At 37.8% G+C, this 288,358-nt stretch overlaps 2 protein-coding genes across 3 annotated transcripts; both read left to right on the forward strand.

The window, feature by feature from the left end:
* The first annotated feature begins 8,872 nt into the window (after nucleotides 1-8,872).
* LOC131078111 (uncharacterized) lies at nucleotides 8,873-137,360 on the forward strand. 2 transcript variants are annotated; one of them, XM_058015781.2, is made up of 11 exons: nucleotides 8,873-9,466; nucleotides 10,278-10,393; nucleotides 10,548-10,663; nucleotides 10,835-10,877; nucleotides 11,021-11,112; nucleotides 55,960-56,008; nucleotides 69,771-69,841; nucleotides 70,102-70,221; nucleotides 70,570-70,658; nucleotides 116,152-116,200; nucleotides 136,984-137,360. In XM_058015781.2, exons 2-11 carry the CDS (start codon nucleotides 10,306-10,308, stop codon nucleotides 137,113-137,115), a joined length of 849 nt encoding a protein of 282 aa, XP_057871764.2. In that variant the 5' UTR covers nucleotides 8,873-9,466; nucleotides 10,278-10,305; the 3' UTR covers nucleotides 137,116-137,360. The 2 variants fall into 2 exon arrangements, with proteins under 2 accessions (XP_057871764.2, XP_057871763.2); XM_058015780.2 differs by having other exon boundaries at nucleotides 8,874-9,466; nucleotides 10,206-10,393.
* A 59,806-nt stretch (nucleotides 137,361-197,166) lies between these two features.
* LOC131078110 (protein CHLORORESPIRATORY REDUCTION 6, chloroplastic) lies at nucleotides 197,167-218,200 on the forward strand. The gene is made up of 4 exons (XM_058015778.2): nucleotides 197,167-197,507; nucleotides 217,088-217,219; nucleotides 217,434-217,654; nucleotides 217,733-218,200. Exons 1-4 carry the CDS (start codon nucleotides 197,288-197,290, stop codon nucleotides 217,937-217,939), a joined length of 780 nt encoding a protein of 259 aa, XP_057871761.2. The 5' UTR covers nucleotides 197,167-197,287; the 3' UTR covers nucleotides 217,940-218,200.
* Nucleotides 218,201-288,358: the final 70,158 nt, after the last annotated feature.

Raw genomic sequence — 288,358 nt, forward strand, 5'->3', positions numbered from 1 at the left:
TTAAGACTTACAAACCCGCGAGCATGCGATGACGACAAAATCAAACCAAAACTTACCTATCACCAGAAAGCAACATAAAATGCTAAACAACTTCAAAACCTGCGAGCAACCGACGAAACCAACTAAGCTGCGATACCAACCACATCGCATGATCTCAAATTAAAACGACTTAATCACAAACACCTCGCGACCTTGCAACAACATAAAATCACACCTAGTCACATCCTCGCAACATAAAATGGTCAAGTGCAAAACATCTTGCGAGGTAGCGACAACTAAAATCTCCCAGTACTCGCAAGCTCGTGATTTAAACTGACTTGATGATAAAGGACCTGCGAGCTAGCAATAACCATAAAATCTCAAAACTTTTTATCTCTTGACCACAGCGACGCAACAAGTACCAACAAAAATCGATGTTTTATGTTAATTTACCATCATAAACAAGCGCGAGCAGTGGCACACAGACCATTACTGACTTAGTACTTACTTGCTAACTCTCACAGCTATAATGCATGGCATCAAACCAATTGGAGACCTCATGACCAAAGCAATTTCATTAACAATCTCCAACTTGCTAACATAAAATGCTAACACTAAAAAAACTAGAGACCTCGCGATTTAAACCCAAACCAACACTCGCTAACTCGCCACTTAAATTGTTAAACATGAAATTTATCTGCGAGTTAGAGATGAAACATTAAACATGTCTCATTGTCTCAATGTTTGACCAACTATTTGACCACACTTGACGTTGACATGGACAAATAAAGAGAGGACAACTCATATTTTCAACGCACGACAACTTCAGTTTACTAGCCAACTAAGACAAAAAACAAACACAAAACCCTAATCGCCATGAACATCATGTTAAACATTTAATGTAGAATAGTAGAAAGGTTCTAGCAGTAACAATTATGCAATATGAATAATTTTATGGATCTTGTGACAAAAATTGTTGCATTTCATGTTCAACATAATGTGGAACCAAATACCAATTTACTAATAATTCAATTGTTTACTAATAATTCAAAAAATAAATTCTAATTGTTTACTAATAATTCAAATTCAGAAATAAAAATATGAAATAAGTATTTGTTCTGATTGACAAATTCAAGGAAAACAATATCAAAAATCATCAATGACAACTATAGTATTGCAATTTTGCAAATTGAAATTATAATATGACTCAAGAACTGTAGTATAGTTATAAATACCTATAAACTAACTGCTAATTCACTTCAGTGACTCGATCCGAGGCTTCTATATCCCAAAAGGACTCAAGATCCGAAAACTGACTAGTACTAATAGGTTCATCTTCATTCTGAGTCGGGTATTCAAAAATTTCTTCATCTTCATGCTGACTCTGAGTCTACGATCCATCATTTGTCTCAGCACTAGCACTAGCAGTAACACCACCAGCTTTTAAAGTGTTGCACAACCCTCGTCTTTCACACATGGAATTCCAAATTGCCAGTGCCCTATCATATGGAAAATCTCTAACATTATACTGGGTTACAAACAACCTCAAGCAAGTTTCCAAATTTTTGTCTAATCTGTTTCTGATCTTTGATTTCAAAAGCCCTAATGCATTGAAAACTCTCTCATCTTCCACCGACCCCAATATCATTGTTTGACATAAATCAACAAGTTTCAAATATTTTGGTACTGCAATACGCAATGCTTCACTTTGATCTATCCTTTTCAAAGCCTTGTGATTGATCCAGGTTCAAATGGATTCTCCAAGTTAACCAACTGTTGTTTCATAAGCAATGCAAATTGTTTACATTATTTTTTAAGATGATTTGAATTTAAAATTCCTTCTATTGATTGTCCATTGCAATATGCATCTTTTGAAAATGTCAATATCAATTCCTCTAGTTTTTTATGAAACATCTTTGCATCATTTGGATTATCTCCAATTGAATGCCAAAATTGAGGATACACACAACCCATGGCTTTAATTATTTCTTCTCGAGGGAATCTTTCATGAATCTCAGTTGAAAGTTCATATGCAATAGACTTCAAATTATCACTGACAGATTCAACAATCCTGTCAAAATCTTCCTTTTTAACTGGTAGTGCTCTGCCTCGCTTACCCATCTTAGATTGGTGCATTGGTATCTGGAATCCTTTTACAAAGACACATAACTCATTTTTTGTATTGAAATGTAAAAAAATTTCAGCATGATTCAAATCTGTAATTATCTGCCACCTAAAAAAATTTGGGCTTCACCCTGTTAGATCTGAATATAGACCATCCAGGCTCAAGCATGTCATTTTATGTAGAGTGCTATACTCATTGATATACATAGTTCTGTCTTGGGCTTTCTTAACAAGTTTTTTCATTGAATCCAACATGGGGAGACGACTAGCTAAAGTTAACAGAGTCTCTATATCACTTAACTTATGTAAGAGATCAAGAGCTTTGTCTACTGTGAGGCGTTGCTCATACATTAGTCCGATCAAGGATTGATATTCTGTTAGAACTCGTTCCATTGGTCCATGCAAGGAGATCCATCTGGTCTCAATATCCCTAAGAAGCTTGTTTCATGCTGTTACTCCCTCAGCAAAAATCTAAAATTCTGCAAAACGTTTATGACTTCGGCAGAAATATGAGTGGAGCTCGTGGACCAGATCTTCAACTTTTGACACTGTAGGGAAATTGCTTACAATTCTATATGCTAAATTCATTCGATGGGCCATGCAGTGAATGCCAACCATGTATGGTGCAATACTAGTTTGTAATCTTGCACAAAGACTGGTCCTTTGACCTTGCATTACTGCAGCTCCATTAGCTCCAACACACACCAACTTCTTGGCAATTGTCAAGTCATCCATACGAGCAATTTCATTCAAAGCTTTCTTAACTTCCAAATATAAATTTTCTAGCTGTTGAATTGCCCCTCATTTTATGAACACTGAGTAGATGAGCTCGACAAACTTGTTCTTTTACGGTATACACATGCATACAAACCCAAGTAGTGTTATCTACCGCAGTAACTTCATCTATGGATAATGAAATGAAATTTGACTCTTTTACACTCTCTTGTAAATTTTGCTTTTCCACCTCAGTGAGACAGTTTGCCATTTCCCATCCAGCGTTTATTGACCAATGTGACATAGGATAGTGAGGAACATTCAAAAAAGATAATAAATTACTAAATTCTAGGAAATCTTTCATAGGATGCCCTCTCAACAGAATATGAAAAACAACACTCATCTGAACAGTCTTTGCCAGGTTTGCATCTTTTGCTGCATGTTCAAGCCCAACCTTGATTGTATTTCCAAATGCACTATTACCAATCAGTGTCATTTTGTGGTTATGCTCTTCATATTCTGCGACATACTTAAGATGAAGACATTCTTCCTTTGATTTCCATCTTACTACTCGTGTTTCCTTTCCGTCTATGATCTGTTTTTCATAAACCTTACCACTATGCTTTTCTATGGTGTCAAGCTTTAGCTGCATCTTCTTCTCTTTTTTAGTTTTCCAGCTACAAATCTTACACCTACATTCTATTGGTTGTTCATCATTGTTTGGGACCGGTTCAATGAATGGGTACTTTGCTACCCAATTAATCTTAAAATTCCTTGTCATCTCCCACTCTCGCCCCAATTTTACTTTCCTTTTTCTTTTCTTCCTACCAACATCATCTTTAGTACTAGCATTTGCATCCGAGTGAATTATCTCATTTTGTGTATCCCTTAGAACATCTTCTGCCATGTCGGTATTGTCATCCTCATTTGATGCATTTAACTCAATGACAATCCCACCTTGTGGTGGTGGTGATCTACTGTGAATGGCTTCTGCAACTGTAGAAGTTGATGGACTAGAAACTTTGCCAATTCCAAAGAAAGACTTTATGGTAGTATCTTTAAGTTTAAGTTTTGGGCGTTTTGATGGCCTCTCAATCCCTTCAGTTTCACCGCCCCGAGGAGTCTTACCCTTGTTTGACATCCCAATCCCTTCATCACCCTGAGGAGTCTTAGTCTCACCCTTGTGTGACATCTCAATTCCTTCACCACCCTAAGGAGTCTCACCCATGTCTGACTATGACATCTTGAGTCTTGACCTCTCACTACGAATTAAAGTTAAAACTAATACTATCAAGTATGAAGAAATGATTACTCACCTTTACGCCTTCTCAATTCTCTGAATCAGGAATTAGGAATGCCTGGACCTGTGTTGCAGGATTGTAACTCTGGCCCTCCACCCTACAATGAACTTCGACTTTCCAACTCAATTTGCGGAATGCTAATCGAGACTCGAGAGTTCCCAATTTACTAATCAGACACGAACAAATTGTAAGAAAGAGTGTAAGAAATAGTGTATTTATAGCAATCCATGATTGCATTTTTGGTGAATTGCATGGGGCTTGGGCGTCATAATTGCCAATAAACATTTAATTTAATTGCATTTTTGGCGAATTGCGTGAGCGTGCAATGAACATTTAATTTAAGCGAGGCGAAATGGGTCCTCGAATGCTTATAATGTTTTAATTGATATTGGCAAATTTGGCCGACGCGTGCAATGAACATTTAATTTACCATTGGCGAATTAGGTCCTGGGTACGTGGTCGTATTACTATTACTGGCGAATAACGGAGGTGATCTAATACCCACGTCTGAGTGATTCCAGGCGAATATTACGGGCATGCACATCGAAGGTGTGTGGTCAATGGCAAAGCCAGATTCTACAGTGTACCGCTATCCCCGAAATTCTGAGCGATTTGACCACGATGTTGCCCCAGACTATTTGTGCGGAATTCACCAATTGGCGAAGATTCACCACTAAAAAACTCTCTATTTGCCATGGATTATTTTAGTTTTAGTTTCTTTGTAACAGTTATTAAAATTTATGTATAAAGATTAAATAAGTGTTACTTTGTCATTGATTATTTTAATTTTAGTTTCCTTGTTTTGGATTAAGGCAAAAACAGGTTTTGAAGGGACCCTTAAACCCTTAACAAAGAAGATTCTAAAAGGTTTAGAATCAAACCATCAAAATAGAAATCCAAGATGAAACAGGCTATAGAAGATGTAACTATACATATGGCAGCCAAAGAACCAACAAAAACCCAGACATGTAACAATCCAAACATCCACAAACTGGGACTCTCAAGATTTCCCTTTAGTACTGCCCTTGTGGGAACGAAGAGTCATGTCAAAAGAGGGCGTAAACTTCTTAGATTTCTTTCCCTTTACAATAATCCAACCCTCTTCCACCTTAGCAACCTCATTAAACCAATTCGACGAACCCAACGCTGGTCCATCAAGATTTTGAGAAAGAGCACTAGCAACACCCTCCTTCTCAAAAGTGTAGAAACTCCTAATAGGCAAAGCATAAACCTAAATAATTCTAGAATTGGCAACCACTGCACAACCACAGAGTGAAGAAACAAATCCGCCCGAGGAATCAACAGGAGGGGCATGAGACTGCAAACCAGCCTCAATAGCCTCTCCACTAGAAGCCAGATCAACCGGAGAAGAGGCCGCATTAAACTGAGCCACCATATGAGAAACCTTATGTGTTTCAATTTTCTTCTCAACCAAGTAATGCTCATTAGAAGCACCCTTCCACCATGAGGCTGGCAAAGTCTTCTTTCCAAGCCCACAACGCTCAGCCGCATGACCCATTTTGAAACATCTTCGACACCTAAAGGGAATCCCTTTTATAGTTCAATGTTTGAATCTAACTGTCCTTAGAAGAGTTGATAACAATCTCAATAGGCATACCTTTTGAAACATCTAGGTCGACCAAAATACAGGCAAAGGTTGAGTGTAGAATGTCATACAAATCATTATCCACTAGTAGAAAATCCCCAAGAGCATTACCAACTTCCTCAAAAAGAGAATCAACCCACAAATGAAGAGGAAGATAAGGAAGCTGAATCCAAAGCAGAACCTTATTAAATGTTTTAGAAAAATGATTGAAATTAGAGTGCCAAGGTTTAACCATTAAAGGAAATTTATCCTTCCATCAAAAATAATTATCACATAAGATTTCATTTCTATCCTCAACATTCTCAATTTTTGCAAAAAAAAATCCTTTAGCCATAGAGTAAATATGAACATTACCAGAAATAAGAGGCTCCCAATAATGGGAGATCCAATCATGCAACTCAGGGAGGCTGGACCAAAAACTCCTAAACCAACAAATAACTCCATGATTAGAAAAAATAGACACATTATGTTCTATCTCCAACTCGGTCTCCTTATTCCCCTTTACTGAAATGACACAAGAGACAGGGATAAACCCTCTATCACCAAGACGTCGCTTAGCCACCTGCTTAAGACTAGACGAAGGCCCCCCCCAGGCCGCCACCGCAACCCCAAAGCCAGAAACCTTAGCCGTCACATTCACAGCCGAAGATGAAAACGGTGCATCCAGGGACAGGTGAGCATAGCCCTCACCACCCCCTGCAGATGCCGCAGACATGAAGGAACACATAGAGTGGTCGGGATCCGTAGCCACGACAGGACCAGAGCGCGCGACATGAGAAGTTTGCACGATGGGAGAAGCAGTTCGCTCGACGAGAGAAGCCATTTGAAATTGTTGATTAGTCGATTTATTGTTATTTTTTGAATGACACTATTAGTTTTAGTTTCCTTGTTATTCATGTTAAAAAGACATTCATATTTTCTTAAAATATAGGAATAGTTGTCATTGGAGAAAATTGGGTAAATAAGTTACATTAGAAATAGTCTTATTATGCCTCCACAAAATGTTGAGATTTCAAATTTCACTAATCAAAATGAAGGGAAAGTGGATTTTTATTTAAAATGTTTATTTACATAAAGCTTAAACATTAAAATGGTTTGATTGGTTTAAATGGTTTAAAAAGAATTATTTAATCACTAAAATAAAAACCCATATAACTAAATTTATAAAACAAATCAATTTTTAATTAACTTTAAAAAAAATTACTTTTATAATCTTTTTTCTAAAAAAATCAAATATAAAATCAAATAATTTTTATCTAAAATCTATAAAAAATTAAAACCCATATCTTCTTTTAACCTCTGCAAGTTAAACCCAAATCTTCTTTTAACCTCCTGCAAGTTAAACCCATATCTTCTTTTAACCTCTTGCAAATTTAAACCCATATGAAAATATTGTAAAAAAATATGAAAGAAAAGGAAAACTTAAAACCCTAGGTCTACCACAAGAAAATTAAAAAATAACCGTAAATGTACCTATAGCAATTTCCGTGCTCTAGCATGTCCAATCTCGATGCCACAAATACCTGAACAAAAATAAAATTAAAACTTATATCACTTTTCAAATTAATAACAATAAAATTAAAACTATAATCATATTCTTTATTTGAGAGCAAAAAAAAATCCCATCCAATTGAGTAGATATGCTGCAATTGATTTCAATATTGAAAAAATTTACATATCAAAGAAAATTTGATTATATGTAATTGTTTCAAATAGTTATAGTTGGATGAAACTAAAGTTTAATAGGAAGTCATTTTGTTTCTTTAAAGAAAAGGTTTCAAAAATAGTTGGAAAATATTATTTGTAACCATGATATCACATTCTTAAAAGTGTTCACATTATTATTTATAAGTAGAATTAAACATATAAAAAATTATAACTTTTAAATTATTTACACGTATTGTATTATTTAATATATAAGCAATAAAAATGATTGAAATATAAGTTAAAGTAGATAATTTGTTAAAACAAAAATAATAATTGAATAAATAGTATTTATGTCTTTTCTTATCTATCTACTTAACTATTTACATGTTCATGAATTTATACAATAATTTAGATAAATATAAAATATAAGATTTATTTAGTAAATAAAATAAATTTTTAAATAAATTTTTTTAGATGTAATTTTATAATTTTAATATTAATAATCATAATATATAATTTTAAAATAAATAAAAATATATAATAGTTAAAAACCTTTCAAAATTTTAAAAAATATCAATTTTTTCTTTGTAATATCAACTTAAAATCTTAAGACACATTTCATGAAAAAGATGTTTGTTATATTTTTAAAATAATTTAATTTTAAATGATTTGTTAAACTAAAAAATATAAAAATAAAAAGAAAGTTAATATAAAAATAAAATAAAGTTTTTGTGAAAGGTTGGTAATGATACAATAAAATATTGGTACATTTATTAATTTAAAAAATATGTTTTATTTAAATGATATTTTATTAAAAAACAAAATCAAGTAGCATATAAAATAATAATTTTTAAGTAGGCTAAAATATATTAAAATTAGAACCTTTGAATTATTTGCATGTGTTGTATTATTTTTTTAATAGTTTCATTTTTATTTATTTATTATTATTATTATGTTTGATTAGATTGACCCTAAGACCTTCCCCATTCTATGGAAGGCTATTGGAAATTGAACTTGGGTTCCCATCTTATGGAAGGCTATTGGGAATTGAACTTGGATCTCCACAGTTAAGCTCAACCCCTTGGATTAATTGAACTAATAGTTTAATATTATTATTATGATAAAATTAAAAGTTTTAAAAATAAAATATAAAATAGATAATTTTATTAAAACAAAAATAATAATTGAATAAATAGTAAAATAAATAATGCTCATTTCTTTCGTTAACTATCTACTTAACTATTTATGTGTTCATGAATCTACTCAATAAGTTAGCGGATATAAATATCCAATAACAGTTATTCCAGAACAAATAATTTTAAAACTATAAATTCCAAAATAATCACAATTCTTATTGATAAAAAAAAAACAATTGAATAATATTGAGTTAAAACAACAACTACCTTAAATTGACATAGTGATACACCCTCTACAAAGATCACAATTTCAAGTCACTATAAAAAAGAAATCACAATTTCAAATCCTCTATATCAGACTAACAGAATCCATTTTCATTTCTGGTATATCCAACAGTTCCATTGCATTTATAAAAACTGGACAAAACTCAAACCATCACATTGACTTATAATTTGCGACAATTTATAGCAGAGACCACCCTTAGACCAACCTCGTTTACCCTTGCCATCCATTTTTCCCATTTCATTTCTGGTATACCAGAATTTTCAACTTCACCCGATCCAATAGCTCCGTTACATTTATAAAAACTGCACAAAGCTCAAACCATCACATTGACTTATAACTTACGACAATTTATAACACAGACCACCCTCATTACCCTTGACATCCATTTTTTTCTAACATTTTTTCCACTGACGTGGGAAGAACGTTTATTATGACCTGATATTCAACACGTCATATTGAAAACGTTGGCTTCCAGGAAATTCATGACAAAGTCCTGCAGAAAGACTTATAAACATTGTAATGGCGAACCTTCTTATGTAAGACATAAAGTGAAAGATAATTTAAAAGCATGGAGTAACCGTCTCTGGGACGCTTGCAACCAGGAAGTAGAGGAAGGTATCGTTCTGGGCTCTTCTGGGTATCAGTGAGAAAATCACTATTTCCAGCGAATCATGTAAGTATTTCCAAGCTTAAGTTTCAAAGTAACTAGAATTAAGTTTTTTTTCTGCTAGGCTTTGTTTTTAATTGAAATGGAAGTTCTCTGGTATTTGTCATCTACTTCCTCAGAGGCCAAATCCAGATGTCCAACTTTTCACTTGATGGAATACTTAATCTCTGAAACGTATCCATGTTTGTCCACAACAGATGCCACTGCTAGAGGGCAAGAAATAATATTAATCATCAACATGTATCATAAGAAATTGCATAGATGCATCAAGTTACAACATTAAAGAAGTTTGGATAGTTTAGAATCACTATGTAGAGTCTAGACTAACAGAAAATGGAATCAAAGCTATAAGAATTAGTAAACCCTGCAAAAAACGGTTGACAGTAACCCTTATAATGGTATCCAAATAATTATCACTGCTTGCATTTTGCAAGATGGATGATGTGCATTTACTACAGTGTTAGGTAACAATCTTCGGGGTAAAGGGTAAGGATTGTCGCTTGCATTTTTTAAGATGGATGATGTGCATTTACTACAGTGTTTGGTAATAATCTTCATGGTAAAGGGTAAGAATTGTCGCTTGCATTTATTGTAGCTTTCGGCATCCTGAACTCTTTGAAGATGTAGACCTTAAGGTGAAAGTGAAAGCTTAATAGTACTCTTACGAGGGCGAAGTGAAGAGTCTGAGGATGCTAACTAACTTGCGGTTCTACTGATGCATAAGTGCAATTGATCTTATTGACAGGACCTTCGAAGCCCAAGTTTATTCTGTTACCCTTGCACCAGTGCTAAATGATGTGCGTTCAATGTTTCCTAGTGATGAAGTTGCTCGGCGGTGTGGAGTCATGAAGGAAAAGGACCAAACACACAGATATGGACGTCTTCTGTATTTTCCAACAACATTAGAAGAGCCCAATTCTTTTAATTCAGAAGGTGGGACAATGATTGTTTGCAGTTCGTTTTATATTTAATAAGTGCTAGCTTTCTTAAAGACGTTACACAGAATTTAGAGCTTGGGCTTTAATATGCTATTTGGGAGTAAATCTATGTCCACTTTCTAATTCTCCAAGTTGAGACATATCTGCAGAAGATGACCCTTTGCCTGGAGTAGAAAATCTCCAAATTGTAGGTGATGCCGTACCGGGGAGTATGTTACAAGCATGTGGATTTTCCATCAATGGGACAACACTTTGTGTTTTTCAGGTTTAATCCATGGGATGCTAAGTCTAACTCTTTTTTCTTCTCTTTTCTTACACTGCTTATTTTGCTTTTGTTCAAGATAAATGACACAATCTGATTATGACATTTCTTTGATTGATGTATTCGTTTCCAAATTTTGTCCTTGCTGGCTAACCCGGTTAATTTAATTCTCAGTGGGTACGTCACTTACAAGATGGAACTATGGTCTACATTGAGGGTAATATTTACCTTTTCTGCCTTTTTGGTAGCATCTTAGGTTACTTGGACTGCAGCAATGCTTAAATATTCTTTGTTTTCACAGAATAAATCAAACATTACTTGAAGCCTATTAACTAGGATGTTTCGTGTCTGTTACAACAGGGGCAAGTCAACCTGATTATACTGTCACAGCTGATGATGTTGATGCACTCATTGCCATTGAATGTGTCCCAATAGATGACAGAAACAGAAAGGTCTGAATGTTGTTTTTTAAAATTCACTGCCTCAGTAATTTATGAACACTAGTTCATGTTGCATTTTTAGAAGCTATTAGAATAATTAGATCTAGGTAATCTTATGACAATACAAATATGCAATAACTGACTTCAAGAAATTCAAAATTATTGAAATTAATTTTCCTACTGTAGCCAAGCATAGTGTCCTAATTATTGATCCCTAAATTACAACCTTCAATATTTTTTGAAGTGTAAACTATGGAGTCTAGTCCCCTGTGACACTGAAGCTATTTGCAGAGTTAGCCGCAGAAACAAATTGCTACGAATGAAGCTATTTGAAATGTGACACAGCAATATCTGACAATTGTGTTTGTGTTCTGGCAGTTGTGAGTGTGACATAGCAATGTCTGGCTATTGTGTTTGTGTCCCGGCAGTTGCAAATGTGACATAGCAATATTTAGCAGTTGTGGATATGTTAGTGGTGATTGCTGATGTGTAATGGCGGTTTTGTCCTATCAAAGGTGACTGTTTCAGTAATAAGAACCCGAAAAAGCAGAGTAACATTAGAAACACGTTTCTTCCCATTCTGAGTCAACTGGAAGTCATGTTTTGCATGGAAGACACCCCAAGAACTCCTAGGAGAGGCGAGCCTATTTGTACATAAGCGTGAGAACACGAAATTGGTCAATACAGTCAGTTGTAGAGCAAATATCCGTGGTCCAAAGAGTAGTTTTAGTGAGCATGCTAGTAGGAGGATTCTCACAGCATGTTCTATATGAGCTATATGTAATTTTTTTGGCCAAAATATGGAGGGGAATCTGAGCTATTGCTGCTTCCAACTGGTTTTTCCCATACCGGGGCTCCCAACTTAAAGGTTCTTGTGTCAATTTCATTGTGGTTAGTCATTCTTCAACGTTTCATGATTGTTTTGTTGCAATTTCTATAGCTATAATGTTGTTTTAAATTCCAACACCCTAAGAACAGGGATTTAAACACAATTAACATTCTAATTCTGTTATTTGACATAAATTTGAAGTTTTATAGCATTTTAGATCCGTAATTTCCAGCAAGGTAGATCAGGTTTAGAAATCATAGATCGTAAAGGACTTTGAAGGTCACCACAACTCACTGCAAATAATAGAGAGCAAGCTTCCATTGTTAAAAGCTTTTTGAATTACAGAGAAAAGTCATCATTAAAAAGGTTGATGCAGATATCTCCAATGGCCTTGGTAGCAAATATTTGTCAAGCAAGGCATGAAGTTTGATTTCTATAATAGATCTTCATCCATAATCTGAGTAGATCAACTGCCTTTGGAGTGTAGGCTACTTAAGGTTTATGAGGATATCTATGTCACATTCGCAATTGCCATGACACAAACACAAATGCCTGGACACACAGGCAACCACCAGCTGCTGTATACAATAGTTTTGCTGCTGCGCAAAACCCACACTGTTTACATGTGCATCCTCCTTCCTCCGTTGCCTCCTACCTCCAAACTTGAATTTATCTAGAACACATATTGTTCACCACTAGGACAAGATAGCTCATAATTGACATAGTCTTTCCAATTAGTTTCTTTAACCAATGAAGCATGTTGATCTAGTTTGTCATCTAGTAGATCTTGTGTTCTTTTCTTAAAATTCAAAACTACATGTCCCACTTCATTGCAATAGAAGCATTTTATTTTTCCTTTGAAGGAAAATGCTTGAATTTGTGCTTTCCTTTTCTTGCTTTGTTATGTTTTTTTTAGGTAAGTGCTATCATTATGGGGATAGCGCCCTATATTACTTTAAAAAGAAAATTACATAAAGTTTTCGAGCATCCAGCATAACAACACTGTCTCAGCTAGATGCATCTTTCAAATGACCAGACATACCATACAAAAGAGAGCAAAAGTCCACATACAACAGAGCCAAATTACATATTTCCACTTAATGCTTGGTAAATCACCGCTGCAAATTCTCCAATGCTAATAACATTGTTGGTGGACTGCTCAGGAAGCCACCACTTCGTAGCTTCAGTCAAGTTTCTGAATGGCGCCATGTTCCCATTGAATACTGCGCACCAGAACACTTCCCAAGCGTTCTCCCCAAATACCTTCAGACGCTCACGCTTCTCCAGCCACACTTCCCGCCATGCCATCACCCTCCCGGTTTCGCTATCCATGGAACCTTCACTGTCCTCGGCAACATCCTCATCGACATCCTCAGGGGCATCCTCCGGTTCTGAGGACAAGTACTCCTCGACCTGGAAATAAACCTTTAGTATGCTTACTTTGGTGCCCTCCTCAAGACTTAGGATGTCATTAGCCACATAGTCTGCGATGAATGCTTTCACAAAGCCATCCAAAAGCTCCACCGCACGCTCCATTGAATCTATGACATCAACCAGGGGCATAAGAGCCGCCTCCAGGATAGGAGCATCACACCAGTGCCGCTCGAAATTGAGATTGATGCCAATTAATCCCCGAATAGCATCATAAACGAAGTCTTTAGTGATAAATAAGTTTCGAAGCTGTGTTCCCAACGCATTGCTACAGTTAACACAACTAATATCTCCAAAATGAGCCATTTACATCCATAACACAGACAATTCTGAGAGACCATTCTTCTGGCAAGTATATATGGAGATAAGCATGATACGGTTCCCAATTATCATCATTCCACAAAATCCACCAGATTCTTCCTCTGAACTTGGGCAATCTCATAGTGATGGCGTGTCCCAAACTGCATCCAGTACTTCCCAATTGCGCAGGCCAAGGCATATCCATGTGATGAATCAATCTGCGCAATTTTAGAACTCGTGATCAGGGTGTATGCATTCTGCCTCTTTTACCTAGATTCGTACTCTTTTGTGCGTTTCAGAGGTGTATGTCACTGCCGCCTATAATCCAAGCTCGGGTGTGGATTCGATTAAAGCAGATTTGTTATCCTTTTCCTTGCCGTGGGGAAATACAAAAGTCCTTCACACATTGTCTTATTATATCATTGGCGGCCGAGACATGATTGAAAGAGACGAGACCTTCTTTCCTTTAGATCCCAAGGTTTGCCAAAAAGTCTACAACTTGATTGCCCTCACGATACACATGAGTTATTTCATAGCTATTGATTGATTTGAGGTGTTTGTTTATTAGTGGCAACCACTTTTTGAGTTTCCAGTTCTGAAATTTTGACTTGGTCACCCCATTTATTATAATTTGCGAGTCCCCTTCGATGATGACTTGTGTAATCTTCTGTTGAATACAGAGTCGTAGTCCAGCCTTTAGAGCCTAGATCTTAGCTTCATTGTTTGTAGCAGATCCAATTCCTTCATATAGTCTGTTGATAATTTTACCATGCTCATCTCGGATTATTACACCAATACCAGATTCTCCCGGGTTCCCTCTACTAGCTCCATCAAAATTGAATTTTGTCCACTCTTTAGGAGGAGCCTTCCATCTGACAGATTTTCTGTCGAATGGCTTCTTAGGGGGGGCAAAATTATCTAATCTTCTAAGAGACCAATGTTTTTCCATTTCACAGTCCCAATTAGTGTATTTTTTAGGACCCCCCTTTAGTATCTTACCATTTATCACTTCCTCGATTGCACCTTTTATTTTGTCAATCAGCATAGTATTTGATAGTGATGTCTCTTTGAAGATTCTTCTATTCCTTTCCTTTTAGATCTGCCAAATGATCATTGATGGAATGACCATCCATAGGTCACTCCACCTTGACTTTTGTCTGATTGGCCAGGATAGCAAGAAGTCCAAGAGCATTTCGTTCTTAGCCGTGGACCAATTTATCTGGGCGAGGAACCAGTTCCAACAAATTTCAGCCACTGGACACTTGAAGAGTAAATGGTTGGCTGTCTCTTCGTTTGCATAGCATATCAGACATTGATTGGGACTTGAGATGCCTATAGTTTTAAGTCTATCACTAGTAAGGATTCTATTGTGTAGTGCAATCCACAGAAATGCCCCTGCTTTTGGCAATATTATTTTACTCCAGCAAAGTTTGTGAGGCCACGCTTCACAATTACCCCTATGTCGTTGTATTTCATATCCCAGTTTGACACTGTACTCCCCGGACTTTGAGGCATACCAGATTATGTTATCATCTTCACAGGAGGCTGGTACTTTCCTATCTTTTAATGCTTCCCAAAGTTTCGCGCATAGTACAGGATTACCAATATCTATTCTTTTCCAATTTCTTAACTACTTGTGTCTTCATGATTTTCCATATAGTTGCATACATGTCGCCCAATACTATCCTCGACTAGATTAATCCACTCTTTATCTTCAAATGTTTCATAGAGAGAGGGAAACCCATTCCATGAATCTCTCCTTATCTACCATTCCCAATCTACCAAGAAATGTGCTCAGTGATAATATGTCTGCTATCCCATAGGAAGTTCCATGTGGTTGAGCCCCGGCCCGAGTTGGCCATTGTGAGAATCCGGTTAGGGTCGTCCGAGTTCAGGTATTTCTTTTGAAACATTCTAACCCAGAGTTTCTGAGGATCTTTGCACATTTTCCATGAGAGTTTAGCTCCAAGGGCAGAGTTTTGATGTTCCATTTTTCTTAATCCAGCTCCCTCATCCTCCTTAATCAAGCACAATGTGTCCCAGTTAATTAGTGGTATTTTCCTATTATCTTTGGCACCGTCCCAAACAAATTTTTTGAGTAGATTGTTCAGATTTTTTCCCGCAACGACCGACATTTTGAAGCATGACATACTGTATATAGGGATGGCGGATAAAACTGATTTAATCATGGTGATTCTGACCGCCTGGGACAGCCACCTATTCTTCCAATTCTCTGATTTTACCTGGCATGCATTTATAACATCATCCCAAATTTGGGATTGTCTACAACCTTTGTCAATCCGAATCCCCAGATATTTGATCGGGACCTCAACAATTTTTATATTCAGATGTTGTGCAATTCTCATCTGAGCCATCTTGGAAGTATTAAAGAATAGTAATTGGGACTTTTCTCTGTTCATAACTTGTCCTGATGCCATTGTATATTCCTCCAGTGTGTTTTTGATACCAATTGCTTCCCGAATGGATGCTTCTCCAAATACTATTGTATCATCTGCAAATTGGGAGTGCGTAATGGCCTCAAATTGCTCATGAACTTTGATTCCTCGCCAAATGCCTTCACTATGTCTTTTCCTGATTAATCTCCCCAAGACTTCCACCATAAGAACGAAGAGTGAAGGAGATAATGGATCACCTTGTCGCAGACCATTTGTGGTACCAAAAAACCCATTCAAATTGCCATTAACAAGAATGGAAAAGCTCATAGTGCTAATACAAAACTTTATACATTCAAGCCAACTAGCAGGGAACCCAAATTTGTCAAGGACTTGTATAAGAAAATTCCATATCACTTTATCATATGCTTTGGCGACATCGAGTTTGATAACCATACCTTTCAATTTATCTTTATGGAGTGAGTGTATGACTTCGGATACCAGAATGATACTGTCCGCGATTTCTCGGCCTGGAGTAAAACCATTCTGATTTTCAGACACAAGTTTTGGTAGCAGTTTTTTCAATCTTTCAGCCATGGCCTTGGATATTATTTTGTAGATAGTGTTGCATAATGATATTGGGCAGAACTCAGACATGGATTCACAGACCTGTTTTTTGGAAATAAGTGTGATAATAGTGTGGTTGATCTCTTTCACAAATTTATGCTTTTTCCGGAATTCCTCAACCACATTCCAAATATCCTTCCCCATGAAATCCCAACATTTTTGAAAAAGCTCTGCCGTTATGCCATCCGGTCCGAGTGCCTTTTGGGGATGCAAAGAAAATGTGGCATGTTTAATTTCTTCCAAAGAGTAAGGAGCAAGTAACATATTGCAATCAGAGCTAGAAATTTGAGGATTAATGACTTCCTCAATCATTGGTATTAAACCTGACTCCTGCTCAGCGCCCCCTAATATGTCCATGTAATACTTGAGGGCAATTTGCTCAATGTCATTGGCCTCTGTTTTCAAAATCCCATTCTCATCTTTGATTGAGCATATTTTGTTGTTGATCCTTCTGGCCTTGGAAGAAGCATGAAAGAATTTAGTATTGAGATTGCCCTCAGCAATCCATAGTTCCCTAGCCTTATCTTTCCAATACAGTTCCTCCCGCTTTGAAATTTCCATATACTGTGTTTTAAGTTTTTTCTCCAATTCAAATTCAACATTGGTCATACTGAATTGCATTACCCGATTTCCAATTTCTTCTAGCTCATCCTCAATTCTACCTTTCTCCACAAATACATTTTTGAATGACATTTTGTTCCAATCTTTAATTTTGTTCTTCAGGAACTGAATTCTTTTAACAAATTTAAAACTAGGAGACCCAGAGTAGATATTACCTTCATTCCACCATTCTTTCAGATTGTCAAGGAACCGCTCATCCCGCCACCACATGCTCAATACTTTGAAGAGATTCTTCTTGCTGCGAGTGTCCTGGGCAATGGATAGGGATATTGGTAGATGATCCGAACCAATTTGTGGGATAATTTCACTTTCCAATGAATAATTGCAACTAATCCACCTCTCACCCACCATAAACCGATCAAGTCTTTTAGATATATTGGCAAAGTTTAGCCTCTTATTAGTCCATGTGAATTTACCATTCTTCGGAATGATATTGTTTAGTTTGCAATTCGCTACAAAATCTCTAAAATCCTCCATCACTTTCGAAGGTTTTCGGAGACCTCCCACCTTCTCATCAATGTCCAAAAGGGCGTTGAAATCTCCAGCAGCTATGACCATATCCATTTCTAACGCCTTAATTTGATTAATGATTTATTCCAGACTTTCAATTTTTCCTCAGTCTTGATAGGTCCCTAAATATTGAATAATGGGTAGGAGAGGTTTGATTGTTTACAGACAATGGTGCAGGCCATCCAATGGTCAAATGAAGCAATAGGATGTACATCAGTTTTGGAAGGGTTCCACAAAATTCCCAAACCCCCAGCCGCGCCTCTGGCATCCTAAAAAATGCCTTCCCATTGAAAACAATACTTGATGAACTCACCGCCTTATCCTTACTTAGCTTTGTTTCTTGTAGAATGAATATTTCTGCATCAATCTTGGCCAAGGTTCTCTTGACCAAGCGTTTTTTGTCATAGGCCCCTGACATTCCAAGAAATAATCCTCGTTGACCCCCAAGGGAGGCCTTTCCTCCCTTGGAGAGATTCAAAAATTTTAACATACTTACAATACCCTTCTCATTTGCCCTCTGCTCCCTCACTGTCTTATGGCTTCTCCTCCCTCTTGTGCATTTCGCACCCCCTAGGATGGTATTGGCCGATTGACTGATGCATTTGGGATCAACCAAATTCAACTCATCTCCATTATTGTCGGACTTCGATGCTTCTGATTCAGGTTTCTGAAGAGCGACCTCAATAGGGGGGTTTCAATTAGAAATATTTGCATATCATTGTTCATATCCACTGGGTTGTCTTGTGCCGAGTTCGTCATGCTTGCATCTTGTTTAAATTCATGATTGGTAAATTTAGGTCCCTCTAAGAGCAGAGTTTCTGATGCCATTTTTTTCTCTTTTTCTTTCCATACTTGTTTCTGTTTTCTGGGAGGGCGGCTAAAGGCCTTTCTTACAAATAATCTGCATTTGTCTGAATTGTGAAATAAACTTCCACATCTCGAACAAGCCCTATTTTCTTTTTCCACTTCAATTTGCTGTTTCCATTCGCCATTCGCTGAAAGTAGTATCACCGAAGAGGGAATTGTCTTTACACTAGCGATTTTGAGTCTAGCATAAGTATATAAGTCACCCTCTATTATATCCTCATCAATTTCCAATAGAGTTCCGAGGGTTCTTCCAATCTTTGCCAGGCTTGTCTCGTTTCGATTGGTAAGTTGTACAGTCGAATCCATACAGGTTTATCATATGCAGCCAGCGATGTGGGATCGAAATTCAGAGACCAGGGCTGCATATACACAGGGTGATTGTTCAAAAACCAGTTTTTGAGATACAAAACGTGATTTCATTCTTTTTCTTCGGGGAAAACTGCTACAAAGAAGCCTTTGGGCAGAAATTTAATCATTATGTTCTTCCCCCAATTTTCCTCGGTCTAGGAATGGATATCCTTCTTTGGTAATTTTGGTCCCACAATTTTTGCGATGATTGCATGACTCTCAAAGATCAGATTTTCATTCTCAATGTCTTCGGTTAGGTCAATTCAATGCCACCAGATGGCTTCTCCTTTTCTGTGAAAGGGCGATGGATTAAATTATCTCCATTGTTTTCTGCACCTCCTTCCGATTGCTCCTCGCAAGGGGTTTCGGGATTATTCCAATCTACTTCCAGTATTCTCCATTTCATAGGTCTTTGCACTCTTGTGTCCGCATCATCTCCATACTGCCCTTCTTGTGCGCTCCTCTACTTCTCGCACCTCTACCTTTCGTTTTGCCTTTCGCTCTGCCTTTCGCTCTCCATTCTATGAATAGTATTATCTGCTAAATTATTGCTTTGTTATGTGTATATAAGACTTACTTATATTCAGAGTTCTCATTATGGTCAAGTATAGTAGAGATTACTCCTTCAAGACTGATATTTACCTTGCCTAATGGAAACACTATAGTAGGCATATTCTTAGGCAAACTATTCAAAAGTATTGCTTTGGCATCATCAATTTTCACTTTCTCATTAATACCAGCTAACTGATTTAGTAGGGAGTGAAACTTACTTATATGATTTGCTAATTTTGTACTTGTGTCCATCTTCAATGCATACAATCTCTGCTTCAATGTCATTTTGGCACTTTCTGCTTCTGATCCAAAGAGCTTTTTTAATGATTCCAAAATCTCTTTTTAGCCTGTGAAATTCACATGATGTAAGTATGCTTTTGACAAGTCGAGTCTGATAGTACCCATTGCTTTTTTAATTTTTGATGTTCCACTTGGCAAGTTTGTTTGCATCAGTTGGTGAAACTTACTTTGGTTTGACAAAATCCCAAAGATCTTTTTTGATCGTGTAACTACAATTGTATTTGCTATGTATGAAAATCTCCATCTTCAAATTTTTGTATAAAACTTAATTTATCTATGATTATCCCCCTTAATCAAAAGAAAATTGAAGGTGTCGGGCTCCATTGATAATGCACCTTGATTATAATACAAACATTATTCAAATATCATTATTGTAGTCGACATAAAATGCCTATTGTTATGTTTGATAATATTGGTTATTCGGCAATGTATTAATTATTTTTATTAAGTGGGTAGACACTCTCAGGCAGTTATGTGTTAGTTGGTTGATGGTTGTGTTCCTCTTGACAACTGACGGGTCCTTTAAATATGTTGTGTACCACCAAGGAAGGTAGCATGGTATACAACGGTTTTTTTAGTGGCGAATATTCGCCAATCGGCAAATTGTGTAGGTCGATTGCGTTGGGAAATTGGCGAATAAAACCATTATACGAATGGTCAAATCGCCTCGTGTTCATACAAAATCTGTCCCATGGCCCTTTTTTTTGCCACCTTGTGGTTGGTCATTATTTTCGAAACACGGTTTACTCGCCACCATATCATACACGGCTTTAATATTTATTAGTCGTAATTTTGCCTTGAAGTTTTCGGACAAATGCAAGAAACCATCGATAGACATGCATGCATTCGCCAATATCGCCACAGGAATTTTTTAATTTCGAGGGGCCATATCGCCAATAACATTAATTATTTTGTTCTTGAGGCCAGCCCCAATTCGCCCCCACTAGTATTGAACGTTAATTTCAACTCCATAATTCGCCTTCAAATTTAAAATTGCACCGCCTTAATCCAGCTCAATTTTGCCAAATTTCTATATCCCAATTGTAGAATGGCGCGCAATTCGCCAAAATTTGTTTCATATAAATACATGAGAAGGTGACATTTTACAGTTTACACCTTGTTCGGATCGGTCTGCAATTCTAGAATCCACATGCTCTTCTCTGGACACAAGTTGTTGAGGAATTCTTTAGATGCTGAGTCGCTGACGGACCCTGTCACTGTGAAACTAACGGTAAGTGACAAAGGATATAAGATTGATGTTAGTGTTTGCCATTTTGAGTTGTTAGTGTCTCTGTGTCTGTCATTTTGATTTCAGTTTTTTCTTGCAGCTTAGCTGTTATGGCTTAGTTTTTTCCATTTTAATCTGTTATTCTTTACATAGCATGCATTGTTACAACAAGCTACAAAGTTTATCTATTTTATTTTTCCCTCTTTTTATCTATTACACTGTTTCATAGCCAGTAGGAATCAGATTCCTTCTTGCATGGCTTAGTTTTTTCCATTTTAATCTGTTATTTTTTACATAGCATGCATTGTTACAACAAGCTACAAAATTTATCTATTTTATTTTTCCCTCTTTTTATCTGTTACAGTATTTCGTAGCCTATAGGAATCAAATTCCTTCTTGCAGTTTTTGTTAGTAAGAGATGTCAAGCAGCAGGACTCCTGAAAGTGACGGAGGGAGGCCATCCAAACGCAGAAATAATAATATAAGGTCATACGTTGGCACTCGATCAAGCAGAGCTACAACATCAGCATTTGCACCAGATGCCTCTGGCTCTGTCGCAGAGAATGTTCCAATGGGTACCCAGAGTAGCCAGACTAAAACAATCGTCTTGGTTGACAACGTCGGTGATGCTTTTGCTGACAATGTCGCTGCTCCTGGCAGTGCCGATGATGCTGTTGCTGATAATGCCGCAGATGCTGGTGTAGATGGCGGTGATGTTGTTGCTGATAATGTGGGTGATGCTGCTACTAACAATGGCGGTAATGTTGCTATTGACGATACCGGTAATGCTGCTCCTGTCAATGCACGGAAGAAAGGAAGAAAATCAACAACAAAAATTGGGCGGGAGTGGGATGCGACAAGGTCATTTCAGATAAGTTGGAGTTCAAAGTACACATTCATTGAGCTAGTGCCAAATCTAGAGAAAGGCAAACCTCCAGTAGAATGCTTGTGTACAATCTGTACTTGGAAAAATTGTAAGGACAAAAAACTGCAGCTGAAATTGGATACAATAGAAAAGCACATCGGCAAAGTTTATGAGAAACAAACCATAGACGGAAAGGAAGTATTAATGGTTAGATGGAAAAACAAGGAAAAATGTAAGCATGTTAGGTATGCAAAGGAATTTAATGCGAGTATAAAGAAAAACAAAAGGAGAAAGGAAAACACATGGGTTCACTTGAAGCTCAATTTGAAAAGGTTATGGATGAAACATATATGTCCAAAACTGTTCAGTTGGCTACTCTTTTTAATCTATTGAGCAGAGGTCGTCCTATGACAGACTACTCTGATATTGTTGGATTATTAAGATTTCTCAGTGTTCCAAGCTATCCTGCAACTCATTGGTCAGTAAACAGTGGATGGGATTTGGCGAGTTGTCTTACTGAAGTGGAAATAACTGATCTACGGGAAAAAGTAAAGGAGTCAAACTATATTGCATTATCTTTAGATGAAGTTACAGCAGTGGACAATACTTGTTGGATGTGTATGCATGTGTATACTGTCCAGAACCATGTTCGACATCCTCATCTACTCCGTGCTGTTAAGATGGAGAACACCAATGCGCAAAGTATGTATGAACTGGCTTAGAAATCTTTAAATGAAATTGCCGGTATGGATGACTTTACAATTGCCAAAAAGCTGGTGTGTGTAGGAGCAGACAAAGCTGCACTGATGCAAGGTCATAGGGATGGTCTATGTGCAAAGCTACAAACAAGCATTGCACCATATATGGTTCCCATTCACTGCATGGCGTACAGACTTAATTTAGCATGTAAAATTGTGCACGATCATGAAGAGGTAGCCAGAGTTGATGAGCTAATTCACGAGCTCTACGCATACTTTTTCCGTAGTCCCAAACGTTGTTTAGAATTTCAGAAATTTGCTGAAGGAATAACCGATGGTAACAAGCTACTTAAGGATGTTGAGACCAGATGGATCTCCATTCGTGGACCCGCGGAACGAGTTTTCTCAGAATATAGATCCCTGGTTGGTCTAATGTACGAACAAAAGAAAGACGCTCAATGTGCTACGCTTTTGCATAGGTTAACTGATGTAGAGACATTGTTAACCTTGGCTGGTATTCTCCCCCTGTTGGGCCAAATGAACTCGCTTATTAAACAAGCCCAACAGAGAACTATGTATGTTCAAGAATATGCTACACTACGTAGAATGACTGTCATGGGCATCGATAATCAATATCTAAATGATTATCCATTCAATGATGAAGCATTTAGTAAATGGAATCTGATTACAGTTTTGGGCTATGCTGATAATTATTTACGGTTAAATGATCGTGGTGAGTTAAGTGTCCCTGTTTGTGGAAAGAAGATGCCAATGTTCTACTATGGCATGTGTTCCAGCGTGCGGTCTACTAGAATGAGAGATGGACCTATTATTGTGGAAGATTTCAGTGACATTGTGAGTTCTGTGAAAACCAATTTATAGAAGATTGCAAAAGAGAGGTTTCAACACAGATTTTAAAGCGATTCCCCCGGGAGGAACTATTAGAAGCCATGTCTATCGTCTATCCTAATTTTTGGAGAATGCTTGATCCACAAGATTTTCATAAGAGGCTACTGGAATTGGTGAATTATATTGGTAAGAGTGCCAATTTCAAAGTTGATGGAAAGGAAGTAGAAGGAGCTATAAGTAGAACTAAGCTTGTAGAGCAATCTGCCCATTTTGTAGCAACAATGCATGAACAGGTTAAGGATTTGGATAGTCCATACCTGCCAAGCTCAATAACATTACTTTGGGCAAAAATAAGTTAGAGCTTAACGTTGTGTGATGAAATCTCAGAATATTTTAAACTGGCTGACTTGTGTCAAACGATGATTTCGGGTTCTATTGAGGATGAGAGAGTTTTCAGTGCATTGGGATTCTTAAAATCAAAGACAAGAAACAAACTCGGCAAGAACCTGGAAGTTTGTTTGAGGATTTATACCAGTCGGTATAATGTCGAAAATTTTCCTTATGAGAGGGCACTCACACACTGGACATCCACAACTGAAAGGAGGGGGTTAGGGAACATTTTGACTAGCAATGACAGTGTTAAAACGCAGAGCTCATCAAGTTCTTGTAGCCGTGCCGAGAATAACGCAAGCGAGCAAAATGAAGGGGAGAATGAAAGAGAAAGTGAAGTACAGTTCGACGAGATGAATTGGCAATTGGATTTGGGTTAGTCGTGACAAGTCAACTGTAAGTCAGTGAGATTTAGCATTTTGTAGGAGACTGTCGAGTCCCAGACTATTACTAGGTATTTATACTGTTTACTGTAATTCATGAATCATGAATGGTATTGCAAAATCCAAATTGATTTCTTTATACCAGTGTAATCCACGTGCACTTTTTAATTTTTCATTTATAAATTATATATTAATTTGCTGCAATATCAAGTACCTTTACTGTGTTACATGTTTCGTTGTATAATCTTTGTAAACATTGTCTTCAATTTGGATTTATTAGATTTCTAATTTCTGTTTATCAAATTTTCTTTCCACAATCTTTCGTGGGACCATCTTATAAACAATTATCAAATAAATTTTGTAATCGTTTTAATATTTTTTAAGTTGCAATTTACCTTTAAACTATTAATTTTTTAAGTCTTCAAGTGGTGGGTCGTAGTCCTACTAACAGTATGCGATGACGGGAAATAGTGCCATGTGGGTTTGGTACTATATGAGTGGTTAGTTCTATCGCATTTTGTTCAAGATGGGCCTACCACCATAGTGCGACGAAGCCATAACTTGCCACAGACCTTCGTGGGACCCTCTTATAATCAATTAACAAATAAATTATTGTTCGTTCTTTAAATGATGGGTCCTACCACCGATGTGCGATTATGTGAAATTATGCCAGGTGTCCCCATTTATTAGAAATAGATGCGAAATAATCGATTTACTACTACCGACGATCTTCTTGACCGATTAAGATCAACGACTTAGGTTCAAAACTACGGGGTAGGGTTTGTTTTATGCTGCTGTTTTGCGGGCAGTTTCTGTTGGTTCCCCTCGAACATGCCTGGTCACTTGATAATTGCATTGAATTTTAGATAATTCAATATTTATGAAGAGTCGTAGTTGACGAATTTGTGTAATTCTGACAGTCCAACAATACAACTCCAAGCATTAGCAATTTAGCATTTAACGAAACTGCAAGGGTTTGAACTTCGACACTGCTGAGTGCGGTGTCAAGTACAAGTAAGTTGGTGTTCTGTAGTTTGGTTTAATTTTTTCTATCTACGAAAGGGTTTTCTCAGTATTTTAGGCTTAGTTTTTGAAAAGTAGTACTCAGATTGCAATTTTGCGAGATCATAAATTTTGAATACTCAATTTCGTTTTGGTAGCGTTGTTTGTACATTTCTTAAATACCATAAGCTTAAATAAGTTCAGTGGAAATTCAAGAAGAGGTTAAGCTAATGGTAAGAGGGCCTTGGATGAAGATATTAGTGCTCAATTGCCTGGTTCTTCGAAAAAGGGGAAGGCATGCCCAGGTTACGGATATTATATCTGATATAGTTGTGGAAAGGGCAGCATCGTGTGGGGATCCTTACACGCTGATTAGCGGAATGGATTTGTTCATGTTTTTTTACAACATGAGTAGAGCCCCAATTCTAGTGAATAATGCATGGAGATTGGATTTGGGAAGTCTTGTCGTCCCAAATCTTTTTGTCAATGTAGACCTAATTAGAGTTGTGGAAAAAAGCTATAATCTAGACAGTCGATCTGTCTCGATAGAGAAGGGTGTTTTGTTGGCCAATTTTGATAGGGAATCTATTTCTGAAACATTCATGTTAAACTCTAATGCCTAGGCGCGGGTGCCCATTGATTTTCTATCTCTAGGGAGGGAATACGACGGGGACAAAGGTAGCTTCAAGGTTAAATGGCTTCCATTTCATAGAAGGGAGAAGGAGGACGGGAAGCCTATTGCATTTTGGAAGACAGATGTTGAGCCCTTTGATTATGAATTTTTTGAGGATTATTTCATATACACTTACTTTGCACTTTGCCAAGTGTTTGGAATTGATGTAAAGTCCAAGATGCCTGTGCATCTTATGATGTTGGCCGCCAAAATCCAACACACTTATAGCAACACCTTCTTTGACTTTGCCTCGTTCATTTCCAATGCTATTCACGAAGCCCTTTTGGATATCCAAAAGGGTAGCCCTATTGTTCGATTTAGGTGGTATTCTTTATTGTGCCACATTCTTTTGTATGGTGGAAGCAAGGTTTCTCCTTGCCCTTGGTTCCCAGAGCTGAATTTGAGAAATGTAGATGAACAAAACTAGAGGTTGCCTATCCAAGAATGGATGTATTTATGGGACATGCACTGTGACAACTCCAATTATGTCATGTTTGAGGAACTCTTTGTCAGAGTTGTGCTGCAAAATTTGGGGTACCCAATCAATTGGAGATTATCAGACACGGTGAGGAGATTTTTGAGGCCTCTTGAGCTAGAGCCCAAGCTAGGAATCTACCATAACTGGGGAGACTGGTTTTTCTACCCAGGTACACAATCATCAAAGTTTACAGTGCACCAGTTAAACCTCATGTTTTGCCTAGATATGTACCAGATAGAATTGTTTTCTTAGAAATAATTTGGCAGTTGAATGAGTCTGACAAGGCTCATTTACGAAACCCAAAGGTAAAGAAGGGCTCCTTCCTCCCAAAAACCATATTTTTCTGTGATTTTGAGATCTTGGGAAAAGGAGGATTTGACTTGTTATATTACAAGTTACTGCCATACAAGATGAATTTTGCAAAATTCAGAAATTTTGATCCAGAACACTTTATGATCAGACCAGGGTTGGGTTTAGATTGGCAGCCTTTGTTCATGAGCATGATCATTTTGAGGACTTAATTAGAAATGCTTCTTCTGATGTCGAAGTTCAGTGGAGAATACACATGGCAGAAGAAAAAATGAAAAATTGACCCAACACAAAGTGGTATACACTGAATTGGAGGAACGAAGTGTCATAAATTTTGAGAGTAAAGGTAGGAGATGACGTTAGACCATTGGCATGCTCTAAATTTCTGTCCGATGATAAGTTTGTGCAATCCCGAGAGTTCAAGGACTTTGTCCTAAAAAACAAAAGGGAGCAATTTTCCAATATGCTTAGAGAAAGGTTGGCATCGAGGAATCTGGCAGATAGCGATATTGATAGATTTATAGCTGAAGTTTTAGTGGAGGTTAATTATTTCATATCGAAGATGATTCCTAAGGAGGCAAGGCATTTTGTAACGAATAGTGGATGTTTGTTACTTGAAGGATGGGACCTCTCTTCTGCAATTGTATTGGACACCATAAGAAATGAATCTTTAGAGTTGGCAGCTTTACCAACTGAAGAGCAAGCTTAGGAGTTATATTTTGGGTCATATTATAGCCCTCAGTATGAGGCATTGGCAGTGTGGTCAATATTTAATGATGACCAAATTCAGAAAGCCTAGATTAAGAAGAGGGTAGGAGATCTTACTGGTAACTTGACTATTATGAAAATGAGACCTCCTGACAGATCTGCAACGCTCTTAACAAAAGAGACAATGACTTCTCAGGCAGATGTTAACAAGCTTATAGATGATTTGAGTAAGTTAAAACTTCAAAATGAAAAATTGCTGCAGGAGTATAATAAGGTGGTGTCACCCCTAGCTTCTCCACATCCTACTTCAACTTCTTCTGGTGCGTCAAGTTCACTTTAGGATATAAAGGTGCTCAAGGCTGAAGTAGCAAGGTTGGAAGATGAGCTCAAAATGAGCAAAGTGGCTGAGAAAAGTTCAAAAGATGATGAAGAGAAGAGAGTAAGTGATTTGGTTGAAAAGAATATCACCTTGTCATAGGAGATAAAGGCGCTCAAGGATGAAGTAGTAAGGTTGGAATATGAGCTCAAAAGGAGTAAAGTGGCTCAGAAAAGTTCAAACGATGATGAAGAGAAGAGAGTCAGTTATTTGGTTGAAGAGAATAATTCCTTGTCACAGGAGATAAAGGCACTCAAGGATGAAGTAGCAAGGTTGGAAGATGAGCTCAAAAGGAGTAAAGTGGCTCAGAAAAGTTCAAATGATGATGAAGAGAAGAGAGTCAGTGATTTGGTTGAATAGAATAGTACCTTGTCATAGGAGATAAAGGCGCTCAAGGCTGAAGTAGCAAGGTTGGAAGATGAGCTCAAAAGGAGCAAAGTGGCGCAAAAAAGTTCAAACGATGATGCGGAGAAGAGAGTCAGTGATTTGGCAAAAGAGAATAATACCTTGTCACTCCACCCTTCTATTTCCACGCTACCGGTCTGTTGACGTGTATTTTGTACACAATCATACACAGAATAAAATACCCAAGGGTACCTTATCCTCTCTTGAATAAAGCCTCTGATTGCTGAAGATGTCGCAAAAAAGGATCAATCAGGGTGACTCCAATGTTCTTTTATGTAGGGTCTCTACGTGTGGATAAGCACCAGTGGTCATTGTGAATGCTGTTTCATCAAAGGGCCTTACGTCCTTCGAGCTGCAGGAACAACATTTCTCTAAACTAACAAGTTCTCAAAAAATCAAAAGGTAGAGTTTGCAAGGGGTAAATTCTAATCTAATCCTAAGAATGACCCAATGTAGGCTATACTTGGAAAGATTCTACCAATTTCAATATTGCCAAGAAATAACAACTCAACTGAAATTGATGCGATCTTCTAAGGTAACAAATGATTCTTTCAATTCATCAAGGATCATGGACACTACCACAAAGGCACATATCCAAAGCTCAATGACGATTGAAGGTTTAAGTAATTCAAGTCTCTCCAGTTGACCACACAAGGCGTTCCTACAATGAGTAAGAAGCTAGTGGTTTGGAACGTGAATCTCACCAAAATCAAGCCCAACACTTAGTCCTTCAAACTTAAATACTACTTCGACTGAGAATGATTCAAGAAAACAAACAACCATGAAGATAGCCACAAGAATTGCAATAAAACACCATAACTTCAATATTTTATTGATCTCAAAGCCAAAATAGACAACAATTGCTTGAAATTCTTTCTTCAAAACTCAATCTTGCTACAAAATAACTTTCTTCTCTCCAAAAGCTCTAATCTTCTAACTATTTCTTATTGCTCTCTATTTTCTAATGACAAAATGAAAATGAATGAGGGTATATATAGCATCCTCAATTACAATGAACGGCCCAGATCAAAAGAAGATCAACGGCTGAGATTCTGACACCTAAACCCTAATTAGGGTTTTATTACAAAAGTTCCCTTTTTATTGAACAATATTAAATGCATAGCCAAATATTTAATTCGGCACAAAAATCTAGAAAACATAGACCAATGACAATTAAGGTGCCATGTCATCTATAACAACCTCTCTTCTAGAACCTTATTCCCTTTCCAATGCTCCTTTTTAGCATATGCAATGAATCTGGACACGATTCCTTCAATCTTAGCAATAGGAATCTCGGGAAGATTCTTCATTCGTTCCTCCAAGTGAATAATCTGATCAAAGGCCTTGAGAAGAGCTGCGTCCCATTCAGGTTCGAGTTCCTTGATTTTCTCAATCAGGAGCATAGTAGCAAACATTTGATCTCTTTGCTCATCAGTAATAACATTCTCATCTTTGCAAAAGATGACCTTGACCCTTTCTTCCAACTCTTGAAGATCCACATCTGTTTCAACTTCGATTCTTCTGCCAAGAATAGTACATAACACCCCAAACACCTTGTCCTGGATTGGATGGATGACCTCTTCCACTTGATTGCATTTGGCGCTGGTGTCTTCGAAAAGAACTTCCTTCATCTGGAGTAAAGTAGACCACTGGAGTAAATTATGAGCTCCTCCATCCATTATCTTTTCTTGTGCTAAGGTCTTCCTTGGTGTTTGCTTGATTACTTGAAGAACAGGAATGATAACATCCTTAGTATGAGCAAAGGCGGCTACTGTTATCATTAGGTTGTGGATGATCTCAAGGACCTGGATAGCCCGATGAATGGTCTGCATCATTCTTGTTGCAAACTCAACGACAACTGTATGGGATTTGTCAATCCAAGAGCTCATAAGCTGGACCAAGCTCTTAACTCTCTCTGCCTCACCAACTGATTCAAGGGGAAGTGCTTGCACAGGAGATACTGCTAGATCCTGACGTCCCAAAGGTTGACTGAGATGGCTAAAGTAGCCTCTCCAAGCATCGACCTCTCTCTCAAGTTTTCTACTCTTTTCCATTTCTTCCTTAAGTTTATCTTTAAGTGCCTCAAATGAATCAGTTGCCTCATCCATTGCCTGCTCAGTGGTGAGTGGACCAAGTTCAACGGTTTCTACATCATATTCTTTTGCAAGGATTTCACCCTCGTACTTGTCCACTGCCGGTGTAGCTATCTACAACTTCCTGGACCTTGTCTCATCTCTGATCAGCTTGGACATTTTGGTGGCCTTCCTCCTTTCTGTTACTCCTTGAGAATTTCCGACAAGGCTATCTAAATCAATCACATTATCTTCGTCTTCGATCACAATCACCCTTGTTAGTCTCTCCTTCAACCAATCTGGAATGGCGGACCTTGTCTCTCTAACTTGTATTTCTTTAGGCAATGGCTCTTCTTTCCGGAGAGGAGATGTCGCTTCATCATCATTCTTGTCTTCATGTAGCTCATTGACCTGGGGAGATTGACTTGATGAACGTTGAGATGCCTGTCCTTCTTCATGTTTATCATTCTGGACCATTGATTCCATAGATTCCTCCACTTCAAGTGTCCTCTTCTCTTGTCGAGAAGATGTGCCGGATGAGCGATCTCGATTGGCCTCTTGCTTCTTCTTGGAAGATTCTCTTTTCTCAGGTCTTTCCTTCCTCTTCGCACCTCTAGGATGAGGATTGCCTTCACTTACGCTTGTGGGGTGAGGATTGCCTTCGCTTGTGCTTCTAGGATGAGGATGGCCTTCACTTGCGCTTGCTCCTCCTTCTGCCGATCTTTCCTCCAAAGTAAAAGTCATAGGTATGTTCTGCTCTCTCAACTTTTGATGTTGCACATCAACCCATTTGCGAGTACAGGACAAAACTGGAGCCATCAAAGTTTTTAAGTCCACAACCTCCGGTTCGTTCCAATCTATCTTTACTGCCTTGTCATCTCTATCATAAGATGACTGGAGGTGCCTGCCACTGTCCTGAGCTTGATCGGCCACTCTGTAAACTTTGCATTTCCTGATGAAATCCAAAGGCAATCTGGAATGCATCTTTCTTTTCACTTCTAAATCATCTGAGAGATTCATCCAAAAGTCCTCTACCTGACATTCATGCTTGTACTTTCTACCAACTGTCTCCTCTATATACCCATAAGGATCAAAATTCTCCCTCAATGAAAAGAATGAAAATGAATATAAGGCCAACTCTCTTTCTGCATCATCCAAAGCTAGAGCATTAGGACATACCTCAACTAAATTTCCTAGTATGATAGGTACAGGAATTCCATTTCCATGCCTGTGTTTGAATGCCTTTGCATAAGCTGCCAACTGCCTAGTCACCTCAAGTAATACTATCCGGTCTGTCGGATATCTTGGCAACATATATGGAGGTGAAGGACACCCATGAACTCTAATATATGTAAACTTCTGGAATTGGATAAACCAAGCACCATACCTCTTTACAAGCTCTTGTGCCTCTTGAGATATCCGATTGTGAATCCCGCCTTGCAGTGTCCTAGTGATGTTCATCGTGAAGGTATCATTGACTAACTTGTAATTACTTCCTGGTGGATGATGCAAATGAACATAAGAATCACAAACTCTGACTTCTCCAGGTCCTCTTCCAATCACTCCTCTGTGAGGTAGTCCTGCATATTCAAAACTCCTGATCAAGGCATACATGATGTACGAGCTCATGTGGAAGGATTTAGTAGCCTTCAGTCTTCTCAACTGCACATCCAAGCAATGGCTAATGATTCTAGCCCAATGAATTGTTCCTTTTCCTTGAACTATCACTTGGATGAAGAAGAACATCCATTTCTCAAAATAGAAGGCTTGAGGAGCCCCTGTAACTCGATTGAGTAAAGTTATCAAATCTCTGTACTCCTCCTGGAAGTCGATCCTATGTGGTGTGTTGGGAATCTTGCTCAGGCGAGGATGACTTTTGAGTAACCAATTCTTGTTGATGATGCTCAAGCAAGTGTCTGGATCATCTTCGTACATGGATCTAGCTCCTTCCAAGCTTTTGTAAATCATATCTTTATGTTCTGGTAGATGAAGAGCTTCACTGATAGCCTCCTCTGAAAGATAAGCCAAAGTGTTTCCTTCCTTGGACACGATCGATCTTGACTGTGGGTCGTAATGGCGGGCACACTCGATCATCAGCTCATGGCACTGGATTGCTGGAGGGAAGCTGGCCGCCTTGATAATGCCACTTTCAATTATTCTCCTTGCGACAGGTGATGGCTTTCCAATGTAAGGGACCTCTCGAAACTTCTTCACACTGAAGTTTCCCAAGTTGGTATCTCCAATGTTGCTCCATTTTGACACGATCTTGGTCTCCATTTCTTCATTCCTTTGATCTTCCTTCATGAGGGCTGGACGATTGGTGGATGCTCCTGCCTTTGGGGTCGCCATCTTGACACCTACACAACATTTCATAATGAGCAATATACCTTGGAATGTAGAAATATAGACTGGATTTAAGTTTTAAAATTTAGGAAACTTGATGATAAGTCTTTGAATTATCATTTCCTAAATATGACTATGCAATTGGAAATTCAAAATTTCAAAATTTGAACGAGGGAGATCTTGCCATACCTCTCTTTGAGAACTAGCTCTAAAAAACGATGCGAAAATTAAGAAATTCGCTAGGCAAAATGAAGATCGAAGTCCTCTAGCAAATGCGCCTCCTTCATCAACTTAACCACCTTTTGGGTCTTCAACGCCTTGAGGAAAACTCGCTCCACCTCTAGCCTCCAACAAAGTTCGCACTCCTTCTTGGATCAAAATTCACACTTCTCCAAATCGCATTTAAACAAGGATTGAATGATGGATTAAAATGCTTCAACATACCTCCCTTATATAGGCGCTCATGCATTGCAATTGCCCATAGGCTGACTTGGAAAATAAGCCTAGAATAAATAAAAATTAAATAAAAGAGGAGGCTGACCTTTATAAAAATATTAAAATAATACCCCAAGTGCACTCCTTTTATTTAATTTAATAATAATTAATTTAAATGCCTTTGCAATTAAAATTTCGATTTTTTAAAAGGCTTAAATCAATTATTAAATGCCCATGCGTTCTTATTAAATGTCAATTTTAATTAAAATATTTCAAAGTTTTATCGAATTTTGGCATTTAATGCAATTAAAAAAATATTGGCGCCTAAGCATGGGAGGAATAAGGGACATTCACAACATCGCTCTGGTCCCTGGGTGAGGGACAGGAGCGCCCATGCATTTTAGCCTCACATTTCTCGCTTTTCACGTTCAAAGTCCTATCCTGGATGTCCAAAATGGCCTTTTCGCTTGGAATCTTGAGTTTGATTTATTCCATCTTTGGAAGGAGTGTATCTTAAAACATTTTCACCCTAGTCCCTTGGTGAGGGACAGGAGCGATCCACCTTTTGCCCTTGGTCCTTGTCTTTTCCAATCGCCAATTCATGTTGCAGGGCAATCAATGATCTTCCTTGTTTGTTCCATGCATGCCTAACTCGTTTCTCTAGGACAAAATGAGCTCTTCCAAGGATATTCGCCTTGGTCCTTCAGTGAAGGACAGGAGCGATTTTTTGCTTTTGAGCTTAAAATTGTTGATTTTGAGGTTAATTCCTTGTTGATTATCTACCTAAAGACATTTCTCACTTTGCATAATCTCGCCTTGACGTGGTTTTGGAAAGGAATGATTGATTCTATAGAAATCGCCCTGGTCCTCCAGTGAAGGACAGGAGCGATCTTTAGTCCATGGCACAAATCCTTAATCATATCAATAGCTAAATATCTTCAAGGCGTAAAACATTGTTCCTTAATCCATCTTGAGTCTTGCAAACGAAAGTAGCACTCCGAAATGTTAGGCAATAAGGCAAATTTGAAGATTTCGCTCTGGTCCCTTGGTGAGGGACAGGAGCGCCTTAGCCAATTTCATCAAGTTTTTGTGGTCTTTGCAACTTTGTTCTTCTTTGAAGTATTCCAAATATCATCGTCATCATGTGCCTTGGCCTAGATTCGACCACATTTGGAAGGGAAGACTTGATAATGCATTTTTCGCCCTGGTCCCTGCGTGAGGGACAGGAGCGCCTTGGCTATTATAGGCTCCACTTGTGTTTTGCAATCTTTCAAAATTATCTTCAATAGAGCGATTATGCCTTCCTTTACTCATCCCAAACGTAAAACTTGCTTCACCTTTGCCAAAAACTTGTCTCTTGAGAAAATCGCTCTGGTCCCTGGGTGAGGGACAGGAGCTTCCTTTTAAAAATCGCTCTGGTCCCTGGGTGAGGGACAGGAGCGCTTTAGTTACTTAGGTCGATTTTCTTCATTGTGGTCCATTCAAGTTATATTCAACGAGCAAAACATACTTTCCTTGTCCTCCTCAAATCGCGAAATCACTTAAATCTTGTGAGGACAATGCAATTTAGGAACTCAAGCTCCGGTCCTTCAGTGAGGGACAGGGGCGATTTTGCAAATCCAAGTTCATCCGTCCTTTGTTAGGCTTCCAAACTATCTTCAACGGGCTAAAAATACCTTCTTTCATTCGTTTCAATCACAAAACTGCTTCGTCCTTGTAAGAAAATTGCACTTTTTAGAAAATCGCCTTGGACCTTCAGCAAGGGACAGGAGCGCCCCTTTATAACTTGGTATATTTCTTTGCCTGTCGACTACTCAAATTATATTCAATGGAGAAAACATGCCCTTCTTGATCTCTTCCAATCATAAAATTGTCTTGGTCCTGCAAGGACAGTGCAAATTTGAAAATCAAGCTCCGGTCCTTCAGTGAGGGACAGGAGCGATTTTTGTCTTAAAGGTCAAATCTTTACAATTTTCATCTCAAATATCCTTTGCTGGGAAAGATATCATCGTTCTGCAAGCTATGAATAAGAGCCCAAATCCAAAAAATGTCCAAGAAGGTGTGTTTGAAGAAAATCGCTCTGGTCCCTGGGTGAGGGACAGGAGCGAACTTGTCTTGCTAGGCCAAAAGTTCAATCTTTCATTGCCAACGACCAAGTCTGGATACTCCTTTATGCTCATTTCATCCTTCATTGCGTCCTTGATGCTTCAGTTCGATCAAATGAGGCCCAAAACGATCTAAGTAAGCCATTTCGCCCTGGTCCTTCAATGAGGGACAGGAGCGATTTGGCTTTAAACTTTAAAAACTTGTCATTTTGAGTCTTCAAAATCTTCAAAATCTTCAATTCACGTTCGATCATACCCCCTGGCGACCCTGCAGAAAGCAAATAAAACAAGTCAATAACCAAGATGCACTAAATATCACTTTCGCCCTGGTCCCTGAGAGAGGGACAGGAGCGATTTTGCTTTTTCAAGCCAAAATATCAAAAATTAGGTCCTCAGATCACTTCATCATGCAGGGTTAGGTCGTCTCCAAGGCCAGGAATCGGCTACCTTGCTTCCAAAATTTGGTTAGAGTTGGCCCAGACAAAATGTATAATTTAATCATTAAAATGCTAACACTTAGACCAAACCTGAATTTGCCCTCAAAATCCTGACTGGACTCATCCTGAGACATACTTGACTTCCTGGCAGGCTCATCCTATTTCAAAATTTCAATCTACGCGAGGATGCTTAATAATCTTTCAAAATTTGACTGGACTTTGGCTTGAAAATATCAAAAGGAAACCCTAAGGCTTAACCCTAGTCCAGACGACTCACTCACTTACTCAAAACCCTAAAAAACAGAGAGAAGAACAGGCAAAACAAAAGCAAAAAAGAGGGGGTCCCCATTTTAATGGGGCGATGTGTGAAATGGTCACAACATCTGGCGACACCACTGAGAAATGTTGGTAAACATTTGGGAATCAATCTTTCTTGAAGAAAACTCAGAGAACTTCCCTCAATAAAACAAGGAGTCAAACAACACTTACAAGAAGGGATCCTCATATTGAGACAAAGTATCAAGTCCACAGTTACCCATGTGTGTGTAAAATGAGTTAATTCCCCTCAACAAGACAATCATGATCCTCTAGGTTCCCCTGTGATAAGCTACGTAGTTTATCTGGACTCCAAAAGCATCCTGGATAGAGCCTCGCTGCCAGTCAGACGTCCATAGTCTCGACGAGGTTATCGCCGCAAGCTCACGAACATTGCTCCATTGCCAGCCAGGCGTCTATAGCCCCGATGGAGTTACTCGTATATTCCCCTTTAGCCAATTTGATATTTCTTTGTCAGCTCATTTTTCTTTTCTTTTGACTTTTTCTCATTTTCATTTTCTCATCTTTTTTCTTTTGATACTGCTTTTCAGTTCCGTCAATTCTTTTGGCTCGTGAGCAGTGAAGCTCACTAGGGTTTGAGGATTGCGGTGGCGCTAAAGTCAGATTTTTGATTTTTCACCGATCACAGCTTTGCCTAGAAAACACAATGACTCGGAGATTATAAGTGTGAAAAGATATAATAACTGGAGGACAAAATAGCTAAGTTCAATAAGCTAATCTTACTTCATTGCAAATACGGCCTGACTCAAAGTTTTATCAAAAGAAACCCCTTTGTAATTCCAAAAGACCTCATAATTGCCCAAATGCAACCAACAACCTAGCGAGAAGTCAGAGTGTTACATAACAAAATGACCCAATTTCAAATGGATACCCCTCAGGACAAACAACTAAACTAAGACAAGACACCTAAACTAAGACCCGGAAAGCAAAGCGAAAAAAACAGACGAAAACAAAACAAACAAAAGCAAACTAAACTAGCTATGTACAAGGGAAGGCCTTTCGCATCCTAAGATTGGAAATAATGTTTGAGATACCTCCCATTGACAGGCAAGAAGAAACAGAGGGAAGAAGATTGAGGATGTGAAGAAGAAACAGAAGACTATCACTCCGCTTATCATTCCTTCACCCCCTCCCAACGTCTCATCAATCGAAGTGATTGAAGTAACAGAACAGAATAAGGAGACTCAACAGTGTTCCAAAACAGTGATACTACCAGAGAATATTCAAGAATTCCATGCCACAGCGACATCTGCACCTCCTGATGAGAATAATGATCAGCCGTAATCCCCTACTGTCCTTTTGGAAGTTAGTTTGGGAAATGAGGTATATGATTGGACCAGGGATAATCCTAATGACAATGAGGATGTTATCTCGGCACTGAAAGAACTTGATCAAGAAATATGTCTTGATGATGGTATGGAGATGGCCGCTATTCCTGAATGGCTGAGGAGAAGTATGGAGAAAAGTAAACAAATGATAGAGGTACAGCCTATTGATGATATTGATGACTACCTAGCTAGGAGTGCTAAGAAGAAGGAGCCCAAGAGAGTGGAGATTTTGTCGCACATAGCTAGAGATGAGACAGGAATGCGGATTGTGTAGATTGTTGTTCCTATTGCAGGCGTGACAGCGGACATTGCTACTCCTATGGATTTCCAGATCACTTCAGTCGCCCTTGGTTGTACATCCACAGAGCAAGAATTCCAGGAGATTGGTGACAACCTCCAAGCAATCAATGCAAGGTTAGACAGAGCGGTTGCGGAGAATGAAAGGTACAGAGAAGAAAATATTAGACTTAGAGAGTATATTGCAGGGACAAGGCGTGGAGATCCCACCCTTATTTCCCCTATTGCAGTTGACCATGGAATACATTCACATTGTGAGGTAGCGAGAGGTACACACTCAAAGGTGGAAAAGTGGATTGAAAGCACAAGAAAGCAGGCAGATGATTTCCTTACTCAGTTTGTTCATACATATGATAGGACAACATGGCTTATATTCAAAATCCAGTATTTTGAGGGAGTTTGGGAAGAATTCCGGCCTATTCAAGACAAGACTATTCCATGCCTCTAGGCATTGAAGAAGGTTCCTAATTCCACCTTGGTCAGCGAGAACATTGTGCACAGTGGAGACAGATATGATTTCCATGGTTGGTATTGTTCCCTAGCCGTGAAGAAATCAACTTATGAGAACGCCCAATCGAGTTGCATGGAGATGGAAGGATTAATTCAGGACATTCAGATGAAGATCCTTGCCTTGATTGAGGAATTATTGGGTGTTGATGTTAGTGATGCTAGTGGATTACACTTAGTCGAATTAAGAGACAAGATGAAATTTATGTATTTTTGCCAGTTAGACTCTTTGAAGAAGAGTCAGATAGATGACTTGGTCTCTTTGTTGATTCGTGTTCATAGTTCGCAAAAACTCATGCCAGAATGGGAGAACACTTTGAATGCTTGCTCGGATTCACTGGACGTGATTGATTTACAACATGATACCTTGCCTAGCATTTCCATGGAGGAGTTAGATTCAGTATTGGCTAGATTCTTGGAGTATGCTAGGAGAGAGAGAGAGATGCAGGGAGGAATCTTCTAGAAGATTCCCTATGTGATGACTAGGTATCTTTTCATTGGGCCATATGTTGGTGGCGCCATTTTTGATGTAACCCTAATTAGGGCAATTCTAGGGTTTTGCTGGCATGATCTCGATCGTTGATCTTAGATCAATCTGGGCCATCCATTTTGTAAGAGACTCTATATATGCCCCTTTGTCTCTCATTTGTAAGAGAGTTTTTTTGTAGAATTGTTGGTATATGCTGCAGCTATTTGAATGCTAATCATTGTTCAATTGTTGGTGATTTTGCTCTTCAAGTGTTGTATTTGCATTCATGGTTCTTAATTCCTCCAAGTTAGATTAGAATTTAGATTAGAATTTATTTTCATGTATGTTAGATTGAGTGGAAGATTTGTTGAATTCATTTGTGTGGAATCCTTAATCCATACCACTAGCCTCTTGCCGCTGGTAAGTGCGCCTTGTGTGGTCAACTGGAATTCGAGTAAGCATAACTTCAACTATTACGCATCCGTTGACAAGCATCAACTTGGATGGTGTCTACGTTTGATGGTGATAGCCTAAAAATCTTTAAGTATACCTTAGACGATTGCACTAAACTTGTGTCAATACTTGATTGTGAGACCTCGCCTGGTTTGATTCCATTAAATCCATTCATCATTTCCTACATTCCTAGTTTTAGAATAGATTTCCTGAACCCTATTCTTTTTCCCCCTTTTTTAGTAAGAAGTAAATCCAGAGCCATATTGATAAATCTTAAGTTGTTAGCACACCTATTCCGCATCATTCATGATAATCCAAACATTTGCGTAAGCCCCCAAGTGAAACACAACAATTCACATCAACCACTGAACTTACCCACTCGTCAAGACCTGACATGTAGAAACCTTGGAATCATTTTAGTTGATCTCATTCTTAGCATCTGAGGTGATTTTGTTCAAGAGAGGGTAAATTATCTTGGTAATTTATTCTGTATTGTTATGTGCATAAAAAACACATCAACATGTCCTCTCACACTTTCATTCAATTGAAACCACTGACACAACTGGTCATTCCTCTGCATTATTTGCCCCCAAATTTTTTCTTTTACATACCTCACTGTCTTTTTAGAATTTTCCTTCATTTTGTTCTCCGAAGTTTTGATCATATTTTCAGCTTTACGCAGCTCTTGTCCCATTTTTTCACTTGATTTTCTTTCTTCCTCTTCTTTTTCTTCCCACTATTTTGCCTTTGCCCTCTGATGATCCAATTGCTCCTATAAATGTTTTTTTGTGGCCACAACAATCTCCATACTATTGTATAATCTGGCTGAAGTGGATTTTTCATTGTCTAATTCTTTATTGCTTTCAGCCAATTTTTCGTTTAGTTCATTCAGTTGTGCCTCCATCTGTTCGTGCTCTATAATTGCTGATGCAGAGTCAGATTTTTTTATCCTTTTCTGTAATTCAATCCACTTGTTATCTGCTGCTTTCCTCTTTGCTTTGTCATTTTCTAGGTCTGCTTGTAACTTTTCTATTCGTTTCTCCAACTTACTTTTCTCTCTCTCCGTCTTGACCAGTGTTGTGTAGACCACTTCGTTGGTATTTTTTGACACATTAATTTTGTCCACATTTTTGACTTTGGAAAAATCCATATGGAAGGTGCTAACATGAAATTGAGAGGGATCTATCTGACTCTGTGGTAGATTATGATTATTATCTGTGGTAGATTATGATTATTATTTGGGGGCACAACAACCATGTACTCCATCATTTCGTTGTTTGGGTCATATGTGGGAATTACCATGTTCAATGCAGGTCGTTCCTCAGAAGCAGTAGTAGCCGCATCCCTCTTCAATTTATTCTTTTTTTCTTTATTCATATTTGATTTTTGTACAAATTCATCAAATTAAGTATTGTAATGAAAACCTGGGGTTGTTGATGCAATTGAATGTTTCAAAGGTGAAATAGCATTTGCAGCGATGTACTTACCTCCACCTATGCCTGCATTTCTAACTAATGCATTTTGAGGATTAACAACACCCATTCCTAGTCCTATCCCACTGTCACTTGCAAGTAGAGTTTTTGGACTCTTTTGAGGGGTTTGTTCTAAAGCTTCAAATAGTAGATTTGGAGTGGCAATGGATAGAGATCGTGTTGTACTCGCCATATTTGTCATAACCTTTCGCTTCTTCACTCTACCTTGATCATTGCCCATGGGATTCTGTAAGTGTTTAATATCTTCTACGGTTGGCCTCTCGTGAGAGATTTCTTGTTGTTTCTCTTGTTCACGACAACTAGTACTATTACCCATGCCATCCTCACTGGTGGCAGTGGCACTTGATTCAATACCAATAGCATGTTCCGGTTGTGAATGTATCTGAGTGTTGGTACCATTGGTGCAGGAGCACCACCTTTGAAGGCATGGATCAAGGTCATGTTGGTTGTCAACTAGTCTAGGATGAATGTAATGAGACCCCATGGGTCATTGATGTAATCAGTGTAATAGGAGTGTGACAAGTTTTGTTCAAGTGTGGGTCAAATTGTCACTTAGGGTCTTGTAGAGCAATTTGGGTCAATAAGGGTCACAATGGTCTAAATTGTGAGACCAAGTGACCAAAGGGTTATTTGAGTCATTTTTGATGAAATCAAATATATATGATAGCTTTAGGGTCCTAAGGTAGTCCGGAGTCTAAGTTGGTTACAAGTTACAAAAGTTGTGCATTTGTTGTCATGACAATTTTGCAACTTTGGTTGGTTTTGTACTCCAACGGTTAGTTCACTTGAAAATCAGTTGGAGATGGTTGTGGTCGTTGGGGAAGAACCTATAAAGGTCCCAAAGACCGAAATATGTAAGGTTGTTATGAGTTGGAGCATAATACAAGCATCAAAGTGTTGGAAATTCTGAGAACCGTCTGTTTTCTATTGAGTCCGCATTGAAGATGGGTTGGCAAGTATGATTATGATATAGATCCTGAAACTATAGTGACTTACCTTTCTTTTGCAAGTGGCTTGAAGTTTTGAAGTGATCTCTGTTCTGTTTGGCAAGCAATTCTTTATTGGGTGGTTTGAAACCCTTAAAACCCTAGGTTTTGACAAATGTAATGGACTTTGGCCTATCAATTCTCAGTCAATTCTCAGTCAAGAATCTTGAAACTGTGGAATATGATAGGCCTTTGTATGATAGGTCAGAATCTAGTGCATAAAGGTTGGTCCAACATTTTGGTGTGTTTGATGATGAATCCATAGGTCTGGCATCATCATGTGACAAACAGTTGAATGAGGACAGTACGTGTGAATTGAGTTGTAGAGCACAAGGAAGGGGTTTGAATGTTGTAGAAGAGTGATTTGGAGGTTGATATAACATTCCATGGTCAGAGAAAGTCATCAAGTAGGAGGATCATACAAGATTTGGAAGGTGTCCAATCAAGAAGGCCTAATAGTCCTATTAGGTCAGTTGGTGCAATATAGGTGGGGATATCTGCAAATCGACTTGGAACTTGAAAGTGAGATACTGTTGAGAACTCCCAAAAGGGTGTTAGGAAATACAATTTGTTTGTCTAGATCCTTTGGGAATCAAAAGTTATTACCTAATTACACCAAAAGGAGGCTTAATTGCAATTAGGTCTGTCTATGAGCAAGTGAGTCAATATTGATGGTACGGAGAGTCTAGACCATGGAATCTTGTTTCATTTGTGTCAAGATGTTGTAAGAACACCCCTCCAAGGGTTGTTGTGTTGAGTTGGTCACGTGGGCCCTTCAAACCCCTAAATCCTAGTAGTAGCCCACTCATGTAAGCAAAGGTGTGTGTAGTCACTCAAGACTTGTGAATGTTTTGTTGTTTTGAAGGGGACATATTGGAGCCTTTGAGTCTCCTAAGATGTTTGTTAAGTGACATGGAACTATAGATTGACTTGGTGTTGTGTAGGACCCTTTGGTTGTAGGGTTTAGGTTGAGTTATCAACTTTAGAGGTTGATTGGTTCAAGGTTATCCTTTCAGTCAAACACCTCCTCATCTTATTGGTATCAGAGCAGGATTTTGAAGATCACTTGGGTGGTGTGGTCTTAGTGTGTGTCAGAGGAAGAGGTTGAAGTAGAGGTTGGCAAAATACCTCCTAAGAGTATGTCACAAGATGCGGTGAAGAAGTTGATTGAAGAGATGCTTGAGTCCAAGCATGAAGAATTGAAGAAGACCAAGGGTAAGGATAAGGAAGATGGAAGTGACACTAATGAAGAAGGGGATAAAGAAGATGGGGAAGCCCCTAAGCGGGTAGAGGAGATACCTGCAGATCAAAGGGCATTTGTAGATGCCTTGAAGTCAGTCAATAGGGACACCATAGATGGGTTGCCTATATATAGTGGAAGCGTGGAAGCAGAAGAGGTGATAGACTGGATTGAGGCATTGACCAATCATTTTGAGTACAAGGAAATCCCTAAAGATAAGAGAGTCAAGTTGGCAAAGGCAAGGTTGAAGGGGTCTGCTCTTACATGGTGGAACTATGTACAAGGGGAGAGAGTTAAGGAGGGGAAGAGTCCGATAACCTCCTGGGAAAGGATGAAGGCTAAAGTCAAGGCACAATTCATGCCCATTGACTATGAAGTGCAAATGTACAAGAAGTTGCAGAACCTCAGACAAAGAGACCTTGATGTGAATGCATATACAAAAGAGTTTCATAAACTCAGTCTCAGATCAAAGAGACAAGAAGATGAACCAGAGAAAGTGGCCAGGTACTTGAACAACCTAAGAATGAACATCCAAGATGAGATTAGCATCTTGGCACCAGAGACAGTGAACAAGTGCTTCCAATTGGCCCTAAGGGCAAAAGAGAAGCTAAAGAGAAGGAATGAGCAGGGTAACAGAGGTAAAGGAGGGAGAAGTTCCAGAGGCAGAGGCAGTTTTGGAGGAAGAAGTCCTAACCAAAGGTCTAGTGGTGAGTCTAGCCAAGGAGAGCAAGTTGGGGACTCAAGTAGCAGAGGAGGTTATCGAGGGAGAAGACCTAATGGAAGAGGTGGGACAAATGGATCAGGGAGAGGATCCAAGTTATCCAATATGAGATGCTAAAACTGCAATCAGATGGGGTACCCGACTTATAAGTGTCCAGAGAAGGCCTCAACTTCTCATGGTGGTGAGAGGAGAACCACTTTGATTCAAGAAGATGCAAGGAGTTTGACATCTCCGGAAGTGAATTTGACATCAGAAATGGGAGAGAACCTGATGATAAAGAGGACACTGCTCAAGGAACCAGTGAAGACTGAGCCACCCCAAAGAAGGGCTTTGTTTAGAGTCAACTGCAAGATTCAAGGTAAGGTTTGTAAAGTTGTAATAGACTCAAGTTCTACTGATAACATTATATCTTTGGAAGCTGTAAATAAGTTGAACTTGGAGAAGATACCCCATAGTTGTCCATATAGAGTCAGTTGATTGAACAAGGGGCAACACATACTCATCAATGAACAAGCATGGGTAGAATTCAGTATTGGGGGGTATAAAGACAAGATTTTGTGTGATATCCTTCCTATGGATGCTTGTCATCTTTTGCTTGGCAGGACATGGCGGTATGATAGGAAGGCTCAACATGATGGGGAAAAGAATGCTTACTCTTTCCAAAAGGATGGTGTGACTTATAAGATACAGTCATTGGTAGAAGGGGACCCACAATAGGTAGGATCTAGTGTGATGATGGTGGGAGAAAAAGAATTCCTAGATACACTAAGGGAGGAAGGTGGAGTAGGCTTTGCTTTGATTGTGAAGCCCAAGGAAGAAAGGAAGAAGGGTGTGAGTGAGGTAGGACCTGTTGTGACCTAATCACACATCACCCCATCCCAGATAGGGACCCCCTAGCTTTTAGGCCCTTTTGGTCGTTTGGTCTTGGTTTTTGTGTGTGTTGGTAGAAGTCTCTTCAATCTCTCCGCTTTGTGGCTTTGCGGATGTTTGGGGGTCAGTTAGGTTTAATCTGCTTCTCTGTCGAGCAAATTTTGTGAAGTCTAGGGCCCATTTTGTCCCTTTTTAGGGTTTCTACCTTTTGTCCTAGATTTTAGGGGTTCCTATTAGGGTTTCAGGAAAACTAAACATACGACTGGAATCAGGACCCTTCAAGGGACCTCCTAGTAAAATTTGAGCCCAAACGGAGCAACTTTCTATTTTTAGAAAGTCCCTATTTTTAGGGATTTTTCCAAGTCCCAGAATGTCGCCATTTTGCCAAAAATCAAACTTACTATTTTTAGTAATTTCTATTTTTAGTAAGTTTCTATTTATAGTAAGTCATTCCTGCACCCTATCTAAGGATCTAATGCTGACACCTGGAAAGTTTCTATTTTTGGAAAGTCAGTACTGGCAGGGTCAGTCAGACAAGGCGACAAGGATCATGCGTTCGCAGACATTTCTAATTCCGGAAAGTTAGACAGTAGACAAAGAAAGCCAGAAATGGGTCAATTGCTAGAAATCCATGCCTAAAATGGAAAGCTCAGAAAACACTTCAAAATCTCAAGAGGTCAAAATATTCTAAGTCAGACGCTAAACTAAAGAACCCAAGGAGAGGAGAAAAATCCATGAATCCTTCTCCCAGGCAAAAATGCGCCCAAGTCTGGAGTCAGGTGTTGAAATGAGATTCCCAAGGAGAGGTGGAAAAATTCGCGAGTCCATGGACAAAGCAAAAATGCGCCCAAGTCTGGACTGGGGCGCCAAAATGGAGGCCAAGGAGAGGTGGAAAAATCCGCAAGTCCATGGACAAAGCAAAAATGCGCCCAAGTCTGGACTGGGGCGCCAAAATGAAGAAGCCAAGGAGAGGTGGAAAAATCCGCGAGTCCATGGACAAAGCAAAATTGCGCCCAAATGTGGAATTGGGCGCCAAAATGGGAGAAGCAAGGAGAGAAGGAAATTTCCATGAATCCTTCTCCTAGTCAAAATTGCGCCCAGGTATGAGCTTGGGCGCCAAAATGAAGATCCCAGGGATTCACAAAGAAATCCATGAATCCTTGGCATGGTGAAAATTCCGCCCAAGCTAAAAAATTGAAATTCTGCTTAAGGCATGGAATCCAAGGAGTCAATGAAGAATAAAAAGCAAAATTCCCCTCGAGCCAATTTTTCGAATTTGCCATTTTTAGACACCAAATCTTGACAGAGTATGGAAAATTTTATAGATTCGGAATCAGGATGAAATTCTCCATCCAATGAACCTGACTCTTAAATTTTAGGAGGATCCCTAGAAAATAGGGATGTTGAAAAAGGACAGATGGAAAATTCCATGAATCCATGGCCAAAGCAAAAATCCGCCCAAATGTGGAGTTAGGTGCCAAAATGGGATTCCCATGGACAAAAGGAAAATCCGTGAATCCTTGGCTAGAGCAAAATTGCACCCAAGTCTGTAGCCAGGCACCAAAATGAAGAAGGCAAGGACAAAGGGAAAAATCCATGAATCCCTGGCATTAGCAAAATTCCGCCCAAGTCTGCAGTTATGCGCCAAAATGGGATTCCCATGGACAAAAGGAAAATCCGTGAATCCTTGGCCAGAGCAAAATTGCGCCCAAGTTTGCAGCTAGGTGCCAAAATGAAGAAGGCAAGGACAGAAGGAAAAATCCATGAATCCCTGGCATTAGCAAAATTCCGCCCAAGTTTGCAGTTAGGCGCCAAAATGAAGAAGGCAAGGATAGAGGGAAAAATCCATGAATCCCTGGCACTAGCAAAATTCCACCCAAGTTTGCAGTCAGGCACCAAAATGAAGAAGGCAAGGACAGAGGGAAAAATCCATGAATCCCTGGCATTAGCAAAATTCCGCCCAAGCTAGAAGTTGAAATTTTGCCCAAGGCATAGAATCCAAGGAGTCAAGGAGGAATAGAAAGAAATTCCCCTTGGGCAATTTTTTTTGAATTTGCTATTTTTAGACATTGAATCTTGTCGGAATGAGGAAATTGTTACAGATTCGGAATCGTGACAGAATTCTCCATCCAATGAACCTGGCTCCTAAATTTTAGGAGGATCCCTAAAAAATAGGGATGTTGAAAAGAAGACATGGACAATTCACAAAAAAATGAATTCCTTCCTCAAGAGGAATTTCCGCCCCGACCTTGTGGAGGGTGCCAAAATGAACAATGCACAAAGAGATGAATTCCTTCATCAGGGAAGAATTGCACCCAAGAAGAAGAAATTCCAGGAAAGGTGAAAAATTGACTAAGTGTTTGAAATTTCTTCCTTTAGGACATAGTTCTTGGAAATCATGAAAATTGGCTAAGGTATGAAGAATTTCTTTCCTCAGGGTAAGGAACAAATTTCTTTCCAAAGGAGAATTCCTCCACAACAAGAAATCACACCCAAGGATGAATTGAAGATAAAATTTCAAGGCAAGGAAGGAATCATGGATGAACTAAATAAGAAATTCCCCCCCAGGGAAAAATTTGAAAAATCCATTCTCGGGCATCAAATCACATCCAAATTTCAAAAGTTTTATAGATTTGGATTCGTAGGAGAATTCTCTTCCTCTTGGACTTGAAACCCTAATTTGTGCAAAATTCCTAAAAAATAGGAGATGTTGAAAAATCATTGAAAATCTTTTCCAGAGCAAGGCAAGTTCAAAAAAACTTCAAGAAAATACTTCTAGAGTCAGAGATTCTCCTTCTTGAAGTTTTCTCTCTACAGGGTTTTTTCCACCAAGTGGCAGCCGAGTCAATAGACGTTGAATTAATGAAGCATCTCTTTGCATGCAGCCCTCACATTTATGGCATTATGACAAATTCTCTGTGCATGTCGCCGTCACTAGGAGAATGATGGGCATTTATGATGGTGTCGGTGATATTGTGGGCATAATCAACATCATGGGGCACATTTAATGTGCTAGTGGGCGCTATTTTAGGCTCTTTTAAATTAATAGTACATGGTCATAATAGGTTATTAATTGCCGATTCCCACCTTGTTGCACCTTGAGGGGGGAATCTTTAGGGCAAACCCTAATTAGGGTTTTGCATGCAATCATGGCTTGAGGCCTATATAAGGGGGTGACCCCCTCATATGTAAGGAGGAGAGACTATCGTTAGAGATTGTTGCTAAGAGTTTTTGAAGCAAACACTTAATACATTGTTCAATTGTTGGTGTGTTCTTGTGTTGTTTTGGAGCTCACATGGTCTCATTCTCTTTATAGATTAGATTTGCTTTCATGCTGTTAGACGAACTGGATTTGATAGGATCGCTTGTTGCAAAATTCGTGCTCATACTTTTGGTGTGTAGCTGATTGTTGCATACCGTGCAAAATTAGTCTGAGCCTCCGTTATACGTGTATGTTTAACTTCGATTATCAAAAGAGATTGTTCGATTTGATGGTTTCTCTTGATGATTTGAAAATCTTTAACACACCCTCTGAAGATTGCACCGCCTTCGTGTAGTTGTGTGTTGCTGGCAAAGCAAAGCATGGTTGGATTTTTGCACAAGTTATCCTGTCTCCTTGTTCATAGGATTAGATTACTTTTAGTCTAGTTTTCCTCTGCCCTATTCCTATTTACTTTCTGCATAATTCAAAACCCAAAAGATTCAAAATTAGAGCCTTCACTGCAAATCTCCCGTACAGAAATCTTTGAGCTTGCATAGGTTTTCTTCAACATACGTAAGGCCCCTTGGGTTATCAGCAAACCCATCAAACAACTGAGTCACATCCACGCACTGAAGGAACCTTGGAAATTAGCTGTTTGAACTTTAAGTAATCCTAGCATATGGACTAATCTTGATCAAGAGAGGATAAGGTGACCGTTGGTGACTTTATTCTGTGTTAGACGCGGTCATAAAAAACACGTCAACAGGACCTAAGGAGGTCAGAGAACTACTTGAGAGATACAAAGGAGCGGTTGCAGAAGACATATCTGATTCCCTACCACCTATTAGAGATATTAGCCATCAAATTGACCTCATACCAAGAGCAGTACTCCCTAACAAGGCTGCGTATAAAATGACCCCACAACAGAATGAAGAGATAGCAAGACAAGTCCAAGAACTCCTAGACAAAAGGTTGGTGAGGAAGAGCTTTAGCCCATGTGCAGTACCTACTGTTTTAGCCCCAAAGAAGGATGGGAAATGGAGGCTCTGCACTGATTCTAGGGCCATCAATAGGATAACCATCAGATATAGGTTTCCTATCCCTAGGATAGAAGATCTAATGGATTATTTTGGGGGAGCTACCTATTTCTCCAAGATTGACCTCAAGAGTGGGTACCATCAGATAAGGATAAGAGAGGGGGATGAGTGGAAGACTGCATTTAAAACCAATGAAGGGTTGTATGAGTGGCTTGTGATGCTTTTTGGTCTTTCAAATGCCCCTAGCACCTTTATGAGACTAATGAATGAAGTGTTGCAAGAGTTTATAGGGAAGTTTGTGGTAGTCTACCTTGATGACATATTGGTGTTTAGTAAGAGCAAGGAGGAGCACTTGAAAGTTTGAAACACTTGGAGATAGTCTTGAAGTGGCTGCAGGAGCAGAAGTTGATGATAAATTTGGAAAAGTGTGACTTCATGAAGCAGAAATTGGTTTACCTAGGCTTTGTCATCTCTAAGGGTGACTTGAAGATGGATTCTTCCAAGGTAGAGGCTATTTTGAACTGGCCTACACCTAAGATAGCAGGAGAGGTAAGAAGTTTTCATGGTTTGGCAACAGGTTATAGAAAATTCATTAGAAATTACAGTGATATTTGTGCACCTATGTTAGAAACCATCAAGGGTGGTGGTAAGGTGAAGTTTGTCTGGACCAAAGAAGCAGATCAAAGTTTTGAGTGTTTGAAACAGAAAGTTGCCAAGTACCCAGTCCTAGTATTGTTTGATTTTAGTAAGGTCTTCACCATTGAGTGTGATGCAAGTGGGTTGGCTATATGAGCAGTATTGAGCCAAGATGGAAGACTGGTGGCCTTTTTTAGTGAAAAACTGAATGAAGCAAAGAGGAAGTATTCCTCATATGATCTAGAGTTGTATGCCATGGTACAAGCTTTGAAAAAGTGGAGGCATTACTTGCTTCCTAAGGAATTTATTGTATATACTGACAATCATGCTCTTAGTTTTTTGAATGGACAGTAGAAGCTCAATCATAGGCATATGAAATGGGTTGAAAGTCTCCAAGCATACACCATCATCAAGCATAAGAAAGGGTTTCTGTGATATTTTAAGATGCAAAAACCCTTCTTCTCCACTCTAAATTTACAGTGTCCTGGCTCTAGACTCCATCGAATGATTTTAAATCTGGTCGTCGTCTTTTTTTTTTATTTGTCCACTATAATGTCCTCGATGGCACCCCAGCCATACAACACTGACACCTCCAATCGTGCGGTGTTGTGTTTATGGTTGCGTTGCTGTGCTCATTTCTCCTTTTTTTTCTCTTCGTCCATTTCTTTTTTTTTGGCGTGGGCATGTCTTTCCTCGTGCGGGGTTTTTATTTCTTCCTTTTAGTTTGCACGGCTTTAACCCACGACAGTGTCCACCACACGGTGGTGCCCACCGTCAGTGTTGCCACCGCATGGTGGTCCATCGTCGGTATTGCCCACCGCCGGTGGTCCACCATCGGTGTTGCCATCGCACGGTGGTGCCCACCACCGGTAGTCCACTATCGGTGTTGCCACCACACGGTGGTCCCACTGTTCGGTGGTCCACCGTCGGTGTTGCCACCATACGGTGGCCCCCACCATCGTGCGCCTTTTTTTTTTTAATTTTCTTTTTCTTTTTCTTTTTTTTTTTTAATATATTTTTTTCCCGACCGTACGGTCAACTGTCGTACGGACCCATACGACCGTACGTTTTTTTTTTCTTCCAATTTCCCAATTTAGTTGTCTAGAGAGTCGTCGGCTCGGGTCCCCTGTCTCTGGAATCGCCCTTCACCCTTCTCGGTTTTCCTCACCCAAGAGTCTCCCGCATTGGTCCCGTGCCTCTCAAGTCGCCTGCCCGGCCTCTCGAGTCCCCTTCCATTCTCTCGGGTCCCCCTCCGGCCTCTCGGGTGTCCTTCCGGCCTCTCGGGTCCCCTGCGCGCTTCGCGTGGTAGGGTTTCAATTTGGATCCGTTGGTGGCAAGTCTATTTTCAATGGCCATCCGAAGACCTGGAACCACAAATTCTACAGGGACCACGGTCTCCTTCTCGTACATAAGAAGAAGAAGAATAAAGATTTTGAAGGCTGTGGCCTTCCACACAGGGTTCCAATCGTTGCCGACACAATTGATCTTCGGATTGTCTACGTCACCGAGGTTTGGGGCGTCTCCCTTCCAATATTCTATGTATTCTGGCAGGTACACCTCCTCTGTTACTTGCTTTGGTTCCTCTACTTTGAGCCTGTAGCTCTGGAACATTTCATAATCCTCCATTTGCCAATGGAAGATCCCGTTCAATGACCCTGTCTCATCCTCAGAGCACTCTCCTAGTTTGAGAATCCCTTCCTTGTTGGGCTCCCTGCAGCCTTGTCCTTCGTCCCTCAGGTCGTCTTTTCCTTCATCCTCCGATTCCGAAGATAATGCCAGTTCCTCGTCAACAACTTGGGTCCTTAGATCAATGGTGTACTTCCGCCCCCCTTTCTCCATAGAAAGGGTGTTCTTTTTCTTGTCGTGGTTCACCTTTGCTGTTACCAGCCACCCTCTGCCTAAGATGGCGTCGTACCCCTTCTTCTTGAGTGGGATTACCACAAAATCTAGTATGAAAGGTTGCGTGCCGATGGTGACCGACTGGGCCATCAGGGTGCCAAGTGGCTTGATGCCGTGTTGGTCTGCACCTACCAAGTTGAACGTGGGTGGCAATAGTTTTGGCTTCCCTAGCTTCTTCCACGTATCCTCTGGCAGTACATTCACCCCTGAACCTCCGTCCACGATGGTGTCTTTGAGGATAGCCCCGAGAATTCCCATCTCTACTACAACAGGATGCTGACCACTATTTAAGGCCAACAACATTGGGTTAGCCGAGGGGCTGACCAGAACTTCCGCCTGTGTGGCACGCAAAGGTGCCTCCACAGTGGTTTGTATGGAACTAAAAATGGCGGTTCTTAACTGTGGCATTGTTTCTAGAAGGTCCTTTACCCTTATAGGTACTTCCATCTGTAGTACTTGCCCAATGATGTTATTTTTCGCTTCTGTACGGGATGATGTACTCGCCACCTCGTTGTCCCGTCGTTCAGCCGTCATCTCATGTTCAATATTGGCCTTTGCCTCTCGTAATTTCTCCTTCTCCGTACGGGGGTCGGGATAAGTGGTTTTTTTTGTCTGGGCGCGGGTGATTGCCAGTACTTCTTTCTCACCAGTCTTCTTAGCCTTCTCAATGATGAGGAGATTAACCCCTATCTGTGGGCAATTTGCATCCTCATGGTCGCCTAGCCCACACCATCGGCAGAGGTGCTGAGGGGTGGCTTCCTTCGTGCAATCACGGGCGAAGTGCCCCCACTGATTACAGACCCTACATTGGATAATTGGTCGGCCCTTGGCGTCATACTGGATACGGCTTCCGTTATTGTTATTGTTGCTATTCCTTCCGTTGCCGCATCTGTTGTCTCGGTAACCTCCAGATGATGCCGTTGTGTTGGTTTGCTGGGCCGTACCCGCTGGTGCGGATTTTGTGGCTTGCTCCATGAACAACACTTGGCTCATTTGCGTACTTCAGGTTTTCATGTTGTATGGGCACTCCTTGGTGGAGTGTCCCATCACTTGGCAAATCTCGCAGAATGCCTTCTTCGGGCAAGTACCCTTTGTGTGCCCCTCCTCTTTGCACTCAGTGCACCATATGTCCCCTTCGGTCCGACTGGTGCTTCTCATTGTTTTGAATTCCCTCCTCATTCGCTCCATGTCTTTCCGAAGCGCTTGCGCCCGTTTGCCAGCCTCGCTGTCGCTGCTGCTTTCCTGTGATGAGTCATCCTCCTCGGACGAGCTATCCTCCTCCTCCTTTTTCTTCGATGTCTTGGTCTCGCTCTCGAGATCCATCGCTCTATTGTATGCGTCTTCGTACGATGTAGGTGGAACGATTTTCATCTTCCTTCGGAGGGAATGCTTTAGTCCCTCCACGAACTATCGCTTTTTCAACCCATTTGCTGGTTGACTCTCCATTTTTCCCAATAGTTCCTTCAGCCGCCGACTATAGGCTCGGACAGTCTCATTCTTGTTCTGCTTCGTTCCATAGATCTCAGTGACTATTTCGTTGTCATCTCTCAGGAGGCGGAACTCTATCCCAAACTCCTTCTTCAGGTTGGGCCATGTGCCGACTTTGGCCTTATCCATGTCTACGTACCAGTCTATGGCCACTCCCCTTAAAGTTGCTGGGAACTGTGTTACCCATTCGTTTTGGTCGGTAACACCGTTTGCTGACCATATGGTTTCGCACGTTCGACAATGGCGGATGGGATCTTCCTTCCCATCGCCATTGAACTTCGGCAGTTTCTGTTTACTCCCCATCGATGGGGGTTGTCTTCCTGGAGGTGGCTGTGGCTGTGTCTGTGCCCCTGCACCGCTCCCTCCGGTCCCTCCGGTGCCGGTGGTGTGTCCTACGTGGGTGACTGGAGGTACGGTGTTTTGCCTGCCGAGTGTGGCACCTACCGTACGGTTATCCTTCCCTTCGTTGTCACCAGCGCCCACTCCTGGCTCCCTTTGGTGATCCTCACTTTGTGGTGTAAGGGATAAGTTTTTGAACCGATCCCGGGTCTTTTCGATTAGATCTCTCCTTAACCTTGTTTCCTCTAGAAACTCTTCGTGGCTCCGCACCCTACAGTGTTCTCGCGATGCGTAGAAATTTCCGTCGGCTTCTGCACCCTCCGTGACACCTCCTTGGTTCCCCTCGGGCCACCCTTTGGCAAGTTGCCTCAGGCTCCGTCTACGTTCTACTTGCTGCTCTAGAATCAAGGCCCTCTGCGCGACCTCCCACTCGTCCGTTTCTGCTTTTTTTTTTTTTTGGTTATTTCTATCTTTATTTAATACATTGGGCATAAATCACTTCCGTACATAGCAAGCACACGCCATGTACACAATTTTTTTTTTAATTATTTTTCCTTTCAGCCACAATTTATCTCAACATTGTGCCGAGATTATTACAGGCTTCAATTTCCCCTTCGCCTTTTGCCATCACGCTCTGCGTCCCATGATGATTGTTCCATTTGCGCGTCGTCGGCCTCTGGGTTAATCTCACCGATGGGTAGGCCCATCGTGTCTGTGTGCCATCCACGTTTTCCGTTCCCGAGTATGTCTAGGCAACGGCGCCAAATGTTTACCCTCTCGGGTGAATACTTAAAGCATAAAGTACGTAATGCAGGATAATAATGCCATAGATATCAGACAAGTATCGGATATGTTATTCCATTCATAATTGTTTTCCCTCACAAGTTACATTCGGAAATATATAAAGATACCAAGGGGGTGCGAGCGCCAACCGTTGCACCGCAACTGCCACCACTCGGTTGCCAACTAACCAACACAATTACAACTTAATTAACTAGTTTTATTTCCATGTACAATATTGCTGCCAACAGATGCTCTAAGTAGGAGGGTGTTGACAGTGCAAGAAGTGCAGTTGCAGAGCATGGGTGTTGAGGCACTCAAAGGATTGTATGAAGAGGACCAAGATTTCAAGGAAATCTATAAGGTATGCAGTGAGTTTGCAAATGCTTTCCATACTGAGTTTTCTGACTACACCTTGCAGGATGGTCTTTTGTTCAAGGGGTGTCAACTATGAATCCCTAAGTGTTCAATGAGGGATAATGTAGTGAAGGAGAAACATAGTGGTGGTTTAGGAGGTCATTTTGGATAAATGTAGTTATGATATTGTTGTTGGGAAATTTCATATGGAATAAAGGCAATGCTAAAATTCAAGAAATCATAAACATTAAAAAATTTATCCACAAGATCATAAATTTCAAAACTTTGGAATATAGGGATGTCCTCAACTCTGATCTTTTAATCAAGTATAATGGTGACTTAACCTTCAGCATCAGCTATGTGATTAGCCATTTCCGTAGACCACATTATAGATGTATTTTTCTTTACAAATTTCCCCTTCGCGTAGAATAAGTTTTTAGGGGTTTATGAATGGAATGGATACACTTAGCTAGACAAAAAGAAGAGATCTACCTATAGAGTTTGCAAGGATCCTTGAACTCCTTCCAAATGCATTTATTGAGACAAGTTCTCTTTGAGACGAAGGAATTCCAAATCTGAAGGTCCTTTTGAGCCTCCTATGATAATGGGAAAGCATAAAATCTAGCGAGATTCCAAGAAAACTATGAATAACTTGAATGGTGTCAAAGATCCACAGATGGCTTATGTTATTGATTGATGACCTCATATTCTGAGTGGCTTGTAAAAAGGTTGTGTGGTTTGTGTATAGTTAAAATGGTGATCTCATTTTTCTTAGAGGCAATGATTGGGATGAGAGAAATTGATGAGAGTTATGACTTATGTGGACCTCTGCAACAAAATAATGATCAAAGAACATGAAAAAACAATTAAAGGATCACTTGCTTGGAGGGTTTGTCGGTGTAGAGGTCTCCTTTAATTGTAACAACCACATAGCAAGGTTCAATGGCTTATACTGTATATGTGAACCATACGGGGATGGTGAAGACCTAACATGCTAGGTAAGTGCACATGCTTGAGACTTTGATATGGCTGATGGTGATCCTCTATTCTAGCTTTTGGCATGTGTTGCTAACAACATTTCTTTTGTGAAGTTATTTTGTTCTTAGGTAAATTAATGAGTCATTGTTAAGACTTGCTCTAAAGCATGTGAAAAATGCATATCTCTTTTGTCTTATTTATAAATAGCATATTATACACATATCAATTCCTAGATCCAAATTCCAAAAAGGCCAACTATTATTAGATATAAAGTGTCTGAAAAGGAGGGATTTAAGACATGATAGGGCATCAACTCATGAGTACAGTGATGTGGTTTCTCTAGCTGAACCCACTCCAAATCTACAATTTATCAATGAATGGAAGATGCAATGTGTCAACATGCCTGTTGACAATGAAAAGCATCTATGATCCATTTTATATGTATACACTATAAAGTCACAATTTTGGGAGGATATGGTTTGTAATTATGTCATATGTTCATTCCACTATGCACACATTGATTTAGCATGTGCATACAATTAAATTTTTTATTGAAATGCACATAACACTAGGAGTTGATTCATTATTTATGAATATATATGAGCAAACATTATAAAGATTGAAACTAGCAATAGGTGTGATAATTGACAGTTTGGATCAAATTGGTTATATATCAGATTTAAATGGAAGGTTTTCTTGTTCTTCTTATCAATGATCGGTACCTCTAACCCATGAGAGCAAAAATAAAAATTCTCTTACTTGTAGTCCTTATTAGTCACTGTAACTTTCATTACTTTTGTGTCTCACTGACTTTGGCCTTCTGTAGACATTAATAAAATCTCTCTCTCTCTCTCTCTCTCTCTCTCTCTCTCTCTCTCATTTGTATTGACAAAGATTAGTTCTTTGCAGGGCGAATTAGTCAAGGTTTTCGCAAATGACCAAAACAAAATAACTTGTGGTAAGCTTGGTTAGACTTTTCCCTTTTGATTAAGATACAATGAGATCATGAATTGACATGAATAGGGATAAACTGCTATCTTTTTCTATCACACACTATCAATGGCTGACATTTTGAGTAGACGTGGTTTGTTGAATCTTTAGATTGATAATATTTAATGAAATAAGTCTACTATGTTGGAGGTAGTATTGAAAGGTATAAACATTAAAATTATTTTTGCCACATGAAAGAGTGTTGAGTTTTCTGAGATTGACTTTGTGACTATTTGCTTTCCACATATTTCAGAATCTTATATTAGTGCACCTTAATCTTGGCTACTAGATAGGCCATTTAAATGACAAACAAATATATATATATATATATATATATATAACCTTAATCTTGGCTACTGTAAATTACTGAAATTAGGCCATGCCAATGAGAAACAAATGTATTTTAATGTCCTGAAAAACTGAATGCAATTAATTAATTAGTAAGATCTGTGCACTTTTCTGGGGTAGGATTCCATCCATAAAAACTTTTAAAAGCAGTTGTATAATTGGAAACAAACGCATACTGAGCAGTTCTTCTATTTTGGTGTTCGGGCTCTCAGTCTGATCAATGTATTAGCATGTTCCATGTGAGAAATCCTAAAAAAAAAATTCCATATCAAGGTATATGATATATTAACACTCTTTACTAGTATGGATAGTTTCTTAAAAAACTTTAATTCTAAATTTCTTTGCTCAATTTAAGTGGTGATTCCAGATTATAAATTATTCTATTACTAGGCTATACCATATATGTAATGCATAATAATGCATGTTCGTTTCTCCATTTGATAAAGTATTGTAAAGAGATAAATCCCTTTACACAGATAAAACTCTATGCTGATTAAATAAATACACCCAGTATGCCAATTAATCTAGGTTTATTAGTTAGCACTGGAACAGTAAATGCTAAATTGAATGCAAAGATTAAATGAATTGAATTGCAATACTTAGCTCGATAATTAGTGATGGAAAGATGCTGCGGTGTAAGATGTCAGATATCTGTTTTCCCAGTTGGATGAATTTTAAGGCTTGATCTGATGACTGTCCAAAAATCTGAAAATTATCTCTTCTGCTGAGTGGGTCAGATCTGTGATAGTGGACTGGATCTTCACGAGTGAAGATCTGTTTTGGCATGCAGAGCTGTTCTGATACCTGTGGATCCTTCCTCAAATAGTGCGAGATTTTCAAACATGTAAACCTTGTTTTCCTATCATCCAAGTGCTTGTAAGGATTGGTAGTGTTTAGGAGCACCTTGGGGAATCTGCTGAGTTGCAAAGGGCGTCTTCTTCTAAGTTAGACACCTAGATGGATTGGCTTTACAATTTTAAGCAAAAGTTTGAAGACTGTAAGAAAACATGCAATGGATCTAGGGTGATGTCTCCTAATAGTTCTTTGATTAATACTCTAGATTCTTGTAACTCCCCTTGTGAATCAAACCATAGATGCGCTTCTTGGTAAATTGGAGATGATTTCAAATGAGTGAATGATTGCCTTTAAAATTTTAAATACAACAGACATACGAATTAACATGTTCTCAAAATTGCTAGTGAAACAAGTTGATTCGGACTCAAATGTCTTGTTCCCTTCTAGAGCACAAGTTCACTGATGACTCAGCCTATTTTTTGCAATTTTTTCCATAGGCAAATGGGGTGGTGGTAAAAGGGAAATTAAATAAACAATTAAATTAATTTGTTGAAAAGTAACTTTGAGTTATAACTTAAAAGACGACTTACATTTAATTATTTAAAGAGTCATTATAAGTGATTAAAGAAAGTGTCACTAGAGTGAAAAATGACAATTTATTATACTTTTATAACTTTGAGGGAATAACTGTTATAAAAGGGAGGAAATTTTTTTAGAATAGTCTTCTTGCTCATTTAAAATTTTTCATTTTCCAACAATGAATGCGAGTTCTTTCTTTCCCGAGGACAAAAACCCTCCTATCTTTTCAACACATTTCCACACATGGAATGCTGGAAACATCATTGTCATTGATGTCAAATGGAATTAATGTGAAGACGATTTTTTATTGATGTCAAAGGAGGTTATATCAGAAAATATTTATTGAGTTTCAAAGATAAATACTTGAATTTGAAGGGCTGGCTGACCTATATATTAATAATAAAATAAATTTATTTATATGCAAAAGCTAGCTGACCTCCTTGCTGAAATTAAATTAAAATTATTATTTTCATATGAGGCCGATCTCTTGGGTGAAAAGGCATGATTGGGGTATAAATAAAAGATGAAGTTGAGGTAAAGACAATAAAACAATCAAAAAGAATATCATTCAGATTTTAGAGCAGATTTATGTACAAGATAAGAGCAGATTTATGTAGAAGACGAGCATATTTTGGAGAAAACTTATGAAGTATATTGGAGAGAATATTTGAGAAAATTTAAGAAGAAGAATAAAGCAGATTTATGGAGACTTTGTGAAGACTCTATGGGCAGATTTATGACGACCTTATGGGCAGATGTATGAAGATCTTATGAGCAAAATTTTGAAGGATTTATAAAGATTCTAAAGGTGATTTGGTTGACCATTTTTGGTCTTCTTTCATAATTTTATGTGCGAATAAAGACATATTTTACTCCTATATATGGTGTGCATTGTCATCTCTATTATTAATTCATGTATTCATTTTATTGAATAGAATAGTAAACAATAGTCATCATGAGTTGTATATGGCATATGCAAATGAAGTAAAATTATCTAAAATTGATTGAAAAGGTACCAAAAAAGTCCATAAAGGTCAAGAAGCTAGAGAGGCATGGACATAACTCACTCATGGAGCATAAGGCATCATCAATGTGAAAAAAAGATGCAATATCATCAAGAATCATAGGATAAAAATCAATTAACCATGAAAACATTTTACAATCCTTGATATTTGCATGAAGATAATCCCAAAGCAAGGGCTCATAAGAATCCATGATTTAGTAATGATGCACAATCCAATGGTGGGTAGAGTTGATGAAAACAAAATCATACAATGTATCACAATATCTTGAAAGGAAAATATAGCAATGAAATACAACCCAAAGAAAATTCAAATTTCAAATTCTAATGAGTTCTAAAAGTCAGGTTGTTGGATATGTGACCTCTCCTCCATGAGTACATGTACCAATGCAACACAAATTTGGCTTAGAAACCATGCTTGCTTGTACACAATATTATGGTAATTTGAGAGCTACATTGGATACAACCATATTCAACATTCTAAATATTTTTTCTGTTCCTAGGTAAAATATTTAGGGAAAAACCTTCTTTCATTTGACGTTTTTTATTTGAAAATTTTCATTTGGTGCTCATAAAATGTTGATTTTTTCAATTTGACAATGTACATTAACTTTGAGCTCTATGGAATGCATGCCGAGCTCTTTGTAATGAGTCTATAGCTCAATCTTTTGATGATAGCCCTTGTTTCAAGAATAGTAGGGCCTCTTGTTTAATTGGTCTTGGATTTAATTGTTATCAACTTTGAATCCTAAAAATAATATTATAGTTTCTCAAAATGAGCGAGTACCCTTAACCTATTGTTCACAACTCTAAATCCTCAAATAGGTGATAGGGCATTATAGAGTTTTTATAGTTTTAGCTATTGGGTTAAGATGTATTTATAAAGTTTGAGATTTCAATTTTTTAATTAATATTTATTATACTTAAGTTGATTTTAATATTATTTTTTATTTAAAGTTCAATATTCGAAAAACAATTAAATACATTCACACTTAAATTAAAATAAAATAAAATAGACTAAATATAATTAAATGTTAATAAAATATAATAGTTAAATATTTTAACATTTAAATCTAAATGAAAAATTAAATTAAAATAATTTAAAAATATGTTAATACTTAAATATTAATAATAAATAATAGTTAACAGTACATATATATAAATATATACACATACACACACATATATACATATATGTGTGTGTGTGTGTGTGTGTGTGCGTGAGTGTATATATATATGTATATGTATACACACATATATATTGGAAAATTGCTATCAAGGGGTAGCTCCCATTATATTAAAAAAGGAAGAAATTTACAACAAGATCCTATCTATTGAGAGGGAAGACTAGGATTTGAATGCCTTCAGTGACTTCTTGGGTTCTCTCAATTTGAGTAGGAGACAAGATTTTCATTAAAATTTATGAAATATGCACCTCTATGTTCCTTGACAAACCATCACACAACATGGCATGGCCTCATACAACAAATCATTCTTCAAAGTTGTAGCAATGCATATCGCGTCTCCAACAAGCTCAACAGTCGATTTTATTTAAAGGCATCTAAGAGCAGCAGTAGTTGAAGCATGGAAAATATAATTCTCTAGTCTTTTAATTCCTCTCTTAGCCCATTCATGGTTTCTAGAGGTACAGGCAATACTATAGATAAATCTCTCCAAAAGTTCAGTGTTGTGGGTGTGAGCTTGTGCCAGAATATGTTCCCCTATTATATGTGGCACCACACCTTCCCCAATATCATCTTTGATTAGAAAAATTTCTTTGATCTGGTTTATCATAGATCACTGGTTGCAATTACACTCATAGTCCCCGATTGAGATATACTCCTCTTCCCTTGTGCTAGCAGCCACTAATGAACTTGCCATATTGTTTTCTTTTTGCATCCAAGAAGAGACATTGAGAGGTTTAATATCTAATTCCATCTTCAATGCATGAAAAACAATGGCCAAGTATGCGAGATGGAGCTCTAGATGGAACAACCGATGGGAAGGTACCATCAAACATTTGAATCTTCTCAATCTTTGTGTAGATTTGTTTGACCCATTCAATTTTGTGCCAATTTTTTGCAAGATTAAATTGAGTATCCAAAAAATATGACTATATGTAGTATCCACTATAGACCTAGCTGCCCTACAATTTTTAGCATTGTCCCTTATGACTTGGACAACATTTTCGGGCCCCATCATCTCAATGGATTCCTTTGAGGATATTGATAATGAGCCCTACATCTTTTACTTGCCCCTCACAATCCATTTCTTTAAAACAAATTGCCTCTTTAGAGGACACTACTATAACATTGAATAATGGTCTATTTATGCAATCTTTCCATCCATCAGAAATGATGGACACACCTATTTTCCACCATGTGTCTTTGATTACTCTCATCGATTTCTGTACGAAGCTTTCTAGTTCGCCAATAAGATGGTTCTCACCTTTTCATACCCAAGACTAACATACTCAAGAGGTGTATTGCAAAGGGTGTTCGCCATCTCCAGCCAATAGGGTGATATAACAATGTTGAAAGGAAGCCCATTGCCATAAATGCAATGAGCAAAGCTCTAATCCACAACCTCTCTGATTTCATTTTTGAAGGCCCTATTCAATGGGTCACTTTTTTTGCGCAACCAAAACATTCATTGGTTCCGAAGATGGTGGCATTGGCATGAAAGGATGTGGGCTAGTTGGTTGTGTCAAGCCACTAATACTAGGAGGTCTCTTCAAGCTTTTCTTGACAAGAGGAGGATCATTATTCTTTGATTTATTGCTTCTCATTTGGACTTCCTCTTGTTCATATAAGCCATTATTAGATCATGTGTCAGCCCTTTGTCATTTGGCCCTTGACAAATTGTTATTCCATGTCTAGGGATGGAACATAAGTGAGCTTTCACTTGATAATAGGAGCTCATATGCTTTTGCTACAATGGTTACACTACCAAAGAAACTCCCACCACCAGATATTTGTTTAATCACAAGGATACATAAGGATGCATCCTTGTCCCCTAGGCGTTTGGGGGACGACGAGACATCAAGGGGATGTCCCCCTGCCATCTCCCTTGTATGGGAATTTGTAGGAAATAGGGGAAACGTCCCCATTCCATTCGGGGATGCCTAGTTGTCATTGGGATGGCTAGGGAGTATTGTAGTTGTGCCATTTTTTATATTATTGATTTATAGGGTTCTTGATTTTGGATTGTTGTTATCAATCAATGAGTTGCAATGATCAAAGAAAGGAAAGTTAGGTATTGGGTGGTTTTTTATTTTTAAATGCTTTTTTTGGTTTGTGGGGTCGCTTTTGGACACCCCCACTAGTGGGTTTGCCGACATGTGGCTCGTCTTTGCAAGCTATACTTGGGCACTCGACAGTACCTTGGGAAAACTGTAATGTCCCCTTCTCAGGTGTGATGTTTCAGTTGACCGATGGCCTATTTCGGAGACCCGTAGGCTACTCAATGGGTGAAATTAGGGTTTCCAGTTTTGGAGGTTGTTGTTGCTCGTGAATTAGAGTTTGGATCGCAGATTCTTTCTGGGTTTTCAGAGGGCTTTGTAGTGGTATGTCCAGCTTTGCGTTCCGAGCACTTTTTGGAATTTACTATTTTTAGTAAATTCTATTTTTGGCAGTGGTCCTGATTATTTCGGCATAGTTGGTTCTCTTCTTCAGTTGGTTGAGTTGGCTTCGTCACTTTTGGCCTTGGGATGTTTTTGGAGAGATAAGTTCATTTCATTTAAATAATGTTATGTTTTAATGTTATATTTTAAAGTTGACCCCTTGGCCTAGCTTCATCACTTCAAGTTGTTTTAAAAGGTGGTCTTCAAGGGTGGACGCATCATGGAAGGGATTTAATATTTCCTAAGGTCTAAAATCTTGCTTATGAAAAGGGGTGCCAACTTTATGAAGAAAAGTGAATTAAAATAAAGGTTAATTAAAGCTTTTAAAAGTGGCGCCATCTCTTGGAGGAAAATTCAAATGTGAAATTAGGGCGCACTTTCTAGAAGCCTCTAGAGATTCATTGTTAAGCTTATAAATGGAGGCCTCTTCCTTTCATTTGGGCATCTTATGTCTATTGTAATGTTACTTTGCCGGAATGGTATTGGGGTTGCTTCGAGGAATGAATGCCTCCTAGCCTTGGCATTGCTTCTTGCTTGAAAGATAGCAACTAGTGGTGATTTAGTGTAGTTGTGAGAGTTTGTAGTGGGGATTGCATTGTAGCTTGAGTTGTGCTTGAAGTTCAGTTATTTGCATTTCATTTCATTTTCGGGAGTCGCAGTTAGCAGGGTAGATTTGTAGTTTCACTCATATATTTCAAAATAAAAACATATTCATTCTGGGTATTGCATATTTCCTCTTATTTTGGCTGGGCACTCCTTTGTGCAAATTTGCAGATTCTAATATGAAGTGTTTTATTTTATAGAGAAGAATCGCCATTCTTGCCTGGCGTCACTGCTGGGAATTGCCTTGGGGTTCGTGATAAATAATCTGTTGGGTTAATGTCTGATTTCTTGGTATTGGTTGGGTCGCCTCCTTCATGGGAAGCCATTCCTTTTGGTTTTGGGTCATTCGGACTAGTATTGAGAGAGTAATGAGCATTTTAGTGATTCCATGTGTTGCTGATTAAGCATTTCACGTGCAGGTCTGTCATAAATCAGAATGTTAAGATTGATCCTTGAGTAGAATTTCTTGGACTTATCATTTTGTAAAGCCCGAGAGAGACTTCTATATTGTTGCAGCATTGTATAGTCTTAATCTTATGATCTTGGCAAGCATTTACTATCATATTGTAAGCTGAACAGTAGTACTGGCAGCATTTCTTCTCATTTTTATTTCACGCTTGTTATTTACATTTAATTCCATTTCTAAGTTCTTAGCATCTCCACCATATGTTAGCTCCATTCCCACCCTGGGTTTGAAAGCACATGCTTGGTGTCGAGTTTTCCTTTCAGCAGTTGTAATTGTAAAGATCCTCTGACCATATGTTAGTCCATCTTGGGCACATTCTTGGTTAGAGTTGCTTTCAGCATGCACCAAGATCCTTTGACCATATGTTAGTCCATCTTGGGCACATTCTTGGTTAGAGTTACTTTTAGAATGCTTTAAGACCCTCTGACCATATGCTCACGCCTTGCCCAACCCGGGATCCTGGTGTACATTCTTGGTTAGAGTTGTATTCCGCATCGTTTTGGTTTAAGTGCTAACCCTAACGGATGTGTGTTGCATTACTCTTTGTAATTGAAAAATTGAAAAAATTGGTCTAGGATATTTCAAAAACCTAGGGCCAACATCGGTATCATACCCGATCCAGAGTCAAACTTGCACCTATTTCCAATCTCCAGGAGCCAAACCCGATAACTTAGTATTCAAAAATTATATCTATTTTATTTTATTTTAATTGCCATTAGAGAAATTAAATCTAAAAACCGAAAAAGGAAAGACTTAACCGTAGGGCAAAAACAGTAGGTCGTGTAGGAATTTCAGTTCACTAAACATAAAGAAATAAATCACTTTACATTAACTTAAATTGAAGCTTTTTAAATATATGTTCTCACTGAGCATCAATTAGCCTAGAATTTAATAGTTGGGATTTGAACAATAAATGCTAAATTGAATGTGGAAATTAAACAAATTGAATTGTAATCCTTTGCTTGATAAATAATGATGGAAAGATGGAAAGGTGTGCAAGATGTTAGATGTCCATCCATCCACTCAGCTCAATTTTAGGGCTTGATTTGATGCTTGTCTAAAGATCTAAAAATTGACTGTTTTGTTGACTGGGCCAGGTCCATAATTGCAGATTTGATCTCTGCAAGTGCAGACCTGTTCTGGTGTGCATAATTGTTTTGGTACCCACAGATTGATCTTGGTGTAGTTCAAACTTCTGAAATTTGTTTTCCTTTCTTTCCTGTTGTCTATGTTTCTATAAGATCTAGCTGTGTATAGAAACACCTTTCAGAAATTTGTTGAATTATGAGGGTCAAGTTCTCCTCAGTCAGACCCCTGAATGGACTGGCTTTGTGGCTTTGAGCAGTAGAATAAAGATACCAAAAAAAAATGCAAGTTACCTAGGGTAATGTTTGATGATGTAATTCCCAGATAAATGCTCTAAATTCATTTCACTTCCCTTGCAATTTGAACTCTGGTTGTAGTCCTTCATAACTCCTAGTTGTCTTCAAATGAGGGAATGAATGTGTTCAAATATAACATGGCACCAAATCACGATGGTTCTTGGAACAATTTGGCTTGTGCCCAAATTGGAATATTGAGTGTTCAAGATTAGGGGTCAGATCTGCGAGTGTGGAAGTGACCTGGGTCTAGTCCTTACCTGCAGATTTGGTGATGAAAAAACGGATCTAGAGATTGGAAATGAAAGCTTTTTGATTAGTGGTGAAGATGATCAGGATGTGTGGTGTCATGTGCTAAATTTATGCAAGAATATGCCACTTGCAAACCAGTTACTGCATTGGGATACTGTTGACGTGTATTTTGTACACCATCATACACAGAATAAAATACCTAAAGGCATCTTATCCTCTCTTGAGAAAATAGTCTCTAACTGCTGAAGATTCGCGTAAAGGATCAGTTAGGTAGACTCCAAGGTTCTTTTAGTGGGGTCTCCACGTGTGGACAAGCTCCAGTGGTATGATGTGATTTGCTGGAATCACAAGGGGACTTACATTGAACTTCCGATCTGCTTTGCTGGACACAGGCTCTTACTAACTTAGATTAAAAAAAATGGAAAAAGGATAAGGGCGAAGAGAGGATCTAATCCTAATACTAAGAATGTAGGAGCAATGATTGATCTTTGACAAAACTCTAACTAGATCTTGTTTTGACATCAATGGAACATCTACACAAGACTAGTGCGATCTTCTAAGGGAGCTTTATGATGTTCAAATCATCACCGCAGGCATAGATACCATCCAAGTTGATGCATATCAATGAAGAGGCAACAAATTGAAATTGAGCTTAGGCTGAATGATTCCAGTTGACTACGCAAGGCAAGTCTGCAATCAACAAACTGCTAGTAGTATGGATGTACGAATTCCACCATTAATCAATCACATTTCCTCCATTCATCTAATCATCTACCATCTAAGATTGAAGACTCAACAAGAAACCATGCAAATTGCAAGAAAACGACATATTTCACCATTACTTCAATGAAAATGGAGTTTGTTTACAATCAATGGCAACAATTTCTTGCCTTGTCCTCCTATTCTACTCTAATTGCTATTCTATCAATTATTTACAACTCTCTCTAATCATCTAAAAAAATCCCCCTTTACAAAATGAAATGCCTGGGCTTATATAGTGCCCACAATACAATTTGATGGCTTAGATCAATTCAAGATCAATGGCCAAGATTTTACAATGAAAACCCTAATTAGGGTTTGTTACAACCATTACATAACATTTAATGCTTGACCAATGATAAAATTGTATTGCTTGGACACATGTCCCTTTTAGAAAAATCGACCAATGGATAGCCGGGGTAGGTACATCGGAGTTTGTGCCACCTTCCATGAGTTAAGTACATTGAATCTGGACATGCTGAGATGGACTTCACTGATTGGAGAAATGATGACTAGGACGGCACCTCATCTGACACTTGAAGCTTGCTAGATATTCAATTTGATGTCGTTGAGAGGCTATCTTTAATTAACTCTTGTTCTAACTCCTTTTGTCCTTGATGTGCAGGATGATGTACCTCGCCTTGGAACGCTGGATTGGAAGAGGTCGCCCTTGTCTTGGCTTGATCGTCCTGGCGAAGACCGTCCTGGCGAAGACCGTCCTTGATCCGGCTTGATTTTCCTTGAAGAGACCTCCATTTGATGCCTCTTTGAGAGCTTAACTCTAAAATGCAAAATAAAGGAATTCGCCTAGGCAAAATTTGAAATTCGATAGTCTTGATGTGATCTTCAAAAGAACGTTCCTCTTATCAACTTCGCCACCCTTCAAGTCTTGGACGTGATTTCCTCTTCAAGTTAGCAATTTCGCCATCTTTGATATGTCTTTGACGTCCTAGGCAACTTCGCTCAAATGGAAACTTCAAGTTCGCCTCTCCTTTGGATAATAGTTTCGCACCACCTTTGATTGAATTCGCTCCTCTTTTGCCTTCTCCAAGTTGCATATGAGAGATGATAAATGATGATGTGAAAATGAAATAAACACCTTCCTTTATAGGCGCTCACCTTCATATTGACCTTAGGCCGACTTTTTGCAAAATATAGCAATTAAAACGATTTTTAAATAAATAATAAAGGCCGACCTTGACAAAATAAACCCAAGCGCTCCCTTTTGATTTTTATTAAATTAATAATTAATTATTAAATGCCTTTATTTTTAATTAATAAATTTCGATTTTTTACAAAGGCAAAAAATAATTAATAAATACATACCATGCGCTATTTAAATGCTTTTAATTAAATATCGATTTTTTTTCCAGCATTTAAATAAATTTAAAAAATGTTTGTTTAGCGCCCAAAAATGAAAAAGTGGGAAGATACGTACCTCATCGCCCTGGTCCCTGACTGAGGGACAGGAGCGATTTTGCTCTTGTGGGCCTCATTTCACTTCATCACCTTCGAAAATTATATTCAACGGATTCGCAATGCGTCCTTCCATTTATCCATACCTTGGAATCGGTCGTAATTTGGCGAGAAAATCATCTATAACAAAAATCGCTCTGGTCCCTTCCTGAGTGACAGGAGCGAACTTAAGCATTTTGGTCCTTTGTTGACGTTTGATAATCTTCAATTTGTCTTCAACGGGTTCGATTGACCTCCTTTCTTGCCTTCGAACATAAAATTTGCTTGATCTTTGCCCAGATCGTACCTTATGAAGAACTTCGCTCTGGTCCTTCAGTGAGGGACAGGAGCGAATTTGACCCTCTAGGCAAAACTTCATCATTTCATTGTTTTTTGATCAAGTCTGGATGTTCTATCATGCTCATTTCGTCCTTCACCATGCCTTTGATGTCTCGATTCGTCCAAACAAGGTCAGGAATGGCTCAACTAAGCATTTTCGCTCTGGTCCCTTGGTGAGGGACACGAGCGATAAGTATAAGTGACATTTCCTTCTATGTTTCTTCTTTCTTATACTTTAAGTTATATTCCATATATACTTTCAGGATGTTTGAGAGTGGTTTCAGACCTCCAGGAGTTATATTGCAAAATCTAGTTTTTGGAGGTTTTTTCAGTTTCCAGACTTAGTCAAATTCAGGATCAGGGCATTCCAGACTTAGCCAAATTTCAGGATCAGGACCTCACTCAAGCCAGACTTGCTACCCTGTTGATCTCCCCGACAGCACTTCAAGTTATATTCATTTGATAAAATGTACCTCTTTGGACCTTCTCACATCGTCAAGACGTTAAAATCTTGCAAGGACAAAGCAAAATTGGATTTGTAGCTCCGGTCCTTCACTGAGGGACAGGAGTGATTTAGGCAATTAGCACTGTTAGGGACGTCCCAAAAATCTTCAATTTATATTCAACGCATTTATCTCATGTTTTTCCTTGTTTTTGAACGTAAACTTGCCTTGACCTTTGTCTGGATTTTGCAAAATGAAGGAAATCGCTCTGGTCCCTGGGAGAGGGACGAGAGCTACAAGGTACCTCGCCTTGGTCCCTTGGAGAGGGACAGGAGCGATTTAGTCAATATAGGTCATTTTCCTTCGTTTTTGCATATCAAATTATATTCATTTGGCAAAGTATCTTCCTTCGGACGTCCTCAAATCATTAAACTTTCAAAATCTTGCAAGGACAAGACGAAATTTGAATTGTAGCTCCGGTCCTTCATTGAGGGACAGGAGCGATTTTCCTCCTTGAGGCATTTCTGTGCTCATGAAAATCTTCAATTTATATTCAATGGAAAGATCTCGTCGTTCTCCATTATTTCAAACGTAAAATTTGTCTGGACTCTGCAGGGACGATGAGATATTTGAAATTGAGCTCCCGTCCTTCACTGAGGGACAGGAGCGATTTTGCTCCTACAGGCCAAAATAACAAGATTTTTCACATTTTAACACTTCACGAGGCGAAAACAAATCAATTCCAATGCCCAGGATCAAAATTCAAAAAAGTCAAAATTTGGTCAAAATATTCAATCAGACAAAAATTCACATTTCATCTTCAACACTTAGACAAATTTAAGCTCTGCATCAACATTCCAATTGAAAATTAGACCATTCTGGCGAATTCATTTCATTCAAAATTTGCATTCTAGAAAAGGAAACTCAAAAGCCCTCAAAAACGACTGGATTTTGGTCCGAAAAGACGGTAATTAGAACCCTAAGGCTTGACCCTAAATCCAGACAACTAACAAACTAACAAAACCCTAGAAAAAGCAAAGCGAAAACGAACAAAATGAGCAAAAAAACATGGGTCCCCATTTGCAATGGGGCGATGTGTGAAAACGTCACAACAGATACTCTGATCAAAGTGGAGCCAAAACATAAGTGAAAAGGGCATGGATATGCAATTTTCAGCGTTACATGTATATAGCATCATTTTACTGCATACACATGAAAAAAAAATCATGTTTATTGAAGATATTTGTTTGTTGTTGGATCTTGGCTGGTGAATCTTGTAATAGTGGGTAATTTTGGTTTTGGTGTTGCTACCCAAGGGTTCGTAAGGTGGTTACATCATTGCATTTATCCGAGTTATGTTTTATTTGTATAGTTTTGCTTCCTAATTTGAGAAAAGAGTGTATCCATTGAGTAAATTTCAAGCTTGAAATGTGTCTGGCATTGTTCTTGATGGCGAACCTGTGTATCCCTTTTGATATGACCTTTTACCTGCTTTATCGGGTAATAAAAAGTATTTGTAATGGCTATTTGTGCAAGGAGAATGGTGATTCTCTTGTTTTTTCTTTACATTATTATATTTTTGGCCTTTTTAAAATAAATTTGAATAAATGAATATCTTGAATGCTTTATTGGTGGGAAAGTTATCTCACAAGTCTCTCTTTCGTTTCAGATCCCACTATGCAAGAGCAAATAGAATGTTATTTTTTTGCAGGGCAGGCTGTATTTGATGTTCAGTTATCTGTAAGTATGTGAGAAAATTGTTTAATCATTAATATTACAAAGTAGAAATTTTTTCTTTGGCCTTATTTGTTTTTTTTTTTTATAAATTTTCTTTTTTGTTAGGGGGCTGCTATATGTTAGAAATTCTGATGCTCCGAATGGAGAACCTGAATTTAGAGAAATTTCAGTTCACTTTTTGTCTTGCTGCATACAAGATCCATGAATGATGATGTCTCAAATTCATTTAATTTATATGTTATAAATTGTAACAATTTTTACAGGTTGGTATGCTCGATATCTGGGAACCTGCTGTACTGACTCTAGAAAGGTCAACTTATGAGATAAAGGGTACCAAACCATGCAGGGATGTTGTTCATGAGAAGTATACCTCTGAATTATGTGTATGCTCTCTCTAACTCTGTGTTTTATTTGCATCATGGGGAATATTGGGGGTTGAATATGTTAATGTGCTTTTTCTTACTCATGCAAGCCATTCAAAACTAGTAATTCATATATATAGTTTATGTATATTTAAGTTCCACAGATAACCTTTTTACTTTTGGAGTTTCTGTATATGTTCATATTTTTAGAACTTATATTTAGAGATTTTGATTGATGGGGATCTAGGATCGGGAAGTGACATTGGTAGAAAACATTATTTACCTGGTTATAACTTGTTTTGAAAGATTTTTTTATAGGCAGAAACTAATAGCATGCTGAATTCTATTTACTTAATATGGAGGCTGCAGATTGTGATTCCCTATGGACATGAGGCACAATTCATGATAACAAATTTGGCTCGACAAACTATTGGTTTAAGATTAAAAGAGGACAACATGTAAGTTCCATTACAAAGACTCATTCTATTCAATTAGTGTTCAAACTTCAGATATCCTTTTCTTTGGTGATTCTTATTGTGTTCCTGGATAAAAGAGACATACCAAGATGTGGATAATTGTTTTAGTTGTTAATCTTGAAATTGTCGAAGGATCATAAAGTCTGATAACCTTCTCTTTAGTCAGATTTTTGAAAATTTTACCTGAATAAAGCTAGGTTGATCAATTGTTCAATGTGGATTGAAGCTAAATATTGCACCCAATTAAAGGTATCAGAAGTAGAATTAGCTTTTTCTTTTTTCTCCTTTTTACTGCTTGAAACAGGACTTACACTATCATAATTTCCAAACCTCGGTCAAGTATATCATTTCTTTCTCTAGAAGACCTACCATTTCTCTTTTTAGTTTATTGATGAGATTAACCAGCCTTATGACATCAACAGAAACATAAAGCAGGTAGCTTTATAGAATTTGGGAGAGTTATTAGCAGATCTGTACATGGAAACAAAAAAGCATCAGTATAATGACTAAGCACTATCATCTACGTACATCAGATATTCTCTCCAACTGCTCTAACTTAACGCTTCTTGAAATAAGAAATATTGCAAATCGATTACCTCCTATATTATAAATGGGAGTTTCTGTGCAATCTTTAGGCTCATTGCCAAGGAGCAACATGCACCTGATGGACTTGCAAGGATAAGTCACACAACTTTAGGGCAAGGTACAATGACTTGCACAACTGAAACTTATTACTTCAGGGCAAGATATAGAGAGTTGCCAAGAGACTCATTGTCTTCCGGCAACAAAAAGAATAGAAGAACTGAAATGAAAGGAATCTCATGATCATGAAATTGTCCTTGAACCACTGTGTCAATTGACCAATATCATGGTAGACACATCTGGCATCAACCACTGTCTTAAAACACTAGCACACTGAATATATCATCATCAAAGCTCTTCACAAACTGACTTTCACACATCTGCAGTACCAAATGTGCTTGCACATCATTCACATTCACTTCACATAAATTCACACTCCTTCCACACTCAACCCATACATCCGCACTCCCTAAATACAAGTTAGATCATGAAAAACCTAGTTGAGGGTTGGTCACAAACAGTATACAATATTACATAAAATAGGCCACTTGGACCAAAAACAACTAATGTGGTCCAGTCTAGGAGATAGAGGGGACCCAAATCCACCACAACACATCCTTTTGAGTCAAATCCAACGATCCACACATGCTAACATATCCTCCAAAGTCTGCACCAAGCGTAACGTGTAGATAAATAGTAAAACTCAGCAACCAGTTGACCCAAAAACATTTTCCAATGCAAATTACTTAATGCGGATCTCCACACACCATGGTGAGACTCATAACAATATTCTAACTCAACCTTTAATGCATATCCGGACCAAAAAGCATGATTAAAACAAGATAATCCAACTAGGCACATTGAAAATACAACACAACTGAACATACCAAGCACATACCAACATAACTCACTTGTGGAACATAAACACCACTAGAGAATTGAATTGGAATACTACATGAACCAAATGAACATGTCCTCAAAATCACAACACTTGAATTCACATATCTGGACGCCAGCAAGCATATTCTAGACCCAGTTTGACAAACACTCTCACTATTAGAAAGAAACAACAACTAATCTCATCATTTGAGAAATCAAAGGACTTGTAAACTTGATAGTACACCACTCACATAACATTAACATCATATCCAAATCCGCACACCATACTCTTCACAATCCAGAGGAATATTAAATACTCTTCCACTGGGACATTAAATATTGTTTCCTGCATATTGAAACTTCTACTGTACCACCCTTCTAGAAACACATGTATGCACAACATTTGACTTCATATTGCTAGACAATATATCTCATCCATACAACTAATTTACAGTATCTTCACTCCGCATTCACTTTTGCACATCACTGGACAACAACTACTACTACCACTTTTTTACCTCAACATTTCATCCTACTTCTGAATCTAGTGTGAATCCACCATTGCATTGACTAGGAAGAAATCTTTTCTCTAAATCCAATAACCCTTAGGGTTTTCTTCTTGGGCTTTGAGATGAACAAAAGTGTCCAATTTTCACAACGAGAAAATGAAATGATCAAACATAAGAAATTTCCTTTTTATATCCCCTTTTGAACTTTCGAGAGATTTTTTACTTTATTTCTCATAAAGTGACCCCTTTTAATTTTTATTTCACTTTTGGGCTCCTGAAAAAGTTACTTTAAACTTGAATTATTGCTTTTTATAAAAATAATTAATTTAATGAAAGTTGCTTATAAAATATAAGACAACCTAATTAATTAAATTATTCTCTAAACCTTTGAATTAGCCTATGGGAACAAAATGGGCTAAAGGGTCCTCTCCAAACACCTAGGTCTAAGATAGGGACATTGTAAATAATGTTGATTAAACTGAGTACTGACTACGAAAGGGAAAGATCCTAATTGAATGATCGTTATAGAAACACTACAAAATTACTCTAATACCCTCCCTTAATGGTCATTCTACAGTTTCTACTAACTACTTGTTGTGACGTATTCACACATCGCCCCATTGCAAATGGGGACCCTTGCTTTTTTCGCTTTGTGGGGTTTTGCTTTCTAGGTTTTAGACTTTTGTCTGTTAGCCTTTGCATGCTGAGTGTTGCCAGAGGGATCACTAGGATTGCAGGCTCTGCTTGAGCCAGGGTGAGTCCGCGGGGCCCCAGAATTAGGGTTTCTTTGAGAGTCTTCCTTAGGGTCTAGTTTTGCTCTTGTTGCTAATTGTGTCTTGCTTGGTGAGTGAGTATCATTCTTGAAGGTCCGAGCTAGGTCAAGTTGGTGAGTGATGAAGTCTGGAATGTCATCCTGATCTTTAAATGCCCTGAAATTTGGCTAAGTCTGGAATGTCCTGATCTTGAAATTTGACTGTCTGGAAAACTGAAGAATCCTCCAAAAACTAGATTTTGCAATATAACTCCTGGAGGTCTGAAACCACTCTCAAACATCCTGATAGTATATATGGAATATAACTTAAAGTATCTTATACTTAAATGTTATATTCCATAAAATGATCCTGACAGAGAGACCAAAATGTCAAATTTCGCTCCTGACCCTTCTAGAGGGTCCAAAGTGAATTTCGCTCCTGACCCTTCCAGAGGGTCCAGAGCGAAATTCTCCATAAGACATCCTACTTTGACCAAAACCTAGAACTAACTCATTCCCAGGCTTGAATGAATGTAAAAACGCTTGTTTGAATGAGGAAATGTAAAAATGAAGTTAGGATTTGAGCCCAAGGATGATTTTCGCTCCCGACCCTTCCAAAGGGTCCAGAGCGAAATTCATTTTTCTCCACTTTTCTCTTTGATATGACCAAGTTTGTTGACTTCTGGGGCGTGATGGGAAGGTTTTGATGCACATTTGCCTTTGAGAAGAGATTTGAGGTGACAAAATGATGGAAATTAGCCCAAAGTAGGAATTTCGCTCCTGACCCTTCCAAAGGGTCCAGAGCGAAATTCTTGATAACCTCATTTTCTCCCTTGTTTGGACCAACGTTCTAGTTTTGAGGTGATGGGATGTGAAAATGTGAAGGATTTTGGCCAAGATTAGGAATTTCGTTCCTGACCCTTCCAGAGGGTCCAGAGCGAAAATCCTTGTGCACCTCAATTTATCACTGGTCAAGACCAATTTCATAGTTCCTTAGGCATGTTTGGGGGTGTCTTGACATGTTCTAACTGTAGACACCTAAAAATGGTCAACGCTTGCAGGGTCATACTTTAACATTTGCGCATTGCCTCATTTTAGGTTTTTGCGTCGCATTAACATTTCTCCTATGTCACGCACTTGGTTTTTATCATTTGCGAGCATTGAGTCATTCTTCTATCATCTCACCTTCGAATTTGGTCTTGTCAACAACAACCTTCAGTCATGATTTTGGTCGATCTTTGTCCTTGTCAATCTTGTCATATTGCGATCAATTCGTCATCGATCCTTGTCCTTTCCAATCATGTCAATTTGGTCAATTTGTCATTAATTTTTGTCAACCAATCTCAATCAAATCATTTATCAACACTGGTCATTTATCAATTCAAAATCATGATCGAATCGATATCAACTATCCTTTGTCAAGACCTAATTGTCATTCTCATTGCTAATTCATCTTCTAGGGTTTCATGATTTAATCATTTAACCTTGTCGGTCATTTCTTCCTCTAGGATTAAATAATTAATTATTTATCCTAAGTCTTTGTGTTACAATTAAATCTTCATTTAATTGGCTAATTATTCCTCTTTGTGAATTAATTAATAAATGAAAGATTATTAATTAATTTACCTAATTCCTAATTTCTAATTTTCATCAATTTCAATTTCTTAATTTTCTAAATTCCTAATTTCAAATTCCTCCTATTTCTCTCCTAAATTCATGGAAATGACATTTCAATTTGTCATAAATTTGTCATAATTGACAATCAATCAATTTTGACATAGAAGTTGTCATAATTTGTCATAAATTATCAATCAACAAATTGTGCATAGAAAGTGCATAATTTGTCATAATTTGTCATAATTGACATAATTGATTTGCAATTTCCATTTGAATTGAATCATGCTAATCTTGTCATCTCTCCAATTCTTCTATAAATTGGATGAATTTCTTCAATCAATCGGCCTTGAAATGATAATTATGCTATCGAATTTATGCTTCTAGTACTCTTGATCAATAATCAATGTCCATCTTGCTTTCAATTGTGTGTGTGCACTTGTAGGTGAGATCCACAATCCAACCATTTGAAGAGGAAAGAAGAACAATGGAGCCGCATGAAGGAGCATTCAAGTCTGCATCTGGTTTGCACAATCATTAGTTTTGTATGCTTTGTTTTCATGTCTCTATTGAATGTGTCTTAGGATAGATTCATTGCAATTTGCGTTTGTGATTGAGCTATTACGTTTATACTTGTCTTGTGATGATTTCCTATTTCCTAACGTACACTAACCTTAGGAGGTGAGTAAAGGTGGATGAGGTGCAGATTTTAGCCAAGAATGTAAATTTCGCTCCTGACCCTTCCAAAGGGTCCAGAGCAAAATTCTTGAAACACTCATTTTTCCTTTAGCAAGAGTCAGGACCTAGGTGGAGATGCATGAGGAAGGATCTATGTTTGCCTCCCAAAGAGGGTGAGAGTTGGAAAAGTCAAGGATTAAACCCAAAACATGATTTTTGCTCCCGACCCTTCCAAAGGGTCCAGAGTGAAAATCTTTGTAGCTCTCATTTCCTTTCTAATTTTGACTAAGTGTTGGTTTCTAAGGCGTGTTGGATGATAAACTAGTATGTTTTTGCCTTGAGGTGGAGTTCGATGATTTGGAAGATCAAGATTTTAGCCCAAAAGAGAATTTCGCTTTTGACACTTCCAAAGGGTCTAGAGCGAAATTCATTATATACTTCATTTTCTCCCTTGTTTTGGCTTGAAACCTTGCTCCTTTGATGAAGAATGATCTACATTTGCCTCTAGGAGAAAATTGAAGTTTAAAAAATGAACAATCAAGCCCAAATGGTGATTTTCACTCTTGACCCTTCCGAAGGGTCCAGAGCGAAAATCCTCCTAAGGCTCATTTCCTCCCTAGTTTGACCAAATTTTGAGTTGCAAGGCATCTTGAGGGGAAGAGTGGACATGTTTGGACTTTGGAAATGTGTGAGATCTTTGAAAAAATGAAGGATTCTAGCCAAGAAGGTGAATTTCGCTCTTGACCCTTCCAAAGGGTCTAGAGCGAAATTCCTTACAAGCCTACCTTTTTGACCTTGCTTGGGCTTAAGACTTTGTTCCTTGCATGAGAATGATGTTTAGTTACCTTTTAGAGAAGATTGGAGGTGAAAAGATGAAGGATCAAGTCAAGAATGAGATTTTCGCTCCTGACCCTTCCAAAGGGTCCAGAGCGAAAATCCTCCTAGACCTCATTTCTTTCCTTATTTGGCCAAATTTTGATGTCTAAGGTATGTTGAAAGAGAGAATGGGCATATTGAAACCCTTAAGGACGTTTGAAAGAGTTGCGGAATGAGTGTTTTAGCCAAGGAAGGAAATTTCGCTCTTGACCCTTCCAAAGGGTCCAGAGCGAAATTCCTTACAAGCCTATATTTTTTACCTTGCTTGAGCTTAAAACCTTGTTCCTATGGCAAAGATAGATAAGATTTTACCTTGCAATGAATATTGGGTTTGAAAGAATGATGATTTTGGTCTAAAAAGTGAATTTCGCTCCTGACCCTTCCAAAGGGTCCAGAGCAAAATTCCTAAAAAACCTTTATTTTCTTAGCAAGATCAAGTCAAACTTGGGTTTCTATAACTTGGATGTGAGAGGAGAAGTGTTTTCTTGCCTTTTAAGGTGGATTCAAGTTGAAATGATGGAGGAGTGAGCCTAAAACAAGATTTTCCCTCCTGACCCTTCCAAAGGGTCCAGAGCGAAAATCCTAAAACCCATCATTTTCTCCAAAATTTGAGCCAAGCCATGCCTAGACTAAGGTGAGGGAAGCCCTTGAGATTGCCCTTGAATTGATTGTTGTCTCCAAAAATGATGATTTTGGGCTAGAGGAAGAAATTCGCTCCTGACCCTTCCAAAGGGTCTAGAGCGAATTCTTCAAATCCATCATTTTCTCCTTGGATCAAATCAAACTTTTGGTTTTTATGGTGTGGATGGGAGTGAGAAGGTGTTTCCTTGCCTTTTGAAGTTGATTGAGGTTGAAAGAATGAAGAAATGAGCTCAAAATGAGAATTTCGCTCCTGACCCTTCCAAAGGGTCCATAGCGAATTTTCTCAAAACCACCTTTTTTCCCAATTTTGTGCCAAGCCTAGTGCTGCTAAGGTGAGTTTTGATGGGAGAGGTCCTTAGAAATAACTTTGACTTATCAATGATTACCAAATGTGAAGGAATTGAGCCTAAAAAGTGATTTTCGCTTCTGACCCTTCCAAAGGGTCCAGAGCGAAAATCTTAAAAACCATCTTTTCTTCCAAAATTTGAGCAAAGTCAAACCTGGACAAGGGTGAGAGAAGTCATTTGGATTGCCTTAGAGTGTATTTTAGTCACCAAGAATGCAAATTTTGAAGCCAAAATGAGAATTTCGCTCCTGACCCTTCCAAAGGGTCCAGAGCGAAATTCCTAGGATCACCCTTTTTTCCTTGCAAATCAAGTCAAGTTTTTGGTTTTTATGGCCTAGATAGGAGTGAGGAGATGTGTCCTTGATCTTGGAGGTGGATTGGAGTTGAAAAGATGAGGAAATAAGCCTAAAATAAGATTTTTGCTCTTGACCCTTCCAAAGGGTCCAGAGCGAAAATCCTAAAAACCATCTTATCCTCCAAATTTTGTGCTAAGTCAGCCTAGACTAGGGTGAGAGAAGCTATTTGGAATGCCTTGGAAAGATGTTTGACCTTCAAAAGTGTGAATTTTGAGCTAAAAGGTGAATTTTGCTCCTGACCCTTCCAAAGGGTCCAGAGCGAAATTCTTCATCTACCTATTTCCTCCTTGTGTCAAGTCAAGACTAGGAGTCCTAAGGCGTAGTTGAGGTTGAAATGATGTTACTTTGCCCTGCAAGATGAATTGAAGTGAAGAAAATGAAGAGTTGTGACCTAAAATGTGAATTTCGCTCCTGACCCTTCCAGAGGGTCCAGAGCGAAATTCCCAATTTCACTCAAATTGCTCGTGATAGAGGTCAGGGCGTGGATCCTTGGGCTCTGGAGGAAGGAAAACTAGTGTGTGCTCGCCTTAGAAGGTATTTTGGAGAGGAAACATGATAGATTTTGTCCTAAAAAGTGAATTTCTCTCCCGACCCTTCCAAAGGGTCCATAGCGAAATTCTTAAAAACCTCTCTTTTGCCCCAAATTTGCATCAAGATTGGTGTTGGTTGAGAATGAGGACGTCCTTGGGCATGTATCTAAGAAAGTACGGTTGCAAAGTGAGAACAATTTGAGCCAGGAATGCAAATTTCGCTCCCGACCCTTCCAGAGGGTCCAGGGCGAAATCCTTATAGGGTCTGTCCCTAGGGAGAATATTGAGCAAGCTTCATTTTAACATCTTCTTGTTGATGATTTAAGGTAGAAAATGCTATGTTGAAATAAATCTATTATGAGTCCTTAATCATCTTTTGGTTTGTCTTGCAGTTAAAAGAAGACCAGGCCAAGGCAAGGACGACCTTCTCCGGTCCAGCATCATCAAGGACGACCTCTTCCAGTCCAGCATTTCAAGGAAAGGTACACCATCCATCCGGCACATCAAAGACAAAGGAGGTTAGAGCAAGGGTCCATTGGAGAAGCAGATAGTCTCAGAAGAGTTAATTAAAGTTAGCTTCTCAGCGTCATCAAATTGAACATCAACCAAGTTGCAAGTGTCAGACAAGGTGGCGTCCCAGTCATCACTCCTCCAGTCGGATTGGTCCACCTCAGCGTGACTAGATTCAATGCACCTGACTCATCAGAATGGCACAAACTTTGATGTACCTACCCTAGTTATCCATTGGTCGAATATTCCAGAGAAGACATGTGTCGAAATAATGCAATTATTTCATTGGCCAGAATTGAGTTGTTGTAACAAACCCTAATTAGGGTTTTCATTGTAAAATCTCGGCCATTGATCTCAAGTTGATCTGAGCCATTGAATTGTATTGAGGGCACTATATAAGCCCTTGCTCCTCATTTGTAAAGGTGAATGGTTAGCTAATAGACAATAGGGAGAAAATAGTTGATAGTTGGTGAATAGGTAGTAGAATAGCAGATAGAATAGCAATTAGAGTAGACTAGGAAGAGAAGACAAGACATTGTTGCCTTAATTGTAAAGACTTCTTTTTCATTGAAGATATGGTGAAATATGCCGTTTCGTTGCAATATGCATGGTCTCTTGTTGAATCTTCATTTTAGATGATAGATAATTAAATTGAATGAAAGAAGTTGTTGAATGCATCTGTGTGGAATCCGTCTAGTCCATACCACTTGCCCCTTACTGATTGTAAGTGCGCCCTGCGCGGTCAACTGGCATAAAATGAGCTTAATCTTAAGTCGTACACATCTATTGTTCATGCATTATCTTGAATGGTGTTCAGTGTCTGATGGTGTACGATTTGAACGTATTGGAAGCATCCCTTAGAAGATCGCACTGAGTTGGTGTCAGATTGTTCAAGCCTGATGGTGAGACCCAGCCCAGTAGGACTCCACCTAGTCGTTCATCCATCTTCTCGCATTCTAGGTAGTAGAGTAGACTTCCTGAACCTTGCATCTTTTGCCATTTGTTTTGTCTTCCAGTTAGTTAATAGGACCTGTGATTCCAGCAAATCAGACGTTTAGGTCGTCAAGTGTAAGTCCCCTTGTGATTCCAGCAAAATCACATCATACCACAGAGAGCTTATCCACATGTAGAGATCCTACATAACAGAACCTTGGAGTTACTCTGACTGATCCTTCGACGAGATCTTCAACAGTCGGGAACTTTGTTCAAGAGAGGATAAGGTACCTTTAGGTATTTTATTTTGTGTTTGGTCGTGTACAAAAGACACATCAACACTACCCTACAAAAGACTTGACATAATATGCAGGTCATTTGGCCACAAATGCATAGAAGGTTGCTCCCTTCTTCAAAACACTTTGCGACATGAACTTGTTGTTGAGACCCTCCTTGATTCTGTAGAATTTCCAGATATGACCAAGATAAACATTGATTTTTGTTGACAAAAAAATTGACAAAAAATTGAAACCACGATTTTGTCCAAAAAACCGTTGAAAACTTTTGCAAATGAACACTATTCACCCCAACAACCCTAGGTGTGACCCAAAACAACTGCAAGAAACCACGATTTTTGTGGAAAAAATTGTCAAACCCTTGATGTAATGCTGAGATCACACATGATTTTGTGAAAAAATAGGCAAAAGCCTTCATTTTGGTTCAAAAAATCATGTGAAAAACAAAAAACTAACCATGATTTGGTCCTAAAAATCATGTGAAATCCTCCAAACTTCACATCGTAGAATAATAAAGACATCGTGCGGCAAAGAAACAACACCATGAAATTGCACAAACCCATCCTGGAAGATGCCAAAAAAAAAAGAAAAAACCCACCATGATTTTTTTTAGGGAAAAAATAAAAAAACCCATCAACGATTTTTGAGGAGAAAATTGTACAAAACCCTAGTCTATTCAAAAACTCTTAGAAGCCCTTCATGCGACAAATAAGAAGAATTTGCATGGGAAACTCAGAAAACTCAGAAATAAACCCCCGTCGTGCGGTATAGAAGACTAGTGCCATTGTGCGGAAAACAGGTTGAAAATATCCCGATATAGGAGACACACCCATCATGTCATTAGAAAACAAAATTAGAGTTGCAGAAAAAAACCCTGTAAAAATCAACGGTCGCATGGTTTTAAAACGTGTAGAACACGTCACGAGTTTTGCTGTAGACAGAGAAAAAAACTTCGCCCGTGATTTTCAAAAAGATATCTCTGACACTTCCGATTCTAGAAACACAATCTCGACAGATCTGCGATTTTTTTAGAGAAAAAAATCTCGTGATCAGCTTGTGATTTCTCTTCCAAAACAGATGCTATTCCACCAAAAAACTTCATGCAATTCTGAAACCCTTTTTCGATTAATAGAAGACAAATCACTGCAGACGCTCAGCAAAAAAAGTGCCAAAAAACAGAGAAAAAAAATGCGTGAAAGGAATAGATGACCCCAATTTTTAGACTCGTTGCATGATTTGAAACAAACTGCCTTCTTTGACACGACTCACGTGAAGAAAAAAGAATGCCTTCGTTTTCTAGGGGAAGAAAACCCCCAAAAATACTGCCCTTAATTTCCCTAAAAAAAACACCACAAAAATCCCTCGATTTTTTTCAGAAAAATCGATCAAAAAACCGTTCGAATTTGAAGACCATGTTTCTTCATAAAAAAATGATTCAAAAAATTTTTGGAAAAAAATTCCAAGTAGGAGCAAACTTTTTTTTTGCCAAAAAACTTAGAGCAACCTTTGCTCTGATACCATGTCTTATGCATCCCTTTCCTCAACACTCTTCCCAATTTTCTGTTCTCATCCTTTGCACTTCCAATAATTTTGATAATGCAGTTATTAAATTGCTTGCATAATTCTTTACATGAACCTCTTAGCACAACAATTAAATTGCAACAAACACCAACATCCTTACTCTTTTGAGGGTAAGATCTCCCATTCCCCTTATAAACATAAACCAAAAACAGACTCAACTACCATCAACAACCTTAACTTCTGCAATCTCCAAACATAGAGACAACTTCTCTAAATAAGATAAATCCACAATTTGATCTCACAAACACACACAACAAAGTCTAGAAGATCAAATTCATAATCCTAGGCCCTCTTGTGAGGGAGTTAGGCCTAGGCCTGCTCTGATACCATGTAAATATTATTGATTAAATTGACCATGAAAGGGAAAGATCCTAACTGAATGACCATTATAGAAACACTACAAAATTACTTTAATAGATGTTGGTGTAATTATTTATTCATGTTGGATATTATTACATCTTACTTAAGTTTACTTAGGATAATGCATTTCATAGTAGTTTGGGTATGAGACACTTGGGTGTTTGTGCCACATTGGGATAGTGTGTGTAGGAGAATTTCCACCTTTTGTGGTCTTATCTTGTTGTTACATTCCACATTCGATGGGTGATCCACCTCATGTGGAATATTATATTGTTTCTCCTACCTACCCCTACTTATCCCTACCTACCCTTGTTTCTTATTGAACCACGTCATGTTTGTGTGCTCACATATCCATATAGCCTTGCCTATATAAGCAAGCTCATATTCATTGTATGGAACAATTGATCATTTATCTATTGATGAGAATACAGTTTATTCTTGTCCTATATTTTGTCTCTCTATTTTGTACTTTTCATCAAGCTCTTGATCTTGGCAAAATCTCACATGGTATCAGAGCCATTAGAGTGTCATTGATTTGTCTTTGAGAGGCATTGATGAAGGCTTGCATTTTCAGATTTGGGGTGCTTCTATTTTTGGGGGCGTCATACAACGATTTGGACATCATAGTTGAGTCCGGGTGACCATTTCCATGAATTTTGACTATAAATTCGCCTATATTGGGTGAAAATCGATTTCGAGGCCTTGGAGGAAATTTTTAGCCTATGTGGCTACCGGCACGGATTTTTCAAAAACAAAAAAAATTAAAATTTTCTGCGAATATTTTTTTAATTTTCAATTTTTTATTATTCGCAGTTTTTAAATCATTTATTGTAAAAGTCGTTATTAAAAAAAAATCAAAATTGTATTATTTGGGGGGGGGAGGCGTACATTGACCCCACCCCCGTACTGCTCCCACACCTGCATTTAGTGTCTACAGGGCCGTGTTGTGCTTTCCGGCGACTGTAGACTCGTCTCCAGCGACCGCCGTATCCTCCGTGTTCCGCCCCGTGAACGACTCCCGTCGGAAGCTCTCCTTCCGCTGCAATGCCGACTTCCTCCCCGATGACCTCCGACCCCGCTTCGGCAATCTCCCGCACCTCCTGCACCTATCAACCCCTGCTCCGGAACCCCCGTCGGCACCTCCTGTAGCCATCCCGCTATCCACCACTATCGACACCGTCCAATCGCCGACTCCTCCTTTGCTCCGTCTTCGGCAGCTTCTCGGTCGTCGACTGCTCCTTGCCCGACCACCGCCTGGACCGTCCGCTGTCCCATCGCTGCAGACTTCCGGCTGGCAACCCTGCTTGGCCGACAACTTTCTCAGCGACCGCGCAAAACCACTGGCGACCTTAGCCACCTGCCCTCTGCATAGTCGTAACTATCACGTGGTAATTTTGCCACGCAGGAGACATGTAACCTACTGAGTCATTCGCGAATGCCACATCAGCTCAAGTTGACACATGTCATGGACTGTCAGCGTCCTCTCCGCCACCGTACTGACACGTCATCATCTTGATAAGTTGCCATGTCATTCGACACCTCATTTTCTGTATGACATGTGGCACCATCTAATTTGTCCACGTCGTCAGTCTGTACTGTACAGATGCCACACAGGAAGGGAGGCAAAGTTTTGGCGACGACCGTCAAATTTATTCCCGTGATATGCTAACGTCATCAATTTTTTGAAAATTTGGCAGGCCCCTCCCGTTGAGCTTTTTGATTTTGTAGTTCAACTTCAAATGGCCATATCTTGCTCATTTTTGCTCCTTTTTTGGTGCAATTTTGTTTGAAATGGGCTAATTTTTCGTTTACTTTCTCGTGGTGGCATTATTTTCTGATTTTGATGGACAGATATTTCAGAAAAATCAGTTTTTGGTGACTATACCTATCCAATCCCTGTTTTTGCAACTTCTGGGACTCCGTACGCTCCTTTTTAGGTGCCACTTTGTATGAAAGTGCATAATTTTTTTGTCTACTTTCATAATCTGCTATCAGTTTGCAGTGATTTTGAGTAGAAATTGTACTTTCAACATATGGTCGTTTTTGGCCAATTTGGCACTTGTATTGTATAGATCTATCTTTTTGTTCTTTTGCATTGTTGTTCTTAGCCTATTGGAGCAGTTGTAAAACAAAATCAGAAGTCCACCTTGCCATTGTTTGCAAGAGACCTATTGTACACTCACTACATATAAAGTGCCAAAATCATCATTTTGGGGGGATACTTTGATTGAGTGAATTTGGGAGGGGGTGTCTCTTGTGCTTTTGTGCTCGTGTTCTTTCCTTTTCTTCTATGGGTTCTCCGAATTTGGGAGGGGGTGTCTCTTGTGCTTTTGTGCTCGTGTTCTTTCCTTTTCTTCTATGGGTTCTCCTAAGTTTCTTCTCTTAACTCCTCATAATTATGCTACTTGGAAAATTGATGCATGGAGTAAACTTATGGAAGGAGGACTAACTCATTACATTGATGGAACTATTGTTGCTCCCGCTGATCCTAAGGCTGATCCTGTTGCTCACTTGGATTGGCTCACTAAAAATATCATGGCAATTGGTACCTTAAGAAAGTATGTATCAAAGGATCTCATCTTTCATATTGAAAAATGTACCTTAATTAAGGATGCTTGGCAAAAGTTTCAAGATTTGTATGGTCATGTTGATGAGATTAGGGGATATCAGATTGATAGTGATCTCACCATGTTAGATCCCAAGAACTTTGATACTATACAAGACTATGTCACTAAGGCAAAAGAGTTGAGGGCACAACTCAAGGATTGTGGCATTGATAAGAAGGATACTCAATTGATCTTCAATTTGATGGGCAAACTTCCACAAGAATAGGCAGCATTTGTTTCTAGTTTCCAAACCCATAGGATGACAATGGGTTCAAGCTACACAATGCCTACATTTGATGCTTTCACCGAAATGTTGATGATAGAACAAATTAAGTTGATAAGCATGGGCATTCTTAAGACTTCTAAGTCTCAAGCATTAGTGGCAAATCAAGGGAACAAAGGAAATCAAGGAAAGGACAACTCAAACAAGAAGAAAAGACAATCAAAGCCTAAGGACAAAGCACCACCTTCTCCACAACAAGGAGATTCATCCTCTTCCAAGAAGGAAAATTCACCAAAGAAGGAGAGACCTACTTGTGCCTATTGTAAAAAGTTTGGGCATGGGGAGCATCGTTGCCATTCTAAGAAGATTGATGAGCTCACACACATCCTCAAAAAGAACAACATTGATTTGCCTAATTCCTACAAAAAGGAGGATTCATCACCTTCCACTTCCTCACAATCAAAGAGGAAAGGGCAAGCATTCATGGCTTCAGCAAGTGGGAAAACTCACTCTTTTGGGACAAGAAAAGGAAAATCTCTTTGTGCTACTACAAGTCATGATTCAGAGAGATGGCTTCTAGATTCGGGAGCTTCTCATCATATGGCATCTTTGCAGTCTATGTTTTCTACATTTGAGCCTTGTACCATGCCGCAGATTTTGATGGGCAATCATACATACATGGATGTGATTGGGAAATGAACTATTTCTATTGGGGATAACTCCTTCAATGATGTGTTGTGTGTAACCCACTTGAGAAACAATCTTCTTTCCATCTATCAAATCACACATGGGGCAGCTAAGAGAAGTGTGGAGTTCACACCTGAGTCAGTTTTCATTAGAGACTTGGAGACTAGAGCTATCATTGCGACTGGGGTGGTGGATCATGCATCTCAGTTACACTCCTTTTCAGATTTTGTTGATGAGGATGATTTTACATATGATGATTCTTCACATGATGATTCTACATATGATGATCACACTTCTTGTGATGATTCAGATTTTGAGAACTTTGGGTACTTGAACTTGGGGATTCTCACATGTGACCCCATTCTTGAGCCTTGCATTTCATCTCCTCCTATTGATATCACATCACCTATTGCACCTGATGATGCGGATAGTGCAATAGTTTTGCCTTCTTGTGATTCAGTGCAACAGGATATATCTTGTCTTCCAGCTTCAGTTTCTTGGGATGACTACTTGACAGACATTGCAGGTTTGTTTGTGGAGTCCTACATAGCAGATTTGGGAGACATCATTGATGATATTCATCTTCTCTTTGATGAAGATGATCCTTCTTCGATTGTTGTGAGGGAACACTCTGACCCTCTTGTTCATTCTCTACATGATCATTCTTTTGAGGTTGACATGATTGTGGATTCTTATGTACAATAGTTGGAGGAGGTCTCTTTATGCTTAGAGGAGACATGTGAGTCTTTGGATCATGTTCTACATCCTTCTCCACTAGACCGTGGAGTGCCTTTTTTAGCAGTGTGGAGCAATTCACCACCTTTGGAGGGGGTAACTTTCGGCATCGACATGGGGACACTTGAGCAGTTTTCAGAGACTTCATTCATCACGAGTTTTTTTCCTCCATCTTCTCTTCATGATTGGGGAGACTTCAAGGATACACCTTTGGTTTTGTTTCTTCCCAAGGGGAGGAATGTTGTTCGACGTTCATGGAGCAGTTTCTTCATTCATTCTCAAGCTTCCACCATTGGTGCAGATTCTACATTGAGGGGGGGCTACCTAGCTTATCTTCTTCTCTCATATGGGGGGGACTTTTTCCTCACATTGGGGTTTTGTTCCTCACATACTTCTATGAGAGTTCTCTTGTATAATTTTCATCTCTCTTTTTGGGGGAGGGTTTTTCCCCATTGGGTTTTTCTCTCTTTCCCCACTTTATGAGATTTTATTGCATTGGTTTGCATGCATTTGTACATGGGTACCTAATATGTCCTCGTAGCCGGGACCCATCTTGCATTGCTTAGTTGCATTGTAGACTTAAGTGCATTCCCCTAAGTTGCACTTAAGGGGGGGTGTTGGTGAAATTATTTATTCATGTTGGATATTATTACACCTTATTTAAGTTTACTTAGGATAATGCATTTCATAGTAGTTTGGGTATGAGACACTTGGGTGTTTGTGCCACATTGGGATAGTGTGTGTAGGAGAATTTCTACCTTTTGTGGTCTTATCTTGTTGTTACATTCCACATTCGGTGGGTGATCCACCTCATGTGGAATATTATATTATTTCTCCTACCTACCCCTACTTATCCCTACCTACCTTTGTTTCTTATTGAGCCACATGTCATGTTTGTGTGCTCACATATCCATATAGCCTTGCCTATATAAGCAGGCTCATATTCATTGTATGTAACAATTGATCATTTATCTATTGATGAGAATACAGTTTATTCTTGTCCTATATTTTGTCTCTCTATTTTGTACTTTTCATTGAGCTCTTGATCTTGGCAAAATCTCACAAATAGAGATTATAGTCCTCCCTACTCGAAATTGCTTGTCCTCAAGCAATTGCAAATTTGGATATTGAAGAATCTGCTCCCCTTCCCAAGTAGCATCGTCTAGAGGCAAATCCCTCCAACAAACCAAGAACTTTGAAGTTCTTCTATTCTTGATTTTCTTCTCCCGTATACCAATGATGGCTTTTGCAATCGGGGTCAATTTTACTTCCTCATCTAAAGGTGGTAACATTGCAGATGGAATAATTTTTCATTCGCATGACATAATTTTATCAATGTGTGTTAGTGTTCAATAGATTGCATAACTATGTTTAGTGGCTATATTTTAGTTTTAGAGGGTTTTCAGAGGCTTGATTCTTCCAAGTTGTGAATCATGGCATCATTTTGTAAAGAAGTTTTAGGAAAGAAAATTTATAGAGCAAGAGACTAGAACACCTGCCTCAATCAAAGGACGATCTACTTTGCATTTTGGAAATAGTGGAGGGTTGTTTATCTAAGATAGATCAGTTTGATTCTATGTAGATGCAAATTGTTGTGGTCCTTGTTGTGAATTCTTTGGTTAAGCCAAAACTTATGAAACATGCAGATGAAAATGTGAAATTTGCAGTCACCATTTACATTAGTGAATTTACAAGAATTACAACTTCTCAAGTTCCAAACAATGATGAGATAATGACAGAGGCATTTCAGCTGATTGTGGAAATTTTTTGAGGTTTGGATGATACAAGAAATCCTTCTTTTATTAAGAGGGTAGAAATTCAGGAAACTGTTGGAAGAACCAGATCATGTGTTGTGATGATAGAACTTGATTGTGAAGATCTTATTCTTAAAATGTTTCAACATTTGTTGGCTACGATTAGTATGAGTGACGTAGAGAATGCTATAATGTAGACCATTATGTGTTTGATTCTAAATGAGAGTGATGCTATCTTATAGTCACTCTTATCTATTTTATCGGTTGTTCTGAGAAAGGAACATACATTTTTTTAAGTTGCATGTGAGTTGGTTGTGAATGTTGTTAGACAATGTAAACAAAAGCTATGACCACATTTTTCAATTGTAAGAATAACTAAAGAAGAAACTTGAGCACCTACAAGAGAAAAGTCTTGAAGTTTTAATAAAAGAAGAGTGTACCAGAAGTAAGCTCAGAAGAAAAAACTCTTTGCTTCTCATGCAAAGAGTCCTGGGAGCCCAACCATCAATGCAAGGGCAACGAAGTGAAAATATTAGAGGACAAATAGAAGTTTCAAAAGTGGAGGCTGAAAAGAAGATGATGGAACAAGAGGAACAAAAGTGCTTGACTGGACTTGAAGATGATGAGTTAAAGGAAGATAAAGGCATGAACTCCTTGGATGATGAGGCGAATGTTCCTAAACAAGAAGACTGACAAATTGAACTTTTCATAGGTTTCAGTAGAAAAATATGCTGATTTTGAGAATGATGAAGTTTTCAGAACATCACTTAGTGAAGAACAAGCAACTGAGTTTCTTGTTGTGATGTCGCCACTCTTGGAGTGAATAATCAACTTCGTGAAGTCTCTAGGAAGAGACGAAGTTGAGGATGAAATAGCACATATATGCAGATATTTGCATTACTATGATAATGTCTTGTTTACTGTAAGCATGATCACCATTGTTTGGCATGATCACCATGGATCAGATCAGATCAGAACTGTTATTACGTTACAGGCAGTAACATCCTTGCTTTTGGTAGAAGGACATGGAGGGTGTCATGTCCCCATTCAGGACTGGAAGACACTGAGAGTTAATAAACCACCACCAAAGATTCATCCGATGAAGACCCATCACATACATGGCTAGAGAAAACCGGCTAAGCATCGATCGTCATACGTACGTGAAGGTCCCGGTACCAAGTTAGCATCGATAGGGAACAGTGATTATGGATAAATACATTGTAATCGCCAGAAGATCAATTAATGTGGCATGAAGGAAGGTTAATAATAATCCTAGCAACTCGTATAAGCTATCTAACTGATAAATAAACTCATCAATTCAATGCAACGTTAGTATTACCAAACATAATATTGTTATGAAGAAATGCAATGTGAATGAAGGAAGTGCGATTATGGAAGGAACATGCCCATTCCAACCAATGGTTGCAACTGTCTGATAACCACAAGTTATATAATGAGAATCGATTGGGGAGAAAAGGAGTTATGCGGAAAAAGGAGAAACGAAGCCCAGATTATACCCAAACGGAAGAGGGAATTGATTCAGGAAGATCAATATCAGAATACCATCCATTCTCTGTATACATATTCTATGTATTAAGGATATATTTCAGTCCCAGAAAATAGTGTATATATCATAGAACTAGCCTATTCTCTGTATTAGTATTCTGTGTATTAAGGATATATTTTCAGTCTTGGACATAAGTATATACACCAGAAGATTAGCATATTCCTGCATAAATATTCTGTGTATTGAAGATACAGTGTCAGATTCAGAACAGTCATATATCTCAGAGAATTATCCTCTTCATTGAATACATATTCGGTGTATCAGAGATTCATTTTCAGTTCCAGAACATTAATATGTAACAGGGAACTGCCTGACTCATCAGCTTATCTACATTGAATATCAAATTATATTAATTCTCAGGAATTCTCACAAATAAGCTCATACCAGGATCCATAACATTCTATTCTGGAACCTTTTCCTTCCCCATTTAACTGTCATTAATCCATCAAGGAAGGGAACCTCTACAGGGGACATTACACTTGTTGATGGTATTGTCGTACCACCCATTCAAGAAGATTGCAAGGAAAATTTTAGAGAGAGAGCTGATTTGGAAAACCATGCTACCCCTGAAATTGAAGGCAAATCAGAAAGGTTGTTGAGTGGAGAGCAAAGTTATTTTGCTGATTTAAAACTATGGCGTGAAGAATTGCAAGTAATGAAGAATCAACTACTAGTCTCAGAAGAGAAAGTGGTGCAAGCTTTAACAAGAATTGATAACACACAATTTCATTCATATGTCTTTTGGAAGTCTCAAGCTGAGAGGAGATAGAAAGGAATTAAGGGTGGAGCCACTCTTTTTAATTTGCAAACTGTCAAAGATGCATTGGAGATAATGAAATCAGATTACTTATATTTTATTTCAAACCAAGATCATGCCATCAAGTTTGCAGAAGAGACCTTTGATGCATGCAAAGAGAACGAGAAAGAGGTTGATGAACTCAACCTAGAGTTAAGTTTAGCTCATTTCTCACTCTAGAAAGTTGAAAGTCAGTCGTTTGTTGCAGCCATGCCCAAGGAGCAAGAAGTTGACACTAGAACTATGGAGATCAAGTAAATAATTGAAGGATTTGATGAGATTTGAAAGAAGTCCAATTTGGAGCCAAAATATCCTTGGAATCATGAAGAAGAATTCAAAAATGATGACAAACTGCAAACTGACTTCAGTATTCCCAGTACCATGGTGGTTTAGTCTATTGATAGCATTTGGAAAGTTCATCAAGAGAGAAAATTCATGGAGCTAGAGAAGAGATTTTCTCATGATGGTAAGTTTCTTACCTTGGATCGAAATGATTTGGTGATAGACTTTGCATTTATAAAATCACCATAGAGAGATGAACATTGTAATGAGTTAAAGATTGGTTGTTTGGAAAGCATTCATCTCGGAGATGATGTCTTAAGAACCTTCATGAGATCACTAAGAGAAGTGCCCATGAATACCAGAGTAGCATACAATAAGCATGGTGAAGGTACTTGATTGGAAGGTATTCATGCAAAAATTCAACAACAAAGTTTGTGAAGGTTTGTGATGACAGAAGGAATATGCCATGGAGGATCATGGGTTACAATTTTAGATTTGGTGGAACTATCATCACTCCAATCAGCCATTACCTTATTTCAGTTGCGTACATTTAGGTGGGTTGGCAAGTAATGTCAGTCAAGGGATGGAGCATTTTTTAGGTGGTGGTTGTTTGGGAATATTTTTCAGCCTTCGCGGAAGGGATTTTAGTTAATACAATGCTCTCATTTCGTGTTTTAGTAAGGGGATTTCAATTTTGCAGCTACTATTCTATTTGCTAGTTGCTGATTTTGATGAAATCAGATTATAAGTTGTTATTTCCTGACTTAAATAGCAGCAACATTGATCATCTAGAGGTCAATGAATTATTGGAAAAAGTTGGAAAATGCTTTCAGCGGAAAGGAATGAACATTTCAACAAAAATAGCTTTATTTTGGAGGAAAAACCAAGTGATTCATGGATGTCAAGATTTATTTTCACCTAGCACACAAGCTGATTTGTGTCCTATCTTGGAAGGAACATTCTACAACATCATTAATGAAGATCATCTTGCAAAGGTATGTTTTTTCAATTCTCTTATCTTTCTATTCTCTTTCTATCTGCCTTGATGATGGATCAGAGTGTTTGATCCGAAACATTGGCAACAAAAAATCTACATGGTCTAATCCAAAAGAAAGCATATTGATCATTACGAACTGTGGAAGATTCATGAATTTAATTTCATAGTGGTGTAATGGGAACATTGTAGAGCAAAGTAGTTTTTTGGACAGTGCACCGAATTCTTGCAAAAGGTTGATGCACATTTAGAAAAAAAGAATAAAGGATGTTAATTTTGAAGGTGTAATGCAACATAGTATGTCAAACAAAATGACTCACAAACCTGTTAGATTGATTTGGGATCCTGGAGCCACATTGATTGGGACTGAATTTATTGAAGACAGGCAATTTTGGGGAGGGAGGACTTGTAATGTCCCTTTTTCAATCCATTCCAATATACGTGGAAGGTTTCCAAGATTCTCAGAGAGAATCAATTATATTGAAACCATTTTATGATGATGGCAAAGTGTTCCAGGAATCAAGATGAATACGATGGTTTTTTCTAAGTGCAGATCCAACTTTTAGGGGGCATTCCATACTTCTTAGAGATTTCAAACATCCTTGGAGAGCACCGACTTTTCTAACATTAGAAAATGGAAAATTGCACAAGGCCAAAATATGCCAAGATTTCAAAATCGCCCATAGTTTTTCGAAAAATTTGTGGAGGGAAAATTTATTGTTTTGATTCCATAAAATTACTTATAACAAGAAAGAAACTACTTTTAGATAACTGGTAGAATATACCAATGGAATATCCCTTAGTGGGTAGTATAGTTCTTAGCATTGTGGGATTGCTGCTAAAAGTGGTGGATCTAGGTTGACATAAGTAGTGGTGGTGTGAAGGAGGTGATGAGTGCTAATTTTATTGGCTAGTGGTGGCTAGAGATAGTAGCATTGCCATGAGCAGAGTAACCACTGGTATGAAGTGAGGTTTGTACAAAGTGTCATCTACTAGCACGTCTACAATACCCTACTACAAGATATGACCTATAGGTTGTGTAGGGTACACACTATACCGTCCATATGATGCCTACACCAATGTTGTACCATATGACACCCACTAAAGATTTGATACTATGATCAATTATCATATGAACAATGGAGAAGCAAGAATAATTTGCATTTTTGCCAACTTCTCTAAAACCAACAAATTGTATGTCAATCTAGGTTCTTGGACCTTCTGGATGCAATGGTAGGATTGATTTTGCTCCAAAATACTCTAAATGAGAAGTGATCTGAAGATGCCTAACAAAAGTCCTTCAAATTGTTGTAGACTTATCCTCTTGTGTCCAATTTGGATGAAACAAAAGGAAAAATCTACTTTTTCAAATGTTATGGATTCAATTATAGGTTTAGATAGGCTCCATCAAGCTCCTACCAAACAAAACCTCAAATAAAAAACCCCCTAGAATCTACTCTCTCTCGCAACCTTTATGATTCTCTAGAGCATTGCAATCCTAGATTTTATAAAAAAGGACTATCTCTATGCAATCCTTTGCTTTGATACCATGTTAGGATTATCTATGGAGGTATCTATTACAAGATCAAGATGCCTAAGAGCTAATCACAATAATCCTAGAAGATCAACATAATAGAATAACAATAATTTATACAAGGAATGCAATGTGCATACAAGAGGGAGTGTTCTCATATGAGACCAAGAGGTTGGCGCATAGGGAATACACTGCCAAGAGAAGAAAATGTACAACCAATGTGTGATAAAGGAGATGGAGTCACATGTGTGCACATTGTCATGAAACTAGGAAAGTACAAATGCTCTTAGTAAACTTAACTAACTAGGTGTGAAGTTTGAATAGAACCCAAAAGGGAAACTGGTTAGGGAATAATCATCTGTTATCGGGTTCCTATAAAATCCCCTTTTATCCATATCAATATGGTTCGTGTTTGGGTCCTTTATTGGTTCCACTTTGGTTCTCCCAAGGCCCCTCTCGAGCACCTCGGGAGGGACCTTGGCTGAATGCAAGCTAATCTCAGGCGAACATAAGGGCTGCCCAAAAAGGAAAAGAAAAAAACAGTTATTCAAATTCAATACAAAAGTCGTTGAATAAAATTCAGATTTTTTCAATTAAACATGTTATAGATAAACATTTTGCAGGCTTATATTTTATTGTTGCAAATAAATTGCTATAGGTAGTTAGAAATAATGCTATATTGTAGTGACTCATTTTTTTGCAGAAACTCCTACAAAAAGCTATAGTTCACATTGTGTAGCTATGGAAGTTTCTACAAGGAGCTATTGGCATATTTTGCTTCAGACATGCTTTGCCTCACTTTTCTTGTTCTTTCCCAAGAGCCTATTGATCTTTTCTTTTCGAGAGCCTTGTACTCTTTTACATTTTAAGTCTCCTGCCCTTTCCTACTTGAAGTGTCCCTTGTACTTTTCTCTTTCTATTCTCTCTATGAACCTCCCTTCTCTCATTATTTGCAAAACCGGTTTAAAATTTTGGTTTCCCAACACTTCATTTCCTTTCTATTCACCTTTTGTTGATTCTTTGCTTCCCTTTGAGGGCATCTTGTTTCCATTTGATGACTCTTCACATTTCTTCGATTTTTGGGGAATGGTTTGGTGCACAAATAGGAAAGTCAATCTATTAAACCATTGAACCTCAAACTTTATTGGCAAACCAGATGTTACAGGGTTATTTTCCTCTCTCCTTGCCTTTCTACTCTCACAAGCATACAATATACATAGGGAGATAAATTGTTACATCTGTAACAATTTCCCCTAAAATGCTGCAACCAACTAATTAGAATTATTACAAATCATAACAAAACACATCCTAGAAGTTACTACCATCACAACAAATTTTGGAAGTTTAAAATGCTTTTGCATCATCGTCGTGTGCCTCTGATTTAGTAGAGTTGAATGTAACCAATTGTAATATTAAATTTTCATCATGTAATGAAATTTTGAGACTTGAGTATTTTCACTTTTGCAAATTATGAATATAAGGTATTTTAATATCTGATTTATTGACAATTATGAGCATCATTGCTCTTATATATATATATATGACAAGTTTTAAAAAATAACACTGATATATACATATATGTATGTATATATATGTATGTATGTATATGTATCTATGTATGTATGTGTGTGTGTGTGTATATATATATGTATATATATACCCATACCCAAGGAATTTTGTTTTCTATACCACCTTATTGGGTACCGGTACTTGTACCTGCACCCATACCAAAATTGGTAACTTAGTAATGACCATATATATATATAATACCTGTACCCAAGGAAAAAAAAATTGTACCGCCATATTGGGTACCAGTAATTGTACTTGCACCCATACCGGAACCGGTAATATAGGAATGACCTCCTGCAGACCAACATCCCTTGGGACATTATGCTCAAACATTTATAGAGAAGCTTGGGATGTTTGCTGTTTCATTGTTTATAACTTTAATTTCCTTTTGCTAATAGGCTATATTTAGACTAGAAACTAGAAAGGGAACCTTGGCCACCATGTTCTTAGAGTAACAGTTACATGCTTGTGAATTGTTGTCATTTTATGACACCCTTGGTCCATTAGTAAGAACCGATCAGAGATACGATCCATGGACCAGCATTGCCCTAGTTGATCAAAGAGAAAGTAGAAGAATTATGAAGTGTGAAGTGTTGCCTTGTCCGGAGGATGTTCCTCCCTTGGCCTTTTCTCCCTTCCCCGGAACCCCGAGGTTCCGAGGTTCTTTCCCTTTGCCTTCTCCTGTTCTCCTTCTCCGGAACTCTGGAACCCCAAGGTTCCGAGGTTCTTTCGCTTTGCCTTCTCCTGTTCTCCTTCTCCGGAACTCCGGAACCTCGAGGTTCTGAAGTTCCTTCCCTTTGCTTCCTCTCCTTCTTTCCCTTTCTCTTCTTCTCTCCGGAACTCCGAAACCTTGAGGTTCCGAAGTTCTTTTGCGCAATTCCACCTTTTCCTTGCCTCCTTCTAGTTCCCCGGAACTCCGGAACCCCAAGGTTCCGAAGTTCCTTTCCCTTGCCTTCTCCGGAACTTCGGAACCCCGAGGTTCCGAAGTTCCCTCCTAGCCTTTCTTCCTTCTTTTCTCTGGAACCCTGAGGTTCCGAAGTTCTCTTCCTTGCCTCCTTCTAGTTCCCCGGAACTCCGGAACCCCAAGGTTCCGAAGTTCCTTCCCTCCTTGCCTTTTCTCTCTAGTTTCCTCGGAACTCTGGAACCCCGAGGTTTCGAAGTTCCTTTCCTTCTCTTCCTCTCTCTTTCCCGGAACTTCGGAACCCTGAAGTTCCCTTCCTTGGTCTCTTTTTCCTCTACCCCAGAACTCCGGAACCCTCAGGTTCCCAAGTTCTTAAGTCTTCCCAACTTTGGTGACCTAGGTCTCCGAAGTTCCCCCAACTTCGGTGACCCAGGTCTCCGAAGTTTTCCAAACTCCTTTTGGATTGCAACACTTCCGGATGGCGTGATCGACACTCAAGGCTTTAAATGCTCCGACAGTTTTGGTAACTTATGCACTTTCTTTTGTGGAGCCACAGGGGTGCATTTAATGTTTTTGGCAGAATTTCCATCAAGGGAGGTATGGGGCCATGCTTGTTGTGGTGACTTATGTCATGTTTGCATACTCTGACTTTGGAAGGTCAGTCAATCCACCCTTCTCAGAGTTGCCTTTTGTGGGTATGGCTAGGTTGCTTGCATGTACAAGTAAAGTGCATGCACTTCCTTGCACTCCCAGACTGACATGCAGTGGTCATGATCTCTTTTGTAACCATTTTTCTATATAAGGTTGTTAAGCCTCATTGTAAAGGGTTCTCTCCCTGCTGCCTTGAGCTTTCCTATGTTTTTTCTCTTCTCTTGAAGACTTGTAATTATATTTGCATTTTTGTAACTGTAAGTTTGGCCTTTTGCCTTTGAATGAATTGAAATTACTCTTGCCTTCCTTCAACTTACGCACGCTGTGTATGTTTCCTTACCTTCATCATAAGTGTATGTTTTGTGTCTCTTCTCTCCATATATGCTGTGTTAACTTGTTTTTTTGAGTGTGACTTGTGGGAATCCTTCTCCCCTCTTGACACTTAGCAAATTCTAACCTCCATACATGCGTTTGGGTCACTCATACAACTGAAGTTTTGTGCATCTCTTGGGTATTTCAGTTGATTCCTTGTGCCATTTTGGGTGAGGAGAGGAACAATCTCTTCTTGGTGCATCACCTCCTTTTATTTCAAGCATTTCTCTCTTCCCTTTACCTCTGCAATTTGCTAGGATAGGCCTAGGAATTAGTTTTGAAGTGTTGAGTTGGTTCAATACCTGGACCTGGATTGAGAAGGAAGCTGACCTTGTTTGCCTCACTGGGTAAATAGAAGGAATATAGAGGTAATGCAGAAATAAGCAATGCAATAACAACATGAATACGAGAATAAGCTTTCCATTAATAACTCCGAGTGTATACAATGTTCATAGTATTATCTGTCGTAAAACCACACATCCTTCAACACCTGCAGGTAGTACAATATATAACAGCCGAAGGGGTGCGACAAAACCGTCGCGACTCCAACTACCTACCCGTCGGCTAACTAACTACTAACAAATAACATTACTACCAAAACATAAGATATACATATTTCCCAACAACATCAACCCCCCCCCCAAAAAAAGAAGTCGTCTCCGACGACTAACAACAAAAATGGAGACAATGCAACCCATACAAAATACACATCAAGACAAAACTAAGGAGGGGGCTGGGGAAGCATCCCTGAAGTAGAAGGCTGGGATGCTGGTGTCTGGGCCGCCAAGCGGGTGCGGAGCTCATAAACTTGCTGAGTACGTGCAGTCACATCATGCTCCGCCACCAACACTTTCTCCAAAACCGTCTTCACCATATGCGCGACTTCCAGCAACTCCTCTTTTATATCCGCTGCCTCCGTCATACAGACCAATTGATCCTACAATAGGCTCCTCTTGGCAGTGACGACATCCAACTCCTGTTGCACGAGGCTCCTCACACTCTGCTCCGTCGAAAGGCGAGTCTCCACCTCAGCCTTCTCTGCTAGGGCCATCTCAATCTGTGCCAACAACTGTGCCCTCTCTGCTGCCCACAAGGCCTGTTGAGTGTCCACCTCACTCTCCAACTCGACTCGAGCAACCTCGCGGACCGCAGACTCATGCTGTGTACGCCTTCATGCATAGTAGGCGTCTCGGTAGACTTGCTCAATCTCTTGGACGACTGCCATCACCCGACTCTCCACAATGGGCTCACACACAGTCCAAGCCTGTAGCATCTCATCCGTCTGAGTAGTCGGCCATCCCGGAGACTCAAAACATCTGACTAGTCGGCCATCCCGGAGACTCAAAACATGCAGCAAAGGCTGTGAGGCAGCCCACCCGTTGTAATGTCCCCTTCTCACTGATGTTCTTTCAGTGGTCCATTAGCCTATTCCTGAGACCCGTAGGCTAGGTGGAATGAGTAATCAGGGTCTAGCATCGATGAAACGAGGACTTACTATTTTTAGTAAGTCAGGGGATGACCGTTCTGGTGCCATTGTCCGACTGAGCATTCCTTGCTTTGCCTCTGGACGCGATGATCATATTTTTCTGAGCATTAATTCTTGACTTACTATTTCTAGTAAGTGGCTGGGTGGCACATTTCTATTTTTGGCAGTAGATAGGGGTCTGAATTCTGCAGCAGTCTGGGCTCAGTTTCATCTTGGAGGTGATAATAATCAGTGCAGGAGACATTTGCAACATAATTAAATATTATTTCCTTTCCTAAGGTTAATATTTAATTAATCTATTTATTGGCTACTGGTTTATTAAATTTGGGATTAATGCCTGTTTAATCCTAAGTTTGAGTGAAATTCAGTTGTTTTATGGGATGTGAAATATTTTTAAAAGGGATATCATTTCACTTTACATCGCCATTTTGTGCCTAAGTGTCCACCGTGGGTCCTCCCCCTTCTTGGGCGTGAGTTTTGACTTAGGAGAATGGGCGCTACACTTGGGTCCACATGTAAGTGGAAATGAAATTCAAATGCAAGCGTGGAATTTGGAGGGATGTCATTTGAATTTGATGAATGAAGTTATAAATATGAGGCTTGGGTTTCCATTTGGGGGATCTTGAAAATCTGTAATGTTATGCTGCCGGATTGGCGACAGAACTTGAAGCTTCGGAGTGCGTCTCCCTAGTGCTACCCGGTTTCGTACTTGAAATACAGTACCTAGCTGTGCCTTGTATTCCTCTACCGTTTTCAGAGCTTTGCCATTGACATCTTGGTGTTGCAACGATTTTGTACTTGCTGGTTTTGCCTGTGGCTGAAGCATATTTTTGCTCACATCTCTCTGCTGGAGCGTTTGACAGTTATGGGTATCAATCCTATCTTCCTTCCCAGCACTGGCGAATAAGTTTGTAAGGTTTTAGCACGTTTGTTTGAGTTTTGAATTAATTATGCAAAATTGAAATTCCTAGTCTAGGCGTGGGTTTTCTGCCTTGCATTGGGATGCGTGCAAAATAAATAAGGGTCTTTTTGGGGTGTTGTTTTGATTGGTTAGCATTGCATATGTTGTACGATGGGTTTGGGACTGGTTTGAGCTAAATCAGATGTAAAATGAGGGAGATATGAATATTTTGGCATTTATCTGGGTTGCTGGTCTGTTTTCCCAGCATGTAGATTTGGTTGTAACAGAAATTTATATCTTACTATAGAAATCTGCATTACTCTCCTTCTATCATTTCTATTATTGTAAGGTTAGGTAGTAGTACTACTAACCAGTTCTCTCTTTGTAATTCTCATCCCGCTGAATAAGTGGAAGAGGCTGGCTTGCCGCCTGATATGCAATAATTTGTAATTTCAGTCCTCCCGCTGAATAAGTGGTCGAGTGATAAGTTCAATGTTTTTGGTCCTCCCGCTGAAATATGCGGTAGAGTGATTGTTAATGTAATGTCCTCCCGCTGAAATACGTGGTAGAGTGATTGAACTTCTGTTTCTTGTAATCTTTCCTTTGGTTGGTTCACCGCCAAGAAGTTTAGTTTCTATCCTGCGGGATAAGCAGAAGGGGATGGCTTGCCGCCCATGCAATTGTAATTTTCAGTTTGTTTATTGATGCTGACGATCCCCGGAACACCGTATGTTCTCACCCTCCCAGTCTGGGCTCTCGGTGAACAAAAGGTGGAAGGGTTCCCTTTCAGTTGTTTTGCTTATTACTCTAACCTTAACGGGTTAATTGTTTTGGATGAATTGATATTGGCCTGAAAAAAAAAACCAAAAAAAATAAGTGGGATACTACAGTGGTATCAGAGCTGGTTTTCCTGCCAGCCTGTGAGAGTCAGTGGGTTCAGAAGTCTCCATGAGTGACAGAGACGTCAGACACTACAACAAAGAACAGAAGAGACAGCAGTTTCAGATTCCTATAGTGCCCGAAGAGGACACATTTTCATAAGTACTGAGAAATAGAGGGAAGAATTTAGATACCTTAGATTCAGTGGATTCAATGGCAGATAAGACTACGAAAACAAATGAGGCACCCAACAAGAAGGCAGAGAGGCAATTCAATGCCATGATGGACATGATGTCTTTATTGCTGTCAAAGCTCAACCAGAACGTTGTTGGGACCCCTAATCAGCCCAACAATGGACCGGAAGCCAGCACTTCTAACATTCCTGTAAGCAATGGAAATGGGAGCAATAACGGGAGTAACAATGGAGGTTCAGCCCCAAGGCCTTTACAACCTGTCTTTTTGCCCAAAGAAGTACAACAAGCTGAAACAGAGATACCCACAGCTGATGAGATAAGAAATAGCTACATGGAGTATGCTTCCCTTCTTGGTGAGATCCAAGATATCCTAACTCTGGATCAATTCATGAATCAGAAAATGAAAAGAGGACGGAGGAATGACTACAAGTCTGCTGCCCCAAGAGATTTCCAGCAAGCTCTTGGAAGAGTGACCTTAGCACACTTTGATGGGAGCGCTAAGGGTACTGCTAGAGCATGGGTACAGAAGTTGGACAATTACTTGTCCTTGAGACCGATGTCGGAGGAGGATGCCATCAAGTTTGCTACCTTGCACTTGGATGGAGTGGCCCACGAATGGTGGTACCATGGGTTGGTCACCCTTGGTCACAACTTAGTCACCACCTACGCTGATTTCACCAACAAGCTAATTGAGAGATTTGACACCAGGGATCCAGAGGTGAAGTTTAGAGAACTTGCACAACTGAGGCAGCAGGGTTCCTTGGACACTTACGTGATTGAATTCCAAAACCTGTCAGTCATGGTGAGTAGCATCTCAGAGAAGCGATTGGTTGTCCTTTTCACTGAAGGACTTGAAGAACCATTGAGAGGATGGGTCAAAGCTTTTGATCCGCCCACACTGGCAGAAGCTATAAAAAAATCCAGAAGTATGGAGTTGGCTGCCCCTAAGAGTAAAATTCAGTCCAAGCCTTTCCCTTTCAAAAAGGATAAGAAGAAGTTCACTAATCAGACCAAGAGGTTCCCTCTGCGAATGGATGATGGGCTTCGTCAAGAGCTCCGGAGAAAGAATCTATGCTATTCTTGCAGAGAACCTTGGGTTCCCGGGCATAGGTTCCATGGAAAGGGGAATTTACATCAAATGGAAGGCTATTCTGGAGATGGATCAGATTCTGAAATTTCAGAACAGCAAACTGAAGTTGAGGGCAGCGAGTATGAAGAGGCTCCTGAAGGGCCTGAATTTGGGTTAGAAGATAGAGGAGTGGTTGCTCAACTCTCGAGCATTCACAAGAATGAGTCTTTCAGAGTTCGGGGTGTGATTGGAGAGCATCGTGTCATAGCTCTCATTGACACAGGTGCAACACACAACTTCATTGATGAAAGAATTGTTGCAAAAAAGGGACTAGTGGCAGAGGAAGTTGAGGGCTTCAAAGTCATGGTAGCAGATGGCTCCACTATATCCTATAATAGAATGATTTCCAACATGTCTCTGAAGTTGGGAAATCATGAAATCAGAGATGATTTCTTTGTGGTAAGCATTGGAAGGACTGATGATGCAGTCCTCGGGATTCAATGGCTGAGATCTCTTGGTGAGATCACACTAAACCTACAAACCATGGAGCTGAAATTCATGTCTGAAGGGAAAAAGGTAGTTTTGAGAGGAATGTCGCATGGGGGACTTAAGGTTGTATCCTTGAAAAGAATGGAAAGGCTGATCCGCCATAATCAGGTGGAGTGGGCAGCGGAGTGTTTGATAATGCCTTCCAATCCATTGGTGGATAAGGGCAATTATTCCTCAGACATTTCAGCAATGGTCAAAGATAAGAGCAATATTGTGGTGATACCTTCAAAACCACAACAAGAGCACAGAAAGTATCCTGAAGACATTCAAGCTTTGATAACTAAGAGAAGCAAGGTGTTCGAAAAGCCACCTCCTGGTAGACCTCCTGAAAGAGGTGTTGAACACATTATTGAGCTTGAGGAAGGAGCTAAGCCAGTCATGACTACTCCTTACCGATACCCCAAAAAGCAGAAAGATGAGATCGAGAAAGCAATTTAGGAATTGCTTGACATGGGTTACATCCGGCCTAGCAAAAGTCCCTTTGCTTCGGCTGTTGTTCTGGTGAGAAAGAAGGATGGGACCATGCGCATGTGTGTGGATTATAGATCGTTGAATCAGAAGACCATCAAGAATCGGTATCCTATTCCGAGGATTGATGAGCTCATTGATGAGCTACATGGGGCAGTGTTCTTTTCCAAAATTGACCTCAGATCGGGGTACCATCAGATTAGGATGAGAGCTTCAGATGTGGAGAAGATTGCTTTCAGGAGCCACTTTGGGCACTTTGAGTTCTTAGTCATGCCCTTTGGTTTGACGAATTCTCCTGCTACATTCCAGTCATGCATGAATAGGATCTTCCACGAACAGCTGAGGAAGTTTGTGTTGATATTTTTTGATGACATCCTGATTTTCAGCAGATCATGGAAAGAGCATCTTCAGCAGTTGGATGAAGTGTTGGGCATACTAGAATCTGAATCCCTATTCGCCAAGGAATCCAAGTGCGAATTTGGGATGGAAGAGTTGCTCTACCTGGGTCACATCATCAGTGCAGGTGGTGTGAAGGTAGACCCTGAAAAGATTAGGGCTATCATCGATTGGCCTACTCCAGAAAACATAACACATCTAAGAGGATTTTTGGGATTGTGTGGATTCCATCGGAGATTTGTAAAGGGATACTCTTAGTTGGTTGCCCCCCTTATAGATCTTACCAAGAAAGGGGCCTTTGAGTGGTTCGAGAAGGCACAGACAACATTTGAGCAGTTTAAGAGGATCATGAGCTCTTGCCCAGTTTTAGCATTGCCCGATTTTACCAGGCCATTTGAACTACAATGTGATGCGTCTGGAGAAGGTGTTGGTGCGGTCCTCATGCAGGATAAGCACCCTATAGTTTTTGAGAGCAGAAAGTTGAGAGGTCCTGAGAGACTATACTCCATTTATGACAAGGAAATGCTTGCCATAATGCATGCTCTTGCAAAATTCAGACAATATTTGGTGGGAAGTAAGTTCATTGTCAAGACTGACCACAACAGTCTTAAGCACTTCATGCACCAGAAGGATCTGAATGAGAGACAACAGAAATGGGTGAGTAAGCTACAAGCTTACGACTTCGATATTGAGTATGTAAAAGGGAAAAACAATGTGGTAGCAGATGCCTTATCACGGAGGCCCCATTTGAGCTCACTCTGTGAGCTTACTGCTGGTTGGAAAGAGTTATTGCTTGCTGATTATGCCAAAAATTAGTTTGCAATCAGTCTTGTAGAGGGTACTTTTCATGATGAAAGGTACAAATTGGTTGAAGGATTGATACTGTACAAGGGAAGAATCTTCATAGTACTTGAATCTAAGTTAAAAGAGAAGATTTTGCAGACCTTCCATGACATTCCCCTTGCTGGTCACCAAGGTTATTTGAAGACATACAGGCAGATCCGGGAGAGATTCTCTTGGAAGGGGCTTAAAAATGATGTTTTGAAGTACATTAAAGAGTGTCATACATGTCAGAAGAACAAGGATGAGCACACTCTCCCTGCTGGTTTGTTACAACCCTTGCCTATTCTCGATCAAAAATGGGAAAGTATTTCCATGGATTTCATCACGGGGTTGCCTTGGGCTCAAGGAAAAGATAGTATTTATGTAGTGGTGGACAGACTTACAAAGTTTGCTCATTTCTTCGCCATTACCAGCTCTTTTACAGCAGCACAAGTTGCTGAAGTGTTCTTCCGAGAGGTATTCAGATTGCATGGTTTACTGAAGAACATTGTGAGTGATAGGGACAGCAAGTTCCTAAGTGCCTTTTGGCAAGAAATTTTCAGATTGTGTGGTACTGTGCTCACTCCAAGCACCAGTTATCACCCCCAAACTGATGGACAAACCGAGATAGTGAATAAGTGGGTGGAAGGTTATCTCAGAAACTATGTCTCGGAACAACAGAATACTTGGGTGAGGTGGCTTCACCTAGGGGAGTATTGTTACAATTCTTCTTATCACATGTCCATCCAGATGTCACCATTCATGGCACTATATGGTTATGAAGCTCCTAGCTTCGCAGACTTGGTATTTGGTGATAGCAGAACCTCTCAGGCGAAAGATATGATGCAGCAAAGTCAGGATATTCTGAGAATCTTGAGGGACAATCTACAACATGCACAGAATCAGCAGAAGTTGTATGCTGATCAGTAGCGTATTGAGCGCACCTTTGAGGTGGGCGACATGGTTTATTTAAGGCTCCAGCCTTACAGGCAGTCTACTCTCAAGAAGAGTGGGGTTGAGAAATTGAAACCTCGATTCTATGGGCCTTTCAGAGTCAGCAGAAGGGTTGGAGAAGTGGCTTATGAGTTGGAATTACCAGCAAGCAGCAGGATCCATAATGTGTTTCATGTGTCTTGCCTTAAGAAGGCTTTGGGACATAATGTAGTTGCTTCAGCTGAGCTACCTCCACTTGATGAGGAGGGAGAGTCGGTTTTGGTTCCAGAAGTTGTCCTTGAATTCAGGGAGCGAACTTTGAGGAGAAGAGTGATCAGGGAATACTTGATCAAATGGAAGAATCTACCAACAGAGGATGCTACGTGGGAGAATGAGGAGATTCTATTGCATCCAGCCTTACAGTTGCTTGAGGACAAGCAATTTTGGGGAGGGCGGATTGTAATGTCCCCTTCTCACTGATGTTCTTTCAGTGGTCCATTAGCCTATTCCTGAGACCCGTAGGCTAGGTGGAATGAGTAATCAGGGTCTAGCATCGATGAAACGAGGACTTACTATTTTTAGTAAGTCAGGGGATGACCGTTCTGGTGCCATTGTCTGACTGAGCACTCCTTGCTTTGCCTCTGGACGCGATGATCATATTTTTCTGAGCATTAATTCTTGACTTACTATTTTTAGTAAGTGGCTGGGTGGCACATTTCTATTTTTGGCAGTAGACAGGGGTCTGAATTCTGCAGCAGTCTGGGCTCAGTTTCATCTTGGAGGTGATAATAATCAGTGCGGGAGACATTTGCAACATAATTAAATATTATTTCCTTTCCTAAGGTTAATATTTAATTAATCTATTTATTGGCTACTGGTTTATTAAATTTGGGATTAATGCCTGTTTAATCCTAAGTTTGAGTGAAATTCAGTTGTTTTATGGGATGTGAAATATTTTTAAAAGGGATATCATTTCACTTTACATCGCCATTTTGTGCCTAAGTGTCCAACGTGGGTCCTCCCCCTTCTTGGGCGTGAGTTTTGACTTAGGAGAATGGGCGCTACACTTGGGTCCACATGTAAGTGGAAATGAAATTCAAATGCAAGCGTGGAATTTGGAGGGATGTCATTTGAATTTGATGAATGAAGTTATAAATATGAGGCTTGGGTTTCCATTTGGGGGATCTTGAAAATCTGTAATGTTATGTTGCCGGATTGGCGACAGAACTTGAAGCTTCGGAGTGCGTCTCCCTAGTGCTACTCGGTTTCGTACTTGAAATACAGTACCTAGCTGTGCCTTGTATTCCTCTACCGTTTTCAGAGCTTTGCCATTGACATCTTGGTGTTGCAACGATTTTGTACTTGCTGGTTTTGCCTGTGGCTGAAGCATATTTTTGCTCACATCTCTCTACTGGAGCGTTTGACAGTTATGGGTATCAATCCTATCTTCCTTCCTAGCACTGGCGAATAAGTTTGTAAGGTTTTAGCACGTTTGTTTGAGTTTTGAATTAATTATGCAAAATTGAAATTCCTAGTCTAGGCGTGGGTTTTCTGCCTTGCATTGGGATGCGTGCAAAATAAATAAGGGTCTTTTTGGGGTGTTGTTTTGATTGGTTAGCATTGCATATGTTGTATGATGGGTTTGGGACTGGTTTGAGCTAAATCAGATGTAAAATGAGGGAGATATGAATATTTTGGCATTTATCTGGGCTGCTGGTCTGTTTTCCCAGCGTGCAGATTTGGTTGTAACAGAAATTTATATCTTACTATAGAAATCTGCATTACTCTCCTTCTATCATTTCTATTATTGTAAGGTTAGGTAGTAGTACTACTAACCAGTTCTCTCTTTGTAATTCTCATCCCGCTGAATAAGTGGAAGAGGCTAGCTTGCCGCCTGATATGCAATAATTTGTAATTTTTAGTCCTCTCGTTGAATAAGTGGTCGAGTGATAAGTTCAATGTTTTTGGTCCTCCCGCTGAAATATGCGGTAGAGTGATTGTTAATGTAATGTCCTCCCGCTGAAATACGCGGTAGAGTGATTGAACTTCTGTTTCTTGTAATCTTTCCCTTGGTTGGTTCACCGCCAAGAAGTTTAGTTTCTATCCTGCTGGATAAGCAGTAGGGGATGGCTTGCCGCCCATGCAATTGTAATTTTCAGTTTGTTTATTGATGCTGATGATCCCCGGAACACCGTATGCTCTCACCCTCCCAGTCTGGGCTCTCGGTGAACAAAATGTGGAAGGGTTCCCTTTCAGTTGTTTTGCTTATTACTCTAACCTTAACGGGTTAATTGTTGTGGATGAATTGCTATTGGCTTGAAAAAAAATAAATAAAAAAATAAGTGGGATACTACACCCGCATAAACTGTAGGACCCTCTCTAACTCCACCACAACCTGCTGCAATGCTCGTGTCTGGGCCGTGGCCACCACTTGCCTACCCTGTATCACCATGTCAACTAAATAGGCCTCAATGTCCTCCCCCTCCTACTCTGAAGGTTGTGATCGTGATGGAAGTGGCCTTTGTGTAAGAGTGCCAAGGAGTAACTCAGAAGTCTCTGGCGGACTTAATACAGCCGCATCCTGCTAGTATGAAGGTACCTCCTCCGTCACTGGAGGTATAGCATCCCCCTGCTCTTGGATGGCAGAGACGACCTCTCCTGCCTCGTTCCCAACTGTTGGTACATGTGTCTCACCAGAGGAATCGTCCAAGTCTACTACTTCAGCTTGAGTCTCTCGACAAGGTGAGAGTACAGCAGCTCCCACAGGTTGTACCACTATCATCTTAAATTGCTGAGTCAACCAACTCTCCGTAGCCACTACCGACGGGTCTGTACTGGGGATCCCTAGGACTCTCTGCATCTCTACGACTAGAGTGTGTGTCGCCATAGCCATGGGCTCCTCCAACAAGGAGGCAAAAACGGTCACCACTGCCTCAGTTCCAACAACATCCAACTGCACTTGAGGCTCCGTATCAACCACCTCCCTCAGTCCCTGCTCCTCATCTACCACTACTCGATGTAGCAACTCCTCCGTACGCGACTCTGCCATGTCTTTGGTAAGTGCCTTTGTGGCCGGGGCCAGTCTCGAAGGTGGTGCTCGATCCTGCGGAGGTGATGCTACCTGCTGCTGGATGGGGCCAAGTGCAACTGGCATGCGGCTCTGCCCAAATGTCGGAATAAAGTTGCCTCCTACTCCAGATGACATCACAAGTGTGCCCATCAGTAGCAAGGGTGGCGCAAAAAGGACCCTCTCCTCCGTCGCCCTGTTTCTATCATCCTCCTCATCCTCCGCTTCTGAATCCTCTGTACTACTAGAAGTCTCCCTCCCACTATCAGGTTCCCTTGAGGCCGTATCTACCATCCGTTTCCGCTTCGCGGAAGAGTGCCCAATGTCAAGGTGTCTCCAATACATGATAGGAGGCTCACCTGCTGCCAACGGTCCCTACGGCCGTACCTCCAACTCTGCCTCCGGCACTGCTTCCCACGTGGCCTCCAAGAACAGTCCTATGGCATAGTGGGGCATATAGAATGTGCGATGCTGCATCGTCAAGAACTCATACATTCGCTCTGCTAGCAACGCAGCCCAATCATACACAATGTCGTTCATAAGCCCATTCCTGAGCATAATCTGAGGGAGGGCGATGTCCGACGCCCTACTAGATCCCGTCAACTTGCTCTTAATGACATCCATTATGCATTGCCAGTGGCCCTCTGCAACAAAGGTCTTACGAATTCCTCGTCCCTTCGTGGCATCAGCCATGCTGTCTAGCTCCGCTGTCGTCAAGTTTCTGGATACTAATTTAATCCAATATTCTTTCTCCTCACGCTTCATCTTCTTAGCCTTCAACTCGATTTTCCTACCCTGTCTACCTGGGATGCCGAATACTCTGGTAAAGTCCATAGCTTTGAAGGATATGGTGACATCCCTCCCGAGATACTCAAAAGTACTTGTCCGTGGGTGTCTGTCAAAGGTGTCCACCATGAACCGTAGGGCACCCTCATACTCACGGATAGGAAACATGGGCATTCGAATAGCCCACTCCACTTCTGCCATACGAAGGTTCTGCTTCACCAAATCATCGTCGAGAGTGTCCTGCCACCATTTCCGACATTCCGACCCATTTAGGCCCTCGAAGGTGATATTCTGAGGCGTTAATGTATTTTTCCCACTTGTGGCAGGTTGTGGTGCTTTTTGCTTTTTCTTCTGACTTGCGCTGGCATCCATTGTGCTGCCTGCAACACGCACGCCTGACAACAAGACCCTGGTATTTCTATCCATCTGGCTGCTACTGGAGGAAGCCTGCAACTGCTTCTTCCAACTCCGTTTCCCAGCCGACTCCATTAATTTCCCCTATAACTGATTTCTGGTTATAGCCGTACGGTTGCGTAACCACCTTAACTACCTGGATGGCTACGTATGCCTTCCTTGTGCTTGCGCGTTGCGTTGTTGGGCGGAGTGTGTGTTTGTCTGTCTTTGCGTTTGGCGGGGGCTGTTGCGTGTGCTCGTGTTTATGTGTTTGCGTTTTATGTCTCTCGCGCCTTTATTCCTTGCGGCAGCGGTGGTATCCACCGCACGGTGGTGCCACCCCACGGTAGTTCCACCGCTGGTGTTGCCACCGCACGGTGGTCCCACCGTCACTGTCGCCACCTCACGGTGGTCCACTGTCGTTCCCTCTTTTTCTTTTTCTTTTTCTTTTTTTTTTTTTAAATTTCTTTTTTTTATAATTCTTTTTTTTCAATACTGTCAAACACCTTGATTGGAGGGTCCAGGTTCCCTCCGTTCGTGGTAAACCTTCAATTTGGACCCGTTCACGGCTTCGGTCACTTTGCGGTCATCTAATGTCCACAGCCGAACCGATCCATTTGCTGCGACTTCACGAACTTTGTAAGGTCCTAGCCACCTCACTTTAAATTTTCCAGGTTTAATTTCATTTCGCCCATTATATTTCAACACAAGTTGTCCTGGGGTGAACTTCATTCACTTCAAGTGCTTATCGTGCCACAACTTCCTCCTCTGCTGCGTTGTCTCGGTTGCCCACTGAGCCATCATCCGCTTCTCATCAAGTTTATTTAGAGCATAAAGTCACTCCCTCAGGCTCTCCATATCGCCGAGTCTATTTTCTATGGCAATACGAAGACTTGGTACCATGAATTCGGCGGGCACCACTGCTTCTTGCCCATACATAAGTTGGAAGGGCGTGTGTCCCATAGTCACTTTGTACGTCGTGCGGTAAGCCCACAGCACGAAGGGTAACTTCTCTTCCCAATCTTCCCCTTCGACCCCGCACAACTTATAAATGACTCCTACAAGGATCTTGTTCGTGGCCTCCGCTTGCCCGTTGGCTCGAGGGTAGTAAGGGCTCAACAGAGAATTGAAGATCTTAAATTTTGTCGTGAGCAACTTAATAACATGGTTGACAAAATGGCCACCTCGGTCACTCATCAGCTGCATGGGGATACCATAACGAGTAATGATTTGCTCGTAAATAAATCTGGCTGTACTCACCGTCGAGTTATCGGATAGGGCCCGTGCTTCCACCCACTTAGTCAAATATTTCGTGGCTACCACGATGTATCTGCACCGCCTAGCACGGCTGATTTTGAGTGGTCCGACAAAGTCCAACCCCCATCGTTCAAATAATTCCTGCATGTGCGAGGGGTTGAGCGGCATAAAGTCCCGCTTCAATGGTTTCCCAGCCCTTTGGCACGTGTCGCAACCAACAACCCATTCTCGGGCATCATTATATAGCGTGGCCACCACAAGCCCGTGAGTAGCACCTTTCGTGCAGTAGTGTCCGGTCCCATGTGTCCCCTCGCCGGTCCTTCGTGCGCCTCTCGGAGAACTCCTGGCACCTCCTCCTCCATCACACATCTTCTGAGTATTTGATCCAGTCTCATCTTATATAACAGTCCATTGATGAGTTGGAATGTTCGACTTCGTAAAACCAGTTTCCTTCGTTCTCCTGGTAGCATGCCTGGCGGAAAGACTAAAGTAGAAAGATACTCCCCGATGGCCGTGTACCATGATGGCAATGCCGCAATTTGGAATAAGTGGGCATCTGGAAAATCATCGTTCACCCCTTCCGCTGGTTCTCCTGACTTTATGCGTGATAATTGGTTCGCTATCACATGGCTTTTCCCAAGCCGCACGATAATGGTGAACGTAAACTCTTGCATTAAGAGTAACCATCGACTAATCCTTCCTTGAATTATCGGCTTGTTGACCAAGTACATGAGGGCTTGATGGCCTACATAGAATGTGAACGGTGTTGCCAACAGATAGTGTCTGAATTTTTGTACCGCATAGATCATCCCCAATGCCTCCTTCTCTGTTGTGCTGTAATTTTTCTCCGCTTTGGATAATAGTCTACTGGCAAAATAGACGGGATGATCCAACTCGTGATCTCCCACTTGGGCCAGTGTGGCATCGATCGCAAAGTTTGAAGTGTCCACATGGACATGGAACTCCCTGTCCCAGTTGGGGTACACGAGGATGGGGGCACCTACCAACCTCGTCTTCAATTCCTCAAATGCTTCACTCTCCGGGGTCCCCTAGGTGTACGGCTCACCCTTGCGAGTAAGCTTGTCCAAGGGGTGGGATATTTGTGCAAATTTTTTTATGAACCTTCTATAGTAGCCGATATGGCCCAGGAAAGACTTTACCCCGGTGACATCCATAGGAGGCTCCATCTCCACGATCACCCGTATTTTGTCTGGGTCCGTCTTCAGACCTGCTTTGCATACAATGTGCCCAAGCAATTTGCCTCGTGGTACCATAAATCGACATTTTTTTGGATTAAGGGCCAACCCTGCCCTTCAACATCTCTCCGGGCACTCTCTGAGGGCTACCAAATGCGTATCTTGCCCGCTATAGATGGACTAGTCGTCAAGGAAGGCTTTAAAATTTCCTGCCGACATCTTGTCGAATATGTGTAGTATAATTAGCTGGAATGTTGGAGGTGCATTGCATAGGCCGAATGGCATCCGGTTGTATGCATAGACACCATCTTCGACCACGAAGGTGGTCTTCAGTTTATCTTCCTTGGCGATTGAGATCTGGTTATATCCAGAGAATCCATCCATAAATGAGTACATCTCATGGATGGCCACCTCCTCCAGTATGCTGTCCGTAAACGGGATTGGGAAAGGGTCTTTAATCGTAACTGCATTGAGACATCGGAAGTCCACACAAATCCTTATTTGGTTAGCCTCCTTCTTTAATGAAATGACTATGGGCGACACCCATTCACTTGTCTATACTTTAAAAATGATACCGGCCTCCAGCATTTTTTCTATCTCATCGTTCACCCGCACTGCATAGTTGCGGTTCATCCGGTACGGTCTCTTTCGTATAGGCCGGGCTCCGGGTACCAACAGGATGCGGTGCACGCATAGTTCGGGAGGTACCCCCTTCAAGTCTTTATACGTCCATGCAAAGACGTCTTTAAACTCTAGACATATTTTGAAGGCCGCTGTCTTCAGCACGGGATCCCAGTCATCCCCGACTAATATATTCCGTGGGTCCTCCTCCTTTCCCAGGTTTGTTGCCTTCAACTTGGATTCTTCAAATTGAATTGGCTTGTCTTTCTCGAATTGATGTGTGGGTGCCTCGTCCACTCGAGCTTCCCCCTCCTTATATTCTCTGTATTCCAGAGGGAAGACCTCCGGATCGGCGGGCTCCTCTATCTGCAACATGTTGCAGTGAAAATGTTCATAGTCCTCCATTTGCCAATGGAAGAGCCCGTTAAGTGAGCACACCTCATCTTCAGAACATCCCTCCAATTTGAGCACCCCTGCACTGTTCGGCTCCATCGCGTTCTTTCCCTTGCTTTCGTCAGGACCCCCTTCCCATTTATTAGAGTCCTCTGAGTCCGATTCAGAAGAGGCGAGCTCTTCGCCGACATCTTGGGTCCATAGGTCAATGATATATTTCCACCCTCCCTTCTCCATGGAGAGTGTATTTTTCTTCCAGTTATGGTTCACCCTCGCGGTGATCAACCACACTCTCCCTAGGATGGCGTCATAGCCTTTCTTTTTCAAGGGAATAACTACAAAATCTAATAGGAAGGGCTGCGTACCAATTGTCACTTGTTGGGCCATCAATATGCCGAGTGGCTTGATGCTGTTTTGGTTGGCTCCTGGGTTTCCCCAGCCTCTTCCATGTCTCTTTTGGTAGTACATTCACCCCAGCACCTCCGTCCACAATGGTGTCCTTCAGAATGGTCCCAAGGATGCCCATTTCTACCACGGCTGGGTGTCTACCACTGTTCAAGGCTAGTAACATCAGGTGAGTCGAAGGGCTGACAGGAACCTCCACCTGTGGTGCACTCGAAGGTACGTGTGCAGTGCTTAGCACATTGCTGAGGATGGCAGTCCTCAAATGTGGCATGGAGTCTAGAAGGTCTTTTACCTTTATCGGTACCTCCATTTGCAAGACTTGCCCAATAATATTCTTTTCCGCTTTCACGCGGGTTGAGGGACTCCTCATCTCCGTGTCCTTCCGTCCTTCTGCCGCCATCTCCCGTTCAATGTCGGCCTTCGCCTCCCGTAGTCTCTCCTTCTTTGTGCGGGGGTCGAGATACATCTTCTTCGCCTGCGCGCGAGTGATCGCCAATACTTCTTTGTCTTCACCCATCTTCTCAATATTGAGCAGATTCACCCCCGGCTTAGGAAATTTTGTGTCATCGTGGTCACCGAGGCCGCACCATCTACACAGGCTCTAGGGGGTTTCAGTATTCTCGCACTCCCGAGCGAAGTGCCCCCATTGGTTGCAGGCTCGACATTTAATTATTGGCCACCCCTTAACGTCATACTGCATTCTGCTCCGATTGTTGTTGTTGTTGTTGCCTCTCCCTCCTCTTCGGTTACCTCTATAACCACCGGATGATGCAGTGGTGTCGGCTTGCGGCTGGGCGGAGCCCGTTGCTGCGGACAGTGAGGGTTGCTCTTGCACGAAGAATACTTGGTTCCCTTTTGTTTTCATGTTGTAGGGACACTCTTTGACAGCGTGTCCCAACATTTGCAAATTTCGCAAAATGCCTTCTTCGGGCAGGTGCCTTTTGTGTGACCTTCTTCCTTACAATCAGTGCACCACACGTCTTCATTTTTACTCGTGCTTCCTTTCATGTTCTTAAATTTCTTCAACATACGGTGCATATCCTTTTGAAGAGCTTGCACCTTCTTACTTGATGATTCATCACTGCTGCTTTCTCCCGAGGACTCCTCTTCTGCAGAGGACTTGTCTTTTTTCTTCCACGATGTTTTGCCTTCACTTTCCAGATCCATCGCGCGGTTGTATGCATCATCGTATGATGTGGGTAGTACAATTTTCATCTTCCTCCGCAGGGATGACCGAAACCCTTCCATGAACCATCTCTTCTTTAGTCCGCCAGCTGGCTGGTTCTCCATCTTCCCTAGTAACTCTTTTAATCGTCGGCTGTATGTTCGCACTGTCTTGTGCTTTCCCTTCTTTGTGCTTAATATCTCCACCACGATCTCATTATCATCTCGAAGGAGTCGAAACTCCATCTCGAAAGCTTTCTGTTGTTCATCCCATGTTCCCACCTTTACTTTATCCACATCAGAGTACCAATCAATGGCTACCCCTCTCAGGGTGGCAGGGAACTGCACCTCCCAATCCGCTTTGTCAACCACCCCGTTGGCTGACCATATTGTCTCACACGTATGGCAGTGTCGTACAGGGTCATCATTGCCATCTCCGTTTAGTTTGGGCAACTTTTGTTTGCCCACCATCGATGGGGGTTGTCTCCCCGGAGGTGGCTGTGGCTGTGTCTGTGCCTCTGCACCGCTCCCTCCGGTGCTGGTGGTGTGTCTTGCGTGGGTGACTGGGGGTACGGTGTTTTGCCTGCCATGTGTCGCACCTACAGCCATACGGTTGTCCTCCCCTTCGTTCTCACCCGCGCCCACTCCTGGCTCCCTTTGGTGATCCTCACTTCGTGGCGTAAGGGATAAGTTTCTGAACTAATCCTGGGTCTCTTCGACTAGATTCCTCCGTAACCTTGTTTCCTCCAGAAACTCTTCGTGGCTTCTCACCCTACGGTGTTCTGGCGACACGTAAAAATTTCCCTCGGCTTCTGCACCCTCCGTGACACCTCCTTGGTTCCCTTCGAGCAACCCCTCGGCAGGTCGTCCTTCGGCAAGTTGCCTCAGCCTCCGTCTATGTTCTACTCGTCGTTCCAGAATCAAGGCCCTCTGCGCGGCCTCCCACTCGTCCGTTTCTGCTTTCTTATTTCTATCTTTGTTTAATAGGTTGGGCATTAATTCACGTATATCTCTATAAACAACAACACATAAAACCAAAACACTCCTTTATTAATTTATTTCATCAGATACAACTTGTGTCAATATTATGACACCTTTATTTGAATATAGAATGTTCTTTCATCCCTCTGGGATTCTGGGTTCAATTCCCTCTTGGCCTCGTGGCATCCTGCTCCCCTTCCCGACAGCTGCTTTCTTCGTACTGTTGGAGGATTTGTTGGCGTCGCTCTTCCCGGGCAATCTCCTCCAGGTGAGTTCGTTGTGCCAGTGATGCCTGCGCAAGCAACCGGGGGAGGTGGATCATCAACCGATTTACTGTCGGGCTAACTTCTAGTGCTGTCCACACGACACTTGGTGGGATTTCAGCCTCCGTGGCCTCTCTTCGTACGTAGGTCTCGATGGCTACCTAGAGCAGGATTGAAAATTCCCTCATCACAGTGTCTTCTCCTTGGTAGAACTTTGTTTGCGCATCGTCGGCCTCCGGGTTTATGTCACCAACGGGTAGGCCCATCATGTCCGTGTGCCATCTGCTCCTTCCTTTCCCGAGAACGTCTAGGCAACGACGCCAAATGTTTGCCTCACTAGGTAAACAGAAGGAATGCAGAGGTAATGCATAAATAAGCAATGCAATAACAGCATGAATACGAGAATAAACTTTCCATTAATAACTCCGAGTGTATACAATGTTCATAGTATTATCTGTCGTAAAACCACACATCCTTCAACACCCGCAGGTAGTACAATATATAACAGCCGAAGGGGTGCGACACAACCGTCGCGACTCCAACTACCTACCCGTCGGCTAACTAACTACTAACAAATAACATTACTACCAAAACATAAGATATACATATTTCCTGACAACGGACCTTCTCCGGAGATTCAACCCCCTTGCGCAAGGTCCCACACTTCGGGGTTGTTTCCATGTTTCACAAGGTTGCTGAGTTGATAGCTCAGCAAGGGTGCGAGCTTTTGTGATAACATGAATTTTAAAATTTCACTTGGATCAGAGCCACTTGCCATTAGTTTAAAAGATCATTGGCTTGTTTACTCCATGTTATCTTTTTCCTGTTATGTATGCTTGGCACTTTTTCTGTGGTTATGGTTGAAAGACATTTAATCTTTGATAAATTGAGCAAAGAAGAAAATGCTACCACTTTGTGTCATGATGATATTCTTTTTGAGATTATGCAACTTAGATTGACTGTGGTATTTTATTTTTATTTTTAGTCTTTAATCTCTAAAAATGGTAACATGAAAATTAGCTTTAAAGATGGAGTGTATTCTTTTTTCATATCTTTGAATGTTTTAAAATGGTAGAGAAGTTCAGTTCATTTTCTTTTGAAGCAATAAATATTGCAATAAAGATATTCATGTTTGTAGGAGGATGCGAGATGCCATTGTCCTTACCATGAAGTTGTTTAAGAAGCAGGTACTTATCAAATCTCTTGTTCAGATTAGAAGTTGCATCGAAAAATTGTAATGGATGGAAGAATATTTCCATTGCTTTACGTGATATTCTCAATCTTTTAAAACAAATATTCTGTGATCCAATCTTTTTGTGAGAAAAGTTCTGTTATCTCCGTGTGTTAATATGTTTGAGCTTAGAGACATTCAAGATTCAAGAATTCAAGGTTTTGTTATAGTATGAAATTTGCAACAGTAAGTATATTACAAAAACCTTTAGATTAACATGGCAAAGGTTATGCATTCAAATTCTATTTCTAAAAAATACAAGAAAGTTAAAATGATGCACGATTAAAGTCCCTAAGTGGAAAGGAATGTGGAAAGTTCAATTCTGCTCCAACCTTACCATCAGTCATGATCCCTCTCTGATATTATCAGATCCACCATATTCACCCTCTAGAAAAGGTTCAAGGGACTCTCCATCTCCCTCCCTCTAAGGAGGCCATGGCCTTCTCACAGTCTAGAGATCAACCAAGCTTCATTCAGTCTGTTTCACAAGATACATCTTAAAATCCAAAAGGATGGGCTACTACGTTTTATGATTTATCTTGCACACAAATGTAAAACAGTTCACAAACTCAATTTTTTAACAAACAAAGAAAATTGATGCTATCTAGGGATAAACAATTCCCAATGGTTTCTTCTTCCATGTAGGAAATGAAAAGCATAACAGTTGCAGATTTATGGGTGCCTTCTTAGAGTCCAAGACCCTCAAACATTGGACTCAGGAAAACTAGGACTCATTGGTAACAACTGACATGCTGATGTTGGCCAAGGAATAATTCATTTAAATCTTCTCCTGAATGGAAGAAAACCATAATCTCCAAGGGAGTGCATGTTTCATGCAAACATTTTGGGCTATTCATGAAGTATTGGTCCCTTGCCTTCAATACCACATAGGATATCCTAATGTTGTCTAGTCTGGGTCTGCCATCCTCTCCTACCAAGTGAATACTAGCGAGAATTCTCTCTCAAAACAATGAGGAACCTAGAGGATAATACCTTACTTCCTCTGAGTTCCCATCTGAAATATGCAAGAATCTATGTGAATGTAGGTTTGGAGAAACTCTTGCCTTATAGACTTCTACTAGAGATAAGGGGCATATAATGGGAACATAGAATTGACGATGAAAAATCCTCTTCAAATGTGAGAATGGAAACTTGATGCATTGTTTCCCAAACCAAACAGAGATGAACACTCAAAAGACCAAAGAGGAAGAAAGATCCAACATCTAGAAACAAGCTCGAACCATGGGATAAAAAGTGACACAGTCGCAGATGGAGGGTCCAGTTAGGAACTATCTGTTTATACAACCTGTCATGTTTTCAACAATTATCAATCATTACTGAACAAGTTACCAATCTATCATACTTAATAATTAATTCTATTATTCATAATCTTTAAGTTCTAATGCAATGTTCAATCCTTGTTACTACCCAGTCCTAAGGAAGAAGGAAATAATTATGCTGTCAAGGCGCTTAGAAACCAAACTACAATAGGCTCCCTCAAAGTTTATGGATACAGGCCCTTACCCTATCTTGGGATCATGCCCTCAAGGTTTACGGAACGCTGATCCTTACCCTATCTTGGGATCACCCTATTGGTTGGATTTAGATTGCCCCTCCCTGAGAACAAATCAGACCCCTTTTTCATGGTACTGACAGAAATAACAAGAATTAGACTATAAGTATACTAACTTCTCATGTATTATGGATATATATGAAATTAAGTATGACTGTCATGCATATCGCAGTCCATATTAATATTACTATTAAATTCTGCATAAGTACATTATCAGGCTTCATATATTAAGCACATCCCCATGCATACCGCCAAGAACAAGGATGCTACTGCTTGTAACTTAATAATAATAATTCTGACCTAATCTGATCCATGGTGAATTCAATCCACTAATTGATTAAGGATGCTCATACTGTCTGCTGCTGTTCCTGGGAGAAATGTGTGTAATTATTTCTCATCTATGGTCCTCCCCTCCAATTGAATGGTTGGTCTGCTGCTTATATATCCCCTTCATCGGCTGGAAGGGTATGTCTCTTCCACGGGTCACCTTCTTTGTAAAAGTCGGTGATCTATTTCATGTGACTCTTGCCCTTAATTAATTGTTTGTTAATGTGATCGCCTTTTAACAAGGGTTGTTAGTAAGCATAATTCTCTGTTATTCCAGTCGCTATCATGCTGAATATGATCGCTGATTTTTACCAACTGTTCCTGTGCTTCTTAACTTCACGTAGAATTTGGAGATCCATCTTGTTCGTTCATCTCACAAACTGCTAACTAGGAAAGAGACCCAAATGTGTAGGAGTCGATCAAGATAGGAAAATGGCAAAGTCTTACTGGTAAGGCCACTTTTGGATTATGGTTATGTATTGATATTTAAAGTTTGCCAATGCGGATAAATAAACCGAAGAGCAGTAGAAATCAATTATATCATGGAGTCTAATAAAACGTGAATATGTAGAACCATATGCAGAGGTATATGACAATGTTGACAATCTTCAAATTTACATCACAGATCTAGCCTCTAGGGCTTACAATCATATTTGGCCTTATTCTTGAATTACAATAAAAGACAAGGACAAAAGATGTGTGCAGATTGAATCAACAAAGAGACCCAAACACGAACATGTGGCATAGCCTCTTAGTTCCAACTTCTCATTTCACTCCAAGATTCATACTACTCAAATTGGGTAACTTGCTCCATTATGCATCATGAAGCCTCCTAAGGTTCCTGACCTTCACAACACCTATTTTGGATCATACAATACTCACATGGACCAAACCAAACATTGGTTTCAAGGATTTAACCCAATTCCCTCTGACACCTTCACAATTAGGCCTATTTGCTTGTAGCCCTTGGAGACAGGTAATGGGACCTTAAGTCCAAACTTTTCCAAACACCTTGGCAAACAAATCACTGATTCAGATACCCTTTATGGTCTTACGCAATCCCCCAAGAGGAGAAGTCAAGATCTGACAAGGAAAGGTCTGAACCCGGTGATGACCATCTGTCCTAAAGGCTAATTAGGCCTCCATTTGTGAAACAACTATATCAAAATGGACACACCTTACAACCACAACCCCACAACCACAACCCCATGAGCATGTGGGGAACCATAAACCATTATAGATTCCAGGGTTAAATCCCTGGAATCATCGCCAATTCTCTTCTAGGGTAACTATTGCAATCTAAGGGCTAGGTAGCCACATAGAGATGTCTACCTAGGGCTTGATCAAACAAACATCTCCCTTGCTCCTCCTGAAAAATGCCTTTGGAATCATAGAGTACATAGGCCATACTTGCATTCCACCCACTGCCATTAAATTTAGATGGACAGGTTACAATTTATGGCCATGGAAAGGCAAAACCCTAGGTAAACCCTGGTTTTCCGGGTACCTACAACAAAACTTGGATATCTAGAGCAAAACAAACGATCAAGACCTCAAATCAAGACCAAATCATTGGTAACTCACTGCACTAACAAAATCACAACATTGGGGATTGGTCCCAATCTGTACAACTCCGTACCCCGTGCCAAAACTTCACATTTGTAGGAAAAAATCAAAATTTCTTATTGTTTGCAATCATAAAATCTTTCTCCGTACAATCTCTCCTTGGGAATTGTGTCCTCTAGGTGTTTATACCCCTCTACAACTGCTCTCAACCGAAAACAAGAGGTTAGAGCCGTTGGAGGAGTTACACCAACAAGAATTCAAAAATTTGCACAAAAGTTGCTCATGACAACTTTTGACAAAGTTGTCAAAAATGTCATTTCTTGCACCCAAATGACTTGGGTCAAGACTAACACCTCTAAACACCCTAGAAGCACATAAAACAACTAAAACCACTAGGACAAACATATCCTAAGCATACTTTGTTGGCATATGCACACTCCAATGAGACATTGTATGTGATTAAAGGTTTTGTCATTGATGGCAACCTTACAATCCTATGGCACCGGCAAGGCATTACACTGGCAAGGCATTACACCAACAAGATAGCTCACCGGCATCAACAGATCACATTCTACACCGGCATTCAAACCACTGACACTGACACAGAGAAAGGAAGCATACCGGCACAGAGGCCAATAGGATTTTTGTTATATTATATTTTGTGTATTATTGTAAAAACTTTGTAAGCCGACTTGGCAAGTTGTAAGATGACTCTTTTATATAAGAGAGATCATTGTAGACATTTTTTAAGGAATGGAAGCGAAGAAAAAGAAGATATTAGGCAGACCTATTATGCAAAATATAGGTTAAAGGTTTTATGTAAAGAACAGAGTAGAAACTGGTACTGGCTCAGGCATTATAGATGCTATTGTAAAGCAGTTGAAGATATTGGATTTGTATAATCCACATTGTAAGTCAGTGAGACTTCCCATTGAGCAGTGAGCTCTAGGCAATTGGCCTTCCTGCATGTGCAGGCCCCCTTTTGTAAGTAATATTCTCTTATTGGCCAGTAAGTGGATATTGTGGGTCACAAATCCCACCGAGGTTTTTCCCACACCGGGTTTCCTCGTTAAATCCTTGTGTCATGGTGTGCTTTTCATGTGGATGTTTTTAATTCTGTTTACTACATTATTTCTTGCATACCGGTACACTGTTATAATATGTTCTACATGATTTAAATTGAGAAATTCTAATTACCGGTTAGATACTGATTCCCCCCCCCTCTCAGTATCTGTGGGATTCCTAACATACTTAGTCCCCTTTTGTCCAAAAGTCCTAATTGGCTTATCAAGATGCCAAAATAGGAGTTTGGCTCACAAGATGGGGTCCTTTATTACAAACACAAAATGCATGATTGAAACAGAAGGAAAACATCCTAAGACATGTTTAAGGTCTTATCCTTCCTCCTCTGAGCCTGAATGATCATGTTGAAGGGGTGCCTCTGCACCATACTCCTCGGAAGAAGAAATCTCAAGTCCACTTGAGATGAGAGTCTACAAGTCTGCACCATGGTTTTTTATTTGTTGTTTTGTCATCCAGACTGCTTCAGAATCTGGTTGTCCTTGCCAAGCCACCAAATACTCTATATATACTTTTTTCCTTGTCCTCTTTGCAACCTTGGTGTCCTAAGCTTTATGCAACTTTGGTGGTTCATGTTTGGGAATGTCATCATCTGCTACAACTTGAATTGTTTCTTCTCCTGCATTAACACTACATTTGTAAAGAGTTAAGTCACATACATTAAAAATGGATGACAAACCAAGATCAGGTGGGAGTTGGAATTCATAAGCATTTTGTCCACATTTTTTCAAGATTTGACAGGGTCCAATCTTTCTCTGCATAAGCTTTGTATATTTGCCTTTTGGAAGTCTTTCCTTCTTCAAGTGAACCCACACCAAGTCTCCCACATCAAATTGGACATCCTTCTTCTTCTTATCAGCATGAGCCTTATACCTTTTTGCAGATTGTTGAAGGTGAGATTTAACTTGGTCATGTATCTCCTTTATGGCAGTGGCAAAGGTTTCTCCATCTGCACTAATGGCTTCTCCTTGAGGTAGTTCCCTTAACTCCAACACACCCCTTGGGTGGATGCCATACACAACCTGGAAAGGTGACTTACCAATGCTTCTATTTATTGTATCATTATAAGAGAATTCTGCCTGAGACAATATGCTATCCCACTTCTCTCCATATTGCCTAGTCAAACATCTTAGCAGATTTCCCAATGATCTGTTTACAACTTCAGTTTGGCCATCCGTTTGGGGATGGTAGGCTGAGGAGAAGGCTAGGTTTGTGCCAAGCTTCTTCCAAAGTGTCCAATAAATTTCACATCCCTATCAGAGACTATGGTCAAAGGCAAACCATGTATTCGAACAATTTCTTTGAAAAATAAATCTGCAACATAAGAAGCATCACAGGTGGTTTTACATGGCAAGAAATGTGCCATTTTACTAAACCTATCCACTACTTTAAAAACACTATCATAACCTTTTCTTGTCCTAGGCAATCCTAAAACAAAATCCATACATATACTTTCCCATGGTCTTGAAGGAATGGGTAAAGGCTGGTATAAGCCTGCATTGGTGGACTTCCCCTTTGCTTTTTGGCATATCACACATGTCTCCACAAATCTCCTAACATCTGTCTGCAATTTGGGCCAAAAGTAGTGCCTCTTCACCAAGTCTAGTGTCTTGTCAAGGCCAAAATGGCCTGCCATTGCTCCACAGTGCTTCTCCTTGATTATGTTTAGTCTCATAGAGCCCTTGGGTATGCACAACTGTGCAACCTTAAACTACAATCCATCTTGTATAAAAAATTCAGAGAAATCAACATGAAACCGCTCATCAAAAGATGCACGTGCCTGGTAGATCTCTCCAAAGTCTTCATCATCCTCATACATGGCCTTCAAGGAGTTTATTCCAACACTCTCCAACTGGATCTGATTTGTGGTTAATACTCTTCTGCTCAAAGCATCTGCCACCTTATTCTTGACCCCTTTCTTATGCTTAAGAGTGAAAGTGAAGGTTTGTAGGGTCTCTACCCACTTCATATGCCTATGGTTCAACTTTTCCTGACTATTTATGAAATTGAGGGCTTGATTGTCTGTGGAAACTATGAACTCCTTTGGTAGCAAGTAGTGTCTCCACTTTTTCAAGGATTGCACTAGAGCATACATCTCTAGGTCATAGGATGAGTACCTCCTCTTTGCCTCATTTAGTTTCTCACTGAAGAAGGCAATGGGCCTTCCTTCTTGACTAAGCACTGCCCCAATAGCCTTGTGACTGGCATCACATTCCACTTGGAAGATTTTGTTGAAATCAGGTAGGGCAAGGACCGGCTGCTCTGCAACTTTCTTCTTCAATGTTTCAAAGGAGTTATCTGCCTCTTTAGTCCAACTGAATCTGCACTTTTGTCCTCCCTTTATGGTGTCAAGCATTGGAGCACAAATATGGCTAAATCCCCTTATAAATTTCCTATAGAATGTGGCTAAACCATGGAAGCTTCTAACATCATTCATTGTTCTAGGTGTAGGCCAAGACAATATAGCACTCACCTTTTCTTGATCCATTTTCAACTCACCATATGAGATTACAAATCCCAAGAAGATGATCTCTTCCTGCATAAACAAGCACTTTTCCAAATTGATCATTAATTGCTCTTCATGCAATCTCCTTAGGACCAGGTCTACATGTTTTAGGTGCTCTTCTTTGGTTTGACTAAAAATTAGAATGTCATCTATGTAGACTATGACAAACTTTCCTATGAAATCTCTCAAAACTTCATTCATTAACCTCATAAAGGTACTTGGTGCATTAGATAAGCCAAAGGGCATGACCTTCCACTCATACAACCCCTCATTTGTTTTAAATGCAGTCTTCCACTCATCTCCTGGCCTAATCCTAATTTGATGGTAGCCACTTTTCAAGTCAATTTTTGTAAAATATCTAGCACACCCCCCAAGCAATCTAACAAGTCCTCAATCCTAGGCATTGGAAATCTATACCTGATAGTAATTTTGTTGATAGCCCTTGAGTCTGTGCAAAGTCTCCAAGTGCCTTCCTTTTTGGGTGCCAAGACTGCAGGGACTGCACATGGGCTCAAACTTTTGTCAATCAGTCTGGACTCCAACAGTTCTTCAATCTGTTTTGCCATCTCAACATTCTGATCCGGGGTGAGCTTGTATGCTGCTTTGTTAGGCGGGGTGGATCCAAGTATAAGGTCTATGCAATGATTTATATCCCTCATAGGAGGTAGTGTCCTTGGCATGCCATCAGAGATGACACCTTTGTACTTGTTTAGTAACTGCTGCACTGCAGGGTCAACCAACCTCAATCTGTCTCCTTTCTTGTCTTCAAACTTCTCCACCTTTGTCACTTTGGGACTAGGAATAAGAGCATAACAAACAATGCCTTCATCTGCTATCTTCTTCATGAATTGCTTTCCTCCTACCACCAACACCTTGACCTCCTTTGCTTTTGTTTCCTCCTCACTCTCCATCAGTTTTTCCATTTAATATGAGTTACGTTGGCATATGTAGAATCATACATCTTTTGAATAGCCTTTGTGAACCTTGCCTTCACCTTAACATCTTGTATAAGATTAATTCTATTAGGCTTGCACATGTACTATTTTGGGTTCAATGCATAGGTAGCCATGTGCAAGGGAGTGTTGAGTTTCTCCCATCCGTGATGAATGATTGGTTGAATATGTTCATTGTTGAATTGCAATGTGGGTCTTCTTGTTGCAAAATGGTCTTTATTTGGTCAAGAATAATATTAATGCACTAATACACGTCTCTAAGGCTAGGTGCATTGGCATCCCCTTGTCAATTTGAAGATTGGAGTAATGGAGACAATATATTTTTCTTCATCCCAAGAAATATCACTCTTCACCACATACTTCACCCTCTTCTCCTACTCTATCTTTGACTTAGGCCACAAATTTCATTTTTTTTGTCATAACCATTAGATGGTCTTGAAGAGTACATATTAAGTGTGATGGTTGTGTATAAACATTTTCACATCTTTAGCATCACTAACGACTATTTTGATCGAACCAATTTTTTCAATGTCTTTTAGTGTATTCTTCATGGCATGCACACAACAAAGGAGTCGAAATATTTCTATAAGCTACCTCAATTAACACTCTTGTAGCTTTGCATACATGGGCCGCATTTATCACTACCTCCACATTTTGCGGCCCAATTTCCTCTATAGCATCTTTAAGGATATGAAATTGAAAATTAGCATCCTTGTGATGCCTTGAACAATCAACAACCCTAGGAAAATAACGGCTCTTTGTATATGAAACCATGATATTGATGATTGGATAATGCCTAATGTTTGTCCACCCATCCATGACTATGCTACATCTACTTGTGACTCAAGATTCCTTCATTTTATCCTATAAAATATTAATCTTAGAATAGTTCTTATCCAAGATTGTTGTCTTCAATTTAGTCTCCCTTGGCGGCACATATGATGGTCTTGCCATTATCATCTTTGCTACAACCTCCATATAATAAGGCGAGTGAGCCACATGAAATGGAATGCAATTGGAAAAGAAGAATTTGCCAGTGGCATCATTTGTTTCATTCATCAATTGCACATAGAATAAATCTACAAGTGGTTTTGGAGCATCACTAGTCACCTTACATTTCCCCTTCAACTTTTCTGCCCTTGAACTAGAAGAAATTGGAATAAGTTCCTATGGCCTTGCAAAGTACTAGAAGTAGGATTTTGAAGACCCCTCCCCCTTAGTGTGAAAGAAATAGTTGTTAGTGCAATTCTTCGCTTCCACCCTATAATTTACTAATTTTAGCCCTATATTTCAGGTTTTGTGCCAACTTCACACATACTTCTACACCTTTGCCTCAATTATGAAGCCAGTGAGCATTAACTCTAGTAATGTTGCATTGAAATTGAAGTTTACAAAATTATCACTTCCACAACCTAGTGCTCCCAAATGTACCAAGCGTTGCTTGTAACTTAGCAGCAAATTTTTTTAAAGAGGACTTAGTATTGAATGGACCCTTACTAGCATTTTGAAAGGGAAACCAACATTTGCACTCCCAATGGAACTAGTGGCTTCACCCCACTCTGCTTTTTAGTTTCATTAGATGCATAATTGGTTTCAATTTTAACTTCTACTTCAACCTCTTAAGGCTCAAGCTCATACTCACTCATACTGTGAAAATTTATACTCATTGAGGCAATATATATATAATTTTTTTGACTTTATAATTTAAAAATTCAAATTCACATTATGCATAAGCAAGCGATTAAGACACAAGGATTTTGTTTTCATTTTCCTTACTTTAGCTCAGATAAAGCACAAAGTAGGATACACACATAGGAATCCTTGTTCTTCACTTTGTCAAACAAGGATTTCTCTCTTGTTTTTCATACTTCAAGTTGTATAAATTACAGAAGCAGCAAATACACAAAAGTTAAAGTCTTAATTTGACAAAAAATGATCAACTAAATAATAAAATATTGTTGTTATAGATTAAAACATAAAAAAATTGACCATTATTTGTAAAACTACTATAATGAATTGAAATTGAAATTTACAATAATATAAGATGTATACCTCTAAATTAATTACTAAATTTGTCAACTAAGGCTAGTAATTAGTTACTAAATTGAAGAATGGGGAAAAATAAAATAAATAAAAGGTCATGATGTTGATTTGTGGTGTGCTTATTTAACCATAGGTAATGATTTGCCCTCCCAACCATAGACAATACTCAATTGTCTCCCCTGAGCACTTCTCATGTGTTTCAGTTTGTTGTAGGATTGTGAGTATAATCAATTCGATGAAGGGGAGAAAGTATTTCATTTATATTCACCGATGGGAGATGATCTCCAAGAGTCGTCTCTCCTCAGAGAGATGTGACTGCCACTAAGGTAATGCACCCATCCAATAAGGGGTGGCAGACATTCAACATTAGTTTGTCATAAAACAAATAATAATGATGGTCAATCGGTTATACCGATTAACAATAACATTACATGTTTATTAATTGCTTATTAAACATGCACAAGATGACGGCTTAAGTAATTGTCTAAGGCCGAAGGCCACTTAGACAATTAAGTTAACTCTGTCGGCTCAGAAGGAGTCCGACCAAAGCTATCATATCATCAACACTCCCTCTTAGCTAGGGAGGAATCCTTCTTGATCTCTGCAAGTCACATCACCTCATCGTGATGACTAACACAATGACTACACTCATGTGTATGAAAGAAGCTTATCACCTCATCGTGATGTTTGACCACAATGGCTACTCCCATATGTGGAAAGGAAAGATATCACCTCACCATGATATCAACCATCATGGCTTCTCCCATGGATGGTGAAGGAATAGATATCACCTCACCGTGATATCAACCATTATTGTGAGATCGTCACCTCACAATGATATTCACCATGGCTCATCCTAGAGGGTGAACACACAAGTACAATTAAAATCATCACAGACTCTCTCACGTGATGTTGTCATGGCATCACACACATGACATCCACCGTGACTCATCCCAGAGGGTGGATCCACCATGGCACATCCCAGAGTGTGGAAATAAGGGTTTTCACCTCAAATTTCTCTCAAAGAGAAATGCATTAATGAGAGCTTACACTTTAAACATCTCTCTCAAAGAGAAGAATGTATTAGTATAAAATATAAATAGATCAATGATGTTGAGACTCAATCTCAGCTAGGGCTTCATTCTCCACCATACCAAGTTTATCTTGAATGTACACAAACTTTATCCTGGAGAGAGGCTTGGTGAGAATGTCTGTCGTCTGCTCATCAGTACTAATGTATCTCAATTAAATTGCATTCCTTTGCACCATATCTCTAGTATAGTGATATTTGATCTCCACATGCTTTGACCTATTTGTTAAATACAAGGTTGGAGTCTACATCACACTTGGTGAGTCCCAAGCTCACCAAGTATCCATCTATTCAAGAATGTCCCGACCTAGGTGTCAACATAAAGGCCTTTCAGCCTACACACATGGAACCCCATCCCATGAATCATAGCCCTCTGACTACTACAGTTTCTTGATTGCTAAAGAAACCATCTCGACATGGTCTACTCCCTCTGAATAAAAAATGACCACGATCCTCGGTAGTGAACTAAAGCAGATCCTCTAGTTGCTCCCTCTGTCACGGAAGCATACCCTGCTCACATGATTCAAATCATGGAAGATACCTTGCTTCAAGAGACTCTCATCATCTGGTATGATCTACATACGGCTGAAAGTGCTATATCCAAGACCACCTTGGAGCTACCGTCATAAGATCGATCCCTAGATCAGATAGGAATATGACCATCCTGAGATTATAACAAAATCCCCTTGCAGTCTGCTCCCTCTCACTGGGAGAGCCCTCTTGTCTCAACTTTGCTACCTTCAGTGTTGTAGCAATCAAGAAGTATATTGGAGCATGATATAGGTTCAATACCCTACACCAATGAGGCAAACTATTGCTGCAGCCATCACACTGTAAGCAAGGTTTAAATCCTCTTACAGCAAAAGGCTGATCCATATCTCTAGTAGCCATGAGATGAGGTTGTAACATAGTATATTGGAGTCTGATCCAATACCAAATCTCCCTCCAGCAATATGCAAATGCAAGTTCATGCTTACAAATCAGGCACCATGTAGATGACACAAACTATGAGGCACTGATAGGAGGGTTCTTCACAGAACTTTTGATTCTTCACATCCATAGATATGGCATTCAGTTGGAAGTTCACAAAGTGTGTAGCCTCCACCTCTTTATTTGTCGGATCCCATTGAGTTAGTCCTGTAGCTGAATCTCATCTCCTCATCCACAGATACGGCCCTAACTCCTAGTTAACCCTTTGCCACATAATTTTCCTAATAGAGTATCTAGATGCAAATCGATATACTCAAGCACTGAGAGGAGGTGATTATACAACGATCAGGCCAAGGTGCCATCACAAGGCCATCAAATCCATCAGGTACGTCAGAGAGCCCACTGTCAGCGTCATATCCACCACAAAATGATTTACCCGTTTTAGCCAAGGAACCAGATCTAAATCTCTTCAAAACAGGCTTCTTGCATATCTCCTTTGTCATAAGGAGTTTTGTGACGTGAAATATGTTTCCCACCAAGCTTCCCAGCATAATCCACCTTGAATAATGCCCATAGCTTTCTATCCGTAAACTCCAAGTTTTAGTCATTCTCACCCTTCCACAGCATGGCATGTTTGGCATGTTTGCCTTTTAGACAGAGTTTGTTGTCAGTCCCTCCACTAAATATATCACCAATTGATATATGAATCTCATTTTACTTGCAGGTGATAGACAACAAACTCCATTCGCAACTGGAAAGAGATGAAACTCACACAACCTGTGGTAATATCCATCAACCTGTCCTTCAACACTGTCAAATCGGGATGCACTCAAAGACAATCAGATCTTAGTTTCAAACCACATTGCCTTCTAGAGTTCCTTCCACAAGCAGAATGGCCCTGTCCGCTCTGCGTGACTTCACGGCCTAGATGGCGTCCTCGTAGGCCTTGCACGACACACCTGAACCATTAACATTCAAAACACGCAGAACCTCACTACCCTGCGGCTTCACCTCCAGCTTCATCAAATTAATGCTATGCAGATTAAAATTAGACAGAACCTTCATGAATACTTCAAAAATAATTGTCCAAACGTCTTTCTGCATATGAGTATATTTTTGCACACATTCTTGGGTATGGAATATTAACTCATCATGTTGGCTCAACCCCGAACTTGTGACCATGATTAGGCAAGTACTTCTTTCCGTGGGAATAAAGGTGATAATTACAATTGAATAGGAAATATCGATGCCTGTCCAAACTTTATGAATCTTTGTAGACTCCACGACAAATACTATATCAATAGCTCGATGAATATTCTTCTTACGCCACAACAGATGTCAAACACACTAAATAGAGATTGCAGAAGTGGCGGCCGCTAGAGAATGAACTGAATCAATGCTGAATGATTATCCACGATAGAACAAGAGGCATGTTTTAATTGTTGATTCTTATTCTCCGAGGTAAAGCTTTTACAGCAGACAAAGCTCTCCGTAGAGAATCGAAGACCAACAAATGCAGAAAAAATCGGCGCTATCATTCTCAAGCTATAAAATATGTATTAAAATAATGAACTCGATCTTTTAAATAATGAAAAAATAGATTAGGAAGGCGACCCAAATATTGAAGCTGTGGATTTGAGATATGGCTCCCATTTATTGTCTCTCCTCTCGGGTTGAATTCATCTTATCACCAAGGAGTAGGCACATGAAACGTTACTGCTCTGATACCATGTTGGTTTGCGGTGTGCTCGATTAACCACAGACAATGATTTGCCTCCCCAACCATAGACAATACTCAATTGTTTCAGTTTGTTGTAGGATTGTGAGTATAATCAATTCGATGAAGGGGAGAAAGTATTTCATTTATATTCACCGATGGGAGATGATCTCCAAGAGTCGTCTCTCCTCAAAGAGATACGACTACCACTAAGGTAACACACCCATCCAATGAGGGGTGGCGGACATTCAACATTAGTTTGTCATAAAACAAATAATAATAATGGTCAATCGGTTATACCGATTGACAATAACATTACATGTTTTTAAATTGCTTATTAAACATGCACAAGATGACGAATTAAGTAATTGTCTAAGGCCGAAGGCCACTTAGACAATTAAGTTAACTCTGTCAGCTCAGAAGGAGTCCGACCAAAGCTACCATATCATCAACACATGAAAGATGCTTACCTTGAGTCTTGAGTAATGCCTTGAATCCATTGATTCAGTAGTGGATTGATGTCTTTCTTCCTCTTGCTATTCCTTTCACTATTCCTCAATCGTAATACTTTCACTTGCAACCTTTCTCACTCTTAGAATTTGCTGTTGCAAATTTGAACTTTGTTGTTGAAACTTTGGAGTGAGTTGGAATGAGACTTAGATGCCTATTTGTAATTTTTTTGTGAGTTTTTAGGGCTTAGTTGGGGCCAATAGGTCCTTCAGGTTAAGGCTTGTGGTAAACATTTCAAATAAACCCTTTTTGATTAAATTTATTTTTTGTGCAGCTATCCATCGAAGGGGATGCTTGGAAGTCTTCAAGATGCTTAGAGGACTCTTGTGAGTCCCCTAGACATCTCGAGCACATGGTAGGGGGACATCCCAATTTTTTTCTCTCCAAAGGGGTGTATTCTGGAAATGTCTACAAGTCTCAAGTAGAGGTGGTGGGATGGTGGTGAAATGCCCTCTCCAAGTCGCCACATCCTACAAACATCCTTGTCTTGGAAACAAGGGGAATTTTGGGGGTCGGGAGGGGGGATGTCGTGGTGGAATACTAGTTTTTTATTTTTTGTACATAATTTCCCCTCCTAAGGGGTGCATAATGGAAATTTGTGTAAGTCTCAAGTGGGGGTGATGGGATGGTGGGGAAATGCCCCCTCCAAGTTGCGGCATCCCAAGAATATCCTTGTCTTGGAAATAGGGGGAATTTGGGGGACGGGGCAATGGAACACTGGTTTTTTATTTATTGTTTGAAGCACCTTCTTAAAAAAAGCAATGACTGATAATGTGTTACATGCTATAGGGCAAGAAACATTCCAAATCAAAATAGATTTCTATTGATTTGAAATTGAAATTGAATTTGAAATTTGTAAGAAAAGAGCAGGATATAGTGATAAAACTGATGAACACAAGTGATCACTGAGAGGGGGGGTGAATCAGTGTAATTCTAAAACTTTAAACTAAATATGCATACACTGAAGATAATGCAAATAGATGAAATGCACACACACACAAAAAGACAAATCACACAACACAAGCTTTTACGAGGAAAACCTAGTGTGGGAAAAACCTCAGTGAGAATAGTTGTTGGAGTCTACTGTTCCAATGCAGCCTCACAACGATATACTGATTACAAAGTTTAGGGCATCAACCCAAGGAGCACCAACCCCTGTAGTTTATGGGCACCAACCCAAACGAGCATCTACCCCTGCTCTGAGCACCCACTTAGAGAATTATAATGATATCATATTAAAACAATACAATGAACAACCTTGTTACAAATGTGTTTTGTAACACTTACAAATTCTTTCTGCCTTCTGACTTTTGTCCTTCCTCTGTTGAAAACCCTATCTCTGCTAAATGCTTTGTTTTCTGTTCTTTCTCTGTCTCTCAACAATTGAATGCTCTCCTGCAACACCTCCACAACTCTACTGTACTTCTCTATCTTTTTCACCTTATACTTCTCTCTACAAAACTTTTTATTACCCAACAACTACAACATCAAAAATCTTCCACCGCCTCTACACATACGACCAATATGATTTTCCCTTCAAAAATTCCATTTGAAAAAATTCTAAAAAGATCATAACCATATGTTTATCCAATTTTGTCTTATGTTCATAGCTATCAGCATTAATTGCATCTTTCTGCCTTTTTATTGTCTCTATGTTCAAATTGCTATATTTAGCCATCCCTAACTGTTTGTCAAATCTTTTTGAAAATACTCTTGAGTCGCACACTTAACTACAACAGGTTTGCCATTAATGCATTCTCCATTCTCTTTTGACCTGTCTTGGAAGGATCGATAACTATCTCATTTTAAATCCATCATTACCGACTTCTATATATCAGATCTTCTCATTGACAAGCCTGGATGCCACATGTCTTCAAAACAGTCACCCAAGTCACTTAGTCAACATCGGTCAACTGCCACGTGGATCCTTGTGTCTATCGACATGCACCCATGGTGTCAAAATCTTCTCAATCGACATCCAAATCACTTGGTCAACTTCCACGTGGATTATTTTCCCTATCGATGTCAAAATCTGCCTTCAAAACCACACGGTCAATTGTAGTCAACTTGCCATGTGGTCCTCTGAATCCATCGGGCTGCCAATGTGTCGATAAAATCAGCTCTTCTTGCATTCCATGCATGCCTGCAGGATGGCGGGAGCAACTCTCTTCCTTCCCTTCATTTGCCCCGCGTTGTCATTCACAAGTCCATTTCATTCATGTGGGCTGGCGGGGTGCTTCACTCTTCTATTTTCTTGCTCCGCAGGATCATTCTTTATTCGTCTTCTTGGTTGTTGGATGGTAGGGTGCCTTATTTTCTTGAGTTCATTTTACCACGTAGGCCTTTTGTCTTTGGCTCTTCAGCGTTGCGAGATAGCGGGTTCCACCCTCTGATTCTTCTTTTGATTCCTCGCGAGGTCTACTTTCTTCATCTTTTCTTGGCACGAGATAGCGGGGGCCTTATTAACTATGTCTTTGTGTTAACCCGCAGGGTCATCACACACCCATTTTACATGGTGCGGGATAGTGGGATACCTCATCACGTCTTCCTTCTAGATGCCCCGCACGCACCTTTTCCTTCATCCTCTGTTGTTGCAAGATGGCGGGATGCAAACTTGGACATCCTAATTCTTACCCCACACGACCTTTTCCTTTCTGTCGTCACTGTTGCGGGATAGCGGGGAACTACTAGTCCCCTTACTCCTGCTTCCCCCGCACCACTCTTTGTACAGGCTTTTAACCCTTGCGAGATGGCGGGATGTTTCTCCCCTCTTGGTTTAACATGCCCCACAATGTCATCTTCCTTCTGTTTTCAACATCGCGGGATAGCGGGAGACATCTCTCCCTTCTCCTTGTTAGCCCGCACGGTCATCTCACTCTGGCATTCTACGATGCGGGGTAGTGGGGTCGACCTCTAACCTAATAACTAAGTTACCCCGCATGTTCTTTTCTCTTCACTCAAACACACCGCGGGGTCCCACATGAACACATCACCATCAAGTAGAGCCAACACACAGTCGCCAACTGGACATCCGTAAACACTTCGAACAAAATGGACCCGACAATCGGGGTCGGATATTGGCCAGAAGTTAGAAGTGAGAGAAAAAAGACCTTAACTTTTCAAGTCGGAGGTGATCACTTGACAATACATAGTGCGACAAGGCAGGGTCCATATTGGAGGTCAGAGGATCGGACAAAATGCTAACTTACGAACTTAGCGAACAACTTCCACTTTTCAAGTTTGAAGTGATACTCCGATAAAAGTCACTTTTACAGTGGGGACCCTTGTAGAACATGAAGCCGCCTTGTATACACCTCTGCAACACATGAAATCACTTCTTTTGTGCCTACTAGTTCCTCTGCAACCTACAACGTTTGTGTAGCATAACACGACATGTTTTGCACTGTTAGACAGTTCAAATAACCGAAAAACAACTGAGAGGGGGGGGGGTGTGAATCAGTTGTCACAGATTACCAGACTATTAGCAATTTAAAACTTTAATACCGAAACCCAAAACATTAATATCGGAATAGCAGTTAAACCAATTGAGCATAAACAATATTCACAGAATAAAAACCATCCACATGACACCAAGATTTATATGTGGAAAACCCGGTAAAGGGAAAAACCACGGTGGGAAGCCTACCCACAGTCAGATAATACTTCTGCAATAAGTATGTGAATTACAATTGAGGGGCTTGCACTTGGCACTTGCAAGAAGGCCAACAGCCTAGAGTGCACTGCTCATCACAAAAGGAGCCTCACTGATTACATAGTAATCCAGACTATAATCTGGAGAAGTGTTGAACTGCAAAAGATAGCTTCTCCTATGCCTGATTACAGTTCTGGTTAAGCTCAATACCGGAGGGCTGAATCCTCTTACATAAACCCAATTCGATCTCCAATGATCGACCAAATCCTCTGCCTAAATGATATTACATTATTCGCACATTACATTCCTTGACCATGACCTCTAACATAACCATGATGATCTACAATGAGATCTTACATCTATATATACAAACCCTCGACCATAAACAATTAGGTCGGCCACCAGATAATAAACCAATTACATAATTACAAACCATGTCGGCCTTAGACCAAACAAATAATATCCAACACATAAGGCATCCCGGAAACACATCGAGAGGTCCAATCCACACGTTACATTAAATCCAGTCCATAACCTAGATCAACCGGGACCCAGTATAGGTCTACACGCTATAGCAATGATCTCCATCCGCCAAGTCTCGACCAACAACATCCTGAAACTCCACCAGAAGCTGCACCAACAACACTTATGCAATTTCATCAAAGATCTTCATCAAAAGCTCTGCTGGTGAAACCCTCACCAGAACCAGAAACTAAGCTTCTAAGCAAGCAGGATAGCATCCGATCACCAGACCAAAACCAACTGACCGAATATGAGCATGAGTATCATGAACAAGCCAATTCCATCCCCAAACTATACCGGAGCCTACTGGATCATGCTAGATCCAAAACAACCAGAATCCACTCAACCTTCCAGGACCAAAAGGGTGCCGGTAAAGCATCAAACATCTAGTGTTGGCATCAATGACAAAACATCAATGCAACACATAATCAATTCCACCAAATGGCCAACAATGCACGTCTACATAACGTGCATGTTATGCGCTTCACTTGTCTGCAACTGTTCTCTTGTTGACATCAATGACAATCTAATGCCAACATTTTTTTCGGACCAGACATCGATGCCGTTACGCTAAAAGCTCGAGCTATCAACGAACGGGAGAGCGGCCAGAGACAAGGATCCACGGGAGGCGGGAGGAAGCATATGTCGCGAATCCCGAAGAAGGTGCTGACCCAGTCAACAATCTCCCCCTCAGCATCGACTGAGGGTTCCGCACCAACGGAATGAAGGAGGGCTCCTGGGATTCGAACCTATAACCCAGCGCTCTGATACCAGTTTCGGACCAGACACCGTTGTCGTTACACCAAAAGCTCGAGCTAGCAGTGAACAAGAGAGCGGCTACAGACAAGGATCCATAGGAGGCGGGAGGAAGCACATGTCGTGAATCTCGAAGAAGGTGCTGACCCAGTCAACAAAAATTATAGAATATGTATTATTTAGAATGGAATCTTTGCAAGTAAATGATAAGAGATCGTGTGGAATCTGCAAATATAGATGTTTATTTGATGAAGAAATTGGCTTGGGCATGTATTAAACCTAATGTTTAGTAGAAAATACCAGAAATCAATCTGATATTTAGGGTAAAGCATTTAATGGAAAGCAACTCAACGTAATCCTTTAGTGGAACTCAATTTCATAAAGATACTTTTTGAAGATTTAAAAAATGTCTTTGACATTTGAGGCTATATTGTGCTAAGTTTCTTACGTGTGTTAAACTTAAGATAGGAAGCTTATTTATCTAAGAAAAAATCATCTAATCCTTGGCTACGTCAGCCTGACCATGGTTTCATATTTGAATTGTAAGCTGCACACATTATAAATCATAGTCACCTGGTTCAAAAACGTTGTTAGGCTTGAAATTTCAAGATTTTCTGAAAAGTTTGAATTATGGACAAAGTTTATAAAATGATTTAAAAAACTAGGAATAAGACAATTAAATACAGCATAACAATCAATGACATAAAAGTAAGAAATTGAGTGTGTATTTTTGAAACTTATAACTTTGCATGTCACAATATTATACAATTTATTTTGTTCATGTCTCTTTTGTTTTGCTTCTCTTATACTGTTTCCAAAATAGCGTAACAGTGGTAGGATTGCTGAGTTTGTTTTATATGTTTAATATTTTATTTTTTTAAAATCTAAAAATAAAACCTGTTTTGGCATGCAGTCTGCACAGGTTTGCTTTTGGGTTTGGACTAACCCTCTGCCAAATACTAACTGAAAGTTATGTTATATTATAAATGCATCCCTCTAAATCTGCCACCTCTGTAGAGGTACCTTGATGAGGGATGAATCCTGAAAGTTTGGAAAAACATGTCGAAATTTTTAAGTTTCAGTGAAGCAATTCTATCAACTATATAGAGGCAAAATTTCCCAATTACTAAAAGATTGGATAGGCTATTCAGCAGTGAACACATCGATGAAAATGATCTTATTATAAGTCTTGGATTTCCTAGTCTTGGCTTTCCTAGTTTGCTTTACCCTTTGCAATGGGCCTTCCAAACTCGATTTTCATTCACAAAGATTATAATATAGAGATAAGAAATCAAGTGATTTGAATCTGAATATGGATTAAAAAAAAACTGTTCAACCGTATGCTCTCCGAGAAACAATAGAAGGGGACCAATTCTATAAGCATTTCCACTGTATTTCTTAACATTGCATTAACTATCAAGGAAATATTTGCATAGTCAGACAATTATGGATCTAATATCTATAATATTATAGTGTAATATTTCTCACTGAGACTGGGCTTCTATTTAATGCAGGCACTAGAGAGGAGAAAAGGAGAAAAGATGTTTCATTTTTTGCCAAAATTATGCGTAAATCCTTGTTTCCCTTGGATGCAAGCATTGAAGAAGAGAAATGGAAAAAAGAAAATCAATTTTTTTCCAAAATAGTTAGCCTATGAATCATGGTTAGAAATTTACTGTATGGATAAATTTTAAATGCATCACTGGTGGAGCAATAGTCATGTACAGCTCTATTTATGTAATGGAATCAACACTAATTTCTTTATGTTACTTAATGGTTGGAGCAAATGCTCGGGTTTCAAAAAATCAAGTAAAACTTTGGTTTTCCAGGCCATGTTTCTCAGAGGTTTCAAATATCTAACTGTTGGGTATAACATTTTCTATATTGATAATGAGCTTTTTCATTGTTGATGTCACATTCCTTGAAAGCACCCATTTTAACTTGTAGATAGTAACATTGATTGATTCACCTCTGCACAGGGTGTAGGGTGTAAGATGATGAAGGTTCTATAATTTAATTTGAGTATTCAAATGCCCAACTTCAAGTCTAATGTCGATTGTGTTTGTCAACGCCATGGCTCAGTGCTAGTAAGTGTGTAAGTGATATTGTCTTCCAATGTGCTATAGCCCTTCCATTTTATCCATCTATTTTAGTTTGACCCAGCTTGTGCTCCCCTCCTCTTGAAAATAAATCTTCAATATAAACTTATTATGATACACAAATATGTATAATTTATAATGATCACAATCTATAATTTATATAATACTTCTAGTATATGTTGATAACTAATTCTCTGAATTTTAATATTCATATCTATTTTGGTAAATAAGCCTTCATGCCAAACATATATCAAGATAAATAATTACTACAGTACACAACCACTCTGATAAATAATTACTACAGTCGACAACCACTTTGATAAGTTAATATGTCATATTAATTTCTTGTAGAAGTCAAAATAAATATCAGCAAATAATTAACATCATAGTATATAATAGACATAATTTTTCTACAGTCCACTAAAATGAGTTGAAAGAGTTTTTGGATAAAGCTATTTAAATTTTTAGCATCAATATTTTTTATCACCTTGTGATCTATCATTAGGATGATGAAGAAGAAAAATATGAGATTGGTTGCAAACCATGCTCTTTATAATGTAACATTTAAGGAAAACAAGGTCTGTGACTTTTGTGAACAACTTGATCTTCAAATTTTCAAAAACGTTAGTTGAACACATTTCCCTCTCATGAAGGATGGTAATAGTATACATCCTTTCCTCAAAATCCATTGAAATGAGTTGAAAGAGCTTGTAGATAAAATCGTGTACAAATTTTAAGCATCAAAGTTTTAGAACACATTTCATGGTCCATCAGTGATGAAAAGGCAAAATATGAGATAGGTTGCAGACTATGCTCTTTACAATGTAGCATTTAAGGAAAGCAAGTTTTGCAAACTTTTTGAACAACTTGATCCTCGACTTTTCAAAAAGTTTGGTTTTGAAACACATTTTCTTTCCATGAAGGGTAGTATAATAGATATAATTTTTCCACATCTCAATGGACTGTGGAAAAATTATGTCTATTATTACTACCATTCATGGGAGGGAAATATGTTTTAAAGCCAAGATTTTTGAAAAATTGAGGATCAAACTACTAAAGAAGTTTGCAGACCCTGCATTCCTTAAATGGCTCATTATAAAGAATATGGTTTGCAATCAATCTCATATTTTCCCTCTTTATCCTAATGATGAATTATGGAAGGTGATCTGAAATGGCGATGCTAAAATTTTATACACAATTTTATCTAGAAGCTCTTCCAATTCATTTCAATGGATCATGAAAAAATTATGTCTATTATTACTACTACCCTTCATGGGAGGGAAATGTGTTTCAAAACCTTTTTTTTGTTAATTTGAGGATCAAGTTCAAGAAGGTTGCAGGCCCTACCTTCCTTAAATAGTTCATTTTAAAGAGCAATGATTTCAACCTATCTCATATATTTCTTTTTCTTTATCTTGATGATGAATCAAAGAGTTTGATCTAAAATGTTGATGCTAACATTATATGCAGCTTTATCTAAAAGGTCTCTTAACTCATCATAGTAAATATTTAATCATAAGGACAACCACATTTAAAAGGCATGAAGCAAAATGTGCAATAATTAATACGAAATGGCATAATTTTGGTGGAAGGCATGGGACATATTTTCTAAAATCAATTTTTCTAAATGGGTAGGCTATATTATACAAGGAAACTTATTTTACTATGAAATCAAGACAAATTAAAGATATAGAAAAGCCTAATAAATTATAGAACTACCTAAAGTGGCTCAAATATCTTCAAACATGTTGTATGGGCTATGTCGAAGCCCTAAAAAATGAATTTGTGCCCTATACATTTGGAATTTGGTGCACCTCAGTGAACATTGTGGATGGGCATGTTGTGGAGCAATAAATATAAATTAACGAGGAAAGATAGAAGTTTTGGTGGTTGCATTTGGGGAAGGTGAAGAACATGAACTTGTCAAGCACGTAGTAAATTTAGGGAATTGTCTATGAACTCTATTTTTTGGGTGTGTAGGCAAGTTTTGAGGGCTGCCAATTGTGGAAGGGAATTGATGATAAAGGTTATAATGCGACTTAAAGCCAATGGTAGTATTTGGTAGGGGTAGAAAAACAAATGTTAGGAAAATCCTACATTGTTGGAAACCATTTTTGGTTGTTGCATTTTGAGAGAGACAAAGAGAGATAGAGAGAGCAAGACAAAGATTCACATTGGGATGAACTAGTAGGAAATACCTAGAGGATTGATGAGAATTTGTAGAGGTGAAAAAATATTTTGGACAATATTTGAAATTTGGTTAACTTTGGTGTAGAAAAGGATAGATGATACCTCAAATGATTTGTAAAAATCTTAAGTATTTTGTAAATATGACCAATTGATTTATCCAAATAGAATGACTTTTATTTAACACCCGTATCTATTTGTTTTACTATGACATTATCCTCTATCTAAAATTTGGTTCCTTGCTCATGACATAACATCACATGGTATATTGTGTGAAGGTTCGCATAGTACAACATCTAAATTTGGCTTGGTTGTTCCTTATAGATACCTTGAGTTGTGCCATTGTTATTGACAATACAGGGACTAGTGCCTAGGATGCTGAAAATGTCGGAGATTTTGGTCATTGATGTTTATGTGTTGCCATTGATGTCAACCCTCAATGGTGTGTTGTCATTAATGTAGAATGCAGATGAGGTATGTTTCCATTGATGTTCTTGGTTGGATGTCCACCCTCATGGTGCTAAGGAGATAGTATAGATGGTTGATGATTTTTCTATCTTAGGTGTGTTGGCATTGATGTTCTTTGTTGGATGTCCGCCCTCATGGTGCTAATGTCCATACTTAGTATGGTGTTGTTGATGATGTGATGATGTGTCGAAGAGTAATGATGGTGATGAAGTTCATGATTGGATGTCATGCCTTGTCTGATATTAGCAAAGATGTTATCCTATTAAGATAAGGATTAGAAGCATTAAGTTGAGAAGTAGAAGTACTAAGATGAGGATTAGAAGCATGGTAATGAAGTCGATATGTTTCTGATGATCTTGTGCATGCTACAAGATGATGTTATATCTCTCTTGTTTCTCTTAGTGAGAAAATGGTGCTACAAAGTAGTTTTGTCTTTAAAGATTGATGAAGTGTGAATTTGCAGGAAGGTGCTTTGAATATTGTCTAGGAGAATGATCCTCATTCCTTCTTGCTTGAGGATATGGACTTGCAATTTGGGATTTAATGTGTATTGTGGACGTTGCAATCCTATCTTTTTAGGTAATTGGTGTTGTTGCAGATGGTCTGTAGTGAGTGTAGTAGGTTGGCTTAGAAAATGCTTTGTGTTTCTTCGCATTTCTTCGCATTGATTTTTCTGCTCATGTAGCTTGGTGGATGTGCTTATAATAGTTGTGTAGTGTCTTAGTTCATATTTTAGGTGATGTAGTGCACCACAAGTATAGTTAATAATGTTCTATCTCATGACTATGTTTTTCAAGCTTACGGGTAGGAAGAAATTTGTATCTGTTTGGTTGTGCCAACTTGTTTTGACAGGCCAATGTGAAAGAATTATTTGGGAATATTGTTGGATGTTCATTGAATGTCTCTATGTGGTCTACATGACAATGGTTCATCTTCTTGATCCACATTTTTTTTGGAATTGGTTTTTCAGGGTGTTCTATGGTTGTCTGACAAACTAAGCTTATTCTCTTACTTATGCTATACATTTTGGGGTTTGCACCAGCATTATAGGTTGTGTTGAGTTGTGTTTGGACCCTTCCATGTCTTGGTTTGAGCCACATTGTGTAAATTCATCTGGTTGTTGTGGTTTTGGGCCGATTGGTTATGTGCTACACATTTCATCTACATGTTACCCTATTGTTGACTTGGGAGGATGTGCGCTAGCATGCTTGATGTTTGGGGCTGCATGAAAATATGTAATAGGTTGTTTTAGGTCCACTCTATCTCCTAGTTTGGATTGCTTTAACCACAATTATGTTTTTGGGTTTGTCTTGTTGGGGTCATTGCTTGTCTCCTATTCTAGCCGACCTAATTGATGTTTTCTTTTCTTTAGGAGAATATATGTAGAAGATCAAACAAGTTGCAAGAGTGTGGATAGATGTGCATGGTGTAAGATGGGAAGTTGAGGCAATAAAGGTATGTGGTGAAAGTTTTGTAGCTAAATTTCATAACAATTTCTTAAGGTAGCAAGTCAAGAGTAGCTACATTTCGAGGAGATTGTTGGAGGTTGTGAGCTTAAGGTTATTCATTGTATTTCAAATATTAATGTATCCTCCTCTAAGATAGTGAATCTCTTCCATAGGTATTTTCTACTTGTATCTTTCTCAACAAGTCCTTTAGGGAGCAATGTGCTTCCTAAGACAATGAGACTTAAAACAAATTTTAATATTGTTCATATATTATGAGTTATCTCTCACTATGGTTTTTACATTATTGGGTTTTCCACATAAATATGGTGTTCTCTTGTGTATTGGTGTTCATTGTTGTATCTTTTATTGCTACTAATACGTTTAAGACTTTCGAATTTGAATTGTGGTAAAAAATTTAAGTTTTATTGATATTGATTCACCCATCCCACCCCCAAGCCCCCCTCACCTTCTTGGTATCTAGGTATGTTCAACAATTAGTATTAGAGCCAAGTTCCTCTGAAGTAAGCTCAACCACTTGAGAAAGGTCTGAGATGGCACAAGATGGATCCTACAAGATACCTAAGTTTGATGGGACAAACTACACTTTCTAGAAATTAAGAAAGGAAGCACATTTGTGTTGGCTCAATGATGATGTTTTGATGTAATAAGTTGAATGATGACTTGTTTTATGTTGTCATTGATGGCAACTATGTTTTGATAGTCATCTAAGTCTTTTAAGCCAACTGGTAGAGGAGATAGTTTATCAGTGAACCAGCAAATAGGACTTCAATCGGTAAACAGGAATAGAGTTGTATTCAAAGCAATCAGTATGAGCGATCAATGAAGACTTAGGTGATGCGGTTCTAAAGGAATGTTGGAGACAAGTACTTGCAAGTATATTCAACACTGCATTGGCAAGTTCAACAAGATGAGCAAGTTTTGATAAACAGAGTAGACAATCTTGAAGGATAGTCAACCGATAGAGAAAAATGGCTTTAATCGGTTAAACCAGTAATGATTATGTTTTATTTTTGGCTTGTTATGTTGGTGGCCGACATAAGTAAAGCGTGAAGTGCAAGATTGTCTAAATTCATTGAACCTAGGAAATTGTTCCAAGGTTATTAGCTGACTAAGTTGATGTTTATAAAAAGTGTGATGAGTTATGAGATAGAGAATGAGATCATAAGCGAATATTGAGAGTTTGATTGTGCGGTAAGCTGAGAAGCTTTGTATTGATGTGTTGTTGATGTATTGAGTGGAACTGAAGCATATCTTATCAGGCACAGAGGTGCTACATGTAGATCATTTTACTGTTGTTTTCCTAACAATTGTAGCAGTCAAATCCCTTAACCGGGTAGGTCCTAACAGACCTGAAATTGTAAATCCCCTAACAGGGTAGCTCATTAACTTGAGTCCAAATCTTCTAGCGAGGTTGCTCCTAACATGGCAAAGCTTTTAACAGGGCTGAGGTAAATCCATTAACTGGGTGACTCCTAATAGGGTCTGCTCCTAAACGAGCATATTTGTAAGACCTTAACCGGTCAAAGATTTCTATAATGCAAATAGTGAATCTTGTGGGTACTAACTCCCATCATGGTTTTTCCCTTTTGGGTTTCCACGTATAAATCTTTGTGTTATGTGGAGCATGATATATTGGGTGTTAGCTTATGTGGTGATATTTCTTTTATGTTTATTATGCTTTAAGTTATTTAAAGTGGTGATTATATTTGTGTTATTGTTTTCGCTTGCACTAATTAACCCGCCCTTTGGTATCATAGCTTGATTCCCTTAAGGCTTAACCGCTTGGGAAGGATCCTCAAGACTATCATGGGGGATATGAGTTATAGAGAGCTTTATAACTGACTTGCAAAATCCGAAGATTCCCTAAGTGAGTTAAGGGTCAAGTATAAAGCTTCATTGGCAAAGAGGAGAGAGTTGGTTGAATAGTTGTATGAAATTAGTGAAAACACTTCATTTGAGGAAGCAAACATGGATGCATTGGTTGCTAAAGTTGAAAAACTGAATGATGAGAAGGCAAACCTGAGGAGAGAGCTAGAAGCCCTAACTATCAAGATGAGTCAAGAATTGGAAGCCAGAAGGACTGGTGAAGACAAGATTGGAGAAAAAGAACATGAGATCTTTAAGCTGAACTGGGAGGTTGGAACTCTGTATGCTCATCTTCATGAGGAACAAGAGGAAAAAGAAGAAATAAAGGTTGATCTAGACATGGCAATGTCTCTAAGAGAAAGTCTGATGAAAAAGAATGAAGATCTTACAAAGGATCTTGTTGATGCTAATGAAACACTTGCAAAGTTTAACAAAATTTCTACTATGCTTGATGAACAGATTCAATCATAGAGGATAAAGGTGAGACACAAGGCTTGGGATACACTAATTTTGAGAAAGATGAGCCTTCTAGTACAAAGGACAACATTGAAGAAGGTAAATATGCACCTACGATCTAGAAATCCACCAGTAAGAAACCCTACAAACCAGTATGCTTTAATTGTCATAAGCCAGGACATACTGCTAATGTTTGTAGATCTAATTCTTTTGATGGTTATAGACCTAATGCCTATCAAGGATACAAACCTAGAACCTTTAATGGACATTGTTACACTTGCAACATGTATGGACATAGAGTTGTTGAATGCAGGTATGGAGCAAATAATCCGACACCCCACATGAATCAGAGATTTGGTGGAGATTGGCAAAGAACTTTTAATGACCAGAGAAATGCAAATTGGCAGAGACCCTATGCTAACCGGTCTAGTCCCTATGAGATGGAAAAGAGAATGAATGTGATTTGCACACTCTGTCATAACTACGGTCATGTAGCTATGAATTGCAGAAGAAGGACTGGTAGAGGCAATGTTTGACCCTGAAGAGCATCCGATATGGCATGTTTTCATTGTCACCAACCGGGACACCTTGCAAAGTTTTGCAGAGATAAAATGAGTCAACCGGTAAATCAATCTGCTGACTAGAAAAGGAAGAAGAAAGTTGATGTGGAAGAGACCAGAGCATAGATGAACAAGATCTGGAAAAAGAAGAGTGATGAGAAACCATCAAAAGATCCTAATTCTTCACCTAGTGTGGAGAACTCATCATCGACAAACTAAGTTGTTAAAAGGCTTAGGGGGAGCTTAATGTCAGATCCATTTCCGAACCCCCCTATATGGTGTGTTTTAAGATAAATCTGCATATCTTGATGCATTATGATATTGTGAAGTGATTTTATGATCAAACCGGTAGATTTGATGTGATATGAGAATCGGTAGTATATTGAATGGTGTTTTAGGGTTTGTTTGTTTATACAATTGGGAATAGCATTTAATGAGGTAGGTATTGAGCAAATAAAATGACTTTTTGAATATCATTTGTCACTTTGCATTCTTGAGAGAACTCAAAGAGCAAAAAGAGTAGAGAAGAGCTTATGTGAGCAACATTTGATCAGATTAACAAAAGATTTGGAGTGATCTACGTTCGGTAATTGGTGAAAGTGCATTCTCAATGTTGAAACCCTAGTTGTGGAAGCGTTGAAAGGTATTTATTCGACAAATCATGTTATCTGCTTCAAAGTACAAGTCTCTGAAGATGGATGCACCACATCTGGTAGATGTTACAGTCAAGACTCGTCTAGAGTTTAAGAGGCACCCTTTTAAATCCATTGAAACTAATCCCGCTGGAGCCCTATTCGGAGTCCCATATGGAGTTTTGCATCTAGAGGATATTAGATCATACATTCATTGTAAGTTGGAATTTCTTCTATATTTGATCAATATAGGGTAATGTGTGACAAGAATGGAGTATTGAAAGAACAATATCGATAATTTTTTTTACCGATTCATGCAATAACTGGATTGTGTTCCACCGGTGAAGTTCCAGTATTGAGATCAGTTCCTAAGGATGATGTTGTCAAGCTAACTAAGTAATGATGGGATGGAAGAGCTATGACTGTTAATGAGATTGATGATCCCGCAATAAAATTTGCTTCAATTGTCATAGGATACTGGGTATATCATTCTAGCAAGATGAACAACATCCCTGTTGCAGCCATCCATACTGCTTACCAGATGATCAAAGAAAATGTTGATTATGATTTGTCTGAGGCATTGAGAAGTCAGTTGGTGCTCAATCTTGAATCCATCAAGAAAGACAAAAGACTGAAGTTTAAATTTGGACGACTGATTGTTGGATTTTTCTTCTATTTTCAGAATTTCTTTCCTAGTATCGGTGATGTTCAGTGGTTTAAGGACACACCAACATTGTTACAGATGAAGAACAACATCAAGATGTTGGGTAATGATTTTGGTAAGATTGCTTGGGGTTATTTCAAATATTTTCAGAAGAAGATGCATGCAAGAGAGAGGATACCAGCAAAGGTTGTCAGTAGATATGAGGATACCATCTATTTTTTGGTTGACACAGACACATGTCAGATGGAGGCAGTTGATCCCAGGACAACTTGGGTGATGCCTATGGGCTACGAAGTTGAAGAAGATCTTTTGGTTACTTATGCCGAACACTTGCTAGCACAACCAGTAGATAATACTGCTACAAGGTTTGAGACTTATAAGGAGAAATCTATTGAGGTGCATTCTGAGCTTTGGTCATTGCAAAGAAATTCAGAAAAGAAGTGGAACAATTTGCAGTTGAACAAGTTTTTTACTAAAAAGGCAATTGCAGAAGCTAGAGATAAGTTTGAAGCAAGGAAAGCTGAATCCTGTAGTGCCCCAACTAGTACCAGCACCGGTAGACAAACAAGGAGTACAGTTGTGAAGGAGAAGCCCCCTCCTACTCCTAAGATCCAGATTAGAAGAAAACCTAAGGAAGCTAAGCCTAAAGCACCCAAGGTGAAAGAAGTTTACAGGAAAAGAAAGAAACAACAAGCACAAAGGACACTTGAAACTGTTGAGGAAGATGATACTGAATCTGAAGGTGGACAGAAGGAAATGAGAGATAGTGGGAAGAAATACAAAGTGGTTGGATCTCCTACTGTGAAATCTGTGAAGCCACCGGTAAGTAAACTCACTTTACTTGAAAGGATTTTGGAGAAAATTAGAAAGTATGGTATTTTGACTGATGTAAAGAGACTTTATAACAATTTTAGCGAAGATGAGCAAATGCAAATTGAAGATACTATTGTCTGGTATATGAACAAGTACTGTAAAGCATTGATTGAGTTGCAAGGTTTGATACCTGATTCTTTGTATGACAAATTGGAGGCAAGATGGAAAACTGCTATAAAATAGGACAAAGAATTGTTTGAATTTATATTGATGCATCTACAACCAGAAACCTCTAGGGAAGATATTCAAGAAATTATTTCTAAGACAAGGCCATTATTCCTGACAAAGAAAAGGTTGACAAGATTATTAGTTGGTGAATTTCAGTCGGTACATGCTGAGACTAAACAAATTCTGAATAAATTTTTGGGGTTGATACCTAACGAGGAAGAAGAGCAACCAGAGAAGCTTAAGGCAGAAGATCTCCTAGATGATGTAGATATTGATTATTTTTCACCACATGAGATTGTTTTTACTAATCAACCGGAAGATGATAAACCGATTAATGTACAGAATGAGACAATTGTAATTCCTGATGATGATAAAAAAAATTGATACAACTAGTATTGAGGGAGAAAAGAAGGAACAAACTAAAAATGTACATGATGAAGATGTTCAGATGACTAAACAACAGGAACAGTGACATGAGAAAGATGAAGAGCAATATCGAGCTGAAGAACCACCGATGATCACTGAAACAGTTGATACAAAGACACCACCAGTAAAGGACAAGGAGAAGGAAGAGGAGGACACCGAAGAAAAGAAATCAGTGAAACCAAAACCTAAAGTGATACTTTTATCACTTACCTCTAAGAAGAAAATTGATGATGATGAAGATGATGATGAACTAAGTATTTGAGGACCCATCAATATGGATGCACTAAGTTCTATAGAACTAATGGAGATTGCATTTGCCATGCAATCTAGAGCTAAGAAGAAAAAAATGAAGGAACAACAAAAGGAAGCTCAATCAATACAATGTGTAGTTGAGATTTTGTCTAGTCTATTACCAGAGATGGGCACTAATAGACTGTCTACACCGATTGATAAGTTAGGTCAATTGGTTGCTGATGTTGGTGAAGAGATGAATTTTTTTGAAGATGCAACTTATTTGAATGTGGAAAAGGAATTTAAGAAGAAGAGAATAGAGCAGTTGATGAATGATATTGATAAAGACAAAGTTGCTATGATGGTTAATAAAGACCATCTTAAAGATGCACTTGAAACCGAAGGTAAAATCCTGTCCACTATTGCAAAGTTTTCATTATTTTGTGATGATCTGATGAAAAGGAAACAAGAAGCTGAAAAGGAACTTGAAGTTGTAAGTGAATCATTTAGCTCCCTAAATGATTCTGCTATAACTTTTGGTAGATCGGTTGTTGAACTTCAACATAAGCTAAAAGCTTATGAGAATGAACAGGTCAAAAGGACTAAGTCACTGCAAGAGCTACAAACACTTTTGATCCCTAAGGTTGAAATCTTGCAGAGAGGCTAGAAGGAAACTGAAGCTATTCTAGCTACACCTGAGATGAGTACAATTGATGTCATGGAGGAGCTGGCTTGCTAGATAAGAACACATGTTGAGATAACTGACACTCTTTTGGAAACTTGGCACAACGATTTGAAGTAGTTAAAGTCTCATTTTGGAGATGCATTTTCTAAGATGGCATTATAAAACATTTTGAACTTTTATATCTATATATGGTAATGCAAATTTTGATGTATATTGGCATTTATCTTTCATGTATTTGCTTACCTTTGCCATTACTGTCAAAGGGGGAGCAGTAGTATATTCAAAATTTTGTTGTAATTATAATGGGGAGTAGTAGATAAAAATGTTGCAATTGCTAAGGGGGAGTATGTGTCATGAGTTGAGTCAATTTTTTTATTGCACACTTAGACAAAAAAATTCCTAAGTGTTGTCATCAATGCCAAAGGGGGAGATTGTTGGCTTGATGATGATGGTTTGATGTAATAAATTGAATGCTAAGTTGTTTTATGTTGTCATTGATGTCAACTATGTTTTGATAGTCATCTAAGTCTTTTAGGCCAACCGGTAAAGAATAACTGGTAAAGGAGACAGTTTATCTATGAACCAACAAATAGAACTTCAACTGGTAAACAGGAACAAAGTTGTATTCAAAACAACCGATATGAGCGGTCAATGAAGAGTTAGGTGGTGCGGTTCTACATGAATGTTGGAGACAGGTACTTGTAGGTATATGCAACACCGCATTGGCATATTCAACATGATGAGCAAGTTTTGATAAATAGAGCAACCAATCTTGAAGGATAGTCAACCGGTAGAGCAAAATGACTTTAATCTATTAAATCGGTAATTATTATGTTTTATTTTTGGCTTGTTATGTCAGTGGCTGACATAAGTAAAGTGTGAAGTTTAAGATTGTCTAGATTCATTGAATCTAGGAAATTGTTCCAAGGTTATTAGCTGACTAAGTTGATGTTTATAAAAAGTGTGATGAGTTATGAGATAGAGAATGAGATCATAAGCGAATATTGAGAGTTTGATTGTGCGGTAAATTGAGAAGCTTTGTATTGATGTGTTGTTGATGTATTGAGTGGAACTGAAGCGGATCTTATCAAGCACAGAGGTGCTACATGCAGATCATTTTACTGTTGTTTTCCTAATAGTTGCAACAGTCAAATCCCCTAACTGGGTAGGTCCTAGTAGGCCTGAAATTGTAAATCCCCTAATAGGGTAGCTCATTAACTTGAGTCTAAATCTTCTAGTGAGGTTGCTCCTAACATAGCAAAGCTTTTAACAAGGCTGAGGTAAATCCCTTAACCGGGTGACTCCTAACAGGGTCTACTCCTAACCGAGCATATTTGTAAGACTTTAACCGGTCAAAGATTTCTATTCTGCAGATAATGAATCTTGTGGGTACTAACTCCCACCATGGTTTTTCCCTTTTGGGTTTCCACGTATAAATCTTTATGTTATGTGGAGCATGATATATTGGGTGTTAGCTTATGTGGTGATATTTCTTTTATGTTTATTATGCTTTAAGTTATTTAAAGTGGTGATTAGATTTGTGTTGTTGTTTTTTCTTGCACTGATTCACCCCCCACTCTTAGTGCCTTATAAGTTTATCAATTTGTCCTCTTTAGGGTTTGGAGTTTAGAATTCAGTTAGGGATGGCTATACCCCTCCTGCTACTCCTCCAATAGATTTGATAGAGATTAAGATATGTGTTAAAAAAATTTCTATTTTTTCTAAAGTGTGCAATTTAAGGGGGGTTTTGATAATAAAAAAATTGTCATATTTCATAAAAGTTTGCACCTTGGAGACTTAGTTGCCAAAACAAGAGTAGAATAAAAAGATTAATTTTTTGGCTTCAACCACTTCCACAATATGAAGAAGTGAGGAAAATTATGGATTTCTATTCATTGCAGTTGAAGGAGCCTCCATTTGTAGCATTCAAGGTTACATTATTGCTTGGCATGAAAATGTAACTTATTTGTTTTCTACTGTTTGCCCACATTATAATGATGTGAGAGTTTTTAGAGGGTTTAATTTAGATCTTATACACACTAGATAACCCCACAAAATATGCATGAGATGGAGCATGAAAGCATGACATAGAGCATGAAATTAAAGAGCCTTTAGGCATTGGTAACAAGTAGTCTCTGCATGTTCAAACCCACAAAATGAGGATTCTACATGGTCTTTTTTCTATTCTTCCTCAGGTATGCTATTATCTCATGAGAGTCTTAATAGAATGGACATAGGTTCATGCAATAAATTGTATTTTTAGTTTCATGTAATCTTGGTTGGTTATACATGAAGTTTGTCAAGTGCTTTCAAGAAACTCATGAAATAGTGCCAATGGTAGTCTATGAGATTGTGAACCACAAAGGTGAAACTGCATTATTGCTTGTTGGGAGAAATGGTTTATCAAAAAATTTCCAATGAGTATTCATTATTTTGTGAAGAGAGAAAGGAAGGTTTGGTATCACAAAGATATGCAGGTTAGTGACTAAGTTTTAATGATAATTAGGGGCACGATGTGAACTTCATGCAAATGACAATCCCTTTAAGTCATAGTGACGGACACTTAAAAGCTACAAACATATTGTTAGAAGAATGAAAAAAAAGGTGCATAATGAAAAGGTCAAGGAGCTTTGTGGACATAGTAAACCTCATGAAATAATTTTTTTTTTCCTACATGCTTATAGGTGTTCATTAGGGTAGTAGTGCAAATCAGTCCATTAAACCTATAAAAACCAAAAGGCATTGAATGAGTAATCATATAATAGTTTTGAGAAAGATTTTAAGGGGCATGTGCCTTGAAAAATGCAGTGATATTAGAAATGGATGATAGTAATATAGATTCCTTAGGGGTTTATGAGCACTTTGAGAAAGGGCTACATGGTTCAACTCTCTTCTACTTTCTACTTGAAATCATCTACATGCCCAAAAGCATGCAAGTTATATCCTCGCATTGTAAGAAAGTCGTTGCCAGACAAGAAAAGGATAAATGGATTCATATATAGAAATACTCCATTTTTATGGCACCAAACCTGAAGTCATGGATCTCTGATGTGTAATTTTTCTAAGCAAATATTTGAAGGAAAGGGTAAAGAAAATTACAATAGAATTGAAGACAAGAAGGAAGTAAAAGATCATCACCCATCTTTTAACTTAAATGTTGTTGTAGTTCTTTTTGTTTTTTCCTTTGAAGGTTACACCACTCCTCCTTGAGAACTGATAATTTTAATTTTCTTATTTTTCATATTGTAGCGTTAAAGATTTATTTGTGAGCTATAAATATAGATCTTCTTTTCCTATAATTTTAGCATTGAAGATTGTTCTATATTCTAAATTGTTATGATAAATTATTGCAGACTTTTAAAAATTATTTAATAATAAAATTTTGAATTAGTTGTTATGTCCAAGTAAATGATTTGAGAGTCAAATTCTTGCCCGATACTTCTACGAGTATAGCACCAAATATTAATATCATACACCAAGAAAGGTTAGGTGAAGTTTCATGTCTATGAGAATTTCCTTCTTCATTTTTTTGGTATTCTCAACTTTGGGAAGTCTACAATAAATGATTCCTCATTACCCATGAATTATCGAGTACTTATGCTAAACATCAAACCTCCCTTCTGTTAGTGTAATCTGCAATCCTGCTTTAATCCATGTTTTTTGGATTATAATGGTGCAAGTTGTTTTATTGCAGTTGTTGCTTGCTTTATTGTAAGCTAACAAAGATAGACAGTTTTATTACTGTTTTTCCTTTGTTTTATGCTTTCACAAAGGCTTTTGTTTTTTCCTCTATTTTATGCTTTCATAGAGGCTCTCTATATATTTTGCAATTCATTCATTTGTAATCAATCAATGAAATAGTTTTATTCTCATTCTTCTCTCAACTTTCTCTTATGTTTTACTGCAAGTTGTGTTCTTATTTTTCAGCTAGATCCTCTTGTGCAGGTTTAGATAAAATTTTACATGGTATCAGAATGCATGGGTACTGAAAACAGAAGATGCATAACAATCTTTTGCACTTTTTGAAGATTAGAGTTATGTTAGAATGAAAATTTTCATTGTCTTGGGGGTTGTCTATTAATTTTATTTATGTATTGATGAACTGAAATAAAGTTCCGAAAGGGGGTAATCTAAGTCTAGAATGGGAATGAAATATCATCCATCTGTCATAACTTTGGAAGAAGGAAAATACAAGTCTTGGTGTGATGGAATCCTAAAGCATTGTCGATGGATTCATCTATTGCCACATTTGTATGGGCTTATTCTTGAACCAAGTACTTGTTGACGGAAATCTCCATGGGAAAGTAGAAATGATTATGTCTTAGGATTAATTGGTTTAAGTGTTGGGGACCACACATCATGGGCTCTATCACACATTGAGTTCCCTCGCACTCTTTGGGCCACTTTATGAAAAATGTATGGAGATCGCACTGAACCTCCATTCTTAGATTATCCAACTATAGACATGCTTCTCTTCTTTGATAATGATGATGATCCTATTTATGATGTTGACACCGAAGAGGAAATTTCTTATTAGAAGAGTCTTGATTGTCTTGATTACACAGAGATAGCTTCTCCTACTTCTCCTCTTTCTACACCTCTAGTATTGACAGCTATTCAATCACCTCCACCTACCAGTTTGACAAAGATTTTGGTTTCTCCGGATGCTACCTCAGATTCTCTTCAACAGGTTCATTCTTGTCCTCTTGATGAAACAGATATCATCCTATTAGACATTTATCATTTGTTTGTTGAATCTTTTCTTGATCATGATGACAACATTGAGGACGTATGTCATCTCTCCAATGTCAAATCACATCAATATGCATATTCTTGTGGTTTGGAATCTCTTCTCTCTCAACCACTTCATGCTACTATCTTTCCACATCTTGATTCACATCTAAACAAATCTCACACTTTAGTGGTCACTGTTCTTGAATCTTGTATGGTAGAGTCACAATTCTGTTGGCAATTGACACTCAATTGGTTGGTTTCACTATGTTGTCATTGATGGCAACATGGTATCTTGTTCCGGCTTCATGTTTTGGTTCACTTATGTACTGGTAGGCACTTCGCAGACACTATACCAATAGGATAGAAGGAATTCTCAGGTTACCGACAATGTAGGCCGACATGGTTTAGAATAAGGTTATCGGTATTGGAGGCCGACGTCTCTTGGATCCAACATCAGCAATTGTTTTTGATGTTCATGTATTTATGTTATCTAGCCGACATGTATATTGATATTTTAATTATCTTTGTAAGTCGACATAAGGCATGATAAGTTGTATAGGGTATATAGGTCAGTTGGATTAGATCATTTTGATATCAAAATATTGTAATAGTAGTGGATATGTGGATATGATATGATGCGGATATGTATTAGGAAGGATATGCGAAATATATTAGAGATATTATGTATGTGAGGATATTTATGTAAGGGTTATTCCAGTAAAGGGTTTAGGGTTTCAGACCGGAACAGACAGAGCTTAACCAGAACTGTATTCAAGCATAGGAGATGCCATCTTTTGTAGTTCAACACTTCTCCGGATTGTAGTCTGGATTTATATGTAGTTAGCGAGGCTCCTTTTGTGATTGAGCAGTGTGCTCTAGGCTGTAAGCCTTCTTGCAAGTGCAGACCCCTATATTTTGTAATATCTCTTCATATGGTCAATGAATTGATATTGTGGGTCACAAATCCCACCGTGATTTTTCCTCTTTGAGGTTTTGCATATATAATTCTGTGTATTATGGCTCTCATTTATGTGATTGGCTTATCGGTTGCTTTACTTCTTTCAATTCTGTATGTACCGGTATACCGGTTGGTGTATGCATGTTTTAATAAGGCTAAAATTGATCATTCCAGTATAACATTGATTCACCCACCAACCACCCCCCCTCCCTCCTCAGTTTTATTGGATTCCAACAATTGGTATCAAAACCTTGTGCCTCAGAGGAAGTTTAACAGCTTGAGGAAGATCTTGAATCTGGAATCCATGGATATGGGTTTGGAAAAGCAACTTGAGATGGTACTTGAAGATTATGATGCTGAAAGGTTGAAGAACTTAAAGCTACAAGATGAATTGAATTTTGCTAAGGAATTCATTCTTGTCCTACAGGATAGGCTGTCATTTGTTCAAGCTAGGAGGAAGGAACTTTTGCAAAATCAGGATGATGAAGAGAAAGATGCACTTAAGGAATAGTGTCATAAACTGAGTCAAGAGAACATGGTCATGAAAAATGAAATGCAAGCTATAACTATGAGAATGTCTAAGGACATTGAGGACTGGAAGAAGAAGAAAGAAAATCTTGTTGCATCTTTGAAGATCAAATTTGAAGAATGTGGTAGGGTGGTTCATGAGAATGATATGTTAAGAATTGATTTAGTACAATTCTAGAGTAATGAACAAGAGCTTGAGAGACAAATGATAATTTTGAGAGATGATCTAACTACTGCAAGTAAGTATAAAGAAAAACTCAAGATTAGTTCAGCATAGCTAGATGAGTTATTGTAGAGACAAAGGCAAAATGGAGATTCTCGTGGACTTGGATTTGAGCAAGGACAAAGTTTCGGTACTGCTAATGAAGATCAAAAACATAAGGCATCGATAAGGCAGTTCAATGCTTATAAATTTAATGGTAGATATTTTGTTTGCAATATATTTGGTCACATGGCTAGGCAATGTAGAAATAGAGCAAATCAGAACCCCGATTCAGCTCCCGAACAATGTTCTAAATGTAATAAGTATGGTCATAAGATAGAAGATTGCAGAATGAATGCTAAATGCTATGCATGTGGAAAATTTGGACATATGGCTAATCAGTGCAGGTCAATCAATTATACCAGTTTTAGCAAAGCAATTCAAAAGAACAATGTTACATGTTATGCATGTAATGATGTTGGACATATTGCTAAATTATGTAGAAGGATAAATCCACCAGTTGGTAATGGAGGATCAAATGAGAAAGGGAAAGAGAAGGTTAGTGAAATCCGGCAAGATCATACCCAGAGATGGGTTAGGAAGACTGAAGATCAATCAACAGATGGGAATGCACCGGTTACTTATCCGATAGAAGAGGTTGCTCCTGCACCGACATGAAGCTCATCCGGTAACTGAGGCAGATGCCTTAGGGGTAGGCAAAATTCATGAAGATGTTGCATATTCCTCGGGAAGAGGTTCTGCAAGATGTTCCAGACATTGGAGATGCTTATCCAGCATGGATATGTTTTGTTCGAGATTCGGTATCTTTCACCGGAAGTCATTGATGTCAATAAAAGATTAGGGTTTTTTTGGAGGATAAAAGGTTGAATCCACTTAATTTTTTATCACCTTAAATTCAGAAGCGATTCAGTGTGATTAAGAGTGATTAAGAGTGATCAAAGGCGTTTCAGTGTGATCTGATATCTTCTTGAGCGATTTCACCGACTACTAAAAGAGTTTGTTAGGGTTTCACCGAAAGCGATTAACATGTATTTATCTTTAATCATGGAAGTGAGATCATCATCCGTTCCTATCTTTGTTGCAAACCCGATTTTTATTGAGGTCAAGGACCATCCCAGGCCAATTTTCAAGCGGTATCCGCATGTGGCTACCGTGGAAGATTCAATTGGAGCATTTTCTCATATTCCAGAGGGATTTGTGTATGTCGAAGATGTTAGGGCGTACATACACTGTCACATTGAGGATTTGGGGACATCTGATATAAAGAGCATGTACATGAGCAATCTTATGGGAGATTTTGGAAAGATCAAACCTGCATACAAGCACATTGAAGACTTAGGGTTTACCGACATTCTGGACATTCCGTAATTCAAAGATGAAATAGTTAGGTATGTTTTAAGCATAGTACATGGAGAGTTTATCTGGTTGGATAGACCTTACAAGATCACCAAGGAAGTCATCAGGGCAATCACTGGTTTACCACAGGTTGGGCAACGTCCAAACAAGAAGGTCTATAATGATTATGTCAAGAAAATCACCGGTGCAACATCAGACAAGAGATCTATGAGAATCAACACTATTATTGACACAGGCATCAAATTCTGTAGCATGATCATCGGTTATAAGGTAACTCAGTCAAACTGACAAAATTTTGTTTCTAGCTCCTGCATTTTCGTAGCTTATAAGATGATGAGAGAAAATGAGAAATTGGATCTATGTGGGTGGATGTTAGATGAATTATTAATAAACCTAGGAAAGATTAAAGGTGAAAAGAAAGGGACTTTTCAGTATGGGAACTTAATTGTTTTCTTATTGTTATTTTTCATGAATGGCACTCCTGATTTTGGGAAAAGGCAATGGGCATTTGACATCCTGGTAGGGAGGCAATTGAAACAATCAATTGCTACATTAGGTAGTTAGAGGGATGACAAAGTATGGGGATATTTTAAGGGATTCTAGAAGTCTATGAAATCTAGGGAAAGGGTTCCTAAGCATATTGTTGATTAATACTCAACTGGCATATGCTTCATGGTGAAGAAAGATGAAACACTCATGGAAGCGGTCAAACCCCAGAAGATCTGGATTGAGGAATGGGCTATGAAGTTGATGCACATATCCTTGATGCTTATACAAAGATGTTGATTGATGCACTTGTTAACGAAGCTGAGAAGCCTTGTGGTACTGCTAAACATAAGACACAAGATGTTGAAATAGAGTTCAACCGGAAGAAAAGACAGAAGCAGGAAGGAAAGGCAAGCAAGTTTGTTGAGAAGGTCTCACAGGACATAAAAGAATTAATTGATGTTGTCCCAGAGAAATGAAGGAAGAGGAAAGAACCAAAAGTGTTTATTGAGTCTATTACAGTTGAGTCCGAATCTGAGGATGACACACCCCTGACATTCAAAAGGGTTATAAGGAAGAAAATAGAGGAAACCAAGGTAGAGGCTAAAAAACAACCGGTTAGGAAAGTTACATTCAAGTTACCGGCACAAAAGCAAGTACCAAAAGTAACACCTTCAGCTCCATCCGGTACTGCAAAAAGGAAGAAGAAGAATGACATTGATATGACAATTCAATCTGGTAATGTAACTATCATTCCACCAAAAACTTGTGCAGAGTTAGTAGATGAAATAACTAAGGATGACATGTTAAAGAATGTACAATTTTACTATGATTGTTTAGATAATGATGAACAAAGAGAGGTAGAGGAAGCACTATTGTTATATTTGGATATGTATAAGAAAGCCTTGATAGAAATTGAAGATCAAATACCGACAGAATTGTATGATATGTTAGATGCTAGGAGACTATCAACAATGCAAGAAGACAAGAACATACAAATTCAAGAGTTGTTATTTGTTTTTGTTTCTATTACTCCAGAAGAAATGGATAGGACACTTGAGGCGGCAGATAGAAAAGTCTTTAACAACAAACATAGAATAACTAGTCTGATGCTAGGAAGGGTAAATGAGATAATAAAGGAGACCCACAAGGCATGAGTTAAGTTCTTTGACGAGAACCGAGGTTTCTTTACTTCACCAAAATCAAAGACAGACACTATAGACATCCCAGTTGAAGGAAAATGAAAGGGTATTATGGGTACTTCACCCTCAATTTTGAAAAACATTAAGATAGTGGAAATTAAGCCCTTGGTAGATACAAATGTACAGGCAAATGTTGAGATACCGGTAAATACAGAGAGTATAAAAGTTGATATTGTACAAAATACTAATGTTGAGGATAACAATTCTCTGGATACAAATGTACAGGTTGAGGTTACAGTTCCTACACAGGAACTGACAGTTACAGAGACTGCACCAAGTGGCGAAGCCACCGGTGCAAGTGAGGAAGGTATAAAGGATAAATCATCTTAGGAAAAGAAAGGGGAATCCGACAAGGAACCGGTAGTAGTTCTGTCATTGTTGTAAATTGACACCTCGCAGGTTGTAAAGAAAAACATAACTGAGATGAGTCCTACTGAACTCATGATGATGGTTGCACAAAAATTGATGGAGGGATCTATGGACAAAGGGATTATTGATCAGTCAATCACTGTTTTACACAGACTAGTCCCAGAGTGCATGATTGTTAGATAAATGAGCCCATCTGGAAAGCTTAAGACAATTACTGAGCACATTTCAAAGGATTTCCAATCCTTGCAGCAAATTTCAAACTGGCAAGCACTGGAGAGGTTCACTTAGGCTAAAAGAGTTGCATTTGATCAGATGAATGAGTCTGAGAGGAAGAAAATTGATGAAAAGTTGAAATTAAGAGACAATTCTTTAAAGCAATGTACAAATATCTACAGGGTATGTTGTAACACAGATGTACTTATAGTTAATGTGGATAAGAAGATTAAGGAATTTCAAGAAAAAATTGCAAGTATAGCTAATTTTTTTGATGGATTGACTTCATTGACTACATCCATTGATGGTCAAATTTTGGTTTTGGAAGCTCAAATCTCTCCTCTTGAGAAAGAAAAAGACAAAATCATAAGAAGAGACAAAATTCTGAGAGGTTTGGTGAGTCTCCGGTTGATTCACTCGGTGTACATAAGAAGGAGTGTATAGATCTGGTTGGAAAGCCCACACTGGCAGAGCTAAAAGAGAAAGAGTCCTTTGCCCATATGCTAAATGGACTTGTATCTATTTCTATCACTTTCAAATATGGTTGGGATACTTATCTTGAGCTATTGGAAAAGGCATATCCGGAAATTTTCAAATTTGTTAAGCTTCGGTAAGATATTTTTTGGATACTCGTATATTTTTGGGATTTTGGTATTCTTTTTTTTGGAAATTTTGATGGCATTGATGTCAAAGGGGGAGTGATATAGATGTGAAAAAGAAAAAGGGAGTTGTATACATTAGGGGGAGTATATAGATGGAAAACTATGAAAGTATGGAGTATTTTGTATTGAAGAATATTCAGCTCAGGGGGAGCAGGCAAGATGAAACCGATAGATGAAACCTTGACTATTTTTCACATGAGTGTTGCCATCAATGCCAAAGGGGGAGATTGCTGACAATTGACACTCAATTGGTTGGTTTCACTTTGTTGTTATTGATGGCAACATGGTATCTTGTTCCGGCTTCATGTTTTGGTTCACTTGTGTACTGACAGGCACTTCACAGACACTACACCGGCACCGACATCGACAGGATAGAAGGAATTCTTAGGTTACCGACAATGCAGGCCGACATGATTTAAAATAAGGTTATTGGTATTAGAGGCCGACATCTCTTGGATCCAGCATCGACAATTGTTTTTGATATTCATGTATTTATGTTATCTAGCTGACATGTATATTGATATTGTAATTATCTTTGTAAGCCAACATAAGGCATGATAAGTTGTATAGGGTATATAGGTCAGTTGGATTAGATCATTTTGATATGAAAAAATTGTAATGGTAGTGGATATGTGGATATGATATGATGTGAATATGTATTAGGAAGGAGATGTAAAATATATCAGAGAGATTATATATGTGAGGATATTTATGTAAGGGTTATTCCAGTAAAGGGTTTAGGGTTTCAGACTGGAACAAACAGAGCATAACCAAAACTGTATTCAGCCATAGGAGATGCTATCTTTTGCAATTCAACATTTCTCTAGATTGTAGTCTAGATTTATATGTAGTCAATTAGGCTCCTTTTGTGATTGAGCAGTATGCTCTAGGCCGTAAGCCTTCTTGCAAGTGCAGGCCCCTATATTTTGTAATATCTCTTCATATGGCTAGTGAATTGATATTGTGGGTCACAAATCCCACCGTGGTTTTTCCTCTTTGAGATTTTTCACGTATAATTCTGGGTGTTATGGTTCTCATTTATGTGATTGGCTTATTGGTTGTTTTACTTCTTTTAATTCTGTATGTACTGGTATACCAGCTGGTGTATGCATGTTTTAGTAAGGCTAAAATTGATCATTCTGGTATAAGACTGATTCACCCCCCCCTCTCAATGTTATTGGATTCCAACAAGTTAAATATTAGATTGGAGAAATATGAGTATTTTCAAGAACCATTCATCTCGATTCCTTCACACGTTTCATTTGAGTAGGAATTCAACAGTTTGATAGCTCAAGGATTCTATCTTCCAAAAGGAAGAGGCATCATTTTTTGCAAAGGAATGTACTATAGCATTCTTCATGCTACTTTTTGTATCAACATTCTCTCTCTTCTTTGTGGAGGCACAAATGGGCTCTATCTTTTTTGTTTTCACTTTTTGCAAGACCTTCTTGTGGTGAAGGATGTTGCAGCATATAAGCTGCCATGTAGAGTTAGTGTTTATTTTGAGGGGGGCTTTTGTTCCCATTGGATTTTCCCTTTTTCATCTTTCCTTTCCTTAGACTTTAGTCTCCTTAGTTAGACTTAAGGGGGGGTGTTAACGTAATCTGCAATCCTACTTTAATCCATGTTTTTTTGGATTATAACAGTGCAAGTTGTTTTATTGCAGTTTTTGCTTGCTTTATTGTAAGCTAACAAAGATAGACAATTTTATTACTGTTTTTCCTTTGTTTTATGTTTTCATAGAGGCTTATTTTTTCCTCTATTGTATGCTTTCACAGAGGTTCTCTATATATTTTGTAATTCATTCATTTGTAATGAATGAATGAATCAATCAATCAAATAGTTTTATTCTCATTCTTCTCTCAATTTTATCTTCTGTTTTACTGCAAGTTGTGTTCTTATTTTTCAGCTAGATCCTCTTGTGCAGGTTTAGATAAAATTTAACACTTTTGTATATGATCACAGCTAAGAGATGTCGATGAATATTTGTCCCCACAATCGACACTATCACATGGAAGATTATTGAATCCAGAGATTATCAAACAACATTACATAAACTTGGTTAACGTTCAATATGGAAAGGTAGAAAGAGAGATTATAATCAATGCACATGAAAGTATTGAGTCAAGCCAAAACTACCATCACTGTCATCACCATGTCAAAGGCTTGCAACAAGGGTAACAAATTATTTAGCATGAGTATCGATTATACTTAATAATGCAAGAGCAGTGATCTGTATAATCGCTATCCCAATTAATGATTATTCAGCGATTAAGAGATAACAATCAAATAATATCAACTAAGGCAAATATAACATGTGCGGTTGGAATAATTAATAACATCAATTAGTTAAGGCTTAACAAATAGTCCTTAAACATGAGGAGGTACGATTTGCATATAAAATCAATATGTTAATGTTATGAGGAGATGCGATTAATTATGGAGAGACATAATCAGACGAGACGTGTCTCTAAGAATGTAACCATTCCCATCATGCATGATATAAGATGGAGGTCGAACTCATTCCCTCATAATGAGGGATTTGGAGACTTCTTTTTATCTCTTGTATCCTTAATTGGATCTGCTCGTAAAGCATCAACCCATTGGGATAATCCAGTTGCATAAATTAAAGGTATCAATCAGAGACAACACCATTGTTGCAAGTGCATATCGACCATATCTGAAACAACGTCATCATCATTGTTGCAAGTATACATATTCAGATTTGAAACAACATAGTGCTACAAGCAACATCGTATATCCACATTCAACATATTTTAGAATTGTAATCAGAAATAGCAATTAATTGCTATAGGTGATTGGAAGACAAAAACAACATATTTTCCATTGTCAAATTAGAGAAATCTAACACGATAAGTTATATCTTCTGAACTATTATTAGAATTTTAAATTAAATATTATAATGAAATGTCTTCAGATTTGATAAAATTATATTCATAAATGTATTATAATTCTCACCCTAAGTTGGAATTGTCGTCTCAAGTCTAAATTATGGTAAATCCCAAAAGGGGACATTGCATTAACTAAACAGATATCTTATGTAAACCTTATATTTTTGAATTAATTATGATGATCAAAACTAATTAATAATAAAAATTACTTATAAATAAATATTATAAATCAATAAAATACATATATTTTGTTGTAAATAGAGTATAGTCCTCAAAGAGCACATATGGCATTATTAAAGTTGTGAGCAATGAAACTTCTAACATACTTGAACAAGATAGTCCTTATAAGAACAAATCCAAAGAAAAGGTTCATCATGAATACAGTGACACATTTTCAAGAGATGGTGATTGAACAAGAAAATAATGAAGTGACTATCCCTTATTCTAGAGCACTTGAAATTGCCAAGGACATTGAATTTGACCATGTAGACATTGAAGGGAATGCACAAGTGGGTCTGATTGTGAGATTGCCTTTTACATCTTTATTCAACACTCTTGGAGGCTACATGATAGATGAGAGTTCTATATTGCTGCTCTACTCTTTGCTCCGTGAGAATTCTAACTTCTTGGAACATGTTTTGGTTTGAGTAGAATTAGATACATTGTTAATGCCAAATTTGGAGATACTTTATGGTGCACCACAAAGATCCTAAAAATTAGTTATGTGTGTGTGTGCATGTGTGTGTTTCTTATCATTCTCTTGATACTTAGCCAAGATTCATCTTTTAATGCTAGTATACATAAGCTAATGTTGCCATATGTTCCCCTTGTACTGAGAGTAACTTTTGTTGCAAACATCACTAGGGTATTTCATAGTGATTCTTATAGGGGTAGTGAAGTATAATTTATCAAAATTGAGGGATGTTCATCTTCATACAAAATGCCTTGCAACCCTTGCACAATCATGGAATGGTAGTTTAAAGCATGAGGACTAAGACCAAATTGTGTGGAAGAGAAGCAACATAGGGAAAGATAATCAAATTCATATGATACTTACATGAAGTCATGGTTATATATATCATCCTATAATAATAATATCACTTAGAAATAATGAATATGAAGGTATATATATGAAAAATGTTGTAAAGTAATGATTGCATACATGAATCCATATCAAACCATAGTAGTTCAGAGGAGATATATAGAAGGAAAAAGAAAAGCTTGGATTGCCATCATAGAAGAAAAACAAAATAGCCTTAGCATGAGGAACTTCATAAAGTAGAAACTAAGGTAATAATGGCATAAGTAAAGATGTTCATGAATGATTTTAGGGGCAATGAGCGAGATTGTGAAAGGGTAGTCATACATAGTCTAATGCCTAATTCAAGGAATGACAAGATGAAATGCCACAACCACATACAATACTAGCAATGTTAATGGATAGCTTCAAAGGTTTTGGGGGCACTAAACACATATAAGAGGTCTAAGAAGAAGGCAATCCTATGAAGTTATCTTACGAATAATACATGTGATAGTCCATTCAAAATGGTACATGAGATCTTGACAATCTAGAAGCTAGTGGATTATGTGCTAAAGAGGACAATCATTAAAAGGTTTTTGACAGTGCAGATGATTGTTCTATCAATGAGTGTGCTATCAATGACAAATGGAGATATTGTTGGAGATTGTGGTCATTGATGTCTATGTGTTGTCATTGATGTCAACCCTCAGTGGTGTGTTGTGATTAATGTAGAATGCATATGAGGTATGTTGTCATTGATGTTCTTGGTTGGATTTCTACCCTCATGGTGCTAAGGAGATAGTATAGATGGTTGATGGTTATTCTATCAGATGTGTGTTGTCATTGATGTTCTTGGTTGGATGTCCACCCTCATGGTGTTGATGTCAGAGATTACTTTAGTGGCGAATATTCATCAATGATGAATTTTTCACATCGGCGACCTAGGAAATGGTGAATATTTTGTATCGACTGGGGGTGGCCATGTAGCCAGAACATTATCAATTTCCATCAAATTCATAGCCCGATAGCAATATGTTTTATGTAATTAAATGTTTCTATGCGAGGATTTCGCTAATACAATAAATGGTGGACACACGGTAAATTTAATTTTTTCGCCTACACTCTTCGAGGTTGCCTTAATAGATGACCATAATTCACCTATAGGCATATGAAGATTTGTTTGCTAGGAGGACCCAATTCGCCCGACATTTTGTCGATGCGTGTCTCCATTCACCCCAATGTTTGCCAACTATATTGTATTTGCCAATTATTTGGATGACCCATAATCGCCTCAAAAATTACATGTCATGCTATAGTTAAGCGAGATTCACCAAATATTTGTATATCATATAAAATTCCCATGGAATCCGTCATATAAGGATCACTATAAATACATTCAAAAATCATATCTATCTCTACACAATCTGGTGGGTTCTAGGCTCTGAATTCGAACCAAAAGTGAAGTTTTAGACCAAGGAAAATCATTGTTGTTGACTGTATTGCGACTGCTAGTGACCTAAAGGTGAGCGATCATATTTTTAAAGTGTTCTAATTTTATTTTGAATTTATCTATATTTGTTTGCACTATTGAGTTCATTCTCATTCAGTGGGGACCCATCAGTGCCAAGTGGTCAGCCGAGAGATTCAGACCTCAGACATCTAGATTGTAGGTCATAGGGCCAATGAAACATATATTATACTTTATAGTCTATTATTACTTCTTCAACAAATTGATATTTTTTTGTAGCCTTTATTTCGTTGGAGATGTCGAACAGGAAGAAGGGTAGGAAACCTGAATGCGGGGAAGGCCATGAGAGGCCAACAAAATGCAAAATGTCATCTTCGTACTTTGGCTTTGGAAAAGATTGTGATGAAAATCAGGAAGGTACATCATCACAAGTACACGCACAAAATTCATAACCTACACCGCATGTTGAAGATGGCGATGAACTTGATATCTCAGATTAGGATGATCTTGAAGAATATTATCTAGTAGATACCCAAGTTAGCCAAAATGATATAATCGACTTGGGTGATAATGCCATAGATGATAATGCATGGAAGGGGAAATGAAAAGCCAGATCAAAAAAGGATCAACCAAAATAAATAAAAGGATCGGGAGTGGGATATGTCAGTGAGGAATTTTCAAATTAATTGGGCATCAAAGTATCCATTCATTGAACCACTGGAGAATCCAATTGAAGGCGAGCCTCCAATAGAATGCAGGTGTAAGATTTGCACTTGGAAACATAACAAGGAAATTAGGTTGTAGCTAAAATTGGACACCATAGAAAAGCATATGGGTAAAGTTTATGAAAAACAAATGATAGACGGAGTTGAAAAATTAGTGATAAGATGAAAAACAAAGGAGGAATGTAAGCATGTGAGGAATGCTGAAGAGTGTTATTTTCATGAGAAAATATAGACGAAGCCTGCTAAAGTTAAAGGTTCTATTGAAGCTAGTTTTACAAAAGCAATGCAAATAGAACAATTGGGAAAAGTTGTTTAGTTAAGTGTTGTTTTTTATATTTTGAGCAGAGGGCGTGCTATGACAAATTTCCCATCAATTAGTGGTTTATTACACTTTTTGAAAGTTCCTAACTATCCTAATAGTCACTAGTCAGTAAATAGTGGATGGGATTGGGAAAGTTGTCTTGTTGAGGTTGAAAAAGAAGACGTAAAGGAAAAAATAAGAGAGTCAAACTTTATTGCATTTTCTTTAGACGAAGTTACAACAGTAGACAATACTTCGTGGGTATGCATGCCTGTTTATACTATATAGAATCATGCCCACCAACCTCATCTACAATCTGTTGCTAAAATGAAGGATAGTGCGACAATGAAAAATTTATTTTAACTAGTAAATATATGTTTAATTGAATATGGAGGTATGGATGACATGACAATTGCCAAAAAATTGGTGTGTGTTGGAGCAGATGGAGCTTCAGTAATGCAAGGTCACAGGAATGGTCTTTGTACAAAGATTGAAACTTCTTTTGCACTGTACATTACTGCAATTCATTGCATGGCTCACATAATGAATCTAGCTTTTGGAATTGTGAGCAAGTATGCTTTAGTAAAAAAAATTAAAATTTTAATCAGAGAGCTCTACTCACACTTCTGTCGAAGTCCCAAGCGATTTATGAAATTTTAACACTTAGCTAATGGAATAACTGATGGGAACAAACTTCTCAAGGATAATGATACCAGATGGATCTCTTTGGATGGTCCAGCGCATTGAGTTTTTTCAGAATATCCATCCTTGATTAGACTATTTCACACAACTCATGACGAATCAGAGCAACCGAAATTTTTTGACCTTTTTCGGAGGTTAAGTAATCTAGAGAGACTCTTAACTTTAGCAACTCTTCTGCCCATGCTAGAGGAAATGAGCAATATTACTAAGGCTTCCCAAAAAAGAGCTCTGTATATTGCAGAATATGCTATGCTGCATAAGTTGACATGCATGGCCCTCAAGAATCTCTATCGAAATCAACCAACACTATCTGATGAAAAATTTGTTAAGTAGCAGACACTCACAGATTTGAACAATCCTGATAACATTTATTATTTGGTGCAAACGGGGAGGTATGTGCCAATGTATGGGGAGTTGAGATACCAATGCACTTCTATGCCATGGTTGACCCCGAAGAACTAGGAAAGTGTCCCAGAAAGAAACTAGCAAGAGTTACAAGGGAAGATTTCGATAAGATTGTTGAGTCTGTAACTACTTCTGTGAAGAAAATTGCATATGATCTTTCGTTAGAGATTAGAAATAGATTCCCTCCTGACAACCTACTCAAATCCATGTCTATTGTGTTTCCTCAATATTGGAGCCTCAACAGTGCAACTGATTTTCAAAGTAAGCTAATGACTTTGAAAAACAATTTTGCATATCCAGAGAATTGAATGGAGTAACTATAAATGGAATATTAGATAAAACTCATCTTAGAGAGCAATCATCTCATTTTTCATACACTATGAGGGAACAATATGGCAGAATGGAGAACCCCCATGAAGAGGGATCAGTAACAAGGCTTTGGAAATATATAGATGAGAACGTAGTGTTGTGTGATTCAATACCATAATATTTAAAGCTTGTTGATTTATGTCTTTCTATGATATTGCATTTGGTGGAAGATGAGAGAGTTTTTAGTGCTTTGGGGTTCCTAAAATCAAAGCTAAGAAAACAACTAGACAAAAAATTGGAAAATTGCTTGAGGCTCTATACATCTAGGTATGATGTCCACACTTTTCCTTATGATAGGGCACTGAAAATCTGGAGGTTCAAATGTGAAAGAATACATTTGGGAAACACTTCAAACCAAAGTGTCAGTGGGACTATTGACTCATGCACTGGACCTACTGGTAGATTTGAGATGCAGTTCAATGAAGGTATGCAGACTCAGAGTGAAGAAAATGTTAGGAACCGGAAGGCAACTGAGAGGGGGGGGCGAGTAAATCAGTTGTTAATGAATTTCAACCCAATTATAACTTAATCAAACTTGATACTTAATACTGGTAAATCAAACTTAATGTCGGTTAATAGGTTAACAGTTAATATCAATACCAGTGAAGCTTAATGCATGAAACAGAAGGAGAAACAACATCCACAACACATAACACAAAGATTTTGACATGGAAACCCTGTAAGGGAAAAACCACGGTGGGAAACCTTACCCACAATCAGATGATACTACTACAGATAGTATGTGTATACAAATGGGGTCTGCACATGCAGAAAGGCCAACCGCCTAGAGCACACTGCTCAAATGGGAGTCGCAATGACTACAATAGGATGGTTAAATCCTAGAATAATGTACTACTCAAAATAGAATCTCCAATGCTGGATTTAGTATCGGTTAAGCTCTGATAATCACCTTCAAACCTTCCTTGAACCTTCTCTATGGTCTTCTCATATGATCTTCAATATTCACACATATCATACCATAACCTTACATACCATATCCCATGTCTTATCTCACAAATGAGACCTTACATATATACAAAACCTAAGACCAATTGTGTAGGTCGGCTCACTAAGAAAATTACAATAAAATCATCTACAAATAAGTCTTGATGCAATGCATCATGTCAGCTCAATACATTAACAACAATATTCAATCCATAAATCATCTCCATAACGTGTCGTGTTGATCTGGAATAGATAACGCACACCGGTCCATATAGACCAAACTGTCGGTAACAGCTAATATGTCAACCTGATTAGACCAATAACCAAAATACTAAAACCAAGTATCCAAACCATGTCTTCGGCATAATAAAGTGATCTCCAAATGATAGCAAGTCATCATCAGTGTCGGTGAACCATATAACCCACCAGTGAACAATATACTGGTGACTGTGCATAAGTCATTGAACTTGCTAGTGAACACAATGTGTCGGTTCAACAGTAAACCAATATAACCATAGTGCCAAATCAACAATGTAGATCTCCAAAAGGATAAGTGTTGACATCAATGACAAAACTAATGCAACACATCCATAATACCAACAATCTCCCCCTTTGACATTGATGACAACACTAGATGGAAAAACATCTAAGTGCCAAAACAGAATGCTAAAAACCAAAAACCAACAATCTCGAGAAGAGATCAATACCAAAATGCAAAGAGTATATAACTCTCCCCCAATGAATAATGTCTTCTAAATACAAATTTTTTCCATAGATATCTCTCCCCCTTTGACATCTAATGCCAAAGAAATAAAAAATACCAGAACATACAACCAACTACTTCAACCAACTACTCCCCCTAAGAAGTAGCTCTCCTCCATCAAAGCCGGAAAAAAGATTTCTCTTTTAGTTTCTTCCGGTTTGATGTCAATCTCCAACTATCTAAGTCTCTACCGGTGAGGGTATTACCCCAAGCTGCTCTCTGAGATATTCAAAAGTTTCCTTAGGCAAAGGCTTAGTAAAGATATCTACAATCTAATCTTTAGTATTTACGCAAACCAATCTTACTTCTTTTTCTTCAACATTCTCTTTCAGAAAGTTATATTTGATAGAAACATGTTTAGTCTTAGAGTGAAATACTGGATTATTTGATATATCAATTGTTGCTGAATTATCACAATAAATGATTATAGGTTCTTTTCATTTTACCTTTATGTCCTTCAACATTTTCTTAATCCATAATACCCGAATACAATTAGTTGCTGTTGCAACATATTCTGATTCTGCTATTGATAATGATGTACAACTCTGCTTCTTGCTCAACCATAAAATCAATTTGCTACCAAATAAGAATGCACCACTAGTGGTACTCTTTCTATCATCTACATCTCCCGCCCAATTTGCATCAGTGTATACACATAAATTAAAATTTTCATCTTTAGGATACCATAAACCAAGATTTGTTGTGCCTTGTAGATACCGAAAAATCCTTTTTACTGTTGATTCATGATTTTCTTTAGGATTACTCTGAAATCTTGAAACAATACATATTGTATTCATTATATCAGGTCTTGTTTGTGTCAAATACAATAAACCTCCAATCATAGATTTGTATCTTGTACGATTAACAGGAGTTGAATCATCTTTCAATGTCAATTTATCAGTTGTAGTCATAGGAGTACTTACTGGTTTAGAGTTTTCCATACCAAATTTCTTCAATAGTTCCTTCAAGTATTTTGTTTGACATATGAATATACCTTTATCATTTTGTGAAATCTGCAATCCTAAAAAGAATTTTATCTCCCCAATCATAGACATTTCAAATTATTCCTGCATCTCGTTAGCAAATTCCTTACACAATCCATTTTCTCCTCCAAAAATGATATCATCAACAAAAACTTCAATAACCAAGATGCCATCATTAGTCACTTTGAAATATAAGTTGTTGTCTGCATTACCTTTAGTGTAACCAAGCTTCAAAAGGTATTTGTCCAATCTAGCATACCAAGCTCTAGAGGCTTGCTTCAATCCATACAAAGCTTTCCTTAATCTACAAACCATATCTTTAACATTTGTCAATGAAAATACATCAAGTTGTTCAATGTAACCTTCCTCTTCAAGATCACCATTCAAAAATGCATATTTTACATCCATCTGATATACTTTATAGTTCTTATGAGCTGCAAATGCAAGAAATAATCTAACTGCCTCAATTATAGCTACCGGTGCAAAGGTTTCATTATAATCAATTCCCTCTTTTTGTGAATATCCTTTACACACTAATCTTGCTTTATTCTTGATTACCTTACCATCTTCATTGAGTTTATTTCTGAATACCCATTTAGTTTCAATTACATTTTTGTCTTTAGGCCAGGGAACTAATGTCCATGTATTGTTCTTTTCAATTTGTTCTAATTCATCTTCCATTACTTTAATCCAATGTTCATCTTGACAAGCTTCAATAATAGATGCTGGCTCAATTTGAGAAATTAAGCATGCCTCTTCATTTGTCAATCTTCCTCTTGTCATAACACCTTGATACTTAATCCCAATTATCTGATTTTCTGAGTGATTTAGTCTTACATACCTGGGTTTATTCACATGCTACTATTCTTCAGTCACTGTGGAATTCCTTGATGATGCCGGTGTGACTGGATCCACATTTTGTACTGATGCACTCTATATAAATTCATTTATGATCATCTCAACTACCGGTTCAGAATCTACAGACCCTGAATTTCCTCTAAAGTGTTCATCTATCTTCACATTAGCACTCTCAATGATTTTCTGCAATCTTTTATTAAAACATCTACATGCCTTGCTCTTAGATGAATAACCAAGAAATATTCCTTCATCACTTCTAGGATCAAATTTACCAATTTACTCATCTCTCCTAGTATAGCATTTGCTTCCAAAAATTCTGAAGTATTTAAGAGTAGGAGTATTACCAAACCATAGTTCATAAGGGGTCTTACCAGTTTCACCTTTGATATGAACTCTGTTGAAAGTGTAAACCATTGTATTCACTGCTTCCCTCTAGTACACATGAGGTAGATTTGCTTCCTATATCATGCTTCTAGCTGCTTCCAGAATAGTTTTGTTCTTCCTTTCCACAATTCCATTTTGCTGAGGTGTCTAGGGTGCTGATAGTTGTCTTCTGATTCTATTCACTTCAGAGAATGTATTAAATTCCTTAGATGTAAATTCTCCTCCTTGATAAGATCTCAAACATTTGATTTTCTTACCGGTTTCCTTCTCTACCATTGCCTTGAATAGTTTGAATTTTCCAAAAGCTTCTAATTTCTCCCTGAGAAAAGTAACCCAACACATTCTAGAACAATCATCAATAATTAGCATAAAGTATCTATCTCCTTGTAGACTTCTTGTTCTTGTTGGACCACACAAGTCAATATAAATTAAATCAAGAACATTATTGGATTTCTCAAATAATCTTAAAGGTTGTTCTAACTTGCTTTCCCATTTGACATTCCTTACATACCGGATTATGAGGTTTCACAATTTTAGGTAAATCTCTTACTGCCTTAGTTGAATTGATCTTTAAAATGCAATCAAAATTCCCATGACAAAGTCTCTTATGCCATAACCAAATTTCATCAATATGTGCAATCAAGCATGTCTTATCATTGTTGTTCAAATGAAAGATATTACCTTTAGTTTGATTACCGGTTGCAATCTCAAATCCTGTTTTGTTGATGATTTTGCATTTACCATTCTTAAATTGTAACTAAAATCCCTTTTCAACTAATTGACCAACACTCAAAAGATTATGCTTCAAACCTTCAACATAATAAACATTGTCAGTATTGTGCTTACCATCCAAAGATATAGTGCCTTTTCCTTTGATTAAACAAGCTTTATCATCCCCAAATCTTACTAGACCTCCACTATATTCTTGAAAAGATAAGAATTTACTTTTATCACTAGTAATATGATGTGAACATCCGGAATCTATGATCCATTCAACCTTTTCTTCAATTTTAGCTACCAGGGCCTGCTCTACTAGTGGAATAGTAGGTGTTGGTTGATCTTCTTTTATTGCAACAAAAGACCATCCATTGTCTGTCAGTTCTTCATCAGCATAGTAACAAGATTTATCTCTGTTCTTCTTAAATCTATATCTCTGATATTCAGGGTTAGGCTTATATGTTCTTTTAGCTTCCTCTCTCAATCTTGCATGTCTGTCAGGACATCTAGATGCTATATGACCAACTTTATTGCATTTAAAACATTTAAACGGTGCTTTACCTTCATACTTACTTCCAACTGGACCTTTAGGCATTTTCCTTGCAAATAGTGCTTCAAGTTCTTCTAGTTCTTCATTTTCCCTTCTAATATCTTCAAGTTCTTTTGCATATAGTGCTTTCCAATCAAATTTGTTAGATGATGATGATGATGTTGTAGATGATGATGCTTTGAAGGCTAAATCTGTCTTAATTGTAGCAATAGGTCCAAATTCCTCAAGCTCAAATGTTGAAAGTTTTCCAACCAAGGTATCTCTAGATACTGATGTATTAGGCATTGTTCTCAACTCATTAATAGCAGTTACTTTTATTTTGTATGCCGGTGGCAATGCTCTTAAGACTTTAGAAACAATTTCATCTTCACTTAAGGATGCTCCACAACATTGTATTCCTAAAACAATTTCATCAACTCTTTCCATAAAAGAAGAAATTCTTTCATCTTCTTCCATTTTCAAATTTTCATACCTGACCCGGTAACATTCCAGTTTTGCAATTTTGACAGTGGTATCTCCTTCATTCAATGTCTCCAATTTATCCCAAATAGCTTTAGCAGTAGATCGATCTGATAATTCCATGATTTTCTGATATGATAATGCGCTCAAAAGTGCTTCTCTTGCTTTGGAATCATTTTATTGATCTTTACCCAATGTTGGTGGATTAGGTTGATTCGGTATAGGACCAACACATCCATTCTTTGTAACTTCCCATATGTCTCTTCCAATGCAATTCAGATGTGTCTCGATTCTGATCTTCCATATACCATAGTTAGTTCCATCAAGTTTAGGACTGTCCTTCCTGAAAATGTTTGTTGCCATAGGATCTCCTCAAGTTGTTAGGCTTCTACAAAAAGAGAACTTAGCTCTGATACCAATTGTTAGGAACCGGAAGGCAACTGAGAGGGGGGGGTGGTGAATCAATTGTCAATGAATTTCAACCCAATTATAACTTAATCAAACTTGATACTTAATACCGATAAATCAAATTTAATATCGGTTAACATATTAATAGTTAATATCAATACCGGTGAAGCTTAATGCATGAAACAGGAGGAGAAACAACATCCACAACACACAACACAGATTTTTTCACATGGAAACCCTGTAAGGGGAAAAATCACGGTGGGAAACCTTACCGACAATCAGATGATACTACTGCAGATAGTATGTGTATACAAATGGGGTTTGCACATGAAGATAGACCAACTGCCTAGAGCACACTGCTCAAATGGGAGTCGCAATGACTACCATAGGATAGTTAAATCCTAGAATAATGTACTGCTCAAAATAGCATCTCCAATGATGGATTTAGTATTGGTTAAGCTTTGATAATCACCTTCAAACCTTCCTTGAACCTTCTCTATGGTCTGTTCATATGATCTTCAATATTCGCACATACCATGTTACAATACCATACCATAACCTTACATACCATATCCCATGTCTTATCTCACAAATGAGATCTTACATATATACAAAACCTAAGACCAATTGTGTAGGTTGGCTCACTAAGAATATTACAATAAAATCAATTAAAAATAAGTCTTGATGCGATGCATCATATCGACTTAATACATTAACAACAATTTTCAATCCATAAATCATCTCCATAACGTGTTGTGCTAATCTGGAATAGATAATGCATACCAGTCCATAACCTAGACCAAACTTTTGGTAACAACAAATATGTCAACTCGATTAGATCAATAACCAAAATAATAAAACCAAGTATCCAAACCATTTCTTTGACATAATCAAGTGATCTCCAAATGATAACAAGTCATCATCAGTGCCGGTGAACCATATAACCTTCTGGTGAACAATATACTGGTGACTGTGCATAAGTCATTGAACTTGCCGGTGAACACAATGTGTCGGTTCAACAGTAAACCAATATAACCATAGTACCAAATCAACAATGTAGATCTCCAAAAGGATAAGTGTTGACATCAATGACAAAACTAATGCAACACATCCATAATACCAACAGAAAACACAGACAAGAATCAAGAAAGATCTGAATTTGATGACGATGAATGACAATTGTAAGAGATTGCTATTTATTAATCTTATTAATGTATCTCATCATTCATATTACAAAAACATATTATTATGGTTGATAACTTGATGATATTTTATGAGTCTGTCAGCTTTTTGCAATTAGAATTTAATATTGATTTGTAATTGTATTTTTCAACTTTCTATTTCCAGATTTAAAATAGCCTAATAAAAGACCATAATGTGTTTATTGATATAGAGATGTTTATTTAGACATGTTGAGAACTTATATTTTCATTAATCCTTTCAAAATATAGTCATATGATACAATTCATTCAATACACCACTCTGTGTGATTCTCCATGCAAAAGTCAATACAAAGTTTCAGATACCTTTGCAAATGACCCTGAATTCCCTTTTATAGAAACAAGGGAGAAACAACAACTTCAGGTCGATTTGCAACATGTTAAGACTCAACATCAAAATCAATTCCTAAGGCACTGAACATTGAATATATCATCCCGGCTGCCATCAATATTACAATTTCACAAACTCAACACAAAAATTTGCATGGCCATCACATGCCGGATTAGCAATTTAGCAATTTAACAACTACTGCATGTCTCCTGTTCAAATACTAGACTTCAAAATTAAATATTAATTCAAGCAATGACAAATTAAATATAGATAATAGCAGTGCCCAAAACCTAGTAATCAGAAATAGAGAAATGTAGAAATGTTAAAACTTGGGAGAATTTGAGAATACAAATTTACAGGTTGAAGGTTTGCACTGTGCATCATAGATTCATAGGTTGGATTAGCAATAACGAGTGTTGGTTTTTTCTTGTTCATAAAACAAAGTTATTTCAAGTGATGCCAAATTCCAAACAAAAAAAACATAAAACTTTGAAATTAAGAGTAAAAGCAGAAAACTATGCAATACATACTATGATTCTTGAGATTTCTGTGTCAGTTTGTGTAGGGTGCTCCACTTTTCGTTTGATGGAAGGTGAATATTATTTAAGCTATGGAAAGTCAACTGCAACTTCATCAACAATCCATATTTAGAAGAGTGACTTGACATCACCATTTCACATAATACCACATTCAGAGTTGTAAATGGTTTGATGAATTCCAGAAAGATTTGGGGAGTTGTGTTCTTAGGAAGCAAGTCTAAATCAGACTTCATTTTTTTCTCCATGCTTTTTTTGTAAGCTTCTTTTCCAACGAATTTATTTGATGGATCAATGGACTTAGGCAAACCAAGTTTAATCAAATTAGTTGTCTTTTCTTGCAGCTTCAATATCTTTTTGCCACATTTATCCATAACTTATGATGTTTCCCTTAGTTTCTGACATTTTTGAAGGATAGATGATGTCTTAACTATGACGTCAATGCGGCTGTTAATTCCCTTGGATGCTAAATAGTTGTCACTGGTACTGTAGACTACTTGCAAAATCTGTTTTGCAATATCCTCTTTTGAATAAATATGTATGCTCTTCTTAATGTGCCCTTTGATTTTCATATAAATTAATCTCGCTTTCATTCAATTCAAACCATTCACACAACTTGTCACTCCTCTGCATTGTTTGCCCCCAAATGTTTTCTTGTATATACTTCATTGTATTTTTCATATTATCTTTCAATCTATCCTTTGAAGTTTTAATTTTATCATTTGAATTGTGTAGGTCTTCTTTCATTTGTGCACATGTTTTTCTTTCTTCCTCTACTTTCTCTTCCAAATGTTTTTCTTTTTCCTTCTCATGATCCAATAGGTCCTGTATTTTTCTTATTTCGGCAGCAACGGACTCATAACTTTTGTATAATTTTTGAAAATTGGCTCTTTCATCATCAATTTTTTTTACTATTTTTAGCCAGTTTTTCCCTTAGTTCCTTCAATTCTGCCTCCATCTTTTCCTGCTCTGCAATTTCTACTGTAGAGCCCAAATTTTTTATCCTTTTCTATAAATCATTGCACTTGTTATCTGTTGCTTTCCTCTTTAATTTTTTCATTTGCCAGGTCTTCCTGTAACTTTTCTATTAGTTTCTCTAGTTTATTTTTCTCTCTCCACCTTTAGCAGTGAAGTGTAGACCAGTTCGTTAGTCCCTTTTGACACACTAATTTTGTCCACATTTTTTACTTTGGAAAAATCCATTTGGAGGGTGCTAACTTGAAATTCAGAGGGATCCATTTGACTGTGTGGTGAATTTTTATCTTTATTTGGGGGCATAACAACCATGAATTCCATCATATCTTTGTGTGGGTCATATGTTGGAAATACCTTGTTCCTTGCAAGTTGTCTGTCTAAAACTTCAGCCAGGGCAACCCTCTGCAATGCTTTTTTTTTTTTCTTTATTTGCATTTGTTGTGCATTCAAAATTTTCATAGTAATCATGAAATTGAAAATTTGGGCTTGCTAAAGCAATTAAATATTTTGAAAGGTGAAATAACAGAGGCTCTATTTCCACCTATTCTTGTGGTTTTAACTAATGCATTATGAGGAGTACGTACAACCATTCCTGATCATGCCCCATTGTCACTTGCATGTGTAGTTTTTATAGTCTTTTGAGGGGTTTGTTCTAAAGCTGCAAATGATAGATTTGTAGCGGTTGTGGCACTTGATCTAGGATTCTGAATAGTATGAGTATCTACCACTAGTGGCCTCTTGCGAGAGATATTTTGTTATTGCACTTGTCCAACACCAAGACAACTAGTATCAGTAGTAGTACCCATGCAAACCCCACCAATCACAATGGCACTTGACTGAACACTAATAGGAATACTATTCCCAGATTCCCCACCAGTGGCAGTGGCACTTGATTCACTACCAATGGGAATACCATGATGTGGTGGTGGTTGTGGATTTGAACCTCTAACAAATTCAGGTGGACCTAGAGGGTAATGAGTAGTACCTTTCTGTGATGAATCTGACGAATCAAGTCCAATGACTAGTTTAACAAGAGATTTTGATTTTGAATCTGATGGAAGTTGTACCTCAAGTGGAAACCAAATGCCTTCTCCTTTGGGACCTAGACCACCACCTTCAAAGCCCATTTTTTCCACAATGTTTTCCCCTTTGCTATATTTTTCTTTCGTGGACTCATTGACTCCACCTAATATTACAGGGACTGTAGTAGTTGTTGGAGTGGCCTCAACCTCATACTCATTTTCATCATCACTCCTATCATATGTTGTTGTGGGATGCTCCATATTCCACAATTTACTAAACTCTACATCCTTGCTGATGGTGTCAAAATCTGCACTAGTCTTTAGTTCACCGAGATTCTTCCTCATATTCCAAAAATCATTTATTTTGGTTTGAGTCCAAAATACATCTACACATTCTTACATAATTATTTTGGGAATAGATTTGTTAGATGGATTAGCATATTTTTGGTAGAAATTGTAGGACCTCCTATTTTGGATGCCCTCCTCTGTTGTCCTATGTGTGTGCAATGCCATAATTTGTGAAGACAATTCTTCTGTTGAAATGTTATTGTCAGCAACAATTTTCTCCATCTCTTTTTTTACCTCATTCTAGGAGTCCATGTTTTTAAGATTTTCTAGCAATGGTTTAATTTTATGTTGACATAACATTGAAGAGTTCCCATTTTTCTTAAGCCTTGCTTGAGCTACACTGATTGGATCATACTGCCAGAGACCCTCATCACCAAAGCTAAAAAATATCAAAAAATCATGTGCCACATTGAATGCTTTTCTCTCAAATGTGAACCCTCCACATGAGAAAGTAAAGGAAGGAAATATGCTCTTCTTTTGCTGACCATAAAAGTGCCTATATGTGCTCTCCAACTGTCATACATATTCCAATGCAAATACCCTCTCTATCACATGTATTGGAAGTTTGTAGGTTTTTACTGTTGATCCGTAAAACCTTAACATAGTGTATTCTTCCATGAAGAACTAGTCAGCCAATTGTATTTGACTTTCGAGTTGAATGCAATCTCTACAAGACATAGGCAATCTAGGCATTGGAGTGCTTGTAATTTCATTATACATTGGTGCTAAAAAGAAGTCTACAAAATGGTTGTAGTTCTTTCTATTATCATGCATCCTTATCTTAGGTGTCCATTCATATATTGGACACTCTGTTCTGTTTCAAGTCTTCTCATCAATCTTATAGTTCACAATGTGAAGATTGTTGGTCTCAAATATTGCACGATACTTGGATAGAAGAAGGTTGCACAAATAGGATGAGAACCTAAATGTCTTACATGAACCTTTTTTTATCATTAGTAATTGTTTTTGCATGGACTGAACAACATGCTCAACAAAATTATATCTTACTGGTTGACTTACACAATGGATATTAAAAATCATTTCAAGAAGGCTAGCACCCACTTCCCTATCATTTTCCAATCCCAGGCAAAATGTCAGCAAGGAAATAGTATCTTGAACCCATGGAACAAAAATGTTACAATCATAAGGAGGCTTATGATTTCGATCCAACAGAGTACCACACATTATTAGAGCTTTGATAAATGAATCTCTATGACTTGGATCGAGACTCTCACAATTCTCTACCATCTTTCCCAGGTCAATGTGGACGTTTGAGTTTTGTGATTCAAACCCTAGTTTCAACAAACGAGCAAATTCTCCCTCATTTATGGATATAATTTCCTCTTTTGTATTTTTATTGACAATTGCTTTTTTATCTTCATCATTCGGCACAAGCCATGACAAATTCAGGGCAAGGGAATACTTCAGGTAACACCATGCTTCCCAATCCAGCATCCCACGATACGATTTTATTTGTTCTTTTTTAAAGATTGTGTTGAAAACAGTAAATTTTGCCCTACTTGGATCTGCCGCCTTATTAAAAAATGCATATCTAATTTCTATGATACGCTTTTCACTATGGATAATAGGGTCATAAATATCATGGTATTCATCAGTGAAACCTAGTGTTTTAACCAGTTCGGTTAGTTATATTTTCTTATTCACTTGGCTTCCTGTTGAACTATTGCTTCTCAGTTTCCCCATCGCTGTTATTGTTAATAATTCAAAATAATGCTAGATACAAGCTTGAAAATGCTAACCCTCAAATTGATCCACGAGATTTAAAAAAAAAATGCGGGATGTAGGTGTTTTAGATTTTACTCAAAATTTTTATTTCACTAGATTGGCGCAGACAGACTCTGTTGCATTCCTCAATCTAGTAGTCGTTTCTGAATCCTTACTGGTTTGTCCATGAAATGAAATATGATTATGAGTCACTTATTTTGAAAACACTGAAAATTTTAAAAGTAATACCTAAAGGGCAAAATTTTTAGAGTCGTGTTGTAATTTTATAAATTATTATTAATATCTATTCATCGCCGAAGGACAAAACATTCATTGCTTCAGTCTAAATTCTGACGATAGTGGACATGCCACTAGACTCGAGTGACGAGTCACTTTTCCAAACTATTTTTGAAGTCTTTTTTAATCCTTTTCAACTTTCACCCGAAATAGAGCTTAATTATGGTTAATTAAATGTAAAATGTTCAATTCTAGGTCAATTTCTCAAAAATGTGTTTACTTCCCACATTCGGGCCAAAATCCACCCTAAGTTGTTGATTTGTGCTCATCCAATAGACAATGGTATCCATTGTTAGTTGTCATGGGTCCCAGGACTTTTGCCATTTTTTGGCCATGTCACTAAACTCGAGTCACTTTTCTAGAATGGTTTTGAAGACTTTTTAATGATTTTCAACTTCTGCCCGAAATAGAGCTTATTACAGTTAATTAAGTATACAATTACAAATTTATAATTTAACTATACTTAATTAAATGTTTATCGTTTATGGAAGTCTCCGGTTAGAAGTTTACAAAAAAAATTCATCGTTCCCACATTCAGCCCGAAATACACCTCATCTCGTTAATCTGTGCTCATCCAACGAATGCCAATATCCTTTGTTAGTTGTCGTGGGTCCCATTATACATAGGATTTATGCCACCCAAACCCCACGTCACCTGAGACTTCATCGTCCCATGGGCCATAACCTTTCTTTCCTGTCGGTGTTTAATGACACATGTTTCCAGTGAAAGTTTGCAAAAGAATTTAGAGATCCCACATTCAGCTTGAACTACACCTTAAGACATTGATGTGTGCCCATCCAACGAACGATTGTATCTGTTGTTAGTTGTCGTCTGTCCCATTATCAATAGGATTTGAATATGAATTAAATGAATTAAATTTATAAATTTATAATGAATTAAATATATAATTTAAATATGTAATTTCAAAACTTGCATGATATTTCATTTTGTTTTTATCGATAATTTTTGTATTGTGTTACTTGGAAATAAAATATTACAAATATGCAAGTATAGGTGGTATAGTAAAACCACCAGAGTTTTGCCACCGCAAAAAACACCCCCAAGGGCCAAAAACACCATTCCCAACAAAAAAATAAAACCCTACTATATGCAAAAACGCTAGAATTCCAATTCGACATACCAAAATTTGTAGCACACATACCCTCATACATACAAATTTGGAGAGAAAATGGACATGGAACAAAAAAATACAAATAGACAATACCAAATACCACCAGCCATAGCAGGATTAACCCAGAAATGACCTGTACTCCAAGTCATCATATAATTCTGAGAGTCGCTTCATTGCTTGGGTAGTCTTGGGTCTTGACCGCAACTCTCGACCCACCTCAACACGTGCCACTTCATGAAGGACCATTAAAACCTCATCACACTGCATCAACCTTGCAAACATTTTGAAGGCCTTCCACCCACACCAAGCAAGAGCTTTGCATCTTGCCTTCAAATCATCATCGGCCCATCAAATGAGTGGTAGCGGCACCACCAGACTAGCCACCCCTACCTCAGGAACAATGCCCACCTTCAGGACCACACGAGCACACACACTATCCAGATTTAACAGGTAGTGCCCATCAATTACAACTCTTAGGGCATTTTTTACCTTGCCCACCTTGTCCTCAAATTGGAAACCCCAAGCGGCAATCAATGAATATGCCTCCATGTTTGTCCTATAGCGATAACCTACATGGACAATTTCCTCTCCCAACAACATTTTCACACTCTCATACAACCGCTCATCCTTAAACAAGAACAAACCTTCCAGCCTCTTGTCCATAAATCGTCTAAGAAATGAGACTAATTTCTTATCACTATGGAAGGAGAAATTGGCTTCGATGTTTCTTAAGAAACCCAAGACAATGGTGCAAGTGTAGACAATATGATACCAAGACTTCCAATCCACCCAAGATTTAAACACCTCTCACTCAATTCTAATTTCTGACATCCAACGACAACGACCATCGACATTAATCACAAACTCTGTCATCATTCCTCTGCATGCACTAGTTCAACCACATAATTCGTCCGCACAAGATGACATTAAAGCGGCATAAAGGCTAAATGTTAACCATTTCACTTTCAGTGATGTGTGTACCATAGGTCCATAAGGCAATATCACTACATATCCATTGTCAGTTCCTATTGGTCTCATTATACATAGGATTTCTACCACCCAAACACCACGTCACCTAACGCTTCATCGTCCCATGGGCCATAGCCTTTATTTTGTGTCAGTGTTCAATGGCACGTATTTTCGGTGTTCAATGTACATGTATCTAGTTAGTTGGACTTTTTTTTATATTGAAATTATGCAGAAAAAATTACAAGAAGTGAGTTGGACCTTTTTTTATATTGAAATTATGCAGAAAAAATTACAACAAGTAAGTTGGACTTTTAATTCACTTGTTTTTCGTGAGATAAACATCTTCTTTTTTATATTTATAATCAATGATAATCAATGTACAAATAATTAATGGAACAAACTGGATTTGTTTTTTATATATTAAATATAGAGGAAGAAACATTACATAAAAAAGATCACAATATTAAATTTATTTCCATTGTTTAACAAAATATTGAAATAATGTAGCTCATAGACAAAAAAAAAAATGTAGCTCATAGACATTGTGATCCTTATTGCATGCTATCACTTGCAGCCAATCCCCGACATTATGTTTTCTCAAATACTTCTTTGTCAAGCACTTCAAATATCTTTTAGAAAAGGTCGTCTCAGAAGTGACACTGAGTTTGTTCTTTAACTTTAGAGAAGAAATTAGAATAGACCTACTATTTTTTTATGGTGAAAATTAAATCTTATATCCACACAAATTAATAACTATTTAAGCTATTTCAAAACATAATGATTATGCTAAGTATCCTGCCATGGCATGATGGTAGCAATAAATAATAAAATGAAATAGAAAGCATTTTTACTTCCATAAGAGGCAAACTGAAATGAATTGGAATTTGCAAAATTATCATTAATATATATGTTTCACAAATTTACAATTTTTACATGTCGGAGTCCCTCAAAAAATTTAAAGACAAAATGATTGAGGTTATAAGGAAATAGCCAAAAAAACAAAACTACTAGGGGACCGGAGCTAGGGCATAGGCAGTGGACACATTCATGGTTTACCCTACAAATCTTGCCCTCCCTCTATATAGAATTCTTTAGACATTATAAGCTGTGAAAATTCTACAAGCCAATTGTAGTCTAGAAAGTCATCCAGGAGGAACCATTTCCAGTGAAAGTCCCTACCAATCTGTGCCCATTTCCTATGATGCGTCAATTGCTCCACATTCAGGTTCAAAAGAAACGGTTTCTTGGCCACTATTTGGTCAGGGAGGAGAAGCTTGGTTAATTCATTCGCCCAAGGGATCCCCACCCCTACTTCTGCAAAGACGAAAACATTAACATCATCTCAAGGAAGTCTTCTTTAAACACCTTCCTTAACAACATCAACATATCCACCTTGTCTCCTCTAATGTCCAGAAGAGATGCCAAGAACTGGGACGTAATGTCTGTGTTAACACGGTATCTATTTTCATTACGCAGAAACTCTCTGCCCAACACCATCCTCACAACCTCATTAGTGAGAATCCCAACCTTCTTACAGATTGATTGGAGGGTTGGGTCTCTAATGAATCCCAAAAAGGCCTTCTGTTCCTCCGCAGAAATGCTTCTCAAGCGGATAGGAGTGTCCATCTTGAGAAATCAGAATACCAAATTATACAACATGAGCCTATAGACCTAAACCAGAGGCAAAATTTAAATACTGTGAGCTTTGATGATTTATCTACCAAAGGTTAATTGAAGATGAAAGAAGTAGAGATCGTCTATAAATAGCTAAAGCTCTTGATTGTAATAATTCCTTCTCTAACCGTTTAATTCTTTTAAATTTTTTTAAATCTTTCGTATATCTCTGCAAATCTTTCCCATAATTGCACTAGTGTGCGAAATTGGAAACAACTATAAACCAGTACCAAATACCATATTGGAAGTCGTGGGGACATACTGGATTGCAGTTAGTGACTAGACATATATTAAATTACCAACATTATCGACTGTGACATTTGATACGTGTCTATTGAATCCAATTCCATTCTGGGCACTTTCTGGAGAACTACGTTCTCTTTAGAAATTTGGGCCGAAATAAAACTTCAGCCATTGATCTACAATCATCGAACGGTTTAAAATCATTCATGGATTTTAGGTACGTGTGACGTGTCAAAGAGGTCGTGCTTATCGAAACATCATGCAAAGTCTAGACTCAATGTGATGTGGTGTGATGTGCCTTATCTATTAATGACAATGAAATCATGAAATCGTCAATAAAATATATATTTTTCCATAAATAACGAAATATTAGGCAAACAAATTAAATAATTTTCGAATGGTGGATAAAAATCACCAATACGCTTAAATATTTTTTCCTTTGGAGTAAAAATTTTCGCCCATACACTTATATATTTGTTCCTTTAAATGAAAATCATTCACCTCCTACAATATATATTTTCCCCACAGAACAAGGTATTATTCGCCTAAATTTTATGGAATTTTCATACACTAGAAAAAAATATCCAATACAAAATAATTTTTTTTCCTACTTTGAAATTTTTTTCGCCATCAATATGAAAATTTCTCCCCCAAAATAATGCCTAATTCATCAGGGTTTTATAGTTTTGCCCAGGGGGTGCTTTCTTAAAGTTATCCTTGGTTGATGTCCATACTTAGCATGGTGTCGATGATGATGTGTCGAAGAATAGTGATAGTGATGAAGTTCATGATTGGATGTCATGCCTTGTTTGCTATCAGTAGAGATGTTATCATATTAAGATAAGGATTAGAAGAATTAAGTTAAGAAGTAGAAGTATTAAGATGATGATTAGAAGCATGGTAATGAAGTGGATATGTTGTTGATGATCTTGTGCATGCTACAAGCAAATGTTATATCTCTCTTATAGCTCTTGAGTGAGAAAATGGTGCTACAAAGGTGATTTAGTCTTTGTAGACTAGTCAAGTGTGAATTTGTAGGAAGGTTCTTTGAAGATTGTCTAGGATAATGCCTTACATTCCTCCGCACTTTAAGATATGGTCTTGTGTTTTAGGATGTAATGTGTATGCATTGTGAATGTTGCACTCCTATTTTTCAAGTCACTTGTGTTGTCGTAGATAGGCTTTGGTGAATGTAGTAGGTTGGTAGTGGTGAGGATTGGTTTGAAAAATGCTCTGCATTTCTCTATATTGATTTTGTTGCTCCTATGACTTGGTGGAAGTTCTTGTAATGGTTGTGCAGTGTCTCAATTCAGATTTAACGTGGTGTAGTGCACCACAAGTATAGTTAATAATGTTCTATCTCATGACTATGTTTTTTGGGCTTTCGAGTATGAAGAACTCTATATCTATTTGGTTGCATCAACTTGTTTCGGCATAATAGTGTGAAAGAAGTATTTGGAAATGTTGTTGGATTTTCATGGAATATTTCTATGTGGTCCATAAGACAATGATTCATTTTCTTGATGCCACATTTTGTTTGGAGTTGGTTTTTTAAGGGTGTTTTGTCATTGTTTGGTAGACTGAGCTTATTTTGTTACTTGTGCTATGCATTTTGGGGTCTGCATCAACATTAAAGGTTGTGTTGAGTTGTGTTTTGGCCATGCTATGTGTTGGTTTGAGCTAAATTGCATAAATTCATGTAGTTGTATGTTTGGGTCAACTAGTTTTTCACTACACATTACCATGTTGTTGACTTGGGATGATGTGCACCAACGTGTTTGATGTTTTGGGCTGCATGGAAAGATGAAATAAGTTGGTTTAGGTCCACTTTATCTCCTAGTTTGGACTGCTTTCACCACAATTATGTTTTTGGGGCTGACTTGTTGGGTCATTCCTTAAGGTTGACTGTTGGAGTTGAATTGCATAAAAAATGCTTAAGGCAATGAGTCAAGAGTATCTACATTCCAAGGAAATTGATGGAGGTTGTGAGCTAAAGGCTTATTCATTGTATTTCAAATATTCATGTATCTTGCTTTGAGATAATGAATCTCTTCCACCGATCTTTTCTACTTGTATTTTTCTTAACAAGTCCTTCAGGGAGTAGTGTACTTCCTTAGGCAGTGAGCCTTAAAACAAACTTGTAATATTGTTCATATATTATGAGTTAGCTCTCACTGTAGTTTTTCCCTTATTGGTTCTTCCACATAAATCTCGTGTTCTCTTGTGCATCAAGATGTTCATTGCTTTATTTTTCATTAATGCTGATATGTTTAAGAGTTTTCAATTTGAATTGTGGTAAATGATTTAAGTTTTAACGATATTGATTCACCTCCCTCCCAAGTATTCAAGTGTGTTCACTAGAAACACCTTTGTATATTTTAGCAAAAAACTTCCCAATGAAATATCTATATGATGGTTTTTGTATTTATTCACATGAAGACACACCTAGTTTAAATGTGACTAGAAAATGGCCTCCTGTTTGGAATATTAGAATAAAACTTATTGATAAGTGGTCACTAAAATGAGAAGTTTGCTGCCATTGTCCAAGGCCATCATTACAAATATGTAAGCTTTGAATGCATGTGGTAAACCTAGTACTAATAAGGGAGGGTTGACATTGTAAACAATTTATAGAAATTGTTAGGTTCCACATAAAACGAGATTTAGGATTCATGAATTTCACAAATAATAAATTCCAACTATTTTGAGAAAGCATATTTGTTGTATTGAATTTAATATCCAACTAGTGTTGTGTGTTTAAATAAAATGCTAAGCTAATTAGGTAAGCATAAAAAATGCATAATAAGCTCAAAAATAATTTAGTAATTGAATGCAATTAATTTATGACTCTAGTTGAGGGTTACACACAAAGAGTATCAAACATACACTTCATAAATTCCCAAGTCTTGTAACTAGGTATATTTGTTGTTCTAAATTGTGGGTGAGCATTTTCCTATTGAATTCACAGGCTAATCCAACTAGATAAGCCTTAAACTAATAATTTGAATTAGAACATTTTGATAGTTAGACATGGTGGATTCATGGCAATATGTGTTGGTTACATTGAATGGTAATCATGGAAGAAATAGTTTCATTGTTGGTATTGAATTGATGGGTTAAGCATAATGGATTGAGAACTAATTGGATGGTTAGTAGTAGTTGGGGATTGTATAGAACCATTGGAAAAACAAGAATTTCATGCTAATTAATACCTTAATCATTGATGCATTTCTTGTATTGATTGGGATCTTAACAATTTTGTGTTGAATTGATTGCTAAACTATTTGGCTTAGCCTTAAGCACACACGATAGACTAAAAATTGAATTGGGTAGGTCAACATAGTCGATCAATTCTAGTAGTTAAATTTTACACACTTGATGTCATAGAAAGGTAATATTATTTCTTTGACTAGGGATAATTGTATTTATCTTGAACTAGGGTCTATAAGGTCATTCACATTCAACTAATATTCTTGTGAACATTCAATATTAAATCACAATTAACATGACAAACAATTTAAACAAAATAATATTAAATAAATGGTCAATAATTATTTATTAATATGTGATTAGACTAACATAAATAAAGTTAATAAAATTTAGTATTAAAACTTTTGAAATGTATGACAAAGAAAATCTATTAGAATGATTAAGGATAGTGAATAAATTGAAAGGATACGAGTTAGGTTTGAGATGACCCCCTTTGTAGTTATTGATTCCACATTCTTAGGGTTATGAATAATACTTTTCAAACATACATGGTATGGGTTAGATATGTGCCTTTGTAAATGAAATGCATGTTCCTCTTAAGATAGATGTTGGAGAAGGAGAGATAACTCCTATGGAGTGCTAGTGTTGATGGCTTGGAAAATCCCTAGTGTAAGTTTGGAAAACATTAAGGTTGCAATAATAACTCAACTATAAATAATACACAAACATTATTAGCTTACCCTAAATCAAAGTTCTAGTAAATAATTACTTTGTCTAATTATCAAACTATATATTACATGATTTGCAAACTATTTTGAAGGATATTATGGCTAGGAGACCTAAGGGATTCATCTCTAATTAACATGAGACTTGAGAAACTACATAGTATAATAACTGGGAAAATGAAACACTATGTATTAGATAAATATATACTATGAATTCACTATAAATGATTTGATCTCAATTAAAAAAAACATGGTAATTGCTTAGAATGTGTTTTTCTTATAATATGTGGAAGTGTGAGTAAGTGAATGAATGTGTGGTAATTCAATCTATAAGTTTGTTTTGAATTATGTATATATTTGTCTATAAGCCAATTCATGTGGACTTAATGTTTTATCTTCTTGTTGGTTAGTAAAACTTGACCAAAACCTAGATGTTTGAGTTTAGGTTAGTGGACTAGCCTAAGTGGCCATGCAATAAAATAAACTAGTGTAGGTATGTAAAACCCTTAACAAAACATGTGTTGAGATTAGTTGACGTGTACCTTCTAAACACCACAAATTTTGGAATTAAGATAGATCTAGCAGTTGACTTCTATGACATCACAAATAAAGTTGAAAGAGACATTATAATGACATAAGAAGACAATAATATTTTTTTTAAAACCATAGATTTTCCTAGTCTTCCTTAGGTGTAGATTTAATTTAAAATGCTATGATAACCTTATCAACTACGATTAACAATAACTTTCAAAAATGATAATAGTCAAGAAGCATGCCTTCCCCAATAGAAGTAACTAGTTGTATCATAGGGTTTAGCCAACTATCACTAATGGTATATATTCCAAGAGCTGCCCACATTTATTGGATTCACAGAGGTTCTCCCTAGTAACATGAAAATGATAAGACTCTATAATCTACTCTTATCAAGTGTTCAATATACACATTGGTTTCTACAAAAAATGTGTTGAAAATTTGTGTCTTGTTTAATGAGTAGAGTGTTTGTATTTCTAAAGTAAGCATTGTGCAATAGGTTCCTTTGCTAATGATGATAAGAAGTAGCATGGGATGATTTTTCTTGTCAGATGTCATATCTAGATGCAAAATTAGCAAAGGAAAAGAGACATGGTTTAGTATGCGATGTGCTTTCCTCTTTCTACTTGGCCACCTTTATTATAAAAAGGACTTGTGCGAGTCAATTAGGTAATAAGAAGTTGATAATGTAGTTGGATTGCATTCATTTCTTATATCAATTGGTCACTATGTGGTTTTATGTTCATAATTTGATTTTGACATTGCCTTAATATTTGATTGGAATATGTTTCTCATCATACTATTGTATATGAATTTGCAAGATCTTTCCTTCTTCAAGTATTAAATATTCACATACCCTCCTAATGCATTAATTTTTATTTGATTTCAATATTAATCTTAAGGTATAAGTTTATTTTTATTGATTTAATCAATACATTAAAATCATTCAAAAGAAAATTGCGGGATCTATAAATTTTGGTAACACATGGAGATGAATGTGAATGTGACCACCATTGCTATAATAGGAAGTATGAGAAGGTGAATACAAAGAAGACAATAGAAGAGATTTTTGCAAGTGAATTTTGTTGGATTTGTTACATCTTATATTAAGTTAGATAATAAATACATTAAATTATGTTTTAATTAGATAAGTAGGAATGGTTTAGGCCCATTACAAAAATGACCATCAAGGCAAGATGGATGAATCTCACAAGCGGTGAGATTAAGAAAACTAAAATAGAAAAAGAAAGTTTTCAATTGGAGCTAAGAATCGATAGGAAACAAGGGTCCCACCCCTAGATTGAGAAATTATCTTTCTCAAAAAAAGAAAGAGGGAGAGAAGAGGTAACAAGACCTTTCCTCCATCTATGAACTATAGTCCTAGCAATACTATCATTTGAAATCCTAAAAGGAATGAAAAGTATAGGAGGACCCCCTTGGGGAGACAAGCATCAAATGAAGGGGGAACAATGGAAAGATAGGGTGAAAGGTAGCTGACAGTCACTGAAGAAGATTGGACTAGAGAAAAAGCCAATAAAGAAACATGATGAGATAATATAGAGGGAGTTACCACAATAGGGTCCTCAAAACATGACAAGGCTACCCTAGAAGCTAAGCACACATTAGAGCCTTAAAAGGAGTCATCCTTCGAGGAGACAAGATCCTCAATAGTCAAGTGATCATTATTAGCATTCTTCCACCAAGTTGCAAGACCCTTTTGATGACCTTGAGAACAAATTGAAACCAAGTGGCTAGTAGCAAAGCATCAATGCCATAAAAAAGGGATTCTTTCATAATCGAAGGGTTGAGTCCAAGGCTGATCCCTAACCATCAAAATCATGTGTGTCTCATGAAGAGGCATGGAGAGGTCAATGACCACCAAAAAGAAAGTGTAGGTAGGATGCCACATGTAGGAAGTGGACTCATCAACCTTTAGGAATTGACCAATAAACTTTCCAAGAGCTTCATAAGAAGACACCTCCCATAATTGGAGAAGCTTAGGAAGCCACACCCACACCAAACACACATTAAGTGGTTCAAAAAGGGGGTTGAAAGTTTTAGTCCATGACTTAATAGGGAAATAATGCTCTCCCTTAGCCCAAAATCAAGTTTTTGTCCTTCAAAGAAGCAAAGGAACTAATGAAGAAGCCTTTAGCATAGGGGTGAAGCTCAATCTTACCAACCTCAAGGGATTGCCAAGAATCCATAATCTATCAAGACCATACAATCAACAAACCAAAGCCCTACAAAAGTAGAACTCTTCATTCTCCACCACATCCAAACTATTGACCACCATAAGGGGGTTTGACAAAAGGAAGTGGACTAGATTTCCTCTTGGGAGGATGAATAACAATAGACCTAGCAACCTGGACAAAGCTTTGAGCAACCCTACCAGAAGTTGTTGCACTAGAAGCCCCTACAACCCCAACCCCAGAGTTATGTTAGTAATATATATTTATAAGTAAACAAAACAACATTTAACTTGTTGAAAGTTATTTCCATAAATGAGTTAGTTTTTGATTAGGGGAAAAACAGGTTTTGAGGGGACCTGAAACCCCAAACAATAGGTTTTGGAGGGACCCGAAACCTAATATATTTTAGCAGGATCTAGAACCCAACAAAGTAGGCTGCTAAAAGAAATAAACAATGAAAAACCGCAGCCAAAATCCAACAAAGATGACTAAAACCATCAACAACCAGCATAGTCATGCCACACCCAACAAAGCTATAGCTCCAAACTATAGCATGAAAGAGTAATAATCGAGGGTATAACAAGCACCCTCAGCCAACTTTTAGGGTTTTGAAAGGTACCTCTAACCTTCAATAACAACACTAGATTATGGTAGATATTCATACAATTTGAATCTGGCTAGTAGGGGTTTTGAAAGGCTCCCTCAACCTTCAAACTGGGTTTTAAAATGGAACCCAAAACCAACAACTAGGGGTTTTGCCAGGCACCCTCAACCTTAAATGATGAGCTCATAACTCCAAACACAAGATTTTCCCCAAGCCAAAGACAACAGAAAGACAAACTAGGCCCTTTAAAACTATTAGCAACCGACTTGCCTATAGGATAAACCAGGAACCCACAACTAGAAAAAAGGGGAACAAAGACAAAAAAGAACTTCTAGAACCACCCAAGGAGACACCCATGAGAGAAGAAACAAGCATCCATATCCAGCATCAAGAGGAGCACCAAAAGTCGAAAATCTCCAACATTCCATCTCTCCACCTCAATAGGAAAGAGCTCCACCTCTACAGGATGAAGAATGAAGCAGAAAGACAACAACCAACACTCTCCAGCAACAAGCAGAAACCAACCCTTTCCCCTCCACCAAATGTCCACCTCCATAGGAAATATGGTCACCTCTAACAGACAAGGAGGGGAAAAGAACAAGAGCCAAGAAACCCCTCTCAAAGGTTCACACCAAAGACAACTCTCCACCTCAATAGGAGAGTAGCCCAACAAAGAAGAACCAAAAAAAGAATCTCCTTCGAAGAACCAGAGCACCAAAGACTAGAACAACAACAAATCATCAACACAGAGGAAAGGAGAGAACACAAAGAGCCTCTCCACAAGAGATCCGCCAGGGTCCTAGATCTGCCCAGACACCATCCCAGACATAGGCAGGAGAACACCACTCACCAAAGAAAGAGCAAAAAAAAGGCCATTGATAGGAACCATCACACACCCCTGAAGACCAAAAACAGAGGCCACAAAAAACCCATGCCAAAGCACCTCCATCGTTGCCGCAACCTCCACTCCTTCCTCTGCACCAAACTCCTCCACCCACCAATCCAGCAAAGAAGAGCCACGAAGAGCCCCATCAGATAGTCGCGACATGGAAGGTGAAAGGAGGAGAGGGAGGAAATCATCCTCATCTGCAACACCATCTTCCCCATCTTCTGCAACTCCTTCGCAAGAAACCCCTTCCGCTCCCGCTCTCCCGCTCTCTCACTCTCCATCTTTTTTCGAGTTGGCTGAGTTGGTGAAGTTTTTTTATATGGTTTGAACCAAGGATGTAGGCTCTACAGGCAAGAAGCCCCACCATTTCTCCAAGGTTCTCCCCATGGCAAAGCATGCTCCATTGTTAACATGGTAGAGACAAACCCGCAAGGTTTGAACCTAGGTTGTAGGCACTATAGGCAAGAAGCCCCACCATTTCACCTAAGGGTCACCCCCCCATAAATGAGTTAGTTAATCTTATAGGAGAGAATAATAAATTTATAGAACGAATACATTGAAATGTAATATCACTACATCAACTGAAAAATCTAAATTCAATATAATATCTTGTACATGTTATTTGTATGATTCATGATGTATAAATTTTGTAGTTTCATGTTCTTCCATTTTCTAAAATGGTATGAAAGCGTGTCATACTTTTGTGTCTATGAAATGATGAAGATCAAAGGCATGATGTGCAAAGAGAAACATAGAGTGAAAATCATGTAAGAAGTTGTATTCACCAGGTGCTAAAGGATGAAATAAAGGCATTTCGCTTTGTTTTTTGGTTGGCTGCATTTAATGCAAACATTACTCTTGTGTTCAATGCAAAGGAAACTCCTAAACACAATCTCCTAGTGATGATATTTATTAGGAAAGAAATTTGAGAATTGGGTACTGCCAAAAGAAGATTTATTTATTCCGCCCATGGAGAATTCTGTTGTTTACGAAAATTTGAGTACTTCATCTGCAAGTTATGCCACTTTGGACAACAAGAAGGTTTGCCAATAGACTTGGGTTTCATAGAAAATAATGAGATCTTTCAATTATTGGCATGAAGAATACTTGTAATCTGTTTGACAAAGTGCTTGAAAGGTATGTTATGCCTAGTCTGTCGAGGACGATAATAAAAATATCAAATGCACTTCATTCTATTTAAATTTATTTTGGTTATTATTATTATTTATATATAATTGACATTGTTATTTGGAAAAGTACAATTTAATTTGTTAATATATGGAAAAATCATATGTTCTTGTCAAAGTTTGGGAGGCATGACTTTCATGCATGGCAAGTTAAAGTTCAACTAATTTTAATGGAAAATGATATGTTGGATTGTAGGGGAACTATTAAGAAACCACAACATGTAAATGAAGCTATAAAATAGGTAGCAAAAGATCGTAAAACCACAATTTTGATTGACTTCAGATTATCTAAAGCATATTTGCATCATATTATTTTAACAAAAACTTCAAAGAAAATATAGGAGGATCTTAATTCTTTATTTAGTTCATAGGCTTCAAGTGAAAAAAAATTGGTTTCAAGATGAAATAGAGTGATAGTATTGTTTAACATATTTGTATATTTCATTCCCTTCTTAGTCAACTTGCTTGCACAAAATCTACTATGAATGATGATGATGCTGAAACTATTTTTTAAAATTATGCCTTCAAGCCTTGATGATATTGTATTTAATTTAAATAAATTGAATCCAAGCTTAGAGATGTGGTATCTTCCTTGATCGATGAAGAGAAAAGCGACTAAAAATCACCCAATTACTAAGGAAATCAAGTTGTTTGTCAAAAGGAAGACTAACATTTCATCATGGAAGAATAAAAAAATTAAATGCTACTATTGTGAGGAAAATGGACATGTTCAAATAAATTGCATTCAATGGGACAAAGATCTTATTGATGGGAAGTTGAAAGATTAATTTCTTTCTGCAACTAAAAGTGAACTAGAACATTGTGCTTTTGCAATACATAAGACTCTTCCCACCATGATAGTGAGAAGGAATATATTTTCTAAAAATTATATAGGTAATATTGGAGGATGAAGGCATTAGAGGTAGGATTGTTTTTATCATCTCTAGCTAGCTTCTTTCTCAAAGATGATACTTTGCATGAAATGCACTAGTTTTATTTTATGTCCTTTCATGGATCAAGGGGGCCTTGGCATCTCATGGAAGCACATGTAGATAGTATAATCTATGAAATAGAATTGGATTGTATCTATATTGATTTAAATTCATTTGCACATCATAGGAGGGATTTTATTCACATAATATTGGAGGGGAGATATTAATAGTTTTGGAAGAAATTAGGCTTTTAGAGAAGAGTTATTTTCTCATATGTAGCACTACAGGATGGATTTTGACATACTTGGAGGATTCATGGATCCTTGGGGGTGAATTATTCTCTCATTTGTACATGGAGGGTATGATTATTTTCTCATTAGTGCAAAGATTTGTAGGTTTGAAAATCAAGAGATTCGTTGATGGATTTAGTTTGGTGTTTCTAAGGTGAGCAAGGAGAATTGGTGAAGGTGTTTTTAGAAGGGTTGCCATGATAAGTCTTTGTAATGTTTCATACTTTGTTTAGATTAATATAATAAGGGGTGAATGTTGGATTTATTACATCTTATATTAAGTTAGATAATAAATTAATTTTAAGTTATATTAGTAATAAATAATTGTAAGCTAGTAAATAAAATAATAGTTAGTTTTCTAGGAGTTATTCCCATAGGCGAGCTAGTTTTATACAAGAGAATAATGACTTTATAAAGCTAATTTATTGAAATGTAATATAAATATCTTTTTACATATTATTTGTATGATTCATGACATATTAATTGTTGAATTTTTCAACACAAGCACCTACAAAATCAAATAATAAATGAAGAACACCTTCCACAAATGAGAGAAAGAAGAAATATATGTTATATTCCTCAAAAGAAAAGATTACAGAATGACTAAAACAATGCATAATGACTTTTTTTATAGAAAGCAAGAGAAGCCCTAATCTAAAATTAGGAGAACTAAAAAAAACACAAAAGAGATAAATAAAGCTCAACTAAAGAACAATTAAGTGAACTTAAGCTAAAAAAGAATGACTCTAAGAATAGAATGCTCTAACACCCCCCTTAAGTGAAACTTAGGGAGAAGTAAAAACCTGCAAATGCATGAAATGCAAGAATAGGTCTCAATAATGAAAGACTTGATGAGGTACCCATGTGTAAAAAGAGGCCTCTTAAAGCGAAGAAAAGGAGAAAAACCATATGAAAAAAGAACCTTCCTAAGGTGAGAGATATAATGCATGAAAGAAACATCAGCCGTTGAAGGAAGGAAGGCCTCATAAAGACCCTCTAAGGACAACTTCCTTCACCCCAAGTATCGATCAATTGAAGGTAACGTGGGGATGCAAAAGGTTTAGTGAAGATGTTTGCAACCTTCTTCTCTGTAGGTATGCAATCCAAGGTGAGAAGACCGTCCTGAATCAGTTGTCGAATGAAGTGCATGTGAATCTCAATATGCTTAGTTTGCTAATGTTCCACTGGGTTGCAAGAAATGTGAATAGAACTATGATTGTCATACCAACTTGTTGATATAAGAGTTCATAGAAGTGAAATGGCTAATGTAGAACGATGATATGACAAGGATATGAGTAATTTTTAAGTATTATATATATGCTGGTAGAGAGTGATTCTAATTAATAGAAAATGGTCTTTGTTGATTCTAATGATCTATGCATGACACTCTTTTATATATGTCCTAGATGTACAAAGTACACCTTTTAACCATGAGAATCTACAAAATAATAATAACTAGTTGAAACTAAATCATTAGAAAACCATAATTGATGTTGAGATTTTAGAAAAATAAATTATTTTTTTTGGCATGCAATGTTGATCTAAATCAAAACTATATATGAAATTCTAACAAAATTTTAACCTAGACCAGAAAACTAATGTGAAAATTAGAACTAATTAAAAAAAACTTAAGTCTAAATTTTTTTTATGAATACCTGTGTTGACTTCTAATAATTTATAAATATATACACATATCCACAAAAAAATATAGGACACAAGGTCACTCCCCAGAGTCACACAACATAACAAAAATAACAATAATGTCACTCAAGTAGCGAGAGCAACACCATTGGGAGGTGGAGGGGGGTCTCGATCATTTGGTTTACCCCATACATCAACGGGATTTGAGGTGACATCAGGAAAGGACCACCCCTTGTCAACATTAGTTTCCCCCTCCTCCTTATCCTTGTTTTCATTCTACATAGGTGAAATCGCCAGATCCATCCAAGTGAGCCACTCTAAGAAGTTTGGCCAACCATCACCACCACCACCAACCGATGACCAACCATTTCTTCCACCAAAAGATGGCCTCACCCTTCCCGAGGGCCACTTAGAGGCAAAGCCTCCATGTGGGGGTGAGGTAGAGCACCATCGAGCCAAGTCACTCTTGCCACCAGAGCAGGGGTGAGGAGCCTGGGAGATTGAGAGCACAGAGTATAAAAGCTCTAGCCATCTCTGTGACCACGAGAAGCAAAACTATCTAGGGGGACCTTGGCCATAGTACAAGAGGCATTACTCCAATGATCAAGTAGAATCTAGAGGTGGGTCACCTCCAACGCCACTTTATTTGCTTGAACTTGATTCTAAAGTATAACATTATTAATGGTAGAAGCTTTAGTGAAAAGCGAAACATAAGTATCAATAGAGCTATGAGAAAAAATAACAACATTTGTATCTTTCCATAAGGAAGATAGAATTTCTACCCTAAAAGTATGCTAGATTTGGGCACACTTCAAGGGAATGCAAGGCCAATCCCCTAGAAGAACCATATGCTAGGAAAAAGTTTTTGGCTGAAATAGGTGAAAAAAGCCATGAATCCAACTCCATAATTATTGAGCATGACGACAAACTAGTTGAGGTGTTTAAAAGACTCTGGTTGGCCGCAAAATGGACAATGAAGGTCCAAAACATCCATATGCGAAAGGCGAGAGCTCATATGCGAAAGGCGAGAGCTCACAGACAAGCCTTAGAAAAGAATACACTAGGCAAAATGGGCAAGATTAGGCTCAATAACAACCAACCAAATATTGTGAAACTATTGTTGCCAAACAGAAAAAGGTGATTGCAAATGCCATCGTAAATTCAAAGTAAGCACCATAGGAAGGTGTAGAGAGAGCCAACAATACCCCAAATGTAGTGTATAATTGTAAAAAGTGGTGTTGGGAGACCAACACCAATCTTTCTTCTAAGATTTAACAAAGTGAATGCCAATTTTATAAAGCATCTCCAAGAAAGAACTGACATAACAATATCGAAACTCTCTCTATCTAACCTAAATAATCGATTTTAGTTTTCAGATCTTCCCAAGAATGAAGATTCATAAATAATAAAAATACCAAATATTTGTTAGGACTACTTCTTAAGACATCCACATATAAACCCAAGAAAAATCACATTTAAGTGGTGCCGAGGAAACCTTCACTACCTTTCATGCAATTATGTGAGCTATAAAGCAATCATAACGATGACTCTTTTTTCCTTTCTTGCTGTTGGGTTGGCTCTTTAGAGCGAGGCGTTGATCTAAGAAAGACCTGAAGTCGATAAGGCGTATGGGGTTATTATTGACAGGATATTGGAAATAATGGTTATGGCGCTGGACTTGTCTCGGCTTGCCCTTCCTCCATATCCATCCACGGTTTCTTCTGCATCAACTCATTCTCTCTCCACTTTTGTCTTCTACAGAAATTCGAAGCTGCTAATTCCTCATAAATCATGCTTTTCTTCCAAGAGATGTGAAGTAATTCCCATGGTTGCCTTCAATCCTCAAGGAAATATCGATTTTCCTATGACTGATGACCAAGGTAAGCAAGCCACAACTCTCTGCTCTTTTACTCAACTGTATAACTTTAAAGGGGTAAACAAAGTTTTCCGAATCACTTTCTAAACAGAGCCACCATAACGATTTTTTCTTACTAGTGCAAGTGACAATCTTTTGCATTTAGATGGATTCTTGTTTTAAGAATGGACTGTTCCCAGGGAATTTCATTGCTAGAGCTTCTCGATTTGCCTGCTTATACTGTTTGAAATTCATTCATTTATAAATTACAGAGTTTGCACTTGCAGAAACACTATATAGATTTTTATAACTACAGTTTGAGAACATACTAGTCTTCAGCTCCTATGTATTTAGTCTGAGAACTCTAAGTGCATTTTGTTTCATCCCTCATCATGAAACTATAAGTTGAATTCAGACAACAGGAGTGTGGTGATTTAGAAAGGAGAGGTTCACCTAAAACAGGGAACCCTGATAAGTCAAACCAATGCCCATTTGGGTTGCGAAAAGCTTGATTCTCTGCAAGAAGAGATGATTCTCTATTTGGGCTGTGAAAAGCTTGTTTCTCTGCAAGCAACGATGACTATTACTGAGCTTCTAACATTTGTGAGCTGGGGTCACCTGCCCTCTCGTGACTTTGTGTATCCCCTGCTGTAGAATTTCTGTCTCCATAAACTTTACTTGGGCTTCCTAATAAACACATTGGTTAGCATTGAGCCCGAGCCTCACCAGCTTGAGTCAAAGAAAAATTGATTACATTAGGAAGCCAAAAAAAGATGCTATTGGAATTTGATTGTATTGGAAAATTTTCATAATGATTATGAGTCCTCCAAGTTTTTACCAGGACCTGCAAACAATTGCTATAACCACCAGCAATACTTTTCAGATACAAAATTTAACATAAACTATAATATGAAATAGAAGAAGATTATCTCGGGAATTCGGAGGCTGTGAGGGACTGGGATACTCTGTCACATCTGCAAGACTGGCTGCCACCATACCTACGCTCTAATATAGGGTGGCTTGGCTCTGATAAGGTTCTTTGCCTTGCTCTGGCTATCTTCCCAGATCAAGTTCAGTGAGAAGATCCTCCTTAAAAGGAAGGCATTCTCATTGATTGGAAGCTTATTAATGATGTTATACTTGAGTTGTTTAGGGAAAGCTTAATGATTAAGATGATTTTTATTTTGGGATTATTTTTTAATGGAGGATTTTATATCATTCACAATTTTTTTTTAGCAATCTAATATCTATATTCTAATATCTGGCTCTTGGCTCTGATAAGGTTCTTTGCCTAGTTCCGGCCATCTTTTCAGATCATGTTTAATTGGAAGATCTTCTGTAAAGGAAGACACTCTAACTGGTTGGAAGCTAATTAATGATGTTGTATTTGGAGTTGTGTGAGGGAAACCTAATGATCAAGATTCCTTCTCATCTGAGACTGTTTTTTTATGAGGGGTTTTATATCACCGACAAAGAACTTTTAGCAATCTGATATGGGAGCACAAGCTTTTAGGCTGAAACCTCTTCTGCTAAGAGTCAAGAAATGAGGGTGTCCATTCCATCAAATTCATCTGGAATATGATCCCGGACTCATCCTTATAATATCAGAACCTTGCACTCAACAAGATTTGATCTCTAGTAGATTTATTAAGAACCATTCAACTTCACCAACAGACCAAAAATCTATTAAAATCTGAAACTGTTTTAACTGCTTAATATTATATGAATTTGAACCTTTTATTTGTCATCTTTGTTTCAGGCTAGGAAAATGTTCCTTTTACTACCTTTTTTTTTCCTCGGAATTATAAGTTGGACACATCATGAATAAACTACTTAATCCACTATATCTGTAATTGCATTACTAGAAATGCTAAAGAATAAACTGGTTATTTGTTGCATTTGCAAATATCAGGCTAAACCTAACAAGTACTAGGTAGTGCTACGCCTGGCCTATGAGAAGTGAGCTTGTGAAAAGTTGCCCATTTTAGCTTTTGATGAGAGATTTAAACTTCAGTGATTATGATAGCAGGGTACTGCTTGGAATTCAGATGGGTGTGTGTTAATCTATAAAATTGAAGCTTTTTATTGTTCTAGTCTCTCCTTGGAACGGATATTGCATTTAGGGCAAACAATTTTTGGTACCTTTCTTTCTTCAGTGTATGGCTACTCAGCTTTTACAACAGAGTTGCCCTTAGTTGCAGAGTAACCAGTATCGATTGGAATTCGCTTTGTAAATAGATGATACCCTTGCCATTGGCATATTTATGCAGCATATGGCTGTTTCACATCTCTTTTGGTGACATCCCCCTTCTATCAGATTTTAATCTTTGTGGGAATTATTCTTAAAATATGACATGAGATATTCTCCTTTTCTAATTAGGACTTTTGATTTATTGAATTTTAACCTCATTTCAAAATAAACCTTTACGAGTAATGGTTGCACTAATTTATTTAAAAAAATTCGATTTCATTTTCATTGGTAACTTTCTATAACAATATCTTATTAATGTAAAGATTAAATAGAGCCTTGAGTTTGGTATGCTTCACATGTGTCTAATTTTGTTTGTAAATTATTTATGTTATAGTTAATTCATATTCATTGTAACTTTCTTTTTTTTTTCATTTTGAATGTTTTTTTTTTTATAAAAATGGTTTCAAATTTCAACTTTTTAGTAGTAGATGCTAATGTGTTTGAATACATGGGAGAATGACTCTCTTAAACGTGATGACAAAATTTCTCTAAAAATATTTCACAAGATATTTCTTCAAAAACTATGTCAGATGTGGTTTTACCTATTTCGAAATTTAACGCTGCCTATAAATGACTTCAACATTATGGTTTCAATGATTATTTTCTTGGTTAGATCATCTTTGAAAGCATACCCCATGAGTGGGTGAGCAAAGCCTAGGTTCCTCATGGGGCTTGGCTTTCAAAGCTATCCAAAATCCCATTGAAATGTTTTACCGTTTTTGCTTGTTGAGACAAGCCACATAGATGTCATTTTCAAATATGGTTCATATATGTGTATAGTTCTTTGTTAGTTTTCACTCCCTAGACCTGAAAAATTATTGTCTTTGAGAATCAATCTCAATTGTTTATGTTTGCCTTGTTGGCCTTTTAAAATCATATTGTTTCCTCTTTAGGCAATTCTTGCATTGAAATAGACTTTTTCACTTATTCTAAAAAATACCTTGCATAGATGTTGATCTTTCTAAAGATATGGGTTTGATGGCATTCAAATTGACTTGTTATGGGATGCCCAAAGATTCATTTATCCGAATTTGTTAAACACATGCTATATGCATCAATCATTTCCAAAATCTTGGACTATCTCTTGGTTATGCCTAGAGCCAAGCTTGGCCCTAAGCTTACAAGTGGCACACCTCATCAAGAAATAGAGAAAGGATAGACTACAATGAGAAATAATGAGAATAATTACCTAAGGAGAAGTAGTTGAGTTTGTGTGGATAGACTACAACTGGAAATAATGAGAATATTTATACTAATGAATAAAAAACCCCATCTTCTAAGAGTGGGCCACAACAAAAGAATCATGGTTCTTCAATTTCAAATTCTCTTGAAAAGGGAAAGGAGAGTAGTGTCTCCCAACACAGGGAATCCTCCAAAGTGATGAATAAACATCAACTCATTAGAATGTCACTTGTGGCTAGTACTTTATCATCTCAAATTGAAATATTCACTTCTTCACCTTCATCTTCTCCTTGAATGGATTCAAGTCACTCTCACAACTCAACTAAAATCTTGGAGGATAGGGAATAGATTCTAAATGAGCCAAGGAATTGCATACTAGTTATTTATCTAAGAAGTTTTAGCCTTATGATAGAAAGTGAGTTCTTACAAAATAACCTATTTAGTTCATTATGAACTGAATAGTAATGATGTGCCTCTAAATTCTCTTTTTTCATGAAAGTTTTCTCATGGAAAGTTCAAGATTCAACAAAAGCCTCACTAAGAAAATATACTATGTAGAATACACAACAAAGAATTGCAAGCTTGGAGATTCTTTATTTGCAAGAGATTAAAATTTTAGGATTTTTTGCTCTCTATAGTTTGTTGTGTCATATGATTAGATAGTCACTTTTTTTATATAGCAAGCATAAGCTAGGATGGGATAGATGTGTTACTTTTCTATCTCTAAAACAACGCTCCCACTTAGTGGATCAAGGGCGTAACCCCACCAATAAGGCTCTATGGGTCCTTTTTAACATCAATAACCACTCATTTATTATTAATAATATTAATGCTTCTAGGGATGATGTTGAAATATCTAAACTTTAGCAATACATTTTTAACTCAAATCCTACTAGAACTTGGGTAATGTGTAGAGACTTTAATATGGTGGAAGCAATATCAGACAAGTGTGATATCTTCTTATGTGCTAGATAGTTAGCAAGAGGGGACTTTGGTACTACACATAATAAATTAGGGCCTTTTGATCTCAATATTGTGTATCATCACATCCATTCTACATGGTATATATGAAATAATCTTTGCTTTAGATTTGAAAGGGTTACAAATGGCTTTAGAGCCATGTTGTAGCTAAACCTTTCTTTTATTTTGCGAATTATATTTTCTTGTAAGTTGAGCATTTGTAAGAAGTCATCTTTTCTTATCACTTTCCAATAAGTTCTTTTATTGAATGGTAGTTTATCAAGCTCAAGGAAAAGGAAATTCAATTCTTCCTTAACATGTCTTTTTTGAATTATCACTTTCTTTTCTTTAAAGTAACTAGTCCAAGAGCACTAGCTTACATGACTTTGACAACACCAAGACTACTCTTGCAGACTTTCCTAGTGATGCCTTCAAATGTACCAAATGTGATATCACTACTGTTAAACTGGTGAAGCTCAAGTTAAAGAGTTGGACCTAGAAAAGAAGTTGGTGAGCATATCAAAATTAAGCTCTAAGATCATCGACATATCAACCACTACCCTTTGTTTGTTCTAGGACAAGGAGCTTGCAAAAGATGGTGACAAGGACATGAATCACAATGAACTGTTCAAGTTGAATATTGGGGCCAACTCTTTGGCTAACCCCCTACTATTAGATGTTTGGTGTTTTTTTTAAGATCTCCATGGTCTATGTTTATATTGTTGGAATCAAGGAACACTGAGAGGGGGGGTGGGTGGTGAATCAATGTTCTACAAGTTTTAACTTAATTAAAATTATTCTTTCAACCATCTAATACATTGAACCAAAAGAAAGATACAAGAATACAAAGCAATCAACCATAACACCATAACACAAAGATTTTATATGTGGAAAACTCGTTCAAGGGAAAAACCACGGTGGGGATGAGACCCACAAGATGAGTATACTCAAATATAAAGTTTTACAATGGAATGCACATGCATTTAGGCACACTACCTAGAGCTCACTACTCAAACAAAGAAGGGATACAACCCTAGGAAGGCTCAGTGCTTTACAAATGACTTACATAAGATTACTGAAGTACATGAACTAAATGATAGCATCTACAAATGCCTGATTATAGTTCCAGTTAAGCACATTACACAAAATTTTCATATTCTGCCTTACACTGCTATGTTCCATTGTTCTGCTCTAATTCAAAGCATAAATCTCTAATCTTCTCACATGCAACTGTGCACACTTGATCACCACACACACTAAAATTATCAAATACATCGCTTATGTATATCCGCAACAAGATAGTAGATCAACCACATGTCGACTTCAAGAACACTTAGCATATTATGAAACGTGTACATATTGTCAGATAAATCTGAAATCAAAATACCAATGTGGACCAAAATAATTGTTCACACATTGTCACAACCATCGAAATAAACATCTGGACCACAAAAATAATCACCAAAATTGATCCGCATAATCCACACAAGTTGGTTGTCTTGCATTGATAAATGACAGACTCATATACCAGAGCTACTAACTCGAACACTAATCATCACCAAAGGCTAAAACTCTAGAATAAGGCTGTCCAGACATCCACCAACCTACAACCGGATCCACAACCCAAGATGATAACATAAAGGATGTATTCAACCAAAATGCACAACACTGTCAGATGTGTTGTTCTAGCTTGTCAAACTTGAACCAATCTTGAATCCGACTTTCGATAGGATCACATACAACAATGTGGATGGATGCACTAACTTGGGTTGCCATCAATGACAACACCAGATAACTTGTGCAATGTCTCTTGCCAACAATCTCCCCCTTTGGCATTGATGGCAACACTTAGTAAAAAATGACTAAGTGTCGAACCAAATATGAACAGACATTACAAAACTCAGAAACTCAAAATTACAAACTCTCTATAAGATGCATATACCATTTTTTACTGCCCTACAATCCCCCTTTGACATCAATGGCAAAGGTAGGGATCCATAAGCCAAAATTCATACAAAATTCCTATGAACAAACTGCAAATATACAAATAGACTCTCCTAACTTACATATATATTTAAATACATTTGCAAAAATATTCTTTAATAAGATCAGATCACTGTCCCAACCTTTCTTGAGACTCTCCAAAATTGAAACTGCCCACTGAAAAAAAATACCTTCATTTCTGCTATCTGAAGGTCTGAGGGGTAATTGGGTACCATGGCATCTTGGGCTTCCTTCAAAGCACTGAGCAATGTTTCTAATTTGGGACCAATTAGACTCCAAAGTTCACCGACTCTACCAAAAATCCAATCCTTTTCATGCATCAAATTCTTGATCTTGTCAAGCAAGGAAATGACTTGACCTTCTTGACTGGCCACTGAAACAGTCAAGGGATCAAAGGATTTGGATATACATGCCAATAGCTTCTCATTCTCTTTTATTTACTTCTCAATATCCTCAGTAAACTTAGAAAACAATAGACATGACTTGTAGACACTGCCTCCTTCTGATAAATCATTTTGAATACTCTTCATGTAGGTTTTTAACAAGATTCTATCATTTGCAATCATATTCTTCAATGAACTAAACTTCTTGGCATCAAATTCATTTCAGACCTTAACCTTAGCTGACTTCTCAAGTGATTCGAAGTGATTACTTACCAAATTTATTAGACTCTTCAACTGATTGAAGGGAGTATCCGATGTGTCCTTGACATATGAAGGCGTGATCTTCTCCAAGACACCAGATGTAAGAGTAAGTAGCTCACTATTTTCAATATGAGACTTCAACATCTCCTCCCTTTCTTTGGCCCAAGAAAATGATGCTAGCTACAATTTATAGATGGGAGAAAGAGTGGCCAGATTGATAGGCCCTTGGATCAACTCAAGATCTAGTTTTTACTTGTCCTTCTCCAAAACTACCTTCACTACCTCTGCATTGTCTCTTGCTTCCATGATTGGTTCATTCTTAACTTCCACCACCTTCATTGCTTCTTCACTAGATGGGGCTTCATTCTTCATAGATGTCTTAGTTGATTCAACTGAAGGATTTTGAGTATCCTCAATTGCATTTGCTTTGACTGATTCCTCATCACTTTTGTTCACTTCTCCCTCTTTTGGAATAGAAGGAACATTTGCCTCAACCTGTTCATCTTTGGATTGCATACCATGAACTTTAGATGACTCACCACCAACAGGGGCCTCTTCAGAGACAAACATCAAAATTGTTCCTTAGCAAGACTGATTTCAAAATCTTCTTTGATTCTCTAATTACTTCCTCAGTCTCCCCAATCATTAACCTGTTTATCCCAATCTTTCTTCTAAACTCACTCTTGGTTTCTTTGAGAATTTTGTTCACCTCTTCTACCAAAATTACAGGCTAAAGATTTACCAAGGCATGCTCTCTAAGTCTGATATCTTCTTCCTTAGCACTTAATCTTCTCATTTCTAATACATCATATAGGCTTTTAGGAATCTTAGACATAATCTCAACAAGAGCCCTATTGAATATATTCAAGTACTTAATAGTGGCTTTTTTTAGAGCTCTCTAACTGGCTTCATCAAATTTGTCATAACATTCAGAGAGTGGCTTGAGATTACCTTGAATAGTAAGATCTTTTTCAACATTTTCAACAGACATACCAGATTGATCTAGCTTCATCTTCTTGCTTGCTTTCTCTCCACCAGAGGGATTGCCCTTAAAGACTTTTGATGCTTTGGTGCCCTTGGACTTTATCTCCTTCATAGCCTCATCGGATTTAGTCTCTTCATCATCCTTAATAGTAACATATATCCTTGTGCTCTTATCTTTCTTCCTCTTTTCTCCTTTACCAGATGTTTTGGCTTCAGATTCCATAGAGCTAGCTGGTTTTGGAGAATCAAAGGAGGGTGCAGTGCTTTTGGATTGTCTTGATTTTGTAGAGGAGGCTTCCAGATTAGCTTTCTTAACCTTGACTAGCTCCTCTGTATCTGACATATTCCTCTTCCTTGCCTCTCCAACTGCTTCACTAGTAATGGTAATGCTCTCAGCATACTGCTCCATGTCCTTTCTAACTTTCATTACCATTTCTAGCTGCAGTGTCATAAAATTGTGACCCTTGCAATTTGTGACCACATTAGGGTCTTCACATTGGCGATTCGAATCCCTAAGCCTGATCAGAGACCCGAGACTTGCTCAACCCCAGAGATTGCCTTGTTCTGCCCTCCACACTAACTGAACCTGCTTCCTGTCCTGAGACAAGGGCAAGAAAGGGGCGTGGCACCCTTGTCCTTGCCCTATTTTGGGCTTGCTCCATTCAAACTTTGCATTGGACTTTGCATAAAGCTGGAAAAACTTTCCCTGTGTCGTCCTATGACGAAAAATCAGTTAATTAACCCTAATTGACAAGTATATATGTCGCATTTGTCCTTCCCATTTGCATAAGGAGAAGTTGGATAAGTTGAGATACATGATATCACGTATTCAAGCATTCAAGTTCATTCAAGCATTCCTTTCTAGTACTGAGCATTCTCAAGTCTCCCTTCAAGGCTAGGTGTTGCATTCAAGTCAAGGATTCAACCATTGAAGAGGAGATCCCTTTCAACATTCAATTCAATACAAGAAAATCTACTTACATTCTATCTACAACCTCCCTTGAGGTGACTTACATTTTAGTCTTTCATTTACATTTACTTGCAAGTACTTTCTTTCATCATTTGGTTAATTCCAAAACCAGGTTTGACCTGAAGGCAAACCCCCAATCCCAACCCCTTTTCCTCTCTTTTCTGTGTGTAGGTTGCAGATATGCAATTGTGTTTGTAGATTCAGACTCCATTTGCAGAGGCATAAAAACCCTCTTCGTTTCGTGGATTTTTTAGAGGACCGTGGACACTTTCAACACGGTCTTGACAACTTTTCCTCAAATTCATAGGGCAGCTTCGTCTCAACATATTATAACCAGATCCAGGTGCACAACATCATCTCATGCTTCTATCTCGAGTTATAATCAATTCTTTTCTACTTTTACATTTAGTTCTACAATACACAATTCAATCATTTTCCATTCTAAAAGAGGGGTTAGCTTGTCATTTCTATCCCTTTATCAATTAATTTAGTATTCAATCTCTTCCCTAAGAGATTGGATCTAGTGAATTCCCCCCTCTTTTAAATGTAATGTGAATAAGGTGTTTGAAGGGAAATCTATAGTGAAACTTTCATCTCTCTTTAGAGGGAAGAAAAGTTTTCCTCTTGATCTCTCCATCATTCACCCTTTTTCACCATTACATCGGCTTCTTGAATTGCCTATGCAATTGCAAGTCTTTCTCAGAAAATGTGCCAAACCTTTCTTCTGAAGCATCAATAGGCTTACTCAACAAGTTTTGAGCATACACCTCCAATATCTGCTCATCAACCTCATACCCCATGGGAATTATCCACATAGTCCTAGGCTCAACTGCTTCCATTAGGCATTGATCAATCTCTCCCATGAAGCATATTGTATCCTTGTATTTCTCCATAATAGATTTAGGAATCCTTTCTCTAGGGTGCATCATGCTCTGGAAGTTCTTTGAGTATCCCCAAAGTGTAGTTCTTCGGGCCTTGCTATCTCCAATGTTGTACATAAGAACTCTGATCTAGACTGCCACCGGTCTATCACTAGCCCATTGACTGTTATCAGAACTTCATTCATAAAATAGAAGAATATGCATAAGACAAAGGTACCAAATTTGAATGCATTTTTCTTATCCTTCTTTATGTTGGTTAGATTCTCCATAAGTTGGCTCCAGAGTAGTTCACACATATTATACTCCTTGTTCTCCTTCACCATCTGATATTCAACATATATAGCAGTATTAGACACCGAATTCTCCCTGATAGAGTGATAAACCTTGTATCTAATAACCATTGAAGAAAATTTCACATCTGACTCAACAATATCATTGATTGTCATATCCCTTTTATCAAACTTGGAACCGATTGCTTATGTGAGCATCTGATTCTTCACCGACCAAAGCATGGGTAAACCATCAGATGAGCTTAAACCAGTTACAATTGTGATTACATCCTTCATGATCTTGAACAACTTGTTCAACCACATGAATTCATCATGAATTCGGCTCAGAATATACCAGACCCACTCATTTTCATCAAACACTAGAAACCTAATGACTTGCGTAAAGTTCTTTTCCCTCAAAGCATTAAATTTGAGCTTAATATTGAAATCCTCTCCTAATATATGATTGGTGTACAGATTCAACAACTGGGAACCTCCTAATTCTTCAATATCCGCATGTATGTATGCACTGATATGCTCCACAGGAAGAACATCATATGAAACCAATGAAAATGCACCTTGCGGAATCATCTTCCACCAATTTGTAAGACTTCTTCTTGAACTTGGGGTAGGATATCAAATTAACAAACTTACAACTGCCAAAGGTGTATCCATTGCAAAGATATCAAATTAACAAACTTATTTCGTTGGATTTGGGTTTTATGTGGAATTTCCTTCACACTTTTATTACTTAGAAATCTTCTCGTAGATCTCGCTTCTAATCTCTCTTACAGAATACAAAGTGACAAATGAAAGGTGAAGGTTGCCTTTTATCATTCACACTTTTAACTTTTTGATGTAATAAATCCACTTGGCCTAACCCTTTCGGATACCCTGTTACCACATACATCAATGCAACTATTGACAAATCTACCACATTCCAACACCAACTGCTGGTAGGGGAGGAAAAGATTTTCTTGAAAACTCCCCATAGGCCAGAGGCCTTAAACTAATTCTCGAAGGAATTTCCAATACAAGATTCAGGTGCGAATCCACTTCTTGCATTGTCATCACTCTTTTTCACCCATATCTTCTTCATTTGATTCACATTCTTGCTTCTACAAAATTTTGCAATGTGACTAGATTTGTTGAAATTATAGCACACGACATTTCTTTGTCTAGGCCTGTAATTCCCTTGATTTCATCTTGATCTACACTAATTAACAATTGACCAAAACTACCACAAGCATAACATCTAATATTCCTTCTATTTGGAAAGTTATTCATCATACTTCTACATTCATTTGATCTATGACCATACTTATTAAAGTTAAAAGACTGAGCTAAATGAAAACAAAGAAGGCACATGAAAACAAAGAGAAAAGAAAAATTGGGTCAACATGGAAGAGAGTCTAAATGCCCCAAACACTTTGCATTGACCTTGATATCAAAAATTAATATAAAATAGATGGAAGAATGGAGATAAAAAAAAAAAAAAGAATACTATGACTGAAAATCCCTTATTTCCAATCACCTATGAAGTGACTTGGGTCCTTCAGGAGAGCACATAACATATAAAGACAGATAACCTCCCATTTCCAAGTACCAACAAGGTGACTTGGGTCCTTTCAGAGGGAACAAACATATAAAAAAGACATGGGGTACTTCTGGTAGGATCACAAACATGTTAGCTATAGACAAACAAGTTAGACAAAAAATAGATATGGCAGACACTAAGATAACAAATAATGATAAAAATATAAATAGATTTTGCCGGTATGGGTAGAAAATTATGCTAGATAGCCATACAATAGGGAGACCTTAGATAGAGTGGATTAGCCCCACAGAAGGCGATAAGATCTAGCAATTTGGCCCCCACCAAGGCAAACAAGATAATGGTTTATAGATTTTGCTAGTATGGGTAGCAAGTTATTCTAGATAGCCATACAATAGGACGACCTTATATCAAGTGGTTTGGCCCCTACTAAAGACAAACAAGATAATGAATTTTGCCAGTATGGGTAGCAAGTTATGCTAGATAGCTGTACGATAGGGCGATTGTAGATAGAGTGGATTGTCCCCCACAAAAGGCAATAAGGTCTAGTGGTTTAGCCCCCACCAAGGAAAATGAGATAATAGATCAAGTGGTTTGGCTCCCACTAAAGGAAAACGAGATAATGCAAAATGCAAAATGTAGATAAGATAATGCAAAACTATATATATGTAGAGATATGCAAGAGTAGAAGCCCCCCCCCCCCCCCACCCCCCCACCCCCCCAAGAATGGTATGTGTAAAACATGTCATTCTAAGGAGAATGGATGTTGTGTCATGTCAACATAACATGATGTTTACGTTGAATGCCACCTTTCAACAGATGACACAACATTAACACAAAACACAAAGGCATGGGGAGATCTGTTGATTCAACATCAAAACCCATAACAATGAAATGCGATGATATATAGCTGCATATGGGTAATTCATCTTGGTACCAAACTTTACAGATCATAGGAAGAAGGCACATGAAAACAAAGAGAAAAGAAAAATTGGGTCAACATGGAAGAGAGCCTAAATGCCCCAAACACTTTGCATCGACCCCGATATCAAAAATTAATATACAATAGATGGAAGAAGGGAGATTAAAAAATAGAAGAATACTATGACTGAAAATCTCTTATTTCCAATCACCTATGAAGTGACTTGGGTCCTTCAGGAGAGCACATAACATATAAAGATAGATAACCTCCCATTTCCAAGTACCAACGAGGTGACTTGGGTCCTTCGGGAGGGAACAAACATATAAAAAAGACACGGGGTAACATCCTTGGGTGACTTATGATTACATCTTTCATGATCTTGAATGACTAGTTCAACCACATGAATTCATCATGACTTCAGCTCAGAACATACTAGACCCGCTCATTTTCATCAAACACTAGAAACCTAACAACTTGCGTAAAGTTCTTTTCCCTCAAAGCATTGAATTCGGGCTTAATCTTAAAATCCTCTCCTAATATATGATAGGTGTACAGATTCAACAACTGGGAACCTCCTAATTCTTCAATATTCGCATGTATGTATGCATTGATATGCTCCACATGAAGAATACTGTACAAAACCGATGAAAATGCACCTTGCAGAATCATCTTCCACTGATTTGTAAAGGTTCTTATTGAACTTGGGGTAGGATATCTCATTTATATCAACTACCAAAGGTGTATCCATTGCAAAGATATCAAATTAACAAACTTACTTCGCTGGATTTGGGTTTCATGCAGAATCGCCTTCACACTTTGATTACTCGAAAATATTCTTTTAGATCTCGCTTCTACTCTCTCTTACAGAATGCAAAGTGACAAATGAAAGGTGAAGGTTGCCTTTTATCATTCACACTTTTAACTTTTTGATGTAATAAATCCACTTGCCCTAACCCTTTCGGACACCCTGTTACCACATACTACTCACAAATGTTCTCATGTGGATCTCCAAATTTTTGGCTCAAATACTTCCGAAAATCCTTCCAGATGATCTACAATACATCAATGCAACTACTGACAATCTGCCGCATTCTAGCACCAACTGCTAGCAGGGGAGGAAAATATTTTCTTGAAACCCCCCTACGCTAGAGGCCTTAAACTAATTCTCAGAGGAATATCCAGTACCGGAGTCAAGTGCAAATCTTCTTCCTACATTGTCATCACTCTTTTTCACCCATATCTTCTTCATTTGATTCTTGATCTCATCCACTTCGGCTTTTTCTTTTTCATCTATTTGCACATTCTTGTTCTTGTCTGCTAGACTCTTCCTATTTAAATTCTCGCTTCTACAAAATTTCGCAATGTGACCAAATTTGTTGAAATTATAGCACACAAAATTTCTGTCTAGGCCTATAATTCCCTTGATTTCCTCTTGATTTGCATTGATTAGCAATGTGACCAAAACTACCACAAGCATAACATCTAATATTCCTTCTATTTGGAAAGTTATTCATCATACTTCTGCATTCATTTGATCTATGACCATACTTATTGGAGTTAAAACACCGATTGAAGAAAGATGGACCATTATGATTCATCATATTTCTGCATTGACTAGCTTTATGACCAAATTTATTGCAAGAAAAACAATTACCATTGAACAGTTGAGCATTAGGTTGCCTTATTGAAGACCTTTTATCTTTGTTCTTCTGATGTTCTGACTTAGGATTTCTTTGATTGGATCTAGAGCTTTCTCCTTTCTCATATCCAAGTCCTCACTTGTCATCTTCATTCTTTTGACTTTGCAGCAAGACATCAAGTTTAGTTGAGCTAATCTTGAACTTTTCCTTATACTCATTTGCAGTAGCAAGTTCATCCCTAAGAATGACAATCTGCCTTTCAAGCTCTTCTTCATTGTTTTGGGATTGTAGCAGTTCAAGCTTCAATTGGTCATTCTCATAATTAATTTTGCAACATTCATCGGATCTTTCTTTTAAGGATTGTTTAAGGTTCTCTTCATTCTTCTTTCTTCCTTCACTCTCCTTGGTCAAATCCATCACTATAGATTCCATCTCATGTGTCAGGACTGCATGCATTATCTCTAGCAAGCTTCTCACATTCTTTGGTCTTCTCCTTCAAGGCTTCACTCAAGTGATCATCATCTGTGCTTTGGATTTCTTTTTGCTTTAGATGATCACAGAGTTCCTTTCTCTTTTCCTTGGGTTTATTCAGTTGCTCCTTCAATGACTAAATGAAATTCTCAGCTTTCTTAAGATTCGCTTTCAATTTCTGGACTTCAGCATTACATTGATCAAGTGAAAACATACGCTATTGTTGAAGACCACCGAAGTCCATTACACCACCTTCCTGGATCCTCCTCAAGCTGTTAGACTTCTTCCAAGGAACTAGGCTTTGATACCAATTGTTGGAATCAAGAAACATTGAGAGGGGGGGTGAATCAGGGTTCTACAAGTTTTAACTTTATTAATTTGTTATTTCAACCATCTAATATATTGAACCAAAAGAAAGATGCATGAACACAAAGAAATCAACCACAATACCATAACACAAAGAATTCATACATGGAAAACTCAGTCAAGGGAAAAACCATGGTGGGTCGGATGAGACCCACAAGATGAGTATACTCAAGCATAAAGTTTTACAATGAAATGCACATGCATTCAGGCACACTACTTAGAGCTCACTACTCAAAGAAAGAAGGGCTACAACCTTAGGAAGGCTTACTACCTTACAAATGAGTTACAAAAGATTACTGAAGTACATGAACTAAATGATAGCATCTACAAATGCTTGATTATAGTTCCGGTTAAGCACATTACACAAACTTTTCATACTCTGCCTTACACTGCTCTGTTCCACTATTTTGCTCTGATCCAGAGCATAAATCTCTAATTTGTGCACGTGCAACTATGCACACTTGATAACCAACACCTTTTGCATTCATCACACACACTAAAATGATCAAATGCATCGCTTATATATATCTGCAACATTTTATTAGATCAACCACATGTCGACTTCAAGAACACTTAACATATTATGAAACGTGTACATACTGTCGGCTAAATCCAAAATCAAAATACCAATGTGGACTAAAACAATTATTCACACATTGCCACAACCATCAGAATAAACACCTAGACCACAAAAATAATCACCAAAATCGATCCACATAATCCGCATAAGGATTATCCACACAAGTCGGCTATCCTGCATTGATAAATTGAAAATTGATATACTGTAGCTTCTAACTCAAACATTAATCATCACCAGAGGCTAAAACTCTGGAATAAGGTTGTCTAGACATCCACCAACCTAAAACCAGATCCACAACCTAAGATGATAACCAAAAATGATGCATTCATCCAAAATGCACAACACTATCAGATGCTCTGTTCTAGCTTGCCGGACTTGAACCAAACTTGAATCTGACTTCTGGTAGGATCACATACAACAATGCAGTTGGATTCACTGACTTGGGTTGCCATCAATGACAACACTGGATAACCTATGTAGTGTCTCTTGCCAACATATATTGGTTATATACTTCAAAGACATTTTTAAGACTGTTTTTGATATATTTATTGTTTAAGACTATTTTGTGTTATTAAGGTGATGTTAATGGCTATTGAACTAGTTTTCCTTTGGGTAGTTTTATTATAGGGTCAACACCCTTTTTTTGTTTCTTTATATATATTAAATAACCTATTTTTATAAAAAATGAATTTGTTGAAGCATATTACCGCATTGAATATGTTAGAGATTTAAGCTTTGGTCCCAAATTCATATGTTCTATTCAAGTGCTCTTTGTTGATGTTTTTTCTTAAATTACTATCAATGTTCATTAGTCCTCTTATGGGATTTTAATTCCATATAGTGGTGTAGATCTCCTCTTGTCCCTATGCTTTGTGTGTTGGACACCAAAGGATTCAACTTACTCTTGGCTCATAATGTTTCCCAAAGCTAAATTGAAGGTATTAGTCTTGCCAATTCCACCCAACAACAAATAAACATTTTGCTAATGAATCATTTTTCACTTTCTCAAAAGAATAGGATAATGTTAAACATTCTCTAAGTGTCAAAATTATTTCATTTAGCCCCTAGTTTAAGTGTTCAATTGAAGAATACCTAGGGGCTATAAACAATCCTTTCTACCTTAACCTAATTGGATCAATTATTTGGTTGAAAAATGGATAAACCATGAAGAGATTTTTAGATTTCTTTGTATGCCCTTTTTCATTCATTCTTATCCCTCTTTCTTGTGGCAAGCTATCATTGCTTGTTTTGAGAAGAAGTTGTCTTATTGGATCTCACCAAACCACTTTCTCTTGTAGGAAATTTTCATTTTTGTTCCTAAGGTCTTTTTGATACTCATGTTTACTATTCTTCCTACTATGCCCTTGAATGTCTCTTATCCAAAATTGAGAAACTATCAAGAGATTTCTTATGGGAATCCTCTAACTAGGGCAAAGGCTTTCACAAAGTTTCTTAGAAGCTATGTTGTCTCCCTCATGACTTAGGTAGGCTCAATCTTATTGATATTCAACATTGGAGTTTAGTTTTGTGTGCTAAGTGGATTAGTAGAGATCTAGAGGGGAATAAAGCCTATAACATCTGTCTTTGTCATTATCTTTCTTCTAGTATTCCTTATAAGCATAAAGCCTAAAGAGATTTGGGTTTTCATTCTATTCTCAAAATGTGATCAAAATGATATGAAGGCTTGGGAAACTATCAAGCCATGGTTTCTATGGAAAGAGGATTATTTATGCAAAAAATCTATCTATCAATCAACAATCCATTTGGTGGTCTCTTGTGATCACTTGTTAGGATTTAATTCTTACTTAGGTTCTTTGGGTTTGTGAACAAAAACTTTTCCTCAAAGATATCAAGACTCTTTTTTAATCATTTTTTTGAGGACCACCAAATTTTTGTTAGCTTGGCTTGAGGCCAAAATGAAATACATATTCTTAATGATGGACTTTGAATCCTTCTAGAATAATGATGATTCTAATCCTACATAAATGTTTCACAAAATAGGAGTGAGGTGTTTTAAAATTGGTGGAAAAGTTGAAAATAGTATTGTGATACCCCATTTTGTCATGACAAGCCTTAGAAAGGATAGGCCTGGCTATCTCTACACTTTTATATGTTACACAATATCAATGATAAAGGGGCCTTATACTCATTGGATAACTAATTGCATTGAAAATTCCAAACTATCTAGCTAACTACTATTGAACAAAACCTTGTTCACTTTATTTGGTGTATTTTTTACCAAGGTCTTCCTATTAGTTCTAGATTAATCCATTGGGAGTTGCTAATCTTAATTATCCTTTTTGTAGATACACAAAAACTCTTAAGCATTTTTTCGGTTTTGTACTAAAGCCTAGTTTGCTTCGAATTAGGCACGACTTCTTTAAGCCTTTCAAACTTGAGCCTTTTTCCTCACATATGCGTTTTTGGGGGATTGTCCCATAATTCTTGTAAAATATACCCAAATATGGCATGCTTTAAGAGTGGAAATAGAATGTTCAACATTTAGTTCTAAATATATAATTCCAACTCTTTTTTTCAGGAACTTTTGTTGATATTTATTTCTTTATTTATACTAAGTCTATTATTTACTCTAATGTTCTCATGCAAATATAAATGCAAATTAACACATTTTCTCATAAAGTTACTCACCTTGAAGTGTCATTTGACCATAGGACTAATGCACCTTGTATGGTTACGAAAGTCCCACCAAATTTTCCCTCTAACAAAGGTTAGTCCCTCCTTGAGAGTGTTCGAGTGAACATAGTCATAGTGCAAATGGGTGTGATTCTAATGGTTCTTAGCCACTTTAGTGCATGACTCAAGGTCACAATGCTCATTGTTTGTCTTAACATTATCGTCCATCTTCTATCTCCTCTTAACTTTGTGATAGGGGCACTCTTGGTTGGTCAAACAATGACAAATTTCCTTGCCTAACTTTGACAATTTTCCCCACTAGGAATGAAAGTTAACCTTCTAGATGAAGAGCATGTTCATGAAGAAGACACCATTATGGGTTGGAACCCAAGTTTAGATTGACAAGAACTTCTTAATGACTAGGGTGAATATGATAATTGTGCCTTGTATCCACTTATAATTGAATTTATTACTCTTGCTACCTAACAATTAACCACTTATTATTTTATCTCTTTTGATATGTTCATTTAAAACATGATCTTACATAAACTTTCAAACATAATACTAATCTATCTACTTTTTTATAGTAAATATGATATAATATAATTTTTTAAATAAAACTTAATATATAAACTACCAATTTATTAAAAAATATTATTTATATTAAATTATTAGCATTTATTATTATTATTAAACATTTTATTTTACCATTATCATAACTTTTGGAAAATATTAAACATTAGAGTTCATTTTGATTCACAATTTTCACTATAGTGAGATTAAAGAAGCAACCTAACAACATTTATGCATATTGAGTTTTAGGAGTAGGGGAAGCATAATAGTAGCTGTTATAGCCAACTTTATGTACCCATAGATTTCAACATTTTTTTGTTTTGTTTTGTTTTGGTATGCAGCTTTACTGCTTATAGCTATTGTTTTGACTTTTGGGTAGTAATGACACATAGTGTGGGATCCATTATGTGCACAAGGGTCAAAAAGTGGTCAATCAAAGTGTCTCCCGATACCTACCTAAAGATGCCCCAATAATCATACACTATAACCATCTCAAATGGCCAATACTCCCCAATAGCCATGCACTATGGATATAATAAAGTCGCACAACTCCAATTATAATCCAAATATTTTAACTACTGAAAATAAAATAGGTAGCTATTGAACTTTTTTAACACAAAGTGAACCATAATAGAAATCTTCCCCTAGTCCCTTTTTAATCTCACAATTTATGATATGGGAATTTTTGATTTTCTAATTTGTATGTTTTGTATCGGCAGAGATTCCTGAGGTGGAACCACCACCACCGCCAACAGAAGGGCGCATTGACATCGTGATCGATAAGGATATCATCAGACGCCTTGATTTATCTCTTGCCCACGCCCTTCTTGCAAATTATAACGAAGCAACAGGTGAACTTCCTCTCAGGCAGGCCGGGAATATGACTGTCACCTCTGATTATTTCTTTGCCTTTACCATTTCTTACAAGTTAAAAAGTGATAGCCAATGAATTGGGCAGCTTGCCTACAAGTTTCTATATAGGAAAAAATATGGTCATGTAACTATTTTATGTATAGCCAAAGTGAGCCGGGAATTTTGATTCAAAGCTTGCCCCATCACTCACAGGTGATATGGGAAAGAACCCTAAGCTTCTTTTGGATCGAACTGTTGGGTTTGTGATAAATTATGAAAGAGATGATCCTCATGATCCTCGTGAGCTATCTGAATTCCCTGATATAAGACTATGGTTTGTAAGACTAGATGCAACATATCCATGGATGGCAGTTGTATTGGACTGGAGAGCAGGAGAGCTTGCAAGATATGCTGCAATGCTTGTTCCTCATCAGGTAAACAAACCACCAATACTGATTCCCATTTTGATGATACCCAACAAACTTATGACTAGTTTGTGTTTGCACTTGCAGATGAGCATGAGGCAGGGAGTAGTCTTCAATCCAGAGGCCTTGGAGTTGTTTGCCATGAAAAAGCTCTTTATAGTGTATGACTGGCTCAAGAGCCACAATATTGCAAAGCCTGTGGTGAAGACAAATGACATGATGCGCATGCTTGGATTTGGAATTGCAGATGATCTTTACAAACTAATAGAATCAGATGTTCCTCCTCCCTCATAGCTTGGAAATGTATACAACCCCATCTGGGGTAATACTTTTTCATACGTATCAATATACTTATCTCATCTTGATTCTAAATATGGGTGTATAAAAAGAACTATTTAGAATGTACAATGACTTATGTTTAAAAAATTGTTGTATTAATTGAAACTGTTATAATTAGGGGCATTATTTGTAAGTTCTAATGTTTGAAATATTTATTTTGTTACATTTGAGGTAATCCATTTGGAGTGGCATGGATTGTCACTTGCAATTTGTATTTTGACAATTTGTAATTATCATTTGGTGTTATAGAAGTTGCTAAAAGTAATTATGACAACCTATAGGTTGTGTATGAGTTGTCGAAATGATAAAACATGAAAAGTGAGAGTAAGTGTGAATTAAGAGACAACCAAAGAAGACCTTTAATTCTCATGAGCATATTTTCAAAAGGGTGGATAAGATGTACTATCCCAAATAAGATTATTACAATAATAATGTAGATTTGTGAGAAAAATAAGAACTTCACCAAAAAATTATAACTAGAAAACATAAAAATCTAGCTAGTCAACATCAAAGTTGCACAAACTTACACCAACATCTCTTGCACTCTTTTATTAATTTAAATATGATTTCTACAACAAAAGGAACTGTTATGAGAATCAAATATATCAACAAAAATAACAAATACAAACTGGAATAAATAATGCACAAATCTCACACCCCATCGGATCACACATTGCGAATGAAAATAATAGAACTCTCCAATATTCTCCAAAAAAAATGGATACTCTCAGTTCTTGGAAATTGTCTTGTAGAACAATATATCAATCATAATAGTAGTATCCACAACCACAAAAGGATTTGAAACCAATATTACATTTCTTCACAAAATTGAGTAGCTTTTACATTACAAATATCAAAATTACATTGCCTAATTTCACCCAAAATACATAAAAAAATGTTACAATGGATAGAAATCGTAATGATGCCAATAAAAAATCAATAAAATACTAGCACACATATAACCAAACTAAAATGCAAATCTATAATTACTTATGCAAATGAACACATAATTACAACACTAACAAAACAACCCCAAAACACTACAAAATTGTACCAAAATACTTCTGTGAAAGATATAGCCAAAGGATGGTGTCTTCAGCTCCGATTTACCATTCACACACACAACAAACTACAACAAACACCCACAAAAAAATATACTCCACACATACAACAAACACAAAAAATATATAGTTGAAACTATAAGACCCGTGAAGCTCCATTGCACCCCTTGAGTGAGAATTCCCTTTAGAATCAAACGGGTTTCATCCTCTAAGCCTCACAACTTATGGGTTTTTGGTCCACATAAGAATGATTGTAGAAATAGATGTTAATACAATGCAAATTGAGAAGATAAACTAGTAAAATATCCATTCATAGTCTCTAGCCAAGAATTTATAGAGAAATGTGCTAGCTTGGGCACCCAAGAAACCCAATCCCACCTTTGGCAAGTTAAATTTTTTATCGAAAAATCTGCCATACCTAGTTGCCATAAGGATCCTACCCTATGAAACCTCAACAAGGAAGTATGTTGTCATGAATTCTTATCATAACCATCAAGAATCTCATGAAAATAGCTCATGGATGAGAATATGACCTTTTGAAAAGTCCAATGCATCCTTGAGATATTTTAAATAATGTTTATTATCCATTTGGATTCACTAGAATTATGAAAAATGAGTTAAAGTTCAAAATTACCTAGATTTTTTTCACCAATATTTTAACAGTACAAGTCCCTCCTCCCCAAAATTACTTGCCCTCAAGAAATTGCAAACCAATCATTCTGAAGGAACTTTGTGCCATTGTGTTGAGTCATACTATACTACATATACAACTTGGATCATTTACTAATTAAATGATACAACTCCTGCCAAAATACTTAGCCGAGTGATATTGTTGCACATTTTCAAGGTATAAAAAAACTATCCATACTACAAGTTTGTATGTATTATGTCTCAAATCCTCTTCAATACAAAACTTACCTTTTTCAACTTGTTCCCAACTATGTATATGCACTAGCACGAAGAACTTTAGTTAAAAAATATTTAAAAATTCTTGTAGTGACACAAATTTGACTTTTGTAGCATAAAGGACTATTATGAAAATCAATGCATCTCGATAATAGTAGATAAATATTCTAAAAATAATTACTACCTTTACTTGCATAGTGCTAAAACATACATTGTTGAAATACACACTAATAGACCCAAATATTACCTCAACTTGAGAGATGTTAATTTTAATTGCACAAACTAATCTAGAATAGTAGGAGGAACATCAATTAGCACCCTAAACCAACATTCTCACTGCAAAACTCTGTGATGTAGGAGCATCTAGGGGTGTATGGAAATCTTGCATCAAAAAAAAATATTTTATTTGAAATTGCCCTCTTTGTGATTTTTTAGTTGTAGGTACATTTTGGCACTTGATTTGGGTACCCTTGAAGCATGATAATTTTTTTTTATTCATTTGGTTGGGTATATTATGGTATTAATGTTTTGAGTTAAGGTAAAATAGGTTTTGAAGGGACCCAAAATCCTATACAATGAAACATTGCCTAAAAGATAAGCATAGCCAATCGGTACCCAACGATCAACAAACCAACACAAAACAATAAAACAAAAAAAGAAATAGAACACACTACTATAACTTATTAAAAGTCTTGGATGCTTAAATGTATTATTGATATAGGTGATTATGAAGGTTGCCCACCTCTTGTAGCTCTTTCTTTTGAGCTTCAAAGGGTTTTCTAGAATGACTACAAGTCCAAGCACTCGGTCTCTACTTGACCAAAGAAGTACCCTATTTACCTTTAACCATAAACTCACCAAGATTATCAACAACATTAGGCATACCCATCAGATCCTATTCTCTCATATTATTGACCTTTTCATTAAGAATGCAAAGCCCTTCTATACTATTCTCCATTGTAGTCTAGCTCACATTGACAACCTTCTCCAAATTCTAATGAAGGTTCTAAATTTCATCCTCCAAAATCTTGAAGTGGACCTCATAGTCACTCTTAATTAGACTAACATCCTTAGCCACATCCTCTAGGATATATAACATCTTTTTATTCTCTACCATGTTTCTAGAAAGATCCTCACTTCCATCCTTCACTTCATCTTGTTTTGAAGAGACCACAACTTCACATTAATTTGGTCAATTCCCAGAAAGAACCAGTTGGATAGTTTAAATTGGCCCACAACACCCTCCTTATCCAAATTGAGCACATTGTAAATTTTATCTCTATTGATGTTAGAAAAATTGAAATCCTCAAAAAGCTCATGCTGGTAACTTTTTCTAGATTCCGTTGTTTTCTCTATGCCTTTAAACTTGCCTCTCTCCTCCCCCTCACCAATAACTATATTCTTTTTCCCTTTCTCAACAATTTACATCTTCTCCACCAATTTGTCTTTATCTATCCCTTTATCATATTTTATCTTCTTCCTTTTATCAGCAATATATTGCACATTTATCTCCATATCACAATCCCTAGTGAAGGAGCCCATGCTCCACGAGATTTGGGGCTTATCTTGCTTCATAGAGCTCTTCTTAGTTATAGTTTTGTCTTGAGAGGGGTGGGGGGAGGGGGTGGTTCTTGTAAATTTCCATAGAATCCTCATTTCCCTCCTTTAAAATCTAATCATCCTCCTTTATTTTTGTAGAGGGGAAAAAGTGAACTCCTCGCACAGGTGGGTGAACACCTATCAAGGACTCACTAATCAACTTCTCCACTCGAGATGTGGTACAAAGTGTAAAACTATCAGGTACCTCTTACATGAAACTGAATGTGTCATAGAGGGCCTCTAGCATGCCTCAATGATACTATGTCTTAATACACAACCACACGTATAAGATGACAACGCGATGCGCTAGTGTCCTATTCAGATAGAGTCACATAGTCCATACAGAGAACAAACTTTGACAAAAATATGCCTAAATAACATAAATTAAGCAAGATGATCTAATGCAAAAAATAAAATATGACTATCTATTAGATAATGAAAAGGAAAGAGGGAAAAGATATAATTTCACAGTCTATCCATGCTTGAAGTCTCCAGCTAGCTCCTTGAATCTACTTGGAAACCTACACAAAAGGCAAACAAGGATGAAAAGGTTATGGCTGGTGTTTTTAGAGGTTTGCTACAATCAAACCCTTTCTTTGGTGTTTCCACCTCCATGGATAGCCAAGATAGATAGATAAAAAGATAATTGAAATAGTAGATAGAAGATGCAACAAATAATATCTTAATGAATATGCTATGGAGATAACAAAAGAGAAAGGAAGAAGAAGAGGCCAATCTTCCTCAAGGAATGCCAATATTAGCAATATGTGAGAGCCAAGTACATAGTGAGAGAGAGCTTCGAAAAGGAGACAATGAACAAGCGAAAATCTAATAGAATTCTAGGGATATAGTTAGACAAGCAACTAGAGAGATAAAATGAGGAACTAGAGATAAGATAAACATGCTAGGACAAAAACGGATGTTGGTAGTCATGAAGAAGCATTACAGGCATCTTCTAGGTGCAAGTGTAACACTCAAGTGACCACGTTTGGATTGTTAGATTCACTGGATGCTAGTGTGACATAGACGTCTTTGCAACACACTAGTGTCTACAAGCCAAATAGTTAGAAGGGTTGAAAAAGGACAAGGTGGAGGTTGATGGGGCAAGTGAGATGTACAAAAGGACAAGGCAATGAAGAAGATCTCCAATCAGCGTAAAGTGGAGGCACTTATGTAGTGTAGAATTATACAGGGTATAATTTATGACACTACATTTTTCCCCCACTTTAGCAAGCATATTATTATCAAGATGTGAGCTAAAGTAGATATTAACGAGATATGAAGGGGAAGAAAAATCTTCTACCCATTCAGAGGTGCCTCTAGGAAAGAGTCCTAAATCTTTGAAAAGATGTTGTTGGGTTATTCCATCACAAACATGTTAGCTATAGACAAACAAGTTAGACGAAAAAGAGATATGACAGACACTAAGATAACAAATAATGATAAAAAGATATAGATTTTTCCGGTATGGGTAGCAAGTTATGCTAGATAGCCATACAATAGGGCAACCTTATATAGAGTGGATTAGCCCCCACAAAAGGTGATAAGATCCAGTGGTTTGGCCCCCACCAAGGAAAACAAGATAATAGTTTATAAATTTTGCTAGTATGGGTAGCAAGTTATGCTAGATAGCCATACAATAGGATGACCTTAGATCAAGTGGTTTGGCCCCTACTAAAGACAAACAAGATAATGGATTTCACCAGTATGGGTAGTAGGTTATGCTAGATAGACGTACGATAGGGTGATTGTAGATAGAGTGGATTGGCCTCCACAAAAGACAATAAGGTCTAGTGGTTTAGCCCCCACCAAGGAAAATGAGATAATAGATCAAGTGGTTTGGCTCCAACTAAAGGGAAACAAGATAATTAAAAATAAAAAATGTAGATAAGATAATGCAAAAATGTAGATACATAGAGATATGAAAGCATAGAAGCCCCCCCTCCCCTAGAATGGTATGTGTAAAACATGTCATTCTAAGGAGAAGGGATGCTGTGTCATATCAACACAACAAGATGTTTATGTTGAATGCCACCTTTCAACAGATGACACAACATCATCACAAAACACAAAGGCACAGGGAGATCTGTTGATTCAGCATCAGAACCCTTAACAATGAAATGAGATGATATATCGCTGCATATGGGTAATTCATCTTGGTACCAAACTTTATAGATCATAGGAAGAAGGCACATGAAAACAAAGAGAAAAGAAAAATTGGGTCAACATGGAATAGAGCCTAAATGCCCCAAACACTTTGCATCAACCCTAATATCAAAAATTAATATATGATAGATGGAAGAAGGGAGATTAAAAAATAGAAGAATACTACGATTGAAAAACCTTTATTTCCAATCACCTATTAAGTGAATTGGGTCCTTTGGGAGAGAACATAACATATAAAGATAGATAACCTCCCATTTCCAAGTACCAATGAGGTGACTTGGGTCCTTCGAGAGGGAACAAACATATTAAAAAAACATGGGGGAACACAAATAGGTACACTCTAATCTACAAGATAAAGAAAAGAGGCACCATCCTATAGGTCATCCACCAACATGTCATCATCCTCCCAATCTTAATCATATGAGGAGGGAGGTTGAGAGAAAAGGGGGACAACTGCAAGGGTAGAATCAAGCACAACACTAGAAACAAGAGCTAAGGATGAGGTAGCTTACACATTTTTATCCAAGAGCCTATGATAAGAGAGGGTCAATGATCACGTAAAGTTTATTGATAGTGCCGAGATATCCTCTAAAGAGTCAGACAAACACCTCTCATCAGAAGAGGCAGGTGACTTGGCTCGAGGTGGTGGAATAGGAGCCGCACTACCATCCTTTGAAAGAGGGGAAAAAATAAACTCTGGAGAGGTTGGAACCTCCTTAACAAAGCATATAGGAGTAGATAATGAAACAAAAATAGAAATAGGCAAAGATATAAGCAATGAAGGTGTCAGAGTTGCTTTTGCTTTGGTTTTTGATGAGGTGAAGGCCTTTGATCAACTATAGTGAGTTTGAGTACCTCAAGAAACTCTGATGGAGAGGTGCTTGCAAAGCAAGATAGGATCGAACTAGGCACTACTTGTGTATGAAGCATATCTACATGGTTGGAAAATGGAGGAACATTTGGTAGGGAGGTGATCAAGGGAGGCTCCAAGGAAGGGGCAATGAAAATCTGCACCCATTTAGGGCGAGGTTTATCAAATCCTTGGATCAAACCATAATAGTATAGAGGATGAAGGAGGATCTAGATTGGTAGGCTTGAAAGTAGGCACAAAAGTGGCAATGATACACACCATTGGTTCACTCGTGACGCTTGAAGAAAAATCCTGCTCATGGGCCATCATGCACCAATGCGCTTGCGCTCATGCTCTCACTGATTACAACATAAATGAGGTCTAGGAATGTAAGTTTGGGGAGGCTTAGTAGCATCATGCTCCATGGGAGAGGCCTCAAAAGTCAAAATGGATGAAGGAGAAGGCCCAACAAAATGAAGCAGGAGGTGCACTTGACTAGTGCAGTCACTGGTTAGAAGGGACCTCAAGGAGATCAATCCGGACCAAGTAGCAAGAGTAAACACAATGGAAACAAGAGGATATGATGGAGGCAATGCAAAACTAGAGGAATTAGATCATAAAAATTGATTACTAATAACCAGTAACATTTGGGTTAGAAGATTCGACTCATAGGCCTACCACATACATGCTCAATTACAGAACTGATCAACTCCGGACCTTTAAATCTTAAGATCTATCTTCTATGTTCTATTTAACTCCTCTCTAATTCTCTATTACAATGATTTATATGATCCAAGAAGATCTAGTTGGCCCAAAAGGATCAAATGTTGAAGAACAAGATCAAATGTGTAAAACAATAGGTCGGCCTCTACCAAAGAGATTCCTCCAAAAAATCAAAAGGATTAAGTGTGGATCAAAGAGAAGGTTGGCCACATGCTAAGGAACATTGGAAACCATGAATAGGGGCTCCGCAATCTATGGAAAGGGTCCACAAGATTATCCAATAGAAAAATAGGTCTAGGTGGTTTTGGTGGCCTCTTATCACTATTTTGACCATTGGGTGATTTTGTTCTCTAATCCGTTGTAATCTGCAAAATTATTCTTTGTACTTCATTTCTGCCTCTGTGGGTTTTTGGTCTAAGGGTTTAAGCTTCTGCAATTTACCCTTTTCTATCTTGAAGTCCATGCATTCTATTTCTATGTTACTTTTTCCACTTAAGTGGAAGGGTCGCTCCATCGTGAAAAGAGGTCCCCCCTTTTTCATTTGCCTTAGGTGAGTCCTTAAATATGTTTTATTTTTTACGCCTTCCCCTAAGTTTTTATTTCTTTGTCGGGCCTCTTAAAGATCATACAAGTTCTACTTGATCTGATGGTGCATGTGATCTCATGAAGGGAAGATGTGCGAAACTTACCTTTCGTGAAGTGGCGAAAAGGTGGTGGGCTTGGGTAAAGTGGTTGCAAGGAAGGCTAAAGAACGAGTATGTCTCGATAGATCTAATAGACCACGTTGTTTCGCAGCCCAAAGATGGGTGAGGTTTATCCTTCGTGAAGTAGCGAAAGAATGATGGACCCGGTAGGTGGGTTAAAGAATGAAGTTAAAGACCGAACATCTTGCTCAGGATGCAACAGTATGCGTTGATTCGCAGAGCAAAGTTGCTAGAGATTTATCTTTTGTGAAGTAGCAAAAGACTGGTGGGCTCCAAAGGTAAGCAGATCCAGTGGTTAAAGACCGATCATTTCTGAGGAGATCTAGTGGTTTGCGTTGTTTTGCTTGGCAAAGATGTGCAAAGTTTACCTTTTGCGAAGTAGCGAAAGGGGAGTGGGCCCGACAGATAGACAGTTCCTAGTCCTTAAAGATCATGCAAGTTCTAGTTGATTAAACGACCCGCATTGTTTTGCAACCAAAAGAAACACAAAGTTTACTCTTCGTGAAGTGGTGAAAAGGAGCTGGTGGTTACATGGTAAATGATGTGGCAATACAACTAGATTTCCAGCTAGGGAAAAGGGTGATCTATTGGTAGGACATGTGTGTCCAAAGGATTGTGAAGGGCCCACTTTGATTGAGTGGTGATGGTGATGAAATTCATGGCTGAGTAAAATACGTGGCAGTTCAGATGTGGAGTCTGATGGAGTTCTTGAACGAATAAATGGCTGACACGTAGGAGATATTTGCCGAAAATCAATAGGGCAAGTGGATTCCACATAGAGGGCCCAATTTTAAGGATAAAGGATGTTAAAGGGCGCACATCTCAAAAGTGATCCAACAATGAGCGTTGTTTTGCAGCCCAAAGATGCAAGGTGATTAAACTTTGTGAAACAATGAAAACCATTAGTGGTGATGGTTTGATGTGGTTAGTTTAAAAGACTAGTGGTCACCGTGGAAAGTAAAGATCGAGCAGATGGTAGAAGATCCAACGGCCAATGCTATTTCACATGGAAAAGATGCATGAGATTTATGCTTTGCGAAACAGAGAAAGGAAGGTGGGGCCCATTTCTAAGAAGGATGACCAAGGTAAGGTAAAGAACGTGCATGTTTTTTAGGATCTGATAGACAACGTTGTTTCACATGGTAAAGATGTGAGGTTTTTAACCTTCACGAAACAACGAAAATCCAGGACACTTAGAATTTTCTTTGTGGTCCGTTGGAGCCAATTTTCGAATTCAATTGCGAATTGATTGCCGAAGCATGTAGCTTAATGTTTCAATTCAATGCTCAGTTGTCGTGTTAAGCCTCACATCAACTGAATTTTAGTATCATTTCAAAGAGTTTTGTAGAGGAACCATTGTGCAGAGTGAATTTCTTCAGGCAACAAGTAAGTTCTGCACATTGTTTAATAGTTACAGTTTGAATTGATATCATTGGGTGCTTAAATTCTCAGAGGTCTATTTAAGTTTAAATTGAAATAGTCGTAATTCAAAGATGGCACCTTGAAGAGATTTCATAGGGAAGGTAAATTATCAGGATAGAGCTATATGTGATGATTTTCTAGAACAGTTAACCATGTCTACTAATGTCGCCGCTAAAATGAAAGAATTAGTGCCCAAGGCCCCCCTGTTTAAGAATTGGAGACGGTTTGTATGATAAAGGGAACTGGTTAATGGATTCACAGATAGGGATATCAGGTTTGGGACTCTTCAAAGTGGAATTTGGCTAGAGACATTCCCTTGCTCCAATGAACAGTATATTGGAGTTAGATGTGGGAAAGCTCATAGTCCCTGAGGTTTTCATGGATGTGGACTTGTTAACCCAGATTGCAAATAATTATGACCCTGTTGTGAGATGTGTTAGAAATGTAAATGGGGGAGCTTTAATTGAGATAAATGATGATGAATTTAGGAAGGTGTTTAAACTCAGTGAGGTATCAAACTATTTAGAGCGTATCAATTTTGATACACTTGCACAGGTCTACAATGTGTAGAGAGATCACCTTAGGAGTGGCCCTTTGAAAGAATTTTTTGTCAAAATAGGAGGACTGACTATTGTAGGCCCTAGTACCATGGAACCTTTCTGTCTAAATTTATTCACTTTGAGGGCTAAAGGGATGTATTGGTCCTTATGTCAGATTTTTGGGGAAGATGCTGAAACAACCATGCCAACCCACTATATGCTAATGATAGCACAAATTTTGAACCCCTCTCTGGTAGTAACTTTTGATTTTGCACCTTATCTCACTGATGCAATTCATGTAGGGCTGGTAGGTATAAAAAATGCTAAGGTAGACAAACCTTTTGGGTAGTATTCTCTTCTTATGCACATGTTTCTATTCAAAGGTGCTAATTATTTTACTAAAGAAATGGACCTGGTTAAGGAAAAGGATGGTGAAGAGATGCTTGTGCAATTATGGAGCACAATTTTGTCTTGGGATAGAGAGGATCCGAGTTACTTGAAGTTTGATATATGATTTGCATATAGGCTTAGGATCCTCTTGTGCCCACAAAACCCTAGGATCCCTAAGGCTCTTTTAGAATTCCTAAGGTCTAAAGAATTTGCTGAAGGTATCAAGATTGTGCATAACTGGGGTGATATATATTTGTACCCTGTCTCTACTATGTTTAGAGTTTATGGATTCAGAGGAACTCCATATTTGCTTCCCTATCAAGTCCCATTGAAGATAGGAATTACAAAGGTCCTAAGGCAAATCGGGAGTGTGCAAGAGGCAGAATTAACAAATAGGGGTAAAGGGACCATTTTCCCAACTGTCACCATTGCACATCAGTTTGTAATCACCAAGGGTGGTTGGAAACACTTTGATGATTTCTTTCAACCCTACAAGTTGTCTACTGCAATGTCAAGGTTTGTTGACCCTAAAGATTTCTTTAATGGCATGTTCAGAAAGAGAGCCGTATGCAAAGGTAGACCACATCAGTTCCATTTTCCTAAGGATCTGATCAGAAATGAATTCAATCTTAGATGAGTAGGAATTGAGAAAGGAGAAATGGATAACATACAAAAGGGCTCTTGATTTTATCCACCAATTTGATATTGGTTATGACCCTTTGTCTAGTTTTACTCCCTTTGAGGAGAAGGCTAAATTCTTGATATTGTATTTTGAAGATTTAATGCAAACCTTAAAGGAGAAGAGGGAAGCTATAATGAGAAATGATCCTGAAAAGGCTAAGTTGGTTTTAGCCAAGCCTACCTTTGCCAAGGCCATCCCTTCAGGTGAGTATGTGATGCACAAGAGGCCAAAGTATTGTGTGTTAGTGCCGGTAACTGGTGAGCCCTCTACTTCAAAAGGGAAAAGAGCAATAGAAGATGTTATTGACATTCAAGACTCCCCTAAAAGGCAAAGGGTGGTAAAAGAGGTGCAAACAGGTGAAATTTTATATTCCCCATCCCATCCCCAATTCATGTGGGAGATGAACATGCGGTGGTTGAGCAGTTGTTGCAGCTAGGGAGTCTTGGGGAGATTGCCTACACCTATGAGGAAACACAAGAGGGAATGCCTGAAGAGCCACCGAGTGCTGAGATGAACTTGACTGCAAATGAGTTTAAAGGAAAGGAGTTAGACCGTGCCATCAAACAAGCCAGTGAGGTGTTCCTAGCTAATAATAATTTTGTTACAATAGGATCCTTTATGCAATTTGTTTGGAGGCAAAACATTGAACAATTCAAGGCAAGATGTGAGAAGAAGAAGAATGAACAACCCCACAAAGATGCAACAACAGTGGAGGAGGAAGTGAAACAAGAAATGATGGCAGAGTTCAAAACCATTACTCCTGAAAAGTGGAGAGAAATGGTAGCAAAATCTGGTGTGCAATTTCTTCTTGAGTGGGACATAGCAGATGCCTTAGTGCTTGAAGCAGTAAGGAAAGAAACCAAGCCCTTGGAAGGAGTGACATTCAACAAGGACAATGTTGCTTTGGTCATGTGGTCCCTAAAGAGGGATGAGAGCATAAGAAGGAAAGACACTTCAGAGTCCAGTTACCTTGGAGGTATGATTGTGAAGAGAGTGTAGGACACAGGGGTTGTAGAAGCTTCTAGCACAATTCTAGAGACAACAAAATTTAGTGTGGCAGTAGATGAGAAAGAAGCTAAGGAGAAGGCCAATCTCCAGGTAAAAATAGAGACAATTTTAAAGGCTTATAATGAGGCCAAAGGGGAGATAGTCAATAGGGATAGTATCATTGCAAGATTAAAGAGTCAATTGGCAGGGCAATACCAGAAAGGTTATTCCTCTACTCTAATGATTTCCTCTTCTCTAGCAAGACCTCCACCCACTAGTCCCATCATTGAATTTCCCCCTTCTCCTATGACCTTTGGTTTTCAAGCAACGAAAACCATACAAGATGAAATGGAAAAGTTAAAACAGGCTCAAGCCTTGTCTGCAAGTAAATATGAAGAAAAGGTCAGAGGCACAATTTTGAAATTTGTTGACACAGTAGGAGCCTCAGTTGTATACATTTATATGAAAAGAATTTTGGATATTTTGATTGATCTGAAAGAAGATAAGGCTACTCTGGAGCCAATTTTGAACAAGTGAATGCCTAGGGAAGTGGAGTTGGAGCTTATGTGTTAATCTCATGAAGAGGTAGAGGATTATGCCAAAATCAAATCCACTTGTGAGTTAGTAAAAGGCATGACCAAGTTAGCAGAAGAAAGGGCTAGTGTAAAGAGAAAAGCCAACTTGTACAAGAAGGAATATGTTGAACATAAGTATGAATTGTTTCCCGGGGGTTTTGTTGGTCTAAGTCGGCTAAAAGATGAAAAGGTATGGCTTGATGAGCTAGGATATAACTTGTCTCAATGGGTAAATGAGGTCATTAATACAGATGACACATCTTTGTTTATTAAGACAATTGAGGAAATTAAGAAAGTGAAGTCACATTATGGTTTTTTGGAGACAGAGGTTAGGCAATTAAGAATCACATGGAAAAGATTAAACAAACTGAAGAAGAAAATTGTTAACTTCCCCTGGCCTGGTGATGACGTGTTCCAAGAATGGAAAAGAAAGTATGCAATGCAAGAAGAGGAAGTCCAAGAACAGTTAGAAGATGTTGCAGCAGAACAACAAACTTAAAAGCTGCTAGGATTGAAAATGACTTGTAACTTCTTTTTGAAGAAATTTGCAGTTGTAACAAACTATTCTTAGGAAAGTCCAAAGCTTGTTTTGCATCCATATTCTTATAAATGGATACTAGGACTTAAGGATAGGATATCAAAAGAATTTGTAAAGAAACTCTGCTGAAATATATCTAGGGTTTTCTAGTTGTTTCAAAATTACCTTGAGTTATGTAAGATTTTTCAGAAATGAATATTAATATACAGATCAAAGCTTTTCAGACCTAAATCTTCGTTGTCTTCTGGTGTGCATTCATTAGTTTGCTGGTTTCATTTGAATAATTTAGGGTTATTTGAGTGAACATGGATTGTAAGGAAATCTTATAGATATGTTTCTGGCTTTTCTCTTCAAGAGAGGAATTAAATATGCATGAAATATTTATGTCAGTAAATCAATTGTTTGCTACTTTGAATTCGATAAACAATTTTAGTTTAAAGGGAAAAAACTTATATATATGTCAGGCATGTATAAGGTTAATGAAATCCGTGGTGATGAAATGTATGGGAATGTTCAGATTTGGAACTCTTGTTTTATTTGGGTGACTCTGTAGCCTAGATAAGGCATTGATATCAGTTGTGGAATTCTTTCTATCTTTCTTGGGATCAAGACTGAAAATGAGCATAAGTTTTCTTTAATGTTTTAGTTTTATTGAGGTGATGAAGTCCATAAGTTTTTGGCATTGGTTTACTATGGATCTCAATTTAAAAGTGTGAAAGTATTTGTGTATGGTGAAAATGGATAACAATAATAACAATATTGAAAGGCTAAATGAATCCAACCACTAAACCCTAGCCTAAGAATCAACAAAGATCCACCATAACATATGAAGATTACCTAAGACAATGCAAATAACTCAAAATCACAAAGATTATACCATCACATGTCCAATAGGGTTTTGATCTTCATTCTTCCTATCTCCATTGATCTTTCTTGATATATTTGCTCTCAGATTTTTATATGCACAAGAGCTCAATAAAGAACGGAATGTGGTTGCAAGTAGGATCGTAGTGTAGCCAAAAAATGATCATTAGCATGAGTGATTAGGGTTTGACAATGAAGGAGGCATCTCCTTAAATAGAAGACACAATATGAAATGGAGGGTTAAGATTGAGAGGTGTAAAAAGAGAGGTCGGCTAGGATTAGAGGGTAGGTAGAAGAAATACCAAAATAATGAAAGGGGTAGGTAGTGTAGGAATTAAGAGATGAATGATATGTGTCATGTGTAGAAAAAGATAATGAATTAATTAAATAAATAAAGATTTATTTAATTAATAGAAGAAGTAGGATAATTAAATAAATAAAATATTTATTTAATTTAGGAAAAGGATAATTTAAATAAATAAATGTATTTATTTAAATGAGAAATAAGGCTAGAAGAGGATAAATGAATGAATTAAATAAATAAAGATTTATTTAATTAATAGAAGAATTAGGCTTAGATAATTAAATAAATAAAATATTTATTTAATTAGACATAACAATTTTGGGTGTCTACATTTTGCCCCTCTTTGAGACAACGCGGCTTGTCGCGTTGTTTCAAAGAAGATAAGATGAACTGATACAGAGTTGCCCCAGAATGGGAATAATATGCCCCCTCGAGAGATTGGATGAAAATGTCTGAAAAGATTGCAGACAATCTCTCGATAAGAAAAAAAAAAGGCTAGAATGGATCAACCGGATAAAGTGACAAAGTCACGGGATAAAGAAGACTGACTCGGGAAACGAGGGCGAGGCTAGGGTAGGCTATAAGATAGACCACGGGCAAAAGACATCCTCATTGTCATCTACACCCTCACGAGATCACAGTGCAGAGCAAGAAAAAGAGCAGCAGCAGTCAGCAGCGATGGCTTTCGTACACAAATTTGACCGCGTTCGTCGATTTCAGAGACCAGCAGAGGCAGGACAGCCGGTAAGTACCACCAAACCTCCTCGTACTTTGACGCATTCAATTTTTGTCATTAATGCATGGTAGATAGCAATAAATGTGCTTAGGAATAGGGCACAAAAAAGTGCAAAAACATAAAATCGCGTTTGCGTCGATGCCAGGAGCATCTGTGTCCGCCAGGCGCGTATGCGTCTGGAACTGCGTTTGTGCTTGATGCGGACGCGTCTACGTCCTGTAGGGGCGTTTGTGTTCCAAAATCACGTTTGTGTGGAATTTAGGCACGTTTATGTCAAACAGGTGCGTCTGCATTGTTGAGGTGCGCTTGTGCAGTCTATAGGTGCGTTGGTGAGTTTAAAACGCGTTTATGTGTGAAAATGCAAGGTTTTGGTCTTCTAGGTCAAATCGACAGTTCTGTGATGAACATACATTGTCGATTGGATAAGCTGCTGAGAGGATACACTCAAGCAGGTCCTCTAGGAAGACTAAGATAGATCAAGGCACTTTGTGATGAACAGGGAGCACCAAGATAGAGTACTTTGTGATGAACAGGGAGTACCCAAAGTATGAGCTGCACTTTGTGATGAACAGGGAGTGCAAAATGTGAGTAACACTTTGTGATGAACAGGGAATGTCACACACGTAGTACTTTGTGATGAATAGGGAGCACTACTAGGATAGATAGCAACACTTTGTGATGAACAGTGAGTGTCACTAGGATAGATAACCATATGCATTTAGATAGCAAGTAGCATTTTGTGATAAACAGTGAATGCCACGATGACTGACATGATTGATTGTTTGACTACAGGAGTATCTGCCTATGTTAGAGTCACGGGAGAGATTCCCGTCCACACAGAGATTGCGACCGGAGTTATCTTTTCAGGATAGAGCTGCCATCGAGGAGATGGGCCTTAGACATGTATTATATGTACCTGAGTTTTGGGCAAACATGGGTTTGCTGACTGCACTGGCAGAGAGATGGCACTCCGAGACATGTACATTTCATTTGCCGATGGGGGAGATGATAGTGACCCTCGAGGATGTTTATAGGATTCTACACATACCGATCAATGGAGATCTGATCCCCTATGATCGAGATGGAGACAGAGAGGATTTGAGACGGGTGTTCCAGGATCCCGGGCTAGAGATGAGAGCAGGGCATGTGGCATGGGATACCATGACCGCGACAGGGTTAGCTTTGCCAGCTGTGATTGGAGGAGCCATCAGTGGTTTCCTGTGTCTGGAAAGGGCGACACGGGGGTTGGCAGTGGGCTGGGGAGGAGCACTAGAGACATTGGTTACACATCACACCAGATATGCATGGGGTCCATGTGTTTTGGCACACCTGTATTATGAGCTTCACCAGTTCGTCTACCATTTTTGTATTGTAGACACCTGCGGGTGATTTTGTAGCCATATGATTTTTTTGACATCATTGTATCATGACACATTTGATTATATATGAGAGATGATTCATTTTTGTGACAGTCATATGCATGTGTACCTATGTGATGAGATGTTCTTATGTGATGCTTATATGATGCAATGCAGTATATATTTTTGTTCTTTTATATTGTATATGTGATGCATGATGCAAATGTGAATGTATGTAATGCAGATGAATATGAAAAATGCAAATGTAAATTGTGCTAACAGGTGTTGTGTGCAGGATGTGATGTAATTGTGATATCTACATGTATGTATGAAATGCTTATATGTGGTAATGCAGGTGCAAACTACATGAAATGCAAATGTTTTTGGTGTGTCATTATACTCAGTCATGTGATAGCAAGCTACGTGGACTCGAGAATGACAATGGAAGTCAATCAGGAAAGGGGGATGGAAGATAGAAGATATGAATGTGAAAGAGCTTCTTGTGCGTTATCATCATTGAGCTTTATTATGGCAAAATAGGTTATGAAAATCGAGGCATATGTTCGACCCAGAAAGTCATTGTACCTGTTTGCATGGAGATAAGACAGTCACAAACAAGGAATGCCCCAGTTCATACTAGACTCACAGTGTCCTCATATCCTAGGACAAGTCATAGCATTACTAAAAGACAATCCACAGATAGCAAACAAAATAGGTGACGATACCCCATCCTCGCCTTTCTAGTCAAAGACATCCTGGAGATAGAATCTCTAGTCAGAGACATCCTGGAAAAGCTAAAAGACATGTCACCAAAAGATAAAATCAAAAGAAAACCAAGACTCGACACCAACATCCACTGTAGTCCTCAAGTTTAGTGTCTCTTGTCACTTGTATAAGTCTTATTTGATTGTGGTCACAATGTTCACTTTCACAAAAAGGATAGATTAACACAGAACCATATGTTGTCTGAGTCTGTTGAAAGATTTGATTTCTTGAAGCCCATTGTTACTGCTGTCTCTCATCTGAAACTGACTGAATCCATGAAACTAATACTTTATTGTGGAGAAGACAAACTTTATTGCGGATCTGTGATGCAAATGTTGCTTTATTGCGGATTGTGCATGAATTGCGGATTGTGCATGAATAGACTGAAGAAAGCTGGAAGAAACTGTACTCCTCAAAACATGTGATGTTCTCAGTTCCACACCCATCACTAGACGTAGGATTTGCCTTAGCTACAGATAGGATCTGATTTATTATGGATGGAAAGGGAGTGAAAAAGGGGGGTTTATTATGAATGGCTAACCAATCTTGCGTAGATCAATAACAAGCCATGATGGGAATGAGTAAGTTTTATTGTGAATGAATAGGTTGTGAGTGTGTGCAAAGTGAAGGATGAAAGTGAATCCTGAAGGAGGGAGGAGCAATGTCTCTACGCATGGCGCTGGTGACCCAGTTTTCACCATGGTACTTGCCCAGGGCGCCACCAAAGTGGTTTTCACTGTTGGACAAAATTATTTCTCTTTACTTTTTTCGATTTTTCAATTTTTTTTTTTTTGTGTCACAAGGCGCCTGTTTGCCAGGTTTTCACCAAGTAATGATTTTTTTGTTTTTAATTTTTTGTATTTTTGAATTTTTTTTTTGATTTTTTTTTGTATTTTTGAATTAGGATACTCTGAAGAGCTATGTGTAGAACCTACGAAGGTGCATGCTGTTGATAGGATCCTCCAAAGGTTCACCTTTTTTAGTTGAGAGCTAATATGCCCCAGATCCATATACTGCTGTGATGATGTAAGGACCAAGCCAGTTTGGTTCGAACATGCCCTTCTTCTCTCTGTCTTGCTGATTTTTTGGATTTTCTCTGAGGACTAAGTCACCTACCTCAAATGTGCGAGGCTTGACTTTGTGATTGTAGCTGCGACTCATTCGTTGTTGGTAAGCCTTAAGATGATTAAAAGCAGTTTGTCTCCGTTCATCCAGCAGTTCTAATTCTTGTAAGCGAGAGACCCTGTAATCTTCATCGTTGATGATGTTTTGCAAAGAGATCCGTAAAGAAGGTAACTCAACCTCAATAGGAAAGATGGCTTCAGTGCCATAGACAAGTGAGTAGGGTGTAGCTCCTGTAGGTGTACGGACACTTGTGCGATAGGCCCAAAGTGCAGGATTGAGTTGGATATGCTAGTTACGGCCAACATCATCGACTGTCTTTTTGAGTATTTTAAGAATTGTTTTATTAGACACCTCAGCTTGGCCATTACCTTGGGGATAATATGGTGTGGACAAACGATGGGAAATATGGAAGTGCTCATAGAGTTCACGAACATCCTGATTTTTGAAGGGACGCCCGTTATTAGTGATAATGGAATTGGGAATACCATATCGGCAAATGATGTAGTTTAGGATGAAGGTAGCAATTTGTTTCCCAGTGACTTGTGTGAGAGGCACGGCTTCAATCCACTTTGTGAAATACTCTATGGCTGTGATGATGAATTTATGTCTATTGGAAGAAGGAGGGTGAATCTTGCCTATGAGATCGAGTCCCCACTGACAAAAGGGCCAAGGAGACGCAAGTGGTTGTAGTTCTTATGCTGGTGCATGTATGAGGTCTCCATGAATTTGACATTGCTTGCATTTCTTGACAAACTGATATGAGTCTTTTTCCATAGTGGGCCAGTAATATCCAGTCCTGATGAGTTTCTTGGCCAAGGTAGGACCACTAGCATGCGGACCACATATCCCTTTGTGCACTTCACGTAACGCACTCTGAGCTTCATCGCTTTCTAAACATCTAAGAAGAGTGCCATCTAGACCTCGTCGGTATAGGATATCAGCTAGAATGACATATCAAGAGGATTGGCGAATGAAAGTGCGGCATTGGTTGTTTGATAGATCAGGAGGTAGGATATTGTCGTGAAGATATGTGAATATGGAACCATATAACTGGGATTCGGGACCAACAACGCATATCATTTCAGTAGGAGTGATCTCATATGAAGGAATCAACAGGTTGTCTACCAGGAACTCATAGCAGGTTTCATTTTGAGGTAGATCAATTAGCGAAGCAATTGTAGCCATAGCATCTGCAGCATGATTTTGCTCTCTTGGTATCTGTTCAAAATCTATCTTTGCGAAATGCTTTTTTAAATCCTCTACCAGTTTTTTGTAAGGCATTAATTTTTCATCTTTTGTTTGGTAATCATCAGTTGCTTGACGGATGACAAGTTGAGAATCCCCAAAAACATGAAGTTCCTGGATCTTCCATTGAACCGCAATTCGTAATCCAGTTGTTAATGCCTCGTATTCCGCTATATTATTAGTGCAAGGAAATGATAAGCGGTATGATTTTGGTATAGAATTGCCTTGAGGAGTTATAAAGAGAATACCAGCTCCTACCCCATGTTGTGTGTATGAGCCATCAAAGTACAGTTGCCATGACTTTGCATGTGATATTGTTAAAATGGATTCATCTGGAAATTCTGAATTTAGAGGAGCATCATCTATCATGGGAGCATCTGCTAATAGATCTGTGATTGCTTGTCCTTTTATTGCTTTTCTATCCACATACTTGATGTCGAATTCACTCAGGATCATTACCCATTTGGCCAATCGCCCAGTAAGTGTAGCTTTGTTGAGAAGATATTTTAATGGATCAATTCTTGCAATCAACTTAGTCTTGTGAGTGAGCATATAATATCGTAATTTTTGTTAAGCAAAGACCACAGCGAGACATGCACGCTCGATTGGTGTGTAGTTTAGCTCATATCCCACCAATGTGCGACTGATATAGTATACTGCTTTTTCTTTGCCATCAGCAACTTGTTGTGCTAGGAGTGCCCCCAGTGCTGTTGGAGTAGCTGATATGTATAGTAACAAAGGCTGATCTGGAATTGGTGGCATCAAAACTGGTGGATTCAAAAGATAATCTTTGAGTGTCTGAAGAGCTTGTTGGCAGTTCTCATCCCATTTGAACTTGATGTTTTTATGTAGCAGGTGCTGGAAAGGATTACACTTATCTGCAAGTTGTGCTATGAATCTTCATATAGACTGGAGTCTCCCTTGTAAGGATCGAAGTTGACTGATATTTCTGGGCGGCGGCATGTCCAAGATAGCCTTGACTTTTGTTGGATCGGCTTCGATTCCTCTTTTAGACACAATGAATCCTAGGAGCTTCCCAGAGGTTACTCCAAAGACACATTTCTTTGGGTTTAATCTTACCTTGTATTTTTCCAACCGATCAAAGACGACTGAAAGTATGTCCAAATGTGTATCTCTATCTATTGATTTACCCAAGAGATCATCAACATAATCTTCCACGGTTATGTGCATGAGATCATGAAAGATAGTGGTCATTGCTCTTTGATATGTAGCACCTGCATTTTTCAGTCCAAAGGGCATGACATTCCAACAGAAAGTTCCCCACGGACAAGTGAATGATGTTTTATGTTGATCCTCAGGTGCAATCCTGATTTGATTATAACCAGAGAACCCATCCATTAAAGATAACATTTTGTGACCTACTGTGAGATCAACGATCAAGTCGATATTTGGTAATGGGAAGTCATCTTTCGGACAAGCTTTGTTGATGTCTCTGAAATCTATACATATTCTGATGCTGCGATCTGGTTTACTGACAGGTACTAAATTGGAGATCCATTCGGGATAATCAATTGGGCGTATGAATCCGACATCCAATAATTTCTCCAGCTCTGCTTTGACTAGTAATGCCACTTGTGGATGCATTTTTCTTAATTTCTGTTTCACTAGCTTTGCCCCTGGTTTGACTGTCAAATGATGCATTACCAAATCCAGATCTAGTCCAGGCATATCAGCATATGACCATGCAAAGTTGATTTGTCGTTCCTTGAAGAAGCTTATGAATTTCGTCCTTTTGGACTCTGTCAATGATTGAGCCAAGAATATGTTGTGTGGAACCTCTTCTGTACCAATGTTTGTCTTGATAGTCTCCTCTACCAACATGGATGACTTTTCCTCATATGATGCTGGGAGAATGTCGAGCCTTCCATCTTCGGGTGCCTCAAAGAGGTTTTCGCCCTCAGATACGTCCTTTCTTTTTACTTTTTTAGAGTCAGATAGCGCCACAGTGTGGCTTTTGCCATAAGATCCTTGTTTTGTTCTTATTTTCACATTTTTGCGACTGGAAGGTCCGACACCCTCACCAAAATAAGCCATGTTGTTGAGTTCTATGATGTATCCTGCTTTGTGGTCTCCAGGGGGAAGATCATCTCGTATGCCAAGATAGTCAATAATAGCTTCGTCATTTTGAAATGTATCAAATTGTGCTGGTCCTTCATAATCCCAGTCAATGAGTTGGGGATGAACAAGGGGAAGGCCTTTAATGTTTTCAGAGTTTGCAGGGCTAAGAGTGAAGATGTGGTTATATTCAGGTATATCGAGGCAATCATCGAGGTCATCGATGGCACTCTCCTCATCAGTTTCGATCGCGAGCGAATCCAAATTGTCATCACTAGTAGCGCCTTCCGGGACAGGTGTCCTCATCCTATGTGATTTCGACCTAAGACCTTGAAACGAAGACTGTGGGGAATCCTTATGGGTTGGTTCTTGACCAACTCTGAACCTTTTATAAAATTCCTCTTCTTCTGTGGGTTCATCTGGTTCTCTGAATGTCTCGGTGAGCTCATAGTCACTGGAGGATTTGTCTGAACCCCATTTCCATTCATTGGAATCTGTGGAATAGTAATCCTCTTGTTGAATTTTGGCAACTTTGATTTGTGATGCCTCTTCTGTCCTTTTAGTGTGGATCTTGGAAGTCAGAAAACCAAGTCCCTTTGAGCGTTCTCTTCTTACAGTCAATTCAGGTTGTAAGGGCTCCATGACGCCTTCTTTGCATAACCCAAGAGGGCTTTTTCCATCATACCCGAATCTTTGTAGAATCTTGAAGCCTTTTCCATAGTTCTCATAGGGTATATTAATCTGATCATGTGTGTCCTCTTCAATGTCTTTGTAGAGCATTTTGTATAAATTTTCCTCTTCTAGTTCGCCCCATCTTTGAAAGGTAGTAGGATCCCATTTGAGTAGCATGATGGATATTTGCTTGTTAGGATATGGCCTTCCATATTCTTTTGGAGAACTCATGACTTGTCATAAAAACATGGTCTGATTTAAAGTGTATTCTCCCATGCCTTTGTCTTGAAATTTGCCTTTAAGTTCACCTTGTTTTGATGTCGAAGGTTTCGATGACTCAGGATCAATGTATGGCGAAGAAGGAGCAGCCTCACGATTATTGGGAATGATAGTCTCAGTATGTGATCTCAAGTTATTGCAATATATGAATGGATTAGGATCACCGTTAACTGTTACCTCGACTCCATTATGAGGAAACTTAATGCATTGATGATATGTTGATGGGACTGCCCTCATTTCATGAATCCAAGGACGTCCTAGCAATATGTTGTATGTGAGATCTAGATCTAGGACTTGACAAACCACATCCTTTGTGACTGGCCCAATTCTTAGAGGTAAGGTGACTGTGCCTTTGGATGAGCGCTCTTCATCATCATAGGCCTTGATGGTGATTTGATTTGTAGAATTCACAGCTTTATCAGAATATCCCAATTGTTTAATGGTGCTCAATGTACAAATGTTTAGACCTGCTCCTCCATCTATTAGGACTCGCTTTATTCGATGTTTGTGTATGAAGGCTTCAACATGTAAAGGTGCATTATGTGGCTGACTTACAGAGGCGTCATCAGCTTCTATGAATGTGAGGGAGTGTGGAATGGAAAGGTGACCCACCATGGCTTGAAACTGGTCCACGTTCAGATCAGTAGGAACGACAGTGTCTCTCAAGATTTTGTCAAGAATAGCTTTATGAGCGGGGGATATACGTAGAAGCTCAAGGATGGAGATGAGCGCGGGTGTCTTCCCTAACTGTTCTACAAGGTCATACTCAGGTTTGGTTGACGAAGAAGTGGTATTTTTAGTGGAGGCACCTGGCAATGTAATCTTACCTCGACGGGTTGTAACATGACATTCAGAGGTAGATTTAGACGAAGATCCAACACCTTTTAGGACAATCTTGGGTCACTGAGGAGGATTCTCAAGATTTTTGTTCTTGATGGTAATAGTAGAGATATGATTGTCCATTGAGATGTGATTGATAGTTGAGTCATAGTTATAAGGTGCTCTAGTATAGTTGGCTTGATCATCTGTGGCTTTACCTTTTCCCTTGTCATGCTTTGGGAATGGTTCCTTAAACATTTCATGTTCTTGATTAGATGAGTGTCCCTCAATCTCAATATCACCTCTATCAATGAGATCTTGCACAATGTTCTTCAATCGATGGCAATTACCTGTTTTGTGACCCTTGCTCTTATGAAATTCACAATACTCATCATTGTTTCACTAATTGGGTTTGACCTTTGGTTCGTATGGAGGAAAATCTAGAACTGTGATCACTTTGTTTGTTACAAGCTTTTTGAATACTGATTCAAGTGGTTCTCCCAATGGGGTGTACTTCCTTCGTGGTCTAGAAGTTGTTTGAGTATTCACTTGATTGTTTGTAGAACTCGATCCAGAAAAGATGAACTTGGGTCTCACTGTATTGGCATCAACAACACCATCATTAACTGTGTTCTTGTTCTTATTCCAAAATCTTGGCTTGTCTTTTCCTTTAAAGTCCTCTTTGTTTTCTTTGAATATCTTAATGACTCCTTGTTCAATTAAGACCTTTTCTGTTGCTAGGCCCTTTTCAATAACATCCTTGAAAGTGGACAAACAAGCTTTCCTTAGATCATAGCCAATATCCTTGTTAACGTTTTGAGTGAACATTTCTACCATTTGTTTCTGTGGGATTTCGCAAGAGCATCTGCTAGCTAGATTTCTCCATCTTTGTAAAAATGACTCAAAAGATTCTCCTTCCTTTTGTTTAGTATTGCATAAAGTAGTGACTGAGATATCCGTCTCAATATTGTAGGAGAAATGCTGAATGAATGCCTCTGCTAAGTCGCCCCATGACTTAATACCAGGAGGTAATTGAGAAAACCATTCCATAGCTTGATCGCCTAAGCTTTGTGGGAACAACCTCATCAAATATGTTTCTTCTGCCGCTACCTCAATGCAAGCTGTGAAAAATTGTCTTATGTGTGCTTTGGGGTCTCCTTTTCCTCTATATTTATCAAATTTTGGCGTCACAAAGTGTGCAGGAAATGGAGGCATTGGGATGCTCTTATCAAAAGGATAAGGACATATGTCTCTCATAGTGTATGTTGGTTTTGGCATACTCATGTCCTCCATTTTCTTTTGTAGATCTCTGATTTGTTGTTCCAAATTGCTCTTGGGAGGAGATCGATTTCTTGTAGCATACCCCGTGTTTGAAACACCCATTTGAGGAGGAGCTTGTTGCATGAATGGATGATACTGATCATAGACATGTCCATATGGAGGTCTATATTGATGCGGCATATAGGGAGCACTTGGCATGGCTTCATGTTGAGGAACCCCATATCTATTTTGTGCATATATACCATATTCTATAGGCATTTCATTTTCCATTGTGTTGCCCCCAAATTTGACATGAGGTTTCCTTATGTCCAAATTTTGAGGATGCCTTTGAGTATCCACTTGTTTTGATTGATCCATAGCTTGAGCATGTGATTGAGCATATCTATCTGCATAAGGCTTCCATAATGGTCTTCGAAGGTAAGCATCATATGTTTGAGCTTGTGTATGTGGAATTTCTGGTTTTTGAAGCAAAGCTGAAGGTGATTCAGGTACCATATTCGGTCCTCTATTTCCTCCACTATTTGGTCTCCTTTGATCCATGTTAGAGTGAGTTTGTTGTGAGGGTCGATTTTCCATAAGTTGAGACATGTCAAAGTCATGGGGTATTTTAGCTCCACTTTGTGCCATCATGTGTAGAAAGTACTGTCTATCCCTTCTCATTATCTCTTCAACCAATCTATTGAAATGAGGATTCATTATGGATTCTTCTATGTCTGCTGATTGTATTGAAAAGTTGTCCACATTGTCATTGTGTGTAGCATTGTTGTTTGTAGTGTCTGCGTTTTCCACATTTGGATTGTTTCTATAAACATCCATGTCGGGCAATGTAGTGTGCTCAGGATTGAAAAATAAATCATTGTCATACTCATAAGAACTCATGTTTGCGGATTCTTGAGCTTCTTTAGCTATTCTCCTAGATTTTTGAAGACGGGTTTCAACCATGAACTAGGTGTTTGAGCTAGATGTGAGAGACTAGATGAAAAATGAAAAGAGTATGGAAGACCAAGAGTTGTATGGAGTGTAAATGAATCTTGAGGTGTACTTGCAATGTCCAAAGTGTAAGACCAAGTATGTAAGTAGTAGAGTAGGTGTGACTTCCAAAGAGATGATTGTTTCTCTTGATGAGGTAAGCTGACCTTGACTCTAAGTAAGACCAAATGAGACCCAAAGGTAAGAAACCTTGATGAGGGACCACTTAGCAAAGTGTAGTTGTATGTAGTGTGTTGAAAGAGTATAGTGAGGACAAGCAAGTGACCTTTTTGACTCAAGTTTAGACAAGTATGAATGTAAAATGAGATGTGAAGCAATGATGGACTGTATGAGACCTTATAACAGGTTGAATGCTAGATGAAACCTGAAGAGACAACCTAGGAAGCTCAAGTATTCTGAAATTGATTTCCTTTGTTTGCTGGACTGTAAAAATTTTCAATTTTGGACACAGACGCTTCTCTATACTTCACAGACGCGATTCCTAGACACAGACACTGATAAAAACAGAGACGCTATTCTGCCCTTCACAGACACGCTTAGATGACCCAAACGCGGTTAAAATAGACACAAACACATTTCTGTAAACTTCGTGCAATTTTTCCAATCTGTGAAGTTGTTTTGTTGTGACCAAATCTGACTGTTTGACTGTTTTTCGTGACAAGAGGACACAATGTTGATGAGGACTCAATGTTTTCAAGTGTTTAGACTCCAAAAGTGTGTTGTTTGATGTAAAATGTTTTGCATACACTTGAAGACACAAAAGACACAATGTTTTGTTGTTTGGTCTTGAATGTTTGAATGTTTAACATAAGACAAGCACAATTCTTATGGCTGGCCAAGACAATAGTTGTTGATCCCACATAGGGTTTTACCCCCGAGGCTACGCTATTCAGAGTGGATACTTAGATGCTTGACCTCACTGGCTCCACCCTCGGCACTCACTTCTCAGGTCAGCCAAGCATCAGTCCCCATGAAAACTCCCCATGGTGAACTTTGTATCTCTACTAAGAACCGTATGTGTGTGGGCCGCTACCAGAGGTCCGACCTCCTGCCTCAACAACTAGAAGGATTTGGGCTTCTAAAACAAAAAGGTGCTATTAAGGGCATCCACTCATGTGGCCATACATGCGGCACTTTCAGCTCTGTAAATATAGAAGGCTCCCAGCCGGTAGGGGTTACGCCCTACAAATGATCAAATAAATTTGATCAAACGGGTTTATGGGGAGACATAGTGTCGGTATGAACTAATCAGTACACATTATTCATAGTTTTCACCATGAATACATTTGTTTATAGTGGCTTGGAAGAAGATGGCTTTTCTTTTGCTACCACTTGGGTCGTTCTCTTCTCACTAGTAGTCCTAATGACCACACGGGAAGACAGGCCCTCTAAAGATTAAACAAAAAGAGCCTATTGCTCAAGACACAAAAGATAATGATTCAATTTTAGTGCACCAATGGAAGTGTTTGCTAATCTATGAAAACAAGGCACACAACAAAATTTCAAAACCCTAGCTAAGGCCCTACAACAAAATTGTTAGTAGTTTGGGTTGTTTCAAATGATCACCCCTTCTTGCAAGCACACAAGTTAGGTAAATTTTAGAAAACCCAAAAGACTTTGTGAAAAAAAAAGGGGCCTTCCACAAAAACATTTTTTTGCTTCCAAAAACAAGCTGCACAAACTTAGTTAGCTAGATCTGAAAGGGTTAGTCGAAAAAAAATAAACCAGATTTGAAACCCTAAGTATAAAATCCGAAAATTGAACCAAAGAAAATTTTAAAATTTCGAAACAGTAAAAACACAAATGCTGCTATACTAGACACAGACACATCTGTATGACACAGATGCGGTTCTGTGATGCACAGACGCGGTCAGAACACACAGACACCTCTCTCAGAAACAGACGTGATCAGAAGAAACACAGACGTGATTCAGAAACACAAACACCCCTTTTAGAAACCTGCAAAATAAAATTTAGCAAAATCATAGACACGATTATAGATTCCGCAGACACTCTTGAAACTCAGAGACGCGATCCGAAAGTTCGCAGACGCGGAAAAACCTAAAATGTCGTCGAAAAATGTCCGATCTGCAACTTCAAAAATGCAAAATCTGCAACAAGAAGGTTAAATGCAAAGGGACAAGAGTCCCACCGGGCGTGCCAAAATGTGTATGGTGAAAATGGATAACAATAATAACAATATTGAAAGGCTAAATGAATCCAACCACTAAACCCTAGCCTAACAATCAACAAAGATCCACCATAACATATGAAGATTACCTAAGACAATGCAAATAACTCAAAATCACAAAGATTATACCATCACATGTCCAATAGGGTTTTGATCTTCCTTCTTTCTATCTCCATTGATCTTGCTTGATATATTTGCTCTTAGATTTTTATATGCACAAGAGCTCAATAAAGAACAGAATGTGGTTGCAAGTAGGATCGTAGTGTAGCCAAAAAATGATCATTAGCATGAGTGATTAGGGTTTGACAATGAAGGAGGCATCTCCTTAAATAGAAGACACAATATGAAATGGAGGGTTAAGATTGAGAGGTGTAAAAAGAGAGGTCGGCTAGGATTAGAGGGTAGGTAGAAGAAATACCAAAATAATGAAAGGGGTAGGTAGTGTAGGAATTAAGAGATGAATGATATGTGTCATGTGTAGAAAAAGATAATGAATTAATTAAATAAATAAAGATTTATTTAATTAATAGAAGAAGTAGGATAATTAAATAAATAAAATATTTATTTAATTTAGGAAAAGGATAATTTAAATAAATAAATGTATTTATTTAAATGAGAAATAAGGCTAGAAGAGGATAAATGAATTAATTAAATAAATAAAGATTTATTTAATTAATAGAAGAATTAGGCTTAGATAATTAAATAAATAAAATATTTATTTAATTAGACATAACAATTTTGGGTGTCTACAGTATTCACAAAAGGTATACCTACCTGAGCTTTGGATAAGTTCAAAGTGTTCTTGAAACCTTGTTATATGTTATTCTAGAATTTTATTTTCTTGTTGTCCTCTTCATATGCAAATAGAGTTATCAAATTTTCTCACAGAGAGGATAGGGGGAATCAGAATTTGAGAACAACATGTCCAAAGATAGAAAACTGTCTCAGAATCCAAAATTAATAACTTGCTAGAAAATGATCCAAATGCTCCACGGTTTAGGAATAAGGAAGATGATCATGGCCTCAAGCAAAATACAGCTTCACAAGATCTGGTGAGCCAATACAGAAAGAAATGTTGAAACTAAAAAATAGAAAACAAACTAAAAATAAAATGTTTTTGGTTGATATAAGATTGCCAAGAACCAGGGATGCTCCTGTATTAGACATCTAGGGTTGTTGAAAAAGTGAGTCTCTCACTTTACTGAGGTCAGAGGGAAATGAAGGTGCTCTACCTCTGCCTGAGAAATCCAAGATGAATCTTCAACTGGTATGTCCTTCCATTTTACAAGATACTCTTTGTACTGATTGCTTCGGGTACTACGCCCAATCCCACTATCCAAAATGTCTTCAATCTACTCTAGTTCCTTCAGGGGCAACTATTTCTCCAAGTCTGCAATAATTTCTTCACTGAATTATGATTCATGATATTGAGTAGATCTGCAATGTTGAATATAGGTGAAATACTCAAACTATCCGATAGCTCCACTTCATATGCATTTCTAGAATTGAACTTCCTCAAGATCTTACAAGGTCCAAACTTTCTCATATGCAACTTGTTATAGGTTCCAACTGGAAATATTTCTTTTCATAGATACACCATCACTCCATCGCCAACTTCAAATCCCTTATGTCTTCTCTTCTCATCCGCTTTCTCCTTATACTTGTTATTAATATCCTCCAAATGCTGCTTAACCTAAATATGTAAGGCCTTCATGTGATCTATAAATTATTCTTCTTTTGCACTTTGCTTATCTTCATTGCTAATATCTCTCAATTCTGATATACTTCTAGGGTGTACTCTGGTAACAATCTCAAAAGGTGTTCTTAGGGTACTCCTGTTCAGTGAATTATTGTAGGCAAATTGTGCTTGTGCAAGAATCAAATCCCAACTCCCGATCTTTCCTTCAACTAAGAATCTCAATAAATTTCCCAAGCTCTGGTTAACTACCTCTATTTGTCCATCAGTCTGTGGGTGAAAAGTAGACCTGAACTTGAAATCTATCTTCATCTTCTTCCAAAGTGTTCTCCAAAAATAACCAACAAAATTAGTGTCTCTATCTGAACCTATGCTCTTAGGTAATCCATGCAATCTCACCACTTCCTTGAAAAATAAGTTAGCTACATTTACTACATTTGATGTCTTCTTACAAGGTATGAAATGAACCATCTTCAAGAATCTATCCACCACCACAAATATAGAATCATTCCCTCTCTGTGTCTTAGGCAATCCAAGTATGAAATCAATTCTTATATCCTCCCAAGGTCTTTCCGGTACTATCAAAGGTTTATACAATCCCACATTCTGACAAACTCTACAACTCTGCACAAATTTCCTAACATCCTTATGAATCTAAGGCCAAAAGTGATGTTCACTCACCAATCCCACTGTTTTGTCAATACCAAAGTGTCTGACTAATCCTCCACTATGCTTCTCCTTTATCAGATTCTCCCTCATAGAGATCTTAGGTATGCACAAATGAACTCCTCTAAATAACATCCCATCCTGAATGAAATAATCCAACCATTTTCTTTTGTATATCATAACTGGTTCTCTACATGCTTTCCAAGGTTTTACAAAATTTGGGTCATCATCATACAAGGTCTTCAACTCCTCAAATCCTAATATGGTCACTCTCATCTCTATCAACAAATTCCTTGTTCTACTTAGTTCATCAACAACCTTGTTTGACTTTCCACTCCTATGATTCAACACAAAGGTGTAACTCTACAAAAACTCCACCCATCTCATATGTCTTTGATTCAACTTACTTTGACTGTTCAAATACTACAAGGCTTGATGATTAGTATACAACACAAACTCTTTAGGCAATAGGTAATGTCTCCACTTCTTCAAGGCTTGAACTATGGAATAAAATTCTTGATCATACACTTAATATCTCCTCCTAGCATCATTCAACTTTTCATTGAAATAAGATACTACTCTTCCTTCTTGGCTCAATACTACTCCAATTGCATTCCTACTTGCATCACAGTCCACTTGAAATACCTTGTTGAAATTTGGTAAAGCTAACATAGGATGCTCAGTCATTTTTTTCTTTAGAAATTCAAAACTTTTATTTGCTCCAGTTGTCCACTTGAATTCCTTCCCATCTCCTCTCATTGTTTTAGTCATAGGACTACAAACTGAACTAAATTTTTTGATAAACTTCTGGTAGAAACTAGCGAATCCATGAAATCATCTAACTTCTCCAATGCTTTTTAGTGTAGGCCATTCATTAATTACTCTCACCTTTTGAGGGTCCATCTTCAATCCATCCGTAGATATCAAAAATCTCAAATAGACCAATTCTTTCTTCACGAAGGTACACTTGTTTAGGTTTATCAGCAACTTTTCTTCTCTCAACCTCTATAAAACTTGTCTTGGATGCAACAAATGCTCCTCTTTTGTCTTATTGAAAAATTAGATTGTCATCCAAATATACAATAACAAACTTACCCAATAATTTCTTCAATATCTCATTCATCAATCTCATAAAAGTACTTGGTGCATTAGTCAACCCAAAAGGCATTACCAACCATTCATACAATCCTGCATTTGTCCTTAAAGTTGTCTTTCACTCATCTCCTTCTCTAATTCTGATATGATGATATCCACTCTTCAATTCTATCTTTATTTAACATTTGGTCCACTTAGACAATCCATTATGTCATCCATCTTAGGTAAAGGAAACTAGTATTTCACTGTGATCTTATTTATTACTCTAGAATCGATACACATCCTCCATTCTCCATTCTTCTTAGGTTCTAACACTGTTGTTATTGCACATGGACTCAAACTTTCTCTGATTGGACCTTTCTTCAATAATTCTTGCACTTGTCTATTCAACTCTTCATTCTCTATCGGTGTCAACCAGTGTGCAACTTTGTTAGGAAAACTAGCTTTGGGAACTAGGTCTATGCAATGACTGATACTCCTCACAGGTGGTAATCCATCAGACACATTATCTGAAATGATGTCTTCATACTTTCTCAACAACTCCTTTATCTCCTTCGGCTGTTCTTCTTTATGCTCTAGATTCTTAGTCTTCTTAGGAACTAAGGCAAAACATACATTCTCATGTCTCATTGCATCCAGGAATTTCCGGCCATCCACCAAATAGATTGTAGCATTCGTACAAAATTCACTCTTCAAAGGCTCCTCCAAGGGTAACAAGGTTTGTTTCATCCCATTAGTGTATATGTTCTTTCTCCCATCATCTATTGCCTATCTGTCAAACTGCCAAGGTCTACCCAACAAAAGGTGACAAATGTCCACAGGCATAATATCACACAAAATATCATCATGATAATTTCCAATTTTCAATTTTACCAAACATTGCTCACTTACTAACAACTTATGATCATCATGAACCCTTGCCATCTGATAAGGCTTAGGGTGTTTCAATCTTTCCAACTTCAATTTATTCACCATTACTTCTGAAATAAGATTATCCAAACTACCACTATCAATAACTATTTTACAACACTTACTAGATACCTTACATATGGTCTTGAACAAATTTATCCTCTACAAGGGCTCTTCATCCTCTTCGGTATGACACAAAGCTCTCCTCATCATCAATAGTTCTCCATCTTCTGGTTTGTTAGTTGATCCGATGGGGTTTTCTTCTACCAATGTTGTTCTCCTAGTGTTCTCTATCTTCTTACATTCAAAAGAACAATGTCCTTCTCCTCCACATTTAAAGAAAGTTCCTCTAAACACTCTCTTGTCTTGTCTTCTATCATCTTTTCCAAAACCTTCATTCCCATAGCCATTGGGTTCTCTCCTTTGATAGAAATTTTTGTCATCCTTCTAGTATGAGCTACCTTCTTTTCTTACTTCTTTATCCTTGTTCTGATTTGTGCACGTTCCTCTTCCTCCAGAATTCCCTCTTCCTTCAAAAAACCATCCACCTCTACCTCTCTGTCTCTGCTCATGTCATTTGTTTAGCTTCTCTTCAACTTTCAGGGCATATTGGTAAGCTTCTTCAATGCTCTACAACTTGATCAAACTGTGTTCATCTTGTATAGTCATCTGCAATCCATTCAAATATATTGAAACTTGTTCAATCTCATCATCAACATGTTTGGATTTGATGCTCAACTTGTAGAATGCTTCGGTATACTCCTTCACACTAGATTCCTTGTGCTTCAAGTTTTGCAACTTTTGGAATAGGTTCACTTGATAATCAAGTGGCACAAAATTTGATTTTAACTTAGCAACCATCCTCTCCCATGATTTTATCTTCTATTTACCTCTTCTTTGTCTATCAACTTGCAAATGTTCCTACCAAGGAGATGCATGACCTTTTAACTGGGTACAAGCATATTTAACCTTTCTTTCTTCTATGGTGTTCTCAAAATCGAAATACTTTTCCATCTCTGAGATCCAATCCATTAATTCATCTAAATCCTGATAACTCAATGATGAACCAATAGTACCAAACTAGTACTGAGAGGGGGGGGGTGAATCAGTACAAACAAAAATACAGTCCAAAACCAGTTTGACAGCAAATACTCCAAATGACTAGCAAGCAGTGATACTAGCTGAAACGGAGTGCAACTGGTAAGACCCAGAATAACTAAAACAATCATAAACCGGTCACTCACTAACCTTTCCTCTGAGCTCAATACTATAGTACCATTACACCCTCATGCATGAACAGGTAAACTATTATCTGATCTTCACAACTGCCATCTAAATCTTGATAACTCAATGATGAACCAATAGTACCAAACCGGTACTAAGAGGGGGGGGGGTGAATCAGTACAAACAAAAATATAGTCCAAAACCGGTTTGACAACAAATACTCCAAATGACTAGCAAGTAGTGATACTAGCTGAAACGGAGTGCAACCGGTAAGACCCAGAATAACTAAAACAATCATAAACCGGTCACTCACTAACCTTTCCTCTTAGCTCAATACTATAGTACCATTACACCCTCATGCATGAACAGGTAAACTATTATCTGATCTTCACAATTGCTAGTTCAATATGTTTTATAGATAGGCATAAAACATAGAACCATCATATGCTCAGTAGGTAATAACAAAGCATCACACATGACACACATATTTTTCACGTGGAAACCCAACTAGGAAAAACCACGGTGGGGATGAATACCCACAATCTACTTTTGAACTCTTTTGAAGTCCGCTCTGTTAGGAGCCTTGTCTGGTTAAAGACATTATAATAGGTTCTGTTAGGAATCGATCCTATTAGGGATCACCCGGTTAAGGGATGACTACAATACCCAGTTAAGGGTTAAACCCGATTGGGGTTACCTTTTTAGAGGATTTCCAGAACTCAATAGCTAAAGGATCTCCAAAGCTCTATAACTTCCTAGAACTCATTAACTTTGAGTTACCCGGTTAAGGGATTTGAATCAAGTTGGTTAAAGCTACCCTGTTAAGGGATTTGTATCAAGCCAGTTAAGGCTACCCTGTTAAGGGATTTCACAACTATTGAAGTGGTTAGAGATCAACAGGAATTACAATGATCTGATAACAACATTCAATACTAATGCAGATCTGTTTTGGCTCCTTTTCACCTTTTGCACATTCACTTTGCAGGTATCTCTTCTCTCCTTTGGTCTGGCAAGAATCACGTATCACTTCCCTTGGATACACACTCACAACTTTTGCCAACAACCTTAGAAAGAAACACCACATCGACCTTATAGGAAACAGATAGGTCGGTAGCAAAAACCCTAAACCCTAAACCTGTTAGGTTAAGCAATTCAAGCGGTTCAATCCTAACCGTTGGATCATACTACATTAAATGCAACAATCTTGAATCGATCTCAAGACATTCTCCATCATCCATTATCCACTGATTTCATGGCGGCTGATAGCCCATCACGTGTTATCACCGTTTGACAAACTTTGTACATTCCTGAGGTAGATAGGAATAGTCTTCTTCATGCAAGATCCTTCACACGCACAAAGCTTACATGGCAACATGACCTATTCTTCGTTATACTATTTACTCATCACACAAAGATCACCGATTGAGTCACATAGGCTTGAGGTACTCCAATTGGAAATACTGAAATGGAAACTACCTACCAACAGGTAGTCACACAGTGCTTCCATGTGCCGGTTCATCTTGAACGAATATACCGCTTCACTTTGGCATATATACCGATTCACACATATGCCGATTCTCTCTTCTTACATATCACATATGTCGGTTTACTTCATATCACATATTGACATCAATGACAACATACAATATCTTTATGTCCTTATGCTGGCTCACACAATGCCAACAACCTCCCCCTTTGGCGTTGATGGCAATATACAAAGATATGTCTCCGCTTCACATCTTCTCCCCCATTTTTTGTAGACATCTTTTCCGCTTCACTCCTTCTCCCCCTTTGACAACAATGCCGAAGTGGAGGCACAAGGATCCCTATTCCATTATGTTGCTCCCCCTGAGGAGTAACATCCTTCAACACATAAATCAACAAAAAATTGACAATACAATACTTGACTGATGTGGAACAAATACTTTTAGTTCACCACCTAAAGGGGTAGTACCCCCAATTCACCTCTTAAATGCACAAATGTAGTCTTTGGAAGAGGCTTGGTGAATATGTTGGCTAACTGCTCCTTACTGGAAACATGTTCCAGTGCAATCTCTTTATTCTGAACCTTTTCCCTCAAGAAATGATACTTAAGCTCAAAATGCTTGGTTCTAGAATGTAAAAATGGATTATTTAAAATATTGATAGCACTTGTGTTATCACAGAATATACTTATCAGTTCAGATACAGGGATTTTGAAGCCTTCCAGTACATGCTTCATCCAAATTGTCTGAGTGCAGTTCATGAAAGTTGCAACATACTCTGCTTCCACTGTAGACTGAGAGATACAACTCTGCTTCTTACTCATCCATGAGACCAGTCTACCACCGAGAAAGAAAGCACCACCGGTTGTGCTTTTCCGGTCATCCACATTACCTACCCAATCAACATCTGTGAACACTTTCATATTGAAATCATTGTTGTATGGGTACCACAATCCATAGTCAACTGTTCCCTTTAGATACCTAAGAATCCACTTGACTGCAATCAAGTGGGATTCTCTTGGGCTTTTCTGGAACCTTGCAGTAGTGCCAACTGCATGTGCAATATCTGGTCTGTTGTGCACTACATAATGCAACTTACCAATCATTGATCGACATTCCTTCTCATCAACTAGTGCGGAATCATCCTCTTTGTCAATTTGCAACTGGTCACCATCGGTGTACCAACCAGTTTTCTATCTTCCATGCCAAAAGTCTTCAACACCTCTTTGACATATTTGGACTAAGTGATAAAGATTCCATCTTTCATCTGCTGGATCAGCAGTCAAATGAAGAACTTAATCTCCCCTATGAGTGATATCTCAAACTCTTTCTTCATCTCATCAGCAAACTCATGACTCATCTTGTCATCTCCACCAAAGATAATCTCATCAACAAAAACCTCACAGATCAAGATCTGATCTCCTTCAAATTTCAAGTAGATATTGCTATCTTCACTTGTTCTCTCAAATCCAATCTTCATAAGATGGGAATGTAGGCACTCATACCATGCCCTGGGTGCTTGCTTTAGACCATATAAGGCTTTATGTAGTTTGCACACCATATCACTGTCTTTAGATAGGGCAAACCAATCTGGTTGCTCTATATATACCTCCTCTTCAAGTACACCATTTAGGAATGCAGATTTTACATCCATTTGATATACTTTGAACCTTTTAAAAGCTACATATGCAAGAAGCATACAAACTCCTTCCAATCTGGCTAAAGGAGCAAAGGTTTCTCCATAGTCATCTCCTTCTTCTTGAGCATATCCTTTGCACACTAATCTAGCTTTATTCCTAATCACTGTGCCTTCCTCATTCAGCTTGTTTCTGAACACCCATTTGGTGCCAATGACATTTTTATGCTCTGGTCTGGGTACCAAGGACCATGTACCATATTTCTCTATTTGATCAAGTTCCTCTTCCATTGCCTTGATCCAGTCTTCATCTTTATGAGCCTCTTTGAATGATATAGGCTCAAATTCAGAGATCATACATGAATTTTCTCTGATCTTTCTCCTTGTAAGGATTCCTGCATCCTTATCTCCTAGGATTTGCTTAGGATCATGATTCAACTTGACATACCGAGGAATGGTCTTGACTTGTTCTTCTTTCTTTTCCTCTTAATCCTCATCTTCATCAGTATCAGCATTCACCGGTTTAGGAACACTATTACTGGTACTTGGTTGACTGACAACCAGTTCATTCACAGCTTGCTCATTGCCAGTTTCCTTAGTTTTCTCAGAGGATTCATCAATTCTTACATTGATACTTTCCATAATTCTCTGAGTCCTATTGTTGTAACACTTGAAAGCTTTACTCTTGGTGGAATATCCTAGGAATATTCCCTCATCACATTTAGCTTCAAATTTGCCCTGATGTTCACTCCTTTGATGTAACATTTTCTACCAAATACCCTAAAGTAGCTGACCATAGGTGTCTTACCGGTCCAATACTCATAAGGAGTTTTGTCCTTACCTTTCTTGATGAGCACCCGATTCATAGTGTAGACTACAATGCTCACTGCTTCTCTCCAAAAGGTGTGAGCAACCTTTCCTTGAATCAATATGGTTCTAGCTACTTCAACCATAGTCTGGTTATTCCTCTCTACTAGGCCATTCTGCTGTGGAGTCCGAGGGGCAGACAATTGCCTTTTGATGCCAAATTCTTCACAGTACTTGTTGAATTCATCGAAAGTGAATTCCCCTCCTTGATCGGTTCTGAGACACTTGATTCTTTTGCCACTTTCCTTCTCCACTAATGCTCTAAAATCCTTGAATTTTACAAAGGCTTCAGACTTGTCTTTCAAGAATGTGACCCACATCATTCTTGAGCAGTCATCAGTGAGAATCATGAAGTACCTATCACCCTGCACACTTCTAGTTTTCATAGGACCACACAAATCAGTATGCACAAGATCAAGCAAGTTGTCAGCAATGAAAGCTTTACCTTTAAAGGTTGAGGAAGACATTTTCCCCAATTGACACTCTCTGCACAAAGTATTATCCGGTTTGCTTAGCACCGACAACCCTCTAACTGCTTTGATCTTACTAGCCTTCACAATGTTATCAAAGTTTACATGGAAGAGTCTCCTATGCCATATCCAACTATCATCAAGCTTAGCCATAAGACATGTACTTATATTTGCATTCAGATGAAATAGGTTACCTTTGGTCTGCATGTCGGTGGCCACCAATTTACCATCTTTTCCTTTGATTCTACAAACTCCATTCTTGAATTCCAGAGTGAGGCCACTGTCATTTAGTTGGGCAACACTTAGAAGGTTGTGTCTGAGACCATTAATCTAGTACACATTGTCAGCACTTCTCTTTTCATTCAAAGAGATGGACCCTCTACCTTTGACCATGCATGGCGCATCATTGCCAAAGCAAACCACACCACCATCATACTCCTCCAAGGATAGAAACTTGCTCTAGTCACCTGTCATATGGTGAGAACAACCACTGTCAATGATCCACTCATTCGAATTATCAAACTAGGAGACAAGAGCCTTCTTGTCTGCCACATCTTCCTTTACAACAACAAACACAATGTCTTCATTCTCTTCATCTTTTGATTCCTCATCTATGACACCTTCATCAACTGCCACAAAATAGTTTCTCTGGTTTCCTCCTTTGAATTTCCTGAACCTTTCTGGTTTGTCCTTGTTATCGCCATTAGGACAATTTATAGCAATATGTCCTATCCGGTTACAAGAAAAGCATTTCAAAGGTAGCTTACCTTTGTATTTACCAGTTCCTTTAAGAAGCTTACTAGCAAGGAGAGCTTCAAATGCCATCAGAATCTCCTCATCATTCATTTCTCTGCTTTGGCTAGGTTCCCCACTAGTGCTAGCCTCTTTTCCTTTTTTGGATGGTATAGCAGAGGCTTTGAATGCTGATTCATTCTTTTGAACACTGCCATCAAAACTATTTATCTCATAGGCTGTTAACTTGGCTATGATGGAGTCCAAGGATACTTTAGACTTATTTATTGATCTCAGCTCCTGAATAGCAACAACCCTTATTGCATAGACCGACAACAAGGATCTCAGGACTTTGCTTACCACAGTGGAATCTTCTATTTTACCACTTGCACTCTTGATTTCTTCAACAACTATTTTGATTCTTATTCCATAATGCTGAATGGTCTCACCTTCAACCATCTGCATATCTTCAAACTTCCCTCTCAAGCTTTCTTCCTTAGCTTGTTTCACATGTTAATCACCACCATAGATATTTTCAAGAGCATCCCATACCTCTTTGGGATTTACCTTGTCCTGAACATCGATAAACTCAATGTTGGATAGACTACTGATGAGGGCTTCCATGACTTGCCCATTTTCTTATATCTCTCTCTTTTGGTCATCGATGAGAGTACTGGTAGGGACAACATAGACATTCTCAACATAACTCTAGTCGTGAGCACCCATGCTTTTGATGAATATCTTCATCCTGTCTTTCCATAAACTGGAATTTTCCCTATTAAACTTTGGACCTTCCCTCTTCATCATTTGACTAGGATCTTTACCTCAAGTGGTTAAGCTTACAACATAGAGGACCTAGAGTGCTCTGATACCAATGGATAACTCAATGATGAACCAATAGTACCAAACGAGTACTGAGAGGGGGGGGGGGTGAATCAGTACAAACAAAAATACAGTCCAAAACCAGTTTGATAGAAAATACTCCAAATGACTAGCAAGCAGTGATACTAGCTGAAACAGAGTGTAACCAGTAAGACCCAGAATAACTAAAACAATCATAAACCAGTCACTCACTAAGCTTTCCTCTTAGCTCAATACTATAGTACCATTACACCCTCATGCATGAATAGGTAAACTATCATCTGATCTTCACAACTGTTAGTTCAATATGTTTTATAGATAGGCATAAAACATAGAACCATCATATGCTCAATAGGTAATAACAAAGCATCACACATGACACACATATTTTTCACGTGGAAACCCAACTAGGAAAAACCATGGTGGGGATGAATACCCACAATTTGCTTTTGAACTCTTTAGAAGTCCGCTTTGTTAGGAGCCTTGTTCGGTTAAAGACATTACAATAGGTTCTACTAGGAACTGATCCTGTTAGGGATCATTCGGTTAAGGGATGGCTACAATACCTAGTTAAGGGTTAAACCCGGTTGGGGTTACCTTGTTAGAGGATTTCAAGAACTCAATTGCTAAAGGATCTCTAGAGCTCTATAGCTTCCTAGAACTCATTAACTTCGAGTTACTTGGTTAAGGGATTTGAATCAAGCCAGTTAAAGCTACCCTGTTAAGGGATTTGTATCAAGCCAGTTAAGGCTACCCTATTAAGGGATTTCAAAACTATTGAAGTGGTTAGAGATCAATAGGAATTACAATGATCTGGTAACAACACTCAATGCTAATGTAGATCTGTTTTGGCTCCTTTTCACCTTTTGCACATTCACTTTGTAGGTATCTCTTCTCTCCTTTGGTCTAGCAAGAATCATGTATCACTTCCCTTGGATACACACTCACAACTTTTGCCAACAACCTTAGAAAGAAACACCACATGACCTTATAGGAAACAGATAGGTCGGTAGCAAAAACCCTAAACCCTAAACTTGTTAGGTTAAGAAATTCAAGTGGTTCAATCCTGACCATTGGATCATACTGCATTAAATTCAACAATCTTGAATCAATCTCAAGACATTCTCCATCGTACATTATCCACCGATTTCATGGTGGCTGATAACCCATCACGCGTTATCACAATTTGACAAACTTCACACATTCTCGAGGTAGATAGGAATAGTCTTCTTCATGGAAGATCCTTCACGCGCACAGAGCTTATGTGGCAACATGACCTATTCTTCGTTATACTGTTTACTCATCACACAAAGATCACCGATTGAGTCAGACAGGCTTGAGGTACTCCAATCGGAAATCCTGAAGTGGAAACTACCTACCAACCAGTAGTCACACAGTGCTTCCATGTGCCGATTCATCTTGAACGAATATACCACTTCACTTTGGCATATATACCAATTCACACTTATGTCAGTTCTCTCTTCTCACATATCACATATGCCAGTTTACTTTATATCACATATTGACATCAATGACAACATACAATATCATTATGTCCTTATACCAGTTCACTTAATCATCAACATGTCTGGATTTGATGTTCAGCTTGTAGAATGCTTCAGTATACTCCTTCACACTAGATTCCTTGTGCTTCAAGTTCTACAACTTCTGGAATAGGTTCACTTCATAATCAAGTGGCACAAATTTGATTTTAACTTAGCAACCATCCTCTCCCATGATTTTATCTTCTATTTACCTCTTCTTTGTCTATCAACTTGCAAATGTTCCTACCAAAGAGATGCATGACCTTTCAACTGGGTATAGGCATATTTAACCTTTCTTTCTTCTATGGTGTTCTCAAAATGAAAATACTTCTCCATCTCTGAGATCCAATCCATTAATTCATCTAAATCCAACTTTCCATCATACTCTGGTGGGGTAAAATGTGGTTTAGTGTTTTCCCTACTTAAAACCCTGAAGAACCTCTCTTCTTCTAGATCGTCCACCAATGTATTTGCTACTTGTTTTGTCGGTGCTTCTTCTTCTTCATCTTCGCTCACATCTTGAATATGTTGACCTATTCTCTGGGTTGTCTCAATGACTTCCAACTGGGCTACAATTCCTCTCAACATTTCCATCACAGAAGGGTTTGCATTCCCATGCACTCCACCATTCTTATTTCCTCTTCATGCCAGTCCCTTGTAGCTATAGGTCAGATCCTTAGTTTGCCACCCTACAACAATATTCTCAGGACAATGCAATCTCCGGAACAAAATCTAGCTTTGATACCACTTAGTGTAGTCACCGGTTAGGAGGGACCTCAAGGAGATCAATCTAGACCTGGCAGCAAGAGTAAACACAATGGAAACAAGAGGATATGATGGAGGCAATACAAAGCTAGAGGAATTAGATCATGAAAATTGATTATTGATAACTGGTAACATTCGGGTTACAAGATTCAGCTCATAGGCATGCCACATACATGCTCAATTACAAAACTGGTCAACTTCAGACCTCTAAATCTTAAGATCTATCTTCTATGTTCTATCTGACTACTCTCTAATGCTCTATTACAATGATTTATATGATCCAAGAAGATCTGGTCGGCCAAAAAGGGATCAAATGCCGAAGAACAAGATCAAATGTGTAAACCAATAGGCCGGCCTCCACCAAAGAGATTCCTCTAAAAAATCTGAAGGATGAAGTGTAGATCAAAGGGAGGGTTGGCCACATGCCTAGGAACATTGGAAAGCATGAATAGGGGCTTTGCAAGCTATGAAAAGGGTTTGCAAGATTCTCCAATAGCAAACTAGGTCTAGGCGGTTCTAGTGTCCAAAGCCAAAAAACTGTCTCGAAATCCAGAATCGATAACTTGCCAAAAAATGATCCAAAGCGGTTTAGGAATAAGGAAGATGATCATGTCCTCAATAAAAATCCAGCTCAACAAGATCCAGTGAGCCAATATAGAAAGAAATTTTGAAACTGCAAAACAAAAAACAAACAGAAAAGGTTATGTTTTTGGTTGATGCAAGATTGTCAATAACTGAGGATGCTCCTGCATCAGTGACACAGGTTTCACGTCCACAACTATGGGTTCCCTTCTTCATTTTTCTCAAAGAGTAGTCAAAGAAACCAACACACAAGGCAGACAAGGATGAAAAGGTTGTGGCTATGTTTTTAGAGGTTTGTCATAGTTATACCCCTGCTTTGGTGTTTCCACCCTCACAAACAACCAATATAGATAGATAAAAAATATAATTGAAATAATAGATAGAAGATACAACAAATAATATCTTAATGAATATTCTATGGAGATAGCAAAAGAGAAAGGATGATGAAGAAGAAGAATCTAGTCTTCCTCAAAGCATGACAATAGTAGTAATATGTGAGAGCCAAGTAAACAGTGAGAGAGCGCTTTGAAAATGAGACAATGAACAAGCATAAATCCAATAGAGTTCCATAGTGAGAGTTAGAGAAGCAACTAGACAGATCAAATGAGTAATTAGAGAGAAGATAAATATGTTGGGGCAAAAATGGATGTCGATGGTCATGGAGAAGCATTACAAGAATCTTCTAGGTTCAAGTGTAATGCTCAAACAACCACCTTCAAATTGTCAGATTCATGGGACACTAGTGTGATGCGTGGGCATCTCCATGACACAATAGTGTCTACGATTCAAATAGTTAGAAGGGTCAAAAAGGACAAGGTGAAGGTTGATGGGGCAAGTGAGATGGATAAAAGGACAAGATGCTGAATAAGATCTCCAATTGGCTAAAGTAGAGGTGCTTACGTGGCATAGAATTATATGGGGTATAATTTACAACACTATACTTCTATCTTCAGTATTAATGCTGATATTCGAGTAGTGCACTTGGTACAAAGAGTAATTCTTACAAATTTTTGAAGCCTTTTTAGGCTCAAAATGGATAGACAAATATTTCACATGCTCCATAATTAACAAAATTAGACCTTTATGAAGAAAATGAAGCTTAGAATTCTTTCTATGTTCTCTAATGCCAAACTTAAGAGAAACTAGAAGATAAAACAACAAGGAAACAACTTGTTTATGGGGAAAGTGATTGAGAAAGATAAAGTTATAACCAAATGGAGATGTGAATCTACCATCAAGAGTAAAATATCACATTATTGCCTCAACAATGTCGATGCAAATTGGCTTGATTGATGTCCTATCATATCATCTTGAGGAGAGTTTGACCAATTTAACTCTCTTATCCTTCTTGAACAATTTGTTGATTGCTAACACCAATGCCTTTCTATTTATGAAAATCTTTCTTCCTTCAATGAAAAACATAATTTTTCCCTATTAAGTCCTCTAAAATATTCAAATCCTTTCCTTAAATAGACAATGTGGTTCTTCCAACCCTTTACAAAATCCTTGGTTACCTACAGATGAGAACCATGAAGCTTTTATAAATAAGGAGTAACCCCTCCTTCCACTAGGATTTTCCAGACTAGAGCATTACTCTTCATCCCCTTAGAAGGAACCATCTTGACATGAATCCAATCACCAGCCATGATCTAGGAAACCATGACATAGAGAACTAGAAAAATGAAATAAAGCATACCCCACCATAGATAAAGAAGAAAGGAGCCCAAACTATTACCCAAAATTTATGTGAAAGTCAACTTAAAATGATAACTATTAATCATACCTATTAGTGGTCGAGACACCTTAACTTTGTTGACTCTGATGATTAATAATAACCTTAACATGAAGGGGTAGAGGTTCAAGGGAATCCACCTTTGCATCAAAGAGTTAGAAACTCCAAGGTTTACAAAGTAATTAGCTAACTTATTTCCCTCATAAATACGAGAGATATGGTATTCTTCAAAGGTATTGAGAAGAGTAATTGAGTCCTTATTATAACTTCAATAGTCTGACTTGGACTTCATACCACTTTAATATAATTAGTGTGTAAGGTGGTGAAATAGGGCTTTACTAGTTTAGCTATATAAACAAGGAATAAATCTATTTCACAAGGTCCTTACATTTAAAGGGAGATGAAAGTAAATAGATTCACCTCCAAGGGATGAATGTTGAATGAATTTAGGTGGATCTCTTTGTGGGGATTGAATTGGATATTGAAAATATGAAAATTAATGCTAGATCTAGGGCTTAAAAAGGAGAATTGATGTAAATGCACATGAACAAGTAATCACAAAACATATATGCAAATGTAACCATAGAAGTGAGATAGGGAAGATAAATAGAACTGTGACTAGAAATTGGGCCTAAAAAGTAAGGACAGAGTATCTCTAGGTGAATTTGTCCTTAGAATGTTGGATGCTAATGAAATAAACTATTCCAAAATAAGAATGCTGCTTGGAATCTACCCTATAAGTTTCACAAGAAATTCACCATAGAAAGTAGTGTGGAGTGAATATGTCCTTTTATTTTTGTGCTTGCAAAAGTTGGATCTAATTGTCTCTTTCTATTCTTCCCGATTCCATATGTACATCTCATGAACCTATCACTTGCACATAGAAAGAGAAGAAATATGTTGGGAAGAGGCATTTCCCTAGGTCAAACCTTGGGTTTGAAATTAACCCTTAAAATAAATTGAAATACTAAAGTAAATTTTGAATGTTATACCTTGGATCTACTGTAAATAATTGTTGGTTGATGATGCAACACTCTTTGAGTGCAATCACAAGTATTGATGCAATAACATGACAAAAACATGACAAGACATGAATGAACTAATCAAACACACATGCTTGGATGAAGATTGATGTCATTTTTTGTTTCATGGTGTGTAAATGTTAAAGAATTCTTAAAGAATATGGTTGGATGAAATGTCACCTTGATACTCAATAAATTATTTAGGATAGTGCTTGATAACGAATTCTTATGATAATAAATTGTGGATGTAAAAACGAATAGGGAGAATGATCTTATATAGGTTTCTCAAGGTATAATTTCCCTGAATAGGCCAACCTCCAATGGTCAAATTGAGACATCATGATTCAAAATTAATGGTTGGGAAACATGCACCAACCTATTCAAAACTAGGCCTAGTTTGGGAGGATAAGGGTGTTCCGAGTGCCACTTTCCTAGGAAAATGGAATCCCCAACACTACTATCCATGGGAAAAGGTTCCCCAGACACCATTATCGACTCAAAACATAGTGAATAGGTTAGATATGGGGTGCACAGACCCTAAGGTAGATATTTGAACCACCATGTAAAAAAATGACATCAAATTTGAGGTGAAAGGCCAAAAATAGGCTTGGATGAGAGCTAAAATGGGTCACACTAAGGAAGGGCCACAAAAATTGGTTTAAATTATAAAGGGTTACAATTTATAATGCTAAATTTAGCCCCCACTTTAGCGAGAGTATGAGCCTACATTCATAATCATTATAAAGTATAATAAACAGGGAGATATATGAGAAACTAAGAGCACAATTACAAGGAGATAAGACATCACTAAATTTGAATGAACAAGCCTCCAAGGTTAGGATCTTAACTCACATAATTACATAAAAGTGTTAGGAATTGCATGCAGAACATATTAATGATATGCAAATAAAGATTAAACAGAGGAATGAAAAACACAGAAATAATAACAACAAGGAGACAATTTTTAACATGGTTCACCCGAACTTGGGCTACATCCACCAAATAGAGATTCCAATATTATTATCCAACAAATTGAACAAATTATAACCAACAATCTCTTGCAACTCAACACTGCTTGAAATGCTATAGAAAATTCTCTACAGAAAACCCTAATTCTTAGCCATTTTATCAAGACTTATTTCGGTTATAAAACTAGGGTTAGAATATGTTAGCCAATATAAAATTAACTCTTGGTGCCTTTATAGAATAATATGTCATTTGGGGGCTTATAGGGCATTACCCCTCAACCCTGCCCTATACCGCAATAGGGAGTGTGAGAGGGGCACTGCCCTCAAACCTCCATTAAATAATTTGGGGGGAAATTACACTGATAAAAGGGAAAATTTAACCTTCGAGTCTAATTAGGCTCCATATGACAACAAAAAGGACACACAAAACAAGACAAAAATAAACAAAATGAAAAAGAACATACAAGAGGGGTTAGTACTAAAAAGCAAAGGCTCTGAGTCAACTAGTTGAAGAGACCTCAATAATCAAAATGTCTTAAATCCTAATATAATTCTTGTAATTCTATTGCAAGAGCACAAGTGGTCACATGAAAAGAGTGAGAGCGTGCATCGAGTGATGAATCATGATCCAACAACTAGCAAAGTATGTTATGCTTATGGGTTCATGAGGAGGAGAAAGCAAACATGGAATCCATAGGCTAGAAAACTATGCTATGTTAGGTGATTTATGGGAGAGAGAGAAAGGGGGAGTTGAAATAGTCTATAGAGTTATGTTATGCTGGTTCCACTTATCCTACAAAGGAAAAAGAAAGAGTCCAATAGTATGGCAAGTTGTGTTATGCTAGTCAACTCATCCCACAAAAGGAAAAGAAAGAGTCAAATAATGTAGAAAGTTATTTTATGCTAGTCAAATCATCCTACAAAATGGATGCCAAGAAAATATTTCTTATTACAAGGCAATTTATTTGTATAAATTGAAAGGAAATATATTGCGAAGCAAAACTTTCTTATCACATGGAAAGCAACTGTAAAGGTGTAATTGGGACACTGTAATAAGTGTAACCAAACAAAGCATTTTATATAAGGAAACCCTAAACAAGGATAACCAAGCAAAGAATTATATGCAAGGAAATCCACAACACAAATTGAAAAAGGATAACCAAGCAAATCATTGTGTGCAACAAAATCCACAATATATGAAACAAGGAGGCCACATGTATGCCCCCCTCCTTTAGATGTCAACATGGCCCTATGTTGATTTCTAAAGGTAAAAATGAGAGACAACGATACACATCTTCGACACCAAGGATATTGTAGATACCTAAAAATGTCTCATTGATCATGTACTAACTATTCGTCCACTTGATTAAATAATGCTTTAATTCTTTAATTAAGTTAATTAATCTTATTCTTCTAATTTCATATTTCTTCATCATCTTACTAATTATTTTTATTTCAATTTTCTCATCATTTAATCATTTAAACTATTTTCTAATCTTAATTACATATTTATTAATTAATTAATTATAATTTTTAATCCTCAATTTAAATAATCTATATTATTTAAATAAATTCCATTTTCTGTTTCTATTTCTATCATCAATTAATCATTAAACCCTTTTTCTAAATATTAATTAAATATTATTCATTTAATTAATTGTGATTTTAATCATTCAATTTAAATAATCTTTATTATTTAATTAAAGTCCATTTCTACATAATTAAATAGTTTCTTTAAATTATTTAATTAACTAATTAATTCTTCTAATTTCATGAATTCTTCTAATTTTGTTTAATTTCATATTTCTTCTAATTTCATTTAATTTCATGAATTCTTCTAATTTCATTAAATCATTCAAATTCATATTCTTCTAAATTCAAATACATGTGCATGATTTAAAAATCAAATTGAAAATCAAAGTCAAGTTCTAAATATATTCAAATAACAAATTGAATTTAAAATAAATTCAATATTTGAATTAATTCTCATGCAAAGATTAAATTGATAATCAAAGTCAAAGTGCAAGGACATGCTAAATTAATTAATTCAATTAATTAATTAACTAAATCATTATCTTCTCAATTCCTATTTCTATCTTCCACTTTGTTTTTTTTTTCCAAAAAGCTTTCAACCAGTTAACTATTTCTTTTCTTTCATTCTCTCCAATCATTCTTTTTCTATCTTCTAGTTAGCTTTTTCTAAATAAATTTTTCTTTGTCATCAATTCATTATCCTGCAATCACCCTTTTTCATCTTTCAATCAACTTTTTTCTCAATCAGTTAACTCAATTAATCTATTCAATCAATTATGTTCCAGCTCCAAATTTGCAGTTCAACTATTAATCAACATGTGAGCTCACCCGAGTACCACCTCTTGATCAATCTGTTCCACCTCTCAATCAATCCTCTCCAATAATCTATAAATTGACCATTCAATCTCTATTTTCAACAATCACGAACTTTGAATCTTTGTGTCACTTGCAGGTTGCCAATGCGATACCTGAGAGCCATCATACCACAATGAGGAGAAGAACAATGGAAGCTACATGCAGTCATGGAATAAGGAGTTTTCATTGATAGATTTAATATTCCTATTGTTTGATTGTGTTATTTCATTGGTTTATTTAAAATTCTTTAATTAGATAGGGATTTGTGATTTCCCTTCTACTTTTAGTTAATTTAATGATGAATTTTACATACGATATTTTGGTGAACCCTATGTGAATCAACAACTAATTAATCTTCTAGTTTTCTGTGTGATTTTTGCAGGTTTTGTACGGATTGCACAACATATTCAATAATCACATAATCGCGTTTATAGAATCACGCAATCGCATAGACAGGCTCATACAATTGATCACCTATGGTCACACATTCGTGTAGACCCCATCATGCAATATCCTTTATCGTGTCACACATTCACTCAAATTTTGCCACGCATTCAACAGAGTTATTTTTGTGTTCTATTTATCTGATATTTCTTGTTTCTTGCTTTTTGTTCTGTTAAATTCTATATGAAATTGGTTAAATCTAAACATTGTTTACCTTTATTGCATGGTTTAATTATGACATCGTATGACATGTAAGGTACAATTCAGGATTTTAGGTGCCAGGAGGATGAAGGAACAAAGAAGACAAGCCAGACGTTATCAACAAATCCTAAAGGTAGAAAAGAAGATACAATATCTAGAGGACCAACTAGCCATTGGTAGATACAACAACTTAGTTCTCTCATAAAGAGTAAAATACGATTTACTTAATATAGAATGGATGATGAGAGATCTTGCTATGGCATCACAATTTGTTTTACGGGTTCCAGATCAAAATTAAACTTTTTTTATTTTTATTTTATTTTTATTTTTGGTCTGTCTGTGTTTTACGCATTCGCCTAGATATTTTCACACAATCGCTCTATCATTATCGCACATTTCATTGTCAGAATTTCATATTCACACTGTCATTATCATGCAATCGCTCATACAGTATCACGCATTCACTCAGGCATCATTACACATTCGTATATTTCATATTTAAGTTTTCTATTTACTATGGATTTTCTTGGGTTACTGATTATCTATCTGCAACATGTGGCGAATTTACAAAGAAGATCAGATTATTACTGAATCATAAACACTCATGTTATCACACTTCAGTTTTGGGCTTAAAATAAACCTGGTTAAAATGGGCATGCATGTTATCACACTTCAGTTTTGGGCTTAAAATAAACTTGGTTAAAATTGACATGCATGCTTTCACACTTCAGTTTGGTGTTCTAAAATTGACATACACATGCGTATCTCACACGTAAGTTTGGGTCTTAAAATGAATGTGAATCAAGCTTCTCAATAGAATAAATCACACTTCATTTTCTTTTAAAGGAACACACTTTTTATCATGTTTGGGGTGGACCTACTATTGCATTAACTACCTTTCCACCCTCCTTTGGGGTCTTGGGAGAAAGGGAAAGGCGATAATGACACCCACCTTTTCATTTTAGTAGTGAGGGGTATCTTTGACTGGGGATTTCATCACCCCACAGAGGTACTTCAAATTGGGATGTGTTGGGGATATCATCTCTCCCAGCATACTCTTGAGAAGGTTTTTCGAGCAGCTATATAAATATACTGGTCATATGACTAGAGTGTTGAGTGAATTCAACGTATGTGGGGGCCTTCCCTACATTGATAAGATTAACTAAAGTCTTAAGTATCTTGGAGAATTTGTCATTGGATCGAGACCCCTCAAAACTTACAATAAGAACCATCTTAGTAGCCCAAATCCCACATTCATTGATTCCGAGAGTGTGGATTGTACCCCATCGATACCCTTCATGTACCTTGAATTATGAGATAGAAATCCCTTGGTGATAAGATCTTCAGATCTTTGGGGTAAGAGAGATTGGCATGCCCGAGAAGTGTGTGCTATGGAGTGGAGCCAATGTTGACATACTCTTTATCTATTCATCTTGTTTTGATATTTTGTTGCAAGGGCCTCATTAAATGGTTTCCACTTTCCAGCCTAAGATTGTCTTCTATTCTTTTATGTGTATCATTATACTATACCAATATTGAGTTAGTATTTGGATGATTTTAGGCCCTACCTTGCATATATTTGAATTCTCAAAGTTGGTCAAAACACAGTTCAATCATCCATACTTCAAACAACTATTCTCAGGCTTGAAAAATAATAGACTTGTCCTACTAATAGAATTACTAGAAACAAATTTTATCTTGAAACATCAAACAGTCCTACAAACTCAAAATTTTTACATACTTGTGATCATAGGTAGTCCTTGCATAGGCCTCATTTATATCCTCATTATCATCCTCATATACATCCTTAGAAGTTGCATAAGTCCTTGCATAGTCCTAATTATCACCCTCATTATAGTCCTCATGTACGTCCTTATGCTTTGTATTAGTCCTTACATAGTCCTCATTATCATCCTCATTTATATTAGTCCTTGCATAAGTCCTTTCATAGTCATCATAATCTTTGTCTAAGTCCTTGCATAATCATCATAATCCTGACATAAGTCCTTGCATATTCATCATAATCCTCACATATAGACTTTGCACAGTCAACAGAGTCCTCACATAAGTCCTTGCATGGTTGTCATAATATTTGCATAAGTCCTTGCACAATCATCATAATCCTCGCATAAGTCCTTGCATAGTCATCATAGTCTTTGCATAAGTCCTTGCATAGTCATCATATCCCAATTTTAGTCCTTTCATAGTCATCATCCTCATAAGACATAGGGTCAAATCATTATATCCATTTTGCATTATCTTCAAAATTAGATTGTTCCTTAGTCCAAGTCCATAGGTTGTATTGTCATTCTTTAGGATTTCATCTTGTTATTCCCTAATCCATTTTGTCAAAAAATTCCAAAAACATAGGTTGCATTTGTCCATTTTCAAAATTCTCAAAATCCAAAAAAATAGGGTTGCATTTTCATCCCTTAGTTGCATTGCATTTTATCCCTAAACTTCAAAAATCCAAAAAAAATGGCATATAGTGCAATGGTTGAAACAAGCTCTCAAACTTCTAGGAGACACATTACCCTTATCAAACATCCAACTTTCGTGGGACCATGCCATTGCAACCAAACAATCAATCATCTCAATCCAACATATACATGTCTGAAAACGTGCATCAAACCTATCAGGAACAAACAAGTGTCATACCTATTTCTCCATCACTTGAAGAGAAACTAGTACGAGAAATAGATATCTTGGAACAAAACATTAAAAAAGGTGAAGAGAGTAGATCCCAGATGTTCAAACTATTTTAAAAATTTGGAGATCCCATTACAAACCTAGAGCTAGTTGATGTGTGAGATCTTATTATGAAATCATACATACCAACTATTCTCACACAAATAAACATGAGAAACTAATATCAACAACAAACACATCCAACAATGCAAGTCCAACAACCAATACAACAAACAACACAACTCTCATCATGACAAATTGTGCAAACAAGTCAACCACTACCAAAGTCACACACCATCACACAATCAATTTTGCCTTTGGTCACATCACATGTCTATGAATATCCTCCTATTGCTTCAAATACACCACCAAGGGTTCCCCAAATGAATGCAAGTGTATTTACAAACACGTCACCCTTTGGACATCAATTGAACATGATCAATGTGTCACCTATCATGCAACAAGGTAATCTGCCCATGTCTAGCAATGGTTCTTCCCATCAAGACTTTGCACCTCAAGTAGCCTCCATGTCTTCCACCATTTCCACATACCCCAAAGTCACACAAGAGAAGTACACACCATCTTTATCCAATAACACAATCTCCCAAGGGATATCCATAATATAAATCCAATCTAATCGAAGTCATGATGCTAGTCCTTTCCATGCTTCAGAAATTCAAGACCAAATCACATCATATACTCCTATCATAGAGAGTCCCATTCAAAATCCTTTCTCATCAGGCTAATGTGTTGAAACATTCCAAGAATCTCCAATGCATATCTAAACTCCTTTCTCGTATCAAGAGGATGATCCAAAATCAGAAGAAATGAGTCCTAAAATAAATAAATATCAAGAACAAACCCTTCCATCCTACTCAATTTTTGATCAAGATCCCACCGACCAAGAATCTTATGATGATCCCCTCTCTCTTTTCCATTCCATTCATAATAATCACTTTCCAAGTCAAGATCAAAGTATTCCTCCACCTTCATGTCCTAAGCAAGATCCAATTACTTCTACAAATCCTGATCAAGATTCCCTCTCAAATGAACTTACCATTTCTCCTAGTCGCCCTCATGATCCCAATCCCTCTACACAAGTTGTTCATGAACCCCTTATCAATAAAATCACTAATCCTAATCATATTGCATAGAAAAATTTATCAATGATTGTATGTGTGCCATTTTCACATGCCAACGTGGTGATAGAAACAAGCATGACACCATCTAATGAAATCAACACCCAAATTGTTTCATCATCTTCTTCAAGCGCAAGAATAACACCAGATAATGAGATCAACATTTGGTTGACTTAATCATCCTCTTAAAGTGCATCAATAGAAATAGGAATAGTACCTACTCATGTCACAACTTCAGAACCAGAATCTATTTGCCTCATACACGCACACTCAATAGAATGGGGCCAAGAGAATCTACCACAGTTGGATTAATTTGAAAATGATAAGGCTATAGCTGAATTCAAGGGTTCTAGAGCTAGATTTCTCTATGATGATCCAAAAAATCCAAAAACTAAGGAAATCAACATTGGAGATGTTGAAAATGTACACTTAGTTGAGTCCTTATATCCTATTGGAAAAGACATCTTTATCCAACACTTCAAATAAAGACCAATGAACTACCTACACAAAACTCCCTGACCCTGTGAACAACATGCACCTTAAACAATACTATATCTAAGGGCTAGGTTATTTTAGGTTTTTCTTTCCTCATTGCATCTCATTTTATGCAAAGCATTGCATGACATATAGTTTCTTTTTCAAAATCACATTTGCAAAATTTTTGCATTTATATATAGCAACATCAATAAAACAAGGCAAATGTCCAAGTTTATCATTTGTTTGCATTCAAGAGAAACAAGGGTCATCTCCTTTCTTAGATATTCGAACATGAAGTCTTTGAGGTCCTAAGGTCATTCATTTTCAACATTACCCTATGACGACGCTTTACTTATGGTTGGGTAGAAATTTCTCTATTTGAGACTTGTTAACCAAAAATCTATCAATTTCTATATCTCAAACACATTAACAAAATCTCTAATTCATTCTAGACACCTAGTTGATCATATGACTAGTGAAAAATCTAAAATTCTACTTTAGTGCCACTATAATTGTCATACCCAAGTAGGTTTCATTACTTATAAGTCAAGGCAATAAAATAAAAAAGAAAAAAGAGCTATGCCAAATATCCATCTTAAGGTAAAAGAGTAATGATATATAACTGGAATATCATGCATACAAAATGCAACAAAAAAACTTGACTATGGGAACATGTGAATAACTCCATTAGGGATATGAACGCCTATTGACAATGGAGCAATATTTGAAAAATTACAATCTATAACCTTATCGAAGTGCTAAAAGCTTGCTGGTAGCAAGACTCTATTCAAGATGCTTTTGAAGGTAGAATAATCCACGTAGCTAGTCATATAGGAAGCTAAGGATCTTTAGTGAACACAAGAGTGGGAATTAAGAACCAATGGGGAAGTTTTCCGCGTCTCCATTTGTAAATCCTAGTCACTTAGTGTGTTAATTTGGATGTTCCAAGGGACCTTAAGGATCAAGTGACTACTTATCTATTAAATGTTTCATACCTCCAATTCAATTGGTGTATTACAAAAAGCTAAACAAACATAGTCATCCTTGTTTGAATAAGAATTGCATCTTTATCATGCATTTTACATTAACATAGGTCATGTCAAAAATTCATTTTTTCCACATGCATTTTGTAGGTCATCATGTCCTACAGGTCTGCACACTGGGGGCATAACTGAAAAAATCATAAAAATAATAATAAAAAAAGGAGTCTTGAAATCAGTACAAAAACAGTGAAAAACATAAAATTCAAAAACATTGGGAAATCTTTTAAAAATACCAAAAAACATTCATAAAAACTCCTGAAAAAATCAACCAAAAACATCCATATAGAGTCCTGAAAAAATCATCCAAAAACATTCAAATATCAGTCCACAAAATTAAAAAACAACAAAAAATCAATCAAAAAACTTGCAATAAAATGTCTCAAGAATCAAACACCCTAGCAGATATCCAGCAAATGCTTCACACAAAGTTAACAAAGGATATGACTATCCAGTCAAACATCTATAGTCAACTGATCAAACTGTTATCAATCGTATCAACTATCCATATCAAATGATCATTATCTTGTCTTAAACAGAAGAGGATACACTCGAAATCAGACAGGTCAGTCTTAAATGGGGTCCACAACTTTATGAGATCAGACATTATCAACTATCACATCAAGTAATCAAAATGAAGGCACAAATCAGTATGGCTGCTGAATTTTATCGGGGTCAATCTTTATCTTTTATCATTTGGCGAAAGATTGTGTTCCTATGCTACTCAAGGATGTCCACAAGTGACTAGAGGAGCCATGATGGGCATTATCTTTTTCTTTGTTTGTTGTTTGTGGTTTGAACCAATGAAGTTTTGGGGTAATAGTTCCAGTGGATGTTTGTGTTGGTATGTTCATTCGAAAAATATCCTATGTAAAAGTCAAGGATAGTTATGCTTGTGACTATCACACATACATCGACCCTTGGCACTACAACCAGAATGGAGGGTTTCACTCCTTGTCTGCTACATGTTTGTTTCTTCAATGAGATATCTTTACATCTTGGTTCCTTATACCCTAATGTGCTAAGTTCCATTGTTCAATAATAAGGCTTAGTGTTGAATATATATTGCACAATAAATAATGACACAGGTTCGTGAATCAATCATTCTCATTTCATCTCATTTTCTTATTGCTTGTTTGCTGATTCTTTTCTCATCATCTCTTTTTAAATCATTTTCTATCATCTAACATTCATTCTATTTCCTTGTAAGGTTCATTCTCTCATATTCTATCTCAATATCATCTTCACATCACCTATCTCTATCTCTAATCAACTAACGAGTCTTCTATCTTTCATCTCACATTCTTCTTTTTTCAAGAGATAATTCATATCTTTAATGCACAAACAATCTCTCGAGGGGGCATTACACCCTAAGTATTATTGGGGCAGAAAATTTTTGTTTTCTTTGAAACAATATCATTCTGACTTTGTCTCAAAGAGGGGCAAATGTAGACACCTAAAAATGTCTCATTGATCATGTACTAATTATTGGTCTAATTTATTAAATAGTTCTTTAATTATTTAATTAAGTTAATTAATCTTATTCTTCTAATTTTATATTTCTTCATCATCTTACTAATTATTTCTATTTCAATTTTCTCATCATTTAATCATTTAAACCATTTTCTAATATTAATTAAATATTTATTATTTAATTAATTGTAATTTCTAATCCTTAATTTATAATAATCTTTATTAGTTAAATAAATTCTATTTTCTATTTCTATTTCTATCATCAATTAATCATTAAACTCTTTTTCTAAATATATATATTTTTAATAAGTAAATAGCTTCATAGGGGCAACACCCTTGTATTAAACAAAAAGGAGGATACAAGGCTTGATTCAAAAAGAGTGGTAGGGGGAAAGATTTAGGAAGGGGGAACGAATCAGGAAGAAAACCCTCTACCATAGCTCAAGTCTAAGACAAGAACAACCAACCCTGAAGGCTGGAAGAGTACAAACATAAACCAATCTCTTACAGATATAGAGGTTTTAAGACAACATACAAACTCAAAAAGCAGAGAGACCGGAGGACCTAGTGACAACTAGAGTCAAAGAGAGTCTTCAGAAGCATCATCCGCTAGTGCATTAGCCACATCCAGAACAATGAGACATTCTGTGCCACAATTCGAATGAGCAACCGATTATGCCTTCTCCTTTGGGAGTCGGTAGTCATTTGGGAACCACTCTTTGCCCAACCCAAAACCCTAGTCATTTCCATCCACCAGATCTCTGTTCTCCAAAATCCCAAAGTCATCGATTCTTGCTATATCTTCATCATAGAGAAATTTTGCCTGCCAATCTGAAGTGAAACCACTTTGTATGCCAACCGCTTTAAATAGGAAATCAATGTTTCTAGAGATACCATGCCAGGTTGCTTGGAGAGACTCTAAATATAGAGAATTAACAATCACAAGCTTCTTAACCCCCGCTCCATTACTAAGTGACACATAGTAATTTTGGGGTAGCAGAATTCTAAGATTGGCATCGATATTATCCAATACAACATCTATTTCTCGCAAGAGGCGATGCTTAAACATCATTTGCATTAACAATTTTGCTTTTTGCTTACTAGTACCCATGTAAATTATCATTGCAAGAAAAAAGGTTGGGATATCGGCATTGGCTCTGTACCTGTGATACGCCCTGAGGAATTCCTTTCCTAGAATCCTCTTAACACTATGGAGAATGAGAGGATGCCAAGAGAAGAGGACCTTTTGTAGATGTCTATCCATGATTTTGCCTAGGAAAGCCATCTAGCGACAAGTAGCTTCAAGGAGGATTGGGGTCTTCATAGCGAATCACCAAGAAAAGAAAGCAATTGTTTGATGGAAAGAAGGGTATACCATTGTTAAATAGCATGACATCAAACCAGAGAATATGACACCTGCAAGCAATTCACACCCAATAAATATCCACATGCACGAGCTACCAGTATCCACAAACCATCTGTGCCAAAGCTCCTCAACTTGGTGTCGACTGACTTTAAGCATCAAGTGATTACAAAAAAATCTTGAGAGAATCTAGTCGTGACTAGATATTAAAGTACAATTATATTTAATTTCCTCGAGGCCAAAATCGGCACTAATCAATGATGTCAGAAAATCATCACATCACGTTGCTAAGAAGAGACCATACCAAGTAAATAGGGAAAATGGTCGTTCTCTCCACTAGAAACCATGACCGGGGGTAAAGAAGCTATCAGAGAGCAAAGCAGCAATTTGCTTCATAGTCAAAAGTTGTGGAATGAACTAGAGAGCGCACAACCATCAATAGACCCAACTAGAGAGCATCCCTTGAAACAAAGAGCAAGGATAGCATGTCAACTAGTGGAACCAATGCCACATCACCAACCGGTCCCAAAAAACATCATCGGTGAATATTCAGGTGGGGTCACCTATGGCTATAGCCAATTTAGAAAGTCTATCAGCTTCACCATTACCTTCCCTGTAGATGTGGCTAACCCAAAATTCCTCAAAGGTAGCTAGCAGCGCCAAGATTGGTTGAAGCCACTGGTTAAGATGCCAAATAGGGATGCTATTACAATGGATCACATTAATAACATTTGATGAGTCTCCCTCCAAATGAATTCTCTACACCCCTAGCTCCTTCCCTAACTAAAGACCTCTGAAAGCCACTTTGAATTCTGCTTCATTATTAGTGGCCACACCAATATTTTTAGAGATTTCTTTTATACAAAAACCATCAGAGTCCCTTAGAATATAGCGAACTCCACTTTGACTCGGATTTCCTACAGACGCACCATCAAAGTTTACCTTGCTCCACCTAACCTCTAGCGCATCCCATTTCAACCCCACTCTTGGATTGATCTGATCCACTGGGGTACCCAATCCGAAGATCAAAGGGATGAGGAGGTTTGGAAGAACCAACTTAATCTTACAATCCCAGTCTGTGAACAAATTTTTCTTTAATGATTTGGATTGGGTAGCCTCATTCAAGAGTTCAGTTAGGTGGTTCTCAATTTTCCCACAAAGAGACAATAGGCTCATTTCTTTTCCCTGGAAGATTTTGCGGTTCCTTTCCTTCCAGATTTCCCAGATCATAAGAGATGGGAGGATAAAAAGAAAATCAGCAAAAACAGCCTTACCTGCCGGTTTAGGCCATTGCAAAACCTAGTTATCTAGCCCTGCTGAGAAGGGGCTGAAGATTCATAGTTTACCCATGAAATGCCACCAGTAGTTCTAGACATAAAGAACATCTGCTAGGTCCATTTATACCCATTGACTAGAGCCTTTCTTGAGTCAAGATTTTTCTCTAACAAGCCAGCCAGGCAAAGGAGCCTGCTTTGGGAAGGAGATGTTGATGCCAAAAAAGATTAAAAGGCCAGTCTTGTTTGTCGATAGCCACTTCTTTCAGTTTGTAACCAAAACATAATTTGTATTTACCATCAGAGGAACCACACCACCTAATAATGTCCTTATCAAGGGAAGGGAAAATAAACCTTTTGTTGAGAATGCCAGTAAACAGGTCCTTTTGATGTAGATCCAAGTCCAATTGATCCAAAGAGTTCCATTTCCATTTGGCAATACCATTTTCTTGGATCGGATAACCATAGTCATAGATATTGTGCCCCCAAAGGTGACAGGTTTCTGCCATAATAGGTTGTAGAGAGGGGTTGTGGCATAGAGCAGCTTCACCAGACCAAGAATTAAACCAAAAGGAGGCATCCTTGCCATTCTTGACATCCTCGGTAACCTGATCACTTATGATTTCCTTGATGTCCATAATGAAATTCCATATAGCCGAGCCTCTAGGAGGATTGTTGATAGTCAAAATCCTTTTAGGCTCCAGGGAATCCGGATATTTATGTTTCAAGAGCCTTACCCATTTTCGCTTCCCGCTGCTACAGATCTCCCAAACCAACTTAGCACCCATTGTTAAATACATAATCGAGATTTAGCGAATGCCAGCACCTCCTGCCTTTTTTGGTTGGCAGATCTTTTTCCAGGCGATCAAAGGGAATTTACCTTTTTCATCCAAACCATTCCAAAATAAATTTCTCATCAGAGAAATCAATTCATCTTCAATTGCCACCGGTAATCTCAGGCAAGCCATGGAGAAAACCAACAGCGCTAAAAGAACCAATTTTATCATAGTAAGCTTCCGAATAGAGGATAACCACTTGCCTTTCCAAGATGCAAGTTTGGATTTGCAATTATCAATAAGATGCTTCTAGTGGTGAGATCTATTGCTACCAATGAAGAGAGGAGTACCAAGAAACTTCCCAGGGAAGTTAGCGACTCTGAGATTAAGAATCCTTGATAATACAACTTGTAGGTTAAGCAGGGTGTTGACAAAAAATACTTAGGTGAACTCACAAAGCTGGTTCCCACTTTTTGGTACGTCCTGATTTTTGCTGAAATCATACAATTTTTAAAAAATATAATGATTTAAGCTTTAAGTGTCCCATTTGAAGTAATTAATTGAAGAGAGTTAAATCAAAGGCTCTTAGATCAAAATTTCTTGGATAGAACCTCTCTACTTCTAAATCATACTTGCAATGGAGTCTCCTTTGCATCTATCAAATGCTAATAAAAAACCAATTTTACATTAGCTTTTGGGGGGTCAAATTAATGCATTTAAATTTATTTTTTTAAAAGTATTTAGTCCTTATTATAAGCTTTCCAAATAGTATAACTTTTAATATATTTAATTTCATTAATATATTTTTATTTTATTTCTTATGAATGTAGGTTTTTCATGGAGCATGAATTTCTTTGTTCAATGCATTGGGAAAAATAGTAAATTAATTCAAAAAAATTCTAAAAAATATCTATGCACTAGGTATTGGTGTTTTCTTTCTAACAAAAAAAAGAAAATTGAATTTTGATAAATATAGAACAAGTTATGTGTTCAAACGTACACCTATATCCAAATTATAATTAGTAGAACTTCAAAACTTAATAAAATAAAAAATATTGAACATATCACTATCAAACCAAGTGCATGCCTTGGGTATTGATGTTAGAAACCAAAATTCAAAAGAATTAAGTTTTTATCATTTATAGAAAAAAAATTATGCGTTTTGGGATACACATCACTCTTAAAAAATGTTGTTTGTTGTAAACAACTACTTTTTGAGGGAGATGGAAAAATCAATAAAATTTTATTCAAACAAATTTGCAAAAAATATATTTATAATCTACAAACAAGATGTTAAAAATCACTAGTTTATATCATCTTCAAATTCTTAACAGTTTAAAAGTTATAGGTGTCAGAAAGTGAAGGTTTTTTTCAAAATATTCATCTAATTGTCAAAGTTGGTCAAAAAGTGGGAACCAGTATTGTGAGTTTACCCACTTCAGATTATGCCAGTTGATTTTCTGCTCAGAAGACAAATAGTAATCATCAAGGCATGATTTAATAGTTCTAGCTTCCCTCCTACAAGCCAAACCAAACAGAATGGTGTCATCAGCAAACTGAAGATGAGTCATTTTTTCAACCCCCGTTGCCACATTAACTCCAACCCAACGGTCATCTTGCATAAGCCAAATTTATTAAGAAAATCAATAAGAAAACCCTGTCCACCATGTCATAAGCTTTCAGGATGTCCAGTTTTAAAATCATACAGGAGTCCTTGGTCTTCTTGGCTGTGTGAAGCGTTTCATGAGCAATGATAATGCCTTCCACAATGGATCTTCCAGGGGAAAAACCGCTTTGTTCATCTGATATGATGTGATTAAGGAGGGGCTTCAATCTATTAGCTATGATCTTTGTTACAATCTTATATACAGTGTTGCATAGAGCAATGGGCCTAAAGTCACTCATCTTTTGTGGATTTGGCTTCTTCGGAATTAGAGTAAAAAAGGTGTGATTGAAAGCCCCTAACATACTCATCTTCTTTCTTGATTCTTCTACAAAAAGATGTAAATCTTGAGCAATGATATCCCAAAAATGATGGAAGAAAGAAATAGGGAAGCCATCCGGGCTAGGAGTCTTATCCAGTTTTAGTTGGAAGGTGGTAATCCTTACCTCATCAATTGAAATAGGAGTACAAAGAGCTATATTTTGATCACCGGATATAAAAGATGGGATTGAGTTCTGAATTCTGGTTCTTGCTTCATGATCGATCTGATGGACCCCGTTCAACAAAGAGTCAAAGAATCTTACAACTTTCTATGCAATGTCCTCATAATTCCTGATAGTGACTCCGTCTAGTCTCATAATCTCTAATATTTTGTTTCTATTTCGATACGCAATGGCCGATCGATGGAAGAATTTGGTGTTTTTATCACCTTCCTTTAGCCATAACTCCCTTGATTTTTGATGCCAGTGAATTTCCTCACATCGAAGGATTTCATTTAGGTTAGACTTGAAAGAATTTTCTTTGATAAATATATCATCAGTCATTCAAGAAGTGATAATAGAGCTGGTTAAGTCTGCCAGTTTAGCCTTAATTCTTAATTTCTCCATATGAATATTCTTGAAATGGCTCTTATTCCATTCTTTGATCTTGACCTTAATATATTTGAGCTTTTTATTGAGAATGAGAAGTCTCGAATAATTCCCAAAAATTGGTTCATTCCACCAAGCGGCTATAAGATCATATAGTTCAGGCACTGTGAACCACATTTTCTCAAATTGGAATGGGGTGCTCCCCTCCACTTGACCCAAGGTGGCCTCTAGATAGATCTGGTAGCGATAAGATTCGATAAGTGGGAGAATTGACTATTCTAAGGATAAATTTTGTCCTAACCACTCACAAGAGACAAGAAACTGGTCAACAATATTAGTAAAACTTGCTCTCCGGTTCGTCCATGTGAAAATACTATTTTTTGGAACAATGTCTAAAAGGTGATTCTGCTCAACAAAATCCAAAAATTCCTTCTGGGACGTACCAATTCTCTAAATACCCCCACTTTTCTTAGTGCCAAAGAGGATCACATTGAAGTCTCTAGCTACCACACAACTACCATCGGTAATACTGTTTAGTTTGCTGGATAAGAGAGCCCATTTATCACTAGCAGTAGGTGGTCCATACACATTGAAAAGATTGAAATTCTCATTCCATCCAAGAATGGTAACTGAGCAGTGTTTCCAATACTTATCTTCCCCTACAAGTGAGATCTTAACATTCATGGGGTTCCAAATGATACTGAAGCCACTGGAGGCTCCATCTGATTGCCTAAAAATCCCATTCCACTATTTCCAAACTCTCATTTTAGTAGCAGTCTCAGCCTTTCTCCATTTAGTTTCCTGAAGTAGCCAAATATCTCCTTTAGTGTATCAACATGGCACTTAATCAAGTGCTATTTGTCAGGGGCATTGATGCCCCTAACATTCCAAGATAGGAGTTTCATTGCTCTTGGGGAAGGGTATTTCCCTTCCCTAAATTAAGTTTGGTTTGACCATAGGAAGCACCAGCCACTGCAAGCATAACTTTTTTGTACTTGCACTCCCACACACCTTTTGGCTTAAAATTAGGTTTGTCAATAGTTGAATCCGATTTACCAAAACCTTTTGAAGTACCCTCCAGTATAAGATTTGAGTCCGGTTCAAAGTCTTCCTCCCCCTCCGAGGTGGAGGTTTCAATTTCACCATCTTCTAGCTCAATGCCTATCGAGGTGAAGATCTGCCCTCCCATCTCCCTCATAGTGCCAGTCTCCATATCCTGAGAGTGAATATTTCCATCTTCAATTACCAGTTGATTCCTGGGCACATAGGGGGAGGGTGGAAGTGAATCCGCTAGCTTGGATTCAATACCTGTCTGTAGGGTTTTGGTCTTCTCCAAAAGTGTGAGAAGATCTTGTTGACTCTCGCATTGGCCAGAGAAGGGAGCAATTATGATAAAAGGGTTTGCTTCCGTTAGTAGAACATTCTCATTGTCAAGAGTGTTTTTGTAAATAGCTTGCTCAGTGTCAAAGGGAATAGGAGGTTCCGGTTGCAAATTTACCTCAATAGGAGATTGCATATAGGAATAACTTTGTTGTATCGTAGCTGAAACATCACAACTAATAACAGTATGATCTAAGGAAAAGCATTTAGGATAGATATGCAGTTGATCTTCTCTATCAATCTTTTGGATCCAGATCTTCCTTGCCCCAATAATTCTGACTTCATCGGGAATCTTGGTGATTTGATCCATGCTAATACAAATTCTGAGGAAGCTTCCCCATAATTTATCCTCCAAGATATCATCTGCCGATACAAAGGTGCCAAGTTCTTTGCATATATCCTTGATGACATTAATGTGCCAATAATCTGAGGGACAATCATATAGTCTTATCCATACCTTACTGTTCGACAGTACATACGTTCAGGGGTTGAAATTGGGCTGCTAATCAATGGTGTGAACTTCAATGCCATCTAAGATGTATGGACCTTTATTTTTTGCTTGCCATTTATCCTTATTGCTCATAAATTCAATCATATAGAAATCATTCGGGAGGATATTAATGTTAATATCCTTGCCCCACTGTGCTCTACACTAGGATTCAAATTTGTCCTTAACCTGCTTTCCACCATCCCACTTGATGAAAAGGCAAGACTCAAGCAAATTTGACCTAGCAGAATTAATTTTATTCTCATCCAAAAAGATGGTGGGTCTTGAGGTTTTTCTTACCGGTTTATGAAAACGGGGTCGCTGAGGGAGGGAGGTGGCTCTTCATAAAGTTAGGGCATCTTTCTTGGCTCAACCAAAGGTTTCGATTGTTAGGGAAAAAATTGGATCTCCAAAACCTGGCTTGGTCTGCCCTTGAGTTGTCTTTCCTGAAGTGCCCATTCCACTTTTGGGGATTACCATGATCAATCGGGGGAACCAAAAAAGAGTCAATGTGAGGATTGCCTCTCTCAGGTGCCACACCAAAAATGCTAGGTTCAGGCGTTGGATACCAATTTTGGGGAGCCTCGGATGCAGGATGCTTAGCCTTATGAAACCAGCCTTTGTTATTCCAAATGAAACCATTCTCCTTCCACTTATGCAGGTCAATAGGGCACTGGTTTCCATTTGAGTAAGGGTTTCCAAAGTTTAACCGTGGTCTGTAATGTTTGTTGCCCTAGACCATATCTGCTTTCCCAACATTGATTAGTTTCTGAACAACCGGCAATCTACCTATCTCGATGGGGAAAGCAATGTCCGCTTCATTGCTCCAAGATCCAACCTTCGAAGGCTGAGCTCCAGAATAGCGCACATCAGTAACCTTGCTCCTATCACTAGTGTTGATCCTGCTGCCATCTAGTGCCGCCATTTCACTACCCTTTTTCTAAATATTAATTAAATATTATTTATTTAATTAATTGTGATTTTAATCCTTCAATTTAAATAATATTTATTATTTAATTAAATTCAATTTCTGCATAATTAAATAGTTTCTCTAAATTATTTAATTAGCTAATTAATTCTTCTAATTTCATGAGTTGTTCCAATTTCGTTTAATTTCATCTTTCTTCTAATTTCATTAAATCATTCAAATTCATATTCTTCTAAATTCAAATATATGTGCATGATTTCAAAAATCAAATTGAAAATCAAAGTCAAGTTCTAAATATATTCAAATAACAAATTGAATTTAAAATAAATTCAATATTTGAATTAATTCTCATGCAAAGATTAAATTGAAAATAAAAGTCAAAGTGCAAGCACATGCTAAATTAATTAGTTCAATTAATTAATTAACTAAATCATTATCTTCTCAATTCATATTTCTATCTTCCACTTTGTTTTTGTTTTTTTTCCAAAAAGCTTTCAATCAGTTAACTATTTCTTTTCTTTAATTCTCTCCAATCATTCTTTTTCTAAATAAAGTTTTCTTTGTCATCAATTAATTATCCTCCAATCACCCTTTTTCATCTTTCAATCAACTTTTCTCTCAATCAGTTAACTCAATTAATCTATTCAATCAATTCTGTTCCACCTCCAAATTGGCAATTCAACTATCAATCAACATGTGAGCTCACCTGAGTTCCAGCTCTTGATCAATCTGTTCCACCTCTCAATCAATCCTCTCCAATAATCTATAAATTGACCATTCAATCTCCATTTCAACAATCACGAACTTCAAATCTTTATGTCACTTGTAGGTTGCCAATGCGATATCTGAGAGCCATCATACCACAAAGAGTAGAAGAACAATGGAAGCTACATGCAATCATGGAATAGGGAGTTTTTTTTGATATATTTTTATATTCCTATTGTTTTATTGTGTTATTTCATTGGTTTATTTAAAATTCTTTAATTAGATAGGGATTCGTGATTTCCCTTCTATTTCTAATTAATTTAATGATGAATTTTACATACGACAAGTATATCTTTTAATAACATTATACATTAATCCAAGCTAAAGAGGCATGCCTATTTTATAACAAGGGAGATATAGTTGTAAAAGAAATATCTTGCAACAATTGTAAATGGATCATGTTGAGGGATCCATAGTGAAAGGAGGAAGAGATATTTTCCTAAATATTTCTACCTCCAAAAAATATAGATATTTAATAAAGATGACATCTTTGAAAGGAAACTAAGAATGCACACCTTTCCCATTGCTAGAAAAAGTGGTTTCTTAATGAAGGATTACACACAATCGCTAAGGAGAGATTAATTATAAAAGATGAACTGTTGCAAGAAAGGAACATATCCAAAACATAGGATACACATGTAATCACATAGAGGATAATTCTATGCAAGAAAGGACATCAAGTTATGAAAGATGCAACTCAACAAAGGAAAAGGAAATGCTTGAAAAGAGAGAAGATGAGCTTGAAACATTATTCTTGGCCCCCAAGCATGGAGACAAGAATAAGAAAGACACCAAGGAGAGATGATTTATAAAGACACATACTTATATAGCAAAGAAAAGATCCTCATCAAGAATAATTTTTCCAACAAGAGGAAGGAGATCCTCAACAAGGATATGCATCGCCACAATCAAGAAGAGATTGTTATAAAAGACACAACTCCATAAAGGGAAAGAAGGATGGAATGATTTAACAAACTATTCTTGTCCCCCAATATAGCGACAAGAATAACTAGGCTATTATGTATTTTACCAAGTATGATTGCACATGGATTTGTACCACCACAAATGGCAAAGAGCCCCCAAAAGGTAAGCTACTAAGATCACATAGTGAGAAGCAACATAATAGATGAAGGGAGTACTAATGCATGACTTTCAATTTTGGATTGAGGAAAAACATGAGATTAGGTGTGATATGAATACGAGCTCTATAAATAAATCTTGAATAATTTCTTTACAAGATTTACAATCTCCAACAAAATGAGAATATCTTTGATGAAAGAGGCAATGCACACCACCATCTTTGTCCTTATAATTATTTATATATCTCACAAAAGGAAAGGTAATGTTTTTATCATAATTGAGTCTCCAAAAGATTATTGTTTCTAGCTTTTCTTGGTTGTCAACATGGATAGGTCTTATCCCTTTAGGGATTGAAAGACAAGGTTTTGGTAAAAGAATTGATAAAGGAGGGGGAGAATTTTGGTCATGGTCTTCTTTGTAATTTGTTTTTGATTAGGGGAAAAATAGGTTTTGAGGGGACCCAAAACCCCATACAATAGGTTTTGGAGGGACCTGAAACCCAATAGATTTTATCAGGATCTAGAACCCAACAAATTAGGTTGCTAAAAGAAATAAACTATGAAAAACCGTAGCCAAAATCTAGTAAAGATGACTAAAACCAACAACAACCAGCATAGTCACGCCACACCCAACAAAGCTACAGCTCCAAACTATAGCACGAAATAGTAATAATCGAGGGTATACCAAGCACCCTCAGCCAACTATCAGGGTTTTGAAAGGTACCCCTAACCTTCAATAACAACACCAGATTACATGGGATACTCATACAATTTGAATCTGGCCAGTAGGGGTTTTGAAAGGCTCCCTCAACCTTCAAACTGGGTTTTAGAATGGAACCCAAAACCAACAACCAGGGGTTTTTCCAGGCACCCTCAACCTTAAATGATGAGCTTAGAACTCCAAACATAGGATTTTCCCCAAACCAAAGATAGCAGAAAGATAGACTATGCCCTTTAAAACTATTAGCAACCGTCCTGCCTATAGGATAAACCAGGAACCCACAACTAGAAGAAGGGGGAACAAAGACCCCAAAAACCAGAAGGAAGGAGGCCAAATCAAGAAACAACAAAAAGGAACTAGTGATATGAAATACATGTTGTATAAATACATGTTGAAGGGAAAAAGGGATATGAAAAGATGAGAAAGGGACATCCTTTGTAAGAATATTTTCATTCCTATCACTATAATTCATATCCACTTTGTTAGGTGGAATAAAAGTATTGTCATCATCTAAAGCTTCATCTTTAGCAAATATTATGTTAGGAGATAGCTCATGATTAAAATGAATAACATCATCTTGCCTCAAAATATGTTGATGACTAAGATAATATATAGGGGAATATGGAGGATCTAGAGGTATATATGTATTGATATTAACATATTTATTTTGGCCCCCTTGCACCAAAGTATCTTTGTGAGAGGAAGATGACTCAATGTTTCTCTTGAATATTACATCTCCAATGTAGTGATTATTGAGAGGAGTATTGATTCTTTCCTAATGGATAAAAGATACTCTAGGAGAGGTACAAGTGTGATCATATCATCTCTAAGATTAGCTAGGGTTTCATTTGAAACATCTAGCAAAGAATTTATGAAATCTATATATTCCATTAATTTATTTAAAAATATCATCATATAGCAACATGAAATATTTATGAAATATTTGAGAAATGATTTAAATGTAGGAAATGTTTGAAACCCTCATAGTGTAATACATTACATTTTTTTGAAAGAATGAAAGTAACATGAATTGAAAGAAGATATTATCCATCATATTATTTTGATAAAAATGACTAATAAGTAATGTAATCACATGTGAAATAGAAAACCAATTAGATTTTGTGAATTCCATTATGAAAAATTAGATTTAAAAACACCAAATTAGAAAAATATGCAAAATGCTAAAAGTGTCAGGTTCGCCAAAATGTAAGGTGGTGAAATAAGGCTTCACTAGTTTAGCTACGCAAACAAGGAATAAACCTATTTCACGTGGTCCTTAAATTTAAAGGGAGATGAAAGTCAATAGATTCACCTCCAAGGGATTAATGTTGATTGAATTTAGGTGGCTCCCTTTGTGGGGATTGAGTTGGATACTAAAAATATGAAAATGAATGATAGATCTAGGGCTAAAGATAAAAAATTGATGTAAATGAACATGAACAAGTAATTATAGATTAAATATGAAGTTGTAATCACATATTTGAGATAGGGAAGATGAAAGAAACCTATGACTGAAAACTGGGTTTGAAAAGTTAGGACAAAGTAGCTCCGGGAAAATTTGTCCTCAGATTGTTGAATGTTGATGAAATAAACTATTTTGGAACAAGAATGCTGCTCAGAATCTACCCCACATGTTTTGCAACAAATTCTTTACACAAAGTAGTGTGGATAAAATTTATCCTCCACTTTTCACACTTTTAAAAGCTAGATTTGATATTCTTTGTCTATTCTACCCTATTCCAAATTTATAGCTCTTGAACCATTCACTGCACATAGAAAGAGAAGAAAGATGTTGGGAATAGGGGTTTGCCTAAGTGATACCCAAGGTTTGTATTTAACTCTTGAAATGAATTGAAATACTCAAGTGAATACTGAATGTTATACCTTGGATCTACTATAGATGACTGTAGGTTGATAAAATTCTCTTTAAATGTGATCACAAGTGTTGATGAAATAACATGAAAATAAGTGAATGATATAATCAAACACACGTTCTTGCATAAAAATTGATGTAATTTTCTTCTCTATGGTGTGTAGATCTTGAAGAATTTTTGAATAATATAGTGGGATCAAATGTCACCTTGATGATTAATGAATGCTTGCAATGATAAATTGCGGATGTGAAAGTGAATAGGGAGAATGATCTTATATAGGGTTATCAAGGTATTTTATTGATTAGTCTGACCTTTAATAGTGAAATTAAGACATTGTGATTCGAAACTAATGGGCGAGAAACATGCACCGACCAATTCAAAATTGGGCCTAGTTTGGCAGGACAAGGGCGCTCTGAGCACCACTATCCTAGGATAATAGAACCCTAGGAACCATTGTCCACCCAAAACATAATGAGCAGGCTATAGATGGGATGCACATAACTCAAGACAAAGGTTTGGACCACCATGTGAACAAATAACATTAGTTTTGAGGTGAAAGGTAAAAAACAGGCTTGGATGAGAGCTAAAATGGGCCACATTAAGGTAGGGGCACAAAAACTGGTGTAAATTATAAGGGTTTATAATTTATGATGCTACATAATGATATTTAAATAATCACCCTCAATTGACACCTTCTTAAACCCTTAAGAATGGGATAGGTTCAATCCATTGTAGGCTGTAATTTCTTCAACAAAGTGGTTTGTTTGGGCACCCAATGGGAGTGCCACATTTTGGTATTAATGTTATCCTAAGATGAAATTATAATTAAATTATTGCAATTGATATTCTATTTATTGACCCAAACTTTGCAATTTGGTGATTTGTAAAATACATATTTTAATCTGCTTAAAAAACTAAAATGTAAAGAAATTGAAACCTGCTGGCAAAAATAAATGTTGAAATACATACATAAATACATACATACATATATATATATACATATATATATATATATATACATATATACATATATACATATATATATGTATATACATATATACATATATATATGTATATACATATATACATATATACATATATACATATATATAGATATATACATATACATACATATATATATATATATATATATATATATATATATATATATATATATATATATATATATATATATATATATATATATATATATATATATATATATATATATATATATATATATAT

The sequence above is a fragment of the Cryptomeria japonica genome, chromosome 3 (genome assembly GCF_030272615.1).
Source record: "Cryptomeria japonica chromosome 3, Sugi_1.0, whole genome shotgun sequence".
NCBI classification, from domain to species: domain Eukaryota; kingdom Viridiplantae; phylum Streptophyta; class Pinopsida; order Cupressales; family Cupressaceae; genus Cryptomeria; species Cryptomeria japonica.

Excerpts from the sequence above, each read along its gene's own strand:
- LOC131078111 (XM_058015780.2), top strand. Across the intron at positions 10,664-10,834 it reads CAACACTTTGTGTTTTTCAG|TGGGTACGTCACTTACAAGA; the intron begins GTTTAATCCATG and ends TTTAATTCTCAG. Across the intron at positions 70,222-70,569 it reads AGTATACCTCTGAATTATGT|ATTGTGATTCCCTATGGACA; the intron begins GTATGCTCTCTC and ends TGGAGGCTGCAG.
- LOC131078110 (XM_058015778.2), top strand. The coding sequence starts at position 197,288 with ATGGTTATGGCGCTGGACTTGTCTCGGCTTGCCCTTCCTCCATATCCA. Across the intron at positions 217,220-217,433 it reads AAATTATAACGAAGCAACAG|GTGATATGGGAAAGAACCCT; the intron begins GTGAACTTCCTC and ends CATCACTCACAG. Across the intron at positions 217,655-217,732 it reads CAATGCTTGTTCCTCATCAG|ATGAGCATGAGGCAGGGAGT; the intron begins GTAAACAAACCA and ends TTGCACTTGCAG.